At 36.9% G+C, this 288,358-nt stretch overlaps 3 protein-coding genes and 3 pseudogenes across 10 annotated transcripts; 1 reads left to right on the forward strand and 5 right to left on the reverse strand.

Moving 5' to 3' along the window:
* Positions 1–2,693: 2,693 nt before the first annotated feature.
* HSPA4L (heat shock protein family A (Hsp70) member 4 like) lies at positions 2,694–53,646 on the reverse strand. Of its 2 annotated transcripts, XM_045990530.1 has the most exons (19): positions 53,297–53,646; positions 41,696–41,753; positions 39,997–40,137; positions 37,989–38,111; positions 34,801–34,900; positions 34,307–34,440; positions 32,117–32,361; positions 31,902–31,978; positions 30,902–31,053; positions 30,347–30,453; positions 27,667–27,800; positions 25,793–25,992; positions 19,985–20,083; positions 18,572–18,709; positions 15,050–15,175; positions 14,436–14,543; positions 11,827–11,946; positions 10,324–10,485; positions 2,694–8,339 (listed from the first exon to the last, which is right to left on the reverse strand). In XM_045990530.1, the coding sequence occupies exons 1-19, from the start codon at positions 53,401–53,403 to the stop codon at positions 8,148–8,150; spliced, it is 2,523 nt and encodes an 840-aa protein (XP_045846486.1). In that variant the 5' UTR covers positions 53,404–53,646; the 3' UTR covers positions 2,694–8,147. The 2 variants fall into 2 exon arrangements, with proteins under 2 accessions (XP_045846486.1, XP_045846493.1); XM_045990537.1 differs by lacking the exons at positions 39,997–40,137; positions 41,696–41,753 and having other exon boundaries at positions 53,297–53,412.
* LOC123937714 lies at positions 22,346–22,426 on the reverse strand (annotated as a pseudogene).
* Positions 53,647–64,780: 11,134 nt separating the features above from the next.
* On the reverse strand, positions 64,781–94,690 carry SLC25A31 (solute carrier family 25 member 31). Its single transcript, XM_045990544.1, has 6 exons — positions 94,447–94,690; positions 85,875–86,002; positions 77,678–77,795; positions 70,873–71,027; positions 69,273–69,398; positions 64,781–65,039 (listed from the first exon to the last, which is right to left on the reverse strand). The coding sequence occupies exons 1-6, from the start codon at positions 94,688–94,690 to the stop codon at positions 64,839–64,841; spliced, it is 972 nt and encodes a 323-aa protein (XP_045846500.1). The 3' UTR covers positions 64,781–64,838.
* A 505-nt stretch (positions 94,691–95,195) lies between these two features.
* On the reverse strand, positions 95,196–186,129 carry INTU (inturned planar cell polarity protein). 7 transcript variants are annotated; one of them, XM_045990507.1, is made up of 16 exons: positions 185,934–186,129; positions 168,403–168,941; positions 158,827–158,912; positions 141,569–141,772; positions 136,790–136,908; positions 131,074–131,163; positions 124,644–124,721; positions 121,129–121,318; positions 119,590–119,643; positions 115,255–115,317; positions 113,975–114,196; positions 112,863–113,345; positions 110,434–110,531; positions 107,886–108,075; positions 104,154–104,311; positions 95,196–95,304 (listed from the first exon to the last, which is right to left on the reverse strand). In XM_045990507.1, exons 1-16 carry the CDS (start codon positions 186,074–186,076, stop codon positions 95,280–95,282), a joined length of 2,742 nt encoding a protein of 913 aa, XP_045846463.1. In that variant the 5' UTR covers positions 186,077–186,129; the 3' UTR covers positions 95,196–95,279. The 7 variants fall into 7 exon arrangements, with proteins under 7 accessions (XP_045846463.1, XP_045846473.1, XP_045846454.1 ...); XM_045990517.1 differs by lacking the exon at positions 95,196–95,304 and adding an exon at positions 97,626–99,393; XM_045990498.1 differs by lacking the exon at positions 95,196–95,304 and adding an exon at positions 99,583–100,888 and having other exon boundaries at positions 185,978–186,129.
* Positions 132,104–132,228, forward strand: LOC123937644 (annotated as a pseudogene).
* A 41,516-nt stretch (positions 186,130–227,645) lies between the features above and the next one.
* LOC123936860 lies at positions 227,646–228,334 on the reverse strand (annotated as a pseudogene).
* Positions 228,335–288,358: the final 60,024 nt, after the last annotated feature.

Consider the following 288,358-nt stretch of genomic DNA (forward strand, 5'->3'; position numbering starts at 1 on the left):
ATTGTCTTTCTCCATTCCTGGGATGATTAGCATCATTACATTTAAAAAAAAATTATTTGACAGAGAGGGGCATCAAGAGAGGAAACACAAGCAGGGGGAGTGGGAGAGGGAGAAGCAGGTTTCCTGCGGAGCAGGGAACCCAACAACCGGGCTTGATCCTAGGACCCCTGGTATCATGACCTGAGCTGAAGGCAGACAGTTAATGACTGAGCCACCCAGATGCCCCAGGGTCATTAGATTTTTAATATTTTCAGTATATGCATTGAAACAAAAACTTAAAAAAAAGATTTTTGGGGGGTTGGGCAGAGCAATAGGTAGAAAATCCCAAGCAGGCTCCACACCCAGCATGGATCCTGACCTGGGGCTAAACTCACCACCCCGATATCATGACCTGAGCTAAAATTTAGAGTCGGATGCTCAACTGACTGAGCCACCTAGATGCCCCGAAGCATAAGAACTTACAAAATAGTACTCTAGTTGCATGTTACCAAGTCTTTTTTTTTTTTTTTTTTTTTAAGATTTTGTAAGAGCAAGCACAAGCAGGGGGAGCTGCAGGCAGAGGGAGAAGCAGGCTCCCTGCTCAGTGGGCTTGATCCTGGGACTCTGGGATCATGACTCAAGCTGAAGGCAGACACTTAACTGATTCACCCAGGTGTCCCATTACCAAGTCTTACATGCAGCTTTCATTTATTTAAATATTGCTGAACACTTATGTGCATTCTTGTGTATTGCAATGAGAATAGATCTCAAATCTCAAAGAGGTGCATTTGCAATTTAAAAAACATTTTAAAAATATATAAAATGTTTATATTGTCATTCCATTTGAAGTATTTTCTAATTTTTAACATGCTTTGATGTTTCATGAAGTTAATTTTTTCAATTCAAGCATATAGGCGTAAGAATTTCTTTTGGGCTCTCCTCATGGGTTACTCATCGTCTTATTCTGCTGTTGTCTGAAAATCTGTATAATGGCTTTTGGTGTTTGTTGAGATTTGCTTTGTGGTTTACTGATATTTTTATAAATATTCTATGTGTACTTAAAGTTTTACCTAATAGCTGAGTGATAATTTATGTAAGTCTATTAGATCTAGCTTTTAAAATTCAATTTTTTAAATTACTTATTACCTACTATCAGTTATCAGATACCTTGGACCTAAATTTCTCTTTGTAGCTGTCGATTGCTTTATAGATTTCAAAGCTTGAGTTTTTAATTCCCAGTGAATTGCTCCATTTATCATTATTAAAGCTCACTTTTTATCCCACTTTTTTTCACCTTAAAATCAATTTTATCTAATAGTTTCACAATTTCATTTGATTAGCATTTTCTTATTTCACCAACTTAAACTATTACATCATTGTGTTTAAGAATTATTTTTGTAAAAACCACAGTTTTTAAATTGGCAAGCTTACGGTATTTACATTTACTGTAACTACTGACATTGATTTCTATTTTTTTTTTTAAACAGATTTTTATTTATTTGACAGAGAGATCACAAGTAGGCAGAGAGGCAGGCAGAGAGAGAGAAGGAAGCATGCTCCCTGCAGAGCAGAGAGCCTGATGTGGGACTCAATCCCAGGACCCTGAGATCATGACCTGAGCTGAAGGCAGAGGCTTAACCCACTGAGCCACCCAGGCGCCCGGATTTCTATTATTTTGTGTGATTTGTTCTTTGCTTCTCTTTGCCTTCAATAGGGTTCTCTTAACTACAAATTATTTCCTTCCTACTTATTTAACTTTTAACCTAACCCTTGCTAGCTCTAAAACAGTACACTAAGCCTTTCAGGTTTACACTGATTTTCACCATCACAGTGAACTTAAATAGGAAACCAAATACAGTCATTTGGCAATGCAGCTGCTGGATATTAGTACAAACTGCCTTCTGGCATTTCCAGGCTATGTAAACCATCTTGAACCTTTTGTTCCTTATACTTAAAAAGGGAGAATACTTATAATCAATGGTACTTATAATCAACAGACATTCCTTCTCCACCCCTGGAAGGTTCTGTCTTTCCTGTTTAACTAATGACTTAGGTTTTACAACAAGCAAGCAAAACAAACCTAAATCCTATCCAGTTCTCCCCAGTTCAGGATGAAGAGGAATGAAATGCTAATTGTTAAGCCTTCTAGACTTAACAAGTATTTATTTGCATTCCATTGGACAGTCTACAGTACCTGGGGGTATAAACATTTTTCTAGGCTGAGGATCCATTAGCCTTTAATTCTTTCGTGTTTTTCTGTCCCTAGAAAATTGAGCACAGAATGCTCTAATCTAGACCAGGGAACCTTAATCATTTTCTTATCCCAACACCCTAAACTATTTTTGTCAATAGCAGTTCTCAAGCAGGAGCTATTATGAGACTCACTGGGGCATGGAACTCCTCTATGCCTACTGAAAATGCCTAAGATCTTCAAATTCATTTATTCCTGTTTTCTCTTCCAGTATGTAAAGCTAAATTTATTCTCTGACAACACATCCAACATTAGCAAACTATTTGTTTTCAGAATCAACAGCATTAGAAGGTTTCAAAAATTTGCCCAATTAAACACTCATCAACAAGCAAATTTTTGTAAATGTTTCTGAGGACTTGTCCGCAAACTACCATCAAGTCAGTGAAGTTCAATATGTAAAAATTAAACCTCAGGTGTGCAAAATGCATGGTTCAAGAAGTAGATATAGATTTATTCTGATTACATGACTTATCAGTGTGCACTGTCATCCAAAAATTAATTGTATTAAAAGTTACTATTTGTTCACTAGTATTAAGATGTCAATTTACATACATAAATTGTTTTATATTCTTTGATCCTGCCATATGTAAACACTTTTTAGGAGGTTTGGGAACCAAAATTGTATGCCAAATATATATTCCTAGAATATTACCAACGTAACATCACAACCTATTCTCATGTTGGCTCACTAAAGCTGAGGGTCTATAACATGAAAAATCAGTTGATTATTTTTATAGACACATGATACTTGGCAATGATTTTATGCATTGCACTGGTTACTCTTTGTATTGAAAACAAACTGGGAAATGAAGAAATCAAATGTAGTTTCCTTAAAAAAAATTAACTAGTAGGAACTAAGCTGCCAGAAATTGTTATACACTAATGACTAGAGTCAGAGTCACCATGTACAGAAATTATTTTAATAATGGTTGAAGAAAAATGACTTGGATGCCATATTGTTAGAACTAAAACAATGATATCATTTAAAAAACTGCTTCTATATACTGTAGTATTAAACAATGACTTCATCCTACCAAGTATAAAACGTAACCACTTTTAATGTAAGTGTCCTTCTAAAACACTAAGCCATAAAATTTTATTTCAGGGACAAAAATACAACACTTTAAAGCAATACCTTGCATTACCTCGATTTCCCTATCTCTAATGGCATTTTAACATCTTATTTTGATTCGGTCCATATGATTTCAAGAGGATTTTACTCAAGGTCTTGGAAGCAAAAATTTAGGAAATTCTAAGAAAACAAAGATGCACAGCACATGTAAATCAGAAAGCAACAAAGAATGGAAGGTGGCTAACCCTTTAACAACTATTTTGAATTTCTGAACCTTGTTATTTTTGCACATTGATATTTGTATTAAAAATAAGGAATGCTGGATTTCTTAATACACAATAATTCACAAAACTGACCTCTTCTGATCCAGAAGTACTTTAAAGTATTCTACTTAAAAGTATTCTAAGGCCAAAACATGAAAAATCTAGAAGCCATTATTAAATTTTAGAGATATTTATATATGGAAACTTACAACACGGCTCTTCAAGTATGAATTTAAGAGTCAAAGCATTCTTCACAGTAAGATTTGGTATTTAAATGGGACAAAGGTAATAAAATTAGCTATCGAAGTGATAGGATAGCAGTGAAACTACTTTTAAAAATCCATGAAATAAAGCACCTAATGAATCTAAGATTAAAAAAAACCAAAATGTGCCTGAGAAAAACATATTATTTCAGAGCTTAGAACTGAATGAAAAGATTAAATAAAACAAGATCAACCAGGAATAATAAGATCATTTCCATCTATAAGTTTATACACTATAAAACATACTGAATTTCACTTATCTCTATACAGGATGGGTTATTTTTAAGTATCAATTTACTTCCTTAATAAATCAATCCTGTAACTTAGAACATGACAGTAACAGATTCCAAAGCAAAGATGATACTGTTAATTTTTATTATGGTTATGGATTTTGACCTGCTTGACAGAGTCAAATGTTCATGATTCAATTATTTTCTTCTTTGATTTGAATGTTCCTAGTCATTTAGTAATATATTTTAATAGATAAGCATTTTCTTTTGGTACCCACTCTAATAATATGCTAGAGGATGTGTCCTTAGGGATCTGGAAGATGAAAGAACAATTACCACTAATAGGTACTTGACCACTGCCAGAGAGATTTAAGTTGTCTTCTAAGCAGTTTCAGTTTAATATTCTAAGAATTCCAGGTGCCTTTTTTTGTGTGAAACAAATACCCTTGAATTTAGCAAGAAAAGAATTTAGACATCTGTTTTATAAACTCAAAGGTGCTATTTTCTTGGGAAACATAGAAATATATGGAAGAACATTAATTTTAGTACTTTTAAAAATTAGAGATTAGAAGCAAAACAGCTGAAGTTTTTTGTTTTCGTTAAGAGTTTCATTTGGTCTTTTACATCAGCATTAAAGTTTTGTTACATTATTAAAAGAAAAAAATTATATGCTTCCTGGGAACTTTAAAATGGTAAGACCTTAGATTAAATAAGACCTTGACAAAAAACAAAAGGTAACTATAAACCTTTTTCTTTTTTGATAAAAAAAAAGTGTCTTCTGAAATTGACTGCTTCAAGATTAGTTTGCTAAATGATAGTTACAAACCACTGTAGAATAAGAGGATAATTAAAATATTAGAATCACACTTTATAAGCATCGCTACAACCTATGTCATTTGAAAAGTTCTCAATGGCTCACTTTAATCAGTGCCATCAGATTTTGAATACTGATAAAATTAAGTTACGCTTATCATTAATTTTGTAGGATCAAATATCACAAAGGCAAATTCCACTTAAAACTTCCAAAGTTTAACCACAAAATAACATTTACTTTAGAACTGCAGTTATTGGTTGTAAAACTCTAAAATGTTAGGTAAAGTTATATTTTTCTTGTCATTTAAGAATCACTTCTATATGTAAGATCAATGCCAGGGTTTCATTTGTTGTAGACTACCAAATATCAGCTATTTAAAAAAAAAAATCCTAATGGGAAGGTTTATAGGTTTATTATTAAAAATCAAATTTATGAAAATGGAGGAATGGTTCTATCTATTCAGGTCAAAATGAAGTGAGCTAATTGGTTTACTGTATTTGAATGCCTATTGTCTTTAAATGTTGATAATTTCTCAAAACAGTTCAAATGTGCTAATTTGAATAAAATGCTTTAACACTTATTATATTGAAAATTGAGTCCCCAAATTCACTTTAATATAGACTTCTATCTAGGAAATAATCACAAATATACTACAAATTGACCAAGAAAATCTAAGAAATCTTTATTCCTTAATAAAAGTCTAATTAATCATACTCTTAAACACAGATGATCTGTTTATTCCAAAAGCCCAATTCTTTGGTGTGCTGTTTCTAGTTGTTTAAAACTTAAGAATTCTGTATACTGTTAAGGAATTGAAACATCAGAAACTTTATTTAAGCAATTTTTGTTTTTAAAATCACAGTATTATTGACTATCAGGAGTTGGATTCTGAAACCAATTTATACTTTTCCAAAGTGTACTAATCTATATTTATTAATCATCCTAGGTATTTTCTACATACTTAGTTCATATTTGATTATAGGAAAACATTCTAATTTTTTGTCTTTTAAAGTAACTTCTAAAATAGTGGCCTTTTATTCTGAAAAAAATTTTGTCTAGTACTGAACAGATTTCAGTGATTAAAATTAAACTGAACCATGCCTTCTACCCAAAACTGTATTAAGAAGAACATATTTTCCTTTATTAATATACCTGATAAATAGCTACATCATAAGGTTAAAGGGCTTTTGAAAATATTTAAGTTGAATGAATAGGAAAAATTATACATCTCATCTTTGTTAAGTAAAGTGTTATATAACTGCAAGAATTAGAATGTTAAATATCTGACTAAAACAGAGCTACATAAACTGAAAAGAAGGAACAGAAAATATCAAGTATAATTAGAAAATTCAGAAGCAGAAAGGGCTATTTCCTCCTTTGTCTACAAGAAGTTATGGGGCTATATAGCTCCTAATGAAGTTCCTGGAGATTTTCTTGTAACTCAAGAAAAAGCTATAAACTCCCTAATGTGTACTGTTGAAATATTCCTTCCTATCTTTGATGATCTTCCTGAAATGAACCTACATATAAAGAAAAAGTAACTGCTTTAAAGAAAAAAAAAGTACTTCATTATTAATGGGTATAATTAGTTCACCTTTAGAGTATTAAGACAAGTTTGAGGACTAGAAAACATTAAAAATATCTTGGGTCTATATGTTTTTTTTAATGCAAAAAAGGGACATCTCCCTCAGAAAGGATGAATAAAAATCCCTGCAAAATGCACTGCTCCATACTCTCCCTTTCAGTGCAGACTACATTGTAGAAACAAAATCTCTCTTAAGAGAACTATCTCTGAGAAATAATGACTATCCCTAAAGATATTCAACTCTCAATTTTTACTACTTAAGAAAAATCAGTATTAATATAAAGGTTTAGCTTTGGGGAAAAGTGAGCCTTTCAAAATTTTAACTTAGGTTAATCTAGTTGATTGGCATGAAACACCAGTGCCCATGGCATTGTCTAGGCTTCTTGTAGGTTTGGAGAGTTATTTCAGTCTGCTCCCATACTTAAAATAGTTTCAAGCCTCTGGAAGGAGCTGAACAATGTGAACAAGTCTGGTGATGGAGCACAGATTAAGTCCCTAAAATATCTTAATTTCACAGTCCTTTGTCCCATGTAATATATATAAGCACCACCAAAACTGGAGCCAACATCTGAACAGGTAATGTAATAGCAGGAACTATAATTTAATCACATCATATCATATTACACTTATGTAACATTCTATATTTTGCCTGTTGATATGTAACATAGTTAAGTTTATTACAAGCATTATTTCCTAAGACTTACGGTAGAAGTACTTCTTTTCAAGTATTACCGTTTATTTAATAGTGTTTATCTACTTCTTAACATTAAGTAAATCAGTGATATATGTATATAATGCGATACACATTGTGCCCATTTCTCCCTACCCTGTGTTATTAACAAAATCAATTAAGAAAACCAAAACAACTATTTAAACTGAAGCAAGGCTATCAACACCACAGATGCAGGTCTGAGTAGGTCAACAGAATTTCCCCCTTAACATGAAGGTATTCTCATCAATAATGCTTCTTATCTTTAGGCCAGTATTACTTTAGCAGCAGGTGGTCTTCAAGACAAGTAGATCAGAAGTTTCAAGTGAAAATGACACTGAATTACTCTCAGAAAACATCAATCCACATTACTAATAAAAGATGCAAACTGCCGGTGTCACCGTAACATAAAAATTGTGTTTCCCTTTCATCATGTGATTTATTTCATTTATGTGATGACAACACTTTGGAGTTCTCATTGCACACCAATGAGATCATCTGCTTTAATATTTAAATTATAACTACATAACTAGAAAAAAAAGTCAGTGCCTCAGTGGCTTTAAACCATATCAATTTCAATGTTTTTCAAAATGATGATGCTATTAAATCTATGCTTCTGCAACAATAGTGCAATACAGTATCCTCTCCTGAATACAGGAGCTGAGGTTTATCCAAGTAGAAGCTTTAAATAAGGTAGATTGTTGCCGAATACATTTCAGTCTCGCATGTTTGATAGAACATGTATTAAGAAAGCTAAAACTGACTTGTAAATCTATACTCAGCTAAAGCTTCACATAAGCAGCAATGGAAATGAACAGAGGTGCACTCAATATAAAACACTTTTCAAAACTACTCCAAAAAACAAATGACAAAAAGTGGTTAAGAACAACTGAACATATGTTGTGTGTACCACATGTAAAAGGAAGAATGGACCTTGTGGTTGCTTGCACTGTTTGAATTATGTGAAGGTAAAATTAAGACTTAGTCCACTTCCATCTCTCCAGAAGATTTAGTATGCTGGGAGCTGTCTTTTGTTGTATCTGGTTTAGTTTCAGTCCCACTCTGTCCATCCATTGGTCCATTGTGTTCACTATTAGCTTTTGCTTTGTCTTCAGCAACCTCTACTTTCGGTTTGGGCTTGTAAATGATGGGGTTACAGAAATTATCTAGTTCCTAAAGACATGAAGAAAAATGATATTAAAAATACTACAGAACAGAATACCATTAATTTTCTAAATTTCTACATTAATAAGATATTCCTGAATTTATGTTAGCTCACTTAGATAACCAAGTTTCTTCAAATACATCAATGAAGCATTTATTTCTGGGTTAGTGCATATTAATGCTGACAAGGAACTCTTCAATCTTTAATAAATTCTTTGTATCTAATCTTCCTAAAAACTGGTTCCTCATTATTGAAATATAGTTTTCTTGGACAGAAATAATTTTTAATCCATTCCTTTAAATTATGCCTAGTGCTCTGAGAATTATATCAAATAACACATTTCACAAATTGGTATTTACATGAAAACAGCTTTCATAAGTGGAACTGTAGAACTATGCTCAAGGAAAATTAAGTCATGAATGTAAATGCAACTTAATAATTTAAAGTAAGTACAATGTAATTTCTCTATCTTTGCTTACTTCTTTTTAACACAGAAATAAAAGACCATTAAAATCCCCAAGACCAGTGTCACAGAGGTCGGGATAGGGACAGAAATACAGGGTGTTAACATCCTGGGGGAAACTGCTCTTACCACACTACATCTGATTAGGAGTAAATTATTATGGCTTCTTTGCAAAACTCTTTCAAAAGGAAAATACTTTGCTTTGATTTTTAAAAATACCTGTTTATTGTTTAAAAAAAAGCAAAAACAAAAACCTTGAAAACATACTGAACTAGATAAGGCAAAAAAAAGAGCAACTGAAATTCCATCTTCTACAGATTAACATGAACATTTTGGTGACCATCCTTCTAGGTGTATGTCCATGCATACACATACCTGCAAACCTACAGATATGTGAAGATGCTTGCTAATTTATACAGTGAAATAATGTCATTTAGATTCTGTAATCTTTCCTTTTTCATGCAATATGTTGTACACATCTTTCTATCTAAATAGATCTCTGTATCTAAAATTATGTAATGATTGCAAAGTGTTGAATGGATGCTTCAATTTATCTAATTTCTTACTGCCAGGTATGTGTTTCTTCCAATTTTTTGCTAATTAATAAGCAAGGGTATTTACGCACCTATCCCTGTGCAATGATCAATTTAGGATGAATTCCTAGAACTGTGATTTCTGGGTTAAAGTGTACATATAAGTCCTTTAAATTTCTAAACATATACTGATACAAAATGTTTTAACAAATTCAACCAAGTTGCTAAGGGAGAACATCCGTTTCTTTGCACCCTTGACAACTTAGGACAAAGATTATGAATGTAAAACACAAAACCATGAATCAGATGAAAAGAGATGAGTGGAGAAGAATGTGATAAGGATGAACCTTTTCATATATATTTACTGGACATGTATACCCTCTTTTGTCAATTGCTATCCAACGTTTTTACTCATTTTTCTACTAAGATGCTTATCTTTATTATAAAATTTGTCTCCATGTTTTTCATGGTGTTTTTTTCTATGATAATCTTTTGTATTTTCATGGATAATGTTTTTTAGACTGGGAAATTTATCTCAGAAATAAGATTTACCACAGAATTTTACAGGTTTCAAATGATGTCAAAGACCAATACTGCGAAGTTTTACTATGGAGATTTAGAAGTCTTATCTAATCTAGAAAAGTCTGAAGTATCTAAGTTCTTTTGCAAGTTGATTATTTCTCAAAGTACGGCTCCCATTAAAAATGTTTAATGCGAACCATAAGAGACTATGGACTCTGAAAAACAACCTGAGGGTTTTGAAGGGTCAGGGGTGGGAGGTTGGGGCAACCTGAGGGTTTTGAAGGGTCAAGGGTGGGAGGTTGGGGGAACAGGTGGTGGGTAATGGGGAGGGCACGTTTTGCATGGAGCACTGGGTGTTGTGCAAAAAGAATGAATACTGTTACGCTGAAAAAATAAATAAAATGGAAAAAAAAATTAAAAAAAAAATGTTTAATGCTTGAACCCATTAAAAAAAGAATTTTGTAGGTAACTTACCTTTGACTTTGCAACTATTTCTGAAACTTTCACCACAGGATCTTGAGTGAGACTTAGTTTGTTCTGTGCATTCATCTTACTGTTCAGCCAACTCATGGCATCGCTGATATATTTTTCAACTTTTTCTACTTCAGTAGGATCCAAGTGATCGTATCTTTCATCCTATTAAAAATTTTTTACTCAATGTAACAGATTTTTATATTGACTAATGCATCAATTAATAATTTCTATTTAAAAGATTTAGCTTCTTATTGAATGTACACCTCACACATATCCATGCGAAGAAGCCATATATAGAAATTATATAGAATTGAAGAGACTGGGAGAAAGAAAAAAGATCAGTGTGCATTTTTTTTCCCCTAACTTTAGTTTTGAGGTATTGCCTTTTATTTTTCTTATTTTTTTTAAAGATTTTATTTATTTGACAGAGATCACAAGTAAGCAGAGAGGCAGGCAGAAAGAGAAAAGGGGAAGGAGGCTCCCCACTGAGCAGAAAACCCGATGCGGGGCTCAATCCCAGGACCCTGAGATCATGACCTAAGCCGAAGGCAGAGGCTCAACCCACTGAGCCACCCAGGTACCCCTCTGTGTTCATTTTTAAAAGGAAAGGCTTTCTGAAGAAGTCATTTTTGCCAAAAAATGCCTAGTGGAGAATATTCAAGGGAACAATACCTAGCCAACAAAGAAGCTGTTCGGAAATGAATTTGTTAGGGAATAAAGAGAAATAAGAGAAGAAGGCATACTGTAAGCCAAACAGAAAATTCTCAAAATACAGCAGAACAGCATGATAAGTTGTTGATAAGGAGAATTATATAATGACATTCTGTCTGAAAAACACAACTGCAGCCACCCCATATAGGAAACAATCTAAGAATTCATGGTTTAGGATGGTAGTCACAAGACCAGAAAGAAATGGCAATGCAACGTGGATTACAGATTGGACATGGAAAATAAAGGGAAATGGAATGAAAGAGTACTCCAAAGCCAAAAACTGGGAGAGTAGTGATAATGTGTTTTAAAACCACGCACACCTAGGGAATTTAAGATTAAAGTCATATACCTGCACTGTATTTTAGGAGTATAAGTACCCTTTATTGGTAACTTTCCAATAAATACAACTTTTCTGTTTGTTTGGTTTGGTTTGGTTTGGTTTGGTGAAGAGAGTACATGCATGGGGCAAGGATGGGGGTGGAGACAGAGGGAGAGGGAGATAGAGAATCCCAAGCAGTGTCCACGTTCAGCATGGAGCCCAACACAGGACTTGATCCTAAGACCTGAGATCATGACCTGTGCCAAAATCAAGAGTCCGATGCTCAAATGACCAAGACACCCAGGCGCCCCTCCAATAAAAAAAAAAAAGTTTTAAGTTTGGTGCACAAGGTCTCCAGAATTTGGTGGCAGCAACGGCTATCACTTTGTAGCTGAGAACTTACAGATTTACCCCACTGCCACGATGTACTACCCACATGCCATCATCATCAGCTGGCTTTGTGGTATTCATACCTTGTTTCTGTATGCTTCTATCACTTTCATAACAAGTTGAATCTTTTTTCCCAAGTCGTTTAAAGCTTTTGGTCTCTCTTCATGTTCCATGTACCTCATCTGAATAGGCTGGCCATATTTCTATTAAAATTTTTAAAAGAACAAGTTATTAACAGAAAACAATTTTTAACAAGACAATACTTTTAATTCCTTCAAAGTTAGGTGTTAAAAGTTTACAGAACTATTAAATAAGAAGACCATAAGGACAATACTCCATGCAGAACTCATGTATTTGAAACCAGGTTTCTGTGTATAACTCTGTAAACAACATGATTACTAGAATTTCTGGATATTCAGTATCTATTGAATATTATTTATGTTTATTAATTAGGTGGAAATTCTGGATCTATGAGTACAACACTTAGAAATACAAAACCAAAAAAATAAACCTCTGGCCCCTATCCCAAATGCCTGGAATGAGGAATTTCTAAATGTTTTTAACAGCCCCTGTAACTTTGAGGAGGGGGATGCATTAGAAGAATGAATACCTATTTTCTTTTCTATTCTTTATACACTTAAAAAAAATCAACATATTTTAGAGTAATTTTAGATTTTCAGAGAAGTTATAAAGGAAATAATAGAGCACTGAGTACCTCTCACTACTTTCCTCTAACGTTAACATCTTGTACCACCATAGAACATACACTTGCCAAAATTAAGAAACCAACACTGGAGCATTACTATTAACTGAACTCCAGACCTCATGTAGATTTCCTAATTTTCCATTCCAGGATACCATACTGCCTTTAGTCTACTTACATCATATTTTTTATTGAAAAAAATTTTTAAAGATTTTATTTATTTGAGGGAGAGGATGCACACATGCAGTAGTATGAGAGAGTGCATGAGCAGGGGGAGGAGGGAGAGAGGGAGGGGGTGCAAGTGCGCATGCAAGCATGCACACACAACACACACACACACACACACACGAAGGGGAGGAGCAGAGGGAGAACTACACTCCCACTGAGCAAGGAGTCCCTGGGATCATGACCTGAGCCAAAGACAGATGCTTAACCAACTGAGCCACCTTGTGCCCCTTACTATAAATGTTTTTGAAAAAAGGACCAAGTACTGTAATTTTTAATCATCTCAAAAAAAAAAAAAATACTAAGGCCTGTGAAGCCTTCTACAACATTCATTTCTATGGTTACTTATATATTTGGGGTAAAATAATCCTTTTTGAGAGCTGCTGGGCTTTTCAGTTTCTTCTACTGGCCTCAGCTGCCTGGCTGCTTCTACCACCCAAAATATATACATTCTTCTAGGGAGACGGGGAGTAACACCACCATCAAGATAAAATGTGTTAAAGCCTAGTTTTGGTTTTAAGTTTTTTTTTTTTTTTTTTTTTAAGATTTTATTTATTTATTTGACAGACAGAGATCACAAGGCAGCAGAGAGGCAGGCAGAGAGAGAGAGGGGGAAGCAGGCTTCCTGCCAAGCAGAGAGCCCGATGCGGGACTCGATCCCAGGACCCTGAGATCATGACCTGAGCCGAAGGCAGCGGCTTAACCCACTGAGCCACCCAGGCGCCCCGGTTTTAAGTTTTTTTTAAGTTTAGGTTTTCTAGTTGATTTCTAATTATTCCATATGGAAGTAATTTACTGGCATGAAGACAGTTCTAACATTTTCAAGATACTAACTTTTGCTTTTAAGTAACTTCTCTTATACTCCCCACCTCTCCCAGTCCTAAAGGGCTGTCTTTTCCCATAGCCTAGGAATCATTACTGATGTCATCTATGTTTTTTCCTTGCTACTCAGAATGGCTCAGTGACCAGCAGCATCAGAATTTCTTGGAAGCTTGTTAAAAGTAGATAATCACAGGCCCATCACTCAGATATATACTGAATCATAGTCTGCATTTAGTAAGAGCCCCTGGTAATTATGTGAACATTAAAGTATTGCTATGATCCACACAGAAGAAGAAGAAGAAAAAACAAATTTCCTATCATCCTTGTAATGTGAACTTAAAACTACTTTTTTCAGGGTAAGGCAGAGAAGCAGAAAAGAGTAATAGGTCTTTTCTTAAAATCATACCACTGGACCTAGAAAAGGGAGACCTGGTGGCCACATCTCCTTATTTCTTTGTGGAAGGACATTCAAGAGCAGGAGTGCTACTTTTTAATTTCTTCACTGGCCAGGTATCTCCCTCAGTTGCAATGTGAAAATAGGGCAGTAAATTACTCCTCAAAATCATGACAGTGAAGGGGAGAGAATAAGTGTAGAGAAAGGGTGTAACCTCTAATGGGTAAGAGGGGATTAGGTTCACAAATCTGTTCTTAATGACATCTCAGAAATATATGGTTAATGTAAAACTGGTAACACTCCAATCATCTGCTACATATTTATATCTGAAAATCTTAACAAATATGTTTACACATTATTTGATTTCAATTATGTAGTATTATTGCCCTCCAAAAATGCTTTTAAGATTAGAGAACATTTCTTCCTACATGTATCTTGCTTTATTATTTTCTAATATATTTATTAAAAATAGACTTTGCTTTTACAGCATAATTTTTAGGAAAATTTAATGTTCTATTGAAAACTAACATCGACTTTAAAAAATTTACCTTTAGTTCTTGAAGCTTATCCACATAAATTTGTTTAGGTTGGTCTTCTCCTTCTTCATAAAGCCAATTTTCTGTGTCTTCCAATATCGCAGACAGTTTATTCAAGTCCTAGTTACACATTTAAAAGACACTGACTGAAAATTCCTTAGAAATAAAAGTTATCAAAGAAGGACAGAACGTTTTTCAAGTATAAAAGATTAAATTTCAATTTCTCTAGCTTTTTATTCATAAACATGTTTTTCACTATAGTTCTGCAGTTGTGAGAAATAACTAAGAACCATTCCTAAACGTGGCTCAAGGAGACGGACAACAGTAACACATTTTATATGTTTATTTATATGATTTGTATTAGCATTGTCAAGTCATTTTTTTAAAGAGTTATTTTAGGAAGACAGTGTGAGTGGGCAAGAGTGCATGGGAGCGCAAGTAGAAAGGAGGAGTAGAGAGGGAGAGAGCAGACTCCACACTGAGCACAGAGCCCAACATGGGGCTCGATCTCACGAACCTGAGATCACGACCTGCTGAAATCAAGAGTCAGATGCTTAACCAACTGAGCCACCCAGGTGCCCCTCAAACAAAGAGTTCTAATAAAAAATTTAAAAATTTAGACTTACTTCTTGAGTGATGAATTTTTCATAGACCGTGCCCAGCTTGTCTCTAAAATCATACACATATTCTTCAACAGCATTCTTAGCATCGTTTCTTTCTTTCTCTAATTTATCTTGCATTATCATCTTCCCCTATATTCAAAATGTTTAGATTAGCTGCTATTAAGAATATGCAGGAGAGTCATCAGGAAAATGCATATAAAAACCACAATGAGCTATCACCTAATACCTGTCAGAATAGCTAGAATCAAAAAGACAAGAAAAAAGTGTTGCTAAAGGCATAGAGAAAAAGGAACTCTTGTGCAGTGTTGGTAGGAATATAAGTTGGTGCAGCAACTGTGGAAAACAGTATGGAGGTTCCTCAAAAAATTAAAAATAGAAGTGCCATATGATCCAATAATTCTACTACTGGGTATCTGCCCAAAGAAAACAAAAATAATTAGAGGTATGCACCTCTGTTTATTGCAGCATTATTTACAATACCAAGATAGAGAAGAAACCCATGTCCATTGATTGATGAATGAAGAAGGTATGGGTTGTGTGTGTGTGTGTGTGTGGGAGGGTGTAATGGAGTATTACTCAGCCATTAAAAAGGATGTAATCTTGCTATTTGCAACAACATAAATGGACCTATGTTAAGTGAAACAAGTCAGACAAAAACAAATGCCATATGATTTCACTTAGTGGAATCTAAAAAACAAAACAAATGAATAAACAAAAAAACAGAACTGATGGTTGCAGAGGGTAGATAGATGGGGAGATGGGCAAAATGCGTGAAAGGGAGTGGAGATACAGGCTTAGAGCTATGGAATGAGTAAGTCATGGGGATAAAAGGTACAGCATAGTAAATATAGTCAATAGTATAATAATAGTGTATAGTGAGGGATGATAGCCATACTTGTGGTGAGCAAGATGTATAGACTAGTTTATCACTATGCTATATATCTGAAACTAAAATAACACTGCATATCAACTAGACTTCAATTAAAAAAAAAAAAGAATATGCATCAGGAAAATGCAAACCAAAAACCTGTTCATACCTACTAGAATGACTATAATCAAAAGAAATGGATTGTAAGAAATGGACATTGGTGAGGATGTAGAGAATTTTTAAACCTTGCATATTGCTATTGGGAATGTAAAATCCTGCAGCTATTATGTAAAACAGTTTGGTGGTTCCTCAAAAAGCTAAACAAAGATTTACAGTATGACAGCAATTTCACTCCAAGGTATATAACCAAAGGAACTGAAAACAGGAACTCAAAACAGATATTTGAATGCCCACTACAGCATTATTCACAACAGTCAAAAGGTGGACAACTCAGTTGTCCATTAACAGATGAATGGATAAATACAACGTACATATATATCCAATGAAATATTACTCTATTCTAAAAAGGTGTTAAGTTCTGATACATGTTACAACATGGAAGAACTCTGAAAACATTATGTGAAGTATACTAAACCAAACACAAAAGGACAACTATTGTATGATTACAGTCATATGATTTATCTAGAATAGGCAAATCCAGAGACAGAAAGTGGCTAGAGTTTACTGGGGGTTGGGGGAAGAGAAGAATGGTGAGTTATTAATGATTACAGACTTTCTGGGGTTATGAAAAAGTTATGAAAAAGAAATAGGCAGTGGTGACAATTCACAAAACTTTGAATTTAACAATGCCACTGAATTGCTGTTCATTTAGTCAAATGGCAAATTTTATGTTATATACATTTTACTACAACTTAAAAGATTAGTAAAGTGTAATATTCCAAAAGCCACCAAACTACACTTTAAATGGGTTAACTGTATGGTATGTGAATTATATCGCAATAAAGCTATTTAAAAAACCCCACATAGACTATGTCATTGTACATACTCGGGTTCAATACCTTGGCTCCCCATGTACTAGCTTTGAGATCACAGGAAGTTCACTGAACCTCTGTAAGCCTCAGTTTTCCTATCCTAAAACAGAGAGAATACAACTCTCTGTCTGTTAGGGCTGTTAGTAAGATTGATATAATTCACATAAAATTTTAGTATAGTGCCTAGCACCTAACTCGTGCTGAATAAATATTAGCTCTAGAAGGGGATATAGTATAGTGGTTGTGATCTTGAACTTTGGAAACAGATTACAACTGTTTGCAACTCAAAGGTTACTCTCGGACCTTGTATGATTAGGCTACCTGTTCCTGTCTCTTCATCTGTAAAACATAAATCTCTAACAGTACTTATACTTCACAGGTTTGAGGATTAAATATGATATCAATGTGTTTTAAGAGGTTTAGCAAATATGATTATTGTTATAACTAACGCAAAGAAATAAAGAATCTGAGAATTGTTAATACCTGAACAAAATTTTCACTTTAACAGAAACACAGTATTTTATTTTTTTTAAAGATTTTATTTATTTATTTGACAGATAGAGATCACAAGTAGGCAGAGAGGCAGGCAGAGAGAGAGAGAGGAGGAAACAGGCTTCCCGCTGAGCAGAGCACCCGATGTGGGGCTCGATCCCAGGACCCTGGGATCATGACCTGAGCTGAAGGCAGAGGCTTTAACCCACCGAGCCACCCAGGTGCCCCATAACAGAAACACAGTATTTTAGTATATGTGCTGCCAAAGCGAGCACCAGAAACACAGTATTTTAAACAGAAGACTACAGTGCACCGACCTTTGGAATTTAAAATAGTAAGACATTTAAAACCTTAAAAAAAAAATCGTATGCACAAAATTTGCCACAGCAGCACTTGCCTACAGTTTATTCCTTTGGGAAAATGAATTTGTCTCAAAACAAATTCTTAATTACTCATGGTCTCCAAGAATGCTTGCTTCACTTTAATAGTTAATGAACAGACAATATAGATAGGTACTAAACAGGGCAATCATTATAAAGTCAAATTCTCTTGAAGAAATTCCCAGAATAATGTGCACCAAAAGGAGAATATGGGCGCTTCAAAGAAACTGATTTTTTTCTAACACTAGCCAAGCCTGTAGAAATTACCACTAAATAGAAGTTTTAAAAATAAAATTATTTCTTACACAACTGCTAGTCAAGAAACAAAACTTTTCCTCGAGACTATAAAATTAGATACATGTAATTAGACATGTAAAGAAAATTTGAAGAATGACAACACATCTTAAGAAGTCAGAAAATATTCTGAATAGAGCCTTATCTTAAAGAACACATTAGAAGAGGGGAGCTGCTAATACTTCCCCATATAACGTCTGCTGGGTATTACTGCTAAAGACAAAGTACCAGGGGATGAGAATCCTTAGTATTAGAGTAGTCTTTCTTTATAGTGGGCACAATGCATATTTTTCACATAACTCTGATGAAAGCTACACTGTACATGACATTAACATAGCTCAGTATTTTGTCTAAAATAAAGTAGTTCAATGACTTAATAATTCCTTAGGAGTTATGGACTAGGTACCCAAACTGTGGGGTGGAGGTCATAATCATTGACTTTTACAAAAATTTCAGACTACACTACCACTTATTTCAATATCAACTCAAATTTATATACCTCATTTTCAATGTAGCTGTTGAGAAGATCTTGGCCCAGTTGTCTACACAGGCTACTCTGAATAGGCAGATCAATACTCTTGACTTTTCCTTTTTTAATAGTCTGGTTTAATCGATCTTGTTTGTCTGAGGGAGCTGACTGCAAAGAGAAATGCAAGAGAAGTAAAATAAAACCAGCTTAAAAAAGATTTAAAAGTGATTTCAGATGAAACAAAAAAGTAAAATCAGAACTTTTACCATCTACTGTACTTAATACTACTTTAATATGGATAGTATTTTATACACTGCATACACTACATCTTTCTACATAAAAGACACCAGGATGGAAATGCAAATTAAAGCTAAAATGAGATGCCACTTCCCACTCACTAGGAACAGCTATAATGAATAAAAGGAAAATAACAAGAATTGGTGAGGATGTGGAGAAACTGGAACCCTCATATACTGCTAACAAGATTATAAAATACTGAAACCACTCTGGAAAAACAGTTTGGCAGTGTCTGAGTGATGATAATGCTGTAAAAATGACTATAGTAATAGCTGCAAAACTCTGCACTATTACATTTATATAATGGAGTATATTAAAAACCACTGAATTGTATACTTTAAATGGGTGGACTATATGGTATATAAACTATATCTTAAGCTGTTAAACAATTAAAGCAAAAAATACCAAGAAAAATTGAAAATTTAGAAAAACAGGCTTTAGTTTTTAAATTACAGAGAGCCTAGGACTGTTTCTTTTTTTTTTTTTTTTTTGGAGAGCTTAGGACTTGAAACAGAATATAACCTCTGGAAAAGATCTACAACTAACCTACAACCAACCAATATAGATTAAATTCTGTTCAGGTTAGACAGACCTGTTGAAGATGGTTATTTAGAACTGCAGCCCCATTCATCTGGGTGATTAGATCAGGGTCTCTCCCTTTTATTGGCAACAACTGTCTCAGTAAAATGATGATTTTCAATAAAAGAATTCTCCTTTAAAGTTTTACCTTCAAAAAAAATTTTTTTTTTTTTGCACAAAGGGAAATATTGTATAATATGCAGCAAAATGCTAAGAGTGGTTAATTTTGAGATGTGAGGTTACTGACAATGTAAGTTTTCTTCATTTAGCTTATTATATTTCCTATTTTTCTGGGATTACATGGTTTTTAATGACACAAAAAAATTACTGAAAAATGCATCATCTTTTTCTCACCAAAGGGATAATTTTACTTACATTGTTAGTGTTCATTCTTTTAAAAATCCTCTATAATAAACTCATAGAATTGTATTTATTCTGGTTATATGCCTCTTCCAGAGTACTAAGATTTAAAATATCAAGTGTATTAAAAGCATGCAGTATAAAGTAAATACGTTACTCAAAATACCAATCTCAAAAAGACACAACCACAAAAACAGTAAAACACACCTTTGTTTTGGTTCCTGTATGATCAATTTCCTCTTCTGGAGTGTGTTCAGCATGACATTTTTGATGCCCTCCTTCTTCTTGGTCAACTTGCATTTTATCCTGGATAGAAAAATGTAATTGATAACGTAAGTGTCTTCCTTATTCTATTTTTTAAAAATAAACAGCATGTTAAGTGTTCAAAATTGTAATGTGTGAACATTGTAAAGTAGAAGCCTGTTTTCCAAATGAGAATAACTACAAATAAGTAGATTAACACACAAAAGAAAAAGTTCTATTTGATGATAAGTGAATAAATAGTTTCATTCAGCTGTGGTCAAGTAACTACAAAAGAAACAGAAAACGGTTTTCAAGTTAAAGTCACCAATCAAAATTCACAAATATAAGCTTACCAAAAAAAGAACATTAAATTTGACTTGAAAAGTGTTTTTAAAGAACTAAATGTGGGAAAATGAGATACAAAATACATTTATTACATAAGTTCATTTTTTAAAAATGTAGTAAAATACCCATTACATCAGAACTGTCAAAGTAGATGTCTCCAAATTATTACAAAGTAAACTTCAAAGATTTTTTAATGTCTAAAAGACAAACTTTCAACCAGTTAAAATAAGCTCTACTTGGTAAACAATCACAAGTACTAGATTTTTCTGGTCTTTCTTAACCTTATATGGCCATCCTACTAAAAAGAAGCCTGGAATTCAGGAATCAGTATAATTTAAGTCTTATATATTTGGAGTTAAGCAGATATAAGATACTCAGAAGGCTATCATGAAGAAATACTTGTGGCAAAGAGAATAAAAAGTTAGAAGATCATTTAACCAGTGTTCTTTGTAGTTAAAAGGTCAATTATCTCTGGGGTACCTGGGTGGCTCAGTGGAGAAAGTGGCTGACTCTTGGTTTTGGCTCGGATCATGATCTCAGAGTCCTGGGATCGAGCCCCATGTAAGGAAGTCTGCTTGTGGATGCTGTCTCTGCCCCTCCCCTTGCTCTCTAATAAATCTTTTAAAATGTTTTTTTTTAAAGCCAAGTATTTCTGATATTCCACCCCACCCCACCCCAAGCCAACTTCCAACTGTAGAATTTCCCCAATCCTGATTGAAAAAGGTGGAAAAAAATGATATAGTGGTGAGTTGGTGCAATGTAGGAAGATACAAATACATTTAACTCTACTTCATGAAATACTAAGAAAAAAATACTTTCAATTAAGTGGCCAAAATGCTTGATCAGTTAGCATTTTTATTTGATACTTATTGAAAGAGCTCTTCTAACATGTATATCTTTATCTCTAAAAGATAAATCATATGAAGTGGTTAAGGTATTTCTAAAACTTCACATTCAAATTTTCAACTCTTCTGAATCAGTTAATTCAGTTGTTAAGTATTTTTCTACAAAATACTGTCCTCTCTGCCATCAAAAGCATCAGTGACCCAGCATTTTTAAAAACTGTTCCAGTATGGTCTCTTAATATTTTCTTTAAAGCCCCTGATACCTATTCTGCAAGTTTTATGATGGTATTTTTTTTTAAGATTTTATTTTATTTATTTGACAGATCACAAGTAGGCAGAGAGGCAGGCAGAGAGAGCGCAGGGAAGCAGGCTCCCCGCTGAGCAGAAAGCCCGATGTGGGGCTCGATCCCAGCACCCTGGGATCATGACTTGAGCCAAAGGCAGAGGCTTTAACCCACTGAGCCACCCAGGCGCCCCTATGATGGTGTTTTCTTTATCACACCAAAAGGAGTCAGTTTTCAGACAACAACCAGGACTTCCATGAAGGGTCTTGAAAACAATTTGTTGATGAAGTGTCAAGGGGATGAAATTGCCTAGTCATGCCATTGGGAATAACAACAAAATTCACACTTGTACAGGTGATGAGAACTGTTTCATGAGTACTGCCACTGGCAACAATACATAAAAGATATGATCATGTGCAAAACCTACCCCAATTTCAGATATATTTTAAAAAGTGGAAAATTGTACAGCTTAAATTGATTTGAGAGTAATATGTTAAACTTTTGATATGATTTGAGAAGGTTCATACAAATATTATCCACGGTGGGGAAATTAAAAGACGTGCTTCTGGACTCTGGCTTCTCTAACAGATTTTAAAATTGCATGAGGGTCCAGATCGTTTTTCTGTTCCCTGATATATCCATATATATATCCTAGTGCTTTTAGTTATTTGCTGAATAAAAAGTACTTAGGAATAAAATCCAGGCGCGCCTGGGTGGCACAGCTGGTTAAGCATCCAACTCTTGGTTTCAGCTCAGGTCATGATCTCAGGGTCATGAGACTGAACCCTGCATCAGGCTTCATGCTCAGTGCAGGGTGCTTGAGATTCTCTCTCCCTCTGCCCCTCTAGCTTGTGCTCTCTAAAATAAATAAGTAGCAATAATCGCGCCTCGGATAAACCTCATTGGCTACGATACTGCCACTGCGCAAAGCTTAAAATAAATAAGTCTTAAAAAAAAATGAGTAACATCCAGAATCATTATCATGAACTATATAAAGGCTTTACTGGATTTGTCCCTTGATCTACCTTCTCAATTTTTTTTCTTGCCACTCTCCCCACCTTCTCCACTCCTTTATCTCATGTATCAACTACCTTTGCACATTTGTTACAACAAAAAAGGGCTTTCTGCCTCGGTGGCTTTATACTTGTTACTCACTCTGCCCAGACATCAACCCACACCTTACCTTCAAACTGCTTTCTCATCTTTCAGGCTGGTTTACCTGTTCCTTCTTCACAGAGGCTCTCCTTATCACTACCACACAGTTCATTTCCACTATGCATCCCACCCATTAATTTCCTTTATATTTAAATGGTATCTTGTTGTTTCCAGCTTATCCTTTCCCATTAGAATGTAAGTTACAGACAGAAGGAGACCTTTTCTTTCTTGCTTACCACTGTATTCTCAGTGCCTAAAACAGTGCCTCGTACATATAAGTAATCAGGTATTTTGAAAAAATGGCCAACAACTGGGGAATAGTAAAATCAAAGTTTATTAGTACAATAAATGGCATATAGTCTTTCTGATCTCTGGTTTTGTGACAAAGCCTAAGCTGTGATAACTTCTTAGTATGACCATATATTTATATATATATATGTGTGTGTGTGTGTGTGTGTGTATAGAAATATTAACTTAATTTTGAGGTATCTTTATATTGAAGAAAAGTCAGCAATCTGTTATGATTTTTTTGGGAAAATCAAAGCTATCCTAATTTTTTTTTTTTTTAAAGATTTTATTTATTTATTTGACAGATAGAGATCACAAGTAGGGAGAGAGGCAGGCAGAGAGAGAGAGAGAGAGGAGGAAGCAGGCTCCCCGCCAAGCAGAGAGCCCGATGCGGGGCTCGATCCCAGGACACTGGGATCATGACCTGAGCTGAAGGCAGAGGCTTTAACCCACTGAGCCACCCAGGCGCCCCAAAGCTATCCTAATTTTTAATAAAAAAAAAAAAGAGGCCCATAAAATAATCTTTCATAAATCAACTCATGGAAAAGCCAAAAAAAAAAAAAAAAAGATTCCTGCTGTATACTGGGTTTACGTCAAAGCCAATAGTGTCAGCAAGCAGAGAAGAGTAAAAAGAACTTACTACCCTCTTAGTTTCCCTCTAAAACTGAATTAAATTCCAAAGTCTACTCTGATTTGGTTCACATTTTTTGGGAAGAAGGAAGAAACGACTTTATAATATGATATGTAAGACTTAGCTCTTAAACTTCTGGATACAGAATTTTAAAAATCCTAGAGAAAACCATTAAGAAATAAATACAGCATACAGGATGTTTTCTACACAGGATACTCAACCATCACTCCTTGTTAGCAATGCTTTGGAAATAAACTACAATTTATTCAACACTTATTATATCCAGCTATGGTAGGGATTTAAAAGATAATATATGTGGTACATGCCTGCTAAAAATGCCAAGGATATGATCCACAATATTAACCTTTTTCTCTTGATTATGTATGTTGTAGAAAGAATATTTAGGAACATCTTACTTATCTAGAAGAAATCCCTTATATGGGGACATAAACTACCTAGAAATATTCCTATAAGCCAAAACACTCTTGGGTAGGCAAGTAAGTCTCTTGAATGGCTAAAGCAGCTGTCATAACTTCATACCCTTTATTCACAGGTGCAGTCTTTTTTTTTTTTTTTTTAAGATTTTATTTATTTATTTGACAGGCAGAGATCACAAGCAGGCAGAGAGGCAGGCAGATAGAGAGGTGGAAGCAGGCTCCCTGCTGAGCAGAGGGCCCATGTGGGGCTCGATCCCAGGACCCTGGGATCATGACCTGAGCCAAAAGCAGAGGCTTTAACCCACTGAGCCACCCAGGTGCCCCTCACAGGTGGAATCTTTTAAGTCCACATCCAGAGCATTCTTCATTCTTTTAAGCTCACAGACAAAATAAAAGCAGCAAATAAGAAACGCTAGAGGTGGCAGAAAAATGGATGCTATATTATTGTTTTCAGTGCCTAGGATCTGCTATACACAGAAAACGAAATAAAGGTCTCAGCAGAGATTTTTAAGAAAAAGAAGTGAAGAAAACTGAAATCGTTATGAAAAACTCATCCTAATGGCATAAAGAGTGCTCTCAATATTAGTAAAAATAAATCTTAATGGATTAAATTTACATGTCTGACAAATTATTATGAACTACAACTAAGAAAACTAACTTTTCAAAAAAACTATTCTTACATTAATTATAAAAAACTCATACCCTTTACTAACAGATTAAGACACTTCTTTTCTCTTCAGTTCAAGGAAAGATATAATAGCAAAATAATACATGGGAAGAAGAATGAAAGAAAATGCCATGATCCTTCTTAAATGGGTACTTTAAACAGTAGTAGGATTCTGATCAATGTGGAAGATTTTAGTTTAAGTATTAATAAAAACAAAGAGACAAACTTCACAAAAGGGAGAAAGTCTTGAAATTTAACAAGACAAAATCCATTTTTTAAAAAGATTTATTCTTCTATTTGAGAGAGAGAGGGCACATGAGCAGGAATGGCAAAAGGAGAGAGAATCTTAAGCAGACTCCCCTACGCAGAGTTTGATCTCACAACCCTGAGATCAGAGCCTGAGCTGAAATCAAGAGTTGGATGCCCTATGAGCCACATCACCCAGGCACCCTCAAAATCCATTCTTAATATACACAAAACACAAAAAATCTAGGGCAGATTTCCAATTATGACCAAAACAAAATCTAATATCCCATTAAAAATAACATAAATGGTACATATATAAAAAGATGAAATCTTTGTGAAATGGAAAATATCACATTCTGAGTTCTGCATCTAAAGTACAGAAAGAGTAATATGGAAATAAACAGTCTAAAATCTGTATTGACATTACTGAATGTATAGCACACTCATGTTCAAATACCACAGATATCCCCTAAGCCCAGGAAAATAGCATTAAGCATATACTTTATCTAAAAAAAGGTACATGTATAGTTCAAAATGTGTCAATCTGAATGGATTTATCTCTAAGCTAAAAAGCTAGCCATAATACATGTTTTTAATGGAAATAAAGAAGAATTTAGGAAAGACGACTCCAAACACATGTGTTTCATATAAGGCTATTAAAGACGCAAAAACCTCTAAAGTTTAAAAAATGTGAAAGATGTACAGCATTTAAAATTATACTTAAAAAATCACTCTTTGATGCTTTTATTAAAAAAGTTTTATCAATTTTTACAGTAAAATCTCAGAGATTAATATTTTCAACTTTTAATCTATCAGTTATAATTAAGAAACTAAATATTTATTAGAGGAACCTTGCAATAGGTTTTCTACATACCACATCGTCTTTGCTTTCATTCTTAAATGAAGCTTCTGTCTCCATAGGAGCATCACTGTGATCCCCTTCCACATTTTGCTTCTCAATTACTGATGCACTGGCCACACTGAAGATTCCATGGATGTTAACACGAACTTTAACCTTCACTTTGGAACTATCACCATCAGACTGAGGAAAAACATTCTGAATAGTGAAGCTCCCTTAAGGAAAAAAGAGCTTCCATCAGAACATGAGCCTCCAATTAATTTATTCATTCACTCTTTTAGATGAAGGCAAATAATCATAAATTATATCCAGAATAACTACTGTGGAAAATGCACTGACCCTAGATTACCTCTTTTTTATATCTTAATGGACCTAATATTAAGATTTAGAAGGGTTAAGCAGCCTGCCCAAAATCACCAATGCTAGGACAAAGGTAAGTTGGAACTTCAACAAAGGACAATTTGTCTCAAGGCAATAGAGCTTTTAAGTATTTTATAAATTGCTATTTTAAAACCAAAATAACAAAATTCAATTTATAAGCTGGACAAAAATGGACATTATCCTTTTGTTCCAAGTTTTGCAAATCATAACCATCTTGGTAATTCGCAAATAAAGCAATTTTTTAAAATTTCACCCTATAACAAAATTGCTAAGTTATTCAGTCACTAATACCTACAGAGATACTAACTTTTCACTTTAAGAAACTATTTTATTATATCTTTTAAAATACCTTATTTTTAGGTAATCTCTACACCCAACATGGGGTTTGAACTCACAACCCCAAGATTAAGATTCACACAACTCTTCCAACTGAGCCAGCCAGGTGCCCCTCTGTGTTTTATTTTTAAAAATCCACAATATATAATGATATCCATAGTAGAGAAAGGACACTAGGCAGAAAAACTGAAGTAAAAAATTTGGTTGACCTTAGTTACAGGTTGAATTGAGACCCTTACCCTCAAATTAATATAAAGTCCTATTCTCAAGTACCTCAGAAGATGACCTTATTAAGAATACAAGGTCTTAGCAGAGGTAATCAGGTTAAAATGAGGTTATCAGGGTAGGCTTTAATCCAGTGACCGATGTCCTTCTATGGAGACAGATACACATACAGGGCAAATGTCATGTGAACATGAAGACGGCCATCTACCAATCAAGGACAGAAGCCTGGAACAGACCCTTTCCTCAAAACCCTCAGAAGGAATCCTATCAACACTTTGATTTCAGACTTCTAGCTTCTAGAACTAGAGACAACAAATTGTTTAAGCCACTCAGTTACAGAAGCAAGGGCAAACGAATTCCACCTTCCCTAACTTATTTCTACTGCTTTCAATAACGTATTTGAGATATTCAGATTGTTCCCTTTTTAGTCTATCAATAAAAGCAATACAAATAGAAAATTTAAAGAATTATAAATTATTCCTTCCCTTAAATGTAATAAAAATCATATTTTGTTTTATATCTCTAAAAAAGATTACTCAGTTAAAACAGTTATTACAGTCCCCAATTTTCACTTTTGTATTCATCCAATGATATGCATTCTAGTTGTTGCCAGGGAACTTAAGTTTAAAGTCAGAATACATAGTCAGTCTAACAGCACAATTTCAACTTACTGTTTAAGGAGTTTTTCCATAAAAAAATGACCCTTACCCAAACCTTTCAGGCAAATTACAGAGCATTTTAAATAGAGAAGTCAAAATGAATTAAAAACATTCAGATCTATGTTATTCCAGGATAAACTGTGAATACTAAAAGCGCATGTTTAGAAAAAGTATGAACAGCTTTCAGTGCTAGCTTAGCTCAAATATCAATTTATTAATTACTTGATTCAAATGTTAATATATTTATAAAGCAAAAGTTTGTGAAATTTTTTTCTTGAGTTCTCTTACCAATTCTTGGATCAGGATAAGGCACTTCATGTAAATTAGTATAAAATGCTTCTAGTTCAAATGGTTCCTTCTTGTGGAAAGTAATGACTTTTGAAAATGGGGCAGGATGGTTCTTACAGAATACTTCACATTCCCTAAAATGAAGTGGGAAAATAGTTCAAAATAAACAGAAAGTTGTCTATGAATCTAACTACAGTATCCATGTGATTCCTAATTCAAAAGCAGCAACTGTAAAGACCTCTGTCACAAATGTAAAGATAAAGAATTACTGGTTTTGCTATGAACATACAATTTGATAGGTTTATGGCTCAAAGTTTTTAGAATGTCTGTCATGAGACAATTTTATCCTACCAAAAAAAAAAAAAGAAAAATGAACTGAGACTAGGTATATTTTGAGGCCAAAATACAGGAACTAGTTTTTTGCTCACATCCTATCAGTTTCCAAAATACTTATCATATGTAACCCTTTAAATTGTAGCTCCCTTTAAAATACTTTAATTTGAAACCAATTTCAAACTTACAGAAAGGAGCAAAAATAACAGCACAAGGAACAAGGAACACCTATATATCTTTTACCTAGATTTACTGCCAGCATTTTATCCCACTTTTCTCAACACTTAAGTGCACACACTATGTACATGTATATTTTTTTCAGAACCAGTGGAGGGTGTTACATAACATTACAGCCCTTTACATCTAATTATTTCAATGTGCATTTCCTAACAGGGATATTTTCTACTATAACCATGGTACAGCTGTCAACTTTATAAATTTGCACTGATACTTCCATATTCCAACTTTTTCAACTGATGTAATAATGTCATAGTATTTCTTCCTCTCTAGTACAGGAAGTTTTAAAATCTACATAACAAGTCCCACTCTTAAACAGTTTAACAGAAATAGCTTAAACTATTGTTTATAGTGGCCTACAAACTTACTCTATAATACTATACCATTACCCTATTCATTATGGAAGGTTTGCAAATCTCATACTCATGGACCTTGCCCTCTATCCCAGCTTTCAAAAACCTACATTATTTTTTACTTTCTTATTGTAATCACTAGGATAGGTTTACTTTTCAAGTTAACTCCCCATATGTTTCTTAAAATACTTTTCTGGATCACTGTTATCTTCAACTGAACTTAACTTTAATTTTCTTCTTTAAAGTTTATTTAGGGGCTTCTGGGTGGCTCAGTGGATTAGGCATCTGCCTTCAGCTCAGGTCATGATCCCAAGTTCCTAGGATGGAATCCTGCAATGGGCTCCTTGCTTAGCAGGGAGTCTGCTTCTTCCTCTGCCCCTCACTCTGCTCATAACCTCTCTCTCACTCTCTCTCTCAAATAAATACAATCTTTAAAAAAATGATGTTTATTTAAGTTAACCTCTATACCCAACATGGGGCTCGAACTTACAACCCTAACATCAAGAGTCACATGCTCTTCCAACTGAGCCAGCTAGGCGCCCCTGAAGTTAACTTTAAAGAACAGCATTTCTTGCCTCAAAACTGACATTAGGACATGCCATTTAAATGTTCTGCAAAACATTCAGATCAGACTGATCCATAGTTTCAGAATTTGTGTAAAACTTTTAGTTTCTTGGGGGTGTGGATGTATAGAGTACAGAACAAAAAAACTTTAAAAGTAACTTTAAAATCTAAATACAGGTTTACCTTTTTGTACAAATTTTAAGCTCTGAAAACTAATCAGATATATTATTGGAAACACAAATTTTTATTTTGGCAGGGAAGCAAGCTATTTCAATCTTAAGCAGTTCATGGAAAAGGAAATGTAAACGTCAATAAAAGCATAAGACTGTGGCTCATGAAGGTCAGATATGCAAATCTATTAACAAAATACTTATTTTCTATTTCAGAATGTTATCTTTAATAGCATAGAAGAAAATGAGCTACAACAGATAATTCAGCAATGTTAAAAGGAATATAAATTGGTATAATGCTTTTGGTGAATAGTGTGGCAATACTGGTTATAATAATGCACATATCCTTTGAGTCAATTTCAGTCTTATATAGTTATCTTACACATATACTAAACCCAACTAAACAAGGAAATGTATACAAGGATGTTCCTAATAGCACTAACTGAATCAGAAAAAATAAGACTTTAGGGTGTATTTGTTAAATTAATTATGGCACACAGAACTGCTGAGAAAACAGTCACTGTCTATTGACATGGAAAGGTAATATATAACATTTTAAAAAGGAAGTTGCACTGGAAAACACTCAGATAATGATGTATGTATTTAAAAAGTACAACTTTGTTTATTTTATTTTTGGATATTCAAGAAAATGGATAGATATAAGTGTAGCTATTAACAATGGCCACCTTTGTAAAATGGGCTAAGTAGGAGTTGGGGTAGGGCAGATGCAGGTTTTTTAAGTTTTTATATTTCCATATTGTGATTTTATTTGAAAATAAGAATGATTTACTTTATAATAAAATATTAATTAAAAATATGCCATCATGGTTTACACATTATATAATATCTTATAGTTCCTTTTCATAAAATGAATACATTTTATTCAAAGTATTTGAGTTTTCATAAATCTTTAAAAAAAAAAAGTATTTGAGAGTTTTAGAAGCGTAAATTCCTCTAGTTCAGAAAGTTGTTTCAATTGGTTATTTACAATAAGCTCTAACCAAGGCTTTAAAAGTAACTTACCCAGTTCCATCTTCAAAAGAGGTCTTCCATCTTAATGTGATTGAATAGGGAACAAGGTCTGTTATAGAAAATTCACGCACTTTAAATGCTGGTGAGAGAATCGCACACTGAAAATAAGATGTATACCATATTTAAATCAACAAACACAAAACATACCGTAGGTTACCCTGATTGAACTGCTTGATAAAGTCCTTGAAATAAAATTGTTACATCCTAAAAATTACAGTCTTTTGGTAAGAGCTACTTTAAAATGCCAAGAGTACTCATTATGACCTTACAAAAATATAAAATATTTTTAAATCTGAAAAAAGAATTTTAAATGGGAATAATTATAAGAATTCATAATTTCACTACAGTATAGACATTATCCTATGACAGTTTAAAACATAAATTGGAAAAATGCAAGACTTACTTTATCAGGAATAATTTCAATTTATTTTTAGCCTATTGGCAAGTGGTTTGAATAAATAATATTAAAAGGTCCCTTTAGGCTTATCACCATATTTCTGTCAAAATATATACTGTAAAAAAGGGGAGATTATTAAATAATCATACCTGTAATGCACATCCTCTTGCAACAGCTTCATCAGCATTTAATGTGGTACTTATGTCTTTAAGAAAGAATTTAGTGATTTGTTCTTTCACTGCAGGAATTCGAGTTGCTCCCCCTACAATTTCTATACTACTTATGTCTTCACGTTGCAAGTCTGGAAAACAAAATGTTTTTAATTGAGAAAAATAAGATAGTCTTTATTAAAATGTGACCAAAAGACCTTGGAAAGTACTTTAAAAAAAAATCAATTTTGTTTTTGCTAAAAACAAGACTAAATAGAAAGAAGATAAAAACAAATTTTAGAAAAAGGCAAAACTTAGTAAATATTAACTATCCATGCGTCAAGCACTGCACTTGGTCCAGATGACAGAGTGACAATAAGAATAGACGAGTACCTCATGGGCTCTCCAGAGTCCTTCAATTTTCTAATTTTCACCTCACAAATACCCATAGAAAGTACTGGTTACCAAAAACGTTAACAAAAAGCAATCATGTCCCATTTCTACTTTTTTCTCATCTTAGACTTTACAGGATACTTACATATAAATACCTCCAAATATACCTAGTGTTAGTTTTATGATGTAAACAGTAACATAAGTCAGGAATTATTCTCATAAACCCAGATTCATAGTGCATTTACTCTTATAAATGAAGCTATAATCTCCCTAAATCTCTAAACGAGAGATAAAGGGGCACCTGGGTGGCTCAGTGGGTTAAGCCTCTGCCTTCGGCTCAGGTCATGATCTCTGGATCCTGGGATCGAGCCCCACATCAGGCTCTCTGCTTGGAAGGGAGCCTGCTTCCCCCACTCTCTCTGCCTGCCTCTCTGTCTACTTGTGATCTCTCTCTATCAAGTAAATAAAATAAAAAATCTTAAAATGAGAGATAAAAATCTTCAAAAAACAAATGAAAGTTTTCATCGCTTTTACCATTCCCTACCCCATTCAAGTGAATTAATGCCATAATACAATTTTGATGTTTCATCTAGTAATTTACACTTACTAGCTTGTTCCATTACTGCTTTTAATGGTGGCTCAACCCTGGTGAAGAGGGAAGCACATAGCTGTTCAAATTGAGCCCTGTGGGAAAAATAAATAAAATTCTATCATTTTGGGATATAAAATTCAAGTAGATCTTCTAAACAGGATGAAAAATATCAGACATGATCTAAACATAAAATAAGCCAATACTTCTTAAATCGAAAACATACACGGTACCTGTTCATTTTACTAGAAACATCAAGGTCATTCATGAAACACTCAATGTTCAGTGGAAGATCTGATGCATTTGCACTCATTAGCTTCTTCAGTTTTTCACATTCCTGATATAAACGCAACAAAGCCCGAGAATTTTCTTTCACATTTATCTTATATTTGGTCTTGAATTCCTCACAGAAGTAGTCTACTAAAGCCTCATCAAAGTTCCTGCCACCCAAATATGGATCAAAGGTGGTAGCCAAGACCTGTTTAACCAAAAAACCAGAACTGAATTTTCAGAAATATAAATGCTTTCAAAAAAATAAAAACCAACTTTTAAAATAAAAATAAAGTTAAAGGCAAAAAACTTGTCAAAACTTGTCAAAAGGGGTGTCAAACTTGCTATCACTTATACTAATTATCACTTATATTTAGCCAACATACTTACCCATTCTGAATTATCTATTTTGGGTTGCAGATCCATATACCATAATTATAATTAATTCTATTTCTGAATAATTTAGTTACAACAATTAAAACTTCACTATCTCATATCCGTTGATTCTATAGCAACACTGGACAGGCCAAAAACCAAGTTTAAGAGAGCAAAGGAACAGTCCTAAAGCATGAAACCAAAACAAAATAGCCAAGAAAAGCCAATTCAAAGATTAAATCTAAAATAGCACAATTGGTCAATTTTCAGGTCAGGAATTAGGCCTTCTGACTACCATTAAAAAAAAAAAGGGGGGGGGCCCTTGGTGGCTCAGTGGGTTAAGCTGCTGCCTTCGGCTCAGGTCATGATCTCAGGGTCCTGGGATCGGGTCCCACATCGGGCTCTCTGCTCGGCGGGGGGCCTGCTTCCCCCCCCCCTCCGCCTGCCTCTCTGCCTACTTGTGATCTCTGTCAAGTAAATAAATAAAATCTTAAAAAAAACAAAAAAAAACAAAAAACCCAAGCCATTTTTATAGCATTTTTATAAAAACATAGAACAAAAGAATCCATGACAAAACAAAAAATAAAACAGAAGAAAGTGAAGAAAAGAAACAAAAATTAATAATATAATAAACCTGTTGACCAATGAGCCCCAGCTAGTGAATGAATCAAAGAGGAGTAGAAAAGTCACAGAACTTGAACACCATACCTCTTGAAAATGCAGGAGCAAGATATCTAGTCTCTCTCTCCAAGGTAGAGGACACAAATGACTACTTACACTAGTCACTTAAAAAATAGAAACCCCACTGTTGGTGTGGCTCCTCGGGTTTTTTTCACAAGAATGTGTGATGGAACAATAGTAAACCCTACAGAAGTTGTAAACATAATGTGATTGGGTTATCAGCCCACAGACTAGTATGGAGAATTCATGGATCAACTTCTTGCTAGGACCAGTACTACACAAAATTAACTGCAAAACTATGTTGGTATATGACTAGTGCAAACATGCATCCTTCCGGACAGAAGGGCCACAGATATGGCTACTCGAAGATATCTACTAAAAAGGAAGGGAGGAAAATATTCTTAAGTTAAAATTGAAGACTAAACAACAGATTAAACCAATTTACAGAAAACTATCCTATATTCATTATAAGTCATTACCCTTGTGTTTTCTGCTTACAAGGATGTTACTATAAACTGTGAGACAGAAGGCTCTAAAAGGTCTGTTGGATAGTATTTCATCCTCTAAGTAACTTCTACACATGTGACTGAGGATGAGAGACAAGATAAGATGACGAATGTAAAAATGAATGTAAAATCAAACAAACTGTAAGATAAGCACACAGAACTAAACGATGCCACATTCTAGAAAATTGTAATTAGAACTCCTGGATAAGGAAAGTTTATAAAACAAAGGGAATCATTTTAGAAAATGTTTCCTAAATATATTTATGGATAGTAATGTACTTAATGCTCCCTGTAGGTGACCTAACACCTTGACAATAAAAATAGCTAATACATATTACAGTATCTATTATAAGGCATTCCAAGCATTTATCATACATTAAAACTAATTTTTCCTCAAAAATTCTGAGGTAATTACTGATACTATCTTTAGGTGGCAAATCTGAGATTTAAGGAGAGTATGTAACTTGCTCAAGGTCACAGTTTTTAAGTGGCCGAGCCAGGATTTAAACCCAGGCACTAAGATTCTCTATATTGTCTTACATGCTCTCTTAACCATTAAACTTACATATAGCAAATCATTTATTTACTTACTTTAAGTTTTCCTTTGTTAAAAGCACAAACGGAGACCTGGTAGGCAGAATGTCCCATATCAATAAATACTACATTTCTTGGTTTCTCATCCAGTGGGGGAAGATCCTGTTTATAAATTCCATATGCTAGTGCAACTGTGTAAGAACAAAGAAATTACATTAGTATCAGGATAGCAGTCACTTGGAAAACAAAAGATAAGTCCTTTTGATACTACACTTTAATAGAGAGTAATATAAATGATACTCATATTTCAAAGTAAATTAACTTTATAATTTGGTTACTGTTTTTATTTTTCCTTTAGAATCATTTATGTTATAGATAATTCTTTCAGCAAATATGACATATTTAACTTTTAGCAAAATACTGTACTACAAAACTAAAGGTTAAAAGAGCCAGTACACAGTAAGTTTTAAAAAGATAAATGCTTTATATTAAAACAAAACAACCAGAACAGTATTTTTCTGACAGTGATTTTCAAACTGCAAAGTGCTCACCTGCAGTAGTTTCATTCATCAACCTTAAACAATTTAAACCTGCAACCTGGGCTGCAGCCATCACAGATCTTCTCTCAGCATCAGTGAAAAAGCTAGGAATCTGGTATTTTAAAACAGTAATTAAATATATTGGTTTGATATAATAGATTTTAAACATTTCATCAGTTAAAAATGTAAAATAACTGCTTTAAAAGCTTAAGGCAAAGAATGGTGTTCTAATTAAATAAACAAGAAAAAAAATACTAGTTTTTTCTTTTTGGCAATTTCTATACCATAAAGTGTTGACCTAAGTTTGAACACAAATTTAAAGCAATTAATAAGATGAAACTATACTTCAAGATTTCCAAAATATGTTCATCTAAATCTTTTTTTTTTTTTTTTTTTTAAAGATTTTACTTATTTATTTGACAGAGAGAAATCACAAGAGAGGCAGGCAGAGAGAGAGGAAGGGAAGCAGGCTCTCCGCTGAGCAGAGAGCCCGATGCGGGACTCGATCCCAGGATCCTGAGATCATGACCTGAGCTGAAGGCAGCAGCTTAACCCACTGAGCCACCCAGGTGCCCTGTTCATCTAAATCTTTATTGTGTTGGGTCTGCTCTATGGAAAAAAAAAAGTGAGTTCATCTTTAATAATGAAAAATTGAAAGCCCAAGACTGTTAAAATGAGAATAAATATATCTTGGTATTTCCATATAATGGAATACTATGTGGCTGTTAGAATCAGGCAGATCTGAATAGTCATGGAAGAGTATCTATACTGATTAGAAAAAAGGGCATGTGTAGCATGATTTTTGTGTAGGTACATGTTACCTAGGAGAATATAAAACCCAAAGGTTTGCAGTGCCTATCATCTCAAAGGGAGGGGGTATCTATATTGGAGGGGACTTATGAAGAGCATGTACTTCTTTTAAAATCACCAAAAACCACTATATGTTTAATTAATGTTAATTAAACAAAGATTTTATTAAAAGATAACTGAGACTTTTAAGATTTACATATACTTAGTTCTGTCAAATTTTGATTTGTGTCTACAGACAGATTTCTGAGAAGCTAATTAAGTAGGAATACCTGGGTGGCTCAGTTGGTTAAGCATCTGACTTAGGCTCAAGTCATGATCTCAGGGTCCTGGGACAGAGCTGAAGTGGGCTCCACACTCAGCAGGGAGTCAGCTCTTCCCTTCCCCCTCCCCCTGCATGTGTGCATGTGTACTGCATGCTCTCTCTCTCAAATAAATAAATCTTTAAAAAAAAAAAGCTAATTAAGTACATTCATGTACAAAATGACTTGGAGCTCTTCCAATTTTAAGTAAGTTGTCTCCAATTTTATTGCTTTTTGAAGTCAGAAATTTCATTTAACAGATACTAACAACAGGAAAAGAACTTGAATTTTGATAAACTGTTTATCCTGATTTTGCTATTATCCTTCTGACAAAAATCCAAATTCTAATATAGACTTCACTTAATACTCATTGAGCACTTATGTACCAGGTCCTTTTCTAACCACTTAAGGATATAACAGTGCATAAAACAGAAAATACTTCCCCTTATATAGCTCACAATGTGTCTATCACACTAACTACAAAGTAAATAATGGCCAAAATGTTCATCATGCTCTCTTCTGACATTAACTTCTGATGTGAAAGTATTATCAAGTATAGTCAATGAACTTGAATTTAAGATGGATTTTAAAACCAAACCCACTAGGATGTATACTTTCAACTGGTAGTACAAGGGAAGAGTTATAGGCAGAGGCTTGGGAATGACATACAGGGGTGTGAATTCTGGCTTACAACTCATTAGCTCTGTTGATTTGGGGCAAGTTATTTAACTTCTCTGTGTCTGCTTTTTAATCTATAAAACTGGAGCTAAAAATATCCTACCTTCATAGGGTGGTTCTGAGGATTAAATGAGTTAGTACTTATGAAATGCCTGCAACATTGCCTGGCCAAAGGTACACTCTATTATTTGCTATTATTAAATGGTCAGAATAGAAAATATTAAAGCTCTATTATTTTTCTCTCATTCAAAAAATTCTAAATACCTATAATAATCTAATTACTAAATTCCAGTAGAGTTTATAATCCAATTCTATTTTTCTGAGGACAGGAGACTGTTGAACTTAGAGAAGTTTAATAGTATTAGAAATATACTCACATTTAAGTGACAACATGTAACTTTAAGAAGTTATCAGTATATAATGGGATCTCAAAAGATAAGAGTAAATGATGAAATGTTCTATGAATCCTTAAAGACCTTTTCTTTCTGAAAAATATTGCATGCTCTCTTATATGTGGAATCTACAAAAGCTAAATTCATAGAAGCAAGACAGTAGAGTGGTGGTTACCAGAGGCAAGGAGGTGGGGGAAATGGGGAGATACTGGCCAAAGATTACAAAGTTTCAGTTATGTAGGAAGAATAAATTCTAGAAATCTAATGTATAGCATATGGTGTCTAGAGTAAGTAATAGTGTATTATATACTGGAAATTTGCTGAGAAAGTAGATCTCAGGTGTTCTTGCCACACACACAAAAATAGTACTTGAGATGGGTATGTTAATTTGCTCAATTGCAGTAACCATTATCATTTCACTATGTATACGTATGTCAAAGGATCATGTTACACACCTTATACCTAAACAACTTTTACTTTAAAGGAGATACAATAAGATTCTGGGGGGTGATAAATATGTTTATAATACTGATAATGATTGATGATGGTTTTGTGTAAGCATATGTCAAAATTTCTGAAACTATAACATGTTAAATATATCCAATTTTTCATTTAAAAAATTTTTCTTTCTGATACAAAATATATAAATATATATAATCTCAAATTCCCAACTGGGAATTTTCAACTTTGCCATGAAATGTTAAGGTCCCTACAGGTGGGAAGTTAAGAGTGACCAGGAAAGATTCTTAGGAATTACTGGCAGGTACAGCAGTCACTAATCATATACACTGTTTTTTTTTAAGATTCACAGATTATCATAACTGACTTTTTGGGAAACTAACTCAATCCTAAACTTTACCAAATAAGGTGTTTTTTTTTTTTAACATAAAAAGGTTTTTTTTGTTTGTTTTTTGTTTTTTTACTAAGTAAGATCAAAAGAGTAAAGAAAAGGAAAGAAAAATATTTCAATAGAATGTTAATATACTGGAAGGTACGATTGAAAGTAGTGAAGTAAACTTACTGAAATCACACAGTCTGCCACTGGTTTCTTCAAAGCATTTTCTGAAGTCTCTTTAAGTTTAGCCAGCAGCATTCCAGTAACTTGCTCAATTGCAAAAGGTCTCTCTTCTTCTAGGTACCGCACCTAAAACCAAAAGTTGAGATATTTATTAAGAGTCTTTTATTCATCCAATATGTATTCTGTGAGGATCTACTCTATACATGATAGACAAACAACAGCGAAAAAGTCTTTGCTCAAGAAGTTATATTTTGAAAAAGATTTTTCTAGTATTACCACCTCTCATTTCTAAAATTCAAATGACTTACACATAGTAATATAACCAAATTGTCCTCAAAAATGTCTTCCTGCCTTAGATCTCTCCTTTCACAAAAGCAATTTTTTAAAAAGATTTTAAGAAAGAAAGAGTGTGTGCTAGTGTACACATAAGCAGGGGGAGAGGGGCAGAAGTAGGCTCCCCACTGAGCAGGGAGCCTGATGCAGGGCTCAATCCCAGGACTCTGAGATCATGACCTGAGTTGAAGGCAGACGCTAAACGGACTGAGACACCCACATGCCTCTCACAAAAGCAATTTTTATCATTCACTTTCTAGGCATATATTGAAAGAGAAAAAGATCAAATAATCCTCCTTTAGAAAGAACTCTTCTGGGTTTAAAATGAAAGATTTAGTCATACAGTTTTAGGAAGAGGAAATTAGAATATCAGGAAAGAAAATTTCTTATTAAAAAAGATATTTTATCTATTATTCCAAGGTTTCTAGGAATAATCATAAGTTAAATATTAGAGATGTATATATGAAATTTTAAAATTATGTTTTTTAGACCAAATAACCACTTCATCTTACATACAGGTTTAAGAGTAGGTTGCATTTAAGCACACAAAAGGGAACTTTACAATGCTTCTTGATGAAGGAACACTGGAAGATGTGTGCTTTAGATAATTAAGCCCTTTTATAATAACCAATAAATTTATGAGCAATATAAAGTTACCTTGGAACCCATATAATAACTACATTTAGTTTACTGAAGAAAAAGTTATGTCTTACTTCTGTGTCCTTAGTGAACCGAATTTTATTCTGTAACACTGAACTCTGAAAGAGCTTTTCTCAAGCAGCACAACATACGTGTGTGTAAGTGTATATATGTATATCTATGGGGCCATGTTCATCTCTATGAAGTCACCCCAGTTTATGGCTAAATATTCCATTGTATAGGTACCACAATTCATTTAACCACTCATCAGATGATGAACACTTGGACTGTTCCTACTTTTTGAGTATTATGAACAATGCTATCGTGAAAATCAGGTACAAGTTTTTGTGTGCACACATCATTCAATTCTCTGGTCTATATAACGAAGAGTGAATCCGCTGGGTCATATGGTAACTGTGTTTTGAGGTAAAAAACACTAATGCTAACCAGTCTATAACTTACCATCTCAGGATGCAGAATTAAAAATCAAGAATCCATCTCTTATTTGGAAGTAGAGTTTGCTTTAATATAACAATTAATATACTTATGGAGTCTATTTTTCTAAATCACTTATGCCTCTGCCTTTATTGCTTAAATACTGTTCACTTCTAAAAGTTCTTCAAATAATTTTTTCTTGACAATAAAAGTATTTTCTGGATTTTAAAAATTATCTAGGGGCACCTGGGTGGCTTAGTTCTTGAGTATCTGCCTTCAGCTCAGGTCCTGGTCTCCCGGTCCTGGGATCCAGCCCTGCACTGGGCTTCCAGCTCAGCAAAGAGTCTGCTTCTCACTCTCTCTCTCTCCCCCTTTGCCCCTCCCCACTGCTCATTCTCTCTCTCTCAGATAAATAAAACCTTTAAAAAAACGAAAAAACAAAAATAAGAATTATCTAATTGTAATTGTTCTGCACTCACTAAAGCTTACTACAAAAACTGAATCTTGGTACATATGTACTAGGTCTAGTGGAAAAATATTATAAAGAGGCAATATTATATTTGGTTTCTTGAATTTAAATATGTTTGTACTCTGAGAGGCTTACCTTAACTCCTGCACTTCCATTAGGCATCTTCTGCAGTTCATAAGGAAGCCTGATCCTTTCTGTTTGCACAATGGGATCATCAAATGATCGCCCGTGAAGCTTTTTGAAGCCATGAATTGTATTTCTTACATTTGTGACTATCTGTTGGCAGTAAACACTTTTATTTATTGATATTTAATGAATGCAAAATCAACATTATGCTAATATTTAAGACCACCAAGTCTCTTTATCCTACACATTTAAGTTTAGAATTATACACAATCATTTGTCTGGCTTCCAGCTGACAGCAAAATTATACAATAAGAATGTATGCATCTTATATATTGCTCTACAAATTCTCTTCCTATTCTCGGAATGTAGACTCAAAATTAATGTTTTCAAAAAAGAAAAAACAAAAATGTAAAACTTTTCAAGTAATACAGTGAAAATCTATCTACAGCTCATCTGTTTGGTTTTCCTCACCTTTTGTTTTAGTGGATTAGTACGTTTGACTTCTCTTTCTTCCACTTTCATTCCTATGTTTTTATTGAAACACTCTTCCACATTGCCCCCTTTTTCTTTTCCTCTTAATATCTAGTTCTTTGTGAAACTTCCCATGTAGTGAAAATTAAATTTCTTACTGTTGAGAAGTGCTTCTAGGCTGGTAAATTTAAACTCCTTCCGTGTAGCATGACACAAAGTTAAAGTGTCTGAATTTGCAAATGGCTTGCATTTTAGCAAATTTTTAAACTAGAACATCTAGCTCAAACTATACACTAATATTGAGATCTAGTTGCTGCCCTCTTAGTTAAAGTCAAACAGATCTTGCTCTTCAGTTACAAATTACAAGATGAAAGCTACAAGTACGCTGAATTACCACATTGGTCTCTTTAGGAGGAATAACTTTAGTTCGCATTCTTATTGGAGACTCTGTTATCTATGATACGCTTAGAAGATCACACAGAATATAAGATGTAAACTTTAGTGAAAAAGTCATTTTGGCACAAACTCAACATTTGTTAATGTACAATATGAAAGTGTAGAAGATAACACTTTCATGTATAGGCCAATTAGAAGACAACCTTGAGGAAAGTCTTAAGCAAAAATTCCTAGATAAATGAGTCAATTATTCCCATAAAGTGAGGAGGGAAAAAAGACCTATTAAAGTTATTTTATGACAAAAGAAGACGCAGGTACACGTTAAAATATAAGAAGTAATTGTTAAAGGCTTTTGGTTCAGGGAAATAAAGTCTGAGGAAAATGAACCTCTAACAAAAAAACGTTAGAATTAAATGTTCTACTTATAAGCACTTTGGAAGCTTAGAAATATGAATACTTAAGTGGATTCCATGCAAAAGTAGCCACACTGGGTTACTCTGGAAATTAGTTCTTCCATCTTTCCCACCTTGTTTCACAAGGACATTGCTTACTTGTTTAAGTGTATATTCCAGATAGGATACCTCATAGAAAAGTGACCATACAGGGGAAAAAGTGATGTCATACACCCTAACTTCATAATTAAATAAGACTTTTTAAAAAATAAAATATAAGAAATATTTTACAACCCCAAAACAAAATATATCTATTAAAATACAAAGATATTAGAGTCTGTCAAATTTCTCTCCTTCTCTTTTCTCACTAACTAATAAAGTGGGAGCTTGGTTACCAAGATTCCATTAAATTCTTCCTGTAAGTCAAAACATCTACATTAACAATTTACCTGGCTCTTAGCTGCATTTCCAATGGCTCGAGTTCTTGATCCCAAAGATATACAGGCCCTAAACAAGGGAAAAACACAAAGTTTGTTCCCATGGTATGTTTATATTGATATGCCATTACTCTATCTCTTGTTATGAAAACAATGAATTAAATGGATTAACATAATCATGTATATTCTAAAAATAGGTTAATGGACATCAGATTTTTGCATAGTTTTGTTTCATAAGTAATAGAACAGTAGATAAAGTCAGAATGTTAGAATTTTTAGAATAAATGTTGCTAATAGCTGGCAATGCTCTTTTGGCCAGCAAAATTGTTTAGTAGGTCTATGACCTAATAAAAAAATTAACTGTGTTTAGTAAGGCCAGGTTGCATGGATCTAAATCCAAGCTCTGTAATCTTGTAGAAATTACTTAACCATTATTTGTCTCAGTTTCCCATCCAGAAGATAGTGCTGATAATAATATCTACTCACAAATTTGTAAGAGGATTAAATGAGTGAATATGGGTAAATGCTTTGGACACCACACTATTTTTTTTATTACTGCATTTAGATGTAATTCTACTTATAAAAGCAATTATAGAGCAACATTTTCATCAAAGTATCATTTCGTGTTATAATTTAAGAAACTGTTTCCATGATTTTAGTTGTAACTAGAGGTACCATTCAATCAATAACCAGGAGCACTATGTATATACTAGCTACAATAACCGTTGTTGGAGAATTTATAGTCTACAGAAAAAAATCAACATATAGGACTATAAACATATGGACATGAATACTAGTGAAAAAGAACAATCACTTCTATACGATAAGGCTTAGGAAAAGCAAGTATTAAGAGGTAATTTCTGAATTAAGATCTGAAAGAAGAGAAAAAATTTTAATATGTAAAATGTCCTTTGTCCAAAAGGACATTCCCAGTATGTAGGTGTATACCTATTCTCAATACAATAATCAGTGTGATTCTCTTCAAGACTAGGGTCATGAATTTCAGCTGCTGAAACCCTCCAATGATGTCTTGTTTCACAAAGCAAAACCTTAAGTCTCCCTAATAGCCAATAAAACCCTTCCTGGTCTGGTCCTTGGCTGCTCTACCCTATAACTTCAATCTAGACACAGCAGTCTCTTTGCTATTTCTAGAATAAGGTAAGCACACTCCTTCTTCAGGGCCTTTGTACATGCTATTCTCTATCTCTGGAACACTTCTAAATATACCCATCCACATGGCTTACACTCACGTTTTTCATATTTCGGCTCAAATGTCAGTTTGTCAGTACCTTTTCTATCTTACATAAACAATATTTTCTGCTCCTTCCCAACATATACATTTCCTGTTTACCTAATTTTATTTTCCTGCATAATGTATCACCATCTGATACAGTTTATTTACTGACTATCTCCATACCAGGGCATGAACTCCATGAGGGCAGATACATGTGCTCCATTCCTTTGATCTGTACTATCCAATATGGTAGCCACTAGCCACACATGGCTAATAAGATTTAACCAAAATTTAAAAACTCAGTTCCTCAGCATTACTCATATTTCAAGTGCTCAACAGCCAACTTTCAAGGGCTTAACAGCCATATGTGACCAGTGAGTACAGAGAGAACAGATTATACATACAACAGAAGAGATATACAGTAGAACAGAAAGTTCTACTTGACTACTTGATAATACAGGCCTTGATCATTATCTGGTAATATAGTAAAAGTACTTATTGAATGAATAGAAAGATGGCTCCAAGGGTAATGTTTATTTGGAGAGTAGGAAGAATACAACTTGGCTAGTTTCATTTTTATAATATTGGGGTCAGATTACACAGAGCCTCAAACGGCAAGTTATAAATTTGAAGTTTATCTCAGTAGGTAAAGTGAATTAAAGGCTCCTGAATAAAGAAAAGAACAATCCCTGCTTATACAGAAGATGAACTGAAGAGGAAAGATGCAAGAACAATGCCTTTCTTTTAGTAGGCTCCATACCCAGTGTGGAGCCTAACATGGGGCCTGAACTCAAAAACAAGAGATCAAGACCTGAGCTGAGATCAAGAGTCTTAAGAACAGTGCCTTTATTTTTTAAAGATTTTTATTTATTTATTTGACAGACAAATAAATAATAATTTGGCAGAGAGGCAAGCAGAGAGAGAGAGGAGAGAAAGCAGGCCCCCGGCTGAGCCTGATGTGGGGCTCGATCCCAGGACCCTGAGATCATGACCTGAGCTAAAGGCAGAGGCTTTAATCCACTGAGCCACCCAGATGCCCCCAAAACAGTGCTTTTTAAGGGTTGAACAGGATACTGTTACACTGGGGGCCATATTTTCAAGGAGGGCAAGCAGTTAAATTCATCAGTTAACAGATTTTGGTTGAATAATTACTTTACGTCTGGCACTCAGTTACTAAAGATACAGCAAGGGGAAAAAGACATGGTTTTGGCTCTCTTGGAACTTACAGTGCTCACACAAATGAAAGTAAACTAGATGCTAAAAGAGAGGGTGTACATGATGCTCGATGAGTAGATAACAGAATTGATCTAGAGGAGGAGGATCAGGAAAGGCTAACCCGAGGAAGCGATGAGATTTTAAAGAGTAGATGATGATGGGGGTGGAATTAAAAGATTTGGGAGAGATCATTTTGACCACGTGAACTGATGGGAGGAAGGCTAGAAATTATCAGTAATCTGTATCAGGATGATGCCAGCTGAGAGAGAGAGAGAAGGAATTAAGAGTTATTTAGGAGGTACAACTCAAAGGACTTTGTGACAGACTAGATCTTCACTGTTCAATATGGTAGCCACCAGCCATATGTGATGATTAAGCACATGAAATGTGGCTAGTAGGAATTGAGATGTATTCATTTTAAGTGTGAAACATAATCTGGACTTTGAAAATTTAATATTTAAAAAGAATTATAAAATATCTGATTTTAAAATATGGAAATAAGATTTTGGACATATTGAGCTAAATCAAAAATATCAAAATTAATTTCACCTGTTTCTTATCTTTTTGGTGTAATTACTAAAATATTTATAGATATTGCTAACATTTTTACTGAACAGAGCTGGAATATATAAGAGGAAGAGGCAAGTATCATGACGAATATCTAGGTTTCCCATTTGCAGAAGAGGGTAGAGTGGTGTCATTTAATGACACAGAAAACTGTAAAATGGATGGGTTTGAGATGGACAATCACAGTGCTCACTGGACATGCTGAGATTGAGATATGTTTGAGACACCCAAGTAGATCATCTCTTCCAAATAACTCCTTGATCAACATAGTCCCTGCTAGAGTAGGTATTCGCATACCTAATATGGTTATTTATGTGGATGGCTGGCATTCTGTCCTAAAGTTCATCAGAGAAAATATGGATTTGCCTTCTTTTAGCTTACCTTATTATAATCTGTCCTTCTCTCTAGTCCATTATTTGGACACACTTAAGAATACTTTTAATTTTTTAATACTAGGCGACCATCACTTGAGTATATAGAAAATCTTATTAAGATTGATTCTCAAGAAGTTAACTTTTCCTAGAAAACTGAAGCCAAATAACATTGATTCAACGATATATTATTAAGCACTAAATTCTTTGAAACATGCTACACACACATATCACTTCACAGAGAAAGCTAAATAGTTACCACTATTATTCTTTGAAGTTAAAAGTAGACAACTTTTAAAGTTTAAACAATTTAGTGTTACAGCTTAGAAATACCTAGTTTCAATACACAGAAAACGTTCCTCACATAGCTAAAAAAAGGGCTGAATACTCCTTCCTTTTCTTTCAAAAAGATTCTGGAATCAAAATACCTAGCATCTCTTAAAACCTTTACCTGACTTTACTAACACAAGGAAAATAAACACATTATACCATACCTCAGAGGCTGACATAAAAGTTTTTATAGAAAGGATATTCAATACTTTACCCAAATATATATTGTATAATCCATACTTTCTATACTTATTTCAACTGCCAGTCAGAAATTCCATCTTATACCTAAAAACAAACTTTATAATGCAGGTTAAATCTCTAATTTCCAATCTGATATTGCCACCACAGTGGTAATCCCAGATTCTCAGAAAATGCCATAAATTCTAAACAAACAAAACTTCTAAATGTCCTATGTCACTTTTGGTAGATGAGGGGCATAAAAATCAAAAGACAAGTCCCCTGGGGATAAAAATACATTATATGTTTATTAAAAAAAAAAAATTTGGAAGCGGAGGCGAACCATAAGAGACTATGGACTCTGAAAAACAACCTGAGGGTTTTGAAGGGTCAGGGGTGGGAGGTTGGGGGAACAGGTGGTGGGTAATGGGGAGGGCACGTTTTGCATGGAGCACTGGGTGTTGTGCAAAAAGAATGAATACTGTTACGCTGAAAAAATAAATAAAATGGGGAAAAAAAAAAGACAAGTGTTAATTTAAGAAAGTTGTATTTTGCAGCATCTGGGTGACTCAGTGAAGCATCCAACTCTTGATTCTGGCTCAGGTCATAATCTCAGGGTTGTGAGATCAAGCACCACTTGGGCTCCACCCTCAGTGGAGAGTCTGCTTGAGATTCTCCCTCTCTACCTCTGGCCACTCCCACAGGCATGCTATCTCAAATAAATCTTTAAAAAACAACAAAACAGAACTGTATTTGTATTTTCCCTTAAAGTTTATGATTAATTTTCTTTCTTATAGAGCCTATTTTTATTAGGCCAAGCATGATCAGGCTGGAGAAAACACTAACTGCCAAAAGACTACGAGATTTCTCACCTAAGAGGTCAGTACTCTTTAAATTTGTTCACTTTGTCAGTCTCCACGAAGGATTCAAAGCCTCTTGACTGTACCACTTTCCTTTTAAAAATTACCCTATTTTAAAAACTGTCAGCTTTCCCTTGCCAGTTTCCATAAGATCACAATTACTATTTATAGCCTCTTATGTTATCAAGTACGTATTAAGAAAACAATAGCAGGGTGAATAATGATATGAACGGGCAATCAATTGATTTAAGTCAGGGGGTCATCTCCTGAGATTCCAGAAGCACTCCCCCCATTCCTCACCCCCAGAGTGTCAACCAAAAATGTACCTTCAGATATCATCAAATGTGCCCTAAGGCGCAAAATTTCCACCTGAGACCACTGCCTTATAGCAACATTTTCCAAATACGATTCTATGGAATATAATTCCTTGGAGATTCAAATAAGTTGGGAAAAACATTCTTTCCTGGGAGTGTTTCAATGCCTATAAACAAATGAGTGGATTTGAGAAGCTCTGTAGTAAAGAAAACATATGGTTATTTTTCAAGGTTAACTATCTCGAAAAAGATTGCCCCAGAAGGAAGTGGGGGAGTAATGTTCTCCAAAAGACTTCTGATAGCCATTTGCTTTCTATAGAGTTTGCCACTTAGAAAAACAAGACAATTTTTTTTTTTTTTTTAAAGATCTGAGAGAGGGAGAGAGAGCGCAAGCATGCATGCATGTGCACAGAGGGGTGGGGCAGAGAGGGAATCCTCAAGCAGACTCCCAGCTGAGAGTGGAGTTGACTAGGGCGGGGGTGGGGGGAGGGAGGTTTCTATCCCAGGACCCTGAGGTCATGACCTGAGCCGAAATCAAGAGTTGGCCATTTAACCTACTGAGCCACCCAGGTATCCCCAAAAGTAAGACTTCTTTTAGGCATACATGATTTAGTAATAACAAAAACTTTCTGGTCTTTCAGTATGGACAATGGATAAAACTTTTTAACATATAAAAAATAAAAATTTCTTTTATGAGTTTCTAAATGCTTTTAATAAATGTGCCTAATTCATAAACAAACTGGTTCACAACTTGAAGCTATTAACAGAAATCACACACAGTTCAACCCTGAACAATGAGGGAGTTAGGGGTGCTGAATCCCTACACAGCAGAAAATCCATGTATAATTTTAACCCACAAACAACTACCAATAGTCTACTGCTGACCAGAAGCCTTAATAACAGTTAACACATATTTTGTGTTGTATTATACACTGTGTCCTTATATTAAGCTAGAGATAAAGAAACATTAAGAAAATTACAAGAAAGAAAATATATTCACAGTCGTGTACTGTATTTATCAAAACAAAACAAAAAGTCCATCTATAAACAGACCTACACAGTTCAAACCCATATTGTTCAAGGGTCAACTATAATTACATAGACATATTTTAAAATCTGATTAGTTACATTAAATTAGATGTATTTAACTATTAGATACATTATTTTAAAAGCTGATTATCTTAAAATTCAACAGGTCAAATTCCAATAGCAATGCACCATAATTTTAAAGTTCTTTTGATTATGACTGACTAGACAAGGGGTTTGCAAATTACCATTTGCCACCTATTTTTGTAAATAAAGCTTTACTGGAACACAGCTATGCTGATTAATTTGTATTGTAGTGACTATATACAAAAGACTACCATAGCATGCTAAATACCTTAAATTCACAATAGTATGTAATTTGTACTTATAGTTCCTTGCCTTCTAGAAACTTTTCAGAATTCCTCACCAACAAATTCAGTAACTAAAGATTCATTTTGTTTTATCATAGAAAATATTCACACTAAAAGATTTAATAGTCCTAGCTTTGGCCTTGCTAATGTGTGAGCCATCTGTCTTTCCATTCTACTTAGCACAATTAAAAAAACAACAAAAAACCCAAAGATACTCATTGAATTTTTGTTTTTGTCAATGGCAAAATAATAATTTGAAACATTCACTAATAGTGCACTTATCAATGGATGTACAGCCATTTAAATAAACAAGGTAAATGAGGTCAGAATGGCTAAAATCAACAAATCAACCAAGAGGTGCTGGCAAGGATGTGGAAAGGGGAACCTTCCTGCACTGCTGGTGGGAATGCAAACTGGTGCAGCCATCATGGAAAACAGTAGAGAGGTTCCTCTAAAAGTTAAAAATAGAACTACCCTATGATCCAGCAATTGCACTATGAAGGATTTACCCAAAGGAGCTAGAGAGTATTATGCTAAGTGAAGTAAGTCAGAGAAAGAAAAGTACTGTATGATTTCACTCATATGTGTAATTTAAGAAACAAAACAAACCAGCATAGGCTAAAAAAGAGAGAGGCACACCAAGAAACAGATTCTGAATTACAGAGAACTGATGGATACCAGAGGTGAGGTGGGTGGGGGGGGATGGGTGAAACAGGTGATGGGGATTAAGGAATGCACTTGTGATGAGCACTGAGTGCTGTATGAAAGTGCTGAATCACTAAATTGTACACCTGAAATTAATATTACACTGTGTTAACTGAAATTTTAAAACTTAAAAAAAATTTTTTAAAATGAGGCAAATTAGAACTATACACACGAGTTTGAGATGTTCAAAATGTATTTTGAGAAAAAGTTGCAAAATACATACCATTTAATTCTACTCTTGTTAAAAAACACATAGAAAAACATACCAGTTATATACACATACACTTGTATAAAACTAAAAGCATACATACTAAAGTTTATTAGGTGGCTGGGAAGGGCTGGGGACTTCCTTTCTCGGATGTATTTAAAATATTTTAAATCAAAGTTAACATAAGCTTATAGTAAGATATACAAAGCCAATTCATATGATGTGAAGAATATTTAAATAAAATGTTAAAGCTTCCCCTCCCCTCCACCTCCCCAACTGCTATCACCAAGAAAAGTTCTCTTCCTACCCAACTATAGCTACTATTAACTTCTGGAGTTTGGCATTTCCTATGTATAAAAATGTTTATTTTTAATAACCCAAAGTAAGTGATTTCTACCTGTATGCACTGAAGAGGACAGCATAAAGTAAGGTTAAAAATAGTATATTCCCATATTTCCAAATTACTCATACACTGGTAAAGAAACAGGGAAAAATGAGGACAGAAAACCAGAGAACTGAATATTCAGTCTGATCATACAGAATTTTGAGAAATACACCTAACAAAAATGTCTTCAAATACTTTCATTTTTAAAAACTCCATTTTCCTTATTGTAAAATATGTTCATAAAAATTCAAAACATTACACATTATGTAGTAAAAGCACGTCCTTCATAATTCTACCCACAAGAAATATGCAGTTTGTAGTTTACAATCTTCCACACTGCTTTCTTCCATATACTTATAGTAACCTATTTTGTGTTGGTATGCATTTTAATGAATTTGCTAAACAAAATAAGATTTTCTACATGTTCTTAAAATAACTTAACAGCATTTTAAAACAGTAGTTCTTAGAAACTAGTCAAAACCAGGTGAATTTATTGATATTAGAGCAAAGATGCTTCTCAGCCAGATAATTTGTTCCTTTGATTGTTATATCCCCATTAACCTAATATGGATATACCATCCTTATACCAATGGATATTGGAAGGACTCTGGGGTTCTGGGAGTAAAAGAGGTCTGAAACTGAATCAGTTTCATCGCTTACAAGTTCTTGGCCAAAACAGTTAAGTTTGCTTTAGGCTTATAAAAAAAACTAGTATTACCAAACTCACAGAATTGATGTAATATATATGACAATAGAAGCACAACACTTGTTACATATCAATCACTATTATCAACAAAAGTTTTGTTTTAGCTGATCACATGCTTTAGTCTAATATTGAATGAAGGTTCTTGGCTACAGTTTTCTTTTCCCATGTATGAAACTAATCACTTTGATATAATTAAGCCTGGGATGGAAATTCCAATCCCCCACATCTATCCTTAATTGAACAATACAAACATCCCAAAATGTGCATATTCAGTTATTCTACTTCTAAAAATTAACTTGAAAGAATTATAAGGGTCACAAATTCAGTCACAAAGATAGTTATTGCAGTATGGCTTATAAAAAAATATAAGCAACTTCACTGTCCAAAGAGGGATGGAATTAAAGAAAGGATTATACAAAAACACTGAAACTAATGGTATAGAAGTATGTATTACATAAAAGTTACCAAACAGGATCTAAGTGCAAAAAGTATAATCTATCCTTGAAACACAGAGAAAACCATCTGCAAGTTTTATTTCTGGGAGGAGGAATTAAATTTTTCCTTTAATCTTTTAATGTGTCTACCTCTCTACAATGAACATGTACTATTTGTGAAACAATTGCTTTAAATAAGAAAATGTTCTGAAATTAATTTTCCTCTTCAACTTATGCATGTTAATTTCCTCCCCCTCTTCGATTTATGCATGGGAGGAGAAGAGCAGCTAGTACATGCCCTCCAACTTTACACAAGGCCAAAACTTAAGCAATTATCTTTTCCATTAAACTGTCCTTGGTTTATACACCAGACCTTCCCATGTATAATCAAGTATGTTAAAGAATGAAAAAAATGTTAAAAAGCATAAATGCCAAAACGAACTAAATGGAACATTTCCTTCCTCTTTCCACAAGGTCCTTTTGCAATTTATTTGGAAACACCTATGTCTTATTACCTTGGTGTCAGTGACCGGAACAGGTGAAAAAAATTTTTGAAAGCTAGTTTATATCATTAAATACTGTGATGTATTAGAAAATTTACAGGTTCTCTAATAGTTATGCTTTTTGCAAGATACATATTCAATAAACAAAGGTCCAGGGACCTGGAAAAGATATGTTTCACTCAATAATTTAAGTTCCACAGAGTAAATATAGTGTAAGAATTGGGTACAGCGAAGTATTAGTTCAGTAACAATAAAAGATCCTGAGGTAAAAGTGCACAGCCATGAAAAGAGGGGCAGAGTTGCTAACACAAGCTAAGAATACTTCCACCTTAGTAATTTTCTAGTTTGGACTAGGTTCACTAAATCTAGTTATCAGTGACTCTTACACACAGATCAGAAATATATTAGATCTCAGCCAAGTAGAATTAGCCAATGTGTCTAAGAAACATGAAAATGAGCAGCCTAATTTTTAAAGAATTAAGTCTGGCCTGGTTCTTTAAAGAGTCAATGGACTCGCTACTAAGACTTCTGAGCCGGAAATGCAGCATCTGTCTTACAGTTTTGGTTTGTGATCTTTAGAATAAGACTCTAACGACTAGAGGAATATCCATGCTACCCCTCACTTTTTCTTTATGGTCTTAAGTCGCTGAAGCCAGAGACTGCCCCCATTCACCTCTACTCTGCTGAAAGAGGACAATGGAATTTACTGCTTCTTTCTGGATGGCTTAAAATAAGATCTTGCAGACATAGAGTCATGAAACAGTTCACAATTTCTGCTTGAGCCTCTCACTGTGCATAAAGGCTGGAAAAAGACATAAAAGGAAGCAAAAGTTGTAACAGTACTATGAGGATTAACTGATCTATGCTCATACCTGAGAATTTAAACATGCAAAATTTCAACAGAATATAATGTATATATCTAGAAAAAAGTGGTATAAAACCTTCCAGAATATTCTTTGAAAGAAACCAAAGCACAGACTACATTAAGTAAGCTACTCTTCAACATCTCGACATATTTTTAAATTTTTCATACAATCATAGTAATTTTATCATTTAAGGGCTTAGCTTAACACGGATCTTAAAATAAGTCTCATATTTGTATATTTTGGGTCATCTTAAAGCATCAAATCAAGATGTTTAGTTACTTTTCCACAAAAAGGAAGACAAAACAGTTGGTTTGTTCACAAAATTACCAGTAACAGGAACTGACAATAAAAGGCTAATTTTTCAGACCTGTCTTAATTACTCTAATTATTCTTCGCCAACAAACTTTGCAAACCGGAGAAACAATGGAACGTGTAGAAACATGTTTCCGTGACATAACGCCACTCCTAAGTCTTTCATTAAGTGTTCATAAACGACTCACTCCACGATCCTGTTTATACAGGACGCCCGCCTCTGATTCTTCTATAATTCACTCTGTAGAAATTCGCTTTTGATACGTTCTGGCTGCACCGCTTTCCATTCATGGACATACATCACCAATACAATACAGGAGGCCAACAGCTCCCATCCCCGATTCCCTATTAATGCATCATCAATATACGCCACTGGAAACCAGTCCAATTCCCACGAATTTTCAAGGACACGGGGTAAAACCCCGAACACCTCAACAACTTAGCAAAAAAAAGGGGGGGGGTTCTGGGCCAGATGAACCTGCAACTCATCTTCTGATGTGTGCAGCCTATGCTTTCTTTTTCTTACTTTTCTGAAAAGCCGTCACGCAGAGAGATGGGGAAAGGAGGAAGGGCGGAATGAAGAATTCTTTGCTCAGCTAATGGGAGATACCCGCCCGCGGCCGATAATCCCCAGCAAGCCCCGCTAGAGATAACTAGACATCTTTTCAGAGATTTGTTCAGGGTATCGAGGAGGTTGTACACCCCGCCCCCCCTCCGGAAAACTAAAGCAGGCCCGCTGGGGAACAGAGGCAGGGTGGGGATGTGGGCGTGAGAGGGTACAGAAAGGAGATGCGCCAACTATTAGAGTGAAGTCCCTTGTCCTTTAAGGAAAAGCAGCTTTGCAGGGCGACGAAGTCCGACTCCCACCTGGGCCCGCCAACCAGCGGTCTCCAGGGATTGCAGTTGATGGACTGCACCTGTCATCACAAGGTTCGGCGCGCAGCAGAAGCAGCCAGCAGGCGGGACCCACGCAGGGTCGGGAGGAAACGTTTGTTAGGGTCGGGGTTACGATCAAGCCAAGGCACTTACGGGGTACACCTGTCGCTGTACTCATTGGCGATGGTCTCGATGCCGCCACTCCTTGCTACAGCGATGTAGCAGTTGAGAAAGCCGAGGTCAATGCCAACCACAGACATCCCGCCGCCGAATCGTCGGGGAGCTGGTGCTGAAGGCTCCTGTGTGGGAACCGCGTCCTTTTCTGAGCTCTTGCTCCAAGAATTGGGACTCCTACGAGAAGCAGAGGAGAAATGACCCGAAGTCGCTACGCATTAAATCTAGGGCAGCGCGTCGGGAACCAGAGGAGGAGATAGAGGCCTCCCGCGCCGCAGGCTCCTCGGTCTCTCTCCACTGCGGTTCGACCGCCTCCAACCGGCAGTTACAGAGGTCTGCGCCTGCGCGCTCGGCCGCCGGGGAGGTGCGCGAGCGGCCGCTCTGCGCCCGAGGCTGCTCCTCGCCTCCACTTCGGCCGCTTCCGTCAGTACTCGGGCAACCGCTGCCCGAGAAGCCGAGGGTTCGAGAAAGATCTGGAAAATGGAGGCGGCCGAGCCAGCCTGGGGTGGGAGGGAGAAGGCGGAGCGGGGAGGATCAGGGAGGAGAGGACGGAAAGCAAAGGGAGTTTGCTCGCCATCACGCGGCAGCTGGGAGAGCTGCGACTGGGTTAGGTGAGAGGCAGCCGGCCGACCCCGCGCGTTGCCAGCGTGTTTTGAAGCACCCCTTTTGGGTTGTTTGTGGCAACCAGAGGCACGCCTTTTACAGCAGCTGGATACTGCCTAGGCTTGCTCGAAGTGGGACGCGCAGGCCGCCTCTATTTTCCGACGAAGTGCCTCCCGCAGCCAAGGAACCTACCGGCCGGCCTCGCCGCCCCGAGGGGCCCATGTGCCGGCAGCCGGAGCTCTCGCAGTCTGACCGCGCGGTCCTGCCGCCCGCCCGCCGCGCCCGGCTCTGTGAGGTGGCGCCCATTGTGCCGCATGGCGGCAGCCTCGCCTCTTCTGCAGGGGCGCAGCCGCTCGCAGGGAAAGGAGCCCTTTTCATTTCAGTTCCCGCAGTATCTTGTGTGAAAGCCAGCTGAACAAATTTTAGGGTTTTGTTTTTCCTTATCAGGGCCTGACATGGCAAAAACCAAACTTCTACCAGTAAACAAGAGCACACTAACAACTTGACCTTCCTTTAACTTCCTTTAAACCATTATAAAGATGCAGTCTCAACTAACCCTTACTTCTGAAAACCAGTTTCACAGAAAGCTGACCTTAAAATAAGTCTGTCACTTTGATACCAGGCAAGACAGTGCATTGCCTCCAGACTCTGCCCTTGGGTCCGTAGAAAAGGAGCCTAGTGTGGTCCCACTGTCTGCCTTCATTTGATCTGCATCATTGTCTAGCCTGAAATTTAATCAAATTATAGTTTACACTTACAAAGTTTGGCTGTCTTGTTTCTCCTCGTTCACTTCGTGGGTTTCCTGTTCCTTCTCTCCTAATTCTTCCTGTGTTTCCTGTTCCTTCTCACCCAATTCTTTATGTGTTTCGTGTTTCCTGTTTGTTTCCGTCTTCAAATTGATTTTTTTACTACTCTTCTCGTTCCTACTTGTTCTCTTCTTTAGAAAACTTAGACTTTTTACTACTATCAATGCGGTAACAGCAGCAGCAAGTGTGACTACAGCTCCTGCAGCTGTTGCTATGAGTAACATGAAATCCATTTTCAAGGGTAATACTAAGGAAACTGGAATGTATGGTATTGTTTTGACTCCAGTCTTTCTATATTAAAGAATGCCATCTCTCTCCCGTGTCAGGAGCACACAGGAAGACGGGAAGCTCCTGACTGACGCTAGCCGGTTCTCTTGGATGTGGCTAGACTGGGGCGGGGGCGGGGGGGGGGCTCCCTCCCAGCAGGCAGTGCGCGAGCAGAGCAGGGATTGGGTACTGCCGCCCCCAACAGAACCCTCGGCCCGCAGTCGTACTGGGCATCTCATGGCCTCTCGCTTTCCTCCCCAGATGCCTCTTCCGCTAGCATCCTTTTGAACCCGCCACCATCTAGATTTTTTCCAGAATTATCTTGAAACTCTCCTACAACCATTTATTTATCCATGCCTTTCTGTCTGTAGAATTTGAGCGCATGAGGATGATTCAGCTGTTAAAGAACACTTAAAACATTAGAGTAAAAAGAAACAGTTGAGGTCAGGAGCAAGGTGATATCACCACATTCTTTACATAACTGGGGAGGAAATCACAGAATCTAGTGGCTAAAAGCATAACAAGCTTTGGGGTCACATAGACCTGGGTTGTAGTCCCAGGCTCAATTAACAGCAGTAGGACCTCTGCCAAATTACCTAATTCACCAAGTCCTAGGTTCAAAATCTGTTAAAATGATGACAAATATACCTACTATGCTCTTTTTGTGATTAAATAATGTAACAATAGTGCCTTGCTGACACTGAAAATGCTAAAAAAAAAAAAAAAGGTAGTTATGCCTGTCGCTAGAATATAGGAATTATACTGATTTATTTACACTGATCCATGTATACAGCAGCCATTCTGTACTCTCATAAACTCTAGCATTTGTAGAGTTTCTTTAATTTCCTGTGTATAGAAACACAGGAAACAACTATTTTTTTCTTCATTTTTAATCCTTCTACTTCTTGTTTTTTTCTTATGTTGCCTAAACTCTCTGAGGTTGAATATGAGCAGTAATGATGAGCATCTTTGTCTTGTGACTAATGTTAAGTACTTGTACTTATGATGAAAGAAATTAAAATTATCCTCTTTTCCTAGTTTGCTAAATTTTTCTCATATGTGGACATTGAAACAACAAATGTTATTTATCTATTAGTATGACCTTTTTCTTCTCCCTTAATTTATTAATGTGGTGAATATCAATAGATTTTTCTAATATCCTTGTGTTCCTGGGACAAACCAGTTAGACCATGACATTCTGATTATTTTTAGATGTATTAGATTTGGGTTATGATTATTTTATTTAGAATGTTTACATTTATAAGTAAGATTAAATTTTCCTTTCTTTACTCATCTTGTGGATATCAGGATTATACTAGCTTCATAGAACTTGAGAGGTTCCCTCTCTTTTTTCTTTTCTCTGGCAAAGTTTTGGTAAAATAAGGCTGTAAACATCTTGACCTGGAATTTAGGAGAGTTATGACCACTAGTTAAGTTTCTTTAGTGGTTATAGTCTATGTTTTCTATTATTTCTTCAATCAATATTTATATTTTTATTGACAATTTACCATTTCATCTAAGTTTGCACATTTGTCGGCATAAAGTTGATTATTCATTTGTGAGTTTTGAAACTTTCTTCTGTAGTTACATATCCACTTTTTCATTCTTAATATTGTTTATTTGAATCTTTTCTTCTTGGTTCTTTTTTCTGCTCTTTCATCTGCTCTTTATTATCTCCTTCTATATTTTTTGTTTATTTTTTTCCTACTCTCAAGAGTTTAGCATTTATAGCATTAGTTCTTTGTCCTTCTTGTTTTCTAATAGTTATATTTGTAGCCATAAATTTCCTTCTAGATACCACTTTGGCTGAATCTCTATCTGAATTTTCGAACAACTGAGAAGAGTAGGCAATGGAGATTAAAAAATCAATATTATTACTGTTAAAATAATGACATTCTGTAAGAATATTACAGAAACGCATGTGTCTTATAGGCTTATAATTACTGCACCCCAGAATTAGGCAGACTTACCTAGTTAAAACAAAACACATAGCTCCACACTGAGGCCTGTCCCTGAAAAAAAATCCAAGAAAGAATGGATCAGAATGTGTGTAGGCTCTCAAGAAAAGTGAGAATGAGGGGCGCCTGGGTGGCTCAGTGGATTAAGCCGCTGCCTTCGGCTCAGGTCATGATCTCAGGGTCCTGGGATCGAGCCCCGCATCGGGCTCTCCGCTCAGCGGGGAGCCTGCTTCCTCCTCTCTCTCTGCCTGCCTCTCTGCCTACCTGTGATCTCTGTCTGTCAAATAAATAAATTAAAAATCTTTAAAAAAAAAAAAGAAAAGTGAGAATGAGGCTTAATTATTCCCAAACTCATCAAGTTAAGTCACTTTCCCCACCAAAAAGTGTTTTAGCCAGTGCTTATTTAGGTTTACCAATTTGTTCTTTGCTTACTGCATCGCATTCCTTCCTTCTGGGTTTTTAATTTTGGTAAATTTTTTTAAAGATTTTATTCATTATTTTGAGGGAGAAAGAGAGAGTGAGAGAGAGAAAGAACACAGGGAGAGGGATAAGTAGTCTCCCCACTGAGCAGGGTGACCAATGTGGGATGAAATCCCAGGATTCCGGGATCATACCCCAAACAGAAGGCAGACCCCCAACCAGCCAAGCCACCCAGGTACCCCTCAGTAATTATTTAAATAAAGTCCTCTAAGTGGTGAACTGGTTTGTTGTTCTCTGAAAAAAATTTTTTTTCTTTACCCTAATTTTTGAATAATAATTTAGCCGTGTGTAGAATTCTTGATAATTAGTTACTTTCCCGAAACAGTTAACAAACTAATCCTGACAGAATGGGAGAAGATATTTGTAAACGACATATCAGAAAAAGGGCTAGTATCCAAAATCTATAAAGAACTTAGCAAACTCAACACCCAAAGGACAAATAATTCAATCAAGAAATGGGCAGAGGATGTGAACAGACATTTCTGCAAAGACATCCAGATGGCCAACAGACACATGAAAAAGTGCTCCACATCACTCGGCATCAGGGAAATACAAATCAAAACCACAGTGAGATACCACCTCACACCAGTCACAATGGCTAAAATTAACAAGTCAGGAAATGACAGATGCTGGCAAGGATGCGGAGAAAGGGGAACCCTCCTACACCGTTGGTGGGAATGCAAGCTGGTGCAACCACTCTGGAAAACAGCATGGAGGTTCCTCAGAAAGTTGAAAATAGAGCTACCCTATGACCCAGCAATTGCACTACTGGGTATTTACTCTAAAGATACAAATGTAGTGATCCAAAGGGGCATGTGCACCCCAGTGTTTATAGCAGCAATGTCCACAATAGCCAAACTATGGAAAGAACCTAGATGTCCATCAACAGATGAATGGATAAAGAAGATGTGGTATATATATACAATGGAATACTATGCAGCCATCAAAAGGAATTAAATCTTGCCATTTGCGACAACATGGATGGAACTAGAGGATATTATGCTTAGCAAAATAAGTCAATCAGAGGAAGATAATTATCATATGATCGCCCTGATATGAGGAAGTTGAGAGGCAACGTGGGGGGGGGGAGTTTGGAGGGTAGGAAAAGAATAAATGAAACAAGATGGGATCAGGAGGGAGACAAACTATAAGAGACTCAATCTCACAAAATAAATTGAGGGTTGCTGGGGAGGGGGTAGGGTGTAGGTAGATGGTGGTGGGGTTATGGAGATTGGGGAAGGTATGTGCTATGGTGAGTGCTGTGAAGTGTATAAACCTGGAGATTCACAGACCTGACCTATACCCCTGGTGCTAATAAAACATTATATGTGAATAAAAAAATAAAAAATTATAAAAAAAAATTAGTTACCTTCCCTTATCTTTGGGCTTCCATTACTATTGAGGCTAAATATTGTTCCTTTGAAAGTTATAAGTTTGTCTTTCTTTTTTCTTTGATATTTTGTAGCTTAATTATGTTGTGTCTAGGTGTGGATTTCTAAAAATTTATTCCGAGATTTTTGTTAACCTAAGGATGAATGGTTTTTTGTTTTTGTTTTTTGGTTTTTGGGAGGGTTGGTACTGCAGAAGTCTCAGACACTCCTTTGATTATTGCTTCTCACCCCATCTTTTCAGTTTCTTTTGGATCTCCTGTTAGAATATACAGGTCTCTTTATTCTACCCTCTATGATTCTTAGCCTCTTTTTGTTATCTATTTTTAATTTCAAGCACTCTGCGATTTTTAGATGTTTTGTTTTCAAACTTGTCTGTTCTTTCATACTGTACCGTCTTATTTCTCCTCCTTTAAAAAAATCTATTGTTTTAAATGTTCTAATTTTATAGTCTCTTTTATTTATCACCTTTTTAGTTCTTGAGGGCTAATTCTGATTGTCTTATCTACCAACTCTGCCACAATATACTTTCTTACTTCTTCATAAGATTTAAATATTTGAGCATAAATTCATCTTCACTAAGGCAAATTTTACTGTAGGGTTTTTGTGTATCCTGGGTCATTGAAGTGTCCCAGAGATGTTTTGTATTTTTAAGAACCCTGAGGAGTCTTACTGGTCCTAGATCAGTTTTAATTTCTCAGTTTGGAGTTCATATACCATGCATATAGTGCTTAAGTGTATATACGGTTGACCCTTGAACAACGTGGATTTGAAATGCACAGGTTCACTTATATCTGGATTTTTTTGTTAACTACAGTACAGTACTATAAGTGAATTTTCTGTTCCTTATGATTTCCTCAGTACTTTTTTTCTCTAGCTTTATTGTAAGATTACAGCATATAACATGAAAAGTGTGTTATCAGTAATGATTCTAGTCAATAGCAGGCTATTAAGTTTTTGGGAAATCAAAAATTATACATGGATTTTTTTTTTTTTTTTTTTTTTTTTTTTTTTTTTTTTTTTTTTTTTAAAGATTTTATTTATTTATTTGACAGAGAGAAATCACAAGAGAGGCAGGCAGAGAGAGAGGGAGAAGCAGGCTCCCCGCTGAGCGGAGAGCCCGATGCGGGACTCGATCCCAGGACCCTGAGATCATGACCTGAGCTGAAGGCAGCGGCTTAACCCACTGAGCCACCCAGGCGCCCTACATGGATTTTTAACTATGCAGGGTCTTGGCCCCACTAGCTCCCATATTTGCTCAAGGGTCAACTTTACTGTGTCCTGGCAGAAGCCTAGCTGTTTTGATTTCTGATGGATGACTTTTTCCCTATTCACTGCTTTGAGATGGTTGTAAATCCACTTGTCTACTATGGTTTGGTGCCTATTTTTCTAGTCTCTCTTCTTAAAATAAAAATAGGAGTCACTCACATATGGAATTTAAGAAACAATACAGATGAACATAGAGGGGATAAAGGGAGAAGTAAACCATAGAAAAGACTCCTTAAAATGGAGAAAAAACAGGGTTGCTGGAGGGGAGGTGGGAAGAGGGATGGGTTAAATAAGTGATGGGTATTAAGGAGGGCACTTGTGATAAGTACTGGCTGTTATACGTAAGTGACGAATCCCTAAATTCTACTCTTGAAACTAATATTACATTATATTTTAACTAACTAGAATTTAAATAAAAATTGAAACAGGGGCGCCTGGGTGGCTCAGTGGGTTAAAGCCTCTGCCTTCGGCTCAGGTCATGATCCCAGGGTCCTGGCATCGAACCCTGCGTAGGGCTCTCTGCTCCGCAGGGAGCCTGCTTCCTCCCCTCTCTCTCTCTGCCTTAGTGAGAGATCTTAGTCTGTCAAATAAATAAAATCTTGAAAAAAAATGAAACAAACAAGAAAGCATATGGGAATAGCCATATGCTTAACTCTTAAAAAAAAAAATTAAAAAGGGACAACTGGGTGGCTCAGTCATTAACCGTCTGCCTTTGACTTGGATCATGATACCAGGGTCCTGGGATCAAGCCCTGCATCAGGCTGGGCTCCCTGCTCAGCGGGAAGCCTGCTTCTCCCTCTCCCACTCCCTCGGCTTGTGTTCCCTCTCTTTCTGTGTCTCTGTCAAGTAAATAAATAAAATCTTAAAAAGTAAATAAATAAATAAAAACACTCCTTCCAAGCTTTTAGTACACATGATGTATTCAGTTTCAGTTCCCTTACTTACCAGGGCCCAAGCTCATAATCCTACCCACATGAGGGTGTTGAAACTACTCTTAAGGTCTGTAGATATTTCTGAATCCTCTGAGATGTTATACAATATTAGCTCCCAGCAACATTCTTAGCCTTGAGTATCTTTGTTGCTGACATTTGGTATTTCCCTTTTTGTTAAAAAAAATTCTCTTTTGGATATATTTTATCCAATATATTTATTATGTTTGTGGAGAAGGGTATCTGTAAATTCAATCTGCCACACTGCCAGATATTTAGCTCATATACTTGCGATAAATATTTGATCCAGAATTTCTACTTCAACTGGATTATTGCTGTAATTTGCTTCCTGGTCTCTCCACATTCAGTCTTTTCCCTATTAACTGTGCCAACCTGTCTTCCTAAAGCATTGCTTTGACTTTGTTATTCACCTGTTCAGAAAATTAGCGATGGTTTTTCCACTGTGTAAATTCTTCACTCTGGCATTCAAAGCCTTTCACAGTTTGACCTGGAACTTACTTTTCCAACTCTATTTCCTATCATTTTTCTACAACTGTTTTATCCTAGCCAGCTTGTCGTCTTACTGTTGTTCAAATATGACAAATTTCTCTACCAAGTTTCTGGGCCACTGTCTTTCTCTGGGACATAGCTCAAATTTTACACCCTTATTAAAACCTTACCTTCAATATTGTTTAAGGGTATCATGAGGCCTCCCAAGACTGCCTCAAGTTGACTGTTTCTTTCCTTTGCTACCATTTTGTACCTTTTTTAATAATATTTTCCACATTCTGCTCTCCACCAGTTATGTTTTGTCCATTTTACTAGATTATAAACTCTAAATTATGACCTTTACAAGATTATGAGGGTATAGGATATATTTGTTTTTGTATACGTCAAAACTAGTCAAGGCATTGAACTAAATAGTGTACAATAAATACCTGTGAGATAAGTAGGAAATTCACCCTAATAATAAATGCTATGGTAGAGATTTGCATTGAAGTCTAGAAACTTCTGTGTTTGAAGGGCTAGAAATGGGACACCTGTCAAGGGAGGGATCCTTTGAAGCAGGAAGAGCTCAGAGGAGGCAACTTCGAATTATGCTTTAAAAAATAAGCAACTTTCAAGGTAGATAATGAAAAGGAGCGAGCTAATGGGCAAAGAGGGAAAAAAGTACCAAAAGATAAATGACATTGAAAAATAAGGTCCAATGGCAGAGGCATCAAAAAGCATATTGTGTTTGGGGATCAGAGGTTACTGATAAGCCTATAATGCCTAGAAAGACAGATATGATACACAGCTGAAGTCTAGAGCTAAAGCACAAAGGATCCTGTATACCACAGTAAGAGTAAGAAGTCTTTCATTTATCCTGCAGGATAGCCATTTACCTTTTCAAGAACGAAGACACATTTTTTTTTTAAAGATTTTATTTATTTATTTGACAGATAGAGATCACAAGTAGGGAGAGAGGCAGGCAGAGAGAGAGAGAGGAGGAAGCAGGCTCCCTGCCAAGCAGAGAGCCCAATGCGGGGCTCGATCCCGGGACCCTGGGATCATGACCTGAGCCGAAGGCAGAGGCTTTAACCCACTGAGCCACCCAGGCGCCCCAAGACACATTTTTAATGTAACAAAAACTATGCCTCTCAAAGTAACTTTTTTAAAGCTTTTATTGAAATAGGATGTCCATGTACTACCATGAGTTCAAGAATATTTCAATGCAATCTTGTATTTTGCTAATCCCCTAAACTTGTACATATGTAAACAAAATTGCTACATATACATAAAATCCTACTTTAAAATTCTATTTTCATTTTTAATTGGCATATGGACTCTTACGTTACTTGCAAAAATGCCCTCCAACCTTGCCCAATACTGACAACCTGCAAGCCAGGAAGTAGCACTATAACTTATTCAGAAACACTGAAATACATGGAGACTGACATGATCAGATTGAGAGTTTAAAAAATACTCTGGTGGCAGTGTTAAGAATGGATTAGAGCACGGTGAGAATGGGTACAAAATGGTTACTTAAGAGACTGTGGAAGACTACTAGCAATCTTTCAAAATCTAATATTTTGTCTTGTAAACATGGCTGCTGAACTGCAGACTATATTTCCCACCTTCTTTATAACTAAGTATGGCCATGTGACTAACGTCCCACCAATGTATATATTCACCATGTGCAACTTCCACACCTTGCCTGGTTAAAATTTCTTCCACTTCCTGTGATTTATTTTTCCCTTTTCCTGTCAGTGGGAACACAGATTAGCCAGAGACCCAACTTTGATTATACAAATGAGTATGATGTTCTAGGACAAGTGTTCTTTACCTTTGGGGGGGTCCCCATATCCCCAAAGGATCCATAAGTAGAATTAAACAGGGATTGTTTTGAACTAACCTTTAACTAAAATTTAACATTTCTTTCAATTTTGAATATAAATATAAATAAACACAGTCCTATTTTTAAAAAGATTTTATTTTGAGAGAGAGAGTATGAGTGGGGGGAGGAGCAGAGGGAGAGAGAGTATCTCAAGCAGACTCTGAGTGTGAAGCCCGACACTAGGCTCAATCCTAGAACCGAGATCATGACCTGTGCCAAAATCAAGAGTTGTATGCTTAACTGACGAGCCACCCAGGCAACCCCACAAATTACAGTAGTAGTAATAGTATGTGATTTTTCTCACCAATAGAAATCAGATATTTTCATAGCATATTATAATTATTGGATATATATTATTTTTGTTTTGTCTTTTTTTTCCCCCTAGCAAACCTTGCTGTGAGAACACAATGTTAAACTCACCAAAACAGATGAATATTTATACTTTTGCCAGTGTGCACTGTAAGTTCACCTGGCTCCATTTCTGTTCATTCACAGCCTCCAAAATCTCTCTCTATAGTTTATCCCCTCTAGTTTAACATTCCTTTACCTGCTAAAATGTTAAAATCTTGGGGATTTCAAATGTACTATCTTCTACAACATTTCTGAAAAAACAAGACAGACTCTTGTATAAAGCCTTGGAAACCCTGTTTTTTGTCTTTAAGTCAATTCCAAATTCTGACAAAAAGTTTGTTATTCTCTGCTTATTAATGAAGCTAGAATCAAGGAAAAAAGCTCATCTATAACAGTTTTAAACTTTATTATCAATACACAGCACACAAACTAATTTTCAAAGGTATATTTTTTGTATATTTACATTAGTCGGATTTTTTTATTTTAAAGATAAAAGCAGACACACCATTTTATATCTTTTCTTTTTCACCAACATGTTTATAGTGTCATAAAGTCATTAATTTTTTATGATAAGATCTAGAATCTATGCTTATAACAGGTATATGATAACATAAACTATACATAGTAATATACCTGAGCTGTCTTAATAGAGATGTTGTAGAAGAAAGTTTACTTCTGCCCATAAATATGATGACATCTCCTGATAAGCTTTTAAGAAATATTTGTCATATCATATGATTTTAAAAGATGAGAAGGCAGTTACATTAAGAGAAGAGCATTTAAAAAGAATATACTTTCATTTCTTAGATTTTAGTATTATACATTTTAATTTTTCATTACAAAAGAAAAGGATTTTAAACTAATAGAAATAACACATACTACTTAAAGTCAAATGTCTCATTAAGGTTTGAGTCTAAGTAGGAAGGAAACCCACATTTATCTGATTTTTAGTATTTAAAATCCTTGAAAAAGCATATGCTTTATTGTAGAATTAGCATTCTAAAAAATACTGACAGTAATAACACTCTATCAAATTGTACACAAATGGCAGCTATATAATTTGTATGTTTAACAAGTTAAATACATGTGTTTCTTAATCTCCTGATGAACTACCTCCAATATCAATATTAAGGAATTCTTTAATTTTATCATATAGTACCAACACCAAAGCACCCCCTGTACCACGAAGGATATTAGAGAAGGCACCACGAAAAAATGCACTGATTCCCTCATGCTGGTATATCTTCACAAAGCAGTCTGAAGTTCCTTTATATTGCCGTTCCGCCTCACCACTCTATACAAAGGAAGACAAATAGTTTGCCGTTATATTACTATCTTTCATCTTAAGATAGATTTTTTTCAGCACTAAGGATATATAAAATTAACACTGTGTTGAGTAAGTATGTTGCATTAATGGGCATATATTGAATGTTGTACTCAGTGGTTGAAGAATACTCATACTTCTCTGGCCCCCCAAAAACTGATCATATATTAGGCTTAACAAATTTCAAAAGATGGTTATCACATACTATTTTTTACCCTCTCACAACATTGCAGTTAAATGAGAAACTGACAGCAAAAAACATAACTAGTAAACTATCAACTGTTTAGATACTAAGAAAAACACATCTTAGAAGATATTTAAAACCTAATAATAATCATAAAACTCCTTAATAAATTTGCAAGATGCAGCTTGAGTGGTAAATTATAAGAAAATTAATGACTTTGAAGCATTAGAAGGGAAAAGCTGAAAATTAATGAGCAACCTGAACATTTTTAAACCAAAAGAAAGTAGAAATAAGAAAGTAGCCAGCAGAAATTATGGAATTAAGGAAATAGGAAATAAATACAAGAGAAAGCATGCAAAGTCAAAGTTAGTTATTTGAAATACCTTACTGACAAATTTCTAGAAACACTGTTTGAGGAAAAACAAGAAAATGTTCCAAAATTATTAGAAACATCAAAGGTATCATTTTTGATGATCTAGAGATTAAGATGATATTAACAACTTCACGATGCCTATTTTGAAAACTCAGAAGAAATGGACAAAGTTCCTAAAAAAGTATTTATTTGCCAACAGAATAAAAATAAAACATTAGAATAATATATGAAATTCACTTAAGTAATCTAATCAGTTGTTGAAAATCCTCACATAGAAAACCATGTGTCCAGATAGCTTTATATGTGAGCCCTATTAAATACTCAATTTAATTCCAATCTTACAGAAGAGAAGAGAAAAAGTGGAAGACTCCACTATATATTTTATAAGGTTTGTATAACCTTGATACCAAAATTAGGCTAGGACAATACAGGAAGGAAAAATTACAAACTAAAGTAACTGAAACAATGCAAAACTCCTGAACAAAAACTAGCCCATCAAACCCAGCCAAAAATACAAAATACAATATATAATGACTAAGTTGGGTTTATACTAGACATATACAGTTGGTTTAGCTTTGGAAAACAGATTAATGTAATTTATTAACATATTGAAAAAGAAAAATGAAATCATCTCAAGATACAGAAAATCATCTCAACAGATATACATAATCACCATTCATGATTAAAAACTGTTGTAACCCCAAACAGAAAGGAACAGTCATAATATGATAAAGGATAACTACAAAAACCAGACATCTAACATTAAATGATGTAACTTTGAAGGCATTCCTATTAAGACTAGCAAAAATGTTGTTAGTTATTACTTCTTTAATACAATAACACTGAATCATAGGTCTCAGCCACTGCAGAAAGGCAAGAAAAGGAAATAAAAGGTACAAGAATTGATAAGAAAGAGGAAAAAAAACCTAGTATTATTCACAGATTATATACCTGTGTGTAAAAAACAACAACAACACACAACTTCAGAGTGTACATATAGATTAGCTTTTGTACTTGGGTTTAACAAAGAAGTGAAAATAGAAAAATTAAAGTACTATTATGGGTTTGCATTGTATCCCCCCAGAATTCATACATTGAAGTCCCAATCCCCAGCACCTCAGAATATTACTACATTTGGAGACAGGGTATATATGTATGTATGTATATATGTATGTATTTATAGTGTATTATTTGTTTCAAGAGGTACAGGTCTATGATTCATCAGCCTTACATAATACCCAGTGCTCATTACAACACATACCCTCCCCAATGTCCATCACCCAGTTACCCTATCCCTCTCCCCGTCTCTCCTCCAGAAACCCTTAGTTTGTTTCCTATGATTAAGAATCTCCTATGGTTTGTCTCCCTCTCTGGTTTTGTCTTGTTTCATTTTTTCCTCTCTTCCCCTACGATCCTCTGTCTTGTTTCAGTTTTCATAAATATCAGAGGGATCATATGATAATTATCTTTCTCTGACTGACTTATTTCACTTAGCATAATACCCTCTAGTTCCATTCACATCGTTGTAAATGGCAAGATTTCATTTTTGATGGCTGTGTAGTATTCCACTGTATATACGTATCACATCTTCTTTATCTACTCATCAGACAGGGTCTTTATATAAGTAATTAAGATTAAATAATCTTGTTAGGGTAGGCCCTAATACAATTTGGCTATCTTTATAAGAAGAAAAACCAAAAAAAGGACCATGGGAAGACACAAGGAGAAAGCTATTTACAAGCCAAGGAGAGAAGCCATCAGAAGAAATCAACCCTGCTGGACACCTTGACTCAGACTTCTAGCCTCCAGAACTGTGAGAAAAAAATTTCTGTTGCTGAAGCCACCCAGTCTCTGGTGTTTCATTATGGCAGTCCTAGTAATATACACATGTATCTAAAACCCCATACACTCATAATTTTTTTCTGAATTATTTTGATAGCAAGTTACAGACTATCATGTTCCTTACCTTTAAATACTTCTGTGTGCATTTTCTAAAAATAAGATTATTTTCTTGCAAATCCAAAGTACGTTAACAAAATCAGAAAATATAACATCAATACAGTACCATTCACCTAATCCAGTCTGTATGCAAATTAATTTTCCATTTGAAAAGGTTTTTCAGTGTATTAAACTAGAGCTAGATATAGATCAAGAGGAAACACACATATAAAAGGAGTAACTTTAAAAACAGTCTATAAGTGAATAATATAATAGGTATGCTTTACTTTCATGTGGCCTACAGGGTTCTCCAGGACCAATTTGTAGACATAAAATGAGGATGAGGATAATGATAGTAACTACACCTCATAGCATTGTTTTGAGAATTAAATGAGTTAAAGTGCAAAATGCTTAGGACAATATCTGGAACACAATAGGCATTATATTACTATTCTAGCTTTCTGGCCTCATTATTTTTATTTCCAATTGCTCTCACGAACCTTATCATCTGCTACTCAAACCGTACATCTACGTATGTTTTTTCTCTTCTGCTTAGAATATCCTATCATTGTCTAAAGAAAAAATCTATTTATATAGATTTAGCTCTCCAAGGGGCTACATCTGATCACTTTAAGCATTTAGGTATCCTTCTGTTGCGTTCCTGGAACTTACCCACATTTCTTGTTTTTTTTTTTTTTTTTTTTTTTTTTTTTTTTAAGATTTTATTTATTTATCTGTTAGAGATATCACAAGTAGGCAGACAGGCAGGCAGAGAGAGGGGGAAGCAGGCTCCCTGCTGAGCAGAAAGCCCGACATGGGGCTCGATGCCAGAACCCTGGGATCATGACCCGAGCCAAAGGCAGAGGCTTAACCCACTGAGCCACCCAGGTGCCCCTGCACATTTCTATTTAAACCATTAACCATGTGCATTCAGTGCTATGCTATGAATTTGGAAGCAGGTTCCACCTTTTTATTTGGGTTGTCATAACTTAGCAAAAATTAGGCACTTAAATATTTGCTGAATATGAATGTAACAAATAACATCAATGAAGACTGAATGTATCAAAATTTTGATTTGGAGATTTATATTTATTTATTTTTAAAGATTTTATTTATTTATTTGAAAGAGAAAGAGCAGGGAGGAGGGGCAGAAGAGGAGGGAGGGAGTCTTAAGCCCAACACAGAGCTCAAGCTCACGACCCTGAGATCAATACCTAAGCAGAAACAAAGAGTCAGACACTTAACCAACTACCACCCAGGCACCCCAGAAATTTATATTTAGAACACACAGAATTTTAAACAAGTTTTAATCCTTGGAATTAAAAATTATTTACTTTTGTTAAAATATATTACAACTAATAATGACATATGGCAGTGGCTTGTGACAGGGTTTGATCTACTTACCCTAATATTCATTTAGGATAGACACACTCTTCCCAACCCTGTCACCCCCCTCCACCTTTCAAACAATATGTTACAGGAGTGGAGGGCATTTCTATTCTGATAATAGAAGAAGAAGAAGAAAGTTTTGCTGGATGATGGCTGTTTTGGGATAGGAAAGGATGTAAGACAGAGCACAACACACATTTATTTAAGTAAAACAGATGACCTGCTTTTCAGCCAGAATTTCTCTAAAATTTGAATAAATTATACTTGAATATCAAAGATATTGGAAAATTCAATTAAACTCACAAATAATATAAAATACCTGCATCATCATGCGTCTTCTAACTGTGTCAAAGGGGTAAGAAAGAATTCCAGAGCATGTGGTTACAACTTGAGCAATGAAAAAGGAGACAAGAAATGGGGTTTCCTTTGGTTTTGGTAATAAGCCCTAGAAAAGAAATCAACATGTCAAGTAACCATCTAAATTTCCAAAATATCTTAAATTCTTAAGTCAAAGGATAACTCCTATAATGAAAGAGGGTTCTATTATACTTAAAATGCAATAAAACACAGTTGGATTTAATGTGGAAAGATTAAAACAGTATCAGGAGATCAATAAGAAAGAAATATGCCACACATGGCTTTACTTTAAAAGCATATCTGAAAAAAGAAAGCATACTTGCTATTACCAGAGATTTTTTATTAATGGCAAACAGTAGGGGAAATAGCTGCCAGTGACCAAACAAGTTCTTACCTCTTCTTCAGAGTTGAAAAATAATTAAATAATGCCTGATATTATCATTAACCATATTTAATAAGCATCTTTAAAGCTCTAAGCTAGTGAAGAAACACTTCTAAATTTCATAACTACTACAGGTGATAATAAAGAAAAACAGAGGAAGGCATACACAAAATTTTCCATGACTAAATAAACACACATAAGAACTTGTTAATTTCCATTAATTTAATCTGTCTAAAAAATACACAAGAAACTGAAAATAACATGCCCAGACCACAATAAAAATAATCTATAATTACATTCATACTAAGGAGGGAAGGCCAAGACAATATGTAAAACATATAAATTTCCCTCAAGTTTTAATCTTATCTAGTAAATAATAATTAAATATTAATTTCCCTGCTTCCTTTTGTAAGAGACTGTGAGCATGGGATTTTTGTTTGCCACTTAACACAAATTACTTAACTATTCCTAGGTTATCTTTAAAATGGATATATTAAAAGCTATCCTAGGATATTGCTAGGAAGTATTTAACAAAGTTCTTAGAACTAAGTAGTAACTCAAAATATAGTAATCATTATTAGAATTTTCCTCTTTCCTACTTTATGGAAATACTGTTAAAATCTGAAATGAAAAGGCAAATTGCAGAACAACCTGGAGAATACAACATAGAATCTAATAGAACCCAACTGATAACTGAGCTCTAGTAGCATTTATTACATTTAACTAGTTATGACTTGCCTACTTTTTAAAATGATGAGATGGTAAGCTGATTATCCTCATGTAAGAAAGTGATAATGAAGTGAATGTAAAACCAGAAAAACTGTTAGAAGATGCTTCTATATGCTAAAGATTTGATTTAATTATGATGTAAGGCTAATTAATTAGCACATTTTCTATCTGCAACATGATGTATAGTGAGTCTGTCAGTGGCAAACAGCACAAAAACGTAATGTTTGTGTTTATGCTTTATCTCTAAAGTCAGATCCATAATAGAATTATAATTCAATAAGGTTATGGCAAAGTCACAATTAAAGAGATTCTATGTCTCTTATTTCATCATTTATTTTGATTTCTATAATTAAAATCAAAAGTTCATAGCTGAACAAACTACTAGTTAAGACAATAAAAAGAAACAAACCATGTATTTATAAAGTATATACCAGTTAAATCCCCAAATTACCTTAACTGTGTCATATGCTCCAAAATAGGAGGCTCGGTACACAATGATACCCTGAACTGAAACACCAAACCCTTGGTACAAACCAACAATTCCGTCTGTTTTTGCTATTTTTATAATACAGTCACCTAAACCCTTGAATTGTCGCTCTTCAGGACCTAAAATAAAGCCATTTAAAATGTATTAGCAACATTATATACATTATATATCAAATAAACACTTTAATCAAAGTAAATTAATCTTACAGATTTAAAATATCTTCTTAAACTGGCATTTTTATTAAAAAAATTTTTTTTATAAAAATTTAGATTTTATAAAAATTTTTATTAAAGAAAATTTTTTAATAAAAATGGACACAAATAAACATCCTCCCATTTCTTTAAAGAGAATTAAGGTTTCAAATAGTATCTTAAAAGATTTTAACTGAAAATATTAATCTCTTATAAAAACAATCTAATTCAAGCAATTTGACTGGCTTAAGACATTTCAATAAAATTACCAGAAGCTACTAATTGGAATTCAGAAAATACTTGGGAATGAAAAATTCTATGACTTGATTCAGTTGAAAGGCAGAAAGACACAGTAAAAAGACAAAGTTAAAAACTACTGGTTATGGGGGCGCCTGGGTGGCTCAGTGGGTTAAGCCGCTGCCTTCGGCTCAGGTCATGATCTCAGGGTCCTGGGATCAAGTCCCGCATCGGGCTCTCTGCTCAGCAGGGATCCTGCTTCCCTCTCTCTCTCTGCCTGCCTCTATATCTACTTGTGATCTCTCTCTGTCAAATAAATAAATAAAATCTTTAAAAAAAAAAACAAAACAACTACTGGTTATGGACATTGAGGAGGGTATATGCTGTGGTAAGTGCTGTGAAGTGTGTAAACCTGGCAATTCACAGACCTGTACCCCTGGGGCTAATAATACATGATATGTTAATAAAAAATAAAAAATTTTAAAAAACTACCAACTTCAAGAATCATTAACATTTTAGATGAGTTATTATATTTTAATAGTGTTTGCTGGTTTTAATTTTATTTTCCTTCACCTAGAACTCCTTGACAATATTTTAAAAATATTATATATAAAATATAGTCTTCAAAATAAGCTAAATTCTCCCAATTCTGAGAGAAAACTACAGAACTAAAAACAAGATACTGGAATTTTTGTCACTTTCTTTTCTTTTTTTTTTAATTTGTTTATTTACAGCATAACAGTGTTCATTGTTTTGGCATCACACCCAGTGCTCCATGCAGTACGTGCCCTCCCTATTACCCACCACCTGGTTCCTCAACCTCCCACCCCCCCCCCCCCCCGCCCCTTCAAAACCCTCTGGTTGTTTTTCAGAGTCCATAGTCTCTCATGGTTCATCTCCCCTTCCAGTTTCCCTCAACTCCCTCTCCTCTCCATCTCCCCATGTCCTCCATGTTATTTGTTATGCTCCACAAATAAGTGAGACCATATGATACTTGACTCTCTCTGCTTGACTTATTTCGCTCAGCATAATTTCTTCCAGTCCCATCCATGTTGCTACAAAAGTTGGGTATTCATCCTTTCTGATGGAGGCATAATACTCCATTGTGTATATGTACCACATCTGCCTTATCCATTCATCCGTTGAAGGGCATCTTGGTTCTTTCCACAGTTTGGCGACCGTAGCCATTGCTTCAATAAACATTGGGGTACAGATGGCCCTTCTTTTCACTACATCTGTATCTTTGGGGTAAATACCCAGCAGTGCAATTGCAGGGTCATAGGGAAGCTCTATTCTAATTTCTTCAGGAATCTCCACACTGTTCTCCAAAGTGGCTGCACTAACTTGCATTCCCACCAACAGTGTAAGAGGGTTCCCCTTTCTCCACATCCTCTCCAACACACGTTGTTTCCTGTCTTGCTAATTTTGGCCATTCTAACTGGTGTCAGGTGGTATCTCAATGTGGTTTTAATTTGAATCTCCCTGATGGCTAGTGATGATGAACATTTTTTCATGTGTCTGATAGCCATTTGTATGTCTTCATTGGAGAAGTGTCTGTTCATATCTTCTGCCCATTTTTTGATATGATTATCTGTTTTGTGTGTGTTGAGTTTGAGGAGTTCTTTATAGATCCTGGATATCAACCTTTTGTCTGTACTGTCATTTGCAAAGATCTTCTCCCATTCCGTGGGTTGCCTTTTTGTTTTGTTGACTGTTTCCTTTGCTGTGCAGAAGCTTTTGATCTTGATGAAGTCCCAAAAGTTCATTTTCGCTTTTGTTTCCTTGGCCTTTGGAGACATATCTTGAAAGAAGTTGCTGTGGCTGATATCAAAGAGGTTACTGCCTATGTTCTCCTCTAGGATTCTGATAGATTCCTGTCTCACGTTGAGGTCTTTTATCCATTTCAAGTTTATCTTTGTGTACGGTGTAAGAGAATGGTCGAGTTTCATTCTTCTACATATCACTGTCCAGTTTTCCCAGCACCATTTATTGAAGAGACTGTCTTTTTTCCATTGAATATTTTTTCCTGTTTTGTCGAAGATTATTTCACCATAGAGTTGAGGGTCCATATCTGGGCTCTCCACTCTGTTCCACTGGTCTATGTGTCTGTTTTTATGCCAGTACCACGCTGTCTTGGTGATCACAGCTTTGTAGTAAAGCTTGAAATCGGGGTAACGTGATGCCGCCAGTTTTGTTTTTGTTTTTCAACATTTCCTTAGCAATTCGGGGTCTCTTCTGATTCCATACAAATTTTAGGATTATTTGCTCCAGCTCTTTGAAAAATATCGGTGGAATTTTGATCGGAATGGCATTAAAAGTATAGATTGCTCTAGGCAGTATAGACATTTTAACAATGTTTATTCTTCCAATCCAAGAGCATGGAACAGTCTTCCATCTTTTTGTGTCTTCTTCAATTTCTTTCATGAGTGTTCTGTAGTTCCTCGAGTACAGGTCCTTTACCTCTTCGGTTAGGTTTATTCCCAGGTATCTTATGGTTCTTGGTGCTATAGTAAATGGAATCGATTCTCTAATTTCCCTTTCTGTATTTTCATTGTTAGTGTATAAGAAAGCCACTGATTTCTGTACATTGACTTTGTATCCTGCCACGTTACTGAATTGCTGTATGAGTTCTAGTAGTTTGGGGGTGGAGTCTTTGGGGTTTTCCATATAAAGAATCATGTCATCTGCGAAGAGAGAGAGTTTGACTTCTTCCTTGCCAATTTGGATACCTTTTATTTCTCTTTGTTTTCTGATTGCCGTTGCTAGAACTTCTAATACTATGTTGAACAAGAGTGGTGAGAGTGGGCATCCTTGTCGTGTTCCTGATCTCAACAGGAAGGCTGCAAGCTTTTTCCCATTGAGGATGATATTTGCTGTGGGTCTTTCATCGAATTTTTGTCACTTTCTTAACAATAACAAGAAAATTTGAACTGCCAGTTGAATATGTTAGATGGAACTCATTATTTTCATCTTTGCTCAAACTGCTACGGCTTCTGAGGCATTTTTTCTAACCAACTTATCTAAAAGTGATGTCACTCCCTGCTCCTAAATATTTTTGTATGTCATTTATTGCTAAATGACAGTATATTTTGGCCATTTGTTCATTTTTTCATCACTTGTGTCTTCCCCTAGACCATAAAGTACCCATGCCATGAGCTCCATGTTTTTTTTTAATATCTTTAAAGATTTATTGATTTGACAGAGAGATAAAGAGGGAGATCGCAAGTAGGCAGAGAGGGAGGCAGAGAGAGAGGGGAAAAGCAGGCTCCTCGCCGAGCAGGGAGCCCGATGCAGGGCTCGATCCCAGGACTCTGAGATCATGACCTGAGCCAAAGGCAGAGGTTTAATCCACTGAGCTACCCAGGTGCCCCGAGCTCCATGTTTTATATGGGGTGTCTATGTGTATGTCTCTCTTCTCATATCTGAGGCAGGCCTTGGTCCCAGCAGGGATTCAATAAGTATTTGTTGAATAAATCTCTGCTTTCTTAGGAAATTCCACTAAAATGGTAATAAAAGAACAAAACAGGTTTAAAGCCATCCAGGCAACAACAGTACATGGCAGAGAATGAAAACCACAAATTTTAGCAAAATGGAAAGGAGATGGAGGAGTAGTAACTCACTCAAAACAGAAAAAGCTGAAAACTATGTTCTTGCAGAGAGAAAAGCAAGCCATTTTATACCAATAACCTCAGAAAGACTTAAAAATTAAAAGAACTAAGTATTGCTCTTTTGGGGTCGCCCGGGTGGCTCAGTGGGTTAAGCCTCTGCTTTGGGCTCAGGTCATGATCTCAGGGTCCTGGAATCAAGCCCCACATCAGGCTCCCTGCTCAGCAAGGAGCCTGCTTTCCCCTCTCTGCCTGCCCCTCTGCCTACTTGTGATCTCTGTCTGTCAAATAAATAAACAAAATCTTAAAAAAAAAAAAAAAGTATTGCTCTTGCAGTGAAAACAAAGTAGCATCTGAATACTCAAAACCTCATCCTTGAGCTGCCAAGTGACTTACTCCTCTGCCATCCTCAGAACTGAACACAAGGCTCCAGACTGAAAGGGGCCAATTGAGCTACTTCTACAATTGCTGAAAAAGCCTCACAAGATATATCATTGTGAAATGTCAAGATCATCAGGGACATAAGGTAATTAAAAAGAAAAAAAAGTCACATACAAAAGAATTAGCAGTTAGAAGATCAGTTTCTTTCTTTTTTTTTTTTTTTAAAGATTTTATTTATCTGAGAGAAAGAGAGAGAGATCACAAGTAGGCAGAGAGGCAGGCAGAGAGAGATGGGGAAGCAGACTCCCCACTGAGCAGAGAGCCCAATGTGGGGCTTGATCCCAGGTCCCTGAGACCATGATCTGAGCCAAAGGCAGAGGCTTAACCCACCCTCTCAGCCACCTAGGCACCCCAGGAGATCAGTTTCCTTTTTTTTTTTTTTTTAATATTTACATATATTTAATTTTCATTCCAGTATAGTTAACATACGATGTTCTATTAGTTTCAGGGGTACAATATAGTGCTTCAACAATTCTGTACATTACTAGAGGTCACCAAGATAAGTACACTCTTAATCCCCTTTACCTATTTCACCCCATCCCGCAACCTCTCCTCTCGTTACCATCAGTTTTCTCCCTAGAGCTAAGTCTGTTTTTTGGTTTGTCCCTTTCTTTCTTTGTTTTGTTTCTTACATTTTGCTTATGAGTGAAATCACATGGTATTTGTCTTTCTCTGAGTGACTTACTTTCCTTAGCATTATACCCTGTAGATCCATCCAAGTTGATGCACATGGCAAGATTTCATTTTTTTCCTTTTCCTTTCCTTTTTTTTTTTTTTTTTTTTTTTTTAAATAGAGAAGGTAGTGGGGAGGGGCAGAGGGAGAAAGAGAATCAGGGAATCTTAGGTAGGTTCCATGCACAGAATGGAGCCCAACATGGGGCTCAATCTCCCAACCCTGAGATCACTACCTGAGCCGAAATAAAAAAATTGGACAATTAACTGACTGACATACCCAGGTGACCGTAGGTTTCATTCTTTTTTTTTTTTGCTTAATATTCCTGTGTGTGTGTGTGTGTGTGTGTGTGTGTGTGTGTATCACATTTCCTTTTTCTCTTCATCTACTGATAGATACCTGGGCTATTCCCATAATTTGGTTATTGTAAATAATGCTGTAGTAACATAGGAGAAACATATATCTTTTTGAATTAGTGTTTTTGTATTCTTTGGGTAAATACCCAGTAGTGGAATTAGTGGATCATATGTTAATTCTTTTTTTAGTTTTTTTTCCAGGAAACTGCATACTATTTTCCATAGTGGTTGTACCAGTTTACATTCCCACCAACAACACATGAGCTTTCTCTCTTCTCCACATCCTCACCAATATTTATTGTTTCTTGTGTTTTGGCTTTAACCATTCTGACAGGAGTGAGGTGATATCTAATTGTGGTTTTAATTTGCATTTCTCTGATGATGAGTGATGTTGAACATCATTTCATGTGTCTATCGGTCATCTGTACATCTTCTTTGAGGAAATGTCTGTTCATGTTTTCCAGCCATTGTTACATTGGATTATTTCTTTTTTTGGTGTTTGGTTGTATAAGTTCTTTGCAACATGTGTAATTTTTTTTTAATTAAAATTTTTTTTTTATTTTTTTATAAACATATAATGTATTTTTATCCCCAGGGGTACAGGTCTGTGAATCGCCAGGTTTACACACTTCACAGCAAGGAGACCAGTTTCTTAAGAGCAATATTAGAAACAAGAATCCAGAGAAACACTTTCAAAATTGTGAAACAAAGTAACTTTAAAGTAGAATTTTACATATGGCCAAATATTAAGTAAAAGGGTAAAACAGAGACATTTTTAGACATGTAATATCTCAATTTATCTCCTATACACTCTTCTCAAAAAGCTCAGAAAGCTATTAAGAGCATAATCTACCAAAACAGAGTATAACAAAAACACAGAAAGATGTGATACATAAAATAAGTAAGGAGAGAGGCAATGAGAATGTCTAGGATAAGAGCTATATATGTAACCTAGAGAAGGGCCATAGTTGAAACAGGAATAAGTTCAGGGAGGGATATAAGAGGTGGCTCTCTAGGGAAAAACTGGAAGTAAGTTACAGGAAGTCTTTGCATTTGCTCTTTTGATATCACAGTGCTGGCCTTCCCCTTCCTTCTTTTGAGGGAAAAGAAAAAAGTAGTCATCTTTAGTCCCAAGACTCTACCGTTTAGTTGAGGGCAAGATTTTTAGAATGTCTTTCATGCTGTCATTATAGAAAACTCTACAATAAATAATGCTTCACTCAAAACACAAAGAAGGGAGAGTTAGTATTTTTGAAAATCCTGTACCTTTTCCAACATCAGCACCTAATCGGGTTCGGGCAAAATCTAGCGGATAAACTACACATAAGGATGTTGCTCCAGCAGCTCCACCAGAAGCCAGGTTTGCCAAAAACCACCTCCAGAACTGAAACACATTAATTAAAAAGTGGTTATTAAACTATAGAATCTGTTTAAAATTCTTATTTTTATGAAGGTTAAAAAGTCAGATTTATAAATTGCTCATTAAAGTATTATCCAAAATATTTCCCTTCATGTCCATGAAGCCTTTGTTTCTTTCCAGGCAGTCTGGGAGATACAGTTTAAGTGCTGATATAAAGAAACTCCAACATATTTTAATTGTTTCTAGCAAAAGTAGGTCAAATTAGCAAATAAGGCCACATACAATAATCATCTCTTTAGACTATATATATTTTTTGTTAATACTCTTATTATGGTTAAAATGTCAGGGATCTATGGAGGCTTTAGTTGTACCCTTTTTTTGGTATGGGGCAATAATACTTCATAATGCTATAATCTTACTTTGCAGTTTTAGCAGATATTTAAGCAGCTCAAAATTTAACAGCTCAAAAAAATATACTATTTTCAGCTGCTAACATGAAAATGAGCAGAAATCAATTATAATATAGTTGAGCAGCATATAACTTAGGCCTTATTTATCTACTGGTTCACATGGATTGTTGAGGTTCTTTTTCATAAATATTTTAAATGTGCCCTGCTTGGTCCAATAAACTGCTTTTCAACATCTAGAGCTTACTGGAGGAGAATATTTGAATTGGAGTGGTTATAGAAAATCTAGGGTATAAGGCCACTATAACCATTTAAAATACATTAAAATGAATAATATTCTAATCAAGTTCAGTTTCTTGCTTTATTCTCTGGCCTTTATTTCTAACAATAGTTTTAAGTCTCAGATCTTTGGAACTCTCAATTTTCTCTTGGCCTAGAAGGACTTTCCTAACTTTTTTAAACAAAAGTTACTAATTTATACTCTAATTCAAATTCAACTTCTTCCATGAAACCTCTGATCTCTAAACATACCCAAATCTATAAGTAATCATCTCTCTCAATAAATACTTCATCTCTCAAGAGAATTAGAAGTGAATCCTGTGGTCAACATGTAAAATATGTCAACATGTTCTAGATTCTCATTTAAATAGTGTTTACAATCACTTCCTACTTTCAATTTATAAGTATTTATATACATGTCTTATCTTAACTCATGCAGACCATAAATTCCTTAGAGTCAGGATTATTATTATTTAAGAGTTTTACTGAGATGTATTTATATACCATACAATTTACCAATGTAAATTTGCCATACAATCCAATGGATTGTTAATATTTTCAGATTGTTCAACCATTATCAGTTTCAAAACATTTTCATCAGCTCCCCCCAAAAAGCCCTATACCCAATGGAGTGACCAGAAGTCACTCCACATCCTCCCTGTGCCCGAGTCTGAGGTAACCATTAAGCCACTTACTTACTGTCCCTATAGATTTGACTATTATGGACATTTTCTACACATGGAATAACATAGTATGTAGTCTTTTGTGACTAACTTCTTTCTTTTAACATAATATTTTCAAGGTTCATCCATGTGGTAGCAGGTATTAGCACTTCATTTTTAAAAAAAAAATTTATTTATTTATTTGACAGAGAGATAGAGAGAGAGCTCAAGTAGGCAGAGCGGTAGGCAGAGGGAGAGGGAGAGAGAGAGGCAGGCTCTCCAATGCAGGGCTTGATCCCCAGGATGCTGGGATCATGACCTGAGCCCAAGGGCAGCCGCTTAACTGACTGAGCCACCCACGCACCCCCCTTTTTTAAATTGCCAAATAAAATTCCATTATATGAACTTACCACACGTTATTTGCCCATTCATAAGTTCATGGACATTTTGGTTGTTTGCACTTTTTTGAAGCCAAGATTCTTAATTCATCTGTTTATTTTACAAAATGAGTTCTGGGCCTTGCACAAAGTAATGGTAACGCATTCAATAAATATCTACTTAATGAGGTGCTGGTAATCCCATGTATCTTCCTCAGACTATCATGGCTCCTTTTCAGTGAAACTCCTAGGTTTTGTATGGGTAGACATGTTTCATAATCACCCAGAGATAATTAGATCAGGAGATTGCATCTGACCCCAGGATGGCTAATCCATAATCTAGTAGATAATCTGTAACCTGGTAGAAAAAGATGAGTTGGACCAAAGCCTCTTTTTTGGGAATTTAACTCTAAAATTCTATGCCAATTAGCAGTAAGGACAGAAATGGAAAAGGTATTAAATAACTATTTTTAGGTTTCAGTCTTCTTTGAGACTGTTGCAAGCTATAGATCCTCTTCCAATAAAAACCATGTATGTATAAACACACTTTTAATGGTTTAAGGTATTCTTTAAACATTCATGGATCCCAGGAAGGCAGATCAATGACTTTCTGGGTGGATTATCATATAATTTATTACTTAAACTATGACACTTCTGACAGCGGAAGTGGGGCTTTGGAAAAAATGACACAGGCAGGCAGAACATGTGTAAGTAGTATGGCTAACTTTCTGACCAAAGAAAGGAAGAGGGAAGGAGGAAAGACTGAAGGGAGCAAGGAGAGGGAGACAAGAAGTATCTATGTTGAATCATAATCTTGCAAGTGTTCGTATAACAAAAAAAAAAAAACAAAAAAACTATCCCTTCAAAATTACGCTTGAAAATAAAACAGACCCAAAGGAGGTGGTACATCAGTATAAATGAGAGTTTCAATTATTGTAAGTCAGTCATTTCAGATATTATTATATCATAAAAGGAGAGGGCAAAGAGAAGAGTCAGGGAGGGAGAGGAGGTTGAAAGAATCTGAGGGTTTTGGAGGAAATTAATTGTGTTTATTTTGCAGACAAATAGATATTGTGTTAATGGACTCAATGATGCACTGAAGAACAAATGCTCTAGAAGCAAAATTGTTTCTAACAAAGTTTGTCTGGGCAGGAAAGAGCTAGAAGAAGTTCTAGTCTTCCCTGTCAAGGGTTATACTGGAAGCTACTAAAAGGGGGCAAAGAAACATTTTGTGCCCAGGCTCAGCTAAGTTTCACTCAGTGTAGTCACTTCCAGTGTAGTTGGCAGAGAAAGAGTCCAGTTGAAGGATCTGAGTTTGGGAGTTAGAAAGACCTGAACAAATGGATTGAACAAGTGCTCTCACCTCTGAGTCTTGCTTTCCTTAGCTTTACATCTAAGATAAAAATAACTACCTCAAAGAGTGAGGTGAAAATTCAGTGAAACAGTATATAGTAAGCATATAGCTCCCATCATAGTTGTTGCTGTTATTATTGTTATTTAAAGTAATAATGGAGCTGGACGTGGAGCCCAACACGGGGCTTGAATTTACAACTCTGAGATCAGGACTTGAGCCAAGATTAAGAGTCTGATGCTTAACTGAATGAACCACCCAGACACCCCCCACCATGGTTATTTTTTGAAAACTTCTTATTTTTATATAATTGCAGATTCACATGCATCCTAAGAAGTGATACAGAGAGAGTCTATAAACCCTTCAACTAATTTCCCCTAATATTTAGCATAACTATAGTAGAGGAAATCAACACTGATAAAAACTTACTCAGATTTCCGAATTTTACGTCTATTTGTTTGTGTGTGTGTTTAAATATATGCAGTTTTATCACATGTGCAGATTCATGTGACCACTGCCACGGTCAGTAATTCCATGATAAGATCTCTCGATGGTACCCTTTTAAAGCCATAACCACCTCCCTCTCTCGTCTGGCAACCACTACATTATTTTTATCTCAGTGATTTTAACATTTCAAGAATGTTATATAAATGAAATCAGAAAGCAAATTTTGAGATTGAGGATTTTTTCACTTAGCTTCCAAAGTTGCTACACGTTATCAAGTTTGTTCTTTAAAAAATTATAAAATATACATAACATAAAACTTAACATTTTAGTCTTTTAAAAAAACATTTATTTATTTGAGAGAAAAAGTATGCAGGGGAAGGGGCAAGGGGAGAGGAAGAGAGAAAATCTCAAGCAGACTCCCCGCTGAACATGGAGCCAAACCTGGGGTTCTATCTTAGGACCCTGAAATCATGACCTGAGCCGAAACCAGGAGTCAAGCACTTAATCCACTGAGCCACCCAAGTGCCCCTGACTTTAGCCATTTTTAGGTGTATAATTCAGTGATACTAAGTACATTCACAATAACATAAAAATATCCACCCAGGCACCCCCACTCTTCTTGGGGTGCCTGGGTGGTTCAGTTGGTTAAGCGCCTGACATTGGCTCAGGTTATGATATTGGATCTCTGGGATGGAGCCCTGAGTTGGGCTGCCTACTCATGGGAAGTTTTCTTGTCCCTCTGCTCCTCCCCTGTTTGTGCTCTCTCTCAAATAATGAAATAAAATAATTTAAAAAAACCCCAACACATCACTACTCTCTACTTCCAAACTTCATCATCCCAAATAGAAACCCTGTACCCATTAGATAAAACTCCCAGTCTTTCTTCCTCTTAGCCTCTTACTCTATTTTTTGTCTCTATGAATTTGCCTGTTCTAGATACCTAAGTGGGATCATACAATATTTGTTTTATCAAAAGTTTGTTCCTCTTTGTTGCTGAAAAGTATTCCATGGTGAGATGCAACATAGTTTAACCATTCACCTGTTGGAAAATATCTGGGTTATTTCCAGATTTTGGCCTATTATGAAACAAGCTTCTACAAACACTGTGTGCACTGGTTTTTCTGTGAATGTAAGTTTTCATTCTCTGGGATAATGTCCAAAAGTATAACTGCTGGGCTATATAGTAAGCACACATTTAATTTATAAGAAACTCTCATCCTCTTTTCTAGAGTGGCAATTATCATTTTGCATTTTCTTATTCTTATTCTTTTTTTTAAAAAAAGACTTTATTTGACAGACAGAGATCACAAGTAGGCAGAGAGGCAGGCAGAGAGACAGAGGAGGAAGCAGGCTCCCTGCTGAGCAAAGAGCCTGATGTGGGGCTTGATCCCAGGACCCTGAGACCATGACCCAAGCTGAAGGCAGAGGTTTTAACCCACTGAGCCACCCAGGTGCCCCATCATTTTACATTTTCACCAGTAATATATGAACAGTGAATCTTGGAATATTAAAAAATAAGATAAAATTACAAAAAAAAAAAAAAAGAGAGAGAGAGAGAATAATCTAGCTTCTCTACATCCTCACCAACATTTGGTATTGTCACTATTTTAGCCATTCTGATGTGTGGACAATTATATCTCATTGTGGTAGATCAATAACTTTTTTCTTTAAGATTTTATGTATTTATTTGACACAGAGAGATCACAAGTAGACAGAGAGGCAGGCAGAGAGACAGGGGGAAGCAGGCTCCCTGCTGAACAGAGAGCCCAATGCAGGGCTTGATCCCATGACCCTGAGATCATGACCTGAGCTGGAGGCAGAGGCTTAACCCACTGAGCCACGCAGGCACCCCTAGATCAATCACTTTTAAATTCACATACTGTATTTGTTTTTTCTACCTTCCTTGCTTTTTTTAAGACCAGGTAAGAAACCAAAATTTTGATTTTTCTTTTTTTAGTTCTTTTTCTTCACTTTAGGGAGGTAGACAAAGATGAGATAAAATTTGGATACCCAAAGTCAGAAATAAAAGGGTCATTAGTATCCAGATTTAGTAAATAGTATATATTTCAATATTACATTACTTAATTGTGACTGAATACCCTTACATTCTAAATAACATAGGATGTTTTCATAGGAATACTAAAGATGTTTTTACCTCAGGCTCTACTAATTTGAAATTTATTACAGATACTTAGCAAGGATCAAAGTCAACTTTAAAACTTTTAGAGCATGTTATTTATATTGTTAGAATAGATGCCAGTAATACAAATATTCTGGTTAACTCAGTTAATTTCTCCATTTGGCTTAGTCTTCTAGAAATTATCTTTTTGGGAAGGTGTTGTGGAAAGTGTTCAGTAGAGTTAAATCAGCAGGCCTGCATTGCCCAAACCCTTCATATACTGAGATTTTTATGACCTGCCCTGACCAGTTCCTTCAAGATAATGTCTCTAAGCCCTTGGAATATCCTCCTTGGTAAGAGTCTCTTTGTATGCCAGAGGCTTTGGGCCACACCAAACAGTTTATGCTAACATGAGAATTTATGGCGAACACCTGTTTTTATATGGTTGGAAAAGTGGCCTAACATACCAGTTTTATCTCCTGGTTTAGGCGGCAGTGGCTAGAGTCTGAGTAGCTAGGACAGTCACATTCCATGCCTATACAACGGACTCCCAAAGAATTCTGGACACCAGTATTCAAGTGAATAATGCTGTTTGGCAACACATCATATGTATTCTCACACATCACTGCTGGGAGAATTAAGTGCTGTCCATGTGACTCTACTAGGAGAAAATAACTAGAAGCTTACATCTAGTTTCTTCTGGACTCTGTCCCTATGTGGTTCTTCCCTTTGCTGATTTAAATCTATAGTTTTTGGCTGTAAAAAACCATGAATGTAGTAGCTTTTCTGAGTTCTTTGAGTCCTAGTGAATCATTGAACATGAAGTTGATCTTGGGGACCTCTGATTTTTAGGTCTCAGTCTTCTTTGAGACTGTTGCAAGCAATAGATCCTCTTCCAATAAAAATCCCATATGTAGAAACACACTTTAGTGGCTTAAGGTATTCCTTAAACATTCATAGATCCCAGGAAGGCAGATCAATGACTTTCTGGGTGGATTATCATATAATTTATTATTCAAACTATGACACTTTTGACAGTGGAAGTGCGGCTGAGTCGAGTAAAGTTCCAATTATTACAGCTGTCAGCTAAAAAAGACAGGAATATTTTTCCAAGTGTCTCCCATAAAGCACAGTAGTATGATAAGCACTTTGTAAGTAATCTCATCTAAACGTCCTCAGTTTTTTTCAGATGAGAAAGCTAAGAATCACAGATGTAACTTTTCCAAAATTTCACACAGCTAAATAACAGAGCACCAGGATCCAAATCCAGATCTAAATCTAAAGAATTTTCTTCATTACCTATATATCTCCCACACCAAAATAGACAGTGCAAATTATTCATTAAACATTTGTTAATAAAATATAAATGGTAAGGGACACCTGGGTGGCTCAGTCAGTTAAGGGTCTGCCTTCAGTTCAGGTCATGATCCTAGGATCCTGGGATCCAACCCCACCTCAGGCTCCTTGCTCAGCAGGAAGCCTGCTTCTCCCTCTCATTCTGCCTGCTGCTCCTCCTGCTTGTGTTGTTTTCTCTCTCTCTCAAAAAAAAAAAAAAAAAAAAAATCTTTTTTTTTTAAATTTTTTTTTTTTAATTTATTTGGCAGAGAGAAACACAACTAGGCAGACAGGCAGACAGAGAGAGAGGAGGAAGCTGGCTCCCCGCGGAGCAGAGAGCCCGATGCGGGGCTCGATCCCAGGACCCTGAGATCATGACCCGAGCTGAAGGCAGAGCCTTTAACCCACTGAGCCACCCAGGCGCCCCTAAATAAATAAATCTTTAAAAAAAATTTGTGAAAAAATGGGAATAAGGGATATGAAAAGAAATTTAAAAAGGCAGCAACAAAGGTATGTTCCACAAATAGCTGCTTTTATAAAAAACCTCCTAGGAATGCTCAATCGGTTGGTTGGCTTGTTGGGGGAAAGAGAAAGGATAAAGGGGAAGAGAGACTTTATAATGGTAAAAGGACGACCTTAAGAGTGAAGTAAGTGGTATAGTGTATATGGGGGCAACAAAACAAATAGAAATCTAAACAAATGACATATAGTTCATACAAATAGGAAATTTTGAAATTGAAATTCTGTAATCAAGGGAGTGATTACCTTGAAAAGAGAAAGTACCTTTTCAATAAAAAAAAAGAATCCTCCAACTTCAATTTGTTGCTTTTCTGTTCTGTTCGATTTGATATTCCTATGCACTTTAATCTCACCTAAATAGAGCCTTAGTCATAAAAATGAAACAATGTACTTCTTTAGGAAATTAATTACCTCAGATATATATGAATACAGATCTGTTGATAGCTTTTTTTGAGCTCTCCCAGTGTAGAAGAATAGTGATTATAACATGTATGTATTTTAATTATTATTTCTTCTACCACTTAGCACCTCCTCCCAAATAAAACATCATAGGCTAAGGTAAATCCAACTATTCCTTAGAAAATAATAGATATTAAAATATACTTACCTGCTTTTCTTTATTAACTCCAGACATGAAAAGTTGTTTGTATTTGTCCTTAAATGCAAAATTAAGAGCTTGTGTTGGAAAATATCGGATAACATTGGCCAAATTGCCCCGCCAAAAACTGAAGAACCCTACCAAAAAAACACATTAAATACAAACTTGTATTATTACTTTAAAAATTCCCATAGTTTTAACAAACTTAGTTATTTGAACTATCTAAAACTCACACTCTTTCTCATGAGAAAAAATTAAGTCCACATGTGAATCCAATGAAGAAAAAAGGTAGTGTTAACTCTATGTACCCCATTTCAATTTTGTTAATTTCCAGTGAAAAGCCTTAAATACCTTTAAATCTATGGGATGTATCATCATTTGAATATAAAGCTTTTTACTAGGTAGAAAAACAGCTTGCTAAAGCTAGTAATCCTTACTCTCATTTCCAAATCAGGATATGCAGTTTCTGTGGTTAAAACAAAATTGGTTTGTATATATACTTATGAGAAGGAAAAAGCATTAAGAATCTAAAGTGGGGGTGCCTGGGTGGCTCAGTTGGTTCACCATCTGATTCTTGATTTTGGCTTAGGTTATGATCTTAGGGTTCTGAGATCGAGCTGTGCATGGGGCTCTGTGCTGGGTGTAGAGCCTGCTTAAGACTCTCTCCCTCTGCCCCTGTCCCCCACCCCACAAAATGGAGTCTAAAGTATACTTACCTTTACTTTCTGGAACCTAGCCAGAAAAGAGATCAATTTTTAATTCAAGGCATTCTCCAGAGGTCTGATGGAGAGACTGAAGAAAACTTTTCAGGTCAATAATCTTCCCACTTCAAATCTCCATGGATTGATGAATCCTTATAATTCCATCATTGTGTTACCCCTACAATTCAGAGCTACCTTTATAATCTTTATAATTGAGCTGCCCCAGAATACAATAGGCTATCTCTTCAGCAGCCATAGTTGTTTCTACTATATTGCAAATTATCCAATGGTTTGATCTGGCTACTCTAGTCCCAACTTGGAGAATACCCGGAATCAATCTTCTGATGATAAAAATTCAAAGGAAAATAATCTCAGTTGACTGGGCTGATGCTCAGAAACGAAAAGTTTTATTTAACAAATAATTTGGGGGGGGGAGGGGAGAACACAGAATCTCTGTGAATCCCAAACTGCATGTAAAGCAATTGCACAAAGATAATTTTTTTAAGATTTTATTTATTTGACAGACAGAGATCACAAGTAGGCAGACAGAGAGAGAGGGGGGAAGCAGGCTCCCTGCTGAGCAGAGAGCTTGATGCAGGGCTTGATCCCAGGACGCTGGGATCATGACCTGAGCCAAAGGCAGAGGCTTTAACCCACTGAGCCACCCAGGTGCCCTTGCACAAAGATAATTAAGGAGCATATTTAATAGCCAAGAAATAATCTCAGTACTCACAACTGATTCAGTTTTTACTAGGACATGGAACATGTAATGCTAGATACTACCATTTCCTGAGTGTTTAGTATGTGCCAGGCACTGGCCAAAGGCTGTATATTTCATTTAATCACTACATTATGCTTACGATGTAGGTTCTCCTATAGTACCCATATTATACATGCACAAACTGAAAGTTTAAAAGTTTAAAAACTGCCTACAGGCATGGTTAATAAATAGCCAACCAGGATTTAGTCAGGTCTTGTGTCTAGCAACAAAACTCTATTCCAGGTTTGGGTTTCTGAAGAAATAAATCTTAAAAAATTTTAAGATTATTAAAGTGTGGTAAATAAAGCTCTTTAAAAAAATGGATTATTATAAAACTTTTGAGGCAATATTAACAAAAACGACAATACTAAATTCTAGGAACTTCTTTTTATTAATTTAATCTTCATAATCTCCCATGAGAAAGGTATTATTAGTCTCTCCATTTTAAAGATGGGGGAATGAATTAAAAAAGAACTTCTAAGGCAGACGGAAGTTAAGTTACTTGCCTGATTGTAGCTCTGGAATTCAAACCCAAGAAATCTGGCTCAATAATTTAGTCCCTTATCTACAATACTTTTCCATATCTACTTTAAACAAGTGAATATTTTCTATACTAAGAAAGGTCAACTCTTTTTCTTTAATGGAAGCAAAATAAAAATCTTAAAACATAAGAAATGTAAGATAATTATAGAAGAATATTTCTTGATAGTTACGGCCACATTAAATTATTGAGGGAGATTGGTGAATCTAATTTTTGGAGGTATTTTTAGTGATTTTTAAGTTCTTTCTTGTTAATGAAAACATTTAAGAGAACATTTGTATTTTCTTAGAGGTTAAACCTCCAAAAGAGAAATACAGAGAATGAAATATGACTGTGTAAATGATACTGAAGAATAATCTGATTTTCTAGACCATGGTTTATAGTAACACAATGACAGATTACTGGCAGAGAATAATGTCAATTTTAAAAGGATGAAAAAGAACATATTGCCTGGAAAATTGCCAATATGATCAAATGGGATTTAAGTTGAAAAAAAAAATCATTCGTTTAAAAAATATAAACAGTTTAGGGGCGCCTGGGTGGCTCAGTGGGTTAAAACCTCTGCTTTCGGCTCGGGTCATGATCCCAGGGTCCTGGGATCGAGCCCCGCGTCGGGCTCTCTGCTCCGCGGGGAGCCTGTTTCCTCCTCTCTCTCTGCCTGCCTCTCTGCCTAGTTGTGATTTCTCTTAAATAAAATATTTAAAAAAAAATAAAAAATATAAACAGTTTAGAAAAAATGCCATGTTATCAAAAGATATTAGAATTTCCATTTTATACATGACTTTTAAATATTTATAGTCATTTTGGAAATGGCTCACTCGGCTGAATGTTACTGAGATATTATGGGCTTTAGATTATGAGTTATTAGTAATAATTCTGTAATTATGATTACAGTCTAAATTAATATTTATTTCACAAAAAGAGTGTCATATGGGGTACAGAGGTGGCTCTGTTGGTTAAGCATCTGACTCTTGATTTTAGCTCAGGTCATAATCTTAGGGTTAGTGTTCTAAGATCCAGCCCCCCCATCAGGCTCCATGCTCCACAGGGAGTCTGAGATTTTCTTTCTCACTCTGCTCCTCCCTACCAAGCATGCTCACTTTCTCTGTCTCTCAAATAACTAAATCTGTAAAAGAAACAAGTGTCATATGTAAAGCATTAAAAAGATTTGTAACTTTGGCTAATGAATTAAATATAAGGGACGATTTTGATGACAAAGTCCTCTGAAAACTAACACAAGACCATGACAGAATGCTGGAGTTATGAGTCAAGGGGTTTGCTAGAGTTGGCTGAAGAACATATTCTTTTTAGCAAAAATGCATTTGCATGAAAAAAAAACCTAAAAAATTCATCAAAACAAATGTCAATGTCTCAATGAAAATCTAGAAACAAATCCCTAGAAGTATAACAGGAAAACTGATTTGTCTTAATGGGTTATATCTGAAAAAATATAATCTCACATACATAAAATACTTTTGCATATATTTCAAAGAATTTATAGATTCCCTGAAGCTACAGTGTCAGGTTACAAACTACTCTTTTGGGGGACCTGGGTGGCTCAGTTGGTTAAGCTTCTGCCTTCTGCTCAGGTCCTGGGATCAAGCCCTGTGATGGGCTTCCTGCTCAGTAGGTAGGCCTGCTTCTCCCTCTTTCTCTGCCCTCTCCCCACCCCCCTGCTTCTGCTTGCTCTCAAATAATAAAATCCTAAAAAAAAAAAAAAAAAAGAAAAAAACATCTTTTAATTTTACCCTTATATACATTTTCCACATTATACACTACTCTATTATGCACATTTGTAAAATATACCCAAAAGAGAAATTAAAGGATGAAACAAAGATTTTTCATTTAAAAATCTCTTATTTGGTATCTAGTATGTAGCTGACTTGCTGGGGATAGCATTAGGAATAAATTTTGTGGTCATATGGAGCTTATATTTTGAGGGAGAAGGACAGGGAGACAATGAATAAATAAATACGTCAAGTGGCTGTAAGAACAAAAATAGTATACGGAGATGGAGGAATGAGGAAAAGCTATTTAGACATGATGGTTGGGAAAAACTTCTGGCTAGGAGATATCAGAGCCTAACTTAGCATTCATTAGAACAATTAAATAATCTTTTTAGATATCTTACTAATCATGATGTTTTCATACCATCATTTGTTATATATCTCAAGGCACCCTTAGGGTAACGTTCATTCTTAAGAACAGTATACATAAAGCTATATTTCAAAGAGTCTTCTTGATAATTTCAAATATTCAAATAGTCTTGTCTCTATAAATCCAATTGAGCAAACATAAACAATGTTTATTATATAATAATTGAGGAAGGGTAACTGTCATCCCCTCTCTGGTGTATAATTCATATTTTTTTCCAGAATGCCTTAGTGTCCTGTGCTATATAATTCACATTTGGCCCAGCATAGGTACCAGTGCCAACTCATATACCAAATATCATAAAGTTTATTTTCCCATTTTATTTAAAGTGAATGCCTAATATTTTCTTTTCATACCCTAAAACATTGTTTTCAAGATAAAAAAACCTCATGGTCAGAAACTCCTAAAAGAGAAAAGAGTTCTGGTAGGTGCTTAAAAATGAACTGCATAGATCAGATCTTTAAAAGATTAGGTTTACAATATATTAAATAAAACAATTATTTTAATTTAGAATATGCTTACATATATATGCATATTGTGCCCAGTGAAAAATTACTGCATAGACACCAAAATGTTAACTGTGGTGATTTTAGTAGTCATTTGTTTTACTTTGTACTTCTTTAAATTTCTAACTTTCTATAATAAACATACTTTATTTGTATAATAATGGTTTAAACAGAATTAAATTAAATGCACACAAGGTTGGAAGGTCCTACAACCAACTAAAGAATAGAATAAATCTTTAAGAATATCATCAGCCAAGATAAATCCAGAAGCTTTTATAAGCCAAAGAAATCTTATAGGCAGTATGAAAAGTACCCAAAGAGATGTTTAAAACTAAGTTCAAAGCTTTAAAATGATAAGATCTTTCTTTGGGGTACAAACAAAGCGGAGATAAGGTAAGAAGACAATGTGAGAGCACCTACTTGTGCCTAATGAGTTCATGTCTCTCAGGTTCATTTCATGTTGTCTAAAGAAAATTTATCAATAAAAATAGAACAAACATGAAACACAAAAGAAACTTCAGAACATTTGAGATGAGGATGTGTCTTGATTTTCAAAAAAGCAAAAGAAAGTAAATTCCAGAAAATAACAATTTCAGAACTTGATTGCCTAGTAAAGTTCCAGTGACTTACCACAGTGATTCTCAAACTTGCCAGACTCAAGGGCTCTACACAGAATACATATTTTACAATACTTCCTTTACTATCTAGAAACAGAATTCAAAGACTGTGACCTCTTCAACAAGTTTTTACAAATCCATATAATGCCCTTTCTACTATATAGGAAGAGAAAATAAAGACATTTTGAATAAAATAGGTATTTTAATTAGTAAATTGGTGAAGTATGAACACAGCCTATACAAAACAGGCAGATGTTTGCTTCTACTTAATAATGAATGTTATACTTAAATATTTACATTTCTTTTAAAGGGCTTAATAAATATATTTGCATATATAAATGTGCAACCATCATGAATTCAAGAGTAAAGTGGTGACTGAATGTAAAAGAAGAATTGGTGAATTTTCCCAATAGTGAAAAATTCTCAGTATAATTTTTTCATTGGGGGGGAGGAGGGCAGAGGAAGAGGGAGAAAGAGAATCTTTTTTTTTTTTTTAGGTTTTTTATTTATTTATTTGACAGAGAGAGATCACAAGTAGGCAGAGAGGCAGGCAGAGAGAGAGGAGGAAGCAGGCCCCCTGCGGAGCAGAGAGCCTGATGCGGGGCTGGATCCCAGGACCCTGAGATCATGACCTGAGCCGAAGGCAGCGGCTTAATCCACTGAGCCACCCAGGCGCCCCAAGAAAGAGAATCTTAAGCAGGGTCCACGCCCACCTGGTACAGAGCCCCACATAGAGCCTGAGGCAGGGCTCCATCAACCCTGAAATCATGACCTGAGTCAAAATCAAGAGTCAGACACTTCACCAACTGAGCCACCCAGGTGCCCCTTAGTACACTTCTTAATAAAACGAAGTACAATATTCCCTCTACTCACATGGTAACTGCATTTCTGGAATCAGTGAACATGGAAACAATGTTCCAGATAGTTTGTGTTTTTAGGTTCTAGGCTTAGAAAATCATAAACAGGTTTTACTGCTACAAGAATGTCCAGTGGGAGAACTGAGTCATTCAGGTTGTAGAATAAATGTTTGTTGTGTAGGACTGGCCATGTACAGCAGCAGGATGTTTATCATCCCTGGTTTTTGCCTTTTACATCATTGGAATTAAGGATTACAACCTTCTATCTTTGTGCTAAACAAAAAATTCCCTACAAGATTGTAAAATATACCCCTAGATGGCAATATTATCCCTGTTGTGAATTCTATTATAGACCACAAAGCCTGGTCTATAATAGAAAACATCTTAAAGTTCTGCCTATAATCATCTCATTGGAAGGTAAAGAAAACAGGGACTGGAATACAATTCAAAATGATCTCAATTTACAAGAACCATATTGAATATGCATAGGTTTAAATATCATTTAAAACACTTAAAATATAATATAAATTAGTGCTGATCAGCACAATCTGAGCAGGATATTTAACTTTACCTTACTAAATATTTAAACCAGATTAGCTAATAATAGAGTCCCTTACTTCTCTGAAGAGGTCTTAGAATGTCAGCCAAGAAGAGATAGGTTCCCACTTTTCCTTTAAAAACCCTGAGGGAAATAGCAAGCTTACTCTGATAAAACAAACGGGAGTGGAGAAATGTGAAGCACAATGAAAGGTCTGAGCTCAGCTCCCTGGATGGGCATTCTAAATTTACGGCATAGATGACGCCTTAAAAGTTACACTCAGGGGCACCTGGGTGGCTCAGTCCATTAAGTGTCTGCCTCTGGCTCAGGTCATGAATCCAGGGTCCTGGAATAGGGTCCTACATCCAGCTCTTGGCTCAGCAGGAAGCCTGCTTCTCCTTCTGCCTGCCATTCCCCCTGTTTGTGCTCTTGCTCTCTCTCTCAAATAAATAAAATCTTTTTTAAAAAGTTACACTCCACCCTAAATACTACACTCAATAGCTCAAGAGGAGTTGTAAGTACATCCCTAGGGAAAGAATGCTTTTCTCGGGGCGCCTAGGTGGCTCAGTGGTTTAGGCCGCTGCCTTCGGCTCAAGTCATGATCTCAGGGTCCTGGGATCGAGTCCCACATTGGGCTCTCTGCTCCGTAGGGAGCCTGCTTCCCTCTCACTCTCTCTCTGCCTGCCTCTCTGCCTACTTGTGATCTCTCTCTGTCAAATAAATAAATAATTTAAAAAAAAAAGATAAAAAAAAAGAATGCTTTTCTCATGTGAGAGCAACCATTGACTTCGGAGTGGAAGAAAAGGATGGCACTGGAGTTGAAACCACTTCACATCTCATTCAGAATACACAATAAATAGAACTAATTCCTTTTTAAAGTTTATATAGTGTTTTCAACTGAATACAACTACATGGGTCAATTATAGAAAATCGTTGGTAAGCAACCATTGACTTCGGAGTGGAAGAAAAGGATGGCACTGGAGTTGAAACCACTTCACATCTCATTCAGAATACACAATAAATAGAACTAATTCCTTTTTAAAGTTTATATAGTGTTTTCAACTGAATACAACTACATGGGTCAATTATAGAAAATCGTTGGTAAATTTATCCTCTTACCTACTTAGCTAACTTAGGAGCCATTCTGTAACAGGAGGGTATTTAATGGTTAAAAAGCACTTTCATTATTTATTCCTTGAAATCATTTCAATAATACTGGAAAAAATCTCCACAATGAAAAAATACAAAAATTTTAATTAATGCAGGGCTGATGCAAAATACGACTGTCTTTATTTAAAATTTTGATATTTTGTTCACCTTGGATTTTTCGCCTTTTGATTTATATCATTTGTCTTTTTGAGTTTTGGGGGAGGTCCCCACAAATTTGTGTAGGGGTGAATGTCCCTCTTTAGTTTCCGCTCTGGTCTTCAGTAGTTCTCAAGAAAACAGAACCTCTTTCACTGAGTAGGAACTAGAGTACTGGGAGGCTCCGATGCTTCCATATTTGGGGTACTTCTCTTAAAAGTACTATTTCAACAAAAACTTAAGCACCTTAATGCACCTGTCAGCAAATTACCTAATGGCATCTCTCTCGATCCTGGGAGGTCAACCACTTTCCTTCTGAGCCAGGCACAACTGCACCAAGGTGTAAATCCTGAAGTTGAGGAGAAACTTAAGAGAATGTGGTGGCCGCTCCTACTCAGGACTGACCACGTGGTAGGCCTTCTCGGCACAGAGAAGTGTAGCCTCTTAAGACCGGTTAAGACACAGACTTCTCAACGGAGAAGAAATAAACTCCTCGCCAACCGATGCGGCTGCGGTGCAGTCCATCCCCTCTCGCTCCACCCCCTTTTCTGGGACGCTGACCTAGAACGGATAAGGCTGGCACTGTAGCCGCCGGTACGCACCTTGCTCTCGGGGAATCCGCACCAGGCAGTCCACCATGCCTTTGTACTGCGCCTCGGCACTGATCTGCTTGGAAGACGCCTGCACCTGCAGCAGCAGCTTCACCCGCTCGATGGGGGCCACCGCGGTCTTGGACACAGCCGCTGCGACCCCGCCTGCCAGCAGGTCCTTCCCGAAGGATGCAGGGTCGAAGAGCTGCTTTTCCGACTTCTTCTCTTGCTTCTTCTTTGGAGGTTCACGCTGCATGGTGGGATGATGGAAGTTAAAAACAGGCAGCAGCTGTGGCAAAACAAGCCTAAGAAGGACGACGGAAGGAAGCAGAAAACCGCTTCGGCCTCCTTCTGGCGGGAAAGCAACGCTCAGGATGCCGGGATATCAGCGTGCAGGGCCTGGGTTCCCGGAGCTGCGCAGGCGCCTCCAACCGCCTCCGGCCTTCTGGCACCAGCCACCTGACTCCCGACACGTGGCTCCTCCGCGCCGAGTTCTGCCGTGATAAACAGCGATGTGGGGTTTCTTCGCTGCCAGCAGGGTCGGCAGGCAGGCGGGCCGTGGGGACTGAATCGCAGAGGTGCAGGGAGGGAGCCGCGAGAGCTAGTCCAGTAACAGGGTATTTAGGAGCCAAAACTGTAATAGAGTTGTTGACCAACCGCGTGGGTTAGCCAAGTTTAGTTTAGTTCCTTCCATTTTCTCTTACAAATCCATTCGATTTCTGCTCCTTTAATTAGGCAGGGATTGTTTTTCCAGTCATGTTTACAGTCTGCCTTTGCTCATAGCACCCCAGTAGTTTAATTTAACATGTTCCTCTTTCTTCCGTATTTTATTCAAATTGGTGGTTTTATCTGGAGCGGAGGTTCTCAAGACTAACGGAAGGGAACAGGAATACGCTGTTTTAACTAGTGCTTGGGCTTAGGGATTCTAATGTGCAAGGCTGAGAACCAATGACCTGTTCTAGAACAGTGCTTCACAACCTTTTTATTTTAAGATCCCTTTTCACTCCTAAAAAACTAGGATCACAAGGAAGCTGTTTCTGTGTTAAACGTATTGATACTGTTCAGAAACCGAAATGGAAAATTTTAAAATTAGTTTACTTGAAATAACCCATAATATAACATTTTAAAAAGTAACCATTTTCAAAACAAAGAAATGAGAATAACCTTGTTTTGTGTTTTTGAAAATCTCTTTAATGCCTAACTTAATAGAAGACAGCTGGATTTACATGACTGCTTTTGTCCCCACTCTACTGCAACACCACACATCATGTAGCTGCTGGAAGATTCCACTGTGAGGTGAGAGAATGAGAGTGAAACAGGCAATTAGTGTCTCAGTATTATTAAGAAAAGTTTTTATCCCATGGTGTCTCAGAAGAGGTCTTGGTGACATCTGTACTTGATATCTATACCCATACCACATTTTGAGAACTAATCTGGAAGCTTATCAGATTCAGGTCTGATTCTGGGCAAACCAAAGCAAACCAAACAAAAAAACCACAGTAGATGTGATGTACATCTATCCTGCATCTAATGTCTTGCTCTATTTTCACCTTGCTTCTTTTCAGTTTGTACATCCTGGAGATCGTTCTGTGGTAGCATAAAATATATTCCTGATATCTTTTTATATCTTGTTTGATGGTTTCTAATAAATAGAGATTCTATTTTATCCTCTCTTACTCTTTAGGACATGCACTCTTGAAACACATCTACAAACCATAAGTTGTGTCATTTTTTGGAACTTAAGGCTCTAGTTTTTTCTTTATTAATCTTAAGTGTGTTTTTACACTTTTTTTAAAGAAGATTTTATTTATTTATTTAACAGAGAGATCACAAGTAGGCAGAAGAGACAGGCAGAGGGGTAGGGGGAAGCAGGCTCCTTGCTGAGCAGAGAGCCTGACTTGGGGCTCAATCCCTGAGATCATGACCCGAGCGGAAGGCAGAGGCTTAACCCACCGAGCCACCCAGGTGCCCCTGTTTTTACACTTTTGATACAACTTGTCACAAGTACAAAACCACACATTTAGGCCAGGATTCCAGAGTGGGAAATTTTGTTTATATTTTGATTACCTCATATAAAACGAGTTAGTAAGTCCTACTGGTACCACGTTTAGTGCTATCTTCCTTTCCATAGCAGCTTATTTGACTCTTTGCAGGGTTTTCAGCCAAATCTCTCTCCATTTTACATGCTGCTGAAAGGTTAATCTTTCTGAAGCAATTGCATTAGTCATTATTCCTAGGCTTAAAAGATTTAAGTCTTTTCATTGCACGGACTTCAAAATCCTTTGTGAAATACATTGCAAATTCAAAAAGTGATGTTTTTTCTGCAAGAAATATGAATAATGAAAGGTTTCGGTCTCCTCTAAGGGAATTTGAAGTATTAACAAGCATACAGGGAGAAATTTAAGGGGGCAGAGGGAATACTTGAGTCACACCTCAGGCAAGACTCTTTTTAAGGTGCCAAGAGAGGTCAAAGGAACATCTCTGGTCACAGGGATCTTACGCAACTCAGACAGAAAAAGCAAGTGTTCTGTTGCTCTCCAGGGAGATGTCTTTGACTCTTATCATTGACAATGTTTATAGCATATTGCTTTATGATATCCTCAAGCTTATTTCTGACATATATTCTTCCATAGAAGACAGCAAACGTGAAAAAAGTGAAAGTACTTAAAAATGTAGATTTTTTTTTTTAAGCTTAAAAGCTATGGACCAGCTCTTTTCGATACATGGAGCTAAAATTATTTAACTAGCTGTATTTGCATTTTATTTACTGATTTAGGAAACAAAAAAGTTCTGGTGCTTTATATGTTGATATTAAAAGTAGAGAGTCTCAGAACCTTTAAGTTGTTCACTCTGGTTTCCTTAGAAATCAGTGTGGTTAGTTTTCTCTCTCAGTTCAGGTCTAGGGTCATCTTAGCAACCCGTTCCCCAGCCACTCTATTTCTCACACTTCATATTCTATTTTCTTCCTTCACTTTTTTTCTCTTAGCTTTTATCAATATATTTTACTTATTTGTCTTATTTGTGGCCTGCCTTTCCCATGGGAACATCAGGTCCATGAGTGCCAGAATTTTTAGCTGTTTTGTTCATTGCTTTATCCCCGCATCCAGAACAGAGCTTGGCACAGAATAGAAAGTCAATTATTTGTTGGATGAATGCATGAAAAGACAACACAACTGCAAGTAAACCTCCAAACCATCTTTATTAAAGACTATCAATATAAAAATAGCTTCAATTATATAGAATATAGAAATACAACTCTATAAAATTAAATTATTTTCACATAGTTTAGTGTATAAAGTTTTAGTAACATTTACTAATGTATTTTAAAATATCCAAAGTATACATCCTTGTTCTCAAAAGTGTTTAGTGAATATTTTTCTCAGCTTCTTTCCAACATTTTGTACAGTAGCAGGTATGATTTAGCTGATACCTTGGTTTTTAGCCAATGGATATATAATAATAATAATAAATGGTAGTAGTAGGTGGTAGTAGGAGTAAATAACATTTTCATAGCACATGATATGTGCACAATTTAGAGGGAACTTATACAGACAACAAATAATTATTCACAATATTATTGTGAAGAATGTTCAAAGCAGACAAACCTAGTAAATTGGTTTTATGACTTTTCTCATTTGTGTCAAATATAAAAAAGCAGGCACTGCAAATTTACTATCTTGCCAGTATGCATCACCATCAACAGTTCCTTGGCACAAATAAGAAACTCTCCCTTGCTAAGTACAGTTCTCTAACCTGACAAAAAGAAACAAACAAAAGAACACTAAAGAAAGGGGAGGGAGGGGGGAAGGGTGGAAGGTGCAGAATCTAAAATGTAATTGGGGGGGGGCTTAAAGATATATGGTGGTGATGAAACAGTATTTGATATTTCCAAAAATGATAGTTCTATAATCTTTTGCATCTATAGTCTGGTAAAAGGGAACATTTGCAGAATGTTAATAAAATTCAACTTCAGAATATTTCTATATCAGCTAAAGCACACCTCTGGGGTATTTACACTGTCATGTTGTCCCCTTTTATTTAATAAAGTGGCAGATAGACACTCATTGGCTAAAAATTAAATTGATCTTTCAGATGTGAATCTGAACATATTTGGAAAAGTGGGCAGCTAGGTTTAGCTACAATGCTTACTTCAATATCCATTTAGAGATAACCACAATGTTTGGTTTTATTTCTTAAAAATTCAATGTCTCAAAAAAATGCAATGTCTAATGGCCATTAAAGTATACATCTACATTATAACAAATGATTTTCTACTTATTAAGACAAGTAGTCTATTTTGTCTTTTTATTTTTGTTATTGAGTGGTGGTCTCAAGATGTTTTGACACCAGGAAAGTGGTTCAAAAGACCAAAATTTCATTAACTGAAACAAAAAAGTCTCTTGTAATTAAAACCCCAGTTTTAGTTCAGTCTGTTTGAAAATCTGAGGTAACTAACAGTTACATTTATTAATAAATCTTAGTACTGAAAATAGCTAATGGTGTTTCGGGGGACATGTTAAGAAATTTAAGACATTTAATAAATACTTTTAAACAAAGTGCCTTATTGCCCATATATGTAGCAAGCAGAGCTAAGGCAGTGTTGAGAGTCTATCTACCATTCTGACTAATATTGTGATCTTAAGCGGAGGATATTTCAAGCCGTTTTGTGCATTTCAAGAACCGAAGTTTCTTTCTCTGATTTAAATGCTAAAGTTAAGGCCCACAAATTACTAACAGGACAAATACAGTGGTTTGCATTTTAAATACCTGGGTAAAAATCTCTTAAGCTGATTATACAGAGGTAACAGTATTTCTTCTAAGACCAAATGTTTCAAAGGGTGCACTCACTGTGTTTTACAGTTAGTTCTAACCCCCAGAGCTCATGTTCCAGGTGTTTCAGAAGGCAATAGAGACTAACTTTAGATGTGTTGGCATAATTCCCCTTCCAAAGCTTAAGTCCTGAAAAAGAAAAAAACCGAGTATTGTAGTCTTGGGGGCATCTGAGACTTCAGGAGGATCCGCTGGGTAAATGTTAATTAAAAATACAGGGGTGCCTGGGTGGCTCAGTGGGTTAAGCCTCTGCCCTCGGCTCAGGTCACCATCTCAGGGTCCTGGGATCGAGGCCCGCATCGGACTCTCTGCTCAGCCGGGAGACTGCTTCCCCCTTTATCTCTGCCTGCTGCTCTGCCTACTTGTGACCTCTCTCTCTGTGTCAAATAAATAAATAAAAATTTAAAAAAATTACAGTATTTGTTATGTTTTTCCTTCTTTTTCGATCCACCAAATTCTCATAGCCAAAGAAAATTCTTATCCTGTTAGTTTTGATTCTCTACTAAGGGTCAAGTAAACTATTATTCATTAACGTAATTTCCTTTGGGAAAACCCACTACATAACAAACCACATTTATAAGGCAAAAATTAGTATTTAACAGAAGTCACCACAGGATTTCTTTCACCCAAATTTTTCAGTGTTTTTAACATGATCAGGTTTTTGAAAAAGATTTACTTATAGCTGTCCTGAAATTCAAGAACTATATAAAATGTGTGTGCATACCTGAATATATCTCAATAAAAAGAAAAATAATAAAATTTTATGTACAAATAGTTTAAAATCTATATCCTAGCCAAAATGGAGCTGACCTGAAAGAGTACACAAAATCAAATAAATAGAAAAATAAGTTTAATTTTCAGTCCTCAGTTCTTCTATGCCACGGTGAGGTATCTACTAAAACAGTTAAACTAAAGCAAAGTATTTGTTGTAATAAGGAATCAGTAGTTGGACATGACAAATTTAGGTACTGAGCAGTAGGCAAGAAGAAAAAAACCCTGCACATTTTACTTAAGACGGACTTCAGAGGTCTCAATACAGTCATCTCATTTGTAATGAAAATTCTGAACACAGAGAGGGACAAAAACTTGCTCATGGTCCCAGCACTAATTAGTTACAGGACCTGGTCACACCCTCCCGATTTTGTGATTCTTTTACCAGATATCATTATTAGTCTTGAAAACAATATACAACTTATGAATTGTGTATTCTTTCAAGATAAATGTCTTCTATTAATTTTATATAAAACACTTCACATTATTTCAAACTAGTCAATAAATTAACATTATATACCAAAATGGAAATAAGTTAACAATCTCTTCTTTTCAAGTCTCACAATACTACATAAGATTAGTGCATCAAATCTAAGAGCATATCATCTCAATATTTAACAAAATTATGTTCAAAACTGAACAGTTAAGAGAGGCTAACCCTTATCTTCTTGTGTATGGGTGTCAGCAATTCTAACACCGTTCAATGTTTGTGCACAGTTGCCATGCATCAAGAAAACACAGCTACAAGGTTAATCCAAAGAACAATTTAAAAGCCATTTCTATGGCAATTTCTGTGACTGAATCATGAAAACAGACATAAAGTTCTTGAAGTTTGGGATGAAGAAAGAGTCTCCTGTAGAGGAAAAGAACATGCTCATTTCAGAAATTCAACAAACAAATATCAAAGGGGAAAAACTCCAACCTTTCAATTTATTTTATTTTAGTTTAGTTTCTGACAGAATTCATAGTGAAATAAAAGCCACTAATCTAAATCTATAGTAGGGGGAAATACAGTTAGATTTATTTTTAAATAAATAATACATGCCTTAGGTCAATTACTTTTATTTTTCCAGAGTAAAAAAAGCCTATTTTATGAATATATATTACCATATACCTCAGTTTTAAAATACTAAATTTAGTCATTATTACTAAAATAAAGCCAAATGTGTTACCATCATTAAGTACAATAGCTATTAAACATTGTTATTTACTTTCTAAATGTTAATTATTATTAAAACATTATATGAGGGAGCCTGGGTGGCCCAGTCAGTTAAGTGTCTGCCTTTGGCTCAGAGGTCACACTCCCAGGGTCCTGGGATCGAGTCCCGCACTGAGCTCCCTGCTGAGCCGGGAGCCTGCTTCTCCCTCTCCTCCTCACTTGTGCTCTCTGTCACTACCTCTCTCTCAAACAAATAAACAAAATCTTTAAAAAAACCAAAACAACAACAACAAAAAAAAATTTTATGATTGCTCTTTTTATAGTCAGTACTTAACTGGAAATACCACTGAAACTTTATTTAATTTTTTTAAAGAGTTAAAATTTTTATATATTTAGTCAGTACTAGTATATAGAAATCAGACAGTTTAAATCAGGGATATTTTGTCTGACTTCCTTAAATTCCTCTATTCTATATAGATCTGCATAATTAATCATAATTCTATATAGATCTGCATCATAAATCATAGATCTGCATATAATTCTATATAAATCTGCATCATAATCAATACCTCTTGATTCTTCCTAGTCCAATTGTTGTGAATGTAATTAAGGCTCTGCTATACACCTGTATGTATGCCTAACTGTTTTTATCTCTATTTCCTCTCTGTCCACACCAGGGGCACTTTGCTGCTCCCAGCTCAATCTTCCAACAGCACAGCTCTGATGACACTACACAGACTTGAACTTATGCTGATGTTCCTTCCAAGCTTGGTTGGGTACACATCACAATCACAAAGAGCTTACTACTACCCTAGATTCTGTTGGCAGGTCTGGGGTGGGCCAAAGGCATCTCTGATTTTAACAAGTGACTCTGATGATTCTAAATCTCATGGACCAACACACAGGATTACTGCTTTGGATAACGTTTGTTATATAGTTCAGTACTGCATGGTAGGTATCTAGTAACATCGGTCTCACCTAACTCTGTGTCCCTTCCTCCACAATTCTTTAACCCAATTCAAAGAACCTTCAGTGCCTCAACATTTCCCTCAAAATTAAATTCCTTAGTCAGGAATTGAAGGCTCTCTGCAGTGGCCCTAACTTAACTTTCCAACCTGATCTTTCATTTTATCTTTGCCTATGTCACTCTCTTACCATCCTGGCAAATAAGTCTACTTAACTGCTATGCCTTATGATTTCCCTTGTTTCAGTCTTTGTTCATCCCATCCTTTTCCTAGAATGTTCTATCCAAATTTAATTCATTTTCTCTTTTTTTTTTTTTAAAAAAGATTATTTATTTATTTATTTATTTATTTATTTATTTGACAGACAGAGATCACAAGTGGGCAGAGAGGCAGGCAGAGAGAGAGGCGGAAGCAGGCTCCCTGCTGAGCAGAGAGCCCGATGTGGGGCTCGATCCCAGGAGCCTGGGATCATGACTTGAGCCGAAGGCAGAGGCTTTAACCCACTGAGCCACCCAGGCGCCCCTCTAATTCATTTCCAAACCAGATCAAATGGAATCTATAAGCCTTTCTGTATAATCCCAATGTAGATTTTTACCCCTTCCTCAGAACTCCCATAGCATTTGGTTGTATCAACTCATTTATTCAATCTATCTTAAAAAACTCCCTATCCAGAAATACATATATGCCTGAGCATATTTCATATTTCTTCTGGTGGGTATAAGACCATTAATGCAATGACTATGACTTTATGTTTGCCTTACCAGCCTCCAGCACCATATTTTGCCAAGCACAACTCCATTTATTAAATTGTGATGTATTTATCAAGTGACTATGTGACGGGTGCTATTGCAGTTGCCAGTGGTAGACAAGACAGATACAATTCCTGACCTCATAAAGCCTAACTTCCTAGTGAAGGGGAGAAAGACCATAAACAAACAAGAAAATAAACAATAATAGTAGCCACTTTAATGCAGGAAAGAGATCCTGGATTCACTTTTAGAGGCTAGCACTGATCTGAATATCAAGGAAACAGACACCCAAAGTTAAGAAGCTGAACATTTCACACAGGGACTGTAGGAATAAGATTCAATGGATGCCAGTGTGGCTGTGCACAGTGGATGGAGACAGAAATGGCAAAAGATGGAAAGAGGTGGGCAAGGGCTACCTCTTGTAGTAGGCAGCCTCTTGTAGTTGGTGGGTTGGAATGGGGGGGGGGAAGGAGAGGAAGAGCTAAAGAAAGGAGAGAGGGAAGAAAAGAGGGAAGGAGGGATGGAAAGAAAGCTACAGCATTAAAATTGTGGAATCATTATCTTTTAGTGTATTACTACGATAATTTTATAAGGTTACTGAATCAGCCTTTTAATGGAAAAAAGCCTTGGCAGTCAGAGAAAGACAAATACCACACAATTTCACTCATATGTAGACATTAAGAAGCAAAACAAAGAAAAAGAGACAAACCCAAAACCAGATTCTTAAATACAGAGAACAAACTGATGGTTAACAGAGGGGAAGTGGGTGGGGGGAATGGATGAACTATGTGGTGGGGTTAAGGAATGCACTTAAGGAGTAATATACAGAATTGCAGAATCATTATATTGTATTGCTGAGACTAACAGAACACTCTATGTGAATTATACTTGAATCTAAAAATAAATTTTAAAAAAGAAAAAGAAGAGAAAGACTTGAGAGGAATTTAAAGGAGATACTTAGTAAATAAAACAAAAATTCTAAAATGTATTAGAATATTATAGTAGTTAGAGGGGCACCTGGCTGGCTCAGTTAGAAGAGCATGAAACTTGATCTTGGAGTCATTCATGAATTCCACATTGGGTGTAGAGATTACATACATACATACATACTTGCCTAAAAATATATATTACAGTTAGATTAATAATTCCATGCCTACATTTTAAAATGCTTTTCTCTTTTACCATTTTTCTTTCACTTTTCTAACATTTTACTTCCCTTTCAAATCCTTTTCTTCCCCCACTTACCCTACTACCCAGTAAGCCATAACTGGTGGTGCTTTTCTCTGATCCGTCCAGTTTTCAGGTGAGCACTCAAACAACACACCATGTTCTTTCACAGGGTTAAGAGAAGATACAGAATTTGTAGAACCTGAATGATCTCCACGATTTAGTGCTTTCTTTTTCTGTAAATTAATATGTATTATTAGTATTAACTGGTATTACTAATGTTACTTTAAAATGTTTTCCCATACAGATTTGAATTGGCTACTTAAGTGCCTGGAATGACATTCTTCTGGTCTGTGGGAAAATTTCTATTCTTCCTCATACTTAGTTTAAATACCATCTCCTAAAAGAGATTTCATGGATACAGTGTCCTTGAAGTCTCCCAGAAGACATTTGTTCATAGCCCTGTATTATTCGTATTTACATTAATTACGTTAGTAGTTTGTAGGTCTGTCTTCCCCAGTAGTTATATGCTTTTTCCAGGCCAGAGACCAAATGGTATTCATCTTTGTGTGTTTTGAAGCAGCAGAGGCTAGTACATAGGAGATGCTTAATAAATAGATTACAAGTGAGTAGGTTACTAAATTCATAGGTGATTCTGTAATAAAATGAAAACATAAAACAGTATGTCTCTTCCTTTCATGCATCCCCTTTAAGTTACCCATTGATTAAGTTATTAGCAAAACAATGACTCATTTGGATTAAAAAGACTTTTTATAAGGCTCAGGCTAAAACTTAGTAGAGTGACTCTGGATTCTTTTCTTTCTCTCAAAACCCTTACCTAATCCGTCAACAAGTCATTTTTGCTCACCCTCCAGAATCCAGAAACCACTATCATTCTTTGCTTTGAGAAGTTCCATAGCCTCCTGACTGGTCTCTGCTTCCACCCTTACTACCCTACAGAGCTTGTTCTTCATACAGTAGTAGCCTGAGTGATCCTTTCAAAAATGTAGGATCTTGTCCTTCCTCTACTCAGAACTGTCCCAAGAGCTTCCCAACTCCTTCAGAACAAACCCCAAAGCCCTTCAATCTATCAGGCCATCTGCGATCTGGCCCTGCTAACCTTTGCCATCTCAACTCCTAGCACTCTCCTCCCCGCCAGCTCCAGCATTCTCAGTCACTCCTACTTCTGCAGCTTTGCACTTGAATTTGTTTTCCTTGTGTGGAAGCCCTGCCTCCATCCAGCCTGCCACTTAACGTGCTTCCTTCCTCATTTCATTCAGGTCCTTGTTCAAATATTATCCTATCTTACTATTCCTCTTGAAACTTACCTACCGGACATATTGTACTACTTGCCAGTTCATTAGTCTTCCCCATGAGAATATAGACTTTGATAAAGTAGGCAGTTAGTTAGACGTGGGCTGGAGGAAAAGGTGGTGATAAACAGGGGACACTTTAGAAGCCTGAGGACAGGGACACCTGGGTGGCTCAGTTGGTTAAGCGTCTGCCTTTGGCTCAGGTCATGATTCCAGGGTTCTGGGATAAAGTCCTGCACTGGGCTCCTTGCTCAGCAGGGAATCTGCTTTTCTTTCTGCCTCTCCCCCTGCTTATGCTCTCTCTCTCTGACAAATAAATAAAATCTTAAAAAAAAAAAAAAAAAAAAAAGGAACCCGAGGACACAACATCCTTTTTGGCTTTTAACATCCTGGCCTAAATTAAGGCTTCCAATAGCCCTGGGCGGACAGACCAAGAGCCATGTGGAGAAGAGTGCTGTCCTCTTCAACCACTGCCCCAGAGTAACGAATAGCTTCATTATAATATATTTAGATTGTGCTTTCAATGTCCCTCGCCTCCATGGAAGTTCTCCATGATAGTTCTGGCAAGAACACTGTAGAGCCAGTAGTTGGGAGTAGGACCTATGCCCAACCATAGGAGTCTCTTAGATGACTGGAAACCACCTTAGTGGGAGACTGTCCTAGACCCACAAACTATGGAAACATAAAAAGAAAAGATCCTCCTAACCCTGGTGCAGTTGCCATCTCTGGGCCTGCCTGCTCTCTCACCTTGAGAGTGTACTGTCCTCAATAAACTGCTTTATATCTGCTATCTTCCTTCTGGCCATTTTTATTCAAGCATGGATCCTCACGTAAATCTTTCATAGGAGAATCCAAGAACCCAGATCTCCATTCACACACTGGTAATAGCTTCATGAAGAAAGGGACTTTGTTCACTGCTATATCCCCAGCACCAGAGTAGTGTCTGGTGCATAGTGGATACCTCAATAGTTCAGTATTATGGGAAAGGCTAATTTGCATTACTATTACTGAATAATTACATTACTATTACTGAATTATTAATGAAAGATTCCCGTAGAGACTCTATCAGTTATATTAAAAGGAAAGGAGGAGCATAAGACCACAAAGCACATATATATGGTTGGACATAACATTTTTCTGAGTACCAATTTCTGAGAGCTCAAAGAAGAAATCCTATAAGGGGAACCTGGGTGGCTCAGTTGCTTAAGCATCTGACTCTTGATTTCAGTTCAGGTCATGATCTCAGTGTCGTGAGACTGAGCTCTGTGCGGTGAGCACGGTGCGGAGCCTGCTTAAGATTCTCTCTCTCCCTCTCCTGGTACCCCACCCCCAGTTTGTGTGCTCTCTCTCTCAAGAAAGAAAGAAAATTTTTAAAAATCCTACAAAACACAGAATTTTATTGCTGAATGAATTCTAAGACATAATTCAGGCCACTTACTTTATATCTGAGGAAATAGGAAGAATCCAGGCTCAGTATAAAATTCCTTATTCCCAGCCCAATATTCTTCTACGTTTAAACCCAAGTTCTTCACAATTTTAACTTTTTTTTTTTTTTTGAGAGAGAGACAGAGAGAGTGAGAGCAAAAGAAGGGGGAGCAGCAGAGGGAGAGAGAGAAGCAGACTTCCCACTGATCAGGGAGCCCAATGTGGGGCTCGATCCCAGTTCCCTGAGGTCATGACCTCAGCTGAAGGCAGACGCTTAACTGACTGAGCCAGCCACCCAGGTGCCCCCAATTTTAGCATTCTTCTTTTTTAAATTTTTTTCAATTTTAGCATTCCTAACACACATATTGCTATATACATTTCAATCATCTTCAGAGGGGTGTTTTGTTTTTTGGTTTTGGCTGTGCGATGTTTGACCACTGACAAGTAAACTTCTGTATGTTTATCCTTTTCAAGAAATCAACACATACTTTTCCCTGCCATTAAGATAATCTAGTTGATTTTTTAATTACATATAACATTATTACTTATGCAGAGGTAAAATATTAAATGAAACTTCATCCTGGATTTAAAAGCAAGCAAGAAATGAATCAAGCGGCTAAAAGATTTGCAACAGTATTGTGTCTATCACTGTACCTTACCCTATTATGTTACAAAACACCTTTATACTACTGACAGAATACTTAAAGAATTATCAGACTTAACAACTGGTAGATACTACTGTCAGAGCAATGGCTGACTCACAGATAATAAATATAGAGGCTAATTTACATTATAAACTACCATATTCTACTTTGCCATAGAAAAACACAGGTCCACCATGTTTTGGAATAGCATTCCAGGACATCAAAATCAGTTATTATGAAACAAAGCTTTTAAGTTAAATATTGTGAGTATAATCATTTTGGCACTCAAGTTAGATTGTGTACTCTAACTAGACTGGGTAACTGCTAAAAAAAATTAAAAACTGTCATCGTTGGACATACTGATTAAAGAGCTTTTAGAGAGAATATTTAGAGATCTGTAAACAAAATTGACAAAACTATATTTATACCTCTTCCACCAATGTCTGTTGGAAAATTGCACGAATGGAGAGACAACACTGATGGAAATTCTTTATTAGCTGAGGGTGGATAGAGCCACTTAGCTGTGCCACCTCTTCATGGGTCGGAGTAATAAAGATCCCTTGCACAGTTTCTAAGGCAACATAGTGGAAAAGTGTGTTCTCAGGACCAGATGTTAATCTAGAAAAGAAAAAAAAAGTAAGAAAAAAAGAGAGAAGATATTTAAGTAAACTCAAAAAAATATTGCTTCATTTTGAACGTTGTAGACTCCAAGCTTTTATCTACAGTATAATATTGGCAGCGCAATCAGGGCAGGAAAACTAGGCCAAACATCTAAGTCCCATTTTCTTCTTAACTAGAATACAGGCTAGGGCTATTATCAATTCCTTAATGGAGGCAAATATCACATGGGAGGCAAGGATAAATACACACTAATTGCAAACAATTGTTCCTTTGCTAAACAACCCAAATTGGCTAAACCATTCTTTTTCCATAGTTGGTAATAAATTATCAGCTCCTTTCTGGTTCAGATACCTACAAGTCATAAATAAGGTATCAGCCTAGAGTTGACCACATACAAGAACACCTTCCAACAAAATAAACATTTAAATTAGTATCCTAACAGTCCAACTGATGATCCTGAAGAAAAATAAAACTATTATTACCAATTGCAAAGCGGGTTAATATTCAGGAATACTATGGCATTTACTTGTATTCTACTACTCCTCATTAGAGTCTTCCTTCCCTTCCATGTTCTCTTACTATTTTCATTTCTCTATTCTTCTTTTCCATCTTTTCTTCCCCTATTTAGGTCTCAGACATGCCAGCAGAATCTATATATACTGCTTATTTCTACCAGTGGTAAGAAGAGCTAAAGAAAAACAATAACAACAACAGCAACATAATAATAGTTATCATATATTCAGTGCCCTCTCTGTGCCAGGAAGTGCTATAACATACCTTAGTCTTAATGCTCATAATGACCCTTTGAGATGCTCAATAGTATTACTACCCTCATTTTAACATGAGGGAATCAATCTTCAAGGATCTCAGATTACCTGGCTTGACTGAGGTCACAAAGCTAAGTGGCTGAGTTTAGTTAACTCTGAAGCTTCCTCCACTAAACCTTGCCTTTGTCCTCTTCATCCATAACTTCTGATTAGCAATCTTTAAGCATATGGACTGCAATTCTGCATTTGCATCTCAAACACTCAAGCTGCCCCCATTCTAATATCTATTTAAAAGAAATCCCTCCAGTTTTTTTTCCCCCCAGTCTCAAACACAGGACAAAGAAAAGGCATATTTCAGCTCTTAGCCTAGAGCCTGCCTTGATCACCTACGTTAGTTCTACTCCTATTAAACTTTTAATTAGGCTGCATGATCAGAATAATTTCTTCTTATTATTATTGACTTATGGTCTTGGCTCTCTTTTAAGACCAGGGACAGACAGGGAAGAAGATCATCTATAAATTTTTCTCATCTATAAATCTGAACTTACTATAAGATGTTTCAATGATTAAGGTCATAGTGTTGAAATTTTTTGTATGATTTTTATTTGTACGTGTCTGCTTGTCCAGATAAAAGTGTGCAGTTGAGTTTGTTACATACTAATTGATCCTGACAGATCTATCTGCTTGTCATCACCTAATAGCTGCACAAGAAGTGAATATGTAACATTTCATATTTTAATAATTATAGACAATTTAAATTGCTGAAAATGCTCCTCTTAGTTCCTTTTTCTTCAGAATTCCCTACTTAATGTAAGTTTGAGGTTTCATCTCTTTTCAAAAATGAGAGACTCTGAGAGATATGCAGCAAGCAAGTTTATTAGGGAAAACCATGGGGAACAACACCTGTGGCGGAAAGTGTGCAGGAAGCAGGATTGAGCGAAGGAGAAGCTGCAATCAAAACAAAGGTCTCAGCAGATACAACTTGGAACTCTGAAGCTTTGATGGCCTTTTAGAGTTGTCTTGAATTTAGGTAAAGGGCCAAGTCTTTGTATTCACTTATCTATTAGCCACTGGATGTGGGCTATTCCCAGGGAGATACTATAATCTTGGATGAGTCAATAAACTTCCAAACAGAGCAAGGCCAGGGAGGGACTCAGCTATGTGTAGTTAACACTCAGTACTCCCAGCCCCCCCAACTGCCAACACTGGGCAGGAGTACCCTGGGCTACGGAGTATCTGGGGAGCAGACCACAGAATCCACCAAGGTCTAAAAATGTAAATACAATAATTTAAAAATATACACACCCAAAAGGGAGGTTACCCATGGAAAGAAGATAAAAGGGGCTTTCACATTTTGAAACATTACTCTGTTTTTTAAATCTTTTGTAATAGGAGTACATGTTCCCTATACATGTAATGAAAAACATTAGTGAATTAGCATAGATACTACCTTTAATAATGTAAGGTATATCATAATTACATTTTTGAATTAAATCTTTATATGGTATGGATTTGTACTTTCTTACTATAAAGTTTTCTTAAAGACAAGATGTTTAGTGAAAAAGAATATTGTAAGGAAGTTTCTTACTTCATCGTGTTATATATTTCCAGGTCTTTTCCTGAAAGGTTCTTTTTCAAGTTCCCCAAATGAAATGGATTTGGAATATTAACCTTCTTTTTAGTAACCTGAAAAATACAATTAAGTGGATCAGTTTGTATCTAAGAATGGAATCAAACAGCAGAAATAGTATAAAAACTGAAAATCCTTCTAAGAGAACTACTTGCTATTTTGCAAAGTTTCCTTTAATATATATATATATATATATATATATATATATATGATTTTATTTATTTATTTGATAGACAGAGATCATAAGTAGGCAGAGAGGCAGGCAGAGAGAGAGAGAGGGAAGCAGGCTCCAAGCTGAGTAGAGAGCCCGATGCCGGGCTCGATCCCAGGACCCTGAGATCATGACCTGAGCCGAAGGCAGAGGCTTTAACCCGCTGAGCCACCCAGGTGCCCCTAAATATTTTTGATGCTAACTTGTACCTCTTGCTTTGTACCTTGTACCTCCTTTGCTAACAGTAACCTCGGAACCATGTCTTAGGACAGGATAGTTCTTCCTGAAAACTTACCAGAGCCATTATCAAGTTTTGTTACGTTTTATATGTGTATGTACTTATCTCCTTCTCTAGACTTTGTACTTCTCAAAGGCATGGGCCATGTCTTATCCATCTTTGTATCTCCTCTGTTTAGTATGGTCCTTGGCATATGCCAAGTCGGTGTTCAATCAAGTTTGTTGAATGGCTCAATCCCAGGGATTAATTCAATCTCTCTTAGGAACTATTCATGGTTCTTTAAATCTATTACCTCCTACATTATGTTTCCTACCAATTTCACTGACTGGATAATGAATATAGTAAGAATTTATTTCCTAAATACATCTACCTAAGGTCCCAAGAGGTCTGCATTGTTTGGAATTAGAAGGTGGAATCTATGGCTATTTATGCCATGACACTCAGTATCTCAAATCTTATTTGTGCCCCTTCTCTAGTTCCTCCTTCTTTATGCCTTGTCTGGCATTGCCTCCAACAACCCAAATGAGAGTTTCAAAAATGTTTTTGTTTTTTTTTTAAAGATTTTATGTATTTATTTGACGAGAGAGCACAAGCAGGGGAAGGAGCAGAGGGAGAGGAAGAAGCAGGCTCCCTGCTTCTTTTTTTTTAATATTTGACAGAGAGATCACAAGTAGACAGAGAGGCAGAGAGAGAGAGAGGGAAGCAGGCTCGCCGCTGAGCAGGGAGCCCGATGCGGGACTCAATCCCAGGACCCTGAGATCATGACCTGAGCCGAAGGCAGCGGCTTAGCCCACTGAGCCACCCAGGTGCCCCTCAAAAATGTTTTGAAAGAGAAGCATCATTAGAATAAGCATAACATCCCCCAGTGTGATTACTTTGATGATCATTTGGATACATTATGGTATTTTTGTGGAGAAAAAACACGGAAAAATGATAAAAATAAACAACCTGAAAACTGAATATTCTCTTTACTTTATAATCACATTTGAAATTCTTGACTATGGGGGCGCCTGGGTGGCTCAGCGGGTTAAAAGCCTCTGCTTTCAGCTCAGGTCATGATCCCGGGATCCTGGGATGGCGCCCCGCATTGGGCTCTCTGCTCAGTGGGGAGCCTGCTTCCTCCTCTCACTCTCTGCCTGCCTCTCTGCTTCTTGTGATCTCTGTCAAATAAATAAAATCTTAAAAAAATAAAAAAAAAAGAAATTCTTGACTATGGAGACCAGACCTTCACAGATGCAGATAAAAACAAAACAAAATAAAACAAAAAACCCCTATAAAAACCTGTAGAATAACATACACACGCACAAATATTTACATGTGTACACTTACATGTATTTTTTACATTTATATACAAGTTTCTGATTTTCTTTTTGTTTCTGCTGAATATTTTATTGGTTATTTAGTCAGGTCAGCCCTCTAAAATCCCCCACAACTAGGATGTTTTCAGTTAACACTGTGAATACCGAAGGAAGATGAACAGGGAAAGCAGGATTAAGCAATTTCCCTACTTGTAAGTAGTGTCAAGCAGCTGTTCTGGATGCTACTATTTTATTACTTGATATTTTTTTCTTTTTTTGGTTCCTAATCACTGGTTTGCCAACAGTAACCAAAACAACCAGTAGTTCAAATGAAGAATGATCCCGACATTAAAAATTTTCTTGCATTTTTAAAATAAGAACTGGAGGGTGCCTGGGTGGCTCAGTGGGTTAAGCCTCTGCCTTCGGCTCCGGTCATGATCTCAGGGTCCTGGGATGGAGTCCCGCATCGGGCTCTCTGCTCAGCAGGGAGCCTGCTTCCCCTTCTCTCTCTCTGCCTACCTCCCTGCCTACTTGTGATTTCTCTCTCTCCATCAAATAAATAAATAAAATCTTAAAATAAAATAAAATAAGAACTGGCAAGATATCTTAGCTCCCAGAATGTACATACATGAACACACACCTTAAGCAAGGCCCCACTTTCCTCCGAACCATCAGAGCCCTGAGATTCTCTTTGCTTCCATACGGCATCCGGTATAGTGTGGGGACTCAGGCCAATGCCTTCTCCACCTTCACAGCCATTGTCAGATCCTCCACTGCTTCGGGAAGGGCTGGGCTTACGTGCTTTTAAGGAATAGTCACCAAAAAGAATTCTTCTGCATGTTGGAGAGGTTGCTACCTTGGAAGTACCTGGTAGCCTACTGAGGATAGGTGAGGTTGTCAAACTATCTAATTTTTCATGTGATCCAGTAAGGAACCAGTCAGCACAAGACAAACAGGGGCTGGGAGAAGCTGTTAGCTGTTCACTGATGCGACAATCTATTCCTCCCAGTTGGTGAAGAGTTGTTTTGACCTGATCCACATAAATACAGTCGGGTCCGGGATTCCCAATAGCTTTGGATGCACAGCCTCCAGATTCTAATAGCACACATAACATATAGTGCTTCTATAAGAAAAGAGTATAGCTTTAGCTATATGAAAATGTTTATATGTAGCATGCATGTATACATTTATGAATACTAACAACATATGGCATAATCATACGATTTTTAAAAACTCCTCCCTCCCTTTGTTAGTTATTTTTCAGTGCTGCTTGACTGTCCTCGAAAACAAATCTTCAATCACACTGCCTTCTCCTGGTACACCATCAACTACTACTTTTTGGCACATGTCACAAGTAGCTTTCAAAGAGCCACAATTATTGAAAGTCCTTTTATTTACAATCCCATGTTTATTCTCATTCTATATCCTTTTCATGTCTCTATTTCCCAAGACAAACAAGAGGATAAAACCACTATACAAATATGAACAAAAGATCTTAAGGACCTGATAAAATCTTATTCTGGGTTTCATTAATATTTCTCCACAAGCATTAAAGGGATGCAAAAGAAAAGGAATAAGGGACAAATAACATTTTCTTGAATACTGGTATCTGACATGTTCATAATTTTAAGTTATTATGTTTGTTTGAGTATATATTTAGATAGTAAATGGCCAAAAAAACTCAACCCCAAAACACACACACACACACACACACACACACACACACACACACAGAAACCAAGGTAAACTTACCAAGCCAACAATTAGCAAAAAATATCTCCCTTCAGGTTCCTGAAAGACATCAGTGTTTGAGTCTGTAGAAGGTTGGAGGTGATGTCGAGGAAACACCTCTCTCCATATAACCAACTGACCAATTCTTTGTTTTGCTGCTAAAGGCAGTAGGCAGTAGTGGCGACAGTATACAGCAATATCAATAAGATCATCTTTAGGCAAATGACTGCATATCAAATAACCCTTGAATTTAACCACAAAGAACAAAAGTCAACTAGTGATATAAAGCAATAATGCCATATTTCTAAGAGTTTCATAGGTACTTCAGTTGGCTTAAAATATTCCAGTTTCAAATGGAATAAAGACACACTAAAGATAATTTTTTTTTCCTGAGGTCAATTAGAGATCCAAGATTTATGCAAAGTCAAGTCTACAAAAGAGAGACTTTAGCATAAAACAAGATCACCTGAGGAGCATAAGCCCGAGTGTTTGGCAACATTAGAAAAGAACTGAATTCTGAGGATGGAAAGTGGAGAAGCGAAGCAAGAGGTAAGGTGAGGAGAGACCTAGTTTTCACTGTGTACCCTTCTGTTTTGTCAGATTCTTTTTTAGACAGGTTTTATAAAAATTGTGCTTAAAAATCTTCTTGGAATATAAAAATACTTAAATTCATTTGATGCTTAATTTGCTGTACATGGAAGTCAACTAACTGTTAGATTTACTAAAAAGATACAGGGTTATGTCTGAAGATAAGAAAAAAGTACACTCTCTGCTGCAAAAAGAAATCATTAAAGTATTGCTTTTCTTTCTTACACATTTGGTTCCTTGAGTATTGTTTCTCCTTTACACATCTGCAAACGCTTTAAATCAGGTTAGATCAGTTTGCTTTAGATCATTTACATCAGAAATATTTATTGTATTTGCAAATATGTAGGTACCAGTGTCTTGGTTTTTTGTTTGTTTGTTTGTTTTTTAATTTTATTTATTTATTTGAGAGACAGAGAGAGTGTAAGAGTGGAGAGGTCCAGAGGGAGAGCAGACTCCCTACTGAGCAGGGAGCCTGAGGTAGGACTCGATCCTGGGACTCCAGGATCATGACCTGAGCCGAAGGCAGTTGCTTAACCAAGTGAGCCACCCAGGTGCCCTTGTTTGTTTGTTTTAAGACCTTAATCTAATAGTAACAACCTTCAAAGGAAAAGGAATAAATGTATTTTTCATGTGTGTAGAAGTTTGAGAAAATTTGTTTCAGGTCTGTTCATATAGCAGTTGGACATTTATAAAAATTTCAAGCTTCAACCTACCTTGTAAAATAGAGAAGACCCTAAAATTGTATACAGCCGCCTCATGTCATAGTAATCCTCAGACTGGGGAAGAAAAACCACAGTGGATTTATATTCTGTTTTTTCATGATAAAAAACATCTTAGTTAAGCTATAATCGTTAAAATGGCAATTACATTGTTTAGTAACTAAACTTTTCACACTGCCTTCTTTAGAAATGAATACACAAGGGTATTATGGAGAAAGATAATGTGTATGTATTTTTGATGGAAAACAATTTTATTTTTTAATCTTTTACAATACTGTTGATTAGAGATATCTAAGAATAGAACATATGATTAGTTACTACAAGAAGGATTGAAACAAGTCTATCAAGACAAAAAGCTTCTACTATATATCATCTCAAATATCCCATATTACCAAATAATATTTTTTTAAAGATTTTATTTATTTATTTGATAGACAGAGATTACAAGTAGGCAGAGAGGCAGGCAGAGAGAGAGGAGGAAGCAGGCTCCCCACTGAGCAGAGAGCCCGATGCAGAGCTCGATCCCAGGACCCTAAGACCATGACCTGAGCCGAAGGCAAGGGCTTCAACCCACTAAGCCACCCAGGCACCCCCCAAATAATATTTTTAAAGGTATAATTTGATAAAACCTATTTGGTAACAACTGATTAGTATATATATATAAAAATCAAATACACAAACCCTTTGAGTAATTTTGGTTCCAAAAATCTACAGAAATGCTCAAAGAGGAGAATCAATATTTTTGTATAAAAAGTTAGTAGCAGAACTATTTGTAATAGGCAAAACCTGGAGATAAAGTCAAGTGCCACAATGGAGAACGGTTAACAAAATTAGGTATGTTCATACTGTAGAGTATCATAGGTCTGTTACAAAAATAAGGTTGATCTATATGAGCAGGCACAAAAGGTTTTAGGGTATACTGTTGAGCAAAGAACAAAATATTTTTGTTCAAGCTACAGAACAAAATATTCATTATGATCTAATTTTTTAAAAAGAATAGCATCCTCAATGATATACATGTACGTGTATACACATGTGCTGGTGTGTGTGTACCTATGTGTATAGAAACAAGTCTGGAAGAATATGTTTTAAGCTGTAAGAAAAGTTAAATTAGAGATAGATGGGGGGGTGAAGAGGGAGGACATTTGTTTTTAATAACCATGCTTACATTTTACCCAATTATGCATGTATTACTTTAATAATCTTAAAAAAAAAAACAATGAAACCTAAAGAAAACTAAAAATCAAGGAAAAAACCTAAATATTTCTCAGTTAGAAAATGGATAAACAGTGTGAAACATTCATACAATGGAATACTACTCAGGAGCTAAAGGGACTAAACTATAGATACATACAGTGGCATGAATGAATCTCAAATGAGCTATGCTAACTGAACTAAGTCAGGCCCCTCAAAATTATCTATTATCTAATTCAATTTATAGGGCATTCCAGGAAAGGTAAAACCCATGGGGACAAAAACAAATCAGTAGTTGCCAAGGGCTGGAGGTAGGTAGGGAGAGGGGCTGACTATAAAGGGGCACAGAAGAATTTACCAAATATAAATTATACCCTAATAATAATTTTTAAAACTAAAGAAAACAAAATTAGGATATAAGATTAATCTTAAATCTAATTTCACAAAAAGTTTAGAATAGATCCTTATTTTCATTTTTTTAAGGTAAAATTCATTGTGAATTGTTCTGCAAGCTTTAAAAAAAGATTTATTTATTTAATTGAGAGTTGGGGTTGGGGGAAGGGCAGAGAGAGAGGGAGAGAATCCTCAGGCAGACTCCACCATGAGCATGGAGCCCGATGCAGGGCTTGATCTCGGGGCCTTGGGATCATGACCTGAGCCAAAACCCAGAGCTGGCCACTTACCCAACTAAGCCACCCAGGTGCCCCTGTTCTGCCAGTTTTGACAAATGTGTATAGTTATGTTAAGTGTCATCAAAATCAAGATATATAACAATTTCATCAACACTCTTGCCAAATTTTTTGCTGGGTAGTATTTCCTTGCATGAACATACCACAATTTGCCTATCAAGACACTGAAGGACACTTGAGTTACTTGAATTTTTTCCAGTTTTTGGCTATTACAAATGAAGCTGTTATGGATGTTTGTGTATAGGTCTTGTATTGATATAGGCTTTCATTTCTCTGGGGTAAGTAGAAGAACAGAATGGCTGAATCATATGGTAGGTGTATATTTAGGTTATTAAGAAAGTGCAAACTGTTTTCCAAAGTAGTTGTACCATCTGACATTCTCAATTTATCAATTTTCTTTTTTTATATAGGTTGTGTCTTGATGTTGTATCCAAGGAATCCCAATAGAATTTTTTCTAACCACAGAAAATATTGTTAGGGGCGCCTGGGTGGCTCAGTGGGTTAAGCCTCTGCCTTCAGCTCGGGTCATGGTCCCAGGGTCCTGGGATCGAGGCCCGTATCGGGCTCTCTGCTCAGCGGGGAGCCTGCTTCCCTCTCTCTCTCTCTGCCTGCTTCTCTGCCTACTTGTGATCTCTATCTGTCAAATGAATAAATAAAATCTTTAAAAAAAAAAAAAAAAGAAAATATTGTTAGTTCCAATGCTCATTAAAGTGATGTTATATAAACCAGGAATTAGACAGTTACCAATGTTACATTTCCTTGACTGTTTCAAAGATGTTTTGAAAAATTTTATCTGTTTGAATCAGGACCCAAGTAAGGTCCATATATTAAAATTGGTTGATATGTTTCTTAAGACTCTGGTAACTGATAGGCTCTCTCAGTTTCTCTCTGTTCCCTTTTATTTGTAGAAGAAATTGTCTTACTTACTGTGTTTTATAGTCTGGACTTTGATGATTATAATCTCCCTCCCTCAAATGGGGTCATTTAACATGTCCCTTTGTCCCTAGTATTTCCTATATAGTGGTAGTTAGATCTCGAGACCTCATGAAGTACATTTGATAGAAAATTTGTGTGCTTCCATCATAAGCCACATACTACCTGGCTGTCTTTCTTTTCATGATGTTAAAAACTACTGATGAGGGGCGCCTGGGTGGCTCAGTGGGTTAAAGCCTCTGCCTTCGGCTCAGGTCATAATCTCACGGTTCTGGGATCGAGCCCCACATCAAATGAAGAAACAAAATCTTTAGAGAACTGATGATCTGTGCTTAGACCTATTAATTCATTGGGAAGATTGCAATATGGTAATATTCCAGTTCTGTCATCCTTTCTTGGTATTTAAATAGAATACTTCCATAAAGAGAACTCCCCCTCATCTCTTTTTGGTAACTTTGAGGTATGGTTCAGATAGGAAGGGCAGATAAATGTTTCTTTCTCTTAGTTGTCAGTTTTCACAGTAATGAATTGGTTCCCTAGCATCCTCCAAAGTTGACCAAGAAGTTTCTTTTTTTCTTGAGTACAATTATGAAGTCATAGACTTCAACATATCTGATGGGTTTCAATCTGCTGCAGTTATTACATTTATAGATGCTCAAGTGGGAGCCTCTTCAAGTTGTCTCTTAATTACTTGAACCCCATTATTAATTCCAGCATATTTTAAAAAAAGATTTTATTTACTTATTTGACAGACAGAGAGACAGCGAGACAGGGAACAAGCAGGGGTAGTGGGAAAGGGAGAAGCAGGCTTCCCACCTAGGACTCTGGGATCATAAACTGAGCCAAAGGCAGACGCTTAATGACCAAGCCACCCAGGGGCCCCATAGCAGCATTTTTTAAAGCTTTCTGGATTTCTGAAATAATGAGATGTTGCCAGGCTTATCTCGTATATTTTCAGCTCCAAATCTGCAATCAGCCATTTCTCTTAGGAGTCTTGGTTTCTTTTAGTAATAAGTATTATTTACGTACCATAGCCTGGGTGCTAATGGCATTCGTCACCACTGGGATGATCACTATTTCTAGGCCTTTTTACTGGACAGAGCTAGAATATATATATATATATATATAAAATATAATATATATATATTTTTAAGATTAAAAAACATACTGGTACTCCCAACTGAAATTTATATCTATAGGGTTTTTGCTTACTTTAGTATTACAATTCAGTTATTTACTTTACTTTAACATTAATGTATGTTCTTTCTCTCAAAGCCCAGTTCTTAAAGATTCTAAGTGCAATTAATCATCATGTATACCTTATGAACAAATACTTTTATCTGAGTGAAAAATTTTAAGGCAAGCAAAATAGATTCTGTTCATGTCAAAATAGAGACCCAATGCTACATATTTCATGATTATTACATGCTCACTTGAAAAATATTTAGAATGGCTGATTTATAAAATATCAAATTGACATGGAGCCTTTCCTAAAATCCATTGGTTCTCTCACCAGTTCTGCAAAATCTGCAGCCTCCAAGTCACTCAATGCAGTGTCTAGTTCCATCTATGTGAAAAGAAAAAAAAAAGTAACACAAACCATTTAACTCATATTAGTTATTGTTTAGTAATGGCCTCATAAAAGTGCTTAATAATTAGTTGAAGAATTGAGTAAGTATATTTCTCTTTTGTGATATTTAAGAAATGTCCTCCAATAGAACACGTTACTATTAAGCTTTGGAATTACAGAAAAATATTTATTTAATATATATTTTTCAATTAAATCTCTATTATTATGAGCTTTATTTTATATTCAATGCAAAATAATTTCTGGGGTTAAAAAACTGCTTTCCAGTTTTGAGTTGGAAAATTTTTGAAACTATAAAAATTCTTAAGAGGAAAATAATCAATCTTAATGTACTCAAACTATTTTGAGGTTTTTTTCTCCCCTCTATTTCCTATGTATTTCTCAGCAGTTAGATTCTTTGAAAATATCAACATTCTTCCCTGTGTCTTTCCTATGTTTTATATAAAAGGACCCTTAATCTTTATTTATGGATTAAAACATGAAGGCAAGCATTCCCCTGGAATCTGGCACAGTTTAGCTTCCCTACAGAGTTATTAGAAAAATCTTACTTAGGATTTAGCTTTTGTTTCTATGGAAATTGCCTGAACTCTTTCATGTATTTGTTCCTCCATGAAGCATTCAAAATTTGAAAACAGAATAAATTTAATCTGTAGTTTAATCTGTAATGCATATATATAAAATGAAAACTATTGGTAATTAAAGCTTGTAGCATATATGTGATTTGTGGAAAAAAAAAGATACCCTTTTTTTTTCTTTCCCTTTTCTTTTAAAGGCCAAGGCACTCTCTGCAGGACTGTTTCACAAACTGTGTCTTACTGAGATGACTAAAGCTTTGGAAACATTAGTCATGCCTTTCAATACTTTTCACACACTATGACTTATTACTCATTTGTGACTTACATTTTTCTGCATCTAGCAAATATTTCATGTACTCTTTTTTTGGGGGCTATGGTTTCTCTTGTGAAAAACTAAAGGACAAAAAGAAAATTATCCACTTGTGAATTTTGATCTCACAAATGTTAATGTTTACAGGTTGCTATTCCCCTACTGAACTCTATAGGCTAATGTACAAAGTTACTATAATTGTTTCTTCACATTCCTTAAGACAACAAGCAAAGTATCTTTTCTCTTAAATTAGTCTAGTGTACGTTAGGAAAAATGACATTTAAAAAAAAGAGAACATCTGAACAAACAAAAGCAAAACACACCAACCACATAACTATGATTTCTGAAAAGTATTTTAAGTTTGGAAAATGCTTAAATGTTAAAGATGAGAGAACTAATTTCTATCTAGAAAGAAGTATTTCTCTAAGTTCACTGTACTAGATCTCCTACTTCATTAACCAATGGCTTCTTTTAACTCTTACCCACAGTCCTGAAAATAACAAAAAGTCTAAAAAAGAGAGAAGATAAAAAATTACAAGGCAACTGGTTCTGATTTTTATTTATGACACCCGAGATTACCTTGATTTCCCGTGGAAGCATGAGCAATCGAACTCCAGGGAGGCCATCTAAAAGCACTGCACTGGAAGCATCATATTGTTGTGTACTCGGACTGGTACCAGAATGTAGTTTAGCAGGGTGAAGTGCTCTTTGAAAGAACAAGTTGAAAAAATGATCCAAACGGGGAACATTCTCAACCTGGCAAAAGGCACTGAAGAAACAAGAGCTGTAACTCAGAACAACATGTGAAATGGTGGTTATCTTTTATATGCTCCTAAGGAGACTGGATCTTTCCCAACTTATATAGGCTCTCTTCCTTACTCCTCTCCCTTATGAAGAATTACTGCTATAATGTTACTGATGGAATGTGTTAAGATGTTCATCCTGTCAATATTTTTTACCCAAAAACCTACTTTCAAATGTACAGAGTAGATGGTATTATGGGAGAACCACAGGGCTAACACAAATGGTCTATCTACGACAGAATGAGCTGAAGTACCCTTTTTGTGGGGGAAAAAAAAGTAAGTTGCTTTTACCTTATCTCTTAGCCATTTAAACTCCCAATACCTTTCAGGCCAAGATGGAATAATAGAGTTTTGTAATAGAACATATCTGACTTTGAATCTTATCACTCACTGCTTTTATTAGGTATGTATCTCAGGAAAATCATCTAACCTTTCTCTGAACTTTTGTTCCCACCTCTAAAAATGGGGATAATACAACTTGATTCACATGTGAAGTACCTAGTACATAAGTACTTATTATACTTATTACTTATTGAATACAGAAAGCACATAATTAGCATAAGTAGTTTTCCCCTCTTCACTAATGAAGGCAACACTATTAAAGTACACAAAGAGAGAAAGGAAGGGGAGACAGACCAAACATTTCATTTGTTTTTAGTAAAAATAATAGAGCATTGCCTGCATCCTTTCATTGGAATAGCCCGCTGGATAATACGATAACTAGTATATGTACCGTTAATACATCAGAATAATATTCATGGATTCGTTCAACAAACAGCTTCAGTGCCAACTGTGTTCTAGTCATTGTTCTCACTGCTGGAGGTACAGTAGTAAAAATATCAAGACAAAAGACAAGGTCTCTGTTTCCGTGGAGCTCACATTTTAATGGAGAAAGACAACAAATGAACAAACAGTAAAAACATGAACTCGTACAAAGGGCCATACAGAGAATAGGATCATGTGAATGGGTGATGTGACAAGTTGGCTAATTTAGATCAAAAGTTGGGGTAGAGTCTTTGAGAATGGGCATTTAAGCTGAGATCCCAATGTCAAGAAGATCTAGTGAGAGGAAAAAGCACAAAAGCTGACACACTTGGCCAGGGTACCCACAGAAGAGCACAAAGGGGTGGGTGCGGTTTGAGATCTGAATCAGAGGAGCCAGATTATCATGTAAAAAGATCATTTTAACTGCAGTTGGAAATTTATTAAAGTGGCAAGGAAACCATTTAGATTGCTGTAGCAGTGAGAGATGCTGGTGGCTGGACAGCGTTAACAGTGAAGATGTAAAGAAATGAATGGATTTGAGATATGTTTTAAAGACAGACTGTTTAGAATTTGCTGATAGTTTGGCTCTAGGAATAGTGAAGGAAACATATCTTTGATCAAAACACTAAATTTTGCGAATATATAATCAATCTTCCGTGCCTTATAGGGAACTAACTAGCTTACAACTTAAAAAAAATTAAGTCTTTGGACTTTTTAGTCTTATAATTTTTCACAATGTGCTTTTAATATCTTTCAGAATTAGAAAAAAAACTTATTAAAAATTGCTACAAAATGACTACTTAACAACATCTTGGATCCATACTGCTTCTTGGTCTTAAGAACTCAATGGATCTTCACATTTACTATCTTAGTTTGCCTTTCAAATTCTCTCCAGAACAAGAAAAAACTAAAATTTACTGCCAATTTGGTGATACTTCCAAGTAAATGGAAGCTAAACTTCAAAATCAAATTCACAGAAAGTCCCCCTACCCCTAACCTAGTCCACTGCAACTTGCAGAACAACCCTAATTGTCTTAAAGTATGGAATTCATTGCAGGAATTTAATCTCTAATTATCTCTGGTTTTATAAAAACATAAAGCTTTAATTAAGGCAAAACATAGCAAGGTTTGCTCACCCAGTGTGAATTTAAGGAGGTAGTTTACAACCATATACTTATTCTTCATTGATTAAAAATTTCCTTATTTAACCGAAGGTAAAAGCACTGTTTGTGGTTGCCTTGCCTTTTGTAGTTCACCCGTTTGGGAAATGCTAATTAGTAATTGGGTTTGAGAGGATTTGTCTCTTCAGGGGCTCTTGGAGGAGAACTCTACAAACTAGACAATACTGATGACACAGCCACAGAAAATCCTTTCAAGGCTGCTTTGAGAAAAGCGACAATGAAGATCCACAATAGATAGGACAGAGAGCTGACACCACTATGCTTTGGGAAAACATATAAACTGTTTCTGGATTTTTATATTGATATTTTCTTAAGGCTTTGAAAGCAAAGGTATCATTTTAGCTTTCTGAAGTACTGGGACTTAGAAAAATCCCACAAACAGAAAAAATCTATTTTTTATCCATAATTTTATGGGCTCAAATGTCGAAGTTACCTCAAATTGCCTCCTTCAGATCAAGAAAGATGCATCATATTTTACTGTAAGGTTAAAAAGGCAAGAAGCAGGAAAGTATGCATAATATGAGCCCACATATATTAAAAAAGAGAGTATGTAGATTATATTCATATTGTATAGGAAATGTATGAAATAATACACATGAAACTAGTCAATACCTTTTTTACTGTGTCATTTATTAGTGCATTTTTTTTACTAAAACTTTTTTAAGAAGTATCAAATTTTAGGATAGTAAATTTGACAATGCTCTTATAAAACCAGAGAAAAACACAACTTATTTAAAACCTTCTTACTCTTTTCTGTATCTGCTTTGAAATGCTCTTATATTTGCTACTATAGAAATATATCAAATCAGAATATAATTGTGGTTTTATCACTATTTCACATTATTTCACTAAACTAACATAAGACCAAAAAAGAAAAAGCAATGGATCAAGTGAAAAATTGCCTAGAACTATAAAATAAAGCCACTAATAAAGAAGGAAAAAAATCAGAGGAAGAAGAAAAAAATCAAATAACTAACTTGCCAATCAAGGAAAAATATTAAGTGCAAAAGAGATTTAGAATCATATACTTAAAACTTGAGATTCATATTTTATAAGCATTGATATCTTCATCATTTTTTTATATTTTCTTATTAACTTTTAATTCTAGTATAGTTAGCATACAGTGTTATGTTAGTTTCAGGTGTAAAACACAGTGATTCAACAATTCCATATATCACCCAGTGCTTATCATGTCAAGTACACTCCTTGATCCCCATCACTTATTTCCCCCATCCCCTCACCTACCAGCCCTCTGGTAACTATCAGTTTATTCTCTGTGACTAAAAGTTTTTTTTTAAAAAACAAATAAACAAAAACTCAAGATTCAATTCACAGAAGTACTTACCTATCTAAAGAACCATACATAAATTTTAAGGTTTGGACAACATCTTCTATCATATTCCTCAGCTGAGGAAGAGGAACTCTAAAAAAAAGCAAAAATGCATTTATAACATAACCAAATGATACGTATTTAAGAGAAGCAGAACATCTTTACATTTTACATGAAAAGAATGTAAGAAGTCTGTGGGTTAAATGCTAGTATAGCTGGTTGTTCATTAAAGACTCCATTGTCTAGACCTGAAATTCGAGCATGGGTCTAGTAGGGACTTTGATATCACCACCTACAGAGAAAGTATTTAAGCCTTTTTAGGATTTAGTTTCCTAGTATATGTCACAGAACCATTATCCCTTACATTAAATGTTTTGAAGCATATAGGAAAAATAAGAGACAAATGAAAATGAAAACACAATGGTCTAAATCTTGGGGATGCAGCAAAAGCTGTTCAAAGAGGGAAGTTTATAGAAATACAGGCTTACCTCAATAAATTTTAATAAGTGTCAAATAAACAACCAAACCTTACCCCAAAGGAGCTAGAAAAAGAACAAAGCCTAAAGGCAACAGAAGGAAAAAAATAATAAAGATGAGAGCAGAAACAAAATTAAAAAAAAATTTTAGCCACGCATTCATGATAGATCATATCTCTTTCTGCTGAAATTAGACACCTTTAAAACACAATTGTTTTGCTATTTTTCATTGTAGCTTCCTTTGGAGTTCCTGTTTGTGGTATAAAAATATGTCCACAATTCAGCACTCTTCCCCTCAAGAGGTAGAGCTTAATTTCCCTCCCCCTGAGTGTGGGCTGGACTTAGTTAACTCACTTCTAACAAATAGTAAATGGGGGATATGACTGCATCATTTCTAAGACTAAGTCAACTTCCCCGTTTTCTTTATTTTGAAGAAACCTATCTCTCTAACACTTGCTTTGGGGGAAGTCAGCTGACACACTGTGAGAACACTCAAGCAGCTCTAGGGAGAGATTCTTGTGGCAAGGAATTCAGGCCTCCTGACAATGGCCAGGTGTGTAAGTCATGTTGGAAGCAGATGCTCTAGCTCCAGTTCAGCCTTCAGATAACTGTATCCTTGACCAACATTTTGACTGAAATATTAAGACAGACCCTGAGCCAGAATCACCCAGTTAAGTTGCTCATGAATTCCTGACTCACAAGAACACCTATGAGATAATAAATGTCTACTGTTCTAAGTCCCCAAGTTTTTCATAATTTGTTACCCAAGAATAGATAACTAATGCACTGCTATATAATGAAAGAAATCTGGTTAACAAAATTATCAATAATAGAGAATAGTCATATTCATGTTCAGATTGGCTGTATAATGCATTTTTTAAAAAAAGATTTTATTTATTTATTTGACAGAAAGAGAGAGGCAGTGAGAGAGGGAACACAAGTGGGGGAGTGGGAGAGGGAGAAGCAGGCTCTCCACTGAGCAGAGAGCCCAATGCGGGGCTCGATCCCAGAACCCTGGGATCATGACCTGAGCCGAAGGCAGACACTTAACGACTGAGCCACCCAGGTGCCTTTGGATAATGCATTTTTACAATACTTTTTTCTTCCTTGGGAAGCTTAAAAGCAACACCAAAAGAAAAGTTATCTAAACTGGTATTCTCTAAAGTTGTGTTACTCACATACTATAGTATTTATTTTGATATTTGGTTACTATTTGGTAGACAAAGTATGATTCTGTGGACCAAAAAGTTAAAACTAAAATGCACTTACAGTTTAATAGAAGTTGTCCAATTTTTTTTTTTTTTAAAGCAGGGAAGGATCTAAATTACAAATTTTTAAAAAATCACTGAACAGGGACGTAAGACTCATCTAACATTAGTTAAATCCCTCTCCTTGAGGCTGTTGTCCATATTCCTATCCCATTTCCCCACAGCTTTTAATGTCTAATGACATCAGGGAAGCAATGTGGTAGAAAGAATTCAGAAAGACTCTCCTTCAATTTGCAATTCTGCTTTTTTGCCAGTTATGTGACCTTTGGCAAGTTATTAAATCTTCTCTTGGTATTACTTTCCTCATTTATAAAATGGGGCCAGAGATCATGAAGTACATATGGAGCTGATTTTGAAAATTAAATGAGATTAATGAATGTAAAGTACCTAATGCAGTCCCTGGGTTCACAGTGTGCTCATTATAAATGTCAACCCAACTCTTACCTCCAACTATAAAAATAAGATATATTTAAAAATACTTGCAAAAAGTTAAGAAGGAGAAAAAAATAATATAAGACATACCATTAGAGATATCACTTTAAAGTTAAATATTCCTTACAGTTGACCCTTAAACAATGCAGGGGCTAGGGGTCCCAATACTCCAGGCAGTTGAAAATTTAAGTACAACTTTTTAACTCCCCCAAAACTTAAACACTAATAGCTTACTGTTGACTAAAAGCCTTATTGATAACATAAACAGTTGTTTAAAACATACTTTTTACGTTACACGTATTATACACAGTATTCTTACAATATAGTAAGCTAGAGGAAAGAAAATGTTATTAAGAAAACCATAAGAAGAAAAATTGATACTGTAAGTTTGTATCATCTGTTTATAAGATGAATCATCTATTTGTTAGTACCTGTGTCAATACTGTTTTATATAATACAAAACACTATAGATGTTACACATGTTACTGACACTAAACATCCAAAATGAAAAGATAATGCTAAAAAGAAATATTTATTTACAGACAATGCATGCATTCATAACAAAGCAGCAGCAATATGATTTCTTTATGGTAGCCTAATATAATTGACAGCATAGCTTCATGGCAGCCTAACCCATAACACTAGAGAATGAAGCATTAAAATATTTTCAGAGCAAGCCATATTATATTCGTAATACGGTACTGGAAACACTGTTACTTTTTTTCTTAATCACTTACCTGTGATGGTAGACTGATATGCAGTTTTCCCCTATTACAAGGAGAGGCATACTGTACGGTAATATAATTTTTTTGAAAGAAAGTTACAAAATAGAAAAATAACATATTATTAATTTTATGTTAAATATCAACTGCCTTATATCTAGGTAAGAACACACTATCCCCTTCCACACGAGTCTTGCACATGGTGTTCTACACAATCAATACTTAGACGACGATGACAATGACACAGCTCTTGCTGTACAATTATCAGATTTTCACATGAAGACACATACATACACAACAGATAAGTTTACGAGCTACATGGCATGATGATTATCTACTATTCATTCAGTGGAAGTGGGTCATCATAAAGATCTTCACCCCCATCATCTTCATGTTGAGCAGGCTGAGGAGGAGGAGCAGGGGTTGGTCTTGCTGTCTCAGAGGTGGCAGAGGCAGAAGATGTGAAGGTAGAAGGGGAAGCAAGAGAGGCAGGCACACTCAGTGTAACTTTACAGAAATATATGGTAATTTCTCTGCTTTTTCATTTCTCTAAAGACATTCCTAAATAGATCAAACTTTCTTCCACCGTTTGCTTTACTATCGGTGCCCATATCATAAAAGGGTCCATGTTGTAAAAGAAGTCAAAAGCAGTCCTGAATAATCTGAATCCCTCTGCCAGATTATCTAGTATCAGTTTTTTTCTGCAGTCCTTCTTCTATGTCTTCTTCCTCATCATTTAGCACTGGTTCAGAAGTACTCATTTTCATCAAGTCATCCTCTGTTCACCACTCTGGTATGGTGTCTATTAGCTCCTGAATTTCACCTGGATCTCTATCTTGAAACCCTTCACCTCCTGTCTTGCCACCTTGTTGCCATATCCAATACTTGGCATGACTTCCTTGATTGGCTCTTTCATGATTTCCTTGATTGGCTCTGTCATAAACCCTGTGAAGTCATGCACAACATCTGGACACCATTTTCTCCAGCAGGAATTTATTGTTTCTGGCTTGATGGCTTTAATGGTCTTTTTGATAACAACAATGGCATCCTCAGTGGTGTAATCCTTCCAGACTTCCATGTTCTACCAGGGTTCTCTTCTACAGCATTGACAATCCTTTCCATAGGGTACCATGTGTAACAAGTCCTAGAGGCTAATTAGAGATTGCTGTTTTGCATGAGACTGTTTTGCATGAGACTGACATCTTCAGTGTTGAACTCATGAGGTTCTGGGTGGCCAGATGCATTGTCCAATAGCAAAAGAATTTTCAAAGGCAAAGTAGTTTCTGATTTTAGGGACAAAGCATCAATGGAACCAATCCAGAAAAAGGGTTTTCAATGTCCAAGACTTCTTGTGGTACAACCAAAAGACTGGTAGCTAATATTATCTGGTGTATCTTTTTCCTTCAAAGTTTGGGGTTAACGAGCTTTATAGATAAGGGCAGTCCTGATCATAAACCCGAATGTGTTGGCATAAGAGGGTAGAGGTAGCCTATTCCTTCCTGTCTTAAATCCTGGTGCTCACTTTTCTTCTTTACTAATGTCCTATGCAATATTTTTCCCTCCAGAATAGGGCAATTTTGTCTGTATTGAAAACTTGAGGCAGGGGTGCCTGGGTGGCTCAGTGGGTTGAAGCCTCTGCCTTTGGCTCGGGTCATGATCCCAGAGTCCTGGGATCGAGCCCCGAGTCGGGCTCTCTGCTCGGCAGGGAGCCTGCTTCCTCCTCTCTCTTCACCTGCCTCTCTGCCTACTTGTGATCTCTGCCTGTCAAATAAAATCTTAAAAAAACAAACAAAAAAACCAAAACCTTGAGGCAGATATTCTTTCTCCTCACTGATTTTCATAATGGCATCTGGGGACTCATCTGCTGTCTCTTAGCAGAATCCGCTTCTCCTGTTATCTTGACATTTTTAAAGCTAAACCTCCTTGTAAAATTGTCAAGCCACCCTTTGTTGGCATTAAATTCTCCTGCTTTAGAGCCACCTCCTTTTATTGCCTCAAGTTGTCATATAATGACTGCTTTTTCTCAAATCATATTAGAGTCTATAGGTATGCCTTTCTTATAGTAATCCTACACCTACTTAAAGCTGGATTTTCAATACATGATAAAAATATATTTCACAGAAAGAGCAGTGTTTTTGCACCTGCTGGCATAACTGCAGTGATAACTTCATTAATTTCCTTTTCCTTTTTACAATGGCCTGTACACTGGATTTATTAATCTTGAAATGGCGGGCAACCGCAGGTGCAGACCTCAATGTATAGTACATATCAAGCCGTTCAACTTTTTCTTGTAATGTCATAACTTTCCTCTGCTTCTTGGGAGCACTTCCAGCATTACTAGCAGCACTTCATATGGGTCTCTTGGTGTTATTCAAGGCTTACAGTATTGCACTAAACACAATGAAAAATATGCAAGAACTGTGAGAAATCACTTTTTACTGCAATAAACAATTTACTGGAAAGACAAACTGTTCACACACAGATGATTAGTGTCATAGGGAGTTTTAAGCAGATAATCATAACACAAGCTCACCGCAACAGCAATAGGAGGTGGCTATGAAATTCTTGCACTCTAGTTTTAATTTTATGCAGTTATGATTTAATACTGCATCTTTACTTTATTCACATCTCTCTCAACTGTGAATTGCTCCATTCAAGTGTTTGTATGAGTTTTGATAAATTTTAACTTTTAATAATAGATTTGTGTATATTTTATGGTGATGATGAGACGACTAGTATCTACATATATTTTATGCATTCATGATATACCTTTCTCAATTTTTTCAATATTTCTATGCTATGCAGTTTATCTGCAAGTTTTTTCATATTGTCACAAATCTCAAAAAATTTTCCAATATAGTTATTGAAAAAACCTACGCATAAGTGGATCAATGCAATTTGAACCCATGTTCTCCAAAGGTCAACTCTATTTTGTGAAGGGCACTCAACATCAGGGCCAAACACCTTTCTACTTGACCTTTAATTCTCCAGAATCTCCAACAGTAAAAAACTGCAAACACATAAAATCCATACCACAATCTTGTCAAAAGTTTGAGTAGAGAAGGTCGTCTCTCAGCTCCATACTGTCCACATCTTAGAAGGAAGTATACTGAAAGCCGGGCCGCTAGAAATTGTATCCAGCACTTTTCTGTTTTGTTTTCAAAAAGTAATTGTTTATTTATTTTGAGAGAGAAAGAGAGAGCAAATGAGGGAAGGGCAGAGGGAGAGACAGAGAATCTCAAGCAGGCTCCATGCTCAGTGTAGAGCATGACACACGGCTCTATCTCAGGATACTGAGATCATGACCTGAGCCAAAATCAAAATCAAGAGTTGGACGCTTACCTAACTGAGCCACCCAAGTGCCCCTTTTCTGTATTTTTAAATACCAAATTAGCATGGTAGCTATTGTAGTGGTGCAACAGATCTTTAAACTGTAAAACTGAAAGACTTTGCTTTTGCCAAAAATGTCATAATTTTAATAAAACAGACTTTGTTAGCAGTATTTCAGAAATGATTTTAAGGTTAAAAAAAAAAGATCTCAACTTACTTTTCAGCAGGCAGGCCAATTAACAACAACTTGTCAGATTCTTTCCAATAAGCCACATGGATTTGTTTCCCATTTAAAAGAAGGGATGAGCTAAGAAAAAGTAGAGTGAAAATAAAGTTAGAATATCTTTAAATGTCAGAAAATTATAAACAGTCACTCATAAAAGATTACATATAGTACGATTTGAGAACTGCATGCTTAATAAGCAAATTTCTTGGCATATACCTAACTGTCACATAGGAAGGGCAAGTAACTATATAACAACAAAAAATATATTCGGAAATTTTTTAAAAAAACTATAAAAAAGCTCTAGGTCAAACGAAAGTAGACCTATTACAGCCAAAAGTAATGAAATTCTTTAATTAACATTAAATGACTACATGCTACTTTTTTCAGAAGAAAGCTCCCATTAATATGCAAATTTAACAAATCTTTTCTCACTGCCTTTTTATAAACATGATTTATTAAGAGAAATTAAAAAAATAGGAAGACACAGTCCCAGCTCACAAGATAATAATTCAATATAGGATATAGGTACATAAGCAAGTAACCAAAATATAAGTCAGATTTAAACATGTTCTCAAAGAAATGTTAGAATGATGTATATATTCATTGTTGTGATGGTTTCAGGGTCTATACGCCTCTGTTGAAACTGATCAGATTGTACATTTTACATATATGCAGTTTACTATACTTTAATCAGTTGGAAAACTAAATGTGATCTAAAAAGAGATATATAATGAACTATGAAAACATGGAGAGCATAATGATTCCATCCTGTAGTGTGGGTAGGTAGTAGGAAGAAAATAAAATGAAAATATACTCAGTGTTTTTTTTTTCTTTAAACTAGAATACATACATCAGTCTATCTGCTGAGTCCTTAGGATTTAATGTACCTTCTATACTGCAGTAGATATTATTGTTACTTTTATTATAATCAAATGCATACTATTTGTGAGACATGATATTTTTAAATCTTTCTAACATCCCCTTCAAGCATTACCACCACTGCTTTTTAAAATTGTTAATAATCGCTTCTCGGCCTTTTGGCTAAGATCAAGTGTAAAATTGTTGTTAAATTTTTATTTAGATTCTAGTTATTTAACACACAGTATAATAATAGTATCAGATATACAATGTAGTGATTCAACACTTCCATACAAGGTGCTCATCACCTATTTAGCTCATTCCCCTACCCACCTTCCTGCCCACACCAGAAGTTGTTCTCTATAGTTAAGAATCGGTTTCTTGGGGCACCTGGGTGGCTCAGTGGGTTAAAGTCTCTGCCTTCGGCCCAGGTCATGATCCCAGAGTCCTGGGATTGAGCCCCGCATCAGGCTCTCTGCTCAGTGGGGAGCCTGCTTCCTCCTCTCTCTCTGCCTGCTTCTCTGTGATCTCTGTCTGTCAAATAAATAAATAAAATCTTAAAAAAAAAAAAAAAGAATCGGTTTCTTTGTTTGCCTCCCTCTCTCTTTTTATCCTCCCTTTGCTCAACTGTTTTTTTTTCCTTAAATTTCACATGAATGAAATCACCTGATATTTGTCTTTCTGACTTATTCTGCTTAGCATAACACTCTCTAGATCCATCCATGTCATTGCAAAGATAAAGACTTCACTAAAAAAGAGAAATACAGGCCAGTATTCCTGATGAACATGGATGTAAACATTCTCAATAAACTACTGGCAAACCAGATCCAACAATACATTAAAAAAATCATTCCCCACGATTAAGTGGGATTTATTACTGGGTTGCAAGGGTGGGTTCAATATTTGCAAATCAACCAACATGATAAGTCATATTGATAAAAGGATAAGAACCAAATCATTTCAATTATAGACACAGAAAAAGTATTTGACAAAGTATAACATTCACCCATGAAAAAATTCTCAACAAAGTAGGTTTATTTTATTTATTTATTTTAAAAAATTTTATTTACTTATTTGAGAAAGAGAGAGAGAGAGAGAGATCACAAACAGGGGCAAAGGGCAGAGGGAGAAGCAGACTCCACACTGAGCAGGGAGCCTGATGCCGGGCTTGATCCCAGGACCCTGGGATCATGACGTGAGTGAAAGGCAGATGCCTAACTGACTGAGCCACCCAGGCACCCAACAAAGTAGGTTTGGAGGGAACATATTTCAACAAAATAATGGCCATATATGAAAAACCCACAGCTAATATCATTCTCAATGAGGAAAAAGAGCTTTTCCTATATGGTCAGGCACACAACAGGGATGTCCACCTTCACCACAGTTATTTAACATAGTAATAAATCCTAGCCTCAGCAATCAGACAACAAAAAGAAATAAAAGGCATACAAATTGACAAGGAAGAAGTAAAACTTTCACTATTTGCAGGTGACATTATACTCTGTTTAGAAAACCCCAAAAACTCTACCAAAAACCTGCTATAACTGATACATGAATCTAGTAAAGTCCCAGGATACAAAGTCTCAGGATATAAAATCAACATACAAAAATCTATTGCATTTCTCTACACAAGTAATGAAGCAGCAGCAGGAGAAATTAAAGAATCAATCCCATTTACAATCATACCAAAAACTGTAAGATACCTAGGAACAAACCCAACCAAAGAGGTAAAAGACCTGTACTCTGAAAACTATAGAGCACTGATGAAAGAAACTGAAGAAGAGGACACAAGAAGTGGGAAGACTTATTCCATGCTCATGGATGGAAAGAACAAATACTGTTAAAATGTCTATACTAGGGGCACCTGGGTTGCTCAGTGGGTTGAGCCTCTGTCTTCGGCTTGGGCCATGATCTCAGGGTCCTGGGATCGAGCCCCGCATCATGCTCTCTGCTGGGCGGAGAGCCTGCTTCCCCCCTCCCTCTCTGCCTGCCTCTCTGCCTGCTTGTGATTTCTGTTTGTCAAATAAATAAATAAAATCTTTTAAAAAATGTCTATACTACCCAAAGCAATCTATACATTTAATGCGATACCTACCAAAATACCACCAGCATCAAAATACCACAAAGCTAAAACAACCAATCCTAAAATTGTATGAAACCACAAATAGCCAGAGCAATCTTGAAAAAGAAAGGCAAAGTGGGAGCCATCACAATTCTGGACTTCAAGCTATATTACAAAGCTGTAGTGATCAAGACAGTATGGTACTGGCACAAAAACAGACACATAGATCAGGGAACTGAAAAGAAAACCCAGAAATGAACTCAGACCTATATGGTCAATTAATCTTCAACAAAGAGCAAAGAATATCCAAAAAGAAAAAGACAATCTCTTCAACAAGTGGTGTTGGGAAAACTGGTCAGCTACATGCAAAAGAATGAAACTGGACCATTTTCTTACACCATACACAAAAATAAATTCAAACTAGATTTAAGACCTAAATGTGAGACATGAAACCAATAAAATCCTAGAGGAGAACACAGGTACTAACTTCTTTGATACTGGCCATAGGAACCTCCTTCCAGATATGTCTCCTAAGGCAAGGGAAACAAAAGCAAAAATAAACTATTGGGACATCATCAAAATTAAAAGCTGCACAGCAAAAGAAACCATCAACAAAAATAAAAGACAACATATGGAATGGGAGAAGATATTTGCAAATGACATATCTGATAAAGGGTTGGTATCCAAAATCTATAAGGAACTTAAAAAATTCAAAGCCCCCAAAATGAATAATCCAAATAAAAAAAGGACACGAACAGACATTTTCCCAAAGAAGACATCCAAATGGCCAATAGACACATGAAAAGATGCTCAACATCAATCACCACTAGGGAAATGCAAACCTAAACTACAATGAGGTATTACTTCATACCAGTCAGAATGGTTAATATCAACAATAAAAGAAACAGTAAGCACTAGTGGTCAAAGGGGAACCCTCCTACACTGTTGGTGGGAATGCAAACTGGTGCAGCCACTTTGGAAAACAGTATGGGACGTCCTCAAAAAGTTAAAAAGAGAACTACCCCATGATCCAGCAATTGCACTACTAAGTATTTACCCTAAGAATACAAAAACACTAATTCAAAGGGATACATATACCTTGATATTTATAAGCAGCTTATCTATAATAGCTAAATTTTTAAAAAATATTTTATTTATTTATTTGACGGACCGAGATCACAATTAGGCAGAGAGGCAGGCAGAGAGAGAGGAGGAAAAAGGCTCCCCGCTGAGTAGAGAGCCCAACACGGGGCTCGATCCCAGGGGATCCCAGGTGACCCTGGGATCACAACCTGAGCTGAAGTCACTGAGCCACCCAGGCGCCCCATAATAGCTAAATTATTGAAAGAGCCCAAATGTCCATTGACTGATAAATGGATAGAAAAGATGCAGTGTGTGTGTTTGTGTGTGTGTATAAATATAAATGAATGTGTATATATATCATGGAATATTACTCAGCTATAAAAAAAGAATAAAATCTTGCCATTTGCAATGATGTGGATGGATGGAGCTAGAGAGCATTATGCTAACTGAAATAAGTTAGAGAAAGACACATACCATAGGATTTTACTCAACACTTCTTTTTAATGCAAAAAAATGTTTTTTAAAGATTTTATTTATTTATTTGACAGAGAGAATGAGGGAGAGAGAGAACATGAGTGGAGAAAGGTCAGTGGGAGAAGCAGATTCCCTGCTGAGCAGGGAGCCCCATGCAGGACTCAATCCTGGGGCTCCAGGATCATGACCTGAGCAAAAGGCAGTCACCCAACCGAGTCACCCAGGTGCCCCTTTTAAATGCAAACTTATATATGAAATGTAGCATCAGTTACTGTCTTGAAAATGAACCCCATGGTTAAATATAACTTTCATTTGGAAAAAGAAATTCTCCTTCTTATTGTCTTGCTGATCTTATTTTTTAAAATCATACAAGTGTCATTTTTACCAGAAGATGGGAAAGTTAAAGCCTTAGAAAATCTAATTTTATATTTTATATATTATGGAGTTCTTAAAAATTTTGAGATAAATGCCTATTTTGTAAAGTCTAAAATTGTTGAATTAAGGAAGAAAAATGGTTAGTAATCCCATTTATTTATTTAATTTTATTTAAAAAAATAAAAAATAAAACTCAAGTTTTCAGCATTCTCCCATAAATTAACTGTGGCATTTCAAAGTTAGGGCTTAATAAATGAATGTGGAATGGAATATATGGCTCTATAACTGACTATATGGTATATTTTATTTTTCCAAAAAATTATTTCACATAATTCTTGCTTATCCATCATCGAGTGAACTTGCACAGATGATAACTGCATTCTGACTCTTCTTTTTAAAGTGTATGTGTTTTCTGGATTTTTCCGTCATACTTGCAGAACATGAAAAATTCAGTGTTCAGTCATACTTGCCAACCACAGAAGAATTGCCTAGCGAGTTAATAAAGACAAAAGCATGAAAAAGCCCAGACTCAATGTAATGCCATGCATAAGAGATATTACCTTCATGAATAAATTCTAAAATGTAGGTCCATTAGTCGGCACTTTTGTGATTTGAAGTGTGCCAAAAACCCAGATTTATAGCTGTATTGAGAACCTACACCTTTATATAGGTGACTGCTAGAAATAATTTGGGTGAGAAACAAAATACCTACAGATATCATATCTGCTGTATAGATATCTATATTATAGATACAAATATATTTGTATAATAGATACTTATATCACTATATTGTCAGAACCAAGGTACAGCACTTGAAAGAAACAGAATTAAAGCTAAATAAAAATCAATTCTTACCTAGTAACTTGTGTCCCAGTTACATTTTCCAACATGTCACAGAGTGTGAGAAATATCCCTCTCACACTTTTAAGTTTCTGAGATGCATCAGATACTGGACAATGATAAAGAATTTCCTGCTGTTAGATGAAAAGAAATAGAAATGATCAGCCTCCCGTAGTTTCCAACCATTATTTTGGTCATGGAAAGTTCAGAATTCACTATTAAGAAAAGAACAAAAAATCAATCTTTTCAGCTTCAAAGGAAGCTTTATTCAAACAAACACAAGGAGGGAAGTATGTCTGGAATTTTAACACATTACCTAGTATTTAAAACACTACATTTGAAAGTAAGTTACAGACTGTCAAAACTGGTCATAATATCAAAATATACACTAAGTAGGACACTGATTAGTTAGAATGATTATAATTAATTTCACTGTTTACTTTCATTACTGACATTTAATAGATAACCTTCGTCATCTTTGGTGAAATCATCATTAAATCTTTATTTTAACCCAAGACAATACTGTAATTAAATTTACAAAGAACACAAAATTATAGTAGTGCAGATAGAAATCAGTATTTATGATGTTATAATATCTTATCTGTCTTAAATTTAAGACGGTTTTCCCACCCCAAGTTAATCTGAATTGAAACTTTAAAAGAAACCACATTTTAAATCATAGAAAAAACTAGATCTATATGATAATTCACAAAATGCTTAATATTTTTTTCTTTTCAAGAAGAGCATGTTTCCAGAAAACAGTTCTACAAAATAAAATAAATTTCAAAATCTGGATGTGCTTTGAGCTAGAACTTTTACACAAAGGGATGAATCATTCTGTATCTCACTTCTTTTGTTGTGACTTAAAGCAACATGTTATTTTTCTCACAAGGCAAACTAAAAGCTGGCAAAATAAAAATCTCTAGATAGAAACCATAGAGAATTCGGAGTAGCTCCCAGTTACGCTATTTAATATTTAAAATCCCTAAATATTCATACAGTTACTATTGAAAGCCCAAACTCCTAAAATACATCTTTTCTTCAGTTCTCTAAAGAGTGTCCTATATCTTGTTTTGGTCCCTCTTTACAATAAATAATTATGTGACTTAGTGTCCATGTCTTGGCAATTTTTACATTAGGATAAATATAAAAAATGATAAACTGGACACATCTTTTTTAATATTACTAAGCACATTCGGTATATGCAAATTGCTATAGAACATGTTGGCCAAATACACTCTGCCTAACACTCAAATTTTCTTACAATATTTCTAGGATAAAAAGCTATAAAAATTTTATCTTTAGAAATTAAGCCAAACATCAGTTAAGATCTTCTGTTAATGCTTACTTAATAAATTTAAACCTTGACTAGTAAATACACATTGCATTTAGACAAACACCAAACACCACTTTAAACAAATAACCTTACAGTCTTTGGGTTTTGAAATTTCTAAATCTTATAAGTTGAAGAAGATAAGTTTTTATTAAATATGTAACTCACATGAAAACAAAATAACCCTATGACATTTTATTGTAAACTAAGTCATACCAGTCAAACAGGTCATTTGAGAAAGTCTCTTTTTTCCAACCCCTGTAGCAACCAGCCCAGAAAGCCTCAGTATTAAGGACCTGGCAAACTCTACAGTTCCTAACCAATTTAATTAGCTGTATTTTTAGGCACTTGTTAGTAGCATGCATTTGCAGCAGCTTTCACTCTGTTCAGTAAGAATAAAAAGCCTCTTCTAATTACAATATTGATATAGGGCTCTCAATAGACAGAAACCTGTTCATTTGAGAAACATCTACACATTTTCCCATGGAAAGAAAGGCAAAGATGACAAAAGGTTTTGGTGGTATTCTACTCCAAGATGACCCAGAAAGTTTCAGGGTGCTACCATCCCAGAATTTTGTTGTATGTTTTATATAACAAACAGTTAATTTTCTCATTTGCTTTAAGGTATAAAATGAATATATGTAAGAAATCAGAATAATTAACCTTAGGTCTCTTGTGTTTTCAGAACACAGAAAACTACAAAAAATACATACAAGTAAAAAAAAATCGCTTCTTTTCCATTTCAATTATTGACTAAATATTGATATACAAAGATGCAACACAAAGAAATGCACCCCTTGGAGAAAATGGCTTTGGCAATCATCAGAATACGGCCTGCAAGGATTTCAAGAGCAAAGAAATGTAAATTAGGTAACAACTTTTAGATGGCCCTTCTGCTTGAAGCACTGTGGAACTATGGCTAGAACATAACTTGCTGAACTGCTGGAAATGTAAGAAGTAGAGAAGTTTTCTAAGGACGTCTTCTCTATACCCTTTCAATCCCCTTCCTCAGAACTGCAAAGCAAGAAGGCCTTAGCGGGCAGTGGTGAATGGTGGGCAGAGGGACAGAGGGCTGATGCCTACAAGAGTGTCAATCAGTACAGACTATTCTAATGGCTAGGTAGGTAAGCTCAACCTAGGACCACTGTGTTAAACCTGAACTGAGAAAGTCTGAGTACCTTAGGTGAGTGGCAGAAGCAAACCCTCTCTGGAGGAAGGCATTCCTACCTTCTAACCACAGGACTCCCAGAGGTAAAATCAAGTAGTAAGCCTAGTCAGTGATCACCAAGGGCACAAGAAGGCAAACTACCACATGTTAGAGTTAGGAGTTAGAGATGGTGGAATGGGCAGATACAGAATAGAGAACACAGAATACAAATGAAATACTTGGAGATGAAGTATAGAATCACAAAGACAAGCAAGCAACAAGAGACTACCAGAAGTATCATGACAGATTTGAAATGCAGACTAAAGATTTTTCAGGAAATTCTGAAAATAAAAATGATTGTTTAAATAGAAAACACAAGAGTGAAATTAAAAATAGTTTGGACATAGCAGAAGAAAGAAATTAAACAAAAAAATAAATAAATAAAAGATTCCTTACAGAGGAATGACTGACAGTAGACTTAACAGCAATTACTGAAATCAGAAGACAGAGGAATACTATCTTCTTTTTTTTTTTTTTTTTAAGATTTTATTTATTTATTTGACAGAAAGAGACACAGCAAGAGAGGGAACACCGCAGGGGAAGTGGGAGAGGGAGAAGCAGGCTTCCTGCAGAGCAGAGAGCCCGATGCGGGGCTTGATCCCAGAACCCTAGAATCATGACCCAAGCCCAAGGCAGCCGCCCAATGACTGAGCCACCCAGGCGCCCCAGAAATACTATCTTCAAACAGATTAGAGAAAATAACTTTCTACCATAATGACATAAGCAATACCATGCATTGACTTCATCTTCTCCCTCGCCACACAGGAAAACTGTGTTTTCTTACCTCCTTGAATTGGGAGAGACCATATAACTAGTTGAGGCACTGGAACATGGGCAGAAATGTTACAACTTTTTTTTTTAACCATTTGATATACTGTTTATTTTACTTGAATATAAGTTCTTTTTTTTGGTAATTTTATTTTGTTTTTCAGTGTTCCAAGATTCATTGTTTATGCACCACACCAAGTGCTCCATGTAATATATGCCCTCCTTAACTTTTAAGTTAGAACTCTGAACTGTCTCATGGAATGTTAGATGCTTTCTCTCTTCTCTCATTGGTGATGCAATTGACCCAATAGAGGACTCCAAAGCCTTTGGGAATCATGGAACCATTAGATGAAGGGCTCCAACCACTAGGCCACATGACCGGGAACATTTATACTGAAATGAGAAATGAACTTCTATTATACTAAGCCACTGAGACATCAGGGCTGTTACAGAATAGGGCTGGCCTATTCTGACCAATACTATGTAGAATTATAAAGCACCTTTCAAGAAGAAGTGAAAAAAACACCATTAGATAAATAACAACAAAAACAATTTACCATCAAGAGACTTTCACTATAAAGAAATGCCTAAAATATATGTCTTAAGAAGAAAAAAAATGATCAAGTAATAACAGTCTGAGATGTAAGAAAGAATAGTGAGTAAAGAAAATGGTAAGAATATATGCAAATTTAAAATTCATTTGTATGAAGTATAATGCAAAAAATGCATTTTATAATGTATTACATGTTTTATAATATATAAAATGTAATAATAATTAATAGTAGTAGAACTAGCATAATTATGTCCAATTTCTGGAATTAAAAACATGACAGCACAGGGCACCTGGCTGGCTCAGTTGGTTAAACATCTGACTCTTGATTTCAGTTCAGGTCATGATCTCAGGGTCGTGAGACCTGAGGCCCACATTAGGCTCCACACTGTGCGTGAAGTCTGCTCAAAATTCTCTCTCTCCCCTTCCCTTTGCCCCTAGCCCTATTTGTGTGCATGTACGTGTGCTCTCTCTCTCTAAAATAAATAAATAAATATTTTTTAAAAATGATAGCACTAAAATACTCAGGAAAATAGCATGTATGTGAAGAGGGGATAATCTGAATTAAGGTATACTAAGGACCTTGAATTATTTTGAAAAAGAGTTAAAGCAGCATTACAGAATCTGCTAAGACAAATATGATAAAATTTTAAAAGCAATCACACAAAATAGAGTATATAGTAAACAATGACAGGTAAGAAAAATATTATGGAAAAAGTCATTAAAATAGAAATCTTTAAAGAAGATGATAGAAAAAATTCAAATATTTCAATAATCTATATAAATGGACTCATGAAGCTTATCATGATGCTATGTGTAAGAGACATACCACAACCATAAAGACACAGAATGACTAAAAAAAAGTGCTCATCATTCACTTGAAAGACTATAAAAGGGCCTTATTCTTTTCCTTTGCACGTTTGAGAAAGCACTCACCTCCTCCTTTGATGTTTCCGAGTCAAGCTGCAGTGTGAGATACATAACGATGTGAGGAGTGTTTAGGATGTTTTGCTGGATACCTTCAACCTCTTCTCCCCACAGAAGTTTGACTAAATCATTTGTGTTTGACTGTGCCTTTTTCTGTCTCGGTTGAGTTGTTTCCTTCTTCACAGCATATGCATTTTCAAAGGTCAGTTTTACCTTCAACAAAACAACAAGTTGATTTTTCAACAGGGAAAGGTCAGTTGCAGTTTTCACAAAGAAGGGTCTGTACATGTATAGACATTTAGGTACACAGAGTATATCTAAAAATCATCCTAGAATATGAGCTCTTTGATGTCAAGGACTATGTATTCTTTTTTTTTGGGTTAAAATTTTATTTATTTATTTGACAGAGAGAGAGAGACAGTGAGAGAAGGAACACAAGCCCCCAGAGGGAGAAGCAGGCTTCCCGCTGAGCCGGGATCCAGACCACAAACGTAGAGGAAGGCAGACTTAATGACTGAACCACCCAGGCACCCCAAGGACTATGTAATCTGTTTACATTTGTATCTCCAGCTCCTAGCCTAGTTTTTGGTACATATTATTACATGTATTTATTGAGTAAGAATTTATAATTCTCTGTACAAAAATTCATTTATTTAAATTTAAACACTGTATTCTAAGATACTGATAACAAAGAAATACCATAGAAAAACAAAAATTCATACAATCTCATAATTCAGAAAGAGGAACACTGTATTATGAATGCTGATAGCTCATCTGGGGAAAGAAAAAAGAAGAAATACAGGATTAAAAGGAACTGCATATAACCAGGTTAGCTGTCTTTTCAAGTGAGATGATATTCAAGTATTTTTCTCTCAGACATTCTTTCTGGTCCTTTAAAATAAAGACCAAGGAGAGGAAAAACTATCAACATGGGACCATGAGCCTGAGAAGATTGTAAGTTTTATCAAGATAGTTTTATTTTCACAGCCTGATGTCAGACAAGATTGGTAAGAATTCAGAATGTGACCATTCTCCAATTGTTGAAAGCTAGCTTCCACTTCTCAATTACTTTTACTTGAAAAGAAGATATGTGTCTAGATGCCAGCTGGCCAAAGATAACTTGTTCATTTTAAAGAAGCACCAGTGTGTATCTTGACTAAAAGTTTTCACTAGATATAGCTAATTTGGTGTAGTAAAAACATCATCATAAGCTATATAACCACAAAGTATTCCTAATGTTTAAAATCTTATCAGAATACAGAGGAGTAAAATAGGATATCCTAACTATAATAATCCGTAGAGTTCCAAATTTAAACATTAAAGTATAGTGACTCTTTTAAAATTAAATTTTTTTTTCAAAGATTTTATTTATTTGACAGAGATCACAAGTATGCAGAGAGGCAGGCAGAGAGAGAGAGGAGGAAGAAGGCTCCCCACTGAGCAAGAGAGCTCGATGCGGGGCTCAATCCCAGGACCCTGGGATCATGACCAGAGCTGAAGGCAGAGCCTTTAACCCACTGAACCACTCAGGTGCCCCTTAAAATTAGATTAAATTTTAAGTCAAAAAATAAATTCATGTTTGATCAAGAATAAAAAGTCTGTTCAATATGTGTTTGTTAAATCATCACACTGGACACTTTAAAAAATCATGAACAGGGCGCCTTGGTGGCTTAGTGGGTTAAGCCTCTGCGTTCAGCTCAGGTCATGATCTCAGTGTCCTGGGATCGATGCGGAGCTCGGAGCTCGGAGCTCGGGCTCTCTGCTCAGCGGGGAGCCTGCTTCTCCCCCCCCCCCTGCCCCGCCTCTCTGCCTACTTGTGATCTCTCTCTGTCAGATAAACAAATAAAATCTTTAAAAAAAAAATCATGAACAACCTAAATATATACAATTTTTATTTGTTAATCATACTCAATAGGTTGGGGGTGGGAAATATCTAGCCAATATTTAAAAGCAGATAAAACTGTACACATTAAGTTGCATTTGGGAGGAAAATATTTAGAAGTTATTATCAAGATAGGGGCACGCGGGTGGTTCAGTCTGTTAAGCATCAGACTCCTGATTCTGGCTCAGGTCATGATCTCAGGGTCCTGGGATTGAGCCCCATGTTGGGCTCCATGCTCGGTGGGGAGTCTGCTTGTCTCCCTCTGCCCCTCTCCCGTTAACTCTCTCTCAAATAAATAAATCTTTTAAAAAGTTATTATCAAGATAGTAATAAATAATCCCTCATTCTTAATGTTATTTTTTTTAAAGATTTTATTTATTTGACAGAGAGAAAGAGCACAAAATTAGGGGGAGCGGCAGACCCCTGGCTGAGCAGGGAGATGGATGTAGGACTCGATCCCAGGACCCTGGAGCCATGACCTGAGCCAAAGGCAGACAATTAACTGACTGAACCACCCAGGCACTCAAGAGACACATTTTTTTTTTTTTTAAGATTTTATTTATTTATTTGACAAACAGAGATCACAAGTAGGCAGAGAGGCAAGCAGAGAGGAGGAAGCAGGCTCCCCACAGAGCAGAGAGCCCGATGCGGGGTTGATCCCAGAACCCTGGAATCATGACCCAAGCTAAAGGCAGAGGTTTTAACCCACTGAGCCACCCAGGCGCCCCAAGAGGCTCAATTTTTAAAGCCAACTTTAAGTGTGATAAATATTAACATATATAGTCACTTTTTAAAAAATGAGCTTTATAGACATATTTTATCATCAAAAATATTAAGCATATTATTTTTAAAAAATTCATTCATAATCCCACTAGACCATCCAACTGTTATACTATAAAATAAATCTGCCTGATGAATAAAACATTCCAAAAGACAAATATCCAGGGCGCCTGGGTGGCTCGGTGGGTTAAAGCATCTGCCTTACCCTTGGGTCATGATCTCAGCGTCCTGGGATCGAGTCCCGCGTCGGGCTCTCTGCTCAGCGGGAGCCTGCTTCCTCCTCTCTCTGCCTGCCTCTCTGCCTACTTGTGATCTCTGTCAAATAAATAAATAAAATCTTAAAAAAAAAAGACAAATATCTAAATATCCTTTTTTGTTGACAAGGAGGGACTATTTACGGTTGTGTTCAATTTTGCTTATCTGTAGCTATCTGTGGTATCTCAAGGGCACTAAATTATCTTTGTCTACCTAAAGTGAATTAAGTTAAACATCTCTTCTAAAATAAGTCTCAGATTTATTTTATTAACAAGTAGAAAAGAGACATGAGGTCTAAACTCATTAATATGTATATATTCAGAGTAAAGATAAACTAGGTCAAGATCAGCAGTAATCTATATAGAAAGTAGGAGGGGAGAAATTCTTCATAAAATTTTCCTGAGGCCTAATGATCATGTTTCTTTACAAAACATGTAATATTCCAAATGGAAAAGTCAACCTTTACTAAAATTTTTATATTTGCTATAAACCTATTGAAAAATGGGTCCTTAATATTACAACACTATCAAAAAAGGCTGGATAGAAAATTAGTGTATTTAGGGGGAAATAATAAGCAAACTCAACAAAAATATAAAAAATTAGAGATCCTATATGGGAAAAATCAAGCACGTTCTGATGAAACTTAATACAAGATTAAGGTAAGAGACTGCTGAAGAGACACTGTTTTAGAAATGGTCTTAGAAGGATGTGAAAAAGAAATTTCTTGGTGTGAGGTTTTGACCCAAACAAGCAACAGGTAAGCATTAGATGGCCTGAAAGACTATGTTCTGAGAGTTGTATCTGTTCTACTGGGCAATGTTCAAAATATGTATATATAAATAGAAATACAAATATAGGGGGAGGAGTCAAGATGGCGGAGAAGTAGCAGCCTGAGACTACATCAGGTAGCAGGAGATCAGCTCGATAGCTTATCTAAACATTGCAAACACCTACAAATCCAACGGGAGAGCGAAGAGAAGAAGAACAGCAACTCTAGAAACAGAAAATCAACCACTTTCTGAAAGGTAGGACTGGCGGAGAAGTGAATCTAAAACGACGGGAAGATAGACCGCGGGGGGAGGGGCCGGCTCCCGGCAAGCGGCGGAGGAACGGAGCACAAAATCAGGACTTTTAAAAGTCTGTTCCACTGAGGGACATTGCTCCAGGGGCTAAACCGGGGTGAAGCCCACGCGGGACCAGCGTGGCCCCAGGCCCCGCAGGGTCACAGAAGGATCGGGGGTGTCGGAGTGTCGGAGAGCTCGCAGCTATTAGAACGGAGAAGCCGGCTGCCAAGACAGAGCCGAGGACTGAACTCTCGGCTCGGGGTTACCTTGAACTGGTCGCGGGCTGGGTGAGCTCGGAGCGCGGCTAGAGGCTGGGGATACGGGAGTGATTGGGTGCTGTCCTCTGGGGGCGCACTGAGGAGTGGGGCCCCAGGCTCTCGGCTCCTCCGGGCCGGAGACTGGGAGGCCGCCATTTTCATTCCCGTCCTCCGGAACTCTACGGAAAGCGTTCAGGGAACAGAAGCTCCCAAAAGCGAACCCGAGCCGATTACTTAGTCCGGCCGCCGGTAAGGGCGGTGCAATCCCGCCTCGGGCAAAGACACTTGAGAGTCACTACAACAGGCCCCTCCCCCAGAAGATCAACAAAATATCCAGCCAGAACGAATTTCATCTATCAAGGAGAAAGCAGATTCAATTCCTAAGACAGCAGAGCAATTCCAGAGGAGGAGAAAGCAAAGCACGGAACTCATGGCTTTCTCCCTATGATTCTTTAGTCTTGTGGCTACTTCAATTTTTTTTTTCTTTTTTCAATTTTTTTTTCTTTTTTCAATTTTTTTTTCTTTTTTCTTTTTTCTTCTTCTGCTAAATTTTTTAAAACTTTTACCCTTTTCTTTTTTAACATTTTTTGACTAGTTCATCTAAATATATATATTTTTTCTTTCTTTTTTGTATTTTTTTATTTGTTTTATTTTTTAAATTTTTTTCTTTCTTTTTTTTTTTCTTTTTTTTTCAGAAGCTGTTTTATCCCCTTTCTCCCCCCCACAATTTGGGGTCTCTTCTCATTTGGTTACAGCGCATTTTTCCGGGGTCTTTGCCACCCTTTTAGTAGTTTATTTGCTCCTTCATATCCTCTTATCTGGACAAAATGACAAGGCGGAAAAAATCACCACAAACAAAAGAACAAGAGACAGTACCGAAGGCTAGAGACCTAATCAACACAGACATGGGTAATATGTCAGATCAAGAGTTCAGAATGACGATTCTGAACATTCTAGCCGGGCTCGAAAAAGGCATGGAAGATATTAGAGAAACCCTCTCTGGAGATATTAAAGCCCTTTCTGGAGAAATTAAAGAACTAAAATCTAACCAAGTTGAAATCAAAAAAGCTATTAATGAGGTGCAATCAAAAATGGAGGCTCTCACTGCTAGGATAAATGAGGCAGAAGAAAGAATTAGTGATATAGAAGACCAAATGACAGAGAATAAGGAAGCCGAGCAAAAGAGGGACAAACAGCTACTGGACCATGAGGGGAGGATTCGAGAGATAAGTGACACCATAAGACGAAACAACATTAGAATAATTGGGATTCCAGAAGAAGAAGAAACAGAGAGGGGAGCAGAAGGTCTATTGGAGAGAATCATTGGAGAGAATTTCCCTAGTATGGCAAAGGGAACAAGCATCAAAATCCAGGAGATGCAGAGAACCCCCCTCAAAGTCAACAAGAATAGGTCCACACCCCGTCACCTAATAGTAAAATTTACAAGTCTTAGTGACAAAGAGAAAATCCTGAAAGCAGCCCGAGAAAAGAAGTCTGTAACATACAATGGTAAAAATATTAGATTGGCGGCAGACTTATCCACAGAGACCTGGCAGGCCAGAAAGAGCTGGCATGATATATTCAGAGCACTCAACGAGAAAAACATGCAGCCAAGAATACTCTATCCAGCTAGGCTATCATTGAAAATAGAAGGAGAGATAAAAAGCTTCCAGGACAAACAAAAACTGAAAGAATTTGCAAACACCAAACCAGCTCTACAGGAAATATTGAAAGGGGTCCTCTAAGCAAAGAGAGAGCCTAAAAGTAGTAGATCAGAAAGGTACAGAGACAATATACAGTAACAGTCACCTTACAGGCTAATAATGGCACTAAATTCATATCTCTCAATAGTTACCCTGAATGTTAATGGGCTAAATGCCCCAATCAAAAGACACAGGGTATCAGAATGGATAAAAAAACAAAACCCATCAGTATGTTGCCTACAAGAAACTCATTTTAGACGCGAAGACACCTCCAGATTTAAAGTGAGGGGGTGGAAAACAATTTACCATGCTAATGGGCATCAGAAGAAAGCTGGAGTGGCAATCCTTATATCAGATCAATTAGATTTTAAGCCAAAGACTATAATAAGAGATGAGGAAGGACACTATATCCTACTCAAAGGGTCTGTCCAACAAGAAGATCTAACCATTTTAAATATCTATGCCCCTAACGTGGGAGCAGCCAACTATATCAACCAATTAATAACAAAATCAAAGAAACACATCAATAATAATACAATAATAGTAGGGGACTTGAACACTCCCCTCACTGAAATGGACAGATCATCCAAGCAAAAGATCAACAAGGAAATAAAGGCCTTAAATGACACACTGGACCAGATGGACATCACAGATATATTCAGAACATTTCATCCCAAAGCAACAGAATACACATTCTTCTCTAGTGCACATGGAACCTTCTCCAGAATAGATCACATCCTGGGTCACAAATCAGGTCTCAACCGGTATCAAAAGATTAGGATCATTCCCTGCATATTTTCAGACCACAATGCTCTGAAGCTAGAACTCAATCACAAGAGGAAAGCTGGAAAGAACCCAAATACATGGAGACTAAACAGCATCCTTCTAAAGAATGAATGGGTTAACCAGGAAATTAAAGAAGAATTGAAAAAATTCATGGAAACAAATGATAATGAAAACACAACAGTTCAAAATCTGTGGGACACAGCAAAGGCAGTCCTGAGAGGAAAATATATAGCGGTACAAGCCTTTCTCAAGAAACAAGAAAGGTCTCAAGTACACAACCTAACCCTACACGTAAAGGAGCTGGAGAAAGAACAAGAAAGAAACCCTAAACCCAGCAGGAGAAGAGAAATCATAAAGATCAGAGCAGAAATCAATGAAATAGAAACCAAAAAAACAATAGAGCAAATCAATGAAACTAGGAGCTGGTTCTTTGAAAGAATCAATAAGATTGATAAACCCCTGGCCAGACTCATCAAAAAGAAAAGAGAAAGGACCCAAATCAATAAAATCATGAATGAAAGAGGAGAGATCACAACTAACACCAAAGAAATACAGACAATTATAAGAACATACTATGAGCAACTCTACGCCAACAAATTGGACAATCTGGAAGAAATGGATGCTTTCCTAGAGACATATAAACTACCACAACTGAACCAGGAAGAAATAGAAAACCTGAACAGGCCCATAACCAGTAAGGAGATTGAAACAGTCATCAAAAATCTCCAAACAAACAAAAGCCCAGGGCCAGACGGCTTCCCAGGGGAATTCTACCAAACATTTAAAGAAGAACTCATTCCTATTCTCCTGAAACTGTTCCAAAAAATAGAAATGGAAGGAAAACTTCCAAACTCATTTTATGAGGCCAGCATCACCTTGATCCCAAAACCAGACAAGGATCCCACCAAAAAAGAGAACTACAGACCAATATCCTTGATGAACACAGACGCAAAAATTCTCGCCAAAATACTAGCCAATAGGATTCAACAGTACATTAAAAGGATTATTCACCACGATCAAGTGGGATTTATTCCAGGGCTGCAGGGTTGGTTCAACATCCGCAAATCAATCAATGTGATAGAACACATTAATAAAAGAAAGAACAAGAACCATATGATACTCTCAATAGATGCTGAAAAAGCATTTGACAAAGTACAGCATCCCTTCCTGATCAAAACTCTTCAAAGTGTAGGGATAGAGGGCACATACCTCAATATTATCAAAGCCATCTATGAAAAACCCACCGCAAATATCATTCTCAATGGAGAAAAACTGAAAGCTTTTCCGTTAAGGTCAGGAACACGGCAGGGATGTCCATTATCACCACTGCTATTCAACATAGTACTAGAAGTCCTAGCCTCAGCAATCAGACAACAAAAAGAAATTAAAGGCATCCAAATTGGTAAAGAAGAAGTCAAACTATCACTCTTCGCAGATGATATGATACTATATGTGGAAAACCCAAAAGACTCCACTCCAAAACTGCTAGAACTTGTTCAGGAATTCAGTAAAGTGTCAGGATATAAAATCAATGCACAGAAATCAGTTGCATTTCTGTACACCAACAACAAGACTGAAGAAAGAGAAATTAAGGAGTCAATCCCATTTACAATTGTACCCAAAACTATAAGATACCTAGGAATAAACCTAACCAAAGAGACTAAGAATCTATACACAGAAAATTATAAAGTACTCATGAAAGAAATTGAGGAAGACACAAAAAAATGGAAAAATGTTCCATGCTCCTGGATTGGAAGAATAAATATTGTGAAAATGTCTATGCTACCTAAAGCAATCTACACATTTAATGCAATCCCTATCAAAATACCATCCATTTTTTTCAAAGAAATGGAACAAATAATCCTAAAATTTATATGGAACCAGAAAAGACCTCGAATAGCCAAAGGAATATTGAAGAACAAAGCCAAAGTTGGTGGCATTACAATTCCGGACTTTAAGCTCTATTACAAAGCTGTCATCATCAAGACAGCATGGTACTGGCACAAAAACAGACACATAGATCAGTGGAACAGAATAGAGAGCCCAGAAATCGACCCTCAACTCTATGGTCAACTAATCTTCGACAAAGCAGGAAAGAATGTCCAATGGAAAAAAGACAGCCTCTTCAATAAATGGTGCTGGGAAAATTGGACAGCCACATGCAGAAAAATGAAATTGGACCACTTCCTTACACCACACACAAAAATAGACTCCAAATGGATGAAGGACCTGAATGTGAGAAAGGAATCCATCAAAATCCTTGAGGAGAATGCAGGCAGCAACCTCTTCGACCTCAGCCGTAGCAACATCTTCCTAGGAACAACAGCAAAGGCAAGGGAAGCAAGGGCAAAAATGAACTGTTGGGATTTCATCAAGATCAAAAGCTTTTGCACAGCAAAGGAAACAGTTAACAAAACCAAAAGACAACTGACAGAATGGGAGAAGATATTTGCAAACGACATATCAGATAAAGGGCTAGTATCCAAAATCTATAAGGAACTTAGCAAACTCAACACCCAAAGAACAAACAATCCAATCAAGAAATGGGCAGAGGACATGAACAGACATTTCTGCAAAGAAGACATCCAGATGGCCAACAGACACATGAAAAAGTGCTCCACGTCACTCGCCATCAGGGAAATACAAATCAAAACCACAATGAGATATCACCTCACACCAGTCAGAATGGCTAAAATGAACAAGTCAGGAAATGACAGATGCTGGAGAGGATGTGGAGAAAGGGGAACCCTCCTCCACTGTTGGTGGGAATGCAAGCTGGTGCAACCACTCTGGAAAACAGCATGGAGGTTCCTCAAAATGTTGAAAATAGAACTACCCTATGACCCAGCAATTGCACTACTGGGTATTTACCCTAAAGATACAAACATAGTGATCCGAAGGGGCACGTGTACCCGAATGTTTATAGCAGCAATGTCTACAATAGCCAGACTATGGAAAGAACCTAGATGTCCATCAACAGATGAATGGATAAAGAAGAGGTGGTATATATACACAATGGAATACTATGCAGCCATCAAAAGAAATGAAATCTTGCCATTTGCGACGACGTGGATGGAACTAGAGCGTATCATGCTTAGTGAAATAAGTCAATCGGAGAAAGACAACTATCATATGATCTCCCTGATATGAGGACATGGAGAAGCAACATGGGGGGGTAGGAGATAGGAGAAGAATAAATGAAACAAGATGGGATTGGGAGGGAGACAAACCATAAATGACTCTTAATCTCACAAAACAAACTGGGGGTTGCTGCGGGGAGGTGGGATTGGGGGAGGGGGAGCGGGCTATGGACATTGGGGAGGGGAAGCGAACCATAAGAGACTATGGACTCTGAAAAACAACCTGAGGGTTTTGAAGGGTCAGGGGTGGGAGGTTGGGGCAACCTGAGGGTTTTGAAGGGTCAGGGGTGGGAGGTTGGGGGAACAGGTGGTGGGTAATGGAGAAGGCACGTTTTGCATGGAGCACTGGGTGTTGTGCAAAAAGAATGAATACTGTTACGCTGAAAAAATAAATAAAATGAGAAAAAAAAAAAAAAAAAAAAAAGAAATACAAATATAAGCAAAAACATATAAAATCCTTGAAGAAGGACCTCATGAAGTGAACGGCTTGGTGGTTGAGATCAGATAAAGAAAAGATAAATAAAAAATAAATAAAAGATAAAATTCTTTTATCTAAGAATGAGAATTTAAGAGTGTCCAAAAGAAAATATATGGGTGGTATTCCTTGGTGGTGGTGTTGAAAACGTGAGAGATCTGAGAATTTGGGGAAATCCTGAACCCAGAGCTTATGACAGGTTAGATGGGAGCTCTGAGATTGTCTCCAGGCTTGGGCTTTGGGGAGGAGCGATATATATGAATGGCGGGAGAAATATGACCACAGGGAGCATGATGAGTAGCATCCTAGGGAAGCAGATGTCACAGAGATAGGCTGGCTGGGTCTGTTGGAGTGCCTATGAGAGCAGTGCATACCAGTGGAGAACAAGGAGAAAGGTGGTCTTCGGAGAAAGAAATGTGTCTCAGAACAGGGAGGGCATCTTTTCCGTTTGAGACTCTTGTGGGTAGAGAGGTCGAGAGACTGGCTGTGACTCACCAAAAATGACAAAAGGAAATGAGGTGGTAAGCTCAAAATAAAAGCTCACTAATTTCACTAGAGGCAGCAAAAACAACCTAAAATTTAAGACTAGTTTGTTATGCTTAGTGAAAAATGACATACTTGAAAACTAACTAATGTTATACTTGGCAGACAACTGCACTTCTTTTCTGTGGTGTAAGGGCATTTTCCCCTCACCATGTCAAAAACTCAAATACACACACCACAGAACCATCCATTAAAATTCTTTTAAGGATTATTTTAGCCACCATTCTTCTGATTTAAGTAAAGTTAGCTCCATTACGCAAAGATAATTATACTTTAGCAAGACATTTTGAAAAGCTTACATGTTAAGTAGCTTTAAATTTCAGGATATCTGGTTGCCTTGATAAAATAATGGATGAGACAAATAATTAAGAGTTATGTGCTTTTTTAAAAAAGGGGTTTCTATACATAAATATTAAAGATATATTTTATAGAAAACTTTTATTAAGAAACATCTAGGAGGGAGCACCTGGTTGGTTCAGTCGGTTGAGTGGCTGACTCTTGGTTTTGGTTCAAGTCATGATCTCAGGATCATGGGATGGAGTCCCACATCGGGCTCCGTGCTTGGTGCACGGAGTCTCTCTCTCCCTCTGCCCCTCCCCCAGCTCATGCTCTCTAAATGAATAAATAAATAAAATCTGAGGGGAAAAAACCCATCTAATACAAAATAGTTTACATGAAACCTCTTATAAAAGGGTTTTCTGTTCCTCCATGGACATTAACCTGTGATATGTTTCATCATTCCTCATTGCCTGTCTCTCTCAAAATGTGTGTGCGTGTGTGTGTGCGTGTGTGCGCAATTTGCTCATCCTTTCTTCTTTTCCTTCCAGTTCAGGAGATGATGTACCTTTCCTTGGGTCAGAAGATATGCTCGCCATAATTCATCATTTCCAAAATCTTGTTTAATTACCCTTTCTCTACTTCTCTCTTCAACCCCTCCATTTAACAAGCAATGTCTCTTCAGCCTCTGTCAAACAAACAAGCAAATTCTTTCTTTCTGTTAGCTACCAAGCCATCCTCTTCACAGATGCGAACCAGGGAGGTTGTCAGAATCGGTAGCAGCTCCAAGAGCTGACCAGTCTCTCACCTCTGCTCACGGCCCTCATGGGATCTCTCTCACAACATCTGCACTGCTATTTGCCTGTCTGATCCTTTCTCCTTTGTCTGGCAGATGCTTTGAATATTCCTCAGTCACAATTCTGAAGAATAGGAGTATATCTGACTTAGCAAATTCTCTCTCCTCGATCCTCTTCTGTTTAAGGCAATCTCACTCAAGATGAAACCTGGAAGGCGTGTTAGACTTCTCTTTATCCTATAGGAAGCACTATCCTATGCTTCACATTATCTTGAATCTAATCTATTCCTTCCTCCATATCCACAGGCTTTTATCAGCTCTCTTCTGGACTGCTGTGAAGCCAGTCACCTGGTTTTCCAACTTCCTGTCCCATTCAGAATGAAATATTCCTAAAATGCAAATCTGATCAGTCAGTCCTCCACTTTAAAATATCCACACAGATGATACTTCTGGGTTCTGAGAATAGAGAAGATTTACATTTAAAAAAAAATTTTGCCAGTCTATTTCCTAATTTTTCCATGGTTTATATATCACTTTTGCGTAACAAGGAAATAATAGAAGTTAAAACATTGCACCCAACCATCATCTCCTTTAAAAAGACTCTTCCCCCTCTTTTGGGCCTAAGAAATACTTGAGGGGTAAGAGTCTAGGACTAATGTTCTACAGGCTGATCTCCTGTGAAAGGAGTTGGTGGCTTCCTCCAAAGCTCCAGGAAAATGAGGTATGGCCCAATGCTTAATGCAATCCACCCTGGTCAACAACAAAATTTGGGCCCAAGCTCCCTGATGAAGCCAGGAATGAGTGGTATGTACTATAATATATATAATTATGTACTTGTTGAATAAATATGAGTGCATAAGAGTTGTAGTAGTAAAGGTCACAGTCAGCAATCAGAAGGGTACTTGTACCTTTGTTCTTGTCGTTTTAAATATTGAAAACCTTTTTTCAAATTCACAACTTCCTATTTAAAAAATTTCAAACCTATGGAAAAGTTGCAATAATGTAATAATTACCCACACATTATTCCTCACCCAGTTTCACCAATTTTTAACATTTTGTCACATTTGCTTTCTCCTTTTCTTCTCTGTCTTACTCCCCTTTCCTTCCATCCTCACCCCCACTTTATATACTCAAAAGAAATTTGGCTGAATTACTTCAGAATTATCTGGTAACATTTTAATGCTTTACTGCTAAATACCTGAGCACATATCTCTTAAGGATAGGGGCCTTGGGGCGCCTGGGTGGCTCAGTGGGTTAAGCCGCTGCCTTCGGCTCAGGTCATGATCTTGGGATCCTGGGATCGAGTCCCGCATCGGGCTCTCTGCTTAGCAGGGAGCCTGCTTCCCTCTCTCTCTCTCTGCCTGCCTCTCTATCTACTTGTGATCTCTCTCTGTCAAATAAATAAATAAAATCTTTAAAAAAAAAAAAAAAAAGGATAGGGGCCTTCTCCTACACAACCAAATATAATTATCATACTTAGGAATTTGAATATTAAATATAATACTGTTCTCAAAGTCTTTGCCCAAATTTCCCCAATTGTCCCAATATAGCTGCTACCCACTGCAATCCAGGATCAATTTAGGATTAGCCACTGCATTTAGTTCTATGTCATTTCATTCTGCTTTAGTCTAGAACAATTCTCCAGCCTTTTATTTCTTTCAAGACAGATAACATTTTTAGAGAAATCTAAGACAGCTATTTTTGTAGAATTTTAAAACTTGGCTTTAAAAGAAATTATTTGGTCTTTTTGTACCTCACCTAGCATATAGGCTTCACCTCTGGATTTCATTCTGGTATTCTTAATCTATTTATAACAGAACTTACTTAAAAATCAAGCACAGAACTGCAGAGTTGGAATTGGGTTCAGATATATTTGCTCAAATCTCCTCTGATTATAGATGAGAAAACTGAAACCCAGAACAGTCTGGCAACTTGCTCAGAGCAAGGTTTAAAATGGAGCTCTGACCTCATTCTACCACATTACCACATTGTAGATAGCTCCCAGACCATCTTCTGTCAGATGACAAGAGCATTTAGCCCATTTTTATACATGGAGCAGAAGTTTAAAATATTGCCGTTAGAGGAGTGCCTGGGTGGCTCAGTCGTTAAGCATCTGTCTTCAGTTCAGGTCATGATCCCAGGATCCTGGGATCGAGCCCCGCATCAGGTTCCCTGCTTGGTGGGAAGCCTGCTTCTCCCTCTCCCACTCCCCCTGCTTATGTTCCCCCTCCCACTGTGTCTCTCTCTGCCAAATAAATAAATCAAATCTTTAAAAAAATGAAATAAAATATTGCTGTTAGATAGTTCCAAATTTAAATGTTGAAAAGTCTCCTATGGTGTTCTTTATAAATGAACATTCCTCTTCTCTTACTGCTTGAATAATTGTTTCAGCTGCCATAGATACAAATCAGGTAAAAAACTTTTTCAGGAAAAAAAAAAAAACTTTTTCAGGGACAAGTCCAGCTCAGTTTGTTCTAGCCCAGCAGGAATGAAGACCCACCCAGGTTGTGTGAGAGATGGAAGGATCATGCTCTGAACTCAGTTTCAGTTCCTTGAGTTATTAACTCTGCAACCTTGGAGAAACCGTTACATCTCTCTCAGATTCTCTTTCTTCACGTACAAAATAGAAACGCAATTATTGGTACCCTACAGACTATTATGAGGAATAAATGAAATTACTAAAGGAAATGATATTAGCAAAGCACCAACAAACTGCCTGGTATGTACAAACACTAGTTCCCTTCCCAATTCTTCTACTGTCCTCCCTGAGCCTCCTACGAACTCCTAGTTTACACGGCTGGTAGCAAGAAGCTTATACTTCACACCCCTTTCAACATTAATGATGTAAGAAAGATGTAGTTTACTAATTAAACATAACTTCTAGTTAAAGGAATTTTAACTATGTTTTAAATCATTATTAAAGATACATCATGCTAAAAGCTGGGGCTTGGTTTTGACCATGACACAGCTATAATACCAATTCTGCTAGCAAAACAAACAAATGCATACATGTTTATACTCAAGGGGTTAAACTAGAATAAAATATTCCAAAATATTAAACATGAACATCTTCAGGTAATGGGATTTTAAAAGATTTTGTCCCTTACTTCCTCGTACCTTCCTCTTTTTACAATGAACATGTACTACCTTTATAATAAGAAGAAAGTTTATTTTCTTAAATAGAAAAGATTTTAAAAGATTTAAAACCTTAAAAAGATTTTAATAATATACATCTTATGACAGGGTAATATCCTCAAATTAAATGCTGCCAAAATCACTCTGAACTTACATTAGGAAGGCAAGAATGTGCTAGATAGAGTATAACATACTCTCTCAATATGATAAATTCAAACAACTCAAAACAGTTTTTTTTCCACTTTCAAAACAAACTGCTGTTTCTTCATTTAGGCACAAGATGTACATATTGGCATGTAAAAGCCATGCGCATGCGTGTGTGTGTGTGTGTTTAAATACAGAACCACACTTAATGCAGCAAGATGCTCACGTCATAAAAGGCAAACTGGGCCAACAGCAGATACACAACTCCTACTTCATACTTAACAAGGACATGTAAATGGTGGGTGGAACTGGACCAAAATATTTAAATCATTATTTCTTCCTCTTTTTTTTTTTAACTTCTGAGTGTGAATAGCTGAATTTGCAAATGTTAATTAAACATAAGTACAATGTGACTCCACTGTAAACATAATTTTTTTTGGAAGACAGAAGAGCCCCAGTTGAACTCTGGCAACACTGGCAGATATCTGCCACTGACAGAGGCAAGAAAGGAGGAGCCCAGACCTGGGAGTTGACATGCGGCCAGTTTACTCAGGTAAAGCTATTTCAGTTGTTAAAATACTGCAATTCTTCATTACTAATGGGTAAGTAGTTGCTGTCTGAGCCCCCTGAGGTGCCCTAGTACCCTGGCTCCTACCCCTTTCCATACCTGACAACCAAAGGGGACAACAGTATACCCTATTTCAGCATTATGTCTGGTGTCTGTCTGATTGTTAGTATTTCAAACACCGCCTTGTCTCCATCGTCATCTCCATCCTCTATTCCTAGGCGCTGCTGGTCACTGGCTGCCAAAGTTCTTCGAGCACTTTCATTTTGCATTTCCAAAGATAGCTACTTTTACAGAGCATCCACGTGTGTCTTTGGTGTGTGTGTGTATGTGTATTGTGTTAAGAAAAAGAAGTGAACATACGGGAGATGTTCTTTCTTAGACAATAAAGAATTTCACCATGGGTCCTATTATTTCAGAACCTCAAATCAGATGCAGGAAGATTCTGTTTTATCATGGATTCTATTCTTCACTCTGATCAATCCAGAAAGTGGTTCATCCTCTCATAGTCTGATGGAATATCTACCTGTTTAAAGCATATCATCCTCCCTACCCCTCAAAAGAGAAAAAGTGAATTTCTGATACTAACAAGAGCAGAACATTCCTAAATAGAAAGTATAGCACTTTCAAAATACATCTAATGACCTAAAAATGTCATCTACGATACAAAATGTCAATGCTTAGACTATCAAAATAACTATTATGAAAGAGATTTATATTTGTAAGTAAAAACTTACAAGGAATGAGAAATAATTCACTAAGTAGCTAAATGAAAGCTCAGGAAAATAAGGCTAAACAAGATAACATACACACACACAAAAATCAAGAAAATAGTACAATTAGTTTTTAAGATAAACAAAACCACAGTTAAAAAACTTTATAGGAGGGACACCTGGGTGGCTCAGTCCATTAAGCATCTGCCTTTGGCTCAGGTCATGATCCCAGGGTTCTGGGACCAAGTCCAACATCAGGCTCCTTCCTCAGCAGAGAGACTGCTTCTCCCTCTGCTTATGCTCTCTCTCTAACAAATAAATAAACAAAATCTTAAAAAAAAATTTTAAAGGAAGAGTGATTTTAATAAATCAGAGAAAAGAAAATTCCATGACTATTTAAAACGACTTGTCTAGGAACTGGATTTTCATCAACATATATAGTCATTATAATGATAGGTTGGTCATTATATAGCTTTAAATTATTGTCATTATTCCTGCTTTACATAGAAGGAGTTTTATTTGTAGATATTTCTCTCTTTTTAGAATAATATCCAGTGCTCGCTTAGGCAGCACATATACTAGAATAATATCCAAAAGCTAAAAGTGTTAACAGGAGCTAAAATGTTTTAAATCGTCAAATATGTAATTACAATTCACTTTATACATGATAATTTTCAGAATCTTAGAAAACAGTAGAGGATATCTTTATTTTCTGTAATTAATCATAAAATACAAAAGAAAGACTGTTTATACCTGCATAGGTCCAGGAATGCAAGACAGAACTCTCTCTATGTTCTCAGAAGTCACATCAACATCATTCACAGCAACAAGGACATCACCTGAAAACAGAATAACAAAGGTTGTTGTATGAATATCCAAAACCAGCATCTATTCCAACCTCTTCAAAGTACTGCGGAACTCATTATATATTATTATACAGCTCAAAGCAGCAGAACTAAGCTCCCACTCCACTTCTTTCTTATACTATAATATAGCCCAACGTTGCACCATAACTAAATACCATCTATGGATATTTAAAGAGATGAATATTCTCATTTTGGATACAATTGAGAGAATTATGTAAACTCAAAGGGCAAATACAAAATTTGTAGCATAAACCAAGTACTGCACTTAGCAAAATTGAATCTAATCACTTAAACCCACGGTAAAAAAAAATTTGGCTGAAATTTTTATTAAATCCATGTGGTACATCATAACTCAATATGCTGTGGCTTTCACTGCTATTACCGATCTGTGTCTACACACAGCTCTTTGTTTCAAAGGCCCCATCTATAACAAAATCCACAGCATGTTTTGGTAAAAAAGTTTCTTTTCCATGGTTTTTCTTTAAATGGATATGTTTATCAAATTTGGTGGCTTTCATAAAATAAAGATCAGTGTTAAAATGGAAATTTACTTTTATAACATAATTAGAGATAATATCAAAATTCCAGTGAGTTTTATTAATAGAATTATATACGTACCAAGATTATTTTTTATCATTCCTAAACATATCATTAGGAAATGGACCAAATAATTAATATTCATCAAACAGATACTTACTGAGCACCTACTGTGCGCCATGCACTGTTCTAGGCACTATAGGTAAACAATGGAACAAAACACAAAAACGGGGGCGCCTGGGTGGCTCAGTGGGTTAAAGCCTCTGCCTTCAGCTCAGGTCATGATCCCAGGGTCCTGGGATCGAGCCTCGCATCGGGCTCTCTGCTTGGCTGGGAGCCTGCTTCCTCCTCTCTCTCTCTCTGCCTACTTGTAATCTCTATCTGTCAAATAAATAAATCTTAAAAAAAAAAAACAAAACACAAAAACGTCTACAGTCATGGAGCTTCATACTCTGGGGAAGACAGATTATAAACATGTATATAGATAACAGTGTTGGTAGATGATTCTCCCTCAGTGTTTCATATTTTGTACATCTTGCAAGGTAAGGCACTGAAAGTCTTTGTTCTGGATTATTTTTTCAAGGATGTTTGTGCAGTGAACACCCTTGGACAACAGAGGTAGTGTTGTAGGGAAGAACCATCTGAAAACATGTCTAACAAAGCTCTAAAAGTAGGAGACATACATGTATTGTCATAACAGATATGAAAACTAATTTTAGAGCGAGTGTGGTATAAATAATATTTTAAAATGTTTAGTGGAACATTTTCTCTTTCTATAGCAGAAATGTTCTACGCACTTCTCATTCTCCCACATACTTGTTTCCCTCAAGTTTCTGTCAGCAACTCTGTGACTCAGAAATGGCAGGCTTTCTGGACATCTTATCACTGCAGTGGGCAAAGTTCTTTCTCAGCAAGCACACAGGAGTCCTTAGGACGCCCTGTCAGAGGCTGAAAGGAAATGAACTGCATGAAATTGTTTGAACTGTTAGATAAGAAATGTGAATTACTGATGGAAAGTTTTATTAAGATACATTCAAAAGTCAAAGAAATAGGAAGTGGTGAAATCAGTTTAGCACTGCGCTTAAATCAATTCTTCAATGTAAAATTAATCACTTGAGAAAGTCCATCGATGCATTCCTCAGCATCTACTTAATATCGAGTGTGTACTGAAGGGCATCAAGGGCTATGAAAATATATATGTCAACATTTGTTTACTACTGTATTTATACTATATACAAAATGAATACAGTTTAAGAAATTATTTTTAAAACAAAACTATTACACATAAATGTAGAAAAAAGAAAAAATATATATGCAAAATGTTGCCTTTGGGTGTGTGGGCTTTTTCTTTTTTTGTTTCATTTTCTCAACTATCTATATTAAACAAATATTACTATTATAAAAACAAATTAAATCCCTATATTTTTAAGAATACTTTATTTATTTGACAAAGAGAGATAGCAAGAGAGAGAGCACAAGGAGGAGGAGCAGCAATGCGAGAGGGAGAAGCAGGCTCTCACCAAGCAAGGAGCCCGATGTGGGACTCTTGATTCCAGGATCCTGGGATCATGACCTGAGCCCAAGGTAGACACTTAACTGACTGAGCACCGAAGAACCCCAAAACTCATTATTTTTACTAAAAAAAAAAAAACCCCATTGTGGTAGGCAGATTAATGGTCCCCTAAAGTTGTCAACATCCTAGTCACTGAAATCTGTGAAAGTTACCTTACGTGGCAAAGGGACTTGGCAGATATAATGAAGTTAAGGATGTTCAGATGGGGAGATTATCTAAGTGGCCCAATGTAATCACAGGGTATTTATAAGGCAGGAGGCAGGAGGGTCGGAGAGAGACTTGAAAATGCTACACTGCTGGCTCTGAAAATGCAGGAAGGGACTGTGAGACAAGGCATTCAAGTGACCTCTGAAAAGCCGGCCAAGGAAAGGGATTTCTAGGATTTCTACCTTAGAGAATCCATAAGGAACGCAGCCCTGTGGATACTTTGATTTTAGTGCAAAAGGACACATTTTAGACTTCTAACGTCCAGAACTGCAAGATGATAAATTTGTGTTGTTTTAAACCACTAAGTTTGTGGTAATTTGTCACAGCAGCAATAGAAAATGAATACACCTGTCTTAACAATATAAAGCAGTCTTGGCTAACTAAGCACCAAATGAGAATCAGGGACCATGAAGGAAGAACAACAGATCAGGATATATAAAGAGTACAAATAGGTCATTGGAGAAAAAAACAAATCAGTCTTGTTAGAAGAAGGAATTTATGCACAGAAGGACTGGGAAATATGCATGTGCCAAAGGGGTGGGATCAGACTGTGAGTTTAAATTGGTCTTTTAAATGAAACTGAATTTGACTTTCGGGGAAGAAAATCTGGGTTCTGAAACACAGTTACCATACTGTCATTTTATACAATCAAGTTAATGCATTTACTGTCAAGACATTTACTGAAAAATTCTTAAATTCTGAGAGAATTGCCTTCACTATGTATTTTTTGAGCTCCAATATCAATTTCTCATTTATAATATGCAGGCATAAGCAGAAAATTAAGGTCTCTCCTAACCTATCATTCTAGAAATCCTTGAATAATTGTGTCTCATATATTGTAATAATCACTCAAAATATTTGATTAAGAAAAGATCACATTCCCTAATGTTGCCTGATAAGAAACTGGTGCAAGGTTTTTATTTCTCATTGAAATAGAAAATAATACTACAGAAATGTTAAAAAAATTATTGATGGCCCCAGCACTCATAGCCATAATTATTTTCACAAATTACTTTTAGTCTTTACTTATATTGACACTAAAAATGTATAAAGGAATTTCATCCTTTTAAACCTCTCAAGTATTAAGAATTTTTATATTGGTACACAGTGTTTAGATTACTATTTTAATAGTCAAGTAATGCATACATTTATTAAATTATAATTAAAATAATCATCCTCCAGTTTTACATTTTCATTCTTTCTATTTTTTATTCTTAGAAAATGCTTAAATAAATGTCTTCATGCACATAGTTTTCCTTCTTTTACATCTGGGATGAGCACACTTTCTGTAAAGGACCAGATAAGTAAATATTTCAAGCTCTGCAGGCCATATGGTTTTTGTTGTAGCAACTAACTACTCTACTCTACAACTGTAGCTCGAAAGCGGCAATAGACAATAAACACATGAATATGGCTGTGTTCCATATAATTTTATTTATGAACACTAATGTGAATTTCACATAATTTTCATATATAATAAAATATTGTTCTTTCAATTTTATTTTTTAATCAATGAGAAGGTAAAAACCATTCTCAGTTTTCAGACTACAAAAATGAGTGGTAGGCCTGACATGACCTACAGGTCATGGTTCACAGATCTGTTTTAGATTATTTCGTTTGGATAAGTGTCTCAAAATGGATAAAATGGGTTAGGTGGTACATTGTTGTAGCTTAACCCTTATTTCCAAATTCCATTTTGAAAGGATGAAATGATTTCTTTTCTTTTTGGCTCCAAAGAGAAATCCTTCAGCATTTTCCCCACCCATTCAAGTGAGCACCACAGCAAGTGAGAGTTTTGTGAATAGAAATGAGAACTTGTAGGTCCCAGCTTTATCACTGACTGCTCTCTGTTCTTGGGTAAATCACATAATCCTTCTGGTACTCAGCTGTAGAAGGAAGTAACTGCTCCAGAAACTCTCAGGAAGGCCTAAAACCTCTAATTTTATCTTTCCAGTGAAATCACTGCTTGTTTCTTTCCTTTACTACTGGGTCCAGTACCACAGGTAAAAACGTGGGAAAGAAATGATGTGAGGGAGGAGAGACAGACAAACACAGCAAAATTACTTTTGTTAACAAAACTGAAAACTGGGGCACCTGGGTGACTCCGTTGGTTAAGTGCGTGACTCTTGGTTTCAGCTCAGGTCATGATCTTGGGGTTGTGAGATTGAACCCCGTGTCAGGCTCCAGGCTCAGCTCAGAGTCAGCTTAAGATTTTCTCTGTCCCTCTCCCTCAGACCCTCCCTCAGCTTGCTCTCACTCTCTCTCTAAAATAAACAAATAAACCTTAAAAAAAAAAAAAAAGAAGTGGGGAGAAAACTGAAATGTTTCAAGTATTATAGAAAGTGAAAATAAAAATGTGTATCAAATAACAACATGTAAAATACTAGAGAATAAAACCATTAGGTGTTCACAAAAAAACCAAACCTATCTTTTAAAAAATGCACTTAAATGTTTTTACTGGAAACATCCATCAACAGTGAAAAGGAAAAATGAATATACAATGGAATCCTACATAGCAATAGCCTGGATATTTCTCACATATTATAAAATAAAGAAAATAAATGCAAGAGAATATACACAATAGACTTCTATAAAGTGAAGTTTGAGAAGTGGTAAAATTAAAAAGAAGGAAGAGGATAAGAAAAAGCTCTGTTGATAGAAAAGTTGACTTTCAGAAGGGAGACAGTATTAACTAGGAGGAGGCACCATGGAGCCTTCTGGGTACTGGAAATGTTCTTTATCTTGATCTGGGTGGTAGTTACACAAGTATATACATATGTCAAAATTTGCTGAGTGCACACTTAAGATTTGTCTATGTTATCAATGTATGATATACCTCAAAAAGATTTTTAAAAAGATTAAAAAAACTTAAAAATATTTAAAAGAAATAGCACAAGTGTGTCATACAAAACAAAGTTATTCAATGATCACAGGTGAGAACATTAGAAGTTACACAAAAAGTACTTAAAATAAAAACTTTGTTTTATTGTTGAGCAGAAGTTTTCTACAGGGGTATGCATGTTTAGAACATTAATGTGTGATTTCTTTAACCCTATCCTTTCCATCCTTAAAATACACCTGGTTAAAATGAGCAAAATGGGTCATCTTGATGAAAAAAAAAATCACCAAGGTGATACGCAGTTTCTAGGATGTAGGTCAGAAGAGGATTTGCTTTGGTCTATGGATGGAGGCTGGCTACAGGTAGTCAGGAAGCAAAGAGCTGTCGCCTTTTTTTTTTTTTTTTTTTAAGATTTATTTATTAGAGAGAGAGAGAGAGAACATGTGCTCTCATGCATGGTGGTGGGGAGGAGCAAGGAGTGTCAGAGTGAGGAGGTGAGAATCTTTTTTTTTTTAGGAGGTGAGAATCTTAAGTGGGCTCCAGGCCCAGCAGGGAGCCCAACACTGGACTTGAACTCTCTACCCTGAGATCATGACCGGAGCCCAAATCAAGAGTCCACCACTTAACTGACTGAGACACCGTGGACCCCCTAGTGGTCAAACTTTAAGAAAAGCTCAGAAATAAATATAAAGACACAAGTCAGCAGTAAGAACAAAAATGGCACCAGAACATGCAAAAAATCCCCCAAAATCCCAGCAAAGAAGAATCAGAATAGAATAGATTATTCTATTACTCTAAGTGTGTTGGCCAACGCACTTAAGTCAAAGGAGGGTCATTCTCCAGCTAGACAATGGCAGAAGTCACCCCAGCAAACTGCATTAACAGGACAAAGTTTTTAAGACTCTCCTGCCTATGGGATTACATCACAGTTCAACCACAGATTTCAGTATAAAATAAAACTATGAGGGGGGCCTGGGTGGCTCAGTGGGTTAAGCTGCTGCCTTCGGCTCAGGTCATGATCTCAGGGTCCTGGGATCGAGTCCCGCATCGGGCTCTCTGCTTGGCAGGAAGCCTGCTTCCCCCTCTCTCTGTGCCTGCCTCTCTGCCTACTTGTGATCTCTGTCTGTCAAATAAATAAATAAAATCTTAAAAAAAAAAAAAAAACTTAGCTCCTTCAAATCTCGGCTCAAGTATTTCCTTAAAAAAATAAAAATAAAAATAAAAAATAAAATAAAACTATGAAAGAAACAAATAACAAAGTTCCATGCTGTGGAATTATTAAAGTCACAATGACATTAAAAATGTCCATTAGGGCATCTGGGTGGCTCAGTTGGTTAAGCGTCTGCCATTGGCTCAGGTTGTGATCTCGGGGTCCTGGGACTGAGTCCCTAGTCGGACTCCCTGTTCAGCACAAGCCTGCTTCTCCCTCTGCCTGCCCTCCCCACAGCTCTTACACCTGCACGTGTGCACTCTCCCTCTCTCTCAATAAGTAAATAAATAAAGTAAATAAGTAAAATCTTTTAAAAAATTGTTCATTATTTATCCCCAAGTATACAACTTTAAAAATATACAATATCACCATAAAATTAAAACTCTGAAAAAAGAGAAAATAAACCACCTATAACATCTTCACACAAACCCTACCAGCATTTTGGTGTCTTTATATTTACTTCCAATTGTTTTCCTTCCACAGTATTTTTCTTCATAGTTTGTGCATTTATTCGATAAACATTTTTGAGGGCTTATTTATCAACCAAGCATTTTGCTATGCACCAAGGATGAAATAATCATTTTATTTCGACATATCTTTTTTTTTTACTTATTGGTAAATCATAAACTCTTCCATTATGAAATTGAAATCATGAGCTTCATTTTTCTGCCTTTTCATTGCTATTCATACACATGCAGTAAAGTGCACATACAGTAGTACTACAACAATAAATTCAAAAAGTGAACATACCTACATAACCACACTCGGATTAAAAAATATACTACCAGCCTCCTGTGTATCTTTAAATTATTTTCAAGATAAACAACAGGACTATGTAGCACATTCTTCTTCTCTATAGTTCATTTTCTTTCCTCCCACAGAGATGGTGCAAAAAGATCAGGTCTAGGTAAGTAGCATTCCTAGAAGGTACAGCAGACTGGAGGATCAGGGGAAAGGAAACATGGGTTGGGATGCTCACTGACCATAACCACTTCTCTATTAGGTTTCAAGAGGAAAGGCTAAAAAGCATTTCAGAGATTTGTCTACAAATCAGTCCAATTAGGTCCTGAGCAGAGGCCCCAGATAAATATATGAGTTTCCCATCAGGTGCTATCTTAAAACTATGGTGGTTGGCAACAACCAGACAAGACTTCATAAGCGTGAATTATGGCATCCTCTGACAGAACAAAAAGAATAAACCTTAGAGACATTTTACCAAAAAAGGAATTTGAGCACCTGAGAGAATGTAAGCGCACATTAGCTTCTGTTCCAGCTATCCATTGCTGTGTAACAAATGACCCCAAAATTTAGAGTCTAAAACAGCAACCACAATTTATTATCCTTTCTGGTTCTGGGCTTGACTGGGCTTAGCTGAGGTTCAAACTCAGGGTTCCCCATGTGGTTGCAGCCAGAGGGTGGTTGGGGCTGGAATTTTCTATAAGGCTTCTTCGCTCATGTGTAGTAGCTGATGCTACAAGGTGGCTGAGGCCTCAGCTGGGGGTTATTAGCCAGAATAGTACCTGTGGCCTCTTCATGTGTACCGGCCTTGCTCACACAATGGCAACTGGATTCCAAGAATACTAGGCAGAAGCTGCATCACCTTTAATGATCCCACCTCTGAAATCACATAGTACTACTTAAGTTGTGGTCCAGGCCCACAGGGGTAGGGAAGGGAGGCCACAAAAACTTAACTTAAAACTTGGGAGGAGTACCAACATTACATTGTAAGAAGAGAAAGTGGAGATCTTGCTGCAATCATTAGGATAGATCGTACAGATGCTCTTCCTATGTGATTCATTCTTGTAAACCCTATCATGACACTGATTAAACGATGTGAAACTTATCATACTATGTGAAACTATCATACTATGTGAAACCCTATCATGACACTTATCATACTATGTGAAACTGCCTATTTCTGACCCACCTCTTGCACTGCAGTAGGAGCCTCTTAAGAGGAGTAAATGGATCCTTAGAATAATATTTGTATTCCTGACAGTTAGCAGATACTCAAAAATTTTGTGGAATCAACGAACAAACAAATACAATCTAGACTTAAGGAAATATTTGTAAATGTTTCTAAGGTAGCTATAAAAGTTCCTATATCTAGGGGCGCCTGGGTGGCTAAGTGGGTTAAAGCCTCTGCCTTCGGCTCAGGTCATGATCCCAGAGTTCTGGGATCAAGCCCCGCATCGAGCCCCGCATCGGGCTCTCCACTCAGCGGGGAGCCTGCTTCCCTTCCTCTCTACCTCTGTCTGCCTGTCTGCCTACTTGTGATCTCTGTCTGTCAAATAAATAAAATCTTTAAAAAAAAAAAAAAAGTTCCTATATCTAAATCTTACAGGCTGAGTCAACTTAAAAGACTGTCAGTTTTTAGATTTGTTAATAAATTTTAAGTTTCATTAATAACATATTCTCACATTTGACATAGATTTTACCCAAGTAATAAAATTACTAGTAACTCAAGCATTATATCCAACAGCTGAAAATGTATCAGCAATACAAAATGCTCACCTTAATATATATTCAGAATAATTTTCAGATGTATTTTTTAACCTTTAAATTGATAAGATATTTTATGACAACCACCCTTAAAAGGAAATTTATGTATATCACTGTTGCTAAATATGCCAAACAAAAGAGTTTAAAAACCACTCTCAAGAACTTAGTGTACTCAAGTACAAACACACAATGTAAAAGTATTTTTGTTCATAAATTACGTATTTTTATATCACGCTATTGGATATAGGTCATTCAAATCGAAATTATCACTGTAAAATTAACTTATTTTCTTTTTCTCGTCAGCAAATATAACCAAGATGAAATAAAATGATATAATTCAGAACTCAACAATTAGTTAAGCAATTCCTTGGCCTAAATGAGGCACACACGAATTCAATCCCCAAAGCACTTATTCTAAGAGCATTATGCCTTGTAGTACACCATGCCTAACAATGTCACTACTGTCCCAGATACCATCACGCAGTCCTTAATCTGTTGAGACTTTGGATATAATTCTGTTTTGATCATGTCTCACAAGGCATCACTAATCATGAATCTCCGCAAATAAGAACTGATGTTTACCAGCAACACTTACCAATTAATATCTGACCACTCTTCATAGCAGAGCCTCCTGGCAGCAGGCCATGGACCACAAGCCTCTCTCCACTGCCCTGTTTTCCACTTTTTTTCCAGCTCCACTTGGTCTGATGGATAATCCCAACCAGGACTTCCAGAAGCTTAAGTTGCTCTTTGGCTTTGGTCACAGTTAACTTTTTGGGGTTTACATAAATATTCACATCCTTGTACTGCTGTTGGACAACAACTCCTGTTTTCTGGATAGACTGATGCTTTAGAATGGACACCGGCTCATTGCCATTACTACTTTTTTTACTGTGGCGCTTGGGTAAAAGACTTTTACTTTTTAAAATTTTGGTAAACCGCTTGAGTTTAGGTTCATACTTTTTTCCTTCTTTGTAATCATCCTCTTCAATTATAATCTCATTTTCACTGAACCTGACATGGTTCACAGTAGGAGTCTCAGGAAGGAGGCTTTCTTCTTCACCCTCACTCAATTCCAAATAAAATAATTCTCCATTTTTCTGCACGCTGTCCAGCCATTCAGGTTCAACATCACTGTGAAAAATAGAAAAGATACTCTGAATAGGAGCCAAACAAAAGAAAAATAGTTATGTCTTTCAGGCACCAGGTGTGCAGGGAGGTGGGAAGATATGAAAGTTCTTTGATTGTTCAAGTTTCCTTACTATTTCTGATTTATTATAAGCATCAACATTATTTCCTAGGACACTTTTTAAGAGTCTTCAGGAAATGGGGTTGGAGGAGAGGGTTAAAAAAGTATAGTGATAGAAAAGAAAACAAATAAAAAAGGAGACAGCCTTCTTCTAGAATTTAAGGGTAGTTTTTTTTTTTTTTTTAATTTTAATTCAGTTCCTGTAAGGTTATTGCTCAGTTCAGTCAATTTCATTGGACAATAATTTACATTAATAGTTGATTGTGCAATTATATCCAGACATAAGCCATTTGGAAACTGGACATCAAACATCCTATTTGCATAAAACTATTCAGCATGGCTGTCACATTAAAATAAAAGCTAAAGCCTATCATTATTAATACGATTTGTTTATATAATAAATTTTCTAAAGACAAACATTCACCTTACCATAAACTAAAATCTTCATTTAAAACAGCTAGTTTATAATCATAGGTAATAATGATTGCTTCTATAGCTTACAATTTTCATAAAACTCCTTTTTATGAATAATTATAGTAAGAAAAACAAACCACATATTACATAATTCATCATGTGATTGTTAAAAAAAAAACTTTTAACTGGGAAATAGGCCACTGAAAAAAATAAAAGTTCTGCTCTTAAAAGAACTGAAACAGCATTAAAAAACAACATGCCCAGGGCACCTGGGTGGCTCAGTAGGTTAAATGTCTGCCTTCAGCTCAGGTCATGATCCCAAGAATCCCGGGATCAAGTCCCACATCAGGCTCCCTGCTCAGTGGGGAGTCTGCTTCTCCCTCTCTCCTTCCCCTCCTCTCATGCTCGCTCTCTCTCACCCTCTCAAAAAAAAAAAAAAAATGCCCATCTTAAGGTAACAAACCTATCACAAACTCCACCCTGCCCCTGCCTATTTAATGTTACAAACACTGTACCTTTCAAACTGTTATTTTTTTAAAGCAAAACTGGTTACAGTGGAAAATATGTTGAGAGTCGGAAACATCAACTGCAGTATTCTTATGTAAAAGGGTATAATTTGTGTTCTAATCATTCCATCAAATAGAAGACATTTCTATTTTCTGCAGTGTTTATTAGCAACTCCTGCTCTTTTAACTTAAAAGTCTCTCTAGGGGGTGCTTGGATGACTCAGTCAGTTAAGTGTCTGACTCTTGAATTTGGCTCAGGTCATGATCTCAGGGTTGTGAGATACAGCCCCATGTTGGGCTCTGTGCTGGTGTTGGCTCTGCACCAGCCTTGGAGCCTGCTTAAATTGTCTCTTCCCCTCTCCCTTCTCTGTCCATCCCATCCACCTCATGAGCATACGTGCGCTCTCTCTCTCTCTCAAAAAAAAAAAAAAAAAAAAAAAAAAGGCAACTGTCTCTCCAAAAACTGTGAAAGTTAATTGTAAAAAATGCACAAAAGCTTCTGCACAGCAAAGGAAACAGTCAACAAAACAAAAAGGCAACCCACGGAATGGGAGAAGATATTTGCAAATGACAGTACAGACAAAAGGTTGATATCCAGGATCTATAAAGAACTCCTCAAACTCAACACACACAAAACAGATAATCATATCAAAAAATGGGCAGAAGATATGAACAGACACTTCTCCAACGAAGACATACAAATGGTTATCAGACACATGAAAAAATGTTCATCATCGCTAGCCATCAGGGAGATTCAAATTAAAACTACATTGAGATACCACCTTACACCAGTTAGAATGGCCAAAATTAGCAAGACAGGAAACAACGTGTGTTGGAGAGGATGTGGAGAAAGGGGAACCCTCTTACACTGTTGGTGGGAATGCAAGTTAGTGCAGCCACTTTGGAGAACAGTGTGGAGATTCCTCAAGAAATTAAGAATAGAGCTTCCCTAAGACCCTGCAATTGCACTGCTGGGTATTTACCCCAAGGATACAGATGTAATGAAAAGAAGGGCCATCTGTACCCCAATGTTTATTGCAGCAATGGCCACGGTCGCCAAACTGTGGAAAGAACCAAGATGCGCCTCAATGGATGAATGGATAAGGAAGATGTGGTCCATATACACGATGGAGTATTATGCCTCCATAAGAAAGGATGAATACCCTACTTTTGTAGCAACATGGATGGGACTGGAAGAGATTATGCTGAGCGAAATAAGTCAAGCAGAGAGAGTCAAGTATCATATGGTCTCACTTATTTGTGGAGCATAACAAAGAACACGGAGGACATGGGGATATGGAGAGGAGAGGGAGTTGAGGGAAACTGGAAAGGGAGATGAACCATGAGAGACTATGGACTCTGAAAAACAACCAGAGGATTTTGAAGGGGCGGGGGTGGGGGGGGGGGGAGGTTGAGGAACAGGTGGTGGGTAATAGGGAGGGCATGTACTTCATGGAGCACTGGGTGTGATGCAAAAACAATGAACACTGTTATGCTGAAAATAAACAAATAAAAAAAAATTTTTTAAAAAAAAGGGGGGCACCTGGGTGGCTCAGTTGGTTAAGCGACTGCCTTCAGCTCAGGTCTTGGTCCCAGAGTCCTGGGATCGAGTCCCGCATCGGGCTCCCTGCTCCTTGGAGAGTCTGCTTCTCCCTCTGACTTTCTCCCCTCTCATGCTCTCTCTCACTGTCTCTCTCTCAAATAAATAAAATCTTAAAAAAAAAAAAAAAAAGATTAACCCTATGGCTTAGACAATGAAAAGCTGAGGTGCAGATGATCATAAATAAGCCCTTAGGAGGTCACGATATGGGAAAAAAACATTTAGGTTTGCCTCCAAGAGCCCGCGGCAGTCCTCCCTGTTTTCCACATCCCAGCTGGTGAGGCACGAACACTCTCCGCCATCAGGGAACTGATGTCCTAGCAACTAACTCCTCAGTAGATATGGCAGATGGGACACATAGAAAGAGAGGCCACCATAACACCCAGATTTAATGGCATTATTACCCAGACTGCCCTTAAAATACAGTGGCCTGGGGCGCCTGGGTGGCTCATTGGGTTAACGCCTCTACCTTCGGTTCAGGTCATGATCCCAGCCAGGGTCCTGGGATCGAGCCCCACATCGGGCTCTCTGCTCGGCAGGGAGCCTGCTTCCCTTCTTCTCTCTCTGCCTGCCTCTCTGCCTACTTGTGATCTCTGTCAAATAAATAAATAAAATCTTTAAAAAAAAAACGCACCATTCTATTACTCAACTCTGAAATTAACCACCAATCTCATCTGTGGTTGGCAATTAATACAGAATTTTCAACTATATATTAATGATTAAAAAAGGCAAACCTAGCCCCAAATATCAAAACTAGTATTTCTTTGGCACTTGCTGGGTCCCAAAGTGGGGCATCATTTTAGAACCACTTAGCAACAGGTATTAACCCTTTATCAGATGTTGCAACCATATTCATCTGTACCCACAGAAATCAGTATTTAATAACTCTGTAATTCTACTCTGAAGAATCTAAGTAATTGCCTCCAATCATAAAAAAATTAGATAACTATGTACCATAGTTTAAAATGTCACAATGTACATATCATGATTATACACAACTACTTACAAAGATAAGTATCAATTTAAACAATGAATTAAACTATTTGCTTTATAATTTCTTTATTTGTATTAAAAATGTGACCCCAAAGAAATACTTTTTCTCCTATGCTAAACATGAATATGTTTCATCTTAATCTCTAAAATTTGGAAGAGAAAACATTTTTTGGCTATGACTGAAAGATCTCTGCAGGTAAGGGGAGGACACAGGATATTCAATCATGGAGCAAATGAACAGTGCCAGGTCCTTGGAAGGTACTAGAATTGTAATGATTAAAACATCAGTCCTTCCCTTGTCTAATGGAGAAGAGAAAGTGAGAAAGAATTCACAACAATATACACTGTATTCAAAATAGAGGTCCCCTAGTTTAGCCTGGGATTGAGAGCGAGGGCAGGGAAAATTTCTGGTAGAGGATACACAGAAGTAAGTTTTAAGAGAGTAAGTGGTTTGTGATGGGATATGGGGGGCTCAAGGGGAAGAGGAAAAGACAATTCCAAGCAGAAATAACAGCATAAGCAGAGGCTTGAGGGACTGGCTCTAAGCCGATGTGGACAACTAAAACCAGTCTGGCCTATGTGGACAACTAGAACAAGAAAGAACATACCTCAGCATCATATAGGCCATATATGAAAAACCCACAGCTAATATCATCCTGAAAGGAGGAAAACGGAGTTTTTCTTCTAAGGTCAGGAACAAGACAGGGGTGTCTACCCCCACCACTGTTATTTAACACAGTATGGATGTCCTAGCCTCAGCAATCGACATAAAAAGAAATAAAAGGCAATTGGCAAAGAAGTGAAACTTTCACCATTTGCAGACAACATGTTATTCTATGTAGAAAACCCTAAAGACTCCACCAAAAAATTTCTACAACTGATAACAAATTCAGTAAGGTTACAGGATACAAAAATCAACCTACAGAAATCTGTTGAATTTTCTACACCAATAATGAAGCAGCAGAAGAAGAAATTAAGGAATTGATCCCACTTACAATTATACCAAAAACCAAAGGTAATTAGGAATAAACCTAACCACAGAGGTTAAAGATCTATACTCTGAAAACCATTAAACAATGATGAAAGAAATTAAAGATGACACAAAGAAATGGAAAAACATTCCATGCTCATGGATGGAAAAACAGATATTGTTAAAATGTCCATGCTACCCAAAGCGATCTACATATTTAATGCAATCCCAATCAAAACATCACCAGCATTTTTCACAGAGCTAAAACAATCAATTTATCAATTGTATGAAATGAATTGTATGAAATATATAATCAATTGTATGAAACCACAAAAGACCCCAAATAGCCAGAGCAATCTTGAAAAAGAAAGGCAAAGCTGGTGACATCACAATTCCAGACTTCGAGTTATATTACAAAGCTATAGTGATCCAGACAGTATGGTACTGGTGGAAAAGCAGACACATAGATCAATGGAAAGAGCCGAAAACTCAGAACTATAAGGTCAACTTATCTTCAACAAAGCAAGAAAGAATATCCAATGGAAAAAAGACAGTTTCTTCAACAAATGGTGCTGGGAAAACTGGACAGCTATGAGCAGAAGAAAGAAACTAAACCACTTTCTTACACCACACATAAAAATAATTTCAAAATGGATGAAAGACCTAATGGATGAAAGACCTAAATCAGATCTGAAATCTTAAAAATCCTAGAACACAGGCAGTAACTTCTCTGACGTTGGCTGTAGATACTTTTTTCTAGATAGGTCTCCTGAGGCAAGGGAAATAAAAGCAAAAATGAACTATTGGGACTAGATCAAAATAAAAAGCTTCTTCACATCAAAGGAAACCATCAACAAAACTAAAAGACAACCTTCAGAATAGGAGAATATATTTTTAAATGACACATCTGATAAAGGATTAGTATCCAAAATCTTAAAGAACTTATCAAATTCAACTCCCAAAAAACTAATAATCCAGTTAAGAAATGGGCAGAAGACAAGACCAGACATTTTCCCAAAGAAGACATACAGATGGCCAACAGACGTATGAAAAGATGCTCAACATCACTCATCATCAGAGAAATACAAATCAAAACCACATGAGATACCACCTCACAACTGTCAGAATGGCTAAAATTAACACAGGAAACAACAGATGTTGGTGATGTGGAGAAAGGGGAACCCTCTTATACTGCTGGTTGGAATGCAAACTGGGGTAGCCACTATAGAAAAAGTATGGAGGTTCCTCAAAAATTTAAAAATAAAACTACCATATGATCCAATTGCAGTACTAGGTATTTACCTAAAGGATACAAAAACACTGATTCGAAGGGATACATGCACCCCGATGTATACAGCAGCATTATCAATAATAGCCAAAATATGGAAGCAGCCAAGTGTTCATCAACTGATGAATGGATAAAGAAGAGGTGATACACACACACACAGACACAATGGAATATTATTCAGCCACAAAAAAAGAATGAAATCTTGCCATTTACAATGATGTGGATGGAGCTAGAGAGTATTGTGCTAAGGGGAATAAGTCAGTCAGAGAAAGACAAAACCATGTGATTTCACTCATAGGTGTGATTTAAGAAACAAACAGATGAATGGTGGGGGGAGAAAGAGAGGCAAACCATAAAACAGACTCTTTTTTAAAATTTTATTTATTTACTTGATACAGAAAGAGAGCACAAGAGTGAGGAGCAGAAGAAGGTGAAGCAGGCTCCCCGCTGAGCAGGGAGCCCAATGTGGGGCTTGATCCCAGGACCCCAAGATCATGACCTGAGCTGAAGGGAGATATTTAACCAACTGAGCCACCCTAGCGCCCCGAAAACAGACTCTTAATTATAGAGAACAGACAGACATATTGGGGGTAGGTTGTGTGGGGAGGGGCTAAATAGGTGATGGGCATTAAGGAGGGCATTTGTTGTGATGTGCACTGGGTATGGTATGTAAGTGATGAATCACTAAATTCTTTTCCTGAAACTAATATTACACTGTATTTTAACTAACTGGAATTTTAACAAAATTGTAAATAAAACAAAACGAAGATAGTCTACAGTCACCAAAAGTGGGGCACGAGAGGAAAAGTACTCAAGTCCTAATTTTACAAGGCCTTTTGGCAAGGGGTTTGGATTTGATGGTATAAGTAATGAAGAATTTTAAAGACTTATCTATTTATTTGACAAAGAGAGACAGCGAGAGAGGGAACACAAACAGGGAAGTGGGAGAGGGAGAAGCAGGCTCCACACTGAGCAGGGAGCCTGATACGAGGCTCAATCCCAGGACCCTGGGATCACAATCCGAGCCAAAGGCAGACGCTTAACAACTGAGCCACCCAGGCGCCCCAGTAATGAAGAGTATTAGATAGAAATTTTTATGTCAGATATCTCTAGATAGATCTACTTTAACAAGAAATTGGAAGAAGGATTTGAGGTAGGGAAGATTCAAGAGACTGGCTATGGGATGTTTAGCTACCAGGCAAAGATGTATTTAAAGCAATGGCAGAAAACATGGAAAGTAAGGAAAACATTTAAGAAATGCTTGAAAATCACTGGACTTTGAGACTGATCACATGAGATGATGACAGAGAAGGAATTAGTGTCGAGTAGATTCCTAGTTGGTGACTGTACTTTCACGCATCCTTTTATGCATACATATGCACAGGCTCATTTTATACAAATGGAAACAGAGCTATAATACATGTCATCTTCCCCTCCTACTTTTCACTGACATAAATGTTAAATATTCATGTTCTGGCTCCATAGCTCAGGGGTTAGAGCACTGATCTTGTAAATACTCATGTTCTTAAAATCATAAAATCATATAAAAACATACATAGGATTATGCTGTCATTGTTTTTGAAAAACTAGAATTATTAAATATTCTATTATATATAAATATAATGTGGAATCATCTGTCAAAAGGGTAAATACATATGTATATATACACATACCTTTATCATTTATCACAATTTAGAAATCCCAATGGCTGCATTAATGGTTCCTATCTAGGATGTAGCACATTTGGTCATTCACCTCCTTAAAATCTATCTTTGTGCTCAGTATTTGTTTTACCCTTATGGACAATGATACAGTAACCATCCTTATATGTATGTATGTACATATACTTTTTTTTTTAATTTGACAGAGAGAGAGATCACAAGCAGGCAGAGAGGCAGGCAGAGAGCGGGGGGGAGCAGGCTCCCTGCTGAGCAGAGAGCCCAGTGACCTGAGCCGAAGGCAGAGGCTTAACCCACTGAGCCACCCAGGCATCCCATACATACACATTTTTATCCAAAGACTATTCCAATTCACATTTCCACCAGCAATGAATAAGATCCATTTTCATCACCTCTAAATTTAAAAGATGCTTCACTTTAAGAGGAAGAAGAAATTAAAAGAGAGATAAGAAGAACAGGAATAAAGACAGAGAAATGAATATGTAAGACTCATGAAAGAAGGAAACACATATAGTTAAAAAAAATGAACAGAGAAGTCACAAAGGTGGGTTCAAATTCTGTTCTATTGGCATTTTTACTTTTCTAAGCTTTAGTTTTTCTCTTCTAGAAAATAGGTTATAGATACTTCACAAAGCTGTTATCAACAGTAAATTAAAAAATCTGCTGAGCATGGTATAAGTGTCAAATGTCAGTCCCTTTCCTCTTGCCCAACAGAGTCAAAAATGTGGAGTAACTTCTAACTTTATTGGATACAGCACTCATACTTCTGTATCCTTCCAACCCCTGGCAATAAACGAAGATGTCTTTAATGACCTCTATTTGCTAGGTTCCAGGCTAAGTACTACCGGCATAAGAAGCAAACCAGATGCAGCCTGTATTGCTCCCATAGTTCATTATTCCTGAAAGATTCCTAACTCCTACTCCAGATGATTAATTCCTGTTTAGATAAGCAACAAGAGCATAACTGATTAATGTGTTAGAAAGTTTGACAGAGTTGTAAAGACTGTATTCTCAAACTAGTTCTACTAGAAGAGGGTGTATTAAAGACAACATTAGGAAAAAACCAACCTTTCAGTGCAACTATTATTAATAACAAAATTAAATATTGTATGTTGATACTTCCTACTCTAAGAGATGGAGCTTAATCCTTCCTCCCCTTTAATGTGAACTGGACTCAGTGATGTGCTCCCGAACAACAGAATAAGGAAAGAGATAAATAGTAACTTCACAGTGAAGAAACCTTGCAGACTTTACCTTAACCAAGTGATCCAGGTTATGAAAAACAAGAAACAACTAAGAAACTGTCACAGACCACAGGAAACTAGGGAGACTTAATGACTAAATGCATTATGATATCCTGAATTAGATCCTTGAACAGAAAAAGGACATAAGTAGATAAATGGTAAAATTCAAATGAAGTCTGGAGTTTATTTAATAGTACTGTACTAATGTACTAATGTACTAATTTCTTAGTTCTGGCAAACATATTGTAGTTGTGTAAGATGTTAACATCAGGGGAAATTGGGTGAAGGACATACAGGAACGCTCTGTACTATGTTTGCAATTCCTCTGTAAGATCTAAACATATTCCACAAGAAAATGTTTGTTTTGGGGCACCTGGGTGGCTCAGTTGGTTGAGCGACTGCCTTCCGCTCAGGTCATGATCCTGGAGTCCCGGGATCGAGTCCCACATCAGGCTCCCTGCTCAGCAGGAAGTCTGCTTCTCCCGCTGACCTCTCTCCTCTTGTGCTCTCTTTCATTGTCTCTCTCTACCTCTCAAATAAATAAATAAAATATTTAAAAAAAAAAAAAAAAGAAAATGTTTGTTTTTAAAAAGGAATCAACTCAAGCAGCTTTAATTCAGATTTTTATAACAGATTTTTTTTAAGTGTTCTTTAATTTCTTTTCTGAGATCCTATGGTACAAACTGCAAACTTGTCATTGTGTAAATGTCTTTCAATGAGATTATTGTTTATTCCACTTTTCTCTGAACAGAAATAATTGTATATTCATTGTCTGCTTGCAAAGTTTGAGGACACTTTAATTGGTTTTCAAGGCTCTGATGTAGTAAACATGAGCAGAGTCCTTCTTCCCAAAGAAAGATTTGATAATTTACAAACCAAGTTCACTTACATATACAGTAACATAACTATATAAAAAGAAAATGAACTTCAGATAATGCTAATAAGTTTCTCAATTCCTATTCAAGGATCCTATGTTGAAGGGTGCCTGGGTGGCTCAGTCGGTTAAACATCTGCTTAGGCTCAGGTCATGATCCCAGGGTCCTGGGATTGACCTTGTATGGGGACCCCTGCTCAGTGGGGAGCCTGCTTCTCCCTCTCCCACTCCCCTGCTTGTGCACACTCTCTCTAATAAACAAATGAATAAATTTTTTAAAAGATTTTATTTATTTATTTGACAGAGACACCGCAAGAGAGGGAACAGAAGCAGGGGGAAAGGGAGAAGCAGGCTTCCTGCTCAGCAGGAAGCCTGATGCCGGGCTCGATCCCAGGATCCTTGGATCATAACCTGAGCCAAAGCTAGATGCTTAACGACTGAGCCACCTAGGTGCCCCTAATAAAATCTTTAAAAAAAAAGAATTCTACACTGATACTATTTTTTTTCTTCTAAATTATTGACTCCCTTAGGTCTTTATTTACATTGTCAACACTTTTTATCAACGGAAATGGTATTCGGATTTTCTTGGGTACCACAAGAAAAGTTATGAATAGCCAGAGCTACTGGTTCATTTCCTTAAGGAAAACAGGCTTTTGCTACTACTCCAAACCTGCTACGATATAATTTGTTTTCCTTGTTAGTGGGCAAAAGTACCAAAATGGCCAACACACAAACTTACATGGTCCTAATATGTACAGCAGAACAATTCTAGGGACAGAGAAAACCCACACACAATAAAAACATAGCAAATAAATATGGATTCTATCTGATGTTTGTTCAGCGCTGATCTAACGCTTTTCTGTGCTCTACCAGCAATATCTAATTTTTATCCTTGAAGTCTTTCGATTGTTTTCTAGAAGAAAGCCATAGTTTTAATAATTAAAATCTATGCTAGATGTTATGGCAGCTTGAGGGGTGGGGAACCTGGGACGGGCTGGTGGTCTTTCTAGTCCAGCCAGAGTCACCACTGGAACAAATGTGAAGCATGTTAGAGAAAAGGAAGGGATAAGCCAGTAAACTACTGTGTACTCACTGCATGAAATAAATTTTTACATCAGGAACACGTCTCCATTGGAACTAAGCTAATAATGACCCCATTCCCAGGACCACATTCCCTACCTCCACCTCCTTCAGTTAAATGGAGCATGCTTACAAATCACTGAGCTGAGGGTAAGATCTGACCCTGGCAAAACTGAAATCACAGACCAGCAAAACATTTTGTGATAGGGCATTTTTGTGCTTTTAACGATGTAAATGGACAGAGGGCTCATCGCCTAGCTAAAATGAAAGGCCCGAAAGTGAAGAACCAAAACTGCTATAGGAGAGCCAAGTTTAGAGAAATTAAGTGTAAGAAGTACCAAAAGAGGCTATAGGAGAAGGTAGCACATAAGTGGGACATTGAATGATTTTGACAAGATAGCAAGAAAGGATGTTTCAGAGAGAACAAAGGACATACAAGTGTAGGTGTGAAAGTACACAAGAGGTATGAGCATGAGTGTATATTTCCATGTAGTAATGTTAAGAACTGAATGTTTGTGTCTCCCCAAAATGCATATGTTGAAACCCTATCACTCAATGTGATGCTATTAGGAGGTGGGACCTTTGGGAAACAATTAGGATTAATTGAGGACATGAGGATGGAGCCCTGGTGAATGGGATTAGCGCCCTCATAAGGGTCATGAGAAAGCTTGCTTGTTCCCTCTGCTTTCTGCCATGTGAGGATACAAAGAGAAATCAGCAATCCACAACCTGGGGGAGGGGTGTCACCAGAACCTGACCATGCTGGTACAGTGATCTTGAACAACCAGCCTTCAGAATTGTGAGAAATAAATTTCTGTTGTTTATAAGCTACTCAGTCTAGGCTATTTTATTTATTTATTTTTTTGAGAGAGTGAGTGTGTATGTGAGCGGGAACCAGGGTGGGGGCGGAGAGGGAGAGAGAGAATTTTTTTTTTTTTTTTAAGATTTTATTTATTTATTTGACAGACAAAGATCACAAGTAGGCAGAGAGGCAGGCAGGAAGAGAGGAGGAAGCAGGCTCCTTGCCAAGCAGAGAGCCCAATGCAGGGCTTGATCCCAGGACCCTGGGACCATGACCTGAGCCAAAGGCAGAGGCTTTAATCCACTGAGCCACCCAGGCGCCCTGAGAGAGAGAATCTTAAGCATGCTCCTTGCCTAGTGCAGAGCCTGATGTGGGGCTTGATCCTATGACCCTGAGATCATGACCTGAGCAGAAATCAAGAGTCAGATGCTTAATTGACTTAGCCCCCCAGGAACCCTCTATTATTTTTTAAATAGCAGTCCGAGGTAAGACAAATGGGAACAAAAAAGGTTTTAAAGAAGGAAGATCATCAAAGATGAGATCAGAGAGGCTAGGCACAGATCTGAAACTGCTAATAATCTGGAATTTATTTGGAAGGCCACTGAGCTTTTGAGTACTATAGAAAATGATTCACTACTTCTTTTTTTTTTTTGGAACAATTTTAGGTTCAAAGAAAAATTGAGCTGAAGGCACAGAGATTTCCACCATACTCCTTCCTCTCACATGCATAACCTCCTCCATTATCTATGTCTTCTACTAGAATGATACATTTGTTACAATGAATAAACCTATAGTCATACATTATAACCATCCCAAATCCATAGTTTACATTAGAGTTAACTCTTGGTGGTGTACATTTTATGAGCTTAGGTAAATGCATAATGACATGTATCATCCACCATTATAGTATTATACAGAGTAGTTTCACTGCCCTAACACAATTATCTTATTACTTCAAATTTTAAAATAAAAGTCAGAATAAATGAAGGCCCATAAAGCTTCTCATTCAATACCAGGAAGATAGTTTTCATGTAAAGAAAAGCCATGTCTTTCGTGAGAAGTATATAAGGGCCTTCTTTCTTCTTTTGTGCATATTTCAAATTTTTCAGAGAAAATAATTTTGAATTAAGGAAAAAGCAAAGCGTGTCTTAATTTGGCCATCTACACAAAGATTTCATAGGAATGCTTGCACATTCAGCCTTCAGTTTTCTCTTTAACCACTCTGCCCCTTAAAATATGAAGTGTTCTCCCTCCTGAATATACAGAAGTTGTGAAACCTCTGACAAAGATGAGAAAACTTGTTATAACAGACATCTCATAAAATGATAATTTATAACCAAGAATTCTTCTGATTCTGAACCCCTCAAGACCAGGGAAAATTTGAAGAAATTAAAATGTTAACACTTTTGGGCAAGCAAAATAAACTTGTAAAGGGCATCTGCATTCCTCTTAGAGAATCCTCTACTGCATGTCTATATCAAATCACTACATTGTACAGCTTAAATATATACAATTTTTATTTGACAATTATACTCCATAAAGCTGGAGGAAATATGAAGAAATAAAACTCAGCTTGGATTAACCTTCTTTCAAATAAAAAATGTCACCTCTACCATCAACTCCTCTTTGCCTCTTTGCAATTCCTCACCATCAACAGTTCACAATCTTCCCTTTCCTAGGATTTAACAAACATTCTCACGGTCAACAAAATTCAAAGTTAAGTAAATATTCTCATTCCCATTTTAACACGTGAAAACTCATCCTTATAGAAGTCATGTGACCCATGTAAGGCCATACAGTTAGTGGCAGGGATAAAGAGAACACAGGTTTTCTGACCCCTACTCTTAATCGAATACTCATTACTTTGCACCAGGATGACTACATTCAGGCAACAAGAAATTCCATTGTAACTGAAGTGGCTGAATTCTTTGCAATACAACCATCAGTGACCAAGCCTGACATATTAGCTGTTCTTTAAATCTCAGCCTTCTCTTCAGGATCATAGGGATGACCTAGTTAAGCATATGCATATTTGCTTCATTTTATTTAGCTTCATGTATGTGTTTAATTCTATTTTTGATCCAAACTGCCACAATATATTTTTTGTAGTCAGTTCTCTAAGAGAGGAATGATTCAGAACTGTGTTCTAGAAAGCAAATTCTGGCAGCTGTATGGAAAAAAGGCTGGAAGATGGAAGAGGAGGCATCCAGATCAGTTAGAAGGCTACTCCACTCTTACATGGGAGAGGCCAGCGCTTTAAGTCAGGCAGTGTCTCTGGGGCGGGGGGGGGGGAGGAGTGGATATTAAAAAAGGAAGTCCACAAGACTGCAGAATTATTAGATCTGAAGACATGAGCAAGGAGAGAGTGATGTCAGTAGGTAGGATGGGCAACACCAGGGGAGAGACAGGGAAAATAATGAATTATCTTCAAACATGCTGAGTTGGAAGCAGAGAGAAAGGGTAGCAAAGAACTGCCATTCTCATCAAAAACTTAGACATACACTGCTTGAATTTCTAATAAATGTAATTTGATAAAAGAGAAATTAAATTAAAAGGAAAAAGAAATCAGGGTTAGAGCAGAAGAAAAAGGAATTATCCTAAATTGGATGTTAATACCATATATGGCATCACGAATTCAACTTTGATTCTTCAAGTAAAACATCCCTATGTTAAAACCCAAGAAAAGGGGGCACCTGGGTGGCTCAGTGGGTTAAAGCCTCTGCCTTCGGCTCAGGTCATGATCCCAGGGTCCTGGGATCGAGCCCCACATCGGGCTCTCTGCTCTGTGGGGAGCCTGTTTCCTCCTCTCTCTCTGCCTGACTCTCTGCCTACTTGTGATCTCTGTCTGTCAAATAAATAAATAAAATCTTAAAAAAAAAAAAAAAACCAAGAAAAGGATAACCTGTGGTATTGTCATTTAATAGAATCCTATCTAGAAGTTAAAAAAGAATGAACTACATATAGGCAACAACATGGACAATGCCTATATCTTAGCTTTGATGAGAAAAATAAGGTTCACATGTTCACATGTCCCTGTGCATATGATTAAGAAGTGATCTGGTCCAGAGGTGCCTGCCTGGGTGGCTCAGCTGGTTAAGTGTCCCATGGCTGGTTTTGGCTCAGGTCATGATCTCAGGGTTGTGAGATTCCATGTCAAGTTCCACTCGGGGGGCAGAGTCTGCTTGAAATTTTCCCTCTCCCTCTGCCCCTCCCCCATCCCGCTCACATGCCCACTCTAAATAAAGAAATAAACTCTTAAAAAAAAAATAATAATGTCCAAACCAGGAAGACCACTTCTACAGTGGTGACTCTGCAGGTTAGAGAGGTAAATAAGAACAGACCAGAAACCTACCTGGTCAGATCAGCAAATCAATTCTCATGTCCTACACATGAAGAAGGGATAAACATGAAATCTGAATCTTGACAGGACTTGAAAATATAGACCACCTGAACATTTTACAGCAGAGATTTACTGTACTTTAAAAAAAAATTTTTTTTTAATTTGTTTGACAGAGATCACAAGTAGGCAGAGAGGCAGGCAGAGAGAGAGGAGGAAGCAGGCTCCTCACTGAGCAGAGAGCCCGATGCGGGACTCGATCCCAGGACCCTGGGATCATGACCTGAGCCAAAGGCAGGGGCTTTAAACCACTGAGCCACTCAGGCGCCCCGATTTACTGTACTTTTATTATTAGGAGGATAAAGACACTGGAACATCTGGAGTAACGAGTGAATGACTAATGTGGAAAGCTTAATGCCCTTTAAAAAATATATACATATATATACACACAATATATATACAAATGTTTATATATGTATATAAAAAATCCATATTTACATGTATTTTGAATCACAGAATGTTTTGAGGTAACAAGTTTTCCTAACACAGGGTCCTCAGATTGCTCATTTCCCAGGAAACAGGGCTCATTCATTTACCTTCTTTCCATTTGAAATCAGGCCTCCTAAATTTCTATGCCGAAACACTCAGCTGTGTGACTATGGATGAATTACAGATTCTCTCTAAGCTAAAAGTGTGTTTCTAAGATGCAGAGAAACCAGGAGCTTGAGTCTCACAAGATCCATGACTTCCACAGCAAGACCAAATCAGGTTTCCTGTAACCCATCCTTCATCCAGTGCCTCACTTGATAACCATCATTTTGAAACTACTTTTTAAATGACCACAGCAGAAGATTACACAAAATACTTGACAGTCTCCTCAAGAATGTCATCTGTCTTTATTGAGCCTCTAGAGTATATTAAGCAGTCATTAGTTTTCCCTTACCCTTTTAAAGATAATGGTAAATCCTTTTTACATACCCAAAGGTGGAAATAATCGCCAAGTAATTTTTACTCCTAAATACACATTAAATACTTGCAATCATTATTCCTAAATAATACACTTAAAATGTCATCCTAAAACTGACTATGCATGGCAGTCATTTATGGGATTGGTCCAGGCTTTGGCACCTAAACCTTCCCACTGTTATCCATAGTTTTCAAACTAGGACTAATTTACTTTTCAAAAAAGGTCTTAATTCATAGCAGTAAGAAATAGATTCTTTCAAAATTGAAATAGCATTGGGTCCTAGGGATCAAAATAACCTTTTCAATATTATTAAGGATTAGAAAGTGGAAAATAACACTTAGATATTCTATATTTTAAAAATCACATTATTGGGATGCCTGGGTGGCTCAGCAGGTTAAGCATCTGCCCTCAACTCTTGGTCATGAACCCAGTGGTCCTGGAATCCAGTCCCACATCAGGCTCCTTTCTCAAGGGGAGTCTGCTTTCCCTCTGCCTGCTCTGTCTGCCGCTCCCCCTGCTTGTGCAATCTCTCTCTCTCACACACAAATAAATAAATAACAATCTTAAAAAAAAAAATACGTATCATACTAAGTAGAAAACAAGAAAACCATGTAAATGTATAGGAAAATAGAGCAGAAATACCCCCAAAATACTGAGAAGTTGTTCTTGAAGGTGAAGAGTAAGGGTGAATTTTCTTTTCTATTACCTACCCATTTTTAAAGGAAAAAAAAAAAAACCTGTATAATTTAAATAGTTTACTTATAAAACGTGTAGGGTATCCTTCCACCAAAATCACAAAGACTATAACAGCAGAGAAGGCACTGCGATAAGATCAAAGAATGTTGTGAACATCCTAACAGATATGCCCTTAAATATTATAGAACCCGCCACAAAGAGGAAAACCTCCTCATCTGACCATCGTAAAAAGCCCACAATAGCGAAGAATGGCACGTCATTGCGGCTCACAATACCGCACAAGTGGAACGTGGCTCAAATAAATCCCACTGATTATAGAACCCTACTCAATCCCAACTACGCCAACATTCTGGCAGTCCCCCCAGCCCACGTGTACACTCTCTGGATTGAAAGGATGGATTTAATTGCCCCTCTTCAAGACTCTTACTCATAATCGCTACTCTCTGAGGAGTATGAACCCGAGTAGCTGACCCGATCTTCATAATCGCAATCCTCATCTTCTTGTGAAGACGGGTCTCCAGGGAGCTCATCTGGGCTATGACGCGAGCCACACGAAACCGGAAACGCCATAATCAGGAATGCAATAGCGGCAAGTCGCGTAATTCAAATCTCAAAAGTACAGCTCGCCGTAACCGCCATGTTGTCTCCACTGGGAAAGGGGAGACGCCACGTGACCGCCAACCCTTGGCTGCAATTGGTGGTGGTTTGGGTTGCCAGGGAGACGAGGAAGCTTTACCGGACAGCGCGAGAACTACTGAAAGAAGCCAATGAGGTGAAATGTCCAGGAGGGCGTCTCAGTTGGAGGAATTTAAGTAGCTAAAATTTCACCGCTTAGACTCTCTTAAATGCGCTCTTTTGGAGCGGTAGAATTTGTTAACAGAGGAGACCCACTGTGTTTTTTCCCCCTTTTTCTTTCAGTTTGCACTTTGCCCTCTGTTTCTACGCGGAACGTCTGCCCAAAGCCTTAAGAGGCACATAGCCTGGGGTTCCCTTGAGGTAAAGGAAACTCCTCTTTACCCTTCCTCAGGGCCTCTGCCTCTTGGGCTAGGAAGGAAAGCTTTTAAACAACGCCCTCAAAGAGGTGCTAATGTAAATACGCTCCATTGTCTCCTTGGTTTTCATTTTGTTTCGCAATTGCAAACGTTTTTATAGTTTTCACAAGCAGATGCCGTGGAGTGCTTCAAATGGGTGGCAGTGTTGTGAAATCAACTGCATGTTCATTTTGTAACGCAAACTTACAATTTCTTCTCATCACTGAGTTGGAAGTGTAAAGTGATAAATTTTATCGGTAATTTACGAATACCTCCAAGTATTTTCTCTAAGTACAAAATAATGGCATTTATTGAGAGTCAGTCATATTCTCAAACGACTTATTCTATTCGTATACTATGCTAAGTATTATTATGAAGTAAATATCTTATACTAAAGAAACTGAAGCCTGGGTTATTCATCTTAATGGTCAATTGGCTAGAAGGCAACAAAGTCAAGCAAAAATTGAATCTAAGTCATTAACGACTAGATTATATTTCCCCCTCAGGACTCAGTAATTCAACTATTACAGATCTATTCTAAAAAATAAAGGATGCAAAAAATTTATAAAATTTGTTAAAGTGTAAAGTTGAAAGCAATCTAAATGTTCAACAGCAGGCAAAAGCTAAATAATATGTATGGAATATGAATATGAGAATATGAGAATAGTTAATGTTTTCAAGGAGTAATGCATGGGTGAAATAGTCATGTTATAGGAAGTAAAAAAAGGATATAATATTTCATGATCTCAATGGATGGGTGCTGGAGATTCAACTTAAACTACATGGACAGATAGATGGTAGATACTGAAAGACAAATAGTTAATTTATAATACACAGTGATAAGTATGATAAACGCAGAGTTCTAAGGAATACCCAAGGGAAGATAGACTGGGGTGTGGAGGGCCACAGAGGAAGTCTAACCGTCTGTTATTATGGAGTATTACAATCCAAAAGAAAAGAGTAGTGGGAAATGAGTGCTCCCAGGGCACAAAGTGGTTATATGCATGGAGAATTAAAAAAAAACCTGAGTGGTAGGGGCCCCTGGGTGGATCAGTCTGCTGTCTCTGCCCTTGGCTCGGGTCATAATCCCTGGGTCCCCGGGATCCAGCCCCCAGTCAGGCTTCCTGCTCAGCGGGGAGCCTGCTTCTCTCTCTCCCTCTGACCCTTCTCCTCCACTCTTGCTGTCTCTCTGTCAATTAAATAAATAAAATCTTAAAAAGGAAAAGAACAGAAAAGAACCTAAACAGTAGCAGGCTAACTATTTAAACTTTCAAGATGCAGTTTAGTTTCATTTGTTACATTAAACTATGTACATTTCAATATCCTAAAAGTTTTTTGTGATCTTGTGATCTCTCTCTCTCAAATAAATAAAATCTTTAAAAAAAAAAAAAAGAAAATTTTTTTTTTTAAAGATTTTATTTATTTGAGAGAGAGAGAGATCACAAGTAGGCAGAGCAGCAGGGTGGGGAGGGGGGGGGAAGCAGGCTCCTCGCTGAGCAGAGAGCTCTATGCAGGGCTCCATCCCAGGACTCTGAGACCATGACCAGAGCCGAAGGCAGAAGCTTAACCCTCTGAGCCACCCAGGTGCCCCTGTTGTATGATTTCTAAATGTGCTTTTTCAGAGTTGTATACCAGCTATTGAATATTGTATTGAAAGTTTGCTTTGAATCTATTTATAAAATTGTCTTTATCTTTGTAAGAGCTATAGAGCTATAGAGCACAGAGCTTATACTTGATTATTTAAAATTATAATTTAAAAAAAAGTTTAGGTCATTCCTGGAAATCCAAAATAGTTTTTCCTTAAAAGAGGTCTCTATAGCACTCAGATTGGCAAACAGGGGACCAGTTCATAAAGGGATAATGGGACAGAGGAGGTTCTTGAGGTAGCAGGAGAAAAATGGCATCTGAGGCACAGATGGAGGGATATGACCTTGCTGACATGTCTTCCTTAAAACTGGTTCCTAGGGACCGCTGGGTAGCTCAGTTGATTAAGCAGCTACCTTCAACTCAGGTCATGATCCCAGGATCCTGGCATCGAGTCCTGCATCAGTAAGGGGCGGGGGGAATACACACACACACACACAAACTGCTTCCTTAGGGACGGTGCAGTATGAATGCTGACTTGTCAGGGTTAGTCAGGGAGCTGAAATACCCTTTACGTGATGGTGTTTATATTCTCAGATAAGTAGAAGGCAACCTTCCTGACTGAAAATGATGAAGGATGTAATGGTATTAGAAGTTTGAAAAGAAAGGATCCACGAAGGAAGGGAAACAAGTATTTCCATCAGCAATGAGGTCCAAAAAATTGTATTACTTTTAAAATCAGAAAAACATTATGAGAAAAAGAAGTTGGAACCACTATAATAGCTATGTTGGTCAACACATACATACTTATTCTCACCACAATCTCAAATGTTAAAAATTACTTAAGATTTCATTCCAAAATAAAAAATGCTTGGGATGCCTGGCTGGCTCAGTTGGAAGAGCATGTGACTTTTGATCTCTGTCCTGAGTTCGAGCCCCACATTAGGTGTAGAGATTACTTAAGTAAATAAACTTTAAAAAAATGCTTTAGGCACCTCTTTAAGAAGTTACACTTTTCTTATTTTAGAAGCATCTTATTGGAAGTAAAAAAGAAAAGGGCATTTTAAATTTTAACAAAACACATTTTCTTCATATAAATAACACTGGAAATTAAGAAACAGATGAACACAAGGGAAGGGAAGGAAAGATAAAATAAGAGAAGAACAGAGAGGGAGATAAACCATAATAGACTCTTAACTCTTGGAAACAAACTGAAGGCTGCTGGAGGGGAGGTGGGTGGGAAGATGGGGTAATTGGCTGATGGGCATTGAGGAGGGCACTTAATGTCATGAGTAGTGGGTGTTCTATGAAACTGTTGAATCACTGAATTCTGCCTCTGAAACTAACAATACACTATGTGTTAACTAAATTGAATTAAAGAAAATTTTTAAAAAAGAAAAAAGGATACTTTTTTCTCTATAAACATTTAATAATTTCATACCCTGCTCATAAACCTTCAATGCCACTCCATTAGAGAATAAAGTCCAAACTATGTCGTCTCTTAACTACAAAAAAAAATTCCAATTCTACAAACTATTGAGCACCAATTAGGAATTAGATGCCTTATTTCCTGCATTAATCAAGTTAATCAAATGTGCTCAACTTGTCAGATCAAAAGATCCCCTGGGGTTCTTGTTAAACAGAGATTTTAAGGCCTGCCCCACTTCAACAGGATCAGAATCTCCAGTGAAGTTGGCCAGGAAATAATCTGTTTTAAAAAATGCCCCTGCCCCTCAGTGATCCCTAGGTTAAGGTAAACTTGGGAAATACTGCCCTAAGCCTCTGTGCAGTTCTAAAGCTTCATACCTGCAGGCCCACTAACCATTTCCCCAGTAGACTAGAACCCACTCCCACCTCCTGAATTTGAGCCTGGCAGACAGACCTCTCTGGGCTCCAGAACTACAATCTTATAATCTTGAGCAAATTAACCTCTCCAAGATGCATTTCTTTATCTGTGAATTCAGATATTGGTACATACGTCACAAGACTGTTTGGAGTCCAACAAGTTAATGCATATACAATACCTAACACATAAAATGTCAATAAAACAAACTATTTTATAAATCGTTTACTCATGTGAGTCATCGAGGAATGCTACTTATCTAAAATATCACATTTTACTTCAAGACCCAATTCTAATAGTACCCTTTTCAAGAAGCTTCCTGCACTCTCTTCCTATCTCAGTGACAATTCCTCTTTCCACCTTCCCTCATAATCTATCCAATAAAGTTCTGTTATATTAAGTATCAGTCTGGGTGTATCTAAATTATTTAGGAATGTGTCTATCTTTGCCATCAAAGGACAAATTCCTGGAAGATGTGACTGGGTTTTTGTTGCTGTTTTTGATCTTTCATCTTACACAGGGTTGAACAGGAGCAGGAAGTGCCACATAAAAGTATCTTTTAAGAAATGTTCTTCACAATAATCATATCTCTGAGTTATGTTAATTCCCTGGCTTGTCTATTTTCATATGTTAGTTTAATAGACAAAATCTGCCCCACCCACAATTTTACCACTTTGATATTTCACAAAAGAAGAAATAATAACAATCATTTTATATTCTTATTTAAATTTTCAGAGTGATTTAGCTAATCAGATTTCGATTTTATATATCATATTTGTACTAACTAAATCAATATCTAACAACCTTAGGTATACTAGAGGGGATGAAGAACAGAAAAGAATAACAAGCTATTTTCAGGGCCTTTTAAAAAATACTGACTGTTTCATAATTAGCAATTTCAGGAAGACTTAAAAGAGACTGAAATATTCTCAATTTCTATTTTCCACTACACAGATGGCCAGCTGTCTTCTGAGAACTAAATATGTTCAGTTTAATATATATGACATAATGTCCTTATTTTTCATAGATTGCCATCTCAATTAGGCATATAATACAATTCTGACATAAAATACAACAGATAAGAACATAATTAAAAATTTAGTGTCTTTAGCAGGTTCAAGAGCTCTCCGTTTAGTAGTAATGGAAGCTAGCAATGAGAGGTAAGTGAAAACAGGGCCACAGGAGGTCATGTCCATTAAAAAATTTTAAACTGCAAGGAAAAGTGCATGGAACTTGACATTGTTAGAAACTAATTAATGCCACCTTAATTGTGAACACTGAAATAATTCATGAGCTATATAGTAATACTGACAACCCCAAACATTTTAAATATCATGAATAAATATCTTGTTAGACCAGCAAAATAACATTTTGAAAACTGAGGCTTTGCAATGTGAGATTTTTAAAATTTGGGATATAAGAATAATGTTTTAGCAATCCTATGTTTATAGAATTGTATTATCTAAAATTCTAATTTTCAATATAAAAATTGAATTACCTGTAAAAATGTATGGAACTTATTCCAAAGAGATCTTACATTCTCTGTTTTGATAATAATGAAACACAGGTAAGAATACAGAGGTAAACATAAAAGTAACTGAAACAGACCGCCCTAAGCTCAAGCCCCAAATCCTTGATTTACTCCTACTTATCCTCACTTTATATTTTCATTTACAGATTATAAAAAAATTTTCATTTACAGATTATAAAAAAAATTCAACTGCCATATATCAGTAGCTGCCAACCAGAAGGAAGGGAGGCCTCCTTAAAACAGGAATACAACAGCAGCAGAAATTGTTGATGGCTGACAAATCGCCAATGAAGATGAAAGTACGAAACAAAAAGGAGACACAAGAACTAAAAAAAAAAAAAACCAAAAAAAAAAACCATAGCTTGTAAGTGAAATGCCAAGTGCCCTCAAAAGCACCTAGAAAAAGAAAAAATTACTGCATTGTTGAACCCTACAGTAATTTGATAAGACTGTGAAAATGCTCGATCATTCTTAAGTGCCACGCATTCTCCAGTCAGAGAAGACACATATCATTCTGATTCTGGCACTAATAACCAAGTGAATGTGGACAAAGTCAGTTTCATCATCTGAAGACAGTAATAATAATCCCTGCTTGCTGTACAGGGTTGCTAAGAACCAAATGAGATAACCCTTGGAATCTAAAGCCCTACACCTAAAGAAACAGATGAGTGCATGCTTTATGCTATATTTAAAATTTTTTTTTCTTTCTTTTTTTTTTTAGTTTTTACTTTTTGAGTTTAAAGTATATTTTATTCATCAGGAATGTTATCTAATGGGGTACACCTTTACCCCCTGAGACTTCTGGATATTTGAGGTATTTTAAATATGCATATTTCTGCTGTGGGCAAAAGCATGAAGTTTAGGTCATCAAACATTTTCAGAGACATAACTTTAGCTCATTTTCTTTGCTGGCCTAGATATCAGAACACACTACCACTCTGGCCTGGACCAGCCCCATATATTAGCCATTAGGGTTTGGGCAAAAGTCACTTAGCTGAATTTTCTGAATCTTTAGGAATAGCTATAGGTGTGTGTTTTGTTTTAATTTTTTAGGACAGTTGTTAATATCATCCTTCATATTTGACAGAACTCTAGTTTTATAGAGCTCTTATATAACTGAAATTCATACCACGACCCTGTGAGATGGGTATTATCCCTTCATATTACAGAAATAACAGGAAAATATAGACGTTAAAAATCTTGCAAGTCACACAACTACTATGCAACAGAAATAGGACTCAAAGGGAATGATTAAACCTGCAGTAGCCTTGTGCATAGATTTTTTTAAGTCTTTGCAAAATATTAATGAGCCCAAATATAATTAATTGGATACTTCTTATAATCAAGATGACACAAATATGTGTTAATTTACTTAAGTAAAGTAACTGAGAAATAATACTGAAGTTTTCCCTGACTCTGACAACTACATAGAACTTCTAATCAAAAAGCCAGACAGCTTTTTTGCCCCAGCTACTGTTATTTTAGTCTTAAGTACATTTTGTAGCTAACACCTCATGCAGAGAAAAGTTTGCAACTTTGCTTCAATTTTGGTTTGGCTGAAGTATCTTTTTCAAAAGCTCAGCAATTTAATGCTTTACAGTTTTGAAAACCATATTCACAGCAGAAAATGCACAAGTAATTAAAAAAAAACTACTCAGAAGACTTACCCTTTAAAATCAGATGTAAAGATACAATAGTCTGCTATTTTCTCTTCTCTGTAAATTGTCTAAGGCTCAAGACTATTGGTCTCTTTAATGCAATTGCCAAAATGTTGTGGATATCTGACAAGCGATGTTTTAAAGGAAAAACAAAATTTTATAAAACTGATATTAAAAAATAGGCCATGCTCTGGACTAGTCAATGAGAGCTATAGTGAGTAGATGAACATGGTTTAAAAGTTATCTGGTTTCTCTAATTTCTATTACATTATATCTAAATTTATAAATGCAAGTAAAAGATGTTTGATCAGGGCACCTGGGTGGCTCAGCTTGTTAAGTGTCTGACTTCAGCTCAGGTCATGATCTCAGGGTCCCAAGATCAAGCCCCACATAGGGCTCCATGCTCCTTGTTTCTCCCTTTCCCTCTGCCCACCCTCTTCCCCAACTCATGCTCTCTCTCTCTCTCAATAAATAAATAAAATCTTTTTTTTTTAAAGACATTTGATGAAATAGAAACATGTGTGAAAATATAGCTTCGTTAGAAAGAGAAACCTCTATAGATGTCTCATTTTTTAATAATTATGTTCGAAAACATTTAATAATAAATAATCACTAAAAAATGATACATTGCCAAAGCAAAACGACGACTTTCATATAATGTTAAAAAACAAAGTTCTGTTGGCTATGATACTGACAAACACATTTATAGTTCCAGATTCCATTGGTTCTTATAGCATATGGGAACAGTTATTTGTAATTCAGATAGAGTAGTTTTTCATATACTGAGCAGGTTTATTCCAGAAATACTCTCCTACTTACTTCCGAAATAATCATTTCAGTCTTGATGACTATAGTTTAAACATATTCTTTTGCCCTGGGTCATTCAGACATATTTGTGCTTTGGATCTGAAACCCTGCAGTGTTAATTAGTTTGGAATTTTTTGGACACCTGACATTTAAAATATGAAATTCTGTTGTAGCAGGGTCTTAAGCTTAAAACCTCTCCCAACTTCATCACATCATGCTGTGAATGAGTTTTTAGTTAATGTTTTGGGGGATTATTTCTGGACTGAAATTTTATCAAATGCAGGGGGATTTGTCTTTGGGAAATTAGAATTCCCCCCCCCCCTTAGCTACTTGTTTGACAATATTTTATTGTATATGGCAGGGGCTCTCTTGGGGGGAGGGCGAAAGGAAACCAACTGTGGAAAATTACAGGTTTCAGAAGACAGCTTTTAAATCGAAGAGACCCACTTTCTTCCTTGCACAATGTCTTTTTATTTTACTCACACTTCCAACAGAACAGGGTTTCTATAGCTCATATGGTTTTGTACAAAGACTTAAAAGGGTCACTTGAAACGTTTACAGATGAGAGAACGCTCATAAACCTCCCCCCTGACAGATATTTACTAAGGGCCACTTTTTCTCACCACAAATGTATTCAAGAGATACTTTTGATATACTTCTAAAAGTTTTTCCCATATTATGTCTTAAGAAGGCCAGGCTTTCCTAGACCTAAAGCAGCATTAACTGCCTGACATTTTATCCATCCTCTCTTAACCTTAAAATGGAAAGAAAATTTGCTATCCATGTGGATTCTTATTTCTTTATTTTCTGTAAACTCATCATAGTTACCATGGAATTTAATATTCATTGGTCTATTTTGCATAAAGTATAAGGTTGGACGAAGGTACCAACAGTAAATTATCACTAGCAGTTTATGGAAAGTTGGTGTTCCCAACTTTCTCAGAGGAACTCTTAAATTTCTTTTGTGTAGTTATGCGTGCAGACACGCGTGCGTGTGTGTGGAGTGTGTGTGTGCATGTGTGTGTTAGAATTTAGATTTGTTAGAAAGTGGTCATTCTAACTCCAATTACAACCAAAGTCCAAACAACACTCTCAGCTATTTTTTTCCTGGAGAAAGTCTAGAGGTGTTTAAAGAACAGTTTTGCTTAATTCTGTTCAACTTCTTTAGAAAGTGGTGTTTTCTGGAGGTGGGTGGATAACCCGGTCCAGCGCGGGACCAGAGTCCCAGCGGCGAGACTAAGTGGGTCGGGAGCATCCAGTTCTGGAAAGGGTGGGATGCAGGTCCCAACGCCCTGCCGCAGCGAGCGCCACACGCAGGAGAACCCCAAGTAAGACTGTTCACGCAGGATCCCCCCTCCCCCACCCAGGAAAGTCGCCCCTCCCCTCGCTGTAATCCCCGGGAGCTGAGGGCGGTCTTTCCCGGGGCCCCCGGCCCAGCACTGACCTGTGTAAGAGGACGCGCTGCACAGAGTCCAGGTCCTCCAGGTTCCGGGGGGCAGGTTTGGGGATGCTGGACCTACCCACCTGAAACATGCCCACTTGAGACTCGCTGCAAAAGCGTACAATGGGTCACAGGCGTAAGGCGGAGGGGGCGCGGAGGGGGCGCCGAGGGCTCTGCCGCTGCACTCGCAGCGCCGCCTGCCTCGGGCACTGATGGGGCCGCAGCTGGGGAACTCAGAGCTGAAAGAAAAGGCTGCCAGCTTTGGACACTCAAAAACCTGACTGAAGGGTAGCGGTGTGCAGCGACGGCTGTCCTTGTCCTTCGCCCGCTTGCTCACCCGCGCGGATCTTGGAGTCCTGAGGCGGGCGGCACAGCCACCCGGGGGTCGGGAGAGTACTGGGCAGGTGGGTGCTCTGTTGGCCGCCGCCTGCGCCGGGGCTGGCCAAGCCCACAGTACCCCTCTTCCACGTCTTGGTTATCCCACCCCTCCTTGTCCGAACAACGCTTCGAGGTCCCTTGCACGCGCGATGGGCCGGCCAGTGCCTCCGGACGCGCTGTCCCAGGCTGCGCTCTTTCGCCGCCTAGTGCTCCTCACTCCCCCTTCCTGGACAGTAAGACTGTCCCAGGCAAGGGACACCCGTGTCCAGGCACCGCCCCTAGCAAAGAAAGCTACCACCTGCAGCTTGGAGGACCATGAACAAGGGAGGAGTGGAGGAGGCAATGAGGAGGCTCTTTGGGCCCTGGCTGCCCCAGGAAGGATGGGAAAGTGAGTAGGAAAGAGAGGCGAGTTAGGTTTCAGTTCTTGGTGGGAATTTAAAGTCTGCCTAAAGAAGCCATATACATTCATCAATCTTGGTAAACATATAATGATTAACTGTGATATGCAAGGCTGAGTTCTAGTCTTCAGAGATAAAAGAATGAATAAAAGGTGATGGTTAACCAGTCTCATGTGGACTCCATATTCTCTTTTGGGATCTACGTAGTTTAAAAATACACTTCACCCTAGAAGAGAACATAAGAGAAAAATCTAGATGACCTCAGGTATGGTGATTTTTAAATGCAGCATCAAAAGCTGGAGCCATGAAAAAAAATGGATAAATTGGACTTTGTTAAAATTAAAAACCGCAAAAGATGCTGTCAAGATAATGAGAAGACAAACCATGGACTGGGAGGAAATATTTGCTAAAGACCTATCAGAAACAGAACTGTAATCCAAAATACACAAGGGACACTTAAAATAGAACAATAAGAAAAGGAATAACTTGATTTAAAAAATGACAAAAAACCTGATATACACCTCACCAAAGAAGATATACAGAGAGGCATGAAGTATATGAAAAGATACTCCACATCATATGTCATTAGAAAACTGCAAATTAGCACATTAATGAGATATCACTACACTCCTATTAGAATGGCTAAAATCCAAAACCCAGCCAATGCCATGCTGGTGGGGATGTGTAGCAACAGGAGCACTCCTTCATTGGTGGTGGGAATACAATATGGTACAGCCACTTTGGAAGACAATTTGGAAGTTTCTCATGAAACAAAATATATTTTTACCATATAATCTAGTAATCACACTCTTCAGCATTTACCCAAATGAACTGAAAACTTATATTCACAGAAAAACCTGTAGGTGGGATTATAGCAGCTTTATTCATAATTGCCAAAGCTGGAAAGTAACCAAAATATCCTTCAGTAGATGAATGGATAAACTATGGTTTGTCTAGACAATAGGATATTATTCGTTGCTAAAAAAAAAAATGAGCCATCAAGAAGTCATGAAAAGACATGGAGGAATCTTAAATACATATTACTATGTGAACAAGCCAAGTTGAAAAGGCAACACATTGTATTATTCCAGCTGCATGACATTCTGGAAAAGGCAAAGCTATGAAGAAAGTAAAAATGTAAGTGATGTTTGTATCAGCTTTATAATTATAAAAACTGAGAATCGGTTATTTCTAAGGGGGCTCGGGGAGAGATGAATAGGCAGAGCAAAGAGGATTTTTAGGACAGTGAAACTATTCTGTCTGATACTTTAATGGTGGATAAATGGAGAAGAGACTGGGAAATGTTGTTTTATTTATAAGGTAATACTGATTATAGCTTGTAGATTAATTATAAGTAGTGATAGATTAATTTTAAGATGTATAGTTACTAGCTAGGACTTCACTATTCATTGTAGGATTTCAAAATGCCATTGTGGAACTTTTCTCTTGGGTTAGTTCCTTGAATCCTGGCTTCCAGTGTTCTAGGAACCAAGAATGTAAAGAGGATGAATAATGGGGAACTCATCTTTTAATAGACTTTCACTTAATCTTTCTGTTTTTCTTCACCTCTGCTCTATGCTCTGCCTCATCTGAAAATGTTCATGTCCTTTGATTCAGAAATTAATATCAAAGAAATAATAAAAGATGAAGATCATGATGTTCATTATAGTATGCCGTCATAACAAATTTGTAAAAGGTATAAATATCTAAAATTAGTGTAATACTGGTGTGCCTGGGTGGCTCAGTGGGTTAAACCTCGGCTTTTAGCTCAGGTCATGATCTCAGGGTCCTGGGATAGAGCCTGCATCGGGCTCTTTGCTCAGTGAGGAGCCTGTCTCCCCCCACCCCAGCCTGCTGCTCTGTCTACTTGTGATCTCTGTCTCTCTGTCAAATAAATAAATAAAAATCTTTAAAATTAGTGTAATACTTATATAGGTTTAAGTCCATTCATACAATGAACTGGTATGTATTTACTAAAATTAAATTTAAATACAATCCTTAATAGCATGATAAAATATTTATGATTTAAACTTTAGCAAAAATTTGGAGATAAAACTGTACATTCAGACTTTGTTAACTATGTAAATATTAGGGAATCGATTGGATGGATATTCACAGAATCTTAAAAATGATTGTATCTGGAAGTAGAGTTGGGATTTTTATTTTTTCCTTTATGCTTTTCTGTATTTTTCAAAATTTTAAACAATAAATATATATTACTTTTAGAATTAGGATGCATTCACATATAAATATGTAGAAAGAATGATTTGAAGAAAAGTTGGCAACTGAATTCTATAGGTGAAAATTTCCAATGATCTATTTTAGATTTCCATTCTCAGATATACATAAGTAGTTTTGCAAAATACCGTGCAATATAAGGATACATGGATAGCCTGCTTTTTAAAAAGGCCTGTTACAAAATTTTTATATAGGGAGTAGTTATTGTGTAACTATTTTGGATAATTACCAAGTTATCTTAAGTTTTTAGTAATTTACCTTTTGTTTGTAACTATTATATAACTTTTCCTTCTGACTTCAAATTTTGAGAATTTTGAATCAAATTTGAGAAGTCTGTGGTGTTATAGATCACTATTCAGTTATGTTTGCATAATAAATCTCAGTTTATGAATGTCATACTATCTTAAAGTGAGATATATCTATAGCTACTAGTTTACCCTTAAAAGCAAAGAGCTTTCTCTTACTGATGGCAGAAGAGAAAGCTAGAGAGTTAGAATTCTTCCACGTGAAAAGAACTATATAAGACATGGCTGGTTTAGAGATGGAGGGAACGATTTGAGAAGGAAAGTGGAGGAGGGTGCTCTAGAAGCAGAAAGTGGCCCTGGCTGACTGCCAGCAAGGAAATGGAGGCCTAGGTCTTACAACTACAGAGAACTAAACTCTGCCAAATAACCTGAATGAACTTGGAACAGGGATTATCCCCAGACCCTTCAGATAAGGTCTTAACCAAGATAAGACCCCAATTTTGCTTTTGTGAGACCATAGGCGGAGAACCTACTTGAGCCCACCTGGACTTCTGACCTGTAACATGGTGGCCTAATAAATGTGTGTTGTTTAAGGATACTAAATTTTTGTCGTTTTTTAATACAGGAACTGTTTGCATCATAGAAAACTAATGCAGTGCATTTTCAAGGTTGATTATGGGAACTTGTCTATGGAACCAGTGGGTCTTGTGAGTGGAAATACTTCTTGCAGTGCTTGGCAGCACTGAAGCAGGCATGGTTTCCAAGACACTACACTTTCCTGGCTTTAGTCTCATTGTATCAGCTGGTTCCTCTGTCTTCTCACAAACTCCCAAGATTGGGGTGCTCCCCTTAAGACACATAATAACTATCTTCAAGTGTCTGAAAGGCCATCATGTGGAACAGATTGTTTTATCCAGTACAGCTTCTGAAGTTAGAACAAGTAGACTTTTTTTTATACGAAAGTAGATTTATACTTAATATAAACTGCAGGTTGGAATCCTTGAGAAGCTGACTCTGAGATGGAGATTTCCATAAAGGAGGGTTACTAGGAAGTACTGTTGGGATCAACAACTGGGGAGAATGAAGGGAGCAAGACTGGGCAGAGTGAGACACTGAAATGCAGTGTAGTCTCCAGAAGGTCACAGCCAATCCCATGGGCTTGCTCTGGGATGATTCTTCAGGGTTGTCCTGAGTTTAGGCAAGAGGGACAGGCTTTTGTATTTTCTTGCCATTTCAGAAAAGAGCTATGATGTTTGACAAAGTGGTTCTCTTCAGCTGAGGGCACTTTCTTTTTTCTTCTTCTTTTTTTTTTTTTTTTTTTTTTTCTGAGGTGGGGGGAGGGAGAGAATCTTAAGTAGGCTCCATGACCAACACGTAACCCAGCGCAGAGCTTATTCTCACCAGCTTAAGGTCATGACCCAAGCTGGAATTAAGAGTAGGATGCTACTGACTGAGCCACCCAGGTGCCCTGGCTCAGAGCAGTTTCTGGAGAGAGACTCCACGGAGAGCCGTATTTGTCAACATACCCAGCAGCGTGAGGAATGAATGACTCCCTCCTAAAAGGGGCAGAGAGGGTGTGGAGAGAGGACTGTGGTGGTACATCATGGCATCTAATACAATATCTAGACTCATTAGGGTGACAGGCTCTCTGTCACTGGAAGAGTTGATTAACAGAGGTTGCAGAACCCTAGAAAAATGAAGAGGCGTGTGAGTGCTTGGAGAGTTTCTGAACCCCTTTTTCTTTTCTAGTATTTCTGGTTGCTTCAGTTGTCCATGCCAACACTGCTTCACTCTTGCAGCTTTGAGGTGGTAATCATTTGTGTCCTCTCTGACTTAGGAAAAAGACATATATGGGTGAAAGAATGAAGTGGAGTCTTACTTCTGCCTCCCAGGATAATATATACATAGGATGTCTAGATTTTTTTAAATTATAGAAATATCTTGATCTTCACCTGGAGGGATTAGATTTCTTCAGATTTTACATTTGGCAGAACAGCCTTCTCTATTTCCGTTTACACCTCATCATTTAGGAAGGGTCTTTTGATTTCAAGATTGATTGAAATTATTTTCAGTTATTGGGACAGTTTTATCTGTTGAGTAGGTGCTCCTTTAGGAAAAACTTGAGAATCTAATATTGCACTTGAAAATGGAACAAAAAGTACACTTCAGAAGACCTTGTCCACAAAATATACCAAAGGATGGGTCCCTTGGCAAGGAAAGGATGGAACAAGTGAGAGGTGAGGGGGAAGCTTGGTAGGAATAAGGAAGAGAAATAGGGCTTCTGGGTACCCACCAGCCTATGTGCTATATTAAGAAAAGAGGTTTTGTACCCTTTGGACTCTATGTCTGTCTATGATTGACTTATAAGATTATGTTCTCTCCCTAATGATCTATACTTGTTTATATGCTCTTCCAGACTTTGAGGGGACAGAATGGCAAAGTTATAACAATTTGGCATTTCTGACTTTTTCTTATTTATTTAACAATAAATGAGTACTCCTAAATAAATATTACTGTGTTGTCATTTAAAAATGATTTATGACTCAGTGCCTCTTTTATCTTCCTAAGTAGTGAGGGCATCTTGTTCGATGCTCAGACTCCCAGAGGGCTAGGGATCCCAGCCACTTTTTCAGGAAGAGGCTCTCAGCGACCGACTGTGCTGTGCCCTGTCTTGGGCTGTTCCCACAGCTCTCCTACTGGAACATAGTAGGAGCATCTATACCTGTTATATGATATGCCATTGATACCCATTTGTCATTCCCCAGAGCACTGAAACCACATTTAGCCTTTTTTATCCTAAACATTTAATAAATGTGTGCAGATAAATAGAATGATAAGCAGGAGGATCAAGTTTTATTTGCCTGGATCCAAATCCTTTCAGCATGCAAATCCTTAGAACAGCGTAAGTGGGAAGTGTTCCTTCTTTCCCCTGCTCTTCTCCTTGAGATGTTCCCTGGTATCTACCTTTCTCTTCAGGAGCTGGGGATCAATTGAGTAGTATAAAAACTGCTAGTGACACCCCTAACTTCTTGAGTTGGAAGATACAACTGTCCTAGGTTATAGACATGTGGGCTTTTTTTTTTTTTTAAATAAATGGTTTTTTAAAAAGATTTTATTTATCTGACACAGAGAGAGAGAGAGTACAAGTGCACAAGCAGGGGGAGCGGCAGGAGAGGGAGAAACAGGCTCCCCGCTAAGCAGGATGCCCTGTTGGTGGGGGGGGGGATGGGAACCCATCCAAAAACTCTGGGATCATGATCTGAGCCCAAGGCAGATGCTTAACTGACTGAGCCACCCAGGCGCCCCTAGACATGTGTTTTGAACATGTTTGGGGGCTATGTGTTCGTGTGAGCTGCTGACAGTAATGTTATTTAATAGTGGGTGGTACCACCCTTCAGTCTACGATTAGGAGCTTCACACAGATGAGAGTGACTTTAACCTAAGCATGTGTAAGAACCTGTGAGGAAGTAGACTAGACAGGGAGGTGCTGCCGAGTCCCTGTGCCTTTGTGGAGTCATTCCGGGTCCAAACATAAATAAGGACAATGTAAAGTGGTAACAATAAAGGTGATGTGTCTTCATAATGGCGAATTAATGAAATGAAAGGAAACCTAAAGATAAATGAGGCAAGGGCTTCACAGAAAGTCAGTGGTTATCACATCAGGCTCTTGTTTATTTTGGGGGTACATTTATGAACGAAGACACACAAAACCAATACGTTGGGTTGAGGAGACAGAGTTAGAATTTGGGGAAGGCGGGGGCAGAGTAGCCGAGAGAAGGAGGATGCATGGAGGGGAGAGGGCTGTGCAGGCATTACCATTTCAGAACCTCCTTGCCCCTTGCGTGCAGGGGCCAGTTCATAAACCAATAGGCACTCAGTGATGATTCGTATTTATTTTCTCACCCTCTCATTGCTTCTTTACTTATTAGCTGGCATTGTTCTCTAAAGATGAGCTCCCTCCACCACCTTTTCAAAGGATTACTATGGCCTCCTGGATATCTAAAGAAACATTGAATGTGCTATAATCTATTCTTTAATTACTCTTTTTGAGGCTCAGCTTGTTCTAGCCCTGGGTTCCTTTGAATGTCTTCATCAGTTTTTTAGGCTTAATTACTTTCTGACACAATAAGACATTCCAGAATCACCTGTGCTTTTCCTGCCCCGAAGTTATAATCAGGCATTTATCAAAGGAGTCCTTTTTATTTTTTTATTCTTTTCATGGAGAATGATATTTGCACAGCAAGATCTGGGTGTTGGGAGACAATTCTCCATGGTTCTCTCACCTTCCTGGACATCTTGTGAGGGGTGCAGTAAATGCCCTTCGTGCTAGACTCTTTTTTTCAAGGATTTTGCACAGTGAACAGCTTTAGAAGATAGTCTCCTACCAGAGCAAAAGATAAGTTTGTTTACTGTCCGATATAATAAAGATAATGCTTCCTGTGGGGTGAATCATGGAGAAGGGGAAGGCTGTTCCCATTCTACAAGACGGGATTCCTTAAGTTCGGAGTCCTCTTGTAAAGCAACCCCTGGCATGTACAGATATCACCTGACCCTTTCCATGTTGCCTTGTGGAAATGGGCCTGGGGAGCTGGCAGAGATTCTGCTGCTCTGGGGATTACTATTTCTGGAATAAAGTTCCTATTGCTAACCCAGGAGTTCCTTGTGTTCTGCTAGCATTCGTGACACTATGGCAGGCTAGCTTATCAGGTTGTAAGTAGGATAAAAATCTCAGACCCTAAACAGCCTTTGACACTGGGGAATAGGTGTATTTGCTGCTACTAGTATGTCATTGTTCTAGGCCCTTTCAAGGGAGAAAAAGGAAATATATTGGAAAAAAAAATAAATTGATGTACTAATACTTCCTATTCTGAAACAATGCCACAAGGCTCTTCCTCTCCTTCCCTGACCCATATTTACATTTTTCTTCATCCACAGAGAGAACCTCAGTTCCCAGAATATCAATATATTCACTCCTTTGTTCTTTCCTACAATTAGGATATAATATGAATTCAGATTAGAATTATTATGCCAACTAAAGACAAATCTTCTAAGCAGTTCTTTTGTCCTTGGAGTATGTCAACTAAGGATACTCTCAGGTTACTATATTTTTTAAAAAAATTGTATTATTATTATTTTTTGTTTTAGAGAGGGAGAGAGAGAGAGTAGTGGTGGAGGGGCAGAGAGAGGGAGAGAGAAAGAATCTTAAGCAGGCTCCATGTCCAGCACAGAGCCTGATGGAGGGCTTGATCTCACAACTCTGAGATCATGCTAAGCTGAAATCAGGAGTGGTACACAACCGACTGAGTCACCCAGGCACCCCTATTCTAAAGATACTTTAATTAATTCTGTGATTTTTTTTCTGTGATTATGTTATCAATTCAATATATAGTTGGTTCAGTTGTTTTTATTAAAAGTCAACTTTGGATCTACATAAATACTTAGCTGTATGGATGTTCAATACTTTATTCAACCAGGCTGCTGTGAATGGGCATTTAGATTGTTCAAAATATTTTGCTATTATCAGTAATGCCACATTGAATAAACTCTTTTTTTGGCGGGGTGGTTGGGGGTTGTATCTTCAAGATAATTCCTAGAAGTGAGAATACTGGAACAAAGAGTAAATGCATATGGAGTTTTGGTAGACATTGCCAGTCCCTACCCAATGGATTACATACCATTTTGTACTACCACCAGGAAAGTTTGAGAATGCCTGTTTCTTCATAGCTTCAAGTGTGCATTGAAAAGCTGTTGAATTTTTCCAATATGAAAAGTAAAAAGTGGCATCAGTATTGTGCGTTTCTTTTATTATAGGTGAAATTATGCATTTTTATATGTTTGAGGGTATTTATCTTTTTTTATTTTGGGCTTTCTCTCCCTCTTAATTTTTAAAAACTTACTTTCCTCATGGTTTTATTGAGGTATAATCAATGTACAATAAAATTGCACATATTTAAAATACCCAATTTGTTGAGTTTTAGCATATGTATATGTATAATGAATATACTAATTACCCCCTAAAGTTTCCTATTTGCAATCCACCACTTTTTCATCCCTCACTCTTATCCCTGGGCAAGCCCTGACCTCCTTCTGTAGCTTACAGATTCTTATTCTGTCAGATTTCCCCTTTATTTTGAGGTTCCTTCACTCTGGTTAGTGGGGATGGAGGCTATTCCCCGTGCTGTCAAAGATCTGAGGATTGTTCCATCTGCTTCTTTCTAGGGGTTCTTTCTCAGGAGTTTCCCTCGCATGCATGTTTTTCCCAGTGCTTTGCTGAAGACTCAAGAGGAATCCTTTTCAGATCCCCGCAGTTGTCTAGCGACACAGCCCTGTCTTCTCTGTGCATCTTTCTCCTCTCTGGTACTCTGCCACCCTCACCTCCCCAAATTCTAACTCTGTCCCCGAAACTCAATGGAGCAGCTTGATTTTGTTTGGCCTCCCCTTCCCTTTGTTGTGGCCTGAAACTCTCTTCAGGCAGTAAGCTGGGGCCCTCCGCGGCATGACTTCATTTGTTTTGCTTCTCTCAGGGATCATGCTTTGTGTTTCTTGTGGTCCAGTGTCTGAAAACCATTCTTTTATGTGTTTTGTCTGGTTTTTCAGCTTTTCATTTGTGAGAGTAATCTAGACTCTGCTACTCCGTTATGGCCGTGGTCATAAGTTTCCCCTTATTTTTTATGAACTTTTTAAACATTGGAGAGATGGGCACTTTATATATGCTATCTGTTCAAATATTTCCACCTAGTTTGTCATTTATCCTTTGACTTTATGGAGGCTTATTTTTCATGAAAAAGCTTTCTCTTTTAATGCAGTCACATTTATTTAACATTTTCTTTTGTTGCATCTGGATTTTAGGTCACTTTTTAAATTTTTATTTTATTTAAATTCAATTAATTAACATAGGGTATATTATTAGTTTCAAAGGCAGAGGTCAGTGATTCATCACTTGCGTATAAAACCCAGTGCTTATTACATCACGTGCCTTCCTTAATGCCCGTCATCCACTTACTCCATCTCCCCCCTCCCCACTGCTCTCCTCTCCAGCAACACTCAGTTTGTTTCCTATGGTTAAGAGTGTCTTGGGGGGGCGCCTGGGTGGCTCAGTGGTTTAAGCTGCTGCCTTCGGCTCGGGTCATGATCTCAGGGTCCTGGGATCGAGTCCCGCATCGGGCTCTCTGCTCGGCAGGGAGCCTGCTTCCCTCTCACTCTCTCTGTCTGCCTCTCTGCCTACTTGTGATCTCTCTCTGTCAAATAAATAAATAAAATCTTAAAAAAATATATTTATAAAAAAAGAGTGTCTTAGGGTTTGTCTTCCAGGTCACTTTTAGAAAGCTTTCCTCACACTTAGATTATAAAAGAATTTCCCTTATTTTTCTACTACTTGTATGGTTTCTTGTCTTTTCCTTTTCTTTTTATATATGATTTGATCTTTTATCTAATGGAGTTTATTCTTGTATATGGTGAAAAGTATCTAATTTTATCTTCTTCCAAATGACTATACAGGGCAGTATTTATAAAAATCTTACCCTTTCCTGTTGATTTGAGATGGTCCCTTTGAGACAGTAACAAAGGAACTTTCATGTATACTTGGGTCTATTTCTGGAATTTCTGTTCTGTTCCACTGGTCTAAGTCTCACTAGCACCAGGCTCTTTTCATTCTAGAGCTTTTGGTTATATTTCAGTTTCTGGGAGGGCTATTCTCTCCTTATTGTTATTACTTTCCAGGGTTTCCTAGATATTCTTCCATTTTTATTTTTCCACATTAGCTGTATCAAGACTATTGATTTTCATATGTTAATTTTATGTCCTGCTGTATTATTGAGTACTTTTTTTGTTTGAGTTAGCTTTATTAGTGATTCTCCTGGGCTAGCAGGTACACTATTATATCATTTGCATACAGAAATTGTTTTTACTACCCCTTTTCTGAGTAGTATGTTTGCTTGTTTTCTATTGCCAAATTTCATCGTAATATGATCTTAAATAGTAGTGGAGATTGTGGGCATCCTTGCTTTGTTCTTGTTTTTTTTTTTGTGGGAATGCCTTCAGAGTTGTCTTATTAAATAATGTATTGGCTTTAAGACTGGGTTGTGTAAAATCACATTATATTTAGTTCTGGAGGGTAACTGTAGGGTACACTAGCTTGTCAGAGCTCTCATATAAGACATCACAGTCCAGAAGGCTTAAACAACAGAAATTTATTTTCTTCCAGTTCTAGAGGCTAGGAGCTGAGATCAAGGTATTGCAAATTTGATTTCTTTTGAGGCCTCTCTCCTCTGCTTGCTGATGTCCACCTTCTCATTGTGTCCTCCATGGTCATCCTGTCTGTATGTCTGTGTCCTAAACCTAATAAAGTCACAGTGCATTAGGATCCACCCTAATGATCCATTTTAACTTAATTACTATAAAAGCCCTATTTCCACATACATTCTTAGGGGGTGAGGCTTCAATATATGGGTTTTGGGAAGGACACAGGTCAGCCCATAACAGACCATATTAGGAATGGGTATAAAATTTTGTCAGGCTGCTTAGCATCAATGAAGATAATCATCATTTTTGTCCTTACTTATATTACTATAATAAATATAACAATGGATTTCCTGATATTGAATTATTTTTATATTATAGAGTAAATCTCATTTGATCACGTGTATTATTTCCTTGATGTGTTGGATTCTGTTTGCTAATGTTTTATTATGGATTTATTTATTTATTTATTTATTTTAAAGATTTTATTTATTTATTTGAGATAGAAACAGTGGGAGAGAGCATGAGAGGGGAGAAAGTCAGAGGGAGAAGCAGACTCTCCAAGGAGCAGGGAGCCCGATGTGGGACTCGATCCCAGGACTCTGGGATCATGACCTGAGCTGAAGGCAGTCGCTTAACCAACTGAGCCACCCAGGCGCCCCTTTATTATGGATTTAAATTAAAATTCCTAGTAAGTTTGCTCTGCAATATTTTTGTCTAATGTTTATCATGTGTACATATCAATATTATACTTGTTTTGCAAAAGAATTTGGGAGTTTTGTTTCTTTCCTTATGCACTAGATTAATATACATGCCATTGGGATTATCTGATCTTTGCTATTTTCATGAGAATTTGCCTGTGAAATCATCTGTACTTGGTGTTTCATGTGGGGGTGGTTCCTTAATAACTTTCACTTTATATATATATATATATATATTTTTTTTTATATATATTGTGTTTAACTTTCTGTCTTTACTGGGACCAATTGGATAACATTAGAAAGCTTTGAAACATATGGAAATGTCCAACAAACTGCAGAGTACAGGTTTATTGACATAGACAGGTCTGCTTAGCAAAATATTGAATCATCTAGTCATGGAGTTCAATTCAAATGTGCTCCATTTGAAATGTCTTCCCAGAAATGTATTGTGTAAATTAATCACTATCTTTTTTAAAATTACTTTTTAAAAAATTTATTTACTTATTTTAGAGAGAGAACAAAAGAGAGTGCCTGCAAGCTGGGGGAGAGAGAGTCTCAAGCAGACTCACCTGAGTGAGGAGCTGACTTGGACTCCATCCCAGGACCCTGAGATTATGACCTGAGCTGTAATCAATAGTTGGTCACTTAACTGACTGAGCCATTCAGGCATCCCAGTGACTGTCATTTTCTAAAACTGCAACATTGAAATATTACTTAGAAAAAAAAATGATTTATTTATTGGAGAAAGAGAGAAAGCACATGCTTTTAAGGGGAGGAGCAGAGGGAGAGAGACAAGCAGACTCCATGTTGAGTACAGAGCTGTACACCGGGCTTAGTCTCCCCACCCTGAGATCATGACCTGAGCCAAAATCAAGAATGGGTGCTTAACTGACTGAGCCACCCAGGTGCCCCGAAACTATATATATATATATATATATATATATATATATATATATATAAAACAGTGAATTTGATTATTATGGTTTGGGAATAAATATAATTGTAACAAGAAAAAAAGAGTCTGAAAAGCCATACATCTATTTAAGAGTTGTTATGATAAAAAGTCATTGACATCAACAATCATATGAATTGAGTCTGTATTTCAATGTTATTGCTCTAATGGATAAGAAAAGCTAAAACAATCACATCTAAGTAATTTATTTTGGTTGGGATATTGATGATGATTCATCTAACATATTGCTCCTTTAGACACTGAATGTTTTTTGGTCTGGTTAGCACATCCTTTCAAGTTTTAACTTAGCCCCTTGATTTATATTTCCAATTGTTCTTGGATAAAATTCCGATTTGTTAATTCATTTAAAAGATCTCACAATCTGGTTCTCAGAAATCTCTCCAAATCTTAAAATTTTCTCTCTTCTCCAAGAATCTTATGTCTTATGCTCTGCTGACATGCTTTTAATTTTTAAAATTTGATCTTCTGTGTCTCATCCCCAAGCCCTTGGAAAAGCTGTTTCTTTACCTTGAATATCCTAAAAGACTTTTGTTTTTCACCTCATTTTCTCCTACAGAGGAGTCTCGGCTTAAATTTCACTTGTTTGGGAAGGTTTTCTCTGTCTCCCAGGTCAAGTTGGTCATTAGGTTCCCTCACTCTGGCTCCCAGAGTACCCTGTATTTCCTTCATTGCAATGGTCTGTATTATAATTGCTGGCTTCACTGTAGGTCTTCTGAACTCTTAGGCTCCAAGCAACAGGCACTGTTTGTCTTATTCATTCCTGTCTCTTCAGCGTATAGCAAGCTCCCTATAAGTATTTCTTGCATGAATGGGAGAATAAACAGATAACACAGACCACTGCAGTAAACAGGTTTCTTTATGAGTATATCAACCCTACCATTAAAAAAATAGTTTTTTAATTGCAAAAATCCTTTTGTGTCTGTATTCATCACCCTGCAATGAGAATGAAAGAACTCTGAAGCATAGACCCAGAGAAAGTAATGCCTCCCAGCTGGGACAAGTTACTTGTGAAAAAGCATGTCTACATTATAAACATTGTTAATTTAATCCTTTAGCTTCTTCTGAGAATTGGCATAGAAAAGTTGTGAAAATATTATACTTCATAACATAAAACCTGTTTAGTATCTGTCCTATAGAGAAGGTATTTTATATAAAAAGAGAATGAGCATGGAACACATTGGAGATTTTGGAGAAGATGTTCCATAGTTGTTGATTTGTTTAAGGATTGACTGTGAGGTTTATTTATTTATTTCTTAAAGATTTATTTATTTATTTGACAGAGGGAGAGAAAGCATACACGGGGGGAGGGGCGGGCAGGCAGAAGAATGGGGAGAAGCTGGCAGGGAGCTGGATGCTGTGCTTGATCCTAGGACTCTGGGATCCTGACCTGAGCAGAAGGCAGATGCTTAACCCTCTGAACCACCCAGGTGCCCCTGACTGTGAGATTTAAATTAGGTTCTTAACTCATTCCTTTAGAGGAATGTAGACCTTTGAAGCGATATTATTTACAACTTTATTTGAGATTTAATGGTTATTTTTAGCCTTAGTGGTCTTATTTTATTAACACTGCAGCTTGAGCTAGTCTGTGCTATTTGTAGAAATTATCAGATTTTAAATGGTGACAAATATGGTGTGAAAGCGCTCAAATGATTTTACCAGATGACTTAAGAGTTATGCATAATCAGCTTAAACCTGTATTAAATTAAGTAAAAAAAAAAAAAAAATTTCTTTCCTTGTTTTAAAAAGCAAAAGAGCTCCACCTGGTGTTGAATAAAACTATTGAACGATTTTTATTAGATGATTTAGAAATTTTCATTTTTTGTAAATTGTAATTCAGACCGCTTTTCTCAGTATTCTATTTATAGTAATGCTAAATATTGTTCCCAAATTATGCAGAATTAGCTTTCTTGTGAAAAACAAAACAAAACAAAACAAAAGGAATGCATTTCTGATAAAAAGAGGCCTTCCCTCTAATATTTTAAAGGGTTTTAGGAAAGCTCCACTCCTAGACAGGTCCTTCATACTCTCTGCGGTGGAACGGTAACAAAGCTCCTCACAGATGGAGAGGCCCAGACTGCTGTGCTCTGAGACCCAGCCACCCTGTTTGCCCCAGGCCATACCTATGCAGTGCTGTGCTGAGGCCCCCCTCATTCCAGAAGATGGTGTGACTCCTTTGTTGGCTCACTTTGGCTCCAGGACATCCTTAAGGTTTTACCAGGCCTTCTTCAGACTGCACGGCTCTCTCAGATGTGTCCATTCGACCATCTCTCCCGGATTAGACTTGCACACAGTCTGAAGACTCTCCCCGCCTTCCCTGGCTCCCTCCTTATTTCTTTGTACACAGGCATTTCCTTCTAATAAAATCATTTTTTCATTTATTTATGCATTTTTAATAAAGATTGTAGATGATTTAAGGTGTACCACATGATGAATTGATACATATATGCATGGTGACATGAATACTAGCGTCAAGCTAATTAACATATCACTTCCTCCTCCATTTTGTGTACCTGTGATGAGTGCCCCTGAAATCTACTCTTTTAACATATTTCTGGTAATCAGTGCTGTAGCATTAAGTATGGTCATCTGGCTGTACATTAGCTCTCTGGCTTCTTCGTCCTACATAACTGTGACTTTATACCTTTTGATCAATATCTCCCTATTCCTTCAGCCCCTGATAACCACTCTTCTATTCTCTGCTTCTGTAAGTTCTACTTAAAAAAAAAAAATTGAAATATAATTGACATATACTATATTAGTTTCAGATATACAACATATTGGTCAGACAATTCTATGCATTACTCAGGGCTCACCATGGTTAAGTATAGTTTAGTCAGCATCAGTCGCTATACAATGCTATTATAATATTGACTATATTTCCTCTGCTATTCTTACCTCTGTGACTTATCTATTTTATAACTGGAGCTTTGTACCTCTTAATCCCCTTCATCTATTTCACCTATCCTCCAGCCCACCTCCCAACTAGCAACCTCCAGTATTTAAGACTCTGTTTTGTTGTTGTTCATTTTTTTTTATATTCCACATATAAGTGAACTCATGCAGTATTTGTCTTTCTCTGTCTTATTTCACTTAACATAACACTCTCTAGGGCCATCCGTGTTGTCACGACTGGCAATATATTATTCTTTTTATGGCTGAGTCATATTCCATTCTGTGAGTGTGTGTAGCATATCATTTTTCATCTATTGAAAGATATTTATGTTGCTTCCAAATAAATAATGCTGCAATAAACATAGAAGGGCATATATCTTTTAAAATTAGTGTTTTTGTTTCCTTTGGGTAAATGCCCAGCAGTGGAATTACTGGATCATATACTATTTTGATCTTTAATATTTTTAAAAAGATTTTATTTATTTATTTGAGAGAGAGAGAGAGTGAGAGTGAGGAAGAGAGAGCACAAGCAGGGAGGAACAAAGAGGGAGGGCAACAGAGAGAGAGAGAATCTCAAGCAGATTCTGTACTGAGCAGGGAGCCCAACATGGGGCTTGATCTCATAATCCTGAGATCATGACCTTAGCCGAAACCAAAAGTCGGACACTTAACCGACTGAGTCACCCAAGTGCTCCTCTTTAATTTTTTGAGGAACCTTCATATTGTTTTCCACAATGGTTTCATCAATTTGCATTCCTATCAATAGTGAAAGAAGGTTCCCTTTTCTCCACATCTCCGCCAATACCTGTTGTTTCTTGTGTTGTTGATTTTAGCCATTCTGACAGGTGTGAGGTGATAACTCATTGTGGTTTTGATTTGCATTTCCCTGATGCCAAGTGATACTGAGCATCTTTTCATGTGTCTGTTGGCTGTCTTCTTTGGACAAATGTCTATTCAGGTCTCTGTGCATTTTTAAATCAGATTATTTGCTTTTTGGTGTTGAGTTGCAGAAGTTTTTTTTTTTTTTTTAATATATTTTAGATGTTAACCCTTATTGGATATATCATTTGTAATAAGACAACCGTTTAGTAGGTTGTCTTATTGTTTTGCTGATGGTTTTCTTTGCCATGCAGAAGCTTTTTATTTTAGTGTAGTCCCAATGGTTTATTTTTGCTTCTATTTCTCTTGCCTGAGGAGACATATCTATAAATATGTTGTTTAAGGTCAATGTCAAAGCACTTATTGCCTATGTTTTCTTTTAGGATTTTATGGTTTCAGGAATCACATTTAGGTCTTTGAACCATTTTGAGAGGTGTGTGTGTGTGTGTGTGTGTGTTTGTGTGTGTGTATGGTGTAAGAAAGCAGTCCAGTTTCATTGTTTTGCATGTAGATACCCAGTTTTCCCAGCACCACCAATTGAAGAGACGGTCTTTTCCCAATCATGAATTCTTGTCTCCTTAGTTGTGGATTAATTAACCATATACCTGTGGGTTTATTTCTAGACTGTTTGTTGATCTATGTGTCTATTTTGTGCCAGTATCACACTATTTTGATTACTATTAAAGCTCTATAGTATAACATGATATCTGGGATTGTGATACTTCCAGCTCTGTTCTTCTTTCTCTATATTGCTTTGGCTATTTGTTGGTACTTGCTTGTTAGAGATCCTGGACTAACACAATACCACTCCTGGAAGTTTTATGGAAAACATGGAGGTGGAGACGTATCTACTAGTATCTAATATTATTTCCATTATTAATAATATTTAATATGTAATATTCTAGTGCCTGAGTTGTCTAAAATCTTGTTCTTATCTATGAAATTAGATTTTGATATCTTAAACTCAGTTCTGGGTCTCTCCTAGCTTGGCTAATTAGTGTATGTGTGGAAAAGAGCATGTGTCTTTTGAGGCCACTTGGCTTTGAGACTCTGTGGCCACAGGCTGTAATTCTAAGTTAGCCAACAATCTTATTGTTTGCATCAGTCAAAAGGGCATCTGGGAAGGAATGAGTATTAATCCAGACAAATCCAACACCTCTTCTAGAAAAATATCTTCAAGGATTTTTTTTAAATGTACGGAGAGAAGGACTTGAACATCATTTCGTACCCACACCATCAAATATATTCTTTGAACATTTTGAACATCACTTGAACATTTCGTACCCACACCATCAAATATATTCAGTATTGCATTTCAATATTAAAGGCTGGAGATGATTTGAAAGTAGATTCATATTTGTTTGACTTTATCATTGAAATAGAACATACGTTATTGAAATATTCTAGAGAGTAATCAATGTTATAGAGTGAAAAACTCTTCACAGTTCTTGATAGAAAGGCATTTGAGCACCAGTAACTTACAGTTCCTGAAACTGCCCAGGGATCTTGTGTCATGGTATGTTCTTGGTTTACTTTCTACTCCTGATAGTATTACTGATAGTAAGTGTAGTGATCGCATCACTAAGAGGTAATACAACACTAGGAAAATAAAACTTCATGCTACTTTGTAGTGTGGTATAATGGAAAGAGCCATAGTTGGAGAGATAGAGTATCTGCATTTGAGTTGGCTTTGCTGCATGATGACTTTCAAGACCTTGGGTAAGCCACTTACCTTCTTTTGGCCTCTATTTCCTTATCTGTAAGATGGTGGTACAAATCTTTGACTCATAGTCATTAGACTAAATGAAATAATTCACACAGAAACACTTGATAAGCTAAAGCATCGTATTGAAGTTATATTATTGTTGTGTAATTGTATTTCTTCTTTAAAAATATTTTATTTTTAAGTAATCTCTACACCCAATGTGGGGCTCAAACTCACAACCCAGAAATTAAGAATCCACATGCTCTACTGACTGAGCCAGCAGGCACCCCTATTTCATTGTATTTTTAATGACATTATCTGTTAAAGTAGGCATTCTGACCTTTTATAGGAAGTTGGATTTTATAGTCCATGCTAAGAGATTTCTTAAATAAAAAATATTCTGAAGCAACTATTTAAATAAAAAGTTTTAAATTGAAGTATAATTGATAAAGTTTAAATAAAATTATTTTGCTTTGCTTCTTTTACATAAAATAATAATTATTTAATAATAAAGAAAAAATATTTTATCACTTAACTACCCTTTGAAAGGTTAAAAATGGAAAGAAAAGTGAGTATAAATTTAAATTGAGTGAAAGATTTGGATGTGATAGAGAAATATTTCTCTCCCTTAAATTTTGGATGGTGGTGATGGAAGGAACACATATTTACAGCTACCTGACAACTAAAGCAAAGAATTAAAGAAGGCATTTTTTTTTTGTTTGCAAACATAAATAATAAAGAATATTGTTGTTCTAATGCTTTTTTTATTGTTTGGAGATTTTTATGAAAGTATATTGATAATGTAACTTATCTACACAAATTCTGTTTTAAATTGTAGCTAACAATGTTATTCAATGATAAAAATATTGTCCATAAATTACTCATTTGTAATTAAAATACTACGTGATTATATCATTTTGCTTTATTTTTCATATTTTACCACACACCCAAGTGTGGTAAGTATAATGTTATTATTATGAAATAGTTCAGTTAGACATCATTATTCTGGTTAACTTAAGCAAAAAGTTACTGGTATCTCACACAGATTCCAAGGAAAAGTTGGCCATGTAGGTCTTTGGATATGCAAGAACAGGCAGCTTTGGGGATCTAGGGAGCAACTTTGCCTCCTCTCTTTGTTCTGTACAAGATTCATATTTCTGAAATTAAAGTCTGGTCAAGGCTCCATCCTGTGTCCACCTCTTGGTCCTTAGACAGACCTGTGCAGTATCAAGTCTACGCACTAGAGAAGGGGTGGTGGCCCCCCAAAAGGCAAAGAGATACTTGGATAAGAATAAAATAAGGAATACCCCCTGCTTAATGTATTCAACTCAAATGTTTTCCAATGCTTTTTTGTGTGTTTGTGGTAGTTATAATCATTTTCCTTTGGAAAGTTCCTTTGGAAAGTTCCTTTGGAACTTTGTAGCTTTGACGCATGCCCAGGTAAACTGTATTCTTTGCTCCTTTCTATTTTTACCATGACCATTACCAACAGGGGAACTAGAGCAGAGGAAGAAGATGCTCATGGAAACGGAGTTTCATCTCCAGAGTTAGAAGCTCTGTATATGCAGGTCCACGGACAGAGCATAAGTGTGGCTTTTGGGACTAATTACCTGTATATTGGTGTTTTAAGAATGATTCCTAATGAGTTTAGTTTGGAGTTAGCTAGAAAGGCGTTGCAAGAAAGGCAGGGTATGTGTTTCAGGAGTGTCAGCTGCCCCATATCTGAAAAACTCTCAGAATAGCTCTGATTTCTATCACCTTTGTGTATACATTATGATATCTATTATTTACTTGAGGCAACATTTAACTAAATGTCTTGCTACTCCATTTTTGGTGAAATTTAAAACATTATAACACATTCACATTCTATTATTTATGAGTTTACTTTTTAAGTAGTTACAAAAATATTATTTACATATTCAATTTATGTTATCAAAACTGATATTCTAACAAAAAACACTAGGGGGCATTCGTTGCTCTGTTCAAAGACATTTGTATGCTTTAGCTTTATACTTCTCAACGTGATTTGGTCATATGCTCGAGAAATAAATATAAAAATTCTCATATTCTAAAACATGTCAGCATAGGGAAGATTGATAGCAATTATTGGCAGAGAAATTTAAAGATAATATGTGTTAGAAAATGTGAAAATTTGGTTAATAGATTTGTATTCTAACAGTTTAGATTTATACAAAATTAGCAAAGCCAGGAGTTTAAAAAACAAAAAGGCAGCATATCACTGAATGCTAAACAAACAAACTAAAACAAAAATAAAAAATGGATGAGTGGGCAACGGGACACAGGAATACCCAATACATCCTGAGGTTATAAAGGAAACAAATCCTTAAAGAATTAAAACATTTTTTTCCTTAAATTATTTTTGATGTGATAATCTCTCTTGAAATCTAACAACAAATAATACAAAATATCAAGTATTCAGAATTTCTAGAATAGAAAAATAAACCTGACATAACTTTAGACTTACCTTTTTTTAAATGCACATTGACTTTGAAAATGTAAAAATAAATTGTGACATAGAAGTAACATCAATATCAATGAGTTAAACAAATTTATGCATTCCTCAATTGCTATTTTATTATAAAGTATCACTGAAGTTGCCCCTCTTTATTTCCATTCTAAATCTTTCTTATTATACTTTCCTGTTCTTTGGCACCTTATACCATTAACTTGTTATTTATGAATGCAACTATTTTATTGGGCACATTCTATATTCACAAGGTTTTGTGTTGGGTATTATAATTCTCAAAATAGAGTGTGTATGATACAGCAAACTGTGATCAAATTGGAGACTAAGTACAAATCCTTACAAACTTTTGCTATGAGATGACTGAAAAAAGCAATGATTTCTTTCTCCCTCACTTTCTTTTGGACTGGTCATATGGTTAAATATTTATTTTCTTGATTTTACAACACAATATGTAATGTCACACTAAAAATTTTATACACAGGCAACCTTATAAAACTATGTGGCTTAACAAAAATTCAAATTAACAAACATTTTCTCAGTATTTTTACCCATAATTTTTATATTTATGTGTGAAAAAATTTTTTGAATCCAAATGTGTCATAAACATGAATCCTTCTTCTTTTTTTTTAGTTTCAGAGGTAGAATTTAGTCATTCATCAGTTGCATATAACACCCAGTGCTCATTACACCAAGTGCCCTCCTTAACACCCATCACCTATCTACCCCATCCCCCAATCCACCCCTTCTCCAGCTCAGATGAAATCAGAGAGGAAGACAAACCATAAACATAAATTTTAACATATATCACCTTTGCCTTTAGAAATCCATTTTTCAGATTGAGGAAGGGTCTAATCAAAGTTAAATAAATTGAAATAATATATAGAAAGTTCTTCTAAAAGTATAAAGTGTTGGGGTGCCTGGATGGCACAGTCAGTAAGCATCTGACTTGGTTTCAGCTCAGGTCCTAATCTCAGGGTCCCGAAATTCAGTCCCCTGTCTTTGGGATCCATGGTCTGTGCAGAGTCTGCTTCAGATTCTCTCCCTCTCCCTCTAACCTTCCTGCTTGTGCATGTGCACTCTCTCTACAGTAAATAAATAAATCTTAAAAGAAAAAAAAGTAGAAAGTACTGTTTAACTGCAAAAAGTTGTCACTTTGTGGTTCGAATTCTGACTTTGATATTCATCAGGTCAGTGTTTTTATCTGTAAAAAAAGGGGATGACAACTCATTTTATGACTTCTTTCCTCCCTTTTTGCTTCACTACTTTCCTGAGAAATGACCATCTAGTTGATGGATAGTTTCTAGGTAGATGAAATCAAGGGGAAGATAAAAGCAAGGGAAAATTATCTTAAATAAGGGAAAATTATAGAATTATAGAAAAGTGAAATTTTCAATTATCTCGCAGTACTACCAGAAGAGAAAAAAAGTGACAGGAATATTTCCACCTTTTAAGTTACTAACCTTACAATATCTTGTTTCTCAAATTTATGTATATGGGTTATCTGTTTTATGGATTATTTCAACATGTTTTGGAATTTCCACTGGCCTCTTCCAATCAGGACTGTTTCTGGTCTGTCTCCTATATTATATATTAGTGTGAAATTAGGAGATGCAATAATAGATTAAGTTCAACATAATTGGAAAAATAAATTAGTAAGCATTCCAAAGGAAGAGATATGCCTTTTGGATTATTCACTACTATTTTTTTTTTCTTTCTGCATCTAGTTACTTTCTTTATTGTAGATAATTAGGAGTTTAACTGATAAATTTTCCCTCTTTGTGTGTGGAATTGGGTCTGAGAGAGAAAAGCACTCATTGTTTTTGTAAAGAATGGCTCTTTCTTAGAGTCAGCATTTTTGTTCAAATATTGTAGATGCGTCTGGTATGGGAGGTGGGTGAGGTGTATTCTGGGAAGTAGCTGTTGATGACATGAGAAACCAGAAGAGCGTGTTCATTTTTAAAAAGCGTATTTAATTGTGTAATTACTTTGATGTGTTCTTTTATTTTTAAGTTTTTATTTTAATCATCGAGACAAGTGCACTGCTTAGTCCCCATCCCTTATTTCACCCATCCCCCCACCCATCTCCCTTCTGGTAACCTTCAGTTTGTTCTTTACAGTTGAGTCTTGTTCTTGGTTTGTCTCTCTCTTGTTTTTCCCTTTGCTCATTTGTTCTGTTTCTTAAGTTCCACAAATGAGTGAAATCATATAGTATTTTCTATTTCTCTGATGACTCTTGACTTATTTGCTTAGCATTATATTCTCTAGCTCCATCCACATCATTGCAAATGGCAAGATTTCATTCATTACAAGGTATATATATGTACCATATCTTCTTTATTCATTCCTCAGTTAATGGACACTTGAGCTGTTTCCATAATTTGGCTATTGTAGGTAATGCTGCTATAAGCGCTAAGGTGCATGTATCCCTTTGAATTAGTATTTTTTTAATCCTTTGGGTAAATACCCCCTACTGTTATGCCGGACAATAAGGAAGCTCTGTTTCTAACTTTCAGGAACCTCCATACAATTCTCCAGGATGACTGTTCCAGTTTGCATTTCCACAACAGTGCAAAAGAGTTCCTTTCTCTCCATATACTCTCCAATACCTGTTGTTTCTTGTGTTGTGGATTTTAACCATTCGGACAGGTGTGAAGGTAATACCTCATTTGATTTGCTTTTTCCTGTTGAACAGTGATGTCGAACATCTTTTCATGTGTCTGTTGACCGTCTGTATGTTTTCTTTGATGAGATGTATATTCATGCCTTTTGCCCACTTTTTAGTTGTATTATTTGGTTTTTGGATATTGAATTTTATAAGTTCTTTATGTATTTTAGGTACTAAACCTTTATCAGATATGTCATTTGCAAATATCTTCTCCCATGCTAAAGGTTGTTTTTTAGGGTTTTTTTTTAAAGATTTTATTTATTTATTAGAAATAGCATGAGACAAAGAGTGTGTGTGAGAGAGAAAGCACAAGCAATGGCGGATAGGAGCAGAGGGAGAAGGAGGCGCCCTGCCAAGCAGGGAGCCCAATGCAGGACTTGATCCCACAGCAGACGCTTAACCAACCGAGCCACCCAGGCACCCAGGTTGCCTTTTAGTTTTGTTGATGGTTTCCTTTGCTGTGCAAAATGTTTTTACATGATGTAGTCCCAATAGTTCATTTTTCCTTTTTTAACCTTGCCTCAGGGGACCTATCTAGAAAAAAGTTGCTACAGCCAATGTCAGAGAAGTTACTGCCTGTGCTCTATCCTAGGATTTTTATGGTTTCAGGTCTCACATGCAGATCTTTCATCCATTTTTCCCCCCTTTCATCCATTTTGAATTTATTTGCATGTATGGTGTAAGAAAGCAGCCCAGTTTCATTCCTTTGCATTTTGCTGTCTGGTTTTCCCAACTCCATTTGTTGAAGAGACTGTCTTTTTCCTGTTGGATATTCTTTCCTGTTTTGTCAAAGATCAGTTGATCATATCCTTATGGGTTTATTTCCTGATTTCCTATTCTGTTCTATTGGTCTAGGTGTCTATTTTTGTGCCAATACCATACTATTTTGATTACTACAGTTTTGTGATATAACTTGAAGTCTGGAATTGTGATGCCCCCCACTTGGCTTTTCCTTTCCAAGATAGCTTTGGCTATTCAGAGGCTTTTGTGGTTCCATAGAAATTTTAAGATTGCTTCCTCTAGCTCTATGAAAAATGCTGGTGATATTTTGATAGGGATTGTATTAAATGTGTAGATTGTTCTAGGTTGTATAGACATTTTTTTTTCATTTTACTTCTTTTCAATGTTCCAGAATTCATTGTTTATGTACCACACCCAGTGCTCCATGCAATACATGCCCTCCATAATAACCACCACCAGGCTCACCCAGCCCCCACCCCTCTCCCCTCCAAACCCCTCAGTTTGTTTCTCAGAGTCCACAGTTTCTCATGCTTTGTCTCCCCCTCTGATCCCAACTCACTTCTCTCCATCTGCCAATGTCCTCCACAAGTATTCCTTATGCTCCACAAGTAAGTGAAACCATATGATAATTGACTCCTCTGCTTGACTTATTTCACTCAGCATAATCTCTTCCAGTCCCGTCCATGTTGATACAACAGTTGGGTATTCATTCTTTCTGATGGAGTTATAATACTCCATAGTATATATGGATCATGTCTTCTTTATCCATTCATCTGTTGAAGGGCATCTTGGTTCTTTCCACAGTTTGGTGACTGAGGCCATTGTTGCTGTAAACATTGGGGTACAGATGACCCTTCTTTTCACTACATCTGTATCTTTGGGGTAAATACCCAGTAGTGCAATTGCAGAGTCATAGAGTAGATCTATTTTTAATTTTTAAGGAATCTCCACACTGTTTTCCAAAGTGGCTGCACCAACTTGCATTCCCACCAATAGTGTAAGAGGGTTCCCCTTTCTCCACATCCTCTCCAACACATGTTGTTTACTGTCTTATTAATTTTGGCCACTCTAATGGGTGTAAGGTGATATCTCAATGTGGTTTTTATTTGAATCTCCCTGATGGCTAATGATGAACATTTTTTCACGTGTCTGATAGCCATTTGTATGCCTTCTTTGGAGAAGTGTCTGTCCATGTCTTCTGCCCATTTTTCGACGTGATTATCTGTTTTGTGTGTTTTGAGTTGGAGGAGTTCTTTATAGGTCTTGGATATCAGCCCTTTGTCTGTACTGTCATTTGCAAATATCTTCTCCCATTCTGTGGATTGCCTCTTTGTTTTGCTGACTGTTTCCTTTGCTGTGCAGAAGCTTTTTATCTTGATGAAGTCCCAAAAGTTCATTTTCGCTTTTGTTTCTTTTACCTTTGGAGACATGTCTTGAAAGAAGTTGCTGTGGCCGTTGTCGAAGAGGATGCTGCCTATGTTCTCTTCTAGGATTTTGATAGATTCCTGCCTCACGTTGAGGTCTTCCATCCATTTCGGTTTATCTTTGTGTATGGTATAAGAGAATGGTCAAGTTTCATTCTTCTACACATAGATGTCCCCATTTTCCCAGCACCATTTATTGAAGAGACTGTCTTTTTTCCACTATATATTTTTTCCTGGTTTGTCGAAGATTATTTGACCATAGAGTTGAGAGTCCATATCTGGACTCTGTTCCACTGGTCTATGTGTCTGTTTCTGTGCCAGTATCATGCTGTCTTGGGAATCACAGCTTTGTAGTAAAGCTTGAAATCAGGCAACATGATGCCCCCAGTTTTGTTTTTCCATTTCAACATTTCATTAACAATTCAGGGTCTCTTCTGGTTCCATACAAATTTTAGAATTGTTTGTTCAGCTCTTTGAAAAATGCCAGGGGAATTTTGATCCGGATGGCATTGAAAGTATAGATTGCTCTAGGCAGTATAGATATTTTAACAATGTTTATTCCTCCAATCCATGAGCATGGAATGGTCTTCCATCTCTCTGTGTCTTCTTCAATTTCTTTCATAAGTGTTCTGTAGTTCCTTGCGTACAGATCCTTTACCTCTCTGGTTAGGTTTATTCCCAGTTATCTTATGATTCTTGGTGCTATAGTAAATGGAATCGATTTTCTAATTTCCCTTTTTATATTTTAATTGTTAGTGTTTAAGAAAGCAACTAATTTCTGTACACTGATCTTGTATCCTGCAACATTACTGAATTGCTGTATGAGCTCTAGTAGTTTGGGGGTAGAGTCTTTGGGGTTTTCCATATAAAGTATCATGTCATCTGCGAAGAGGGAGTTTGACTTCTTCATTGCTAATTTGAATGCCTATTATTTCTTTTTGTTGTCTGATTGAACTTGTTAGGACTTCTAGTACTATGTTGAACAAGAGTGGCGAGAGTGGGCATCCTTGTCATATTCCTGATCTCAAAGCGAAGGCTGTCAGTTTTTCCCCATTGAGGATGATATTCACGGTGGGTTTTCATAGATAGATTTTGTGAGTTTGAGGAATGTTCCCTCTATCCCTATACTTTGAAGTGTTTTAATCAGGAATGAATGCTGTATTTTGTCAAATGCTTTTTCTGCAGCAATTGAGAGGGCCATGTGCTTCTTCTCTCTTCTCTTATTGATTTGTTCTATCACATTGATTTGTGAATGTTGAACCGCTCTTGCAATCATGGATAAATCCCACCTGGTCATAGTGGATAATCTTTTTAATGTGCTGTTGGATCCTATTAGCTAGGATCTTGTTGAGAATCTTGGCATCCATATTCATCAGAGATATTGGTCTGAAATTCTTCTTTTTGGTGGGATCTTTGCCTGTTTTGGGGATCAGGGTAATGTTGTCTTCATAGAAAGAGTCTGGAAGTTTTTCTCTGTTTGTATCTTTTGAAACAGCTTCAGGAGATTAGGTATTATTTCTTCTTTGAATGTTTGGTAGAATTCTCCAGGGAATCCATCACCTCCTGGGCTCTTGTTTTTGGGGAGGTTTTTGGTTTAATTTTGATTTTGATTTAATCTTGTTACTAGATCATGTTGTCAATTTCTTCCCAATTCAGTTTTGGAAGTTATGGGTTTCCGGGAATGCATCCATTTCATCTAGGTTGCTTAACTTATTGTCATATGAGTTGATAATAATTTCTGATGATTGTTTCTATTTCCTTGTTGTTAGTTGTGATCTCTCCCTCTTCATTCATAATTTTATTAATTTGGGTCCTCTCTCTTTTCTTTTAGATTAGTTTGGCCAAGGTTTATTGATCTTTCAAAAAACCAGCTTCTGGTTTCACTAATGTGTTCTACTGTATCTTTAGTTTCTATCTCATTGATCTCTGCTCTAATCTTGATTATTTCCTTTCTTGTATGTGGGGTTGGCTTAATTTGTTGTTGATTCTCCAGTTCTTTAAGTTGTAGAGAGACCTGGTGTATTCTGGATTTTTCAGTTTTTTTTGAGGAAGGCCTGGATGGCTTTGTATGTCCCCCTTAGGATCGCCTTTGCTGTATCTCATAGGTTTTGGACTGAAGTGTCTTCATTCTCATTGGTTTCCATGAATTGTTTAAGTTCTTCTTTGATTTTCTGGTTGATCAAAACATTCTTAAGCAAGGTGGTCTTTAGCTTCCAAGTGTTTGAATTCCTTCCAAACTTTTTCTTATGGTTGAGTTCCAGTTTCAAAGCATTATGATCCGAGAATATGCAGGGAATAATCTCAATCTTTTGGTATCATTTGAACCCTGATTTGTGACCCAGTATGTGGTCTATTCTGGAGAAAGTTCCATGTGCATACGAGAAGAATGAGTATTCTCTTGTTTTAGGTTCTGTATATATCTATAAGGTCCATCTGGTCCAATGTGTCACTTAATGCTCTTGTTTCTTTATTGATTTTCTCTTTGGGTGATCTATTACTGAGAGTGATGTGTTAAGATCCCCTACAATTAATGTATTCATATCAGTATGACTATTTATTTTGTTTAACAGTTGTCTTATGTAGTTGGTTGTTCCTGTATTGGGGACATAAATATTTACAATTGTTAGATCTTCTTGGTGGATAGACCCGTTGAGAATGATATAGTGTCCTTCTTTATCTCTGACTACAGTCTTTGGTTTAAAATCTAAAATTAGAGATCTGATATGAGAATAACTACCCCAGATTTCCTTTGAGGCCCATTGGCATGAATGATGTTTCTCCATCCCTTCACTTTCAGTCTGGATGTATCCTTAGGTTTCAAATGGGTCTCTTGTAGACAACATACGGCCGAGTCCTGTCATTTTATCCAATCTGCAACCTTGTGCCATTTTATGGGAGCATTTAGGCCATTCATGTTGAGAGTGATTATTGAAAGATAAGTTTTTATTCACACCATGTTGCCTGTGAAGTCCTTGTTTCTATACATTGTCTCTGTAAAGTTCTGTTCTATGACACCCTTGGGTTCTTTCTTCTTTTACAGACCACCCCTTCCCCCGAATATTTCTTGTAGTGCAGGCTTGGTGGTCACATACTCTTTTAAACCTTGCTGGTCTAGGAAGATCTTTATCTCTCCATCCATTTTGAATGTCAGTTTTGCTGGGTAAAGTATTCTTGGCTGCATTTTCTTCTCTTTTAGTGCCCTGAATATGTCTTGCCAGGCCTTTCTGGCTTTCCAGGTTTCTGTGGACAGGTCTGACATTATTCTGATGGACCTTCCTCTGTATGTAAGGAATCTCTTTCCCTTAGCTGCTCTCAAGAGCTCCTGTCTAAAATTATGATTCATCAGTTTTAAAATGACGTGTCTCGAGGTCTTTCTAGATTCTATGATCTTGGGGGGTAATCTTTCTGCCTCTAGGACAGGAATACTGGTTCCATTCCCCAGATTGGGAAAATTTTCATGGAGAATTTGTTCAACTATATCTTCTAGTCTTCTTTCTTTCTCTTCCCCCTCAGGGATCTCAGTAATTCTGATGCTGGAACGTTTCATGGCATCATTTATTTCCCTAATTCTGTTTTCATGGCTTCTAAGCTGTGTATTCCAGGCCTCCTCCTGATCCTTTTTCTCTATCAGTTTGTCTTCTAGATCACGAATTCTATCTTATGCCTTGGTTACCCTAGCTGTTAGAGAATATAGATTAAATTTAATCTCATTGGTAGCATTTTAAACTTCTTTCTGGGTGGCTTTCATTTCTGCCCTAATCAATTCCATGTTGTCACTAATGGTTTTCTCCAACCTAGCCATTGCCTGGATAATTGTTACCCTGCATTCCCTTTTCAACATACTGTTTATGTCCATATCCAATAGCTCTGATGGAGAGGGCACAGTCTCTGAGTTTTTCCTCTATTGGGCATTCCTCTTCCTAGTCATTTGTGGTGAGAGGTGGTTGAGGGGATGTGTAGCTGAGTATATCAACTGTGATCCAGGGAAGGTGCACCCTGGAACACTTCTGAGCAATTCAAAGTCACCACCAAAAAGAAAGTAAAAAGAAAAAAAGAGAGAGAGAAAGAGAGAGACAGAAAAAAAAAGAGAGAAGCTCCAGCAAGAATGGGCCCCAAAGGTGATATTTATAAGTCATACAAACAATAATGGACAAACAAAAAGGCTGAAAAAAGTAAGTGACATGGAAAAAAAAAGAACCCAGCGAAAATGAACCTCTAGTATAAGATTTATATACTACCAGAACAAAACAAATACACAGAAACACTGACAGAAGAAAAAGATGGGAGGGTGGTTATAAATCCTCAATGTGGGTGAGGAAGTTTATTTTGATTCTTCCTGGGTGTATCTTGATATCTTTGTTAAAGGACTCAACTTTCCAGAGATAAAGGGAGATTAAAACTGGTTTATATATAGGGGTAGTGTTGATTAGGGAAAGAGGATTACCGTGAAGCTTATATCTATATTTATATTTAAAAAAATAGAAAAGCAAAAGAAAAACACAGGTATATGTATGAAAAAAGTTCAAGTTAAAAGGTTATTATGGAATTTATTGTACTGAACAATGGCAAATAGGTTAAAAAATTTAAAAAGAATGAGAATAGTGAGAGTGAATTAAAATAAAAAGTTAAAAAATAAAAGTTGTATCTATGAAACATGCAGGTTCTAGGGCAATACTGGGAGCTTAATATCTAGTTTTCCCCTGATGTTGGGGTTTTACAGTTTTATGGGGGCCCTATGGTGGTTGTCCTCATTCTTTCAGCGGGCTTTCTGGGAGAGGGGCCTGACATCTTGTTTCTCAGTCAGTCTTGCTTGGGTTGAGTCCTCCTGCTCCCTATCAAGGGACTAGGCTCTGTGGAAACTGGTTTTTCAGGCTTTTGTTCTCTAGAGGTTTTTTCAGCTTTTTGCAGCTTTTCCAAGGTTTAGTGGAAAGCGAAGTGCATCCAGATCTCTGTCTCAGAGAGAAGCCTCAGTCTGCTCCCCTCTGGGTGGTCCAGAACATACAGACTCCCCCTTCTGCAAATTGCTGAACTGTGCAACCTCCCACAGGCAGTGCATGTCCCCAGCCACTGTCTCAGAGGTGGTTCAAGCGCCCGCTTGTCTCTGCACCCGTGTGTTACTAAAACTGTGAGCGATATTGGTCCAGGGAGCCCGCTTCCAGTGGCTACCTTTGCTGGACTGCTGTCTGGGGTCCAGACTGCCCAAGAGATCCCAACCAGAGAAAGTGTGCTAAGATTTTCAAGCCCGAGTTGGGAGTGGTCATACTCTTGGCTGGTCCTAGAGACCACCAGCTAGTGCCCGCACCGAGCTCTCTCGGCGGGGGCGGGGGTGGAGGGTGCGGTTCAGGCCCTGGTCTCATAGTGCACAAGCAGAGTGCAAAAGGCTGTGCTTCTAGAGAGCGCCATCTGGTGTCCACTGCAGACTCTCTCATGCATGCCTAGCAGCGTGGGCAAGCAGTGGAAAGCCGGGGCTCAGGCACCATGGCCGGAGGCGTCGCTGCACTGTCTGGCATGGGTGGTCACTAGTGGTGACCATCCTGGGTCCATGGGCTTAGGCCCTGCCCATGAACGCTTGATTCCGCCAGTTGTCCTTAAGATCTTTTGCTCTTTTTGAGTGCTTTTAACCAGACCCCAAGTTAATGCTGGTCCCCAATCACAGGGCACTCTCGTATTGGGATATTACTTTCCTAATGGGTTGCTTCTGGTGGCTCCCTCCCCTTTCTGTTTATCCTCAGGTTATCAGTCCTATTCCCACTTCTCTTTACCTCTCCCTTGGAGCCTTCTGCCCCCGTAGAGATGCAGAAGTGTATAATCCTACATCTCAGGCTGATTTCATGGGTGTTCAGAGTGTTCTGGTAGATCATTAGCTCACTTTCGGGGACTGGTTGAAACAGGGTCTCCAACTTCTCTGCCATCTTGCTTTTGAGCCAAGTTGTGTAGACATTTTAACAATATTTGTTTTCTAATCCTTGAACATGGAATGTCTTCCCACTTCTTTGTGTCGCCTTCAGTTTCTTCTGTGTTTTATAGTTTTCAGAGTACAGGTCTTTCACCTTTTTGGTTAGGTTTATTACTAGATATCTTATTTTTGGTGCAATTTTAAATGGGATTTAAAAAAATTTCTCATTTTGCTGCTTCATTACAGGTGTAGAAAAATGCAGCAGATTTCTGTACATTGATTTTGTATCCTGCAAATTTACTGAATTTGTTTATTAGTTCTACTTTGATGTATTCATTTTTTTTAAATAGTCAGATGTTTATTTAAAAATTTGATCTGCCAACTTAGTGTTTTCCACCAATCCAGAGCTCAGAAAGCTTCATGGGCTTCTCAGTCTCTCACTTAGCTGCTGCCTTCATGAAAAACTTCGAGGCTGCCAGCCATTGCTGTCTAAAAGACGCTTGCTTAGCCTCTGTTACTTCCTTGGCAGCTCTGATGGCTTGTTCTTGTTGAGCTTTCCTAACTTCAGGTTTCTGATTCCTCTCGGTCATTCTATCAGCAAGAGATGGCACAATGGTGACCTTCTGGAATTTGACTGCACAAATGGCAGATGGAAATGGAGAGAGTATTCCTAGCTAATGGAATAGAAGGAGAAAATGTGCAAAGGTAAGAAAATGTAGTATAATCTTAGAAAAAAGTACATTGGGTAGATTTAACTAAACTATAGAGAGTGGAATAAGAACTTGTGAGAGGTTACATTGGGCAGCTGAGTTATAGAGGGCTCTAAATACCAGGCTGAAGAATATGTCCTCAATGTGAAACATTCTTGTCTTTGACTTTCTTCTGACTGTCCTTTTGTGCTTTCTTCTGGGGAGGATAATCCAGTTTATCTGCTGAGGATTCCTTTAGAAAGGAAAGGCAACTGGCATTTTGCATTAAGAAACTGGGAAACCTTCCTGTCAGTCCTGGCATTGGGCCTTCCATATCTGAGGTAGGTCTTATACCCACTGAAACAGCGCAGATGGACCTTCATGGCTCTGGCAGCCAGGAAGAAGGAAAGATGGTGAAGAACTCCTTTGATGTCTTCTTAATCATTATTTTATATTGAAATCTCAAGCAACATTTAAAAAGGGTCATATATTTCTGGGTTTATCAGAAAGGGGCAATAGATTTAAAAGAAGGCTGAGAAACAAAATGTAGACAGCTTCTCTTAGCACAATATGATCTTCTGTTTTGCAGATGAAAGCACTGGAGGATTCCTGGGCCTATAGAACACAACTTAATCTTTTAAGCTTTTATTTGTTCATGGGGGGTAGGGAAGAGTGTTCTTTTTACTTTGGAAATGAAGCATATTTGGAGATTTTTTTTCTCTTAATCTTGATAATATGATGGGCAATCCCTACTTTTGATAACTACCACAGAAAATGAGGCATTTAGGGAATCAGCATGGAACCAACAGGGCAGCTTCTCCCACAGAATCCTTTGAGAGCATTTGGGACTTTGAAAAAGTGCAAGAAACTTGAATCTAAACAATCTGCAATCCAATGGTCCATGTCTAATTACTTCCATTGATACTCGATTGCCCCAATACTTTGTCTTCTCCTTAAGCTATTGATATCAGCATGAATTTACCTCACCCTCACCCAGCTTGTTATCCCCCGACCAAAATCTTCAGTGATCCACCAACGTATTTCACATTGAGTACATATTCTTCAGCCTGGTATTTAGAGCCCTCCATAACTCAGCTGCCCAATGTAACCTCTCACAAGTTCTTATTCCACTCTCTATAGTTTAGTTAAATCTACCCAATGTACTTTTTTCTAAGATTATACTACATTTTCTTACCTTTGCACATTTTCTCCTTCTATCCCACTAGCTAGGAATACTGTCTCCATTTCCATCTGCCAGAATTCTATTAATCTTCAAGATGCAGCCACACACCTAATTCTATATTAAGCCTCCTTGATAGGTTGGCTGTGACACTCCCTTTTTCTGAATTATACATTTAGCTTATGTTTTTACCAGGTTTTATGATCTGCCTTATGTTAAAGTTATTTTATATTTTATATTCTGTCCTTGAGGACAGAGGAATATCTTCCCCATAAAGTTTTATCTTTTCATACAGTGTCGAAAACAGAGCTTGACTTATAGAAGGTGCTCAACAAATATAAGCTGAGATCTATTCATGAACTTCCTACTGACTTATCTCTCAAGCATTTAGTAGAGTTTTAGAATCATGCAATTGCCCAAGATTACAGATTACTTGAAAAGCAAACATACTTTTAAAGATGGGTACTTCAATTAGTAATTCTTCTAAAAATGTGCTTTTAAGGAAATATTTTACTCTCATTCATAGCACAACTAGAAATAATTTTTTGCATCATTTTCTTATGAATATGGGGTGATTTCAAAGACTTTTTCAAAACATTACTGTTCTGGAAACCATAATATAAAAGAAATTGTTACAAAGGAAATCGTATTTTGCATTGGAACAATATCATTCTCAGGCCCTGGATATGTGCCTGATTAAGGACTTTGGTATACTATTACTACCAATATATTTTTAAAAAGCAAGTCTATACATTCAATAACACTTAATAGTCATATTTCAGACTTTATGTATACTCTTGGGTATAAAGAATCATCTATTTGGAACTTTCTCAGCTCAGGTGAAGAACTGAGACTCAGAGAGGGTGAATGATTTGCTCAAGCTCTTAACAGCAGGTGAGGGGTAAAGCAGTGAGGAAAACCCAATTTTTAAAAATTCTTAGTTAGTTTCTTTAAGAGTTCACAATATCTTTTTAACAAAATATACAAAAGAAGCTTAAAGACACTTGACGTGTTCATTATAGCAAGGTTTAATGTGATGTATCATGAAGTGTGAATATAACTCATTAAACAATCCTATAATTTACATTTTACTTACCTAGACATTAGTTTAATATGTAAAATGTTCAATTAACCAAAAAATCTGCTTTACTTATTAAAACTGGAAGTTCTTAGAAACTTAGTCCCACATCTCTTTCATAAGCAGTATATTTCAAAAGATTTTAAAGAATTTGTATGCTTCTTTATCCAGATTTTTCTACAGTAAACTATGCATGAAATTTATTCTTGTGAACATTCTTTAAAGAAAAAATCCAACTGTGGAGAATGGAAATATCACAAATCCAAGCTTCCCAGAATATAGACCTCCTGCCCACCCCTTCTTTCTGGAGATTAGTTGTAGAAATGTGGGGGGAGGATGATAATATTTACGAGTTGATTTTGTTGTAATAAGACATCTTTGAGCTCTCAGGGGCAAAGCGCACTGTCAGTTAACTTTCACTCATGTCATTGTCTGGGGAAGGTCAGTCATTCTCTAGGGGCAACTCTTCTCAGAGGTGTCTTAGATATCTCATATTGCTATTTTGGATATCGAGTTCCATATTTGGGGAAAAGAGACGGGGAGGAAAGGGAGTGAAGGAGAGGGAGAGTGACTGAAAGAGAGAAGAAAAGATTGTGTGAGAAATTTTGTTAAGGACCAGATTTGGATGTGGTACAAAACTTCCACTCATATTCCTTAGGCCAGAACTAGTCACATGAGTCCTCCCCTATCCCTTTATGTTGGGAAATGCAACCTTTTTCTGTGTCCAGGACAGAGCACACTTAGTTTGGTTGCTGCACACAAGTTTTGTCCTTCCCAAAGTATACAGGTATAGGTATAGACATAGGTCAGGTATAAGTATACACACACACACAACACACATACAGGCTTTAAAAAAGTAGTTGCAGAGATTTTTTTTTTAAACTCTTTCCACTGCCTGAGTGACAACCTGCTGTAGAAAACCATGAAAAAGTGAGTAAAAGCCTTGAGAAATGAAGTGCAGCTTATTATTAAGCAGGTGGAAGCAGCAGAGCAGAGTACTGCGTACTAGGTGTGCCTTTAGTTTTCACTTGGGGTAACCCATAAATTAAGCTTAAATCATGTACATAAAGGATTTATTGAAATATGCAGGCATAAGTACAATCTGAAGTTAAACAAATTTCTTTAATAAAAAAACTTCATAAGATAAGGCTTAAAACCATCAGTGTTCTGGGTAATATGTTGTGTGGGAGGAACCCCTGGTTTACAGCGCTTGCTAGTTTCTATGGTGTAAATGCTTCTACAGCTGCCAAACTTGAAAAATTGATGACTATTTAGCAATTGGCTCTCCAACACAGAGCAAGCCAGGTGTAGCACACTACCACTGATAACCCCAATCCCGCATTCAGTTAGTGGATCCCAGGAAACACTTCTCTGATTTCTTGTGTTGGCAATCAATGGCCAACAGCACCTCCTCCTCTATTTCCACTACAAATGCCACCAAGTATTAGCTGCGCACAATGGCCAGGTCCTGTATGAGGTGCTTTATGATCTTTCTTCAAATCCTCACAAACACCTATGAGGCAGGTGTTTTCATTTTACAAATGAGAAAACTGGGGCTTGACTATCCCAAAGTTAAATGGTGAGCAAGTAGCAGAGCCAGCATAAAAGACAAATCTTAATGTAGCCTAAAAGTAAGAAGGCACAAAGATCTTGTCACATGGGGAATAAAGAATCAGACTTAAAAAAGTTCTTAGAGACTTTTGAGAATTTTTCAAAGAAAAAAAACTATTATGCAAAACTTATAATATGTCCTTCTATTACTTTCAAACTTTAGCTGGCATGAAAATGTTATAAATGCCCTTAATATGTCATTTAATTTTTTAGTTTTTTAAAAATATTTATTTATTTTAGAGAGAGAGAAAGAGTAAGAGAGAGCATGAGTGGGGGGAGGGGCAGAGGGAGAGAGAATCTGCAGCAGACTCCCTCCTGAGCATGTAGCCTGACATAGGGCTAGAATCCGCCACTCCAAGACCACGACCTGAGCTGAAATCAAGAGTTGGATGCTTAGGGGCACCTGGGTGGCTCAGCGGGTTAAAGCCTCTGCCTTCGGCTCGGGTCATGATCCCAGGGTCCTGGGATCGAGCCCCGCATTGGGCTCTCTGTTTGGCTGGGAGCCTGCTTCCTCCTCTCTCTCTCTCTCTGCCTGCCTCTCTGCCTACTTGTGATCTCTATCTGTCAAATAAATAAATCTTTAAAAAAAAAAAAAAAGAGTTGGATGCTTAACCAGCTGAGCCATCCAGGTGCCCTTTAATATTTTATTTTTTAAAAATATTTGTATTCCTTAGATAACCCAGAAATGGACCCTCAACTCTATGGTCCACTAATCTTCGACAAAGCAGGAAAGAATATCCAATGGAAAAAAGACAATCTCTTCAACAAATGGTGTTGCAGAAATTGGACAACTACATGCAGAAGAATGAAACTGGACTATTTCCTTACACCACACACACAGATAGAGTTAAAATGGATGAAAGATCTAAATGTGAGACAGGAACCCATCAAAATCTAAGGAAGAATATAGGCAGCAACCTCTGTGACCTCAGCCGCAGCAACTTCTTGCTAGACACATTTCCAAAGGCAAGGGAAACAAAGGCACAAATGAGCTTTTGGGACTTCATCAAGATAAAAATCTTTTGCACAGCAAAAGAAACAGTCAACAAAACCAAAAGAAAACTGACAGAATGGGAGAAGACATTTGCAAATGACATATCAGATAAAGGTATGTATCCAAAATATCCAAAATAGTATCCAAAATCTATAAAGAAGTTATCAAACTGAACACCCAAAGAACAAACAATGCAATCAAGAAATGGGTAAAAGACATGAACAGACACTTCTCCAGAGAAGACATACAAATGGCCAACAGACACATGAAAAGGTGTTCCGCATTATTTGGCCTCAAAAAATACAAATCAAAACTACAATGAGATACCACCTCACATCAGTCAGAATAGCTAAAATTAGCAAGTCAGGAGATGACAGATGGTGAGGATGTAGAGAGAGGGGAACCCTCTTACACGGTTGGTGGAAATGCAAGCTGGTTCAGTCACTCTGGAAAACAGTATGGAGCTTCCTCAAATAGTTGAAAATAGAGCTACCCTATGACCCAGCAATCACACTACTGGGTATTTACCCTAAAGATACAAATGTAGTGATCCGAAGGGAGCATGTGCACCCAAATGTTTATGGCAGCAATGTTCACAATAGCCAAACTATAGAAAGAGTCCAGATGTTCATTGACAGAGGATTGGATAAGATATGGTGTATATACATACTGTGGGATATTACTCAGCTATAAAAAATGCAATCTTGCCATTTGCAATGACATGGATGGAACTAGAGGGTATTATGCTAAGCAAAATAAGTCCATCAGAGAAAGATGATTACCACATGATCTCATTCATATGTGGAATCTAAGAAACAAAACAGAGGAGCATAGAGGAAGGTAGGGAAAAATAAAACAAGACAAAATCAGAGAGGGAGAGAAACCATAAGAGATTCTTAATTATAGGAAACAAATCGAAGGTTGCTTGAAGAATAGGGGAATGGGTTACTGGGTGATGGACATTAAGGAGAGCACATGATATAATGAGCACTGGTTATTATGTAAGTCTGATGAATCACTGACCTCTTCCTCTGAAGCTAATAATACATTGCATGTTAATTGAATTAAAAATTTGTATTTTATTTCCTCTGTTTTTATGTTTTTTTTCTGTTTTTTATGTTCCCCTAATTTTTATGTTTAACCAGTGGGTTTGGAGACTATGCATAGAAAAATATAAATCAGAGTCATCAGGGAATTACTTCAATTAAGTTAATCCATCTAATATATACATAATATATGCTTGTGGTGTGATCTGGAATTCATTTTTGTCATAGGTCTTGAAGGGGCGGGGGGTGGGAGGTTGGGGGAACAAGGTGGTGGGTATTAGGGAGGGCAGGTATTGCATGGAGCACTGGGTGTGGTGCAAAAACAATGAATACTGTTACGCTGAAAAGAAATAAAATAAAAAAAAGAAATAGCACCTGAGATTTTAAAAACATTAAGACCATTAAAATACGTTACTTATCTTTAGAACTTGGAAAATTGCATAAATCCTGGGTCTCACTTATAGATTGTCCACTTATTTGCATGGTATAAAGTTGCTCTACCAGAGAATGGGGTTTAGTCATGTGTGCCCAATGGTTCCATTCCAAATGTACAACTATTCTGAAAGTGAGTTACGGGTTTATGTCACACAAAGTTACTTGGTTACTGCCTGAAACTTGATTTTGACCATCTGTTCAGCATGATAAAATAGATATTTATAAAATACATAATAACCTAAGTGCAATATATGGTTTTAGCATTGATTCTTACTTTTTAAGAACATCTGAATAAAGAATTCTGAACCTCAAATCCCAGCTAGTAACTATATTTCCGGTCCTGAAACAATTTTTTCCCTCTTTTTCTCCCACCATCCCACTTAGTTCTGATCATTTTGAATAATATTTAATGACAATATTTATCAACTGGTAAATGTGACATTTTGCTGTAGTTAAAATAGGTAATAGATAGATAAAGAACTGTAAGATACTGAAAGATATTAAAAAACTCCCAGAATTCAAACGTTGTCACAAGTCTTCCCTGCTCCCCTCTCTCCCTCCATTCTTTCTTTTCTTCCTCCCTCACTTCTTTCCTTCTGTAATTAGTTATTGAGCACCTACCATGGGGATATACACATGAAAAAGATGAAGTGCCATTTTTCCAGAGGTCCAGGATCTTGCCCTCAAAGTATATTGAATTTCTCAGTTCACCTGTGGGGAGGTTGTGAAGCTTCTGAATTTTAATCAAGATTTTCTTTTTATTTATTTGACACAGAGAGAGAGATCACAAGTAGGTAGAGAGGTAGGCAGAGAGAGAGGGGGAAGCAGGCTCTCCACTCAGCAGAGAGCCCGATGTGGGGCTCGATCCCAGGACCCTGAGATCATGACCTGAGCCAAAGGCAAAGGCTTAACCCACTGAGCCACCCAGGCACCCCTTTAACCCAGATTTTAATCATTTTATAGAACACCTTTTTTCCAAAGTCTTGTCTTGTCTTTCTTTCTTGCTTGCTTGTTTGTTTTCCTCCTTTCTTTTCTTAAAAATCCAGGTAGACCCTAAAGTTATGTCTGAACAGGGAGAATTTTGTAGAAAGTACCACTGGTGGAAAGAGCTTTCCATACCAACTTCCATTTGCAGCTCACTGCTTATCAAAGGGAAAAAAAGATGGACTCATTCATTCAGCACATTCACTGATGTTTGCAGATCATGACATTGGGTACTTCAAACACTAAAACATATCCACTTGACTTCATGTAGACACATTATATTTTTATTAACCTCACTTTTGCAGTCCAGGCCTAAATTTCTAATTGCCAGTTACATAGTGTTATCTGTGTGCCCCACAGGTGTCTCCAGCTTGGTAAAACACATAGACTTCCTCAACTGTGTCACACTTTAGCTATCTAAGCTTCAGATCTAAAGGAATTACATGTATAAATCATCTCATGGTGGGTTATTTCTTGTCTTGCTCATTCTTTTATGTAGATGGAGAATTCTCCATCATTTCATAATCATTTCAAATGCCAGAACCATTCACTTTAGAAGACGGAAGGAACTCTATGAATAGTGCAATTCTTTTACCTGAGGCCAATTTTTAATAGGCTTCTAAAAACCTCTTGAGGGGCGCCTGGGTGGCTCAGTGGATTAAGCCGCTGCCTTCGGCTCAGGTCATGATCTCAGGGTCCTGGGATCGAGTCCCGCATCTGGCTCTCTGCTCCGCAGGGAGCCTGCTTCCTCCTCTCTCTCTGCCTGCCTCTCTGTCTACTTGTGATCTCTCTCTCTGTCAAATAAATAAATAAAAAATCTAAAAAAACAAACAAACCCAAACCTCTTGAAATCTGTAGTTGTTCCTAAGCACTGTGGTGGATATACAGTAGCATACCTGATCTAAATATATAAAGAATTACATGCACTCTATGGGAAACAAAACTGATTAAGTCTTGCTGTGATATTAGTATCCCATTAAACTTTTCAGAATAAGAATGGCACATATGACTTTATAAGAAATCAGTTTATATACTCTTCCTTGGCACACACTTATTATTTGTAAGAGCATTTTCTCTTCTATCTAAAGTCATTAAAAACATTTTTCGTAAGTAGGTGAAGTCTGAAAAGAGATTATAAAGAATAATTGGAAAACTATAAGGGTGTATATGAGACAAGCTGAATACTTGTCTCATATACATTATTAATCTATATAGCTAATCTATATTAGCTTTTGAATATCAAAAGCTAATATAGAATGACTATGTCATGGGAATGAAAGGCACAGCATAAGGAAGATGTTCAATGATACCTTGATAGTGTTGTATGGTGACAGATGGTAGCTACACTTGTCAGCACAGCCTAATCTATAAACTTGTGGAATCACTATATCATACATTGGAAACTAACGTAATGCTTTGTCTCAACTATACAAAAAAAAAAGTAAAAAAGTAAAAAAAAGTTAATATGTGTTTGGGTAGGTATGTGTACATATGCATATAGGTGTGTGTGAAATCTTTTTTTTTTCCTTAAGATTTTATTTATTTATTTGACAGACAGAGAAATAACACAAGTAGGCAGAGCCGCAGGCAGAGGGAGAGGGAGAAGCAGGCTCCCCGCTGAGCAGGGAGCCTCATGCAGGGCTGAATCCCAGGACCCTGGGTTCATGACCTGAGCTGAAGGCAGACCCTTAATGACTGAGCCACCCGGGTGCCCCTGTGAAATCTTTTTGTTTGGATTTGATATTACATTATAAATAGAAAGAGTTCATGTAAATAATCAGCCCAGTGGAAAGACTGGCATCATACAAATCCTTGGGTTGCCTGGATAATGAAGTGTTAGCTGAGACACTTTGAGGCTACTGCCAATGCTGCTGGGGAAAGATTCAGACCATCTTAGTTACACTTCGTTTAGCACACAGGCGGAACAAATTCCACCAATATGGCTGGTTCTGAGTGCTATTTTTCTTAGCTTAGCTGTTATACAGGTCTTTAGTCAAACATGATTCCCTCTACTTGCCCAATTTTAGGCTATGTGAGATTAGTCAGCAAGAAAGACATCTAAATATTTTTTAAAAATCATGGAGAAAGTTATAAGAGGAAAGTGACAGGAATAGTATTTTGGACTTTCTATTGGGTGAGACTTTTGATGTAGTGTGTATATTCCTGAGAACATAAATGTATCCATCAGGGTTGGACCAGAGAAGCAGAACCAGTAGGAAATAGATATTAAGGGATTTATTGCAAGGAATTGGCTTGTAGGTTGTGGAGTTTGGCTAGGCAAGTCCGAAATCTGTGGGGTAAGCCATCAGGAAGGACAGGCTAGAACTTTTTGGGCATGGTATGAGCAGAAGGTGTCATCCACAGGATGACATCCACAGGAATTTCTTCTCCCAGGAAAGCCTCAGTTCTGCTTTTCAGGCCTTTCAACTGATTGAGCGAGGTTACTCAGAGTATCTAGGATAATTTTCCTTTCTTAAAATCACTTGATTATTACTTTAATCACACCTACAAAATGTCTTCAGAGCAATACCTAGATTAGTGTTTGATTGAGTAACAGGACTGTAGGCTAGCCAAGTTGATGTATTGAAAAACCATCACATTGGGGTGACTAGGCGTCTCAGTCAGTTAAGCACTTAACTTTTGGTTTTGGCTCAGGTCATGTTCTCAAGGTCCTGGGATCAAGCCCCTTGTTGGGCTCCATGCTCAGTGCCGAAGAGTCTGCTTGTCCTCCTCCCTCTGCCCCCTCCCTCACCTACCACCCTCATAAATAAATAAAATTTAAAAAAAATCACACTGACCTAGAGAAAATAGCCTAAATATAGAAAAAGCTTCATGTACAAATCTTTTCACTTTCACTAAAAAACCTGGAAACATGTATAATGTTGAATAAAGGTAACTAGTTAAGTCATGATCCATTTATATGATGGATATTATTTATTAAAACAGTGTTTTAAAATTATATGGAGGGGTTTAACAATTTTTATGATGTTAACTAAAAGTCAGGAGATAAAATTTGTGATTATAACTTTTTAATCATTTGAATGGAAAAATGAAAATTCAGCAAAATGTTAGAAAAGATATTTTGGGGTGGTATTGCTACTACTGATTGTTTTTTCTTTTTACTAATTACAATATGTATTACTTTTCTGATAGGAAAAATTAACATTATAAAAATGATTGTTCTGAGTTTTTAAAATATGCTGGACAACTTATTTTTTTAAGAAGATTTTATTTATTTATTTATTTTACAGAGAGAGAGAGAGAGAGGGGGAAGCAGGCTCCCCGCTGAGCAGAGAACCCAACATGGGGCTCGATCCCAGGACCCTAAGATCATGACCTGAGCCAAAGGCAGAGGCTTAACCCACTGAGCCATCCAAGTGCCCCATGGACAATTTATTTTTATCAAGTCAATTGATTGTCTAATTTTTTGCCAGTAAATTTGTAAATTTGTTATTAATGACATTTAAACTTTTATGCCATGGACTCTATAATAATAGGTTAGGAATATACAACTTTCTTGGTAACCTTTTATGAAAAAAGGAAAAAAAAATAGAGGTCTCAGATTTTAGTGTTTCTTTATTACAGGTGAAAACAGGAAGTTCTCAAGCTAATTTATTTGTAAAAATTTATTCTGCTTTCATAAAACCTGCAGGAGGGATGCCTAGGTGGCTCAGTAGCTTAAGCACCTGCCTTGGGTTGAGGCTGTGATCCCAGGGTCCTAGGACCGAGTCCTGAATCGGGCTCCTTGCTCAGCAGGGAGTCTGTTTCTCCCTCTGCCTGCTACTCCCTCTTTGTATTCTCTCTCTCTGTCTGACAAATAAATAAATAAAATCTTAAAAAAAAAAAAATAAAACCTGCAGGAGAGGGGCACCTGGGTGGCTCAGTCGGTTGCTTTCCTCTCAAGTTGATTTTGGAGTCATGAGGTCCAGCCCTGTGTTGGGCTTTGTGCTCAGCAGGGAGTCTGCTTGAGATTCTCTCCCTCTCCCTTTTCCCCTCCCCCTGCTTATATTCTCTCTCTCTCTCTTTCAAATAAACAAATCTTAAAACAAACAAACAAACAAACAAAAAACGCTGCAGAATAAAAGTTCAGAGTTGTAACAGATGAATTCCTTAGAGCAAATTCTACTTTATTAGAATTGACAAAACATTCCTTGAACTGGATTGTTATTGCAGGTATGTTCACATAGAAAGGTTGTACATACTCACTTTGTATATTTCGTATTTCATTTTAAGTGAAAAACTGCATCCTCTGCATGATCCCAACTATGTATAAAGTGTACGTTTGTCTAAGTGTGTTTGTCTGCATGTCTGTATTTGTGTCTATGTGTGTGTGTAATACAATAAATTGTTAACAGTGATTTTCCAAACATTGCAGGACATTACTGTTACAATAATACAAGCATTCTTTAAAAAATAGTCTTTAAAAATCACATAATTTTTCAAAATGTGCACATAAGTTTTTTGGTATGCATCTGGTATGTAAAAAAATCTATAATGTATTACGTAAAAAAATAAATGAGCTTTTGTACTTTGTAAGTGGGATGCAGAAAAAAAATAAGTGGAACTCAGCGTTTTTGTAATCAGAACTAAGAATATTTGGTTTATAACGATGCCTTGTAGATAAGTATTCAAAAAAGGTTCAGCGAATGAATGATGCCCACATGCCCCTGCGTGTATGGTGTGCCACCTCTTTTCAATCCTGTGGCTATGCCGCATTACCCTTTACCACCTCCAGTCTCCACACTCCTCTGTTTCCCCTCCTAGGCTGAAAACCTCTTACGGGCTGGAGCTATTTCAGATACATCTGTTGTTTCTTGTATCTAGCCCCAAACTTAGGACATACAGGTATCCAGCAAAGAGTTGCTGAAATAAGCCATCATATCTCTCATTGATAAAATGGTAAATATAAAAGAATGTCTACAAACATAAGCATTCTTCCTATGGCTGCTTTTTTTCTTTGTTTTCAACACCGAGAACTCTTGTTTGTTGGAGTAATTAGTAGGAACAGTGCAGAAAGAGGAAAGAACCATAGGACTAAACCATAATACTAGGAATTCTTTGAAAAGGTGTCTTTCTGACCCCTCTTTATGCTAGCAGGAACATCATTAAGTCTGTTCTCTATTTGAGAGCACATATGCAAAGAATTCTCTTCACAGATTTTCTTTGACCTGGAATTAAATTTATGACACTTGCTTAGACTATTAACGCAAAATAAACTCAATTCCTGGTCGTTAAAATTTAAGAAAAAAATCAGACAATTTTATTGTGAATAGAAACAAAAGTGGTTGTATTTCTATGTTATGGGTTAGTCCCTATCTTCATTCAGCTCAAGATGAAGAAGACTAAATATTAAACCCCGTTTCTCCTACAGCTTTCTGTTCAATGAGGAACAAGCAGCTCCTTTAAGGGGAAAGGGCAACAGGACTCCAGGGAGGCAGCATGGAGATGGGCTTCCACATCTCAAGATTCAGCTGACAGTTTTCTCTTCACTCCATAGCAGGACCTCCAGAGCTGAGAGTCTTCACAAAGTTGGCTGAGTAAATTATGGCCCAGCCTAAAACATTCTCTACTGCCACTCTTTCTACAACCAGTCAAACATATGCTTGTATTAAAACTTCACCATCTCACTAAGGCTAGGGGAAAAAAAAAAAAAAAAGGGAAAAGAGAAGTGCCTGTCAGTTGAAGTAATAAAGGTTCCTAAAAGATTATATACATATTTTTTAGAAAAGGAATAACAGATTATTCTTAATCTTTGATCCACTCTTCATGGGTCTTTATTTCTTTGTTTTCATCCTCCTTCCTTCCTTTCTTTTCCATTCATTCATTCAACTGTCAAATGTTTACTAAGTTCCTATTTACCAGACATATTTTTAGACTTTGCAGATCCAGGCAGGAACAAGAACAAAATCTTTTCCATTGTGGAACATACTTTATATTGAAGGTCATCAACAAGAACAAACATATATGTAATATATGGGGCAATAAATACTAAGGATATAGAGATAAAGACCAAAAACATGGAGGGTTGTAGTCAGGGAAATCCTTTTTTTTTTTTTTTTTTTTTAAAGATTTTATTTATTTTGACAGAGAGAGATCACAGGTAGGCAGAGAGGCAGGCAGAGAGAGAGGGAAGCAGGCTCCCTGATGAGCAGAGAGCCCGATGCGGGACTCGATCCCAGGACCCTGAGATCATGACCTGAGCCGAAGGCAGCGGCTCAACCCACTGAGCCACCCAGGTGTCCCAAATCCTTTCTGAGGGAGACTTGCATGAAATGAAGGACCAAGCCAGTGAACATTTGGGGGTAGGATATTATAGGAAGAAGACAAAGCAAGTATAAACACTCTAAGTTGGGATTATGCATTATCCATTATTCAGTGGGATAACAAGGAAGCTACTGAAGCTGGGGAGGGCTGGGGAGAAAGAGTGTTGCAGGAAATGAGTTCAGAGAGGTGAGGATAGGGAAAGAGATCATTGTGTTTGAATGTGCATGTTCTGTACCTCATTGGGTTAAATGGTAGTTGAGAGCTCTGTTGTTAATTATGGTGACAGGCATTTCACCATAATGATCTTATTTATCTGAGAATAGTAAGTGAACAACATATGTATTTTTTTAAAGCTAACACACTATGATTAAATTATTAGTGTAGGGGCAGATTTTGTGCTTGCACAGTATTTTAAATGTAAGATACTTGAATTAAAATTGAATTAGAAGGAACTGTAGTAATCATCGGGTAACATCCTCTTTCACAGATGAGTTGATTATGATTTAGAAAGGATAATCATAATAATACAATCATAGCTATAACATTCTGTGTCAAGCACTCTGCTGAGTGCTTTATAAATTGAATCTCCACGACAACCCTATTCAATAGGCATAATTACCCTCATTTTAAATGTAAGGACACCCAGACTGAGAAAAGTAACTTAGACAAGACCAGAGTCCCAATAAACAGCAGACACATGATTCAAAGGTAGAGTCAATCTTCCTCTCCACTGGCAGTGACATTGCTATAAACAGAAGTTTTCTGACAATTAATGCTTTTTGTTTATTTACTAAAAAATTCCAATATCCAGGCTCCTTGAGTTTGGGGACAAGGTCTTCTATTTTTCCTTTGCTTGATTCCAAAGCCTGGGTTTTTGACCATTATACTCTACTGCTTCTGAGTGATAATACAAGATCATATCATCTGCAAACAAATACATTTTTTACTTCTTCCTTTCCAATTCATATGCCTTTTTTTTTTCTTGACTAATTACTCTTGCTGGGACTTCTAATGTTATATTAAGAGAGGTAGTGAGAGTAAGCACTAAGTGATAATGTGTTCCAAGCTGATAGTTGGAACAGTTGGGTCTCAACCCACAAACCAAAGTTGTTATATTCCCAATTTGGTGTTCTTTACAGGACGCCACTCCACTCTTTGTCCTCTGCCTCCCAACTTCCACTCTTCCAACCAGCAAGCTCCTGACACTCAGAGAGGTGAAGGGATGTTGAAGACTTTCTCTCTTAGTTGCTACCACAGTCCTGCCTTCCAGTCATCAGTTCTTCTGACAGAACCAACCATGAGTGATTACTTGAATTTTGGTCAAGGTCAGCTTCACCTTTTCCACTTGCCCTAAATTATTTTGGATGTTGGTCTAGGAATGTTTCCAAATTAAACTACACAGAGATTAGGGAAAATAATTCTATCAGTAATTTTTTTTTCTGAAGAGTTATTAAGTAGGGGAGAAGCTGGAGGAAAGACAGAGCACATTTAATGGAGCAGATCATACTGTTCTGCCAGAAATTTTTCCTTGTTTTTAATTCTTTTCTTTTCTCCGGAGACAACATTTTAAAGAACATTTAGAAGGAAGACATAAAAGGCTAACATCTTTGGAGAAGAGAAATATGTGTTATCTGAGCAGAATAACCTGGACCATCATTTGCAAATGACATAATAATCATCAGAAATGCTGAGACCAAAGAATAGCAGGTTTTAGCCTTCCAAAGTTTTCTTTGAGTTTTTGCCGTGTCTTTGTTTTGTTTTCCTTGTGGGAGAAGACCATCATGCACACATCCCAGAGGATTCAGGATAGCTGGCTTGTTCTTTCTCTGTCCACACCTGGCTAAATACTCTTTGGCACTATACAGCTTGGGTAATACTTGGATTTATTGACCAACAGGGTGGGGGTGACTATTTTGAAAGAATACATTCAATCATTTTCCAGAAAGTCAAATGAACAAGAAGATTCCAAAGAGTTAGGAATGTTGAAAATTAGAAAATTGACATAGCAATACCACATCTAGACATTTATACTCAGGAAGAAATGCAGCAAGTAAAAAAGCTATAAATGCAAAGCTGTTCATTGACGAGTTGTCTCTAATAGCAAAAAATAAGAAATAGCTTAAATATATATGGAAACATTTAGGGGAATTAAAAATGTTTTTAAAATAAATTATGTGAGTGATGTCAGCACCATGGTGAAATAAGATGGTTCATCATATGCAGATCAATAAATGTGACACACCACAGTAATAGAATGAAAGATAAAAATCATGATCAAAAAAATCTTCAGGGGTGCCTGGGTGGTTCAGTGGGTTAAAGCCTCTGCCTTCGGCTCAGGTCATGATCTCAGGGTCCTGGGATTGAGCCCCGCATCGGGCTCTCTGCTCCGCCCGCAGGGAGCCTGCTTCCTCCTCTCTCGCTGCCTGCCTCTCTGCCTACTTGTGATTTCTCTCTGTCCAATAAATAAAATATTTAAAAAAAATCTTCAAATAAAAAATCATATGATCATCTCAATAGATACAGAAAAAGATTTGACAGAATATAATATCCTTTCATGATACAAACTCTTAACAACCCCCAACATAATGAAGACCATATATGACAAACCCATAACTAACACCATAGTTTATGGTGAAAGATTGAAAGCTTTTCCTCTATGATCAGGAACAAGACAAGTGTGCTTACTCTCACTACTTCTCTTAATATAGCACTAGAAGTCCTAGCAAGAGAAATTAGTCAAGGAAAAAAGGCATATGAATTGGAAAGGAAGAAGTAAAAATGTATTTGTTTGCAGATGATATGATCTTGTATATAGAAAATCTTAAAGACTCCACCAAAAAATTCTTAGAACTAATCAACTATTTCAGTGAAGTTGCAGGATACAAATCACAGACGTCACTGGCATTTCTAGACACTAACAATGAACTATCTGAAAAACAAACAAACAAAAAACCCAGTCCCATTCACAATAGCATCAAAACCAATAAAATACGTAGGAATAAATTTAACTAAGGAAGTGAAAGATATGTACATGGAAAAACTATAAGATGCTGTTGAAAGAAATTGAAAAAGACACAATAATTTGTTGTGTTTGTATATTCTGTATTCATGAATTAGGAGAATTTATATTGTTAAAACGTCCATATGGCCCAGAGCCATTTATATAGTCAATACAATCCCTGTTAAAATCCTAGTGGCATTTTCACAGAAATAGATAAATCAATCCTAAAATTTGTATAGCGCCACAGAAGACCCTGTATAGCCAAAGCAATCCCAAGAAAGAACAAAGCTGAAGGCATCACATTTTGTGATTTCAAATGATACTATGAAGTTAAAGAAATCAAATCAATATGGTACTACCATAAAACAGACACATAGACAAATGGAACATAATTGAAAGCCCAGAAATAAACCCTAACATACACGGTTAACTATATTTGACAAAGAAGCCACAATACTTAATGGATAAAGGATAATTCCTTCAATAAATAGTATTGGGAAAATTGGAAAACCCATGGAGAAGCATGAAAAAGGATCCTTATCTTTAACTATTCACAAAAATTAACCCAAATTAGATTACAAACTAAACCTGAAACCATAAAACTCCTAGAAAGAAACATGGGGAAACCTCCTTGACATTGGTCTTGGCAATGCTTCTTTGGATGTGACACCAAAAGCATAAGTAACAAAAGCAAAAATTAATAAGTGGTATTACATTAAAAAAAAAAGCTTCTGCACAGCAAAATGAAAAGGCAACCTACCAAATGGGAAAAAAATATTTGTCAGTCATACATATGATGAAGAGTTAGCTTATAAAAGAAAGAACTCATACAACTCAATAGCTAGAAAATGATTTGATTTAAAAAATGGGCAGAGGAGGTTTATAGACATTTTTTCCAAAGAATATATACAGATGGCAAACAGGTACATGAAAAAGTTTTCAATGTCACTAGTCATCAGGGAAATGCAAATAAAAACCACGCTGAGATATCCGTCACACCTGATAGAATGATTATCATCAAAAAGAGGAGTAATTGGATATAAGGGCATAACTTTTCATTCTGATTATCTATGCTTTTACCTTTTTTCTACCAAAAACTAGATTAAGAAAGGCATAGTCAGCATGAAGGCAAATATTTAAAACCATCTCCCATGAGATTTTCTTATCTCTTTTATATAAGTAAAACACATCTGTATGTGCATGTATTTGTGGAAATAAAATATTGGTTTTTAGAAAAGCTCTCTAGTATCTTATTATTTAAATTAGGGGAGAGGCTTTGAAGTGTAAAAGTCAATTCATGTCATTTCTCTGCTCAAAACCCTTTGAAGGCTTCACATGTTACTCCAAGTAAAAGCCACATGTCTTTAAAATGGCTCACAAAGCCCAACCTGAGCCCATCCTCCGTTGTTTGTCTGACTCCATTTTCTAGTACTACCCCCCAGCTCACTCTGCTCCAATCACACTGCCCTCCTTTGTCCTTGTTGTTCCTAGAATTCTCCGGCCTAGATCCTTCCTTAGGGCATTTGCACTGGCTGATTCCGTTGTCTGGAATGTTGTTGCCCTAGATTCTGCATGGTTAGCATCTCTTTCACATCTTTGCTCAAATAGCTCCTCAGTGTCGCCTAGATTGACCACTACATTTAAAATTGCATTCTGCCCCATTCTTCCCTGCATTCGTAAGCTCCTTGCTCTGGTTTAGTTTTTTCTATTAAATAATATGCTATTATTTAAGTGGTGGGTGCAGTGGTGGTCATCATTATTTAAAGCATTCCACACTGTATATATTGTTTAGTTGACAATAAATTTGATTAATTTCAGGTATTGTTAGATTAATTAAATATGTATTTAAGTTCCTGGAACAACAGAAGAAAAATGGAAATAGAATATACATATTCCCAGCTATTAGAAAGAAATATAGGGAAGAAGAGAGGAAAAATCAATCCAGGATAGAAAACAAAAAAACAAAAAAACAACAACAACAAAAAAAAGAAGAAACATAGAAAAAGCAGGATAAAATGAAGGTACAAAATAAAAAATAAATCTAAATATATATGTTTTCTATAAATATGTGTCTTTTCAATAAGAATAAATTAGCTGAATTCTCCAGTTAAAAGCAAATATCAACCTGGATAACACACATGTGCACATACACACACACTCTCACACATACAAACTGAGGGTGTACAGATACCAAAAGACTGGAAACAAAAGGGTATGAGAAAATATGCAAATATGTATGAAATGAGAGCTGGTGTAGCCATATTAATATTAGACAGAATAGACTTTAAGATTAAACAGTGGAAAGAAGACCAGCATATAATTAAAGCTTTAATTTGTCATTCCATGCTTAATTGTACTTAATAACATAACTTTAATTATATAAAGCAAAAGTTAGCAGAATTGCAACCAGAAACTGATATATTTATTATATATTCACAATTTATCAAATTGGTAAATGTGACCTATCACCATGGGAAATTTAAATAATTTTCTCAGTAATTTATAGACCAAGCCAACAAAAAAAAATCAGTGAAGATATAAGATTTAAATGACACAATTAACAAGTTAAATCCAATGGACATATATAGAAAATGAAACCCTACATTTGGTGTATATACATTCTTCTCAAGAGCATGGGTCATTTATAAAAAGTGATTATATTCTGGGGGATAGAGTAAGAATTCAAGGATTCAGTATCATATAGATCATGTTTTTTGACTTTAAGGTAATTGTTAGAAATCAGTAAGATAACAAAACAAGAAGATAACAAAATCAATACTTTATATTAGGAAACTAAAAAAAACTTTCTATAGTTCATTGGTCAAAGAAAAAGTCTTGTTAGGAATGAGAGAAATTTGTTCTGAAATAAGAAAGAACTTGCAGGAAACATAACCTTAGATACTTGCATTATAAAAGAAAAAATTTAAAATTATTAACCTAATCAAGTTACTTCAGAAATTAGAAAAAGCACAGGAGAATAAACATAAATAAAGTTAAAGGAAGGAAATAATAAAGATAAGAGAGAAATTAATAAAATTTAAAAAAGATACAATAAAGATAATCAAGAAGTTGAAAGTTGACTCTTTGAAATACTAATAAAATCATCAAGTACACAGCAAGATTTGTATCAAAAAGAGAAAGGTCACAAACAAAATAAAGAGTGATAAAGAGGACTAAGTACTGACAGAACAGAGATTAAAAAGATATGAGAAAATTACAGATAACTTTATGCCACTAAATTTAAAAACAAAGTGGACAAAGTCCTAGGAATTGAAAATGTTTAGGACAGTGTTTACCCTTAATTGACTTAAGAAGGTTGAAAAAAACGTGGATCATCTTATAACCATTGAAGAAGTTGAATCCGTAGTTATTTATCTTTCCATTTTTAAAGCCTAAGGTCAGAGTTTTTCTGTTGTGATCTAGCAAAATTCAAGGAAGACATAATTTCAATCTTGGATGGAACTAGAGGGTGTTATGCTAAGGGAAAGAAGCTAATCAGAGAAAGACAATAATATGATCTTGCTGATATGTGGAATTTAAGAAACAAAATGGAGAATCATAGGGAAAGAGAGGGAAAAAAGTAAGATGAAACCAGAGAGGGAAATAAATGGTAAGAGATTCTTAAGCATAGGAAACAAACTGAGTGTTGCTGTAGGGGAGGGGATGGGTGGGTGGGGTAACTGGGTGATGGACATTAAGGAGGGCACATGATATAATGAGCATTGGGTATTATAGATGATTGATGAATCACTGACCTCTACCTCTGAAACCAATACATTATATGTTAATTGGATTTAAATAAAGATTTAAAAAATTCAAAGGCTGTCTAAATCATTTTATAAGGATGACAAAATCTTGATTTACAAACAAAGAGTAGGAGGAAAGAAAATTGCAGACTGATCTTTTTTTTATACGCAATGCCTTTTTTTAAAATTTTTACACTTTAAAAATAAGAAATAAATTGAATTCTTTTTCCATAAAAATTTTTGCTTATTTGAAAAATCAGTATTAGAACTCTGAAGCCTAAGTGTTCATGCATAAAGTAATGTTAGAGTCATCTGTATATAAGTCCCATCTTTTTAAAAAATTTCTTTTCAGTGTTCCAGAATTCATTATTTATGCACCACACCCGGTGCTCCATGCAATACCTGCCCTCCATAATACCCACCACCAGGCTCACCCAATCCCTCACCCCCTCCCCTCCAAAACCCTCAGTTTGTTTCTCAGAGTCCACAGTCTCTCATGCTTCATCTCCCCCTCCAATTTCCCCCAACTCCCTTCTCCTCTCCATCTCCCCATGTCCTCCATGTTATTCCTTATGCTCCACAAGTAAGTGAAACCATATGATAATTGACTCTCTGCTTGACTTATTTCACTTAGCATAATCTATTCCAGTCCCGTCCATGTTGATACAAAAGTTGGGTATTCATCCTTTCTGATGGAGGTATAATACTCCATTGTATATATGGACCATATCTTTTTTTTCCATTCTTACATTGAAGGGCATCTTGGTTCATTCCACAGTTTGGCAACTGTGGCCATTGCTATGAACATTGGGGTACAGATGGCCCTTCTTTTCATTACATCTGTATCTTTGGGGTAAATACCCAATAGTGCAATTGCAGGGTCATAGGGAATCTCTATTTCATAAGAATAGATGTAAAAATTCTAAATAGATTCTTATGAACTCAGTAGTGTATGAAAAAGTCTAATACATAGAATCAGTGTTGTATTTAAATATCTTGCACCATAATAGAGATTAAACTATTAGTCCACAAAGGAAAAGGTTGATCAACATGCTTGTATTAAAATTAAGATCTGTTTATCAAGAGTCCTTAAATAAAGTGAAACACAAGATTAACTTGAGAGAAGAATTTATTATATATAAGTAACAAAGAAATGTTACCTAAAGTATACAAATCCCTCTTAAAAGATCAATAAGAAAAAAATTAAGCTTGACAGGAAAATGGGCCAGGATATGACCAGCCATTGCTCAGAGGAAGAAACAAAAATAACCAAAAAACTATGAAAAAATCCTCAAAGCCATTAGTAATCAGGGAGATGCAAATTCAACCACAATGAGATACAATATAGTACTGTTTTATATCCATTATAATGGCAAAAAAAATAGAGTGTATAATTCCAATGGTTGCTGAGGATGTGAATAAAGCAGAAATTCTTATAAACTGATGATGAAAAAAATGCACATTCGTACAAAACCTTGGAAAATAACTTGAAATTATCTAGTAATGTTGAAGATATGTAAATCTTACAAGACAGTAATTATGCTCCTACTTTGATACCTGGGAGAAACTCTTACACCTGTGGATGTGGAGACACGTACAAGAATATTTCTAGCTGTACTGTTTATGATAGCTCCAATGTGGAAGCAACCCAAAGGTTCAATGTCAGAAGACTAGACAAAAAAACTGTGGCAAACTCATATTGTAGAATACTATACTGCGATGGAAAATGAATGAAGTACTGCTACTCACCTCAACACGGAGACAGAACATGGAGTGAAGGAACAAGTTGTAGAAGACGATGATCAGTATGACCCTGCTTACAAAGTATTAAAAACAGGAAAAATTAAACAACATTTTTTAGAGTAATAAAGTTATCTGGTGAAATATCAAGAAAAGTAAGATAATGACAAACACAGTTCAGAATTGACGGGAAAGATGAATTGGGGACAGGCTATCGGGACACAGCTCCAGGGGGCACCCTTCCCACTATACTCTATGTGAATGATGATCGCGGGAGTTGTGAACATCAGCCCTAGGGGAGGAGAGTACAGGGACTTCAACATCTCAGCTGAGATCAGGCTCTTAAGCTGGGTGGTTGATACTAACATATATCCTCTTGTATGTAAAAGAGAATTAATAAAATAGAAAAAGAAATATAAAAAAACTTATGGATAAAGAATATGTTCTCGTTCCAGTTCCACCTCTAATATAAAACTATGTCATCTTTGGCAAGTCCCTTAGTCTCACTGAGTCTCATTTTTCTCATTTCAATAAATGGTTATAAGAAATCCAGTCCTACCTATTTTATAGGATTGTGTGAGGATCAAGTATACTTGAAAGAGCTTAATATGTTATTAATGAAATGAAATATTCATATGCAATACAGTTTTTCTCCATATGAACTCAAAGGTTTATCTCTCCAAGTAATATTCAAAATCCACATGATGAAAGGTGAGAATGTTCAATTTAATCACGCAGCTCTTCTTCTGCCAGTTGAAATATTCTGCACAATTATTAGCCAAAGTCTGTCTAAACTGTAGCAGCCGTGGAGCTGGCTTTGGAGGGAATACTGGCCTTGGAATTAGAAAACTTGGTTTTGAACCCTGGCGTTGTCATTTCCTAACTCTGAGATGTTGGCAATTCACTTCCCACGTCTACCTTAGGTTTCTTTATCCAAAAATAGTTTTATTGGCATTGTTCTAGAGAGGGAATTGCAGTATTTTCTTTAGAGACAGTGGGGCTCTCCTTCATTCTCTGAGTGCACGTGGACTGCTCGGGCAGCAGCGGCGGGGCCCCGGTTTCTGGCTCAGGCTATTCATGCTGGTGCTGGCTTTTCATCAGGGTGAGCAATACACCCAGCCGGATTCTTTTCTTCTGTGTTGGTTTCTTCTATGAATCGGCTACCGTCCATCTGCCTGCTAGCAATGACGCATTCTAACTTAATTTTCGACTTTGCTTGGGGACCAACACCGCTTCTCTTAGGAGAAGCTGCCACTTTCTTTGGGTGTCTGGATCCAGGTGTGTCTGATGTTTATGTTGGACTTCCAGTTAATGAGGAATCATAAAATTAAAATTTTCATGCATTCTTTACCACTGAGTAAAACACACGCCAAATTCTAATCGTTTTAAAATCTGAATCTTTAGTTCTGTCAGCTAGCATTTCCTTTTGTTTCTGGATGTCTGCTGTGTACTGCCGATGGAATAGTCCCGTGATCTCTGTAGTAAAACATATCTGAAAGTAAACTCTTTGTCATAATTTATCAGGATATGAGCATCCTGAGGGCAGGCACCTTGCCTTGCTCGCTGTTATATCCCAGTGCCTAGAAGAGTGCCTGGCACATGATAGGTCAAAAGATGTTGTTAAAGTAATCAAGCCCAGACTCCTCAAAACCTTCAGATTATGATGTATTCCCAGTTATCCTTAATGAGTGCTTTTCTTCACTGTGGCAGTTCTCAAGGATGTTGAAATGTGGTGGTTTGGGAAGTGAGTTTATCAGAACCAGGGAACTTTGTCAACGGAGAGCTACTGAAGTTAGAATTACAAATAACATTTTAAAAAGTAAATCAAGCTTCACGTGAACAAACTCAGATTTACGTTACACCATTTTAGAAAGCAAAGACTCCCAAATGTTCTAGTTGTTCAGCTTTGAAAGTGTTCCAGTTGTCTTTTGCCATTATCTCAAACCATCTCAAAACTTAGTGGCTTGAAACAACGACTTTTTTTTTTTTAACATTTTATTTTTTTATTTGACAGACAGAGATCACAAGTATACAGAGAGGCAGGCAGAGAGAGAGAGGAGGAAGAAGGCTCCCCGCTAAGCAGAGGGCCCGGTGCGGAGCTCGATCCCAGGACCCTGGGATCATGACCTGAGCCGAAAGCAGAGGCTTTAACCCACTGAACCACCCAGGAGCCCCAAAACAATGACTTTTTGATTATATTTCGTGACTCTAAGATTCAGATAGGGATTGCTTGTCTAGGTGACTCTTCTGTTCCACGTGGTGTTCATGTTGGTCACTTGATATTCACTGGTATTCAGCTGCCTGATGAACTGGGCTGGTATATCTGTGCATATAGTGTACAGAACAGGTAATTTTTAGCACATGATTATTTTCAATAACAACATGAAATGAAACAAATAACAATGCTCACAAAAAAGAAAGACACAGTGAAAAAAATATTTATTTGTTTATTTAGAGAGTGTGGGTGGGGAGAGGGGCACAAGGAGCAGGAGAGAGAATCTTGACTCCACACCAGTTGCTGAGCTCGATGCGGAGCTCAGTGTCACAACCCTGAGATCATGACCTGAGTCAAATCAAGAGTCAGATGCTTAACTGACTAAACCACCCAGGCAAACCCTTCCCCCAATTTTTTTGGTTGAACTTTATATAAATAATCCTACCAGTTTGAAAAAAAAAAAGGAAAAAAGATACTACAGTTCAATAAAAAAAGGAAAAGTACACAACTATTTATGTTGAAATTTTTCTGTCTAATCTACATAGTTTGAAATTTTGGTTACAGTGTGATGTAGTAATATTTTAAATAAGTAATTGTTCAGTAACTAATAAATGAATTTTATAATAGCTGAAAAGTCTGCAAATGATTCAACTTGGACAATTACTAAGTTGTACCATTGATGCAACCTTTTATTTTATCTGTTCTGTAAGTTTAAAATAATTAACAATTAAAATAGAAGAATAAATTTTAATTTATAGAGATATTATTTAAATTCAGCCAAAATTTTCATGTGTGAATATTCTCTTTCTGAATATTAATATTACCTTTGTAACCTGCACCTTGTTTCACTGCTTTAGGTTTTTAAAATACAAAGAAAATTCCAAGTGGTTAGGTAGAAAAATGGAAGTTCTGTTTCTTTGTCTTTGCAACTACTACGCTATCATAGTTTATATGAACCTATCATCTAAAAGCAGGAATACATAGCCCTCCAGGAACTGGAGAATACACAACTCCACAATGTCCACAAAGAGAATATGAAATTATAAGATATGTAAATAAAACTGCCCACCTGTCACAAGGCTCCTAAAACTCTTGTTCCTAACTAAGTGATAAGAGCACCAAAAGCATCATTTGTTCTATTAAGTTGACTCTGGGTGAGCTCCTGGATGGCTCCTGGATGGGGGTCATGAACAGAAGCTTGGAATTTTCACCCTGGTTCCCCTGCCCCATCTTCCAGAAAGAAATGAACTTAATCATTGATTGTGTCTCCACGAGGAAGCCTTCTTAAAATTCCCGTAGTAGGGAGTTTAGAGAGCTTCCAGGCTGTTGAACACATTTCCACCAGGAGGGTGGTGTACGCCAACTCCATGGGGACAGAACCTCCTGCACTTGAGACCCTCCCAGATTCTGCCCTATGTATCTCTTCATGTGGCTGTTTAGCTATATCCTTTATCATATCCTTTAACAAATTGGTAAGCATAAATGCTTCCCTAAGTTCTGTAAGCTGCTCTAGCAAATTAATTGAACTCAAAGAGGGAGTCATTGGAACCTCCAATTTTAACTGAGTGATTAGAAGTGTAAGTGATAACCTGGCCTTGTGATTTGTGTCTGAATTATGTGTATGTGTATGTGGGGTGGGGGGCACTCTTTTGGGACTGAGCCCTTAACCATGGGATCTGATGCTTTCTTGGTAGATAGAGTCAGACAGGAGTTAAATTGTAGGACACTCAGCTGGTGTCACAGAGAATTGCTTGTTGTGGGGGAAAGCCTCCACACAGTTGGTGACCAGAAGTGTCAGAAATGAAGTGTTTTGTGTGAGTAGTAAAGGAGACACACAAGGAAGAAATACATGGTAGGGAAGAACTGGGTTCTTTTATTTTTTTTTTTTTTAAAGATTTTATTTATTTATTTGACAGAGAGAGATCACAATAGGCAGAGAGGCAGGCAGAGAGAGTGAGAGGGAAGCAGGCTCCCCGCCAAGCGGAGAGCCCCATGCGGGACTCGATCCCAGGACCCCGAGATCATGACCTGAGCCGAAGGCAGAGGCTTAAACCACTGAGCCACCCAGGCGCCCCAAGAACTGGGTTCTTTTAGAGAGCTCGAAATGATCATGCTTTGCTGAGACTGGGTGCGTTGGGGTTTGACTGGATAACTGGGAGTTCTCCACATTAACTTCCACTTAGAATACACTGTTTATTAAAGCATAAGTAACACAAATACGCCAATTTAAAGTTTGTTTGCATATCATTAACAATAACCATGGCAAGTGTTTAGAAATCAGGGCAATGAAAGATGTTTCCGCGTAGTAATATTTTGTCACTGACATTGTTTAGAATTGCTAGTTCGTGGTGATAATCAAAAGCAGACCAGCTTTTTGTTTGTTTTATTATTTTTCTAAAATTCTGTACATATAATGAACCCCTTTAGACAGGTTGGTACACTATAGGTTTGGAGACTCCCAGATATTTGGAGCCTTCTCAGGGATGGCTGAAAAGTTGTAATCATCTGACAGGATCCATTGGGGCACCTACTTGTGGCCTCTCCAGTGTGGCAGTTTCAGGCTGGTGAGACCTCTCAGATGGTAGTGTAGGGTTCCCAGGAAAGTGTCTCCTAAAAGACCCAGGCAGAGCTGCGAGGCTTCTTACACCTAAACCTGGAGGTCAGAATATTACTCTGGTGCATTCCATGGGTCAAGGAAATCATTAATACCAGTCCAGATACAGGAGAGAGGGAAATTAACCTCCACCTCTCAAGAGGAGGACAAGCAAAACATATGCTGCCATCTCATCATTGCATTCATTTTTGCTCTTTCTCTTTACTGCTTCTTTAATAAGTATCCAGGTCTGCTAGTTCTTCCTCTGCCAGGCACTTGGAATTTATGAATTAATTCCTTTGATTTTGTTCCTTTCTCATTTGTATGTATTTCTTTAAGGCCTATTTGAGGCAGCGAGCAGCATAGTATAGGGACACAGGCTCTGGAGCAATGGTGACGAGGGTCAAATGGTAAGTATTTAACCTCTCTGTGCTCCAGTTCCCCCATTTGGATACTGGGCATAATGACGATAGATCTACCTTATCCAGTGAATACATATGAAGCTCTTAGAGCAACCTGTCACATGACATCTGCTGAACAAATCACTGTTATTATTATCTTATGTCATTAAGCTCTTGAGACAAAGATCTGAGTGCAAGTAGTTTATTTGGGAGACGATCCCAGTAAACATCAGTAAGGATATGAGGTTGTGAAATAGAAGGGAAGGCAGCCTATAAAGGCAAATTACCACCCTGGAAAATGAGAGCGTCATCCCACCGGAAAATGCTGGGAGCCAATGTGGAACATACATTTCACAGTGATCTCACCCAAGGGACAAGAGAACTGGGTATTTATATACCAACTGTCATCGTCATTGGAGAAAGACTTCTTCTAGGGAGTGTTAATTCCCTGAGACTTCCTTTCTGCTTTGTGAGAAAGCCCTCAGGAAAAGAGAGATGCAGATGCTCTCAGCTGGAGGTCAGGCAGTAGGCACAGAAAGGATAAGGCCCTGCGCTAGGGGAAATGAGAAAGGTACCGATGACTTCCACTATTTTGTATTATTTGTCTGTTCAGGATTTTATTCTTTTTTTTTTTTCAAAGATTTTATTTATCTATTTGACAGACAGAGATCACAAGCAGGCAGAGAGGCAGGCAGAGAGAGAGGAGGAAGCAGGCTCCTCACTGAGCAGGGAGCCCGATGTGAGGCTCAATCCCAGGACCCTGAGATCATGACCTGAGCCGAAGGCAGAGGCTTAACCCACTGAGCCACCCAGGCGCCCCTGTCTGTTCAGGATTTTAAAGTGGGCTCCTGTATGTGTCAACCACTCTGAAAATTGGCCAGATAGAACTTGGAGAGATAGGGACGTAGTTTCTGCAAGCTTGGAGAGAGAAAGTAGCAGAGGAAGTAGAAGGAAGAGATGGGAGTGTAACAGAGCCAATGATAATTGGCTCACATACCCACATAGATATCTTTATTGGATATTCAAGGCCTTATATCAGTTGAGCTCTCTGTATTTATCCACTTCCTTTTCTTTTAAAGGAATTCATTAATTTATTTATTGAGCATGCGTGCAAACAAGGGGAGGGGCAGAAGGAGAGGGAGAGAAAGAATCTGAAGCAGACTGTGCACTGAACACAGAGCTGACGTGGGGCTCGATCTCATGATCCTGAGATTGTGACCCGAAAGAAATCAAGAGTTGGGTGCCAAACTAACTGAGCCACCCAGGTGCCCCTCCACTTTCTTTCTTAATATTTTATTTTATTATTCCTGCAGTTAACAAGGCTGAGCTTTTTTTTTTTTTTTAAGATTTTATTTATTTATTTGACAGACAGAGATCACAAGTAGGCAGAGAGTCAGGCAGAGAGAGAGAGGAAGGGAAGCAGGCTCTCCACTGAGCAGAGAGCCCAATGCGGGGCTCGATCCCAGGACCCTGGGATCATGACCTGAGCCGAAGGCAGAGGCTTAAACCACTGAGCCACCCAGGTGCCCCAAGGCTGAGCTTCTTGCCAAAGCCTTCATGAATCTTGATCATTCCCACTTTCAATGTGGAATGATAATATCACACGTGTAGTAAAGTAGGAAGAAAATATTCCTTACCAGCCCAATACAGATTTATGCCTGCAAACTACACAAAGCATAATTTTTCCTCAAACTCGTATTCAGTTTTCATAAGTATTGAGGAAGCTGTTGTAATCTACAGACTAATATTTCAAAATCTGATGAGAGTTAACAAAAAGTCATTTAAGACTACTATTGATCAGTTACCCTCTGATTGGAAACTTCCATTCAGATATTCAGGGGTCTTCCCTGAAAGTCACACAACAAAAACACGGAAAATTAATTAAATAATGAGGCCACTGGACGCAGGTGGCCATGTTGGTTTATGTAAGCAAACCAAAATCTGAGACTGTGAATACCCAAGGTTATGAAATTGAAACATAAGGAAAACCAATCACAAACAGTGAACCAGGCTTTAAGCTATATATAGCCAGTGTATAATTTCTTTACTTTGTCTCTGTCATTTCTCCATCAACGTCTTTCCCTGAACTCTTGTCCCTGAAGGCTCCTGACCATTTTTGCTCTGGTACTGTCCTCTTCCAACTTATTTTTGTTCAATTCTTAGAACATTTAATATGCCTCAGTTTATCTTTTAAAAGTAGGAAGCACACTCAGGAAGAAGTCTTGAGGGAAGGGCATTGGGCTTGGCTCGTATCTCTGTCTTGTGTTACTCTGGGTTGATCTTGGATCTCATCTGTGAGCTAAGAACAAAAAGGATTTAGTGTTGGGCTGATTTTCACAGAGGAGAGCTACCATCTCCTACTGGAGTTATTTGGGCTGAGCTGCACTAGAAATGTTTTTGAAGTGGTACGCTCATGAACAAAATCGAAACCAGAAAAAATCATAGGAGTAGAGCATCGCAGATCGCTTCTGTTTATTTAGGCAGGGTGTTACCCCTGCGCTGGCAAACTTTGTCAGTTTGGAATGAATTCCCTGAAACCAGAGTGAGCCTCTTCGGATGTTCTGTGAGAATGCTCAAGGAATACACCACTAAATGTGGGGAGGCTGTGTGAAAAAGACCCCAAAACTCTGGCCTGGAGGAGTTCATAATTTTGCAGCTCAAATTAATATGTTATCAAAGTAAATGTAGACTCACACACGCAGGAACTGCTGACCCATGTTTAGGGAGAGCGGTGGACGAGAGCGGAATGGCTGTGTTGAAGGAAGGGCAGAGCGAAGTGCTGAGAGCTGCAAAGAAACATGGCCCTGACCCAACCTCCTCTTCCCTGATTTTTTTCCTTTTGGTTCCAAGGGAGGCAATAACTACCAGCTGATGAACAGCCACAAAATACTTCGGAAAGACTCTTGAAGAGGTGCGTTCCAACGCCGCTCAGAACTTTTCGTCATGAAGGAAATGTTTTGCGCACTCCTGTAGCCATGAGCCACTGTGGGTAATGAGTGCTTGAAAAATGTCGGTGGAACTGAATTATTTAATTAAATTTAAATTTAAATAGCCATGTGTGACTGGGGCCTACAGTACTGGACAGCACCGGTTGAGACAATGCTTTCCTCTGACAACCAACCATCTCCTGGACAGCAGGAACTAGAGAGCTGGACAAAAACCAGGGCTGATGAAATACTATGTGGCTAAGGCAGTATAAGCAAACTGGAAGGCTGCTGTTTGTGGAATGAAGGCCCACTTATCAGGCTGGGTCCAGTGTGGAGACAGAAACCACACCAGCTCTTTTTTTTAATTAAAGTGAAAGTTTTTATTAAAGTTAAATGTACTAACATAAAAGTAGTCATTAAAAATTTTTTTAAAAAATATTTATTTGTTTACTTATTTCAGGTAAGCTCCATGGAGCCCAATGCAGGGCTTGAACTCACAACCCTCAGATTAAGACCTGAGCTGAGACCAAGGGTCAGATGCTTAACAGACTGAACCACCCAGGTGCCTCCAAAGTAGTCATTTTAAAGTGAACAATTCAGTAGCATTTAGTACAATATAGAACAAAGGGCTTGGAATCATTGAAGATTAGAATGATTAAAACTTAGAAACTTGCAGGAACTCTGTAGAACTGAAACTCAGACCTCTGTGGAGGGGTTACTTGCTTGGTTGGTTCTGGAGGAGCATCCTTGAGAGATGCTTGAGCCTGGTTCTGAAAATACAGGAAAAGTGACAGTTGGATTCAATTCCTGCTATGCAAAGGGGCTGTTGCTGCTGGGATCAAGAGGTGGTGTTGGGAACAGTAAGAAGATGGAGAGCCAAGAGGGAGCAAGCAGGTAGGACCATGTCTCTTCTACCTCCTTCACCTTTGCATATAGTATTTTTTTTTTTTTAGAGAGAGAAAGAGAGTGTGTAAGCCAGGGCAGGGGGGTATGCAGAGGCAGGGGGAGAGAGAGAATCTCAAGCAGACTCCACGCTCAGCGCAGAGCCCGATGAAGGGTTTGAGCTCACAACCCTGAGATTGTGACCTGAGCTGAAATTAAGAGTCAGATGCTTAACCAACTGAGCCACCCAGGCACCCCACACAAAGTAGGTTTTATATGCTTTTACATTTATATTGCTTTTACATTATATATTATACATTATACATTATTTTGTATAATTACATTATACAAAAATATATAATTTTTACATTATATAACTACATTAAGTAGTTTATATTGCTTTTACATTTATATTATTATTATTATTATTATTTTTGATTCACAGTTTGAGTAGCATTGTTATTACATTTTTGGCATGGAACTTGTTATCTTTTGTGGGATGGCACAGCTTGTAGGTATTAACACTTTCAATCTTGTTAGGATTATTTTGACTTAACTAGGATAAAAATATACATCCCAAACTGTCAAAACTCATAAAAGAGTGTGACAATAGGTATTAAATTAAAATATGTATTTTCTTTGATTTTGATGCCTCTGCTTTTGGGACTCTGTTTTAACAATAGAAATATCAGTATCGAAGAACAGTATACAAAGATATTAAAGTAGTATTATTTGTAGTGGTGAAAGGTTGGGTAAAAACATGTATGTCCATCATTCGGGAGATTGTTAGATTATTTGCAGAGCATTTATACTATGGATTGACTATACAGTTATTAAAAAATGAATGGGAGGTATATATCTATTAATCCAAAGGTATGTCCATGATCTGTTATGCTTAGGAAAAATTTCTAGAACTTGGAAATAGGGTAAAAAAAGACGATTGCATGATATTAATATCCTGCTCTAGCATTTTCTGACAAGCCAGTATGAGGGTCATCTAGCTCTCTTGAGGAAGAGAGACTGGGCTTGATTTAATGTTTACAATTGATTAGGGCCCCAGACATTTTACAACTTTGTAAAATTAAAGGTTAACTTGTAGAAATCTAATAAGGTGTGATGATTTTTTTTTCTGTATAGTAAAGGAGATAACCCCAAAGGTTATGATTTTATTTCCCTGTAGGACAATGACCAATTTTATATTTAAGCTAGCAGTCTTATTTACAGCATTCCTTTTTCAACTGTTCATTTAAGTCCAAGTTTCTTGTATTCAAACTGAATCAATGTTGTCATTCTGCTGATTCCCTCAGTAATGAGTCAAATGAAATTTTAATGTGTTCCCATTACTATTTGTGTAGGACCTTGTTTTAACCAATTTGAGAATTAGGTTTTAATGACTGTTAAATGAGAAAAGCACATTGCAGAGTGATGTATGTAGATTATTTATATAATGACACAAAAATCCCTATTCATATGCCTGCATGTCTATATGCTTGTATGAGTGTGGGTGTAGGTGTGGAAAAATATAGAATAGGATATAAACATTACTCCCGTTATCTTGGGGAGTGAAGTGCAATGGAAATTATTATGAATATGTATGTATATCTATCTATATCTATATCCTTTATTGTGCGAATTGATGCTTAAACATTTTACTTTTTATTTTTTTTAAAGACTTTATTTATTTGCAAGAGAGAGAGCGATGGAGAGCGAGTACACACAAGCAGACAGAGGGGCAGGCAGAGGCAGCGAGAGAAGCAGGTTCCCTGCTGAGCAAGGAGCCCGATGCGGGACTCGATCCCAGGACTCTGGGATCATGACCTGAGCCAAAGGCAGCGGCTTAACCAAATGAGCCACCCAGGCATCCCGCCTAAACATTTTAATAAAGAACATTAAGGGAGAAAACTCTCTTACAACAATCTGCGGGGTGCCTGGGTGGCTCAGTCAGTTAAGCAACCGACCCTTGATTTCAGCTCAGGTCATGATCTCAGTGTCCTGGATTTGAGCCCCACATCCCACTCCACGCTCAGCACAGTATGCTTGAGATTATCTTTCCCTCTCCCTCTGCCCCTCCCCTGCCCATATTTTCTTTTCTTTCTCTCAAATAAATAAATAAATAAATAAAATCTTTTTTAAAGAAGATTCTGCAACAATTTGTCATCTGTTTCTATTTCCATAGCATATACAATGTATTCATGATTAAAAGTTCATATTTTCAAATAATAAATAATTTCACAAAACTGGGGTTCTATTGGATTAGCTACATGTACCCATGCTTGTGTCATTAGTAAAACTAATTTAGTTTGAAATTTATTTTAAGATTTTATTTATTTATTTATTTAATAGAGAGATAGAGAGCACAAGTAGGCAGAGAGACAGGCAGAGGGAGAGGGAGAAGCAGGCTCCCCGCTGAGCAGGGCTTGATCCCAGAACCCTGGGATCATGACCTGAGCCAAAGGCAGATGCTTAACAGACTGAGCCACTCAGGCACCCCTAGTTTGAAATTTATTAATATGTTTTTCTATTTTGTTTTTCTGAATACATAAGCTTAGTGCTGGCTGGTCTAAGAATCCATTTACATGGGGGTAGGGATGGAGAGACTCTATGGAAGAAATGTAATCTCCTGAATTCAGATTTGCTCCAAGACCATAGTCTTGCAAGCCAGGCTATCAATGAGAAAGGGTTTTCCAAAGCCATGTTCTCCCCTTTTATCGTTTCAAGGAATAAATTTGGAGCACTCCATTGTAGAGTGGAGGGGGTACCCCTTGCTTGACCATCTAGAACATGAGTCTTGCTGCTCTGTGGTAGAGGAAGAGTAGCTTTAGAGAGACCACTGGATGGTACCTGTGGAGACAGTTAAAATTGCTAGATTGCACGAAGGTTTAAATCGGATTTGACATTAGTAATTTTTCTGCTTACTACCCAGAGGGTCGGGGCTGATGAAGAGCAATGGTATTAACTTCAAAGTGAAAGAGCCACGTTTTCTCTGTACACTTACTTGAGCTGGCAAGTGAGTTAATTTAGAATGCCTTCACGTTTTTCTATTTTATACCACAGGTTAGGTTGTGTAGAGTGTGGTGAAGTGGGAAGGGCTTGGGCTTTGATCTGCCTGACCTTTTAAAATAACGTCCTTTAGTAAATAATTTATTGTGACCTATGAGAACTTCAGTTATTTGTCTGTAAAATAAGAATGCATATACTGTTGTCTAACGCTGTGCTTAGTGCAAGGTTGGCTGTCAGAAACTGTGACTGTTCTGTCTTTTAGGATGAGATATCAAACCACTCAATTCTGGTGAGAGTCTATAAAAGAGTGATTTTGCCAGTACAGTGTTCATAATGGATATTGCCTATTACTGTTCCTTGGCTCAGAGAAAGGGCCCACTACTTAATATTTAATAAGACATTTGTGATGGCTGCCATCTGCTTTATTAATAAAATGTTTTCTCTCATTAGAGCAGATGAGAAAAGCTGACTGTATTCTGGGGAATGGGTGTGTCCTGCTGAAGTCAATGGGAATTTTGCAAGGGAAAGTCCATTGGGGTTATACATACATGTAACTGTGGTTTTGGTGGTTTGAAAATATACAAGGGACTCCTTTTATGGGACCCTCTGAGGCTTATATTGGCATAGAGAAAGGGGCATTAAAGCTTGAAATGATGATTTACAAAACTGGGCAAAGTAATGTTTAATGAGCAGTTTCTCTTATATGGACTGCCTACATGATTCACGATTAGAATCTGCTACAACTGTACTTCCCTTTGCTTCTGTGGCTTCAAGTGTTCACATTTCTATTGCCAAAATTTCTATGTTCACATTTCTGTTGACAAAATAAAGATTCACCAATGCAGGGAGATTATAGCTTTCTAAGGAATAGTGTTATGAAAAACTTAATTAGTGTTTTATGTAGTCACTGAGTCTTTTGATAGACTTCTGAGGCATGTTTGAGCAAACTGGCAATGTTTACTGCAACAATGGAAATGTTTAGTGAGCCAATCAGATTAACATATGAATAATAATTCAATTCATAAAGGGTTTATTGATTTTTGTTAAATGACCTCCAGATGTGTTTGCATTTTTTCCATAACTTCTTACAACCCATATTATAATATTCATAAATAATGCAGAGAATTCTTTGGAGATGATGCTATATATAATAAGCTGATCTACACCAGATGGCATTAGGTAAGCGGCAAATACTCTTAAAGGCCTGCGTGGTGTAGGATTTTAGGCAATTCTCAAGCAAGTCATAAAATACCAGATATCTAAATTTTAAAAATGTACAACACTTCTACAAGGAAAATTTCTGCAGATTTAATCAGACTCTCATCTTCTATGTGTGACACAGTTTTTTGCTGTTGAAGTTAGGTGATGTTACTACAATCTCAACCTTACTATTGATTCTATAACTCAACGGCAAGTGATAAAATTTATAAATATCACTTTCCTAAACTGCTTGACAAGCATTCATAGAAAAAAAGGTCTTGGGGCGCCTGGGTGGCTCAGTGGTTTAGGCCACTGCCTTCGGCTCGGGTCATGATCTCAGGGTCCTGGGATCGAGTCCCGCATCGGGTTCTCTGCTCGGCAGGGAGCCTGCTTCCCTCTCACTCTCTCTGCTTGCCTCTCTGCCTACTTGTGATCTCTCTCTGTCAAATAAATAAATAAAATCTTAAAAAAAAAAAAAAATAAAATATCTAAAAAAAAAAAGGTCTTGTTTTTTTGTGATGTGCCTACATTATGTAATAGCTGAAGTCGCATTGCAAAATGTATGTAATAGTTACATACAATAAGTACCTTTACCTATGTACACCCATCCATACACAGACACACACATACAGTGTGAGGTAGGTTGAGAACAGCAGAGGTGTAAGAGAAAAAAGAATCTCACCCAAGAAGAACTAAAGGAACTCATTTAAGTAGTCGAAATATAAACCAATTAAAGTTTATTGGGATATGTAATGTTGAGAGATTACAACCAAGACAAGGAAATGAGTAAGAAACAAAAGAAAGATAATTCCTATTGGAAAATAGCATAGTTAACAGAAACCAAACATAAAAAAGGTCTATTTTCTCTGTAATGCTCAGTGCTCTTCCAGTGCTCTGTAGAAATACTAAGCGCCATTTTTGGAGATGTGGCTAATTTAATTTTTTTTTAAGATTTCTTTATTTATTTTAGAGAGTGAGAGCCTGGGGGTGGGGCAAAGGGAGAGCGAGAGAGAGAATTTCATGCAGACTCCATATTGAGTGTGGGGTCTGATGTGGGGCTCGATCCCATGACTCTGAGATCATGACTTGAGCTGAAATCAGTTGGACACTTAATTGGTGCCCCCATTAATTTCAATTCTTGTGGCTCATTCATAATGAGAAATCTGATCATTATTTTAATTTTGTCACTTTTGTGATCATGTTTTCATGTTACAATTATAAGATTGATAGTCTGTACAGTTAGGGTAAATTTTACCTCAATGAACATTATCAATAAGGTTGCCTTTTTTTTTTTGGTAGTAAAATACTAATCCAGTGCTCAGATTTTTTTTTTTTTTAAGATTTTATTTATTTTTTGACAGACAGAGATCACAAGTAGGCAGAGAGGCAGGCAGAGAGAGAGGAGGAAGCAGGCTCCCTGCTGAGCAGAGAGCCCGATGTGGGGCTCGATCCCAGGACCCTGAGATCATGACCTGAGCCAAAGGCAGAGGCTTAACCCACTGAGCCACCCAGGCGCCCCTCAGATTTTTTTTAAAGATTTTATTTTTTTATCTGACAGAGAGAGATCACAAGTAGGCAGAGGCAGGCAGAGAGAGAGAGAGAGAGAGAGAGGGAAGCAGACTCCCCACTGAGCAGAGAGCCCAATGTGGGACTTGCTCCCAGGATCCTGAGATCATGACCTGGGCTGAAGGCAGAGGCTTAACCCACTGAGCCACTCAGGTACCCCAGTGCTCAGATTTTGAATTGACAAAAATGAAGTTATAAAGCCATACTATTGTGTATGTGATATTCTTGATTATATTAACTTAATGTTAGGTTAAGATTCAGGCTTCAGCTTTATAATAAGAAAAATAATTTCTTTGTACGTGGGAGGAGGATTGTGACTTCAAGTACCTCTGGACCCTCTTTTCCATCCCCATTCTGATTGTCCTTGTTGGACTCTCATCATTTCCCTCCTAGACCATTTCTATATTCTACTACCTGGTTTTCATATTGGGCAGTCATTGCTGTAGGCAATCTGTTATGTACATTACAGAAAAAATGATACATGTATTTGAAATGTGCACTTGACCATTTATACCCTGAGATGGGCTCTGTGTTGAGGTATTTCCCAAGAGTTTAAGAATCAGGTTACAGTTTGGAAAGGAAACTTTATTATTAGTCAGAATGATCCGACTATAAAAATCCAAATGGCCCCCAGGTGAGCCAGACATCAGTGTAACCTGATTGAATGTATATACTCACTTATGCAGAATGCTAGTCAGTCATGGAAACTCCAGGAGAGTGAAAGAGGCCAACTCATCCTCTAAAATAGTGATGGCCTGTTGGCCATCAGGTACTCGTCTTGATTGTGTGTGCTGTGGAATGAAGCTTCACTGTTTTTCATTGTCCACAACGACTCTATCTTGCTGATAAGGAGTACAATCTCTTATTACTTGACCTTCCCTTTCTTCTCCTTCTTCAGGTTCACTCATACAGGCTTAGGTATCACTTCTTCCTAAAAGCCCTCCCCTCCTATTCTGTTGAGTGCTGTCTTCTTTGCTCTCATGACTCTCAGGCACTTAACACAGAACACTGAACACAGAACTTCTCAATTTTTAAGAGTTCTTAATGTATTAGGGATATTAGCTTTTTATCTGTGATATATGTTGCTAATATTTTTTCTGTTTGTTAGTTGTTTTACTTTTTTTTTTGCAATGAAGTTGCTGTTTTTTATGCAGTCAAATTTATCAATCTTTTAAAAATTGCTTCTGGGGTTTTAGTTATGCTTAGAAAATTCCTACTCCAGGTTAATGAAGAATTTATGTTTTCTCTAGTACTTGGATAGCTTTATTTTTATTGTGTTCTCTATTATGTTTGGAGGTGTGTGTGTGTGTCTATGTGTGCTGTGAGGTATGGATCTAGTTTTATCTTTTTTTTTTTTCAGATGGTTAAGCAGTTATTCCAGTACCATTGATGAAAAAGTCTGTTCTTGCTGTTGAGACTTAAGAGGGCACTTTTATCATACACAAAAATTTAATATGTTCTTAAATCTGTTATTCGAGTTTCTATTCAATTTGACAGGTCTGTTTATACACCAATACCACATTATTTTTCTTATAGAGGTTCTACAGTATTTTAATATCTGGTAGAGTTAGTCGTCACTCCCTCCATCATAGCTTTCCCTTTTTAGTGTTTTTTCTGACTATTTTTACTTGTTTATTTTTCCACATGAAGTGTAGTATCAATTGTTTAGTCTAGCTCCTTTAAAAAGCTTGTGGGTATTTTTATCAAGAGATTTTATTAATTTATAAATCAACTTATATACAACCTATATCTTTAAAATGTTGAGTATTCTTATCCAAGAACAAGGGATGGCTTTCTATTTCTTTAGCTCTACTCTATGTATTTCAGGAGTGTTTTGAAGATTTTCTAATATAGGCTTTGCATATTTCTTGGTAAATTTTCTCAAGAATTTTAACTTCTTTGGTGCTATTGTTAATGGGCTTTTTTCTTCATTTACATTTTCTAACTGGTTATTGGTTGTGTAAAGGAGGGTATTAATTTCCAAATGTTAATAAATTATTTTGAATAGGAAGGCATAAGAGTGTAAAAATAATCTGTAATTCCATTAAACATTAAAAAAGGTACAAACACATTTTGGGTAAACTTTGACAAAATTAAATTTTATCTAAAAGAAGAAATATGTTAGAATATCCAGAAAATTTCCTAAAATAAATTTAAATAAGGGGATACTTGATCAATCGCATATTAAAATATAGTACGAAGTTTTAACATTAAAATAGTCTGGTGTAAAAGTAGCCATATGGATTAATGAAGTAGAATTCAGATATAGACTCTTGTATATATAGAAATTTAATTCATGATAAAGTTGTCATTAAGCTTATTAAGGAAAATATAAACTAATGAATCGTGTTGGGAAAGCTGACAATCATTTGGAAAAAAATGGATGGATTTCTTCCTATAGTCTCTGCCCTTAAATGAATTTAGATGCATTTAAGTTTTAATTATAAGAAATGAAGCCACAAGAATAATGGAGAAAATTGGGGTGCCTGAGTGACTTAGTCGGTTAAGGGTCAGCTCTTGATTTCAGCTCAGGTCATGATCTCAAGGTTGTGAGATCAAACCCTGCCTTGGGCTCTGCATCTGGCCTGCTCGGGATTCTCTCAGAGAGAAAGAGAGAGAGAGAGAGAGAAAGAAGAAAGAAAAATGGAGAAAATAAATACAGTTGGATATTTTTATGATGTGGGCCTGAGGAAATCTTTCAAATCTAATCAAGAAAACAAAGGAATAAATGCAAAGATCTATAAGGCAACAAAGAAACAAACACTAAGCCAAAACAAAATCCCAAAGGATTGAAAGGTAAATTATAACCTAGGAAAAGTATTGGTAACATATATGACAGATATCGACTAGGACATAATTTTTTTTTCAGTCAAAGGTTTTGACTTTTCAGATTATCGCCTATATTACAGATATCATGTCCTTATTTTGGAACTCAAAGTCAAGAATTTGAGTTTTTTGTCTTCTCCCTGTTAATCACTCTACTGAAGCTGTGTCTCATTTTCATGGTCTAGTTGTAATTGCAGAAGGGCCTTGAGGTAAATGGGAATTTCTGAAATGGAAAATAAAAACGAACATTAGATAAGTATGTTGCTAATTTTTGAATGGCTCTTATAAATTGATAGGAAAAAAATAAATCCACGTATATAAAAATGGACCAAAGGATAAAGATGCTATTCATAAATGGAGAAATGCAAATGGCCAATAAATATATATAACAGATGTTAAACTTTGCTTGTAATCAGAGAAAAGAAAACAAAAACTCATTAAGATGTCTTTCTTCACCTGTCATAATAAAAAAGAGAATGAATATAATAATGGCCATGACTGAAAATTGTGTGTAAAAAAAAGAACTCCTAAAAATAGTAATAGAGTGTGAAATGCCTGAATAAGAGGTTTGCATTTAACAGAATACTTGAATGGCAGTGCTTCAGTTTGGAGACTTCTACTTTTTTGTTCTTCCTCTTATTTTTTGTTTCTATTTATTATTATTATTATTATTATTATTATTATTACTACTTGAAGTATTTATATGGGAAAAGGCATAGTTATAATGAAGAAGTGGCACTCCAAACCATCAGTGCAGTGGATAAATATATTCCATACTACCAGCATTCCAAATAAATTAGTCATGAAACTCAAAAAAAAAAAAAAAAAAGAACTCCTAGTAAAAATTAGTACTTCTTTTTTTAATTTTAATTTTATTATTATTATTTTAAATTAACACGTAATGTATTATTTGTTTCAGGGAAAACTAGTACTTCTTAAGAGGGCAGTTTGGAACATGTGACAAAATGTATATACCCTTTATTCTGTATCTAGGAATTTATTCTAGATTAAATATAATATTTAATATATAATAATATATAATAATATAATAATATATGACTATAATTTGATATCTTCAGAAAGGTACCTGTTTGAGGAGTTAATTACAGCATTTTCCTTTTCTTTTTTTTTTTAGAGGGGGCAGGGCAGAGGAAGAGGAAGAATCTTAAGCAGGCTCCATGCCATGTGTGGAGTCTAAGGTGAGGCTTGATCTCACAGCCCTGAGAATGGTGACGTGAGCTGAAGTCAAGAGCCAGACCCTTAACTGACTGAGCCACCCAGGCATCCCACATTATTTTTAATAATGAGGAAAAGGGGGTCAGTTATGTGTATCCATCATAGACAATGGAACATTATATAGTATGGGACATTACATAGTTATTAAAATAATGATATATAATTGTAGTTAGTGATAGGAGGAAATGTCCATGGCACTGTGGAGCTACAAAATAAAAAGTATAGTACTGAGGGACTCTTTATAGAGAGACACAAAGACACCAATCTCAGGGGCACCCATCCACATAGACTATGGTCCCCCCAGAATTGAGCAATGTAGGAGACCTCATAGTGTGATACTATTTTTTGTGTGTGTGGTTTAAAAATTTATATATATGTAGAGAGAAAAAAACCTAGTATTTAATTGGTGGACTCAGAATTCTCTGGGAGAAAACAGTAATTGTTTTAGATGGGTGTTGTCCCTAGCAAAGATGAGGCTCTTTTGGCAGAGCTGTGATAAGCAGGAAAGCGATAAAGAGAAAACTGAACTCTTCTACAAAAGAAATTGAAAGGAATTTTGGGATTTGCTACGAGCCAGAGCGGGTGGAGAGGAAAGACAGAAGGAGGTTATGTAAGCAGCAAGGAAGATGGAAGATGTGGCATGCAAAAATTTTCTTAGAGAAGGGATGGCTCAGGGACTTCTTCAAAAGTGCAGGATGTATGAAATGAAATTTTACATTGTTTACTTTTCTTGGCTTCCCCCACTGCTATCTTAAAAATCAGTCATGTCTGTGACACACACAGCCTTTTTTAGGAAGGAAGTATTTTGCATAGTGAAGGAGTAGGGTGGTGGCTGGCTGGGTACATAAAAACAGAAAAAGGAGGTGGGGAAGCAGTGCACTTAGGGTCATTGCCAAAACAAAGGAGAGTTCTCACCAGGCACAGGGGCTGTTGCTAATGTTAGGGTTAGGTATTCATGGAAGTTGTTCATCAACAAAAAAATGACTTTTTTTCCCTGGTGGTAGAATTTGGGGTAATGTTTTACTTCTCTTTCCAGCATTCCTCTGAACTATTTACAATGATTATAATAATAATTATTATTATTTTAAAAATATTTTATTTATTTATTTGAGAGAGAGAGAGCATGAATGAGGGGAGGGGCAAAAGAAGTGGGAGCGGCAGACTCCCTGCTGGGCAGGGAGCCTGATGCAGGGCTCCATCTCAGGACCCCAAGAACATGATCTGAACTGAAGGCACACTTAACCAACTGGGCCACATAGGCACCCCTATAATTATTTTTTAAATTAGGAAAACACAATAAAATTATTTTCTTTTCATTAACAATGAGAATGTACTTAATGCCACAGAATGTGTTTAATGCATTGTACATAATGCTTAAAGAGAATTAAGATGGCAAATTTTATGTTTTCTTTTTCTAAAAGATTATTTATTTGAGAGAGGGAGCAAGAGAGCAAGAGAGAGCATGGGGGGAGAGGTAGAGGGAGAAGCAGACTCCCTGCTGCGCAGGGTGTCCAATGCAGGGCCTGATCCCAGGACTCTGAGATCATGTCCTGAGCCCAAGGCAGATGCTTAACTGACTGACCCACCCAGAAGCCCTGGTAAATTTTATGTTATATGCATTTTATCACAATTCTAGAAAAAAAAATCATCATTAATGACATATACTACAATTCCTCTGGGGTAATTGAATGGCTTCTGAAATTTCTGTCACTGTTTGTTTTGGACTACTGATAGCAGTGGGAGAGAAAAAATAGTGAGGAGGCAAGAAAAGTAACAATTAAAAGTTAATGTGCATTATGAGGAAGCATGGTTTTTGTTTCACAGTTTCCATATTTCAGTTTTGCCCTGGCCACTGCCCACTTATTTCTAAAAATTGCCACCAGGGGGAAAGGATGTGCCAGTGTTACCAGTCTGACCCCCGTTTCTGGTTTCCTTTCAATGTCCTCACAGAGGAGTTACTGTTCCTATTATAAAGATTAAGAAACTAAGGCTCAAAGTGAATAGTAGGAAACCCAACCTTACATGAGTGGGAGAGGTAGGATTTAAACAGTATTTTCAGCCATTCATTGGTTAGACTGTTTGAGAGCCCACTTGAGCTTATAACTATTATTTCCAAGTATTTTTTTACTCCAATGCTTTACAACCCTCTTTTACTCAAGGCAATAAGCTAAGCAAATTTTAAACAACCAAGTAGAAAGAAAACAGTGGGATATTTACTTCATGGATGGCATGGTGGTAAAGTCAGAATGAATGGGAGAAAGTCACAAATAGAATATAAAATTCAAGGGGATAAATTAGGTTTTGCCTTTTTTTTTTTTTTTGGTCTATTTTGAAATTCTTCTTTCAGAGTTTATATTATGAAAACCTTGGGTTTTGTCTTTTTAATACAAAAATCTGCATTAAAGATGGCAGCAACAGTTGATTAAGATGACTTGTATTCATAGATATGAATTTATTTTATCAGAGCAAAGTTTCTAAAAAGACCACTGTTATGGGCAGAATTGTATCTCCCCCTAAATTTATATATTGGAATCCTAATTCCCAGTAGCTCAAAATTCAAGTGTATTTGGAGATCATGTATTCAAAGAGGTAACTAAGGGAAAAAGAAATCATTAGGGAGGGCTATAATCTACTAGGACTGGTGTCCTTACAAGAAGAGGAGGTTAAGAGATAGACATACACACAGACTATATAAAAATACAGGGAGAAGATAGCCAACTACAGGCCAAGGAGAAAGGCCCTCAGAAGAAACCAGTGCTGCCTACACTTTGATCTTGGACTTTCAGCCTCCAGAACTGTGAGGAAATAAATTTCTGTTGTTTAAACCACCCAGTTGGTGGTACTTTGTTATGGCAGCCTGAGCAAACCTACATTAAAAACAAACAAATAAAAACCCAAACAAAGAAAACCCTTATATCAAAATAACATAGGAGGCTTGTAAAGAATGAGAGATCTGTGAATGACTGGAAAAAGAAAGGAAAATATTAAAAAAAATGTCTATACTTGCAAATAATCTGGACACAAGTGCTGGCAAAAGGATGGTAGTGACCTGCATACTTTTCATTTTTCAGGAACTATAATCACATTGCTGCGTGGGCAAACCACACAGATTCTTTTTGCCTAAAAAGGTATGATTTTCTACTCTTTAGAATAATACATTTCTTATGCATGAATATAGATCCAAAAAGTCAGTTCCACAAAAACTTGGGACTTAGACCAAGGGCTCATTGCTTGATATGTGAATTTCTTAAAGCTCTGACTGGTAGGTTTATGATTGTACTTATCTGTGTATATCCCCAGACACACAAACAGAAGATCCTAAAAGTGTCTAATCCAACAAATATTAGTTGGTCAGTTAATTGACTGATATCGGTTGATTCTGAAATCTTTGCTCTTTTCTTATGGCATATGAATGCTCTGTGTCTCTTCTTCATGGCTCTTCCCATCTCTCCTTTCCTTTTTCTCCTTCATCACTTTTCTTTTTCCTTATTCCTGTCCTTAACATTGACATTTCTGTAATCCAATTCACAAATCCTTGAGCTAATTCCACTCCCAATGGCTATTAAATTAGTATTCCACTTACTTGAGTCACAATGAGTACATGTAGAAAACCACTAGTGACATTATTCTCTGAATGTTTTCTTTTTAAAATTTAGAAGTGAAAATGTACATGAATAAAAATAAAGCAAAAGAAAAAAGTTTGCTTATAAAGCATGCCATGCTTTGGGGATGGCATTACTTTTACAACAACCCAGCAAGCAAGGAAGAAAGGGAGTTGATTTCCAGCTACTTTAAGGGGGTTTTGTAATACTCTTATAAATTTCTCTAAACAAATTAATATGAATTCCATTTAATATTTAATCATGTTTTGACTAGAATTTGTAGAACTCCAAAGCCTTTAATCCTAAACTCATGTATTATGCACTTAATGAAACTGTTTTATAGCAATGTTCTATAGAGATGATCTCTAAATTTAGTATTATCTGAAAAGAATGATATAAGAAGGTCTGAATTTATCTTTATGAGGAAGCAAGGAGAAATGAGAAAAGACATTTTGACAGCAGATGAAAGAGGACTGCCAGTGTGACTTGTAGAAGTTAACCTCATTTAAAGTTGGGGCCATGGAACCACAGGGTCTACGGGGAGAAGTAAAGCCTGGCTGGCTATTTGAATCCAGAAGGTGCAGGGAGATACCAGCTCAGTTGTTGTGAAACAGAGAGGTTTCATCTGCTGGGCTCCGTGACATATACTGAGTCTGGCCCTGGGACAGGAATGGGTTAATGACCCCAGATGGAGGCACTCATATTGGAACAGAGAGCAAACTGAGGTTAGCACATGTATTTCAGCTCTGGGAAAGTTGAGAAATGGAAAAAGAAGAAAGTAGATGCCAAAGTCCTTTCTTTGGGGGGGGGCAGGGCAGAGGGAGAGGGAGAGAGAGAATCTTAAGCAAACTCCATGCCCAGCGAGGAGCCTGACTTGGGGCTCCATCTCACAACCCTGAGATCGTGACCTGAGCCAAAACCGAGTCAGATGTTTAACTGACTGAGCCACCCAGGTGCCCCATGAATGCCAAAGTTTTTAAACTTGCAAGGGAGATTCCCCATTGCTGGCTTGTAGATGGAGAGAGGTAAGTGTCTAGGACCTGAGAATAACTTCTACAGAGCTGAGAAGGATCGCTGGCCGGCAGCCAGTGAGAAAATGGGAATCTTGGTCCAATACCTGTGAGGAATTGAATTTGGCCAAAGGCCTCAATGAGCTTGGAAGCACATTCTTCCTCAGAACTTCCAGATGAGAAGTCAGTCAGACTAATAGCTTGAATAGTCTATTAAATAATAAACCCAGAGCAGAGAACCCATTTGGGCACCTCTAGGACTTTGACTTACATAACTGTGAGAATAAATGGATGTTGTTTTAAGCTGCTAAATTTGTGGTAATTTGTTATGCAGTAATAGAAAGTTAGTATAGTGACACAACATTGAAAACTGCTTCTTTAAGATATCTTGGTGTCCATAAATCACCCTCAAACTAGCGCTGCCTCTTATGAGCTGTTTGACCTTGGTAAATTACACAATCCTTCTGAGTCTGTTTCTTCTTTCTCCACCTGCATGACAAATGAAATAAGGACTACCTCCTTACATGGTTTGTAGGTGAAGTGAATTAATGTTAATGAATTAGTGAAATTCCTAGCAGGTTTCTTGGCATACGGTAGACGGTAGACGCTCATAAATGGTTTATTTTTTCCTTCCTCCTCTTCCTCTTTCCACAGGCAATTCATGCCTTAGGTCAGCAGTTTTCAAAGTATGGGATCCTCTGGGGATCTTTCAGACCCTTTCAGGGAGTCCTTGAGGTCTAAACTAATTTTATAATGACACTAAGATGACATTGGCCTTTTTCTCTCTTATTCTTTCATGAGTGTACAGGGGAGTTTTCCAGAGACTACATGACTTATCACAATAGATGCAGTGTGGAAGCAAATGTGAGAAGCTTGTCTCTTATTAATCTGGACATTAAAGAGAATTGCAAAAATCTAAATGCCAGTCTCCTCACAAAATATTTTTGTTTTGGAAAATATAGTTTTTTAAAAAAGAAAAATATTACTTATGCTAACATGTAACAAGTTTATTATTGTATTTTTAAATGAATTAATCAAATTTTAAATTTTCTAAGTTTTAATTTCCAAGGTGGCAAATATCAGTAAACAAAAGCTCTTTGGGGTCCTTGATAATTTTTAAGAGTACAAAGGGTCCTGGGACAAAAATACTGTACTTTAGCAGAGAACTCCATAGTTCCTTATAAATATCTTTCATGAGGAGATAAAAGTGCTTAGAAAAAGAGTTCTATGGAAAAATGAGTTTAGGAAAAACAGCAATGTATTCACCTCTACTCCATCAGTACAAGTTAGAGGAATTTTGGAAGTACAATTACAGTTTAAGTTTGCTTAATTCAGTATTTCCCCAACTTAAACTGTTCTTGACTATCAGGTTAAAAACTTAGCCAGATATGGGGCACCTGGGAGGCTCAGTCTGTTCAGCGCCTGCCTTCAGCTCAGGTCAGGATCCCAGGGTCCTGGGACCTAGCTCTGCCTTTAGGCTCCCTGCTCTTCGGGCAGACTGCTTCTCCTTCTCCCACTCCCACTGCCTGACTCCCCCTCTCAATGTCTCTTTCTCTCTGTCAAATAAATAAAATCTTAAAAGAAAAAAGACAAGAAAACTCAGCCAGAATGATTTTACCAGCCACTGAGAGCAAGATTGAGATGCAGGCTCAGACTAGGAGAGAGGGATTTTTTGGTAAGGGCATCTGGAAGAAAGAAAAGCACATTTATGATAAGGAAGACAGTTTTTTCCAGATTTTTTTTTTTAACGGAATGCCTAACAGGAGATCAGCCTGTGGATCACACGTTGCAAGAGCTACTCTAGCAAAGTCCTTTTCACTGCATTTCACCCACCCTGCTCTTTCGCCGCTCTTCTCTGCTTCTTAACTGTTTACTTCCTTTGTGCACATATCCTACCGCTCTGTCCTCCCTAATTTCTTACCTCTTCAGTCTGTCCTGGCCTTGGACTCAGAGCTCTCATGACCCTGAGGAGAGGGGCCCTAAGGAGACCAGCCCTAGGCCCCAAGCACAGGGAGCAAAATCTGCAAGGATGTCTTGAAAGGTGTGAAATTCTTTCCTTGTTTGATTTCTGTAACAGCTCAATTCTGTGGCATGAAAATCTCCCTCTCTATCTTAAAATAGTCTGTAAAAAAGTCTCAGGGCTGTAAATCATTAAATGTTGCCCCCAACTGATTGCTATGAAACCTAAGTATAACAGAGGAGGGGGTTGGGAATTTGAAGAAATTCTTTCATAGCCAAAAAAGAAATAGAACTAAAGCAGGGAAACCTTAACCAGTGATTGGGGACTAGGGAACCAAAAGGGAGATGCTGCTTTTTAAATGGAGAAAGACTATTTTGAGAACGCCCTCAAACTCTAGCAAAGGGGGTCTAGAGTGGAAAGCAACTGAGCATTACTAGCAGGCTCTGGGCATGTGTTCCTCCTTATTAGGAGTATCCTGTTCTTCCTTTCTGATCCTCTGGAGTCTCACTGGTTTTCACAGTGCCTGGTCACACAATCCCAGCTAAGATTTGGATAGTCAAAAGCAGTTTTAATAGGGTTTCCTGGGGCACTCAGTCATTGAGCATTTGCCTTCAGCTCATGTCATGATCCCAGGGTTGTGAGATCCAGCCCCTGTATCAGGCTCCCTGCTCAGCGGGGAGCCTGCTTCTCCCTCTCCTACTCCCCCTGCTTGTGTTCCCTCTCTTGCTGTGTCTTTCTCTGTCAAATAAATAAATACAATCTTAAAAAAAAATAAGGTTGGTTCCTTTGGGTATGTATATTTGGAAGTTGGGAAGGAGGGTGAGAGGAACAGACAGGTACAAGCAAGCTGTGACACTGATTGTGTGAAACCATTGGGGTCAGTACCTTGGGGTCAGGGGACTCCAGGGGTAGCCTCTCAAATGCAGTCTCCACAGGCAGAATCTACATCTAGGTGGAGGATAAAACCTTGAGTGTGGGATTTATTCTCTTGGCTTCCTGCTTTTCACTTTTATTATTGGACTTAGTCTGCATCTGTTTCCTGACAGCAGGATTTTAAGTTTGCTGTGCTCATTGCTGGAGCCCAGCTGTGTTGTAGTCTACACTGTGTATACCTAGATGTGGCCCTGGGTATTATCTCAGGGAGAATCTCTGTGAATTTTTTTTTTTAAATTGTATTTATTTATATTGAGAGAGACAGAGAGAAAGAAAGAGATCACGAACTGGGGGGAGGGAGGTGGAAGAGGAGGGACAGAGTGAGTGGGGGAAGCAGGCTCCCTGCTGAGCAGGGGGCCTGATGCCTGTTTCCATCCCAGGATCCCTGGACCATGAAACTGAGCCGAAGGCAGATGCTTAACTGACTGAGCCAGGCGCCCCTACCCTCTTTCACACAGTGCCAAACAAGGTGTTCAAAAGTTAAACACTTTTGTTTAAGATGTGTAAGGTTTGTATTTTCCATCTTGGGTTATTTAGAATTCCCATTACATATGCAAACTGGTTGGAAATGGGTATACATGGAAGACTGAAGGTAGAATACTTGGAGAGTGAAGCAGAAGCTGGAGAAGACTGGTTCTATGTCCTCCCATCCATGAAATACCCTGAATGAGCATTATTAGTTTTCTTTCTTTTTAAAGATTTTATTTATTTATTTGATAGAGAGATATATCACAAGTAGGCAGAGAGGCAGGCAGAGAGAGAGGGGGAAGCAGGCTCCCTGCTGAGCAGAGAGCCCGACTGGGGCTGGATCCCAGCCTGAGATCATGACCTGAGCCGAAGGCAGAAGCTTAATCCACTGAGCCAAGCAGGCGTTCCTAGTTTTCTTAATATAAGGATAATATGCTCTTACTTTGACCTTTCTGAGGGGAATTTTTGGATCAAAGATGGACTATCTACTGATTCCAAATGAGTTGGTGGTTAGAATGTATTTTCTACACAGTTGTAAAAGATGGAATACTCAGCATATATACAAAACCCAATTGTTATTTGAAAACTGATATTAGCACAAGAACTGAAATGAAACTCAGTGGGCTTTAAGACCCAAAAGATGGGACCGATGTACTGGTAGCAAAGAAAATTATAAAATTTAGAATGGAAGTAAAATGTGCTTAACATAGTGTTTTTGTTTCTTTAAAGAATAATCTATTTGTTAATAGATTTGTTTGGGACTAGTCTCTTAGAAACATGAAGGACACTCAGATTTGTCATCTTTTGTTCTTTGATTAGGACATACTTTTCTTTAGGAAATCATATCCCCAAGTCTATTTTTCTTATTGCCCGAGAGATTTCATTCATCTCTTTTGTAATATCCTACAGGGTTTGGCGATTAGGTACATTTATTTTGTTTCTTCTCTGAATGGATTTAAATTCCTTTACTTAGAAGCTGCAGCCCTTCAGGGAATGAAGGGGGCTTATCTTTGCTGGCCATGTGGATTCCTGTGAATTCTCCCATCCAAGATGAAAGCAATTTACATTCCAGTAATGCTGAGCTATCTTGTGTTCTTCCCAACACTGGTTGTTTTTCAGTTGTTTTCTCCTCAGTCCGGGATGTCCTTTCTAGCTGTAGGACACTTTATTCTTCAAAACCCTGCTTATGAATCAATTCTTTGTGAAGCTTTTCCTTTCCATCTTCTCGTCCCCATAATCCTAAACCTAAATCCTAAAGTTTATCATAGCTTCTTCTACAGTATCTCCTCTCCATAGATACAGCTTTATTATTACATTAATCACATGATATTGTGGTCATCATGCTAACTCTCTTGATTTCATTTAGCATTCTAGGACTAAAGTTGTTGATCTTTCCAGTCTCTGTAGGCTCTATCCTAGGACCCCACATAAATCTCCTTAATAATAAATTATATGTGGTAACAACTACTAATATTTATTAAGCACTTACAACCATATTTTTTCAATTCTAGGATGCACATATTTTTCTTCCATATTTAAACTTCTATAAAATCAGGATGCATTTTAAAATTGATGAAGTTTTAGTTTGATGAAGTACAATGTATAACAGTCACTGTACTAATTTCTTAATACTATATTTCATTCTCAGTAAGCCCAGGAAGTAAGTACTATTACGTATTCCGTTTATAGGTGAGGAAACAGAGACTTAGAAGGATTAAATAAGTGGATCAAGGGGGGCGCCTGGGTGGCTCAGTGGGTTAAGCCGCTGCCTTCGGCTCAGGTCATGATCTTGGGGTCCTGGGATCGAGTCCCGCATTGGGCTCTCTGCTGAGCAGAGCCTGCTTCTCTCTCTCTCTGCCTGCCTCTCTATCTACTTATGATCTCTCTCCGTCAAATAAATAAAATCTTAAAAAATAAATAAATAAATAAATAAATAAATAAATAAATAAGTGGATCAAGGTCACACAGCTAGAAAGTGGCAGAGCAAGGGCTAACATTTAGCTCTGTATGTCTTCATCACCCATGATCTTAACCACGGTGCTGGGGAGGAGTGGTAAGAATGGAAGAACGCTAACATTTTAGGCCCTCTATTATGCGGCAGTCACTGTGCTAGGTACGTTATATACTACTTCCCATTTCATGCTCACAAAAACTTTATGAGGTAGATAGTGTAGTCTTCATATGATAGATGAGGAGACAGGCTCGTGTGTTAGCTTGTTTGCAGCCACAGAGCTAGGAAGTGCTGGAGCCAGAATTGGAACACAGGTCTGGTGGGTTCCAAAGTCCTTTTCACCACAATGTCAGTAGGGCCCATTCAGGCTAAGGGAAACCACCCATTGACATAGGCAATGTGAATCGCACAAATGATAAACCCACTTCCCAGATAGCAAGATTAGGTGGTAATTTTTTATATGATGATATGAGAGTGTCCTAGACTCTTGGCTTTCCTTGAAGATCAGAAAAATAAGCAGCAGTGATGACTCTGGTGATAGTCTGATTAGTCTCAGGCTGTGTTCTTGGCCTGTGCAGCAAAGGTAATGCTCTTTAATTTCCACTGCCTGTACCCAGCAATATGTGTGCAAGGTGTTACAAGGGCTCTAATTAACTGGACCCTACCCCGCACCTTTGCATGTTTAAGGGCAGTGATCTGGGCACCGTAACACACTGGGTAACTGATATTCCATTTGTTAAACTGTTTGACTTGGGGCCTCATGAACCTGATCTCAGAGGCTTACTAATTTAACCTGGGCTAGACCATGAATCGTTGAGAGACTCTCTTATGTAGGTTGCATATTACATGCATTTATTTTGCCTTACATAAAAAAATGCCCTTTCCCCACTTTTTAAGGAAAAAGCAAGACAGTTTCTCAAACTAATCTTAATGAGTTCACTGTAAGAATTAAAATATGCAGTCTTTAGGTATATTCAGTCTCTTTAAAGTATATAGCACCTGAATATATGACAATGTTTTCATTTTTCACTTGGATAAATTTTGCTACGTAGCCAGAGTTAATAAATTTAAATGTAGCATTCTAGAGTAGTGGCTCCCAAAATGTGTTCTGTAGTGTATTGGCTCTAAGAGTTGACCTTTGAAAAATGAGATCCATGGTCAAATAAATTTGAGAAAGGTAGCAAAGCTATTCCTCCCTCATAGAGCTTAAATGTTAGTGTATTAAAGGCTCTGATAAGTCCAGATACAAAGAACTTATTTTTTGGCAAGATGTCGACCTCTTATGGAACTGGTGTTTCCTTAACACACCTCAGGATATATTGTCTGTGGCAGGGACTGCAATTGTCCCCCAGTATCCATTCTCTTTTTCCTTTTATTTAGTTTTATTTATTTACTTTTAAAGATTTTATTTGTTTATTTGATAGACAACACAAGCAGGGGGAGTGGCAGGCTCCACAGAGGGAGAGGGAGAAGCAGGCACCTGCTGAGCAAGGAGCCTGATGTGGGGCTCCATCCTAGGACCTAGGACCATCATGACCTGACCCAAAGGCAGACATTTAACTGACTGAACCACCCAGGTGGCCTTCTTTTTCTTTTAGTGGGAGAATCCCTGTATTTTAGCTACCACATAGTCTTCCAGCTGAACATGTATTTTTCAGCTTCTTTATAACAAATTGTGGCCCTGAAGATAAGTTTTTGCCAGGAGAATGTGAGCAAAAGTCAGGCACCCAGGCAGCTCAGTTGGTTGAGCATCTGACTATTGATTTTGGCTGGGGTTGTGATCTTGGGGTTCTGGGATTGAGCCCCAAATCGGGATCCATGCTGGGTGGGGAGTCTGCTTGGGATTCTCTCCATCTGTTCCTCCCCCTGCTCTCTCTATCTCAAATAAATCTTAAAAAAAAAAAAAAAGTACCGTGAACAAAAGTGATGTGGGAAACTTGTGTGTTACTTCTTTAGAAGAAAGTTGTTTGCTCTTTACATTCTGTATTTCCTCATTCTTGCTGGTTGAAACATCCAATTGCTGATAAATCAATTTTGACCATATGGCGCAGGACCACACTTTAGGGGATGCAGAATAAAAAGATACAAGGAATCTGGTACCCGGATGGGGATGCAGAACAAAAAGATACAAGGAATCTGGTACCCGGATGGTTTTGTGGACTAGCCATCTGTATCTGAATTGTTTCATGGAAGAGAAAAAAAATCCATTTACGTGAACCACTGTTTCAAATGTCTTTGTTCTAGCTGTTTATAAACTGTTACTAATCACTGTCTTAGAATTCTCTAAGAATTTTATGCTCGGGTTGGTATCAACTTCCTGAATTCTATTGGCTGTTCTTGATAAATGTTTTTTAATGAGGAATTCCTAACTGCTTTAGAGGAAACTGAAAATTTAGGTCAATAACATTTAGAATGAAGCTAAGTTGTAGACTTAGCATTAAAATACAGAATGAACACTCAAATCATGAAAGGTTTGCTCAGACTGAGTAGGGTTAAAGGCTGGACTTTCTAATGAAAGAAGATGGGGTTTTAAATGACTCATGTTATGTATAGTATCACTAATTCTTCTAAGTGTGTTTATACATAAATGTCTCAAGCTACTGAATTAAATGAATGATTCATATTATCTTCAAAAAGAAAACCTTTGAGGTTTTCTCTTTCTGCTCAGTATTTTAACATGTCATTATTTAGAGCTTTATTCAAGACTTTTAATAGCAGACACACTGGCAACAATGTCGATTCTGACCTCAGTCAAACATAATAGGAGAGAGCAAATTGTGTTTTCCTCAGAAAAGAAAACCACAGCATATTTTCCTCCTGGAATAATTTGATTTCCTTTTGCTGTAGAAAGTCCAGAGAAAATGACTGCAATTCTATCATAAGCTTCACAAGTAGAAACTGAATGTCTGTGATTTTACTTCCCATTATAACTTTTCTACACTAATGCTTGGGTTTCCATTGTAGGGCCCCTGATTGCTAGATATGCTGTGAGATTTTAATGTAACTAAGAACGCTTGGCTTGGCTCTGCTTTGGGGCGATGGCATCTTGCCGGCTCCTGTGATGAATGTGTCTAGAGCTTTAGCTCTGAAAACTCCAGTCTCCAAGGAATAGTTGATTTTGTCTCTGACATTTATGAAGGACATCTGTATAATGTCTGACCATGGCCTAAAGCTCTGTATCTCCACATTTATCACAGTACCTGTGTTTATCTGCAAGCCCAGCGATGGGAAGGAGCAGTTTACTAATTGGAAACTCTAACAGGTTTTGACTTTTTCATTGCAATGTCTGTGCCATAGAATGAGATTTGATCAGAGTCTAAAAATCTTTATTTAATTTGCTACCAGAAGCAGATTAAATTTCAGATTCCCTTTGTCGGCATTAGTCAAGATAAATCTTTTATGAGAGTACACAGGAATTCTAAAGAAAGGTAAAACCACAGCTTTTTAGATTCTTCTTGTTTCATATTGGCTTTTTTAGAAATGAAAAAGAATTGTTTCTTGAGAGTAAGTTAAAAATTACTTGTAGCGAAGGAAAAAATGGAAAAAGAACTATGATCTTTCATATTTTTAGACTCCTGAAGGCTCATTTTAATCTATTACCTGTTATTTATTTATTTATTTATTATTTATTTTAAATATTTTATTTATTCATTTGACAGAGACAGACACAGCAAGAGAGAGAAAACAAGCAGGGGGAGAGGGAAAGGGAGAAGCAGGCTTCCCGCTGAGCAGGGAGCCCGATGCAGGGCTCCATCCCAGGACCGGGAGATCATGACCTGAACCGAAGGCAGACACTTAACGAAGCCACCCAGGCGCCCCTCCTGTTCTTTACTGAAAGATTATAATATAGTTCATTGTAGGTTGTCTCACCTCTGGGACATTCTCACTCAATTTTCAGTGAAACCCAAAACCCTGTGTGGAAGTGAACCATTCTTTGAAGGGCTATCACAGACACACTATCAACAAAACAAAATAGCCCTTATCTTGTACCCTAAACAGATTTGGAGAGATTTGTTGAGTGCTTTAGGTGCATATGCTATGAAAATGCAAAATGGTGGTATTAGATGATATAAAGAGAAAAGAAAGTTTCTGTAGGGTCTTTTTGTAGGAGAAAACAAAAACATGTGTCCCATACAGACTTCAGGCAAGGCACACCTGCTTCTGTTCCAGATTGCTAAGTTTTCATTTTTCTCATTCCTTATAATAGGAACTTCTCTCATCATTCCATTCCTAAAATGAGCCTTCAACTTACTTCAGACTGGAGAATTCCGAAGAACATGGGACATGTTTGTGACACTTTCTTGATGAGCCTTACTTAGCACCATGCTTCCTGTGAATAAATGCTTAACAAATAAGCTTTTGATCATGATGTCTCTTAGATTTTAGGGAAAAAACATTTCTTTCCACTGAATAGCTTCAGGTAGCAACTTGTTCAGGTAGCAACTTCAGGTAGCAAATTAGTAGCTACCTGCCTCAAATCCTTTTGAAATGAAGTTAGATTTATTCACTGGTTAAAATAAGAGATCCACTCATCAGTGCTATAATGATTTGTATTTTAACAGGGCTTCCGCAAAGCATGGTGCTAGCTAGGCTTGTGTCATCGTTCGTGTTAGAAATAAGTGGACTCAGGGCGCCTGGGTGGATCAGTGGGTTAAGCCGCTGCCTTCGGCTTAGGTAATGATCTCAGGGTCTTGGGATCGAGTCCCGCATCGGGCTCTCTGCTCAGCAGGGGGCCTGCTTCCCTCTCTCTCTCTGCCTACTTGTGAAACATAAAAAAAAAAAAAAAAAAAAAAAAAAAAAAAAAAGAAAGAAAGAAATCAGTGGACTCAAATCAAGCCACATGAACTCTAACAACTCAAATTTTACTGACTTGTGACAGCCTCAGCCTCCTGAAAACTCCCTGCCAACTATATTTTTAGGTATCGTTAGCAGGTATCTCCTGTGTAGTTGTGAAGCTGTTCTGCTCAATGATGTTCCCTGTGGGAGAAAATACCTCAGAGCGGTTGTAGCCTGCGGTCACTCCCCACCCTGCAAACTAGAGAGACCAAGCAGAGTTGCATACCCTGCCGCTGACTCTGGCCCAGATACAAGCTGTGTTCCACACAGAATATACTTTGTCAGCGGGCACACAAAGAGATTTTAGACAGCCTCTCCTAAGTTCTTTTGGGGAAAAGTTTTTTTCCTTTTTTGCCTGTGGTACTCTCTCTCTTTAGAGCTGAAACAGGAGTCTATGAGTCTTGAGCGGGAAAGCCACTGTGTTGTTCCCTTCAAGTCCCAGGTGTCTCCCGTAGTGTGCCTTGAAAAGCCCTACTCCTTACAGTTGCTCCACACCCCTGGGAAGATCAATTTGTATAGACACGTGGGCTGCTACTACATCATCAGAGGTGCCCAGACCTATTAGAATCCCAGCAGAGGAGACAACTAAGGCTGAAACCAAAGCCCCTGGATATGCTTAACCAAAATGCACACAAAATACTATGAAACATAAAGTCTGTTAGCAAAAAACTTAATTCATGCATGCATGCTTCGTTTATAATCCAAATAAATTCTTAGGCCCCATATGGCCCAGTCTTGGCACACTACCACACTAAAGAAACAAGATAGCAACCGAAAGTAATTAAAAAGTAATTCCACCTCCTTAAGAATATGAAGTGAATGAGGAGTTTGTAACCCTTAGTAACACTTCTAGAAGCTCATGTCTCCCTTCCTGTCCTCTCCTGTCTCTCTCTCTCAAACCTGGCTCTATGTCTCTTAATTTTTTTTGTCTTTTTTTTTTTTTTGTCATTTTCCTTCTCAAAATCTAGGAATTTCTGGAACAATTGAACTTATCTTGATGGGCCAAAGTAGCAGGGAAGTTAGCACAACAAGATAAGATCCTTTTTGTGAGCAGAAAGGGTGGTGGTAAATAAGTAATTTTTCTACCTATTACACGTTCATCTAACATCTATTGAAAGCCCATTACATATGACAGGCACTATGGAGGCAGAGAAGACATAAGTGAATAAGATATTGTCCTCAACTTCAGGAAGCCCAAGTCCAGTAGAGGATACAGGCATATTATATTATTATTATTATTATTATTATTTAAAAGTAATAAATCTACAATTTTAATTCTTTCTGACCTTCTGACAGTGTGGCTTTAAATAGTATATTCGATTTTTTTTTCCTTCTAAATTTTTACTTACATTCTTGTTAGTTAACATGTAGTGTAATTTTGGTTTTAGGAGTAGAATTAGTGATTCATCACTTACAGTGCTTATCGCAATAAATGCCCTCCTTAACCCATCACCCATTTAGCCCATCCTCCCCCTCTCCCAGCCTCCCTCCCCTCCATCAACCCTTAGTTTGTTCTCTATAGTTAAGAGTCTCTTATGCTTTACCTTCCCCCTTACCTTCTTTCTTTTTTCCCCCTACCCACATGTTCATCTCTTATGTTTCCTAAACTCCATGTATGAGTGAAATCATATGGTATTTGTCTTTCTCTGGCTTATTTTGTTTAGCATAACACACTCTAGCTCCACCACATCATTTGCAAATGGCAAGATTTCTTTTTTTTTGACGGCTGAATGATAGTCTATTATATATATCTTCTTATATATATATATATATGTACACACACACACACACACACACACACACACACATATATATATATATATATATATATATAAAATCTTCTTTCTCCATTCATCGGTCAATAGATATTTGGGCTCTTTCCATAGTATGGCTATTGTTGATAATGCTGCTATAAACATTGGGGTGCATGTACCCCTTTGAATCTGTATTTTTGTATCCTTTGGGTAAATACCTAGTAGTGCAATTGCTGGGTTGTAAGGTAGTTCTATTTTCAACTTTTTGAGGCGCCTCCTTATTGTTTTCCAGAGTGGCTGCACCAGCTTTCATTTTCACCAACAATATAAAAGGGTTCCCCTTTCTCCAAATCCTCACCAGTATCTCTTATTTCCCGAGTTGCTAATTTTAGCTATACTGACAGGCGTGAGGTGGTATCTCATTGTGGTTTTGATTTATATTTCCCTGATGATGAGTGATGCTGAATATTTTTTTCATGTCTGTTAGCCATTTGCGTGTCTTCTTTGGAGACGTGTCTGTTCATGTCTTCTGCCCATTTCTTAACTGGATTATTTATCTTTTGTGTGTTGATTTTGATGAAACCTTCACAGATTTTGAATACTAGCCCTTTATCTGATATGTCATTTGCAAATATCTTCTCCCATTTGGTAGGCTGCCTTTTAGTTTTGTTGATTGTTTCCTTCGCTGTGCAGAAGCTTTTTATCTTGATGAGGTCCCAATAGTTAATTTTTGCTTTTGTTTCCTTTGCCTCTGGAGATGTGTGTAGTAAGACTTTGCTATGGCCGAGGTCAAAGAGGTTGCTGGCTGTCTTCTCTAGGATTTTGATGGTTTCCTTTCTTATATTTAGGTCTTTCATCCTTTTGAGTTTATTTTTGTGCATGATGTAAGAAAATGGTGCAGTTTCATTCTTCTGCATGTACTTGTCCAGTGTTCCCAGCACCATTTGTTGAAGACACTTTCTTTTTTCTATTGGATATTCTTTCCTGCTTTGTTGAAGTTTAGTTGACCATATAGTTGTGGGTCCATTTCTGGGTTCTCTATTCTGTTCCATTGTTCTATGTCTTTTTTTTTTTTTTTTTTTTTTTTTTTGTGCCAGTACCATGCTGTCTTGATGATGACAGCTTTGTAATATAGTTGAAGTCTGGAATTGTGATGCCTTCCACTTTTCTTTTCTTTTTCAGGATTGCTTTGTCTATTTGGGGTCTTTTGCGGTTCCATACAAGTTTTAGAATTGTTCTAACTCTGAAAATGATGATGGTAATTTGATAGGGATTGCATTAAATGTATAGATTGCTTTGGGTAGTATAGACATTTTAACAATGTTTGTTTTTACAATCCATGAGTGTGGAATGTCTTCCCATTTCTTTGTGTCCTCTTTAATTTCTTTCATAAGTGTTCTCTAGTTTTCAGAGTAGAGATGTTTTACCTCTTTGATTAGGTTTATTCCTAGGTATCTTATTGTTTGTGGTGTAGTTGTACATGAGATCAATTCCTTGATTTATTTCTCTGATGTAGAGAAATGCAGCAGATTTCTGTACATTGATTTTATATGCTGCAACTTTACTGAATTCACATATTAGTTCTAGCAATTTTTTGATGGAGTGTTTCAGGTTTCCTACATAGAGTATCATATCATCTGCAAATAGTGAAAGTTTGACTTCTTTCTTGCCAGTGTGGATGTCTTTTATTTCTTTTGGTTGTGTGATTGCTGAGGCTTAGACTTCCAGTATTATTTAGATACTGATGGTGAGAGTGGTCATCCCATCCCAAGTGGTCTTGTTCCTGACCATGAAGGAAAATCTCTCAGTTTTTCTCCACTGAGGATGACATTAGCTGTGGGTTTTTCATATATTGGCTCTTATGATGTTGAGGTATTTTCCATCTATACCTACTCCGTCCTGGGTTTTTATCAAGAATTGATACTTTATTTTGTCAAATGTTTTTTCTGCATCTATTGAGGGGGTCATATGGCTCTTATCCCTTTTATTAATATGGTATATCATGTTTATTGATTTACAAATATTGAATCACCCTTCAGTCCAGTAATAAATCCCATGTGTTTGTGGTGAATAATTCTTTCAATGTACTATTGGATTCAGTTTACTAGTTCTTGTTGAGAACTTTTGCATCCGTGTCCATCAGGGATATAATTCTCCTTTTTAATGGGGGTTTTATCTTGTTTTTGTATCAAGGTAATGCTGGTCTTGTAGAAGGAGTTTGGAAGTTTTCTTTTCATTTCTATTTTTTGGAGAAGTTTGAGAAGAATAGGTATTAACTCTTTAAATGTAGAATTCCCCTGGGAAGCCATCTGGCTCTGGACTTTTGTTTCTTGGGAGATTTTTGATTACTGATTCAATTTCTTTGCTGGTTATGGGTCTGTTCAAATTTTCGATTCCTTCTGTTTCTGTTTTGGTAGATTGTATGTTTCTAGGAATTTGTCTATTTCTTCCAGATTGCACAGTTTGTTGGCATGTAATTTTTCACAATATTCTCTTATAATCGTTTGTATTTCTGTGGCGTTGGTTGTGAGCTTTCTTCTTCATTCATGATTTTATCTATTTGGGTCCTTTTTCTTTTCTTTTTGATAAGTCTGGCTAGGGATTTATCAACTTTATTAATTCTTTCAAAGAACCAGTTCTTAGTTTCGTTGATTTGTTTACTGTTTTTTGTTCTGTTTTGTTTTAATACTGTTTATTTCTGTCTAATTTTTATTGTTTCCCTTCTTCTGTTGACTTTAGGTTTTATTTGTTGTTCCTTTTCTAGGTCCTTAAAGTGTAAGATTAGGTTGTGTGTTTGAGAATTTTCTTGCCTCTTGAGATAGAGGTATGCCTGTATTGAAATATACTTTCCTTTTAAGATGGCCTTTGCTGCATGAGGGTACAGGCATATTAGACAAATGATTGTAATTGGTAGGTCAGACATATGAATGGAGTTACATTTCAGGCCATGGATGACACCAAACTTGGG

The sequence above is a fragment of the Meles meles genome, chromosome 2 (assembly GCF_922984935.1).
Source record: "Meles meles chromosome 2, mMelMel3.1 paternal haplotype, whole genome shotgun sequence".
Taxonomy (NCBI): domain Eukaryota; kingdom Metazoa; phylum Chordata; class Mammalia; order Carnivora; family Mustelidae; genus Meles; species Meles meles.

Bases quoted from the DNA above. Each gene is read 5' to 3' on its own strand.
- HSPA4L (XM_045990530.1), bottom strand. From the start codon at position 53,403: ATGTCTGTGGTTGGCATTGACCTCGGCTTTCTCAACTGCTACATCGCT. The intron at 40,138-41,695 runs GTAAATTGTTAA...TACTGCCAACAG, and splicing joins GAAATGCAGCTAAGAGCCAG to ATAGTCACAAATGTAAGAAA. The intron at 18,710-19,984 runs GTGTGTTTTACT...TTCTCTTTGCAG, and splicing joins ATACAGGAACCAAAACAAAG to TCAGCTCCCTCAGACAAACA.
- SLC25A31 (XM_045990544.1), bottom strand. From the start codon at position 94,690: ATGCAGCGTGAACCTCCAAAGAAGAAGCAAGAGAAGAAGTCGGAAAAG. The intron at 86,003-94,446 runs GTGCGTACCGGC...TTTTTTTGGTAG, and splicing joins GCGGATTCCCCGAGAGCAAG to GGTTCTTCAGTTTTTGGCGG. The intron at 71,028-77,677 runs GTACAGGATTTT...GCTTTATTTTAG, and splicing joins AGGTGCTGATGTTGGAAAAG to GTCCTGAAGAGCGACAATTC.
- INTU (XM_045990461.1), bottom strand. From the start codon at position 186,076: ATGGCGTTTCCGGTTTCGTGTGGCTCGCGTCATAGCCCAGATGAGCTC. The intron at 115,318-119,589 runs GTGAGAGAACCA...TTTCTTCCCCAG, and splicing joins CTGCAGATTTTGCAGAACTG to TCTGAGGATTACTATGACAT. The intron at 108,076-110,433 runs GTAAGAAACTTC...TTTCTTTTCTAG, and splicing joins GAAATATATAACACGATGAA to ATTAACATCTGGTCCTGAGA.